Raw genomic sequence first — 284,335 nt, 5'->3', positions numbered from 1 at the left:
TCTGTAGCTGGAAAATGAGTGTACAATGTGATAGCAGTGCATTCAGTGCTGTTTTTTTCCCAGCATGCCATAATTGGGACTGGCAGTTAAGCACTCTGTCAAAGTGTCTTCAGCAGTTTTGCTGTGCAATAAAGACATTATCTACTTTCTCCTCATAACAAGCACACTTCTTACTGTTGGCTTCAAAGTGTGTTTTGCATAATCAGTGTGTATCCATAATGTCAGCTATGCAAGTATAAAGCCATAGAGTCATATCTTAAATCAGTGTTTGTTTTCCAATGTTTTTATTCTCCATTTTTTAACATCACTTTTATGTCGAATGGTTTTGTAACTGTAAGTCACAGTTGTTCCTATAAATATAACAATAATAATAATTATAATTATAGAAATAATTTCATAAAACTGTGCGCATGATGTTCTCAAGTAGCTCTTCAGTTTGTCTGATGTACAAATAGCGTAAATTGCAAACTAATTAAGCTGTTAACACTATTATAAATATGCATGTCTTCACAAGCTAATGAGCAAGAAAATTAGCTTGAGGTCCCATATATATATATATATATACTGAGGAAAATAATAAAAACCAGTGGCAGCTCAAAGTGCTTTACAGGCAGGTGACAAAGCTTAACAGTAGCTTAAAAGATATGACTAGCATATCATCACTGAATGAAATTTTAACACAATGCAAAGTGTAACAGTTTTATTTAAATCATTCAAATCAAAAAAGTAAAAAAACAAATTACAAAAAGGGGATACAAGGGTTTTGGTGACAGTGATGATATGCGTTCCACTTCAAGGAAAAGTGATGACTGTTCCTCAGAGCTGACGTCTTTAGTTTTCATGCTTCTGCCTTCCTTGTACAAACTGAGTCGAATATGACTCACAAATCCGTCTGAGTAATATGAGTAACAAGATTAAAAACGCTTGGAAAATTTGGTTCAAATATTTAACAGTCAACCTTCTAACGCTGACAACATTAACACGGACGAAAATACATCATAAGCGGGTGCCTTCACTGTGCGCTATGATCATTATAAAGCTTCTGATAGTTCAGATGTTACCAAACCCACACAAACTTCATTTGGATTAAATGGAGCGAGTGTTTCTCACATGTAATATTAAAGGAGTGCTATGTTTGTGTTTATTATTTCTGTTTGTTTATTTATTTGTCTGTTTGTTTATTATACCCATCTATCTATCTATCTTTTTGTTTTATATACAAGAACAGTTCGTGTTTACCCCAATCAGAAGCCATGGCTCAACTGTGAGGTCCGTGCTGCTCTGAACGCGCGTACCGCTCCTTTGAAATCAGGAAACACGGGTGAGTATAAAAAAGCCAGCTATGCTCTCTGTAAGACCATAAAAGCAGCCAAACGCGAGTACAGGGCTAAAGTGGAGTCACAGTTCAACACCACCAACACGAGAAGTCTGTGGGAGCTAAACACAATAAGGGAAACTCGTTCTGTGAATAACCTCAGCGCTGCGCTTCCAGAAGAGCTGAAGGCTTTCTACGCCCGTTTCGAGGCAAATAACACCGCGCTCGCGGAAAGAGTCCCCGCCCCCGCTACCGCCGAGTCAACACCCCCCTCCGTCTCCGTGGCTGACGTGTGCAGAGCCTTCAAGCGCGTTAATATCCGCAAGGCAGCCGGGCCTGACGGGATCTCTGCACGCGCTCTCCAAGCCCGTGCACATCAGCTGGCAGGAGTGTTCACAGACATTTTTAACCTCTCTCTCTCACTCTCAGTTGTTCCCGCGTGCTTCAAACTGGCCACCATTGTGCCAGTTCCAAAGTCAGCCAGGGTTAATGCTCTAAATGACTGGCGCCCGGTTGCTCTGACTTCTATCATAAGCAAGTGCTTTGAGAGGCTGGTCAGAGACTTCATCTGCTCCTCACTACCTGCCACTCTGGACCCACTGCAGTTTGCTTATGGACAGAACAGATGCACTGATGACGCAATAGCCCTGACTCTACACACTGCCCTCTCCCATCTGGACAAAAAGAACACGTATGTGAGAATGCTGTTTGTGGACTACAGCTCAGCATTCAACACCATTGAGCCCTCAAGGCTTGACATTAAGCTTCGGGATCTGGGTTTGAACAGTTCTCTGTGCAGCTGGATCCTGAACTTCCTGACGGGCCGACGCCAGGTGGTAAAGATGGGCAACATCACCTCCTCCTCACAGTGCTCAGCCCTCTCTTGTACTCCCTGTACACCCACGACTGCTCAGCCAGACACTGCTCCACCGCTCCAACAATTGTTGGCCTGATCTCCAATGACAACGAGGAGGCCTACAGAGAAGAGGTCAGCTTTCTGACACTCTGGTGCCAGGAGAACAACCTCTTTCTCAATGTCAACAAGACCAAGGAGCTCATAGTGCAAGGAGCTCATAGTGGACTTCAGGAAGCAAGAGAGAGTGCACACCCCCATCACCATCAACGGAGCCACTGTAGAGAGGGTCAGCAGCTTCAAGTTCCTCAGTGTTCACATCTCAGAGGAACTGACATGGAGCGAACACACCACACGGGTGGTTAAAAAGGCACAACAGCGCGTCTTCTACCTCAGGCGGCTGAAGAGGTTTGGCATGAACCCCCGCATCCTCAGAACATTCTACACATGTACTGTGGAGAGCATTCTTACAGGCTCCATCACCACCTGGTATGGAAACTGCACTGCCATTGAGCGGAAAGCTCTGCAGAGTGTAGTGCGGACAGCCCAGCACATCACCGGGGTCCAACTCCCAAACCTTTTGGATTTATACACCAGCCGCTGCCTGAGGAACACCAGGAGGATTCTAAAGGACTCCACTCATCCAAGCCACTGTCTGTTCTCACAACTGCCGAGCGGGAGGAGATACAGAAGCATAAAGTCCAGAACCAGCCGGTTCCGAGACAGTTTCTTCCCCCGGGCCATCAGGCTGCTGAACTGCCAGTAGTGCTGGTGTATCGGTCTATAGGCCTGTCACTGCGCCGTTGAGTCATCATCTCAATGGATGATGGAGAATCTACACCTCATCCACATCTCATTAGACTCACTCTGATACTCTGCACCTTCAAACTAGCAAATCTGTACTTACACACATAGACTGACATCTTGTACATCTTCTATCCATATCTTGTATAATCTGGAAGATTTCTATATGTTCTATCCCCTGAGTACCTGCATCTCATTTATTATCTACCTCAGACTCACTGCACATACGGAAATGTGTACAACAGTACATTTCATAGTTTTATTTCATAACTTATTACTGTACAACTGTACAGTGGAATAGTGCAATACTAGTGTATATTGTGTATATGTGTATATTCAGAGTCGGTGTATGTTTATGGTTCTTTCTTCCTAGATATATATATATATATATATATATATATATATATATATATATATATATATATATATATTTGTATTTAAATTCTATAGGGGGGCTACGCACCTAAGATTTTCACTCATTTTCCACCTGTGTAAATGTGATGTGACAATAAACGTGATTTGATTTGATTTGATCTACACTGCCAAAAGCATTCACTCACCCATCCAAATCATTGAATTCAGGTGTTCCAATCACTTCCATGGCCACAGGTGTATAAAACCAAGGACCTAGGCATGCAGACTGCTTATACATATATATTTGTGAAAGAATGGGTCACTCTCAGGAGCTCAGTGAATTCCAGCATGGTACCGTGATAGGATGCCACCTGTGCAACAAGTCCAGTCATCAACTGTCAGTGGTAATATAACAGAATGGAAGCAATTGGGAACGACAGCAACTCAGCCACGAAGTGGTAGGCCACGTAAAATGACAGAGCGGGGTCAGCGGATGCTGAGGCGCATAGTGCACAGAGGTCACCAACTTTCTGCAGAGTCAATCGCTACAGACCTCCAAACTTCATGTGGCCTTCAGATTAGCTCAAGAACAGTGTAGAGAGCTTCATGGAATGGGTTTCCATGGCTGAGCAGCTGCATCCAAGCCCTACATCACCAAGTGCAATGCAAAGCGTTGAATGCAGTGGTGTAAAGCGCCGCCACTGGACTCTAGAGCAGTGGAGACGTGTTCTCTGGAGTGACGAATCACGCTTCTCCGTCTGGAAATCCGATGGACGAGTCTGGGTTTGGCGGTTGCCAGTACTTGTCTGACTGCATTGTGTCAAGTGTAAAGTTTGGTGGAGGGGGGATTATGGTGTGGCGTTGTTTTTCAGGAGTTGGGTTCGGCCCCTTAGTTCCAGTGAAAGGAACTCTTAATGCTTCAGCAGACCAAGAGATTTTGGACAATTTCATGCTCTCAACTTTGTGGGAACAGTTTGGGGACGGCCCCTTCCTGTTCCAGCATGACTGCGCACCAGTGCACAAAGCAAGGTCCATAAAGACATGGATGAGTGAGTTTGGTGTGGAAGAACTTGACTGGCCTGCACAGACCTCCTGACCTCAACACAATAGAACACCTTTGGGATGAATTAGAGCGGAGACTGCGAGCCAGGTCTTCTCGTCCAACATCAGTGTCTGACCTCACAAATGCGCTTCTGGAAGAATGGTCAAAAATTCACATAAACACACTCCTAAACCTTGTGGATAGCCTTCCCAGAAAAGTTGAAGCTGTTATAGCTGCAAAGGGTGGGCCGACATCATATTAAACCCTATGGATTAAGAATAGGATGTCTCTCAAGTTCATATGCGTGTGAAGGCAGACGAGCGAATACTTTTGGCAATATAGTGTATCTATCTATCTATCTATCTATCTATCTATCTATCTATCTATATATCTTACATTTATTTTTAGTCTAAACAGTAATCAGCTAAATAAATGCTACTTACAAAGTAAAATAAAGGGTTTTTGCATCACACTTTACAGGCAAGACTAGGTTTGACTGGCAGCATGCTTTGCCTGTGTTATTTTGAACTTGGCTAATATTTTATGAAGTGTTTCAGGAAGAGTAAAAGTGGAATAGAATGATGTGGAATGGAGTTCGCTTCTGATGAGAAAAGAACATTTTTTAAACTGAGTCCTCGCCCATCTCCCATCACACCTGATCCAAGAAATCCAGAACTGCACACCTGGTACAAGTGTGCTGGGACATGGAATACAACAGAAGAGACTGGGCATGAGAAAAGCTTTAACTAGGTACATGTAGCACTTTGACTGTTCGATTTTGAGAGGTTGTTTAGGATCTCCAGTGAATTTGACTAACAGAGTTTCTGCAGAAGAAGTCTAGAAAACTGAGTTTTGTGGTAATACAATGAGGAATAAGTGAAACTGATCGTGTAAGCACCAAGCAGTGTCTGAAACCAGAGGCATCACAGATGCACAACCTTCCCGTTTGCAAAGAAATCAAATTTTCTTCTACTGCAGTCTGTATATGTGAAGTACATAAAGTATTAATAAAGCTAGACTTTCATGTTGGGGTGTCATGTGGGCTTCCTTTACATAGAGCCACTTCTTTACCATTTATGGGTTCACTGTTTGTTTTGGATAGTAGACAAAATGACTATATTTGTATTGTAGACATGGGGACCCCTGGTTCCCATCACCACCACTGTAAAGAAACCTGAGTCAGTAAGTTTCTCTACAAATGAACCATTTCACATCAAACCTCTCTGAACGACTTTGCTTACATTTCAAGTGCTGAATTTTTAAAAATCGAAGGAATTCTGCAAGACTCTACTCAGTTTATCAGAATATGCTGGTGGAGGTGATGGGACAGAATGCTTTCGTTAAGACCCCAAAGCTGGAGAGAGCTCATCTTTCGCTTGGGTTGAAACCGACCGCCCAGACATTTTGTGGTATGCTTTCACAGATACAGGGAGAAAGAGAAGGTGCTTAGATGGGCAAGAGAACACGGTCTAACCTATAAAGGTAGCAAGCTGAGAGTCTACCCTGATTTGAGTGTGGTTTTGTCGAGAAAACGAGCAGCCTACAAAGACATTAAACGCACGCTATTTGAGAAAGGCGTTCGTTTTCAGCTTTTGTATCCAGCTCGACTGCGAATAAACTACAACAATGAGACTCCCATCTTTGACAGCCTAAAGGCAGCTTTGAAATTCCGTCGTGAGCAGATTCTCCAGAACAGTAAGAACATTACACCGTTTAATCAGAGAGATGGCTGATTCACACAGGTACAATCTGAGTCCGCTGGAACATTGATTTAACTTTGCAATGTGTAATATTAGTGCATGTTTGGATTTGTTTAGAGTGACACTGAAGGCACCTGGTTTGCCTTGTAGCCGTGCTATTTGAGTTGGACAGTTTTCTTGTTGCTGCAAATTTTGCAAAGTTTGTAAATAAGTTGGGTGTTATAGACGTCAAGATCTGTTATCTTTTCATCGGCCTCCTCCGCTGTGAATTGTTTGGTGCGTAAAAATATTGGAAGTCTTGGAGTATAGTTAGGTGATATATAGCCTGCAGTTGACCAAACAGTAGGAGGTTAGCATAGGCAATGTTTGATTTTGTTAAATTGTTCCCTTCTAATTATTTTTTCGTTTGGTTTGGAGTTAAGTTTTATATATTACTTCATGGTCAGGACAATGCTAATTATGTGAACTCTTCTTTGCAGTCTTATATCTTCTTAGGGTCAATGAATCATTTTTGTTTATATTTTAGTAAGTACATATGGCTAATAGAGTAAATACTGAGACAAAGTCAGAAGGGGTGCTATTCGCTTTGTTAGCTGGAATGTAAAGGGCTTAAATGGACCTGTAAAAAGAGCCAGGATATTTTCCCACTTTAAAGCATTGAGGGCAGAAGTAATTTTTTTGCAAGAAACGCATTTACATAATATCGACCATATTAGACTTAAAAATACATGGATTGGCCAAATTTTTCATTCCAATTTCAATGCAAGAAACCGAGGTACTGCTATTCTGTTTCACAAAAAGTTACTTTTTTCTGCCCAAAACAGAAAACAGTCTCTTTTCCATACTCCGGTACTCCTTACATTTACGCTCCTAACTGGGACGATGATAACTTTGCACATAAAATAATTTCTTCAATACCTGAAATAAATACCCACAGGTTAATTTTTGGAGGAGACCTAAATTGCGTGATGGACCCTGTGTTGGACCGTTCTAATTCTAAAACATTCAACATTTAAAAATTTGCACACACTTTCTCATCGTTTTTGTCTCAAATTGGCTGCACTGACCCCATGTCCACCATTCTTACTCCAGAATAGATTACTTTTTTGTTGACAAAACTCTTATTTCCTTTATTAACAGCATAGAATATCAAGCCATAGTAGAATCGATCACGCTCCTGTTTCCTTAGATTTAATGTTCCCCTCACATTATAAGACATGACCTCCATGGAGACTGAATACCACCTTGCTATCAGACCAAAACTTCTGCTCATCAGTGTCAACTGCTATAGGTAATTTTATCCTGGAAAATAAAACTGAATCAAGCTCTCCTTCAGTTTTATGGGAGACTTTGAAAGTAGTGATTAGAGGAGAAATGATTGCCTATTCTGCATTGCTTAAAAAAACCAACATATTACAACAACAGTTAATTAATGATCTATCAAAGGTAGATCAGCAATATTCAACATGTCCTTCCCCACATTTATACAAAGAAAAGACAAAACTTCAATCACAGTATAATCTGCTGACCACTGATGAAACAGAACAAGCCCTTCTTAAATTGCGTGGATGTATGTATGAAAATGGAGAGAAAGCAAGTCGACTTTTAGCGCGACAACTCAAAACTAGAGCAGCTGCTCAGCTTATACCACAGATTCGCACTACAAATGGTAACCTCACAAATGACCCTATACAAATATATAGTACCTTCAAAGAATATTATAAGGAACTTTACTCCTCAGAATCTTCAAATGATTATTCAGAAATGACTACATTTTTGGAAGGTTTAGATGTTCCTAAACTCGATTTTGCACTTCAAACACAGTTAGATGAACCAATACAAATTGAGGAAATACTAGATTCAATTTCTAAAATGCAAAGTAGTAAGGCCCCAGGTCCGGATGGTTATCCCGTAGAGTTTTTCAAAACATTCTCCAATCAGTTGGCACCTCTTCTTTTGCAGTTGTATAACCACGCCCTGGAATCAGGTTGTCTACCGCAAACTTTGACAGAAGCCACTATAACACACCTTTTAAAGCCTGGAAAGGATCCAAATGAGTGTAGTTCTTACAGACCCATTTCTTTATTGAATGTAGATTTGAAGATTCTTGCAAAGCTACTTGCAACTAGGTTACAAAAGGTAATTCTCAAATTGATCTCAGCAGATCAGACAGGATTTATGCATGGTCGTTATTTGTTTTCGAATATTCGTAGGCTCCTTAGCATCATATATTCGCCTTTTCCGTCAGAATCGCCAGAGGTTGTTATATCGCTTGACGCAGAAAAAGCGTTCGATAGAGTGGAATGGGAATATATGTCTGCAGTACTGAAAAGGTTTGGTTTGGGCCCTAAATTTATATCTTGGATTTGTTTGTTATACACATCTCCTAAAGTCTCTGTAGTTACTAATGGGATAAATTCAGATTATTTTCCCCTTTTTAGAGCAACAAGACAAGGGTGCCCACTCAGTCCAAGTTTACTTTCATTAGCAATTGAGCCCTTATCGATCTGGCTTAAAACAACTACTAACCTTCAGGGTATTTGGAAAAGAGGAACAGAACAGAGTAGCTTTGTATGCAGACGACCTGCTTTTATTTATATCTGATCCGGCATCTTCTGTACAACAAATTATACAAATGTTGAAACAGTTTGTTAGTTTCTCAGGCTATAAAATAAAATTTTCAAAGAGTATATGCTTCCCCATAAGTAACAAAGATACCCTTCATCCCAGCACTGTATTACCTTTTCAACATCAGTAACAGGGTTTAAATACCTAAGTGTGAATATTCCCCTGAACTTTATTCAAAGAACTTTCTACCTTTGTTGGATAGCCTGAAACAAGATCTTCAAAAGTGAGAAACCTTACATCTATCATTGGCAGGTAGAATAAATTGCGTTAAAATGTCGGTGCTACCCAGATTTATGTTTTTATTTCAGTGTCTTCCAGTATTCCTGAATAAGGCCTTTTTCCGCACAGTGGATAGTATTATACTGTCATTTGTGTGGGGAGGAAAAACCTCTAGGATACATAAGAGCTTATTACAACAACAAAGGAAAGAAGGTGGTTTGGCTCTTCCTAACTTTATGCAGTACTATTGGGCAGCTAATGTGCAGAAGGTAGTACTTTGGTATCAATCCCCACAGTTAAACTGGTGTAGGTGGGAAGCCGATGCTTGTACTTCATCCTCGCTTTCAGTCCTAATAACAGCTAATTTACCTCTACCCACTTCGACCTGTGCAACTTGCCCTTTTGTTAGATCCACTTTGAAGATATGGTCCCAATTTCTGTTTTCTTCCTAATTAATAGTCAAATTATGTACAAGGAACAAGTATTTCCTGACCTAATCATTACTATGAGAATATTGCATATATATATATATATATATATATATATATATATATATATTATATATATATATATATATATATATATATATATATATATATATATTTATGTAAGGTGTTTTTTTTGTTTGTTTTTTTTTTCCTCCAGTATTGTTTTAGTTCTGTTTTTGTTCTGGTTATGATGCAAAATGTGGAACACATAAGTGTCTGTAATCCTGTATCTGCATAGACCCATGAATAAAAAATAATGTAAAAGAAAAAAAAAATGGAATTCCTTTATAACCCCTAAAATCCCTAGGCTAATTGCATACTAAGGCTTATTATTCAGTAAATACAGGGACTTCAATGCAAACTGGTTGAGTTGGTTGAGCTATTCTTAGGTTATAGAAGTGTGTAATATACAACCCCATTTCCAAAAAGTTGAGACGCTGTGCAAAATGTAAATAAAAACAAAATGATGTTCAAATTATTTAAGCCCTATATTTCACTGAAAATAGTACAAAGACAACATATCAAATGTTGAAACTGAGAAATTTAATTGTTATTTGAAAAATATATGCCCATTTTGAATTTGATGCCAACAACATGGGGGCAACCAAAGACTGGTAAAGTTGTGCAATGCTAAAAAAAAACAAAACAAAGGTTCAGAGAATCTGGAGAGACAAGGGACAAGGCCAAAAAACAGTATTTGCCTGCCATGATTTTTTGGGCCCGCAGGCGGCACTGCATTAAAAATAAACTGATGCTATAGTGGAAATCACTGTATGGGCTCAGAAACACTTCTGAAAACCACTGTCTGTGAAAACAGTTTGTCACTGCTTCCACAAATGCACGTTTAAACTCTAAAACGCAAAGAAGAAACCATATATAAACAGGATCCAGGAATGCTACCACTTTCTCTGGGCCCGAGCTCAGTTAAAACGGACTGAGGGGAAGTGGAAAAGTGTCAGCAAGATGATACCAAACCACATTCTGCATGTATTATAACAGCATTGCTCCATATTAAAAGAGTCTGGATGCTAAACTGACCTGTCACTACTGAAAACATCTGGTACATTATGAAATTAAAAATACGACAAAGGAGACCCCCAACTGATGAGCAGCTGAAATCCTATGTTAAGCAAGAATGGGAAAACATTTCAGTTTCAAAACTACAGCAACTGATCTCCTCAGTTCCCAAACGCTTACAGAGTGTTGTTAAAAGAATAGATGATGCAGCACAGTGGTGAACATGCCCCCATCCCAACATTTTTGGAACATGTTGTTGACATCAAATTTAAAATGGGCATATATTTTTTAAAAAACCAATAAAATTCTCAGTTTCAACATTTGGTATGATGTCTTTGTAGTATTTTCCTTTAAAAATATGGTTTACATGATTTGCACATCTTTGCATTCTATTTTTATTTACATTCTGCACAGCGTCCCAACTTTTTCTGGAAATGAGGTTGTAGAAGTGTTTAAGTGTGGGCCTGCGGGCACCTGCCGTGTAAGGGTTTAAATCAGAGTTTTAAGAGTTTAAGAATGTGTTGTGGTGGATTAGTCAGCATTGCCTGATTTCTTTTATACCGGAACATTGCAGCTGTGGTGATGATGGAAGTTCTAGAGTATGACTTCATGACGGTTAACTTTATAGAGTCAAATTTAATATTACTAAATATTGTATATTAAATGGTAATATGGGAAAGGATCATGTAAACATGAATTATGATTTTGGTACATATACCTGCATATGTATCAGTAGATGGAAAAAAAAAAATCAAGAAAAATGTCACAACAGTTGAGCCACTAAAAACTGGAATCTACTTCATTTTAAAGCTCTGAATCAGACAGACTGCAGTAAGACAGATTCTATAGGCTCTTGTGTAGCTCAGCTTGTTCTGTCATTCACTTGAAAGGTTTGGAGGCATCCAGGGTTATGTATGTGTGTGTGTTTGTGTGTGCATCCTCCAGGTTCTTCTTAATCCTCCTAGATTAGATGGTTTCTAATATGTTTGTCACAGGGAACATATCATGACCCCCAGCTGGCAGAAGGTCTTTTCTCAACAGGGACAGCAGCTTCACTGTAGAACACCACTGAGTGAAGTTTGTCTCTGTGCAGCAGCAGTTCAAGAAATTTTTACCAGGGGTGGCAGCGGGGTGGTAGGGAGTGTCAGCAGGGTGGCAATGTGACAGTGTGAGCTGGGGGGCTGGGGAGTTGTTCTGTCGATAGCAAAACAACTCTCCTATTGAAGGCACACTCACACGCTCCACAGCGAGGCAGAAGCCAATGACATGGCAGAAATTTTGGGGTGGCCAATCAGATTTCAGTGAGGGCACTGGCCACCCCAGCCAACCTATTAAAACAGTGCATGTCTCTTTGTAGTCACCATGTACTTGGTTTCTCAATATGCAACCTGTATTTTGACTTCTTTTTGCGCTTGGATTGGCTGTATGTCAGCATCTTGTGCTTCTTGTGATAATAATAATAATATATCCATTTGGATACAAAGAGGTAACAGCTGATGTGTAATGTATTATAAAAATGCATTTTTACATTTCCATTATTTATAATATGACACTGATATTTCTCGTGTTTATGAATTCCACTCCCATCACTGTATTTCATGAAAAAAATAGATGTAGTGTTTAATATGTTTTGGAACAAAACCCTTCATTTATTAATAATTAAGTGCCTCAAACAGAAATTGACAAAAACAAAGGCTTCAGACTTCAAAGTCTGCGAGGTCACTGACATGCTTAACAACATAAACACTACGGCAAAATTGGAATCAAAGGTTTTCAAGGACAGTCTCTTCATGTTTTCCCATTGTTCTTTCTTTGGTGATAAAGAGAGTGGTTACATTTTTCAGGAGCAAAATCACACCCAAAATTTCTGGTTGCTCTTGTTTCTTATCTTTTTTTTTGAGATGCTTTTTCTTCTTTCTTCAGTGCAGTCATGATGTTACAGCCAAAGTTCAAAAGTTCTAAGCAATTCCAATCATGCTCTGGGTGAATTCCGTTCACAAGTTCTAAGCCTGTGAATCACCAGAGAATTACCAGTTTCTCTTTGAATCCTCCAGACCTGCTGCTTTGGGTGCTTACAAACAAGCCATTATCATCCCCGAGACCCCCTTCAGGGCCAGATGTTGGCCTCTTGGAGAGCCATGAAAGGAATCTCTTTGCAAAAGCAACTTTTATCACCAAAAGTTTGAAATGGCTGTTGCAATATCTATAAATCAAGATCTTGACCAACATTTCTGGAGTTGCTTTTGTTAACAGAACCTTGGAAAAAGATTAAAGAACCTTCTAGGGGACGGCATTGGGATTAAGAGGTTTGACTAGGGGTAATTGCTCTTCAGCTGCCATCTCAACAGCCAGCGGTTCCAAAAGAGAATGTTCAGTGATGAAAAGATAGCGGTGTTAATAAATGAAGTTCTTTCCCAACAAAATATTATAGATGGGTATTATTTAATCTGGCTATGAAACTAGAGTCTGTGAAATGATAACACAGGGCATTTTGCGGCCACATCGCAGCATATTTTACCTTGTGTCTTCTCACATACAATTATCTAGATGCTATGTCTGCTGCCATTAAAGGATGTCTATTAATAACACTTCTTTTGAAACCCTCACACAAATTAACACCTGGCAAAGAAATTCCATGCAAAACGTTCCATCACAAGTTGCTTATGCATTAGGAAATATGCATAATAAGTAATCAGCTGTACGTGTAGTATCTCCATCAACTTTTTGCACTGAGTCTCGAGTTTTAATAGGGAGTTTGTTCCCCCTTTGCCGCAGTAACAGCCTCCATTCTTCTGGGAAGGCTTTACGCTAGATGTTGGAACACTGATGTGGAGGTTTGATTGCATTCAGCCTCAAGAGCATTAGTGGGTCAGGCACTGAATGATTAGTTCTGGATCACAACTCCAACTCATCCCCAAGGTCAGTGGTCATATCTGACAACTTAATCCTAATAGAAATATGGAGGTTAATGATGGAAATCCTGAGAAATTTGATAAAAACTATAAGCCAACTCACCACCTTGCTCCCCCAATCCTTCCAACCCTGTGCCCTGAACTCTTTACTTTCATATCTTAGGCCCTATAAACATCCAACTCTTTTTCTATTTGTTCCTTTTTTTAATGTTTTTAAAATTTATTTTATCTCAGCTAGAGATACAGATATTGTTCACTGAACTCAATAATAATCTTAAACAATCAGAAATCTGTGTGTTGTGTTGTACGTGCATGTAGCTTACATTAAAGCCTGTTGTATTGTCAATCACCTGCAACACAGCGATTTTTACAGTATGGCAGCACTTTAGAAAAGACACATTTTCCCCCTTGATTTGACTCCATGATGTATCAAGCTTAAAGCTGATTTCAGGAGTATTTATCATTGCCTTTGTCCACTGATTAGATCCTGTCTGATTTTGCTTAGGGTCTGGTTTCGTAGGCTTTTTTTAAAAACATCAGCGTGTGAAATCAGTACTCTGTATTCAATACAGCTGCCTCATGTCATCAAACCTGGATAGTTCAGAGTCCCATTTGAGCTTTGTAAAATAAACTTTATTTTCAGAATATAAAGACTTGTGATATTTACATCTCGGGTAAAGCTTGAGACTTAACAGTTGTGAATGATCACTCAACATGCAGTTTCATGCTCCACAGCCCAGTGCTGGGGGGCTTTATACCCCTCCAGGCAACACTTGGCACTGGGCATGGTGATCTTAGGCTCATGTGCGGCTGCTTTAGAACGTCCTGTTCTACTGACAGGGCTTTCGTATGGTGATAATACAAGCTGTGTGCACTACTGAACACCTGTATCAATAGATGCACTTTAGGGTAGCTGAATTCACTAATTAGAAGAGGTCATTTTTTTTTTTGTTTATAAGCCACTTTTTTATTGAGCCCTGCTGGTGACATCCCTTATTAATAAAACAAAGGGGGGGGGGGCACACCTTATTAAAGCATGGGAATGAGATAATTTAGTTGTAGCCACTTAGTAAGGCGTGGAAACGAGATCATGCCCAACTAAGTCGTGGCTACACATTAGGAGCTCAATCCCATGCCACAACTTAATTATCTTGTTCCCAAGCCTTACTAAGTTGTGGCCATGCATTATCTTTATTTATACAGGATGTCACCAGCAGGGCTCTGTAATTTTTGACAAGGCACATTATTTAATAGTCAGCAATTTCCAACCAGGTCAAGCAGTTAATCTAAAAATCCTGATGCACATTAATCTACACTCTTCCCAAAAAGGGTTCTACACAGTGCCATAGTATTGTTACTTTGGCTTGTAATAATAGTCGAACCCTTTTTGGTGCTATATAGAACCATTTTCTAAAAAGGTTTTATTTAGAACCATACACAACACATTCTCCATCAATCTGAAGAACCCTTTCACAATGCAATGAACCCTTTAATCATGCAAAGGGTTCTTTCAGTGTTCGTGGTTCTATATAGAACCATTTTCTTTACAGAACCTTTGAGGAACCATCTTTTTTAAGAGTGCAGTACTACAACACACCTGAAAAAACTGGATCAACTGACTCAGCTCAGCATTGAGGTGTGCACATAGATTTCCAATAGCAAAGTCAGGCAGCCCTGGTTTAGGCGATAGTGGCTTAATGATGATATCCAATTGCACACGAGATTATGAATGTTGTTATATTTGCCAGCCCTGCACAATATCTCCAGAAAAGGATCGCCGTCTTTCATTGCAGAGGCAATTTCAGCTCCTCCATCAGAGCTCCAGCCATACCGAGAGGGGCAATTTGACACATGCTGCAGATAAGCAAGTCACTTCCGCTGCACGGCTGCCTCGATTCAGACTGTGACAGCCACCCGTAGCTTTTAATCGACAGGGTAGAGGAGCACAGTGGGGGGTTGGATCTGATGCAGCTGTCCCCTTGGTAACAACGCATCACCAGATTGATAGCACAAAGCTTCCGTCACAAGTAGTGACATGGAGAGCCACGGTGGTTAAACGCAATGAATGGCATCAAGGGAGCACAGCATGCGCCGAGGTAGACAACAAACATTCTCACTGTTTCTTAAATGAGACAAAAGGCACTGATGGTCAAAAATACTACCCTGCCATGCTAATGCTATAACCGCCTCATTTACTATGATAAGGCAGATGGTAGCCACTTTTCCACTTACACTTCTCTGCCACTTCTGAAATATACACTCTTAAAAAAGTACCTTAGAAGTGCATTAGAAGAAGCATGTTCAGTTCCCTAAAAAACCCAAAGACCAGGAAAAAGTGATCTGTGAGTAACCTTCCGATAATGTAGATTCCTCACCAACCAAAGAGTTCCTCCTAGAACCTTTATATTTTGTGAAGGTTCTTCACACTCACACATCTCACTTGAAAAAATTGTTGTAAGAGCCATCTATTGAAAGGTTCTTTAGGTAACCAAATGTGGATTTGTGCAAAGAGGGCTTATTTGCACCTTTTGGTGCAATCAACATTTCAAAAAACATGCAGTAAGGGGACACAAGTATTTAGACAATTTTGTTTTTGTTATTTAATATATGTCCACTTCAAATTCACATAATATCTTTTGACTGTATACTCATAAATGAACAAAAAAGTATGTGTTTACAGGCGTAAACGGCTGTATGTTTAATACTGATATTGATGGAAAAAAGACACCACAAATTAAGAACATTAGCACTTTGCTGAAATTATGTTCTTGGAAATTACACACAGTAAGAAGTAATGAGCTTTTTGCAGCATTGTGGTTCAGTTTTGGTTCATTCTCTATGGCCAGCATTTCTCAGTTACCCAATATTATGAGGGTCCCTCTGATGACAATTTCAAAATCCTCCATAAACTTTTCAGTAGCATTTAAGTTGATTGGCTAGGCCAGATAAGAACCTTCACCTTCTATTTTAGAAGCAGTCTTGAGTTATTTTGGCTGTATATTTGGGGTTGTTGTCTTGTTGAAACATCCATCTTCTCCCCAAATTCAGTTTCTTGGCCAATGAGATGAAATCCTCCTCTATCATCTCCTGGTACATTCTTCCATTTATATTACCTTTATATTACCTATTACCTGTAATGCCCCACTACTATTTACAAAGAAGCAGCCCATATCATGATTCTATCACCTCCATACATCACTGTGGGGATGGTGTTCTTGGGATCATACACACTACCCTTCTTTCCCCACACATAACGGGCTGAATTATGGCCAAACAGTTCTATTTTTGTTTCAGCTGACCAGAGTACATTATTCCAAAAAAGGTCTGATTTCTCTAAATGCTTGTGTGCAAATTTTAGCCATGCACCTCAGGGCTCCGTTTTTAGCAGAGGAGTTTTGGGTGGGGTGTAGGAAAAGATATGATTGCGCTACGGTTAACTGCTTATTGTTCTCTGTGTAAGTGTTGTTCCTACTGCTCAGTAAACACACAACAGCAGTTGCAAAATAAATATGTTGCTAGAACACAAAGAAAAATACACGATGTTAAATTCTAATCAAATATCCTTCTTTGGTGGTTAAAGCGTATAAGAACAACATATATGTATATCGTAAGAGACCATGTACAGTGGTGCTTGAAAGTTTGTGAACCCTTTTGAATTTTCTATAGTTCTGCAGAAATTTGAACTAAAACTTCATCAGATTTTCACACAAGCCCTAATAGTAGATAAAGAGAACCGAATTAAACAAATAAGACAAAAATATTAGACTTGGTCATTTGTCTTTTCATACCACAACAGCTTTTTGAATGAACAAAGGCTCTGCTAAATTCACTCAAAGTTGGTAAACCTTTGTTGGTTAATGCTTGGGCGGCTGTAGCTCTGACCATTTCTCAATGGACCTTTAAAAGAGAGGAAACTAAAGACATTGAGGTCATCCTTTCAATTCTTCAAGCGACAACAGCTTGACTCTAGAGGTTTGAAGGTAATCACTATTGTGCTTGTACTCATGTTTAGATGAGTTAGTGATGAAGTTCTTTCTTCACTTCTGCACAAAACCAAACAGGGAGGTTAAGACATTCGAATAGACTCTTAAAAATGAAAGACTGGTAACTGATGTACCTTCACATGATTTATAGGTTCACAATCGCACATCTCCTTAACAAAATTAGTTAATGTAATGGAAAGCAGTTCATCTACATTGAACCCAAAAGTGGTGGGTGCACAACTCCAGTCCTAGAGGGCCAGTGTCCAGCACAGTTTGGAGGTTTCCCTACTCAAACACACCTGATTACACTTATTTGTTAATTGCCAGGTTTAGTGGGTCCTGGAGTGAGCCCCCCAGCACTGGAGTTGTGCATACCTGTTCTATAACATCACCCCAAGGAACCCATTTTGGTACTTTTTTAAGCATGTAGCACTTTTACAGATTCCCCAAGTTCATCTTTTGACTGCAGCTGAAGCTTAGGGCTGAGTAAATAATGTGGAGCCTGGCAGACAGAATAATGATTTTGATTGAGCATAATACAATGATGGCAAATCAAATTTCATAATCTAAAGAATGTAGCTTAATAAATCAGTGCCCATTTGATTGAGGAGACCTATTTTAAATTGCATGGCACTGTCATAGGATGCCACCTCTGCCACACAAACTCACAGAGAGGGGCTGCCAAGTGCTGAAGCGCACAGTGCCTATCCTCTGTTGAATCACTCACTAAAGAGATCCAGATTGCCACTGGAAGCAACATCAGCAAAAGAACTGCGTGTTAGGAGTTTCACAAAATAAGTTTTCGTGGTGGAGCAGCTACACACAAGCCTAAGATCAAAATGCACAATGCTAAGCGTTGGGAGGATGGGTGTAAAGCACGCCGCCACTGGAGTGATGAATTACGCTTCTGTATCTGGCAGTCTGATGGACGAGTCTGGGTTTGGTGAATGCCAGGAGAACATTACCTGCCTGACTGCATTGTGCCAACTGTAAAGTTTGGTGGAGGAGGGATAATGCTATGGGGTTGTCTTTCAGGGGCTGGCCTAGACCCCTTAGTTCCAGTGAAGGGAAATAATGCTTTAATGGGCCTTGGGTGTGGTTTTGTACCTTTATGGATACATTGCTTGTACCTTGGGGGACATATATGTTCCTGTACAGTGCCTTTTTTCTGATTGTGTAAAGTCCAGAATGAAACCTTTATTCAAAATTGCTTTTTTAGTATGCAAACTGTTTTTTTGCTGGAAGATCAGACAGAAAGATATCCTATAATCACTGACTACACTTAAGAAAAATCAGATAGAAAATAGATTACAGATCACAGATCAATACCTGCACTTACCTACTCTCCTCTTACAGAAGGAACCATTTTTTAGGAAAGATCCCTCACTGGGCTATTGGAAAACAACAAGCACAGCATTTGAATAATAGAGAAAAGTGGACATCTAAATAAATGAGCCAGATAGAACTTACCCTTTTTCGCAATTTCATGTAAAAGCTATTTCATGGTGGTGCTTCACACATATTGTAGTGCATTTGCACTGCTTGGGCTATTACAGGAAATTGCTAATTTATGTTTTTAGAGTGGACGTCACCGGCCATTCTGTTGTCCATTACTGTTTTTTCATCTGGCATACTTTTATATCTTTAACTTGTGCATTCTATGCAAATCTGTTAAGCATGACTATGTTGTATAGCACTGAATTTTCAGCAGAGAGCTATCTTTGAAATCTGAAGCTCTGCTTGGGCATATATATATATATATATATATATATATATATATATATATATATATATATATATATATATATACACACATTTCTATGGATGGATATGTTGTAGTTAATAATGCTCATAGTATTTCTGAGAGGCTCTTGCAGTGTCAGTCCCAAATTGCTCTTGCTTTATGTCTCTCCTTACAAATGGAGTCTTCAGTGTATTATAATTCTCTCCGGTGGAACCCGGTCATTCTCTCTCCCTGCCTGCTCAGCTGAAGGTAATTTCATTTGTACACCATTTCTCTGACAGACATTGTCACAAAGCAGCTTTACAGATATCTGGATCCACATTATTCATGTCATGTTTACCAGCAGCTCAGTTTTCTCATGCATGTCTCTACTTGAAGTATTCTAATCACAATTCTGAAACACTATATAAAACTGCTTTGTTAGTGTACAAATTGTTTGGTGAAAAATCAAATCTATATTTAAATGTAAAGAAAATCAACACATAACATAGTCACTGAAAAATAGCACTAAAATCTAATAATAGATTCATACATCACCATGCAATGGTGGTTTTATGCACTAGTATAGTATCTGCCTGCAGGCTTCACTTCTGGTATACATCACTTTTATGCATCAAATAGTCCAGCAATACAATGATGCAATATACATTTAGAAAGCTTGAAATCTCAGGGTTCGATTCCCACAAACTGATTTATCATCTATTATTCACAGCAGTAATGATCGTCTCATTTTCATCATGAGCACCAAATGAGCAAACGCTAGCAAATCTGTGGGTCCCTGCCTTCAAAGCTTTGCCACTATCCACAGAGACAGCATAACCCAAAACATGGTCTTGACAACACAGCAAGAGTCAGAGATCAGTTTAGAGAGCTATGATTAAACTCCAGCCTCTGTAACTCTGTCTCGGTAATTCATTCAGTTATTCTGACAGTTGGGAAAAAACCTGCGAGTGTTACCTTTCAAATCAAACCAAGATCATAACTGTAGCCCAAAAGAATGTGGGAACATTGCTCCTTTTACTGTGGGCAAAAATGGGGCGACAGTTAATAAGTTAACTTATTTCTGGATTTTTGATTGGTTTACTAACTAAAATTAGTTAGTTTTCACTAAAATTAGCAGATAATTGTGCTTGTTTCAAGCATTTTTTTTAAATGAGCAAATATATATATATATATATATATATATATATATATATATATATACACATAAATATTTTTTAATTTTCAAAAATTAAAAACAAAAAATAGAGATATGACAGCAATGACCTGGAACTAAACAATAGAAAGATTCAGAATTTTGAAAAAATTTAAAACAGAAAATTTCTGAAAAAAAAAGGAAAATGACGAAGAAATATTATGCAGTAGTTCTTGATCATTTAACTTTTCACTCAAATTCTTATACTGATAAAATAATTTACAATGAAAAACTTTGTATTCAATTAGAAAGGAATGCAAAATAAAAGCATTTTTATTTGTGGTCTCAATATTTTGGACCTCACTGCACACATGAAATGAAATTGCATAAAACAAGTAAAGAATGTCTAGAAACAAGGTACGTTACTGTTATTCCTACAACCATATCAAAATAATACATACTACATAATGGACTAGATTTAAGACAATTTCACTTGCAAACTTCCAAATCTAGTGTGTCTTGGCTGATCGACTACATTTGAAGGAAATTATGTAAATTAAAATTTTTTGTTTAACTCTTCGTCACCCCAAATGGATTGATCTGACCCACCAAATCAAATAGCTACAGAACACTTCTTCAGGAAATGTAAAATAGTGATCGCTCTGATAAAAAAAACTTGGTCACGTTTTTAAATCTACTGCTTACTCATCAAGATGTGCCTCGTATCTACAGCTAAAACATGGGAGTCAATCGATGAAAAAAGCGAGACAGATATCACTAGACAGACATCAAAGTGCGGGATCGGATGTGCGCAATGATGGATGAGACCCAAACTTTCAATTTCAGAGGTGCCAGCTCCGACTCACTTGATTACATCTTCGAGAGGAAAGCTGCTTTAGGTCATTCATCTTTGTCCTAGCAGGACGCAACGGCACCTCCCTGACTAAATGTAACTGAATACGTTCAGCGCAGAATACTCTGAGCCTGGGTTACATTTCACAGCATTTCTTTTAAGAGGGAGGAGTGATTTATGGAGGAAAGTCAAAAGGTATTTGGGACAAATATGATGCTATGATGAAGTACAGTAACTTTTAAGTAATGTGTTATGAGGATTTATTCAATTACACTCTTAGAAATTAATTTGAAACCACTGAAACTGAAAGGTTCTTTAGTGAGCCAAAGAACCTTTGGATATACTTTAAGAGCATACATGAATGTGTTAATATGTAAATGCTCCATCTGCGTGGAAAGATCTGCAGAAACGTTTGAAATTGGAACAATTTATCTCTTTGACTGATTTTAAGATAACTGTTAAAGAGTCACATCATTCTGCTCGTTCTTGTTTTTAATTAGATTTTGATTCTGGTTTAATTTTGTTGGTTGTGGTGGTGTTGTTTCTTTGTTGATTGTTGTTGTTGTTGTGTGCTGACTTATTGGCCAGGGCTCAATTGTAAAAGAGATTTTTAATCTCAATGGGCCTAATTCACCAAAATCTTCCTAAGTATTTTCTTAAACTTGTTCCTGAGAAAGGATCTACGTCAGATTCATGATGTGCCCTTAAAGCAAAGAACTGTTCGCACCTTTGTGCTCTTGAGTGTGTGTAGGTTCTTTTCTTACCAATGAGCAAATGCCAAATAAGAAAACATTGGTGAATGTCAGAATCTTCATGAAAACTGCATACATTTCTTTGTAAGAACAGTTGGTGAATGAGGCCCAACATAATTACTCTGGTTAAATAAAGGTAAAGAAAGAAAGAAATAGCTTACAACAGGACACTCACTGTTTATTAACATTCAAAATTCCAGTAATTGTCATTTGAGATCTGAAAGAAGCAAAATCTACAAAAAGCTGGAAAAGAAAAAAAAACTGGGAGTCAGACATTTCCATGCACTGATGCACTGAGGAAACTCACAGACAATGTTTAGATGATGCAACATTGTCAGACTTCATTTTAATCAAATGAGAACACAAACTCCAGAGGAATAGCTACAACACTGCCAAGTACCATGAGTTTTATCTACTTTTTCCCATTTTCTAACATATTAGATCACTATATTATATTATCATTAAAGTTCTTCTAAGATTCTAGTCAAAAAGATTTTGCCCAGTTGGCAAAGGCTGTTTGTTGTGAGCTTTTTATAGGGACAACAGTGGTATTAAACCTTTTTACAGTGGTAAAGTACAGTGGTAACAACAGCACTGCTGGCTGATGTAAACGCTTTTTCTGGATGTGTTATTTAAAATACACAACTGCTTATTATTCCACTTACAAGGCATAGTAAAAAAGGAGAAGCTGCTTGTTGTGCATAACAAAGCATGTAAAGCAATGGATAAGTAGAGGTTCAGAGGAGTAACTGGGAAACTGCTGTATCTATTTTAGTAGTTATGAATGCCATGTAAGAATTCCTTGTAAATGTTAATGCTAAATATAAAATAGTAAAGGGTAAAGAGAAGCCACACCGTTACACATGCTTTTAAACCCAGTTGGTGCGGAGGATATTTCACAAAGTGAGATTTCTTTGGTAGCCAGATAGCAGAAATGTGGGCTCAGTAACAAGTCTGTATACTGTAAAAATGACAAATGGTGCAGACAAGCCAATATTCAATTTCCTTTGGTATCTATCTATCTATCTATCTATCTATCTATCTATCTATCTATCTATCTATCTGTCTGTCTGTCTGTCTATCTATCTATCTATCTGTCTGTCTATCTATCTATCTATCTGTGTCTGTCTATCTATCTATCTATCTATCTATCTATCTATCTATCTATCTATCTATCTATCTGTCTGTCTGTCTGTCTATCTTCAGCCAGTCAGCACAAGGAGGTGCATCAGCTTACCTGTAAAACATGTTGAGCATCTGCACATACGCTATATACTGTCCAAACGTCTGTAGACACCTGCTTATCCAATGTTTTGTCTGAAATCAAGGGTTAATTAGGAGTCTGCACCTTCTTTGCTGAAGCAACATCCTCTGCTCTTCCTAAAAGGCTTTACACTAGATCTTGGAACAGTGCTGTGAGAATTTGATTGCACTAGAGTATTAGTGTGGTCAGGTACTTGTGAAACGCCACTCCAACTCATCCCAAAGGTATTGAATAGAGCTCCATCACTCCAGAGAACACAGTTCCACTGCTCCACAGCTCAATGCTTGTGTGCTTTATTCCGCATTGGACATGGTGACTTAAGGCTCATTTGAGGCTGCCTCAGAGCCTCCCATTCTACAGTGCTCTTCTACAGAGATTATCCAAGCTGTGCACAACTGAACACCTGAGTCAGCAATGGGTTCACTTTAACATAGCTAAATTGACTATTAGAAAGGCCATCTGCACACTTTTGGACATATAGTGTAGTTTAGCCTTATAGCTAGCAAGTTCTAATCAAATACAACAGTTGGATAGTTCTTCAAAGAAATAATGGCAGAGAAAATAAGCCCAAAATTGTTAATTCTGCTAATACATATGATGCCTTTCAGTGCCAAACGTGACGTAACATAAACATACGTAAAACTCAAAATTCATGCTGCGGCTTTTTTTTTTTTTAAATCGTACCATTTTACCGGAAAATATGAACATACATCATCTAGAAGATTATAGACATTTCTTCATTTCATCAAGCATGTAGTTGGTTACAGCGTCACTCCAAAAGTGTTTTGCTGTCATCTCGAGTCAACGCTGCTCAATTATTTATAGTACTGTAGTCTGTTTTCGCACTGAGACATCCAAGTAAGAGTTTACATGCACTAATTGTGAGAAGTTAGCACCAGGCATTCTAGCCCTTGGCAGCATGTGTGCATGTCTTACTTGGAGGGAACGCTTGTTTGGTTGTTGATTTTGAAAACAGCGAGCTTCAGATACCTTCCAGCAAAATTAATGACACACCTTTAAGCCAAAACACAGGGGTGTTCTGAGGAATCCTGCTTTATTAAATGCTCTGAAGGTCAAAGTCTTCAACCAAAGGAGCACATTTGACCATAGTAATCATATTTGATCTTTTCTCTCTGTTTTTAGCATGACAACAGTTGATCCACCTAAAGGGAGCTTCATTCTGGCAATAGCATCACTTAGTGTTAGTTTGACTTTGAGGGTAATAAGATGGAATCTTTTGTAAATTACAGTCAGCTCTGTGCTAATTGCTAGTTTTGCGTGGCAAGCTCTCGCCTTACTCCGAAGCAGCAATTAACTGTGTCTAAAAAAAGCTGCGGTTTATAGAGTTGTAATGAATTGATGTTATGATGCACTTGCACTAGTAATACACAGGAGGTTATTTGACCTAATTAGTGCTACGAAACGAAAGAAAGTCGTTAGGATTATTCACGCGTGTAGTGTATGATGGGAGCTTTTCTGAAAGAACGTGCAGCAGATGATGTGGCCATCATGGCCCAGGTCCATGGTTTGAGCCAAGAATATGGCATTAGTGCATTATTAAGTCTGAGCTGCTTCAGATTATAAGGCTGTGCAAAGGAGAGGGACGTCAACAGGATAAAGTGACTCATGTCATGTTGATTAGTGGTGTTTGTGTTGGTCACTGTGGCATTTAAACCCAGCACTGCCTCTGAGCCACATGGCAAGAACACTCTGTGTCTGGTGTCATATCTGCCCTTAGTGTGAATCCTCTGTGGCTACTTGTGCTCTCGTTCTCTTTCTCCTCTACCAGCCTCAGCTCCTTTGCCCCATTTAGCTCCTTGCGTCGTCTCTTCCAGTTCCGCTGTCGTCTGGGTCGCTGCCGAGGCCAGTGACTGATTTGCAAAAGCTTCCTGTGAGATTAATGTCACACGCCTCTTACTCAAGTACTATTAGCAGGGATGGACTAGGCTCAAAAATTGGCCCTGGACTCTTGTCTGGAATGCCTATCACGGTCAGCCACTCACTGATCACCCTTGCACTCCTGGCCACTTAATGCAGACTTCATTTAGACTTGAATAAATCGACTGTCTCACCAGCTTCTTAAAAGGCTGGCTGCTTTACAGAAAAGGTAGTTTAAAGGTGAATAAAAACGTCCCCTTAATTCAGTCGTTGAGCTGTAAACAGTCATTCAGGGTGATTTGCTATCTAAGATTGTGTTGTAGAGAAACCAGATTTCTTTACAGTGGTGCTGAGAGGTCTATGAAATGGTCCAAAATGACCAAAGAACCTACTAAACCTCATCATCAAAGTATTGTAAAACAACATCTAGGGCATCAGACAGCATATATTTATAACCATTTCATGCAGCAACTTTCTGTGATGTAGCTTTTAGAGGTGTTAAACTCTTCAGATGTCTGGTTCCTATCACCACCACTGTTAACAATTCAGTACGTTTTCTCTAGGACAGAGGATTTTGCACTGTCTAAGGATTTATCTGTCTAAGGAACAGTTATGTAACTAACAGCACCTAGCTAAGTAAGGTAGACTAACATTACTTTCCTAACTAAGTAAGGTAGAATAACTGTTTTTTTTTCTAGTTAGCTATCAGGATCACTTTGTTACATATATGATAAGTCTGTCTTGGTGAACACACACATGTATGACATGTAACATACTAAATAGACGATTGGGTTTGATTTGAAAGGGCACGTAAGAGGGTACCATTGCCAAAAAACCTGACAAAAAACCATCCTGATTGTAGAAACCATCCCCTCCTTCGGATCTCCATTAGCAATATTTCTTTTGTCCTTTTTTCTTGTTTGTTTTACACACTGAGGAAGGTTCTTCATGAAAAGCAAACAAGGTATAATCACAGCAGAGCATGCACCTACAGAAGAGGTGGTCACGTAAGGGGTGGTTATGCTGTGGAGTGGGTTATACAGGCACACACCATTAGAGCTATCAGGTTCTCTGTTTTCTTGCCAAATTGGTTTGATAGTTTGAAAAAGGCAGTCACAGGAGAAAATGATAAAGTTTCAGCTTCTGTTGGGTTGCTTTTGAGCAAACTTTCAGCTGGAGATATTTGCTGGACCTGGCAATCCTGCCCACTGTAGAGAACCCTAAAAACAGAGCAAGATCTAAGGACTCTTTAAAAAAAATAAATAAATAAATGAAAAAATAAAAAAACATGTCTGAAGTTAGTAATACAGAAAATCTGAAAATTGGAGCTCATAATTTTTAAGGATTTTGTTGATATTTAGTTCAATTAAAGCTGAAAATAATATAATAGATTAGTACTCCTAGCTGCATCTCCAGAATGAGAATTGCTGCACGGTTGACACATCAAAATGCACCAATACATTATCTACACACTTAAAAAGATGATTCTTGACAGGTTGGGAATGACTCCATTTAGATCCATAAGTTCATGGTTAAATGGTTCTTTGCATGGTGAAATTGATAGAGGACTGTGCATGGTTCTATACAGAACCTTTTAGAAAATAGTCCTATATAGCACTGAACAGGGTTCTTCTATTGTTATAGGCTTGACATTGTAACGATAAACCCTTCTGGTGCTATATGTGCTATATAAGCAGTTTGTCTAGTTTAATTTGATGTGTGAAATGTAAGCTTGTGTGTATGTAATGTCGGTCAAAGAACAGTTGGCCCACTCACATTTATTATTTGACTCACCTAATAAGTTCAGCTTTAACTGTCAATGAAAATTTGACTTCATCATCTACAGCTTCCCTCTCCTTTAACTCCTTTCCCAATAGCCATAAAATGCATTTTCCGCATTTTTTGTAGGTCCCTCAGTTTTCTACACTATGCATTTTTTTTCTTCTATAACAGTGATGTAATATATTTACATAGAAATGCGTATGATTTACAAAACTGGAAGCTAGTTTTGCATCTTCATAGGTGAGAAAAACATTTTCAAAAAAATGTTTTTGTTGTGTTTAAATGCTATTTTTATTGTGGCAGAGTCATCCTTCTTTGAATGTAAGAAAAATTAAGGGAAAATAAAAAATGTACCTCACTGAATTATTTTATGCTCTCCTTACTGTAGGATGTAACAGTGGAACTCTTTGTATTTCACACAAACTTGGTCGGCTTGTGAGTAAGCAGTAAATTTCAACACAGTTGTTCTTTCTAACAGCCAAATATTGGTATATTTTATAAAAGTTTGAAAGGTATAGCACAAACAATCTCTGACTTACAGAGGCTCAGACAAAAAAATTTGATCCATCCCTAGTTTCATATAAACTTCTGTACAGTTACAAAGATGCATTGTGGCACAGAATGAAGTCTAACAGAGTGGAGTTGTGGGCCACAGTAAGGGAGGTCTGCTAGGTTCAGAGTAAAGTGCAAGATGTCCACTGCAGGTAATGAGTGCTACAGCTCAGGGGAAAAAGGCAGTAGAATGTCTGGCTGTGCTGACTTTGATGACCCTGAATCTTCTACCAGAGGGAATTGAATGTCCAGGGCGAAATGGGTCAGCGATAAGTCTTACAGCACATATTATGACCCTCCTGTTGTAGATGTCCTAAAGCGCTGGCAGTCTACATCCAGTGATCCACTCTGCTGTCCTGGTCATGTGCTGGAGTCTGGTTTGTTCTTGTGAGGTGGAGGATCCAAAACAGATGGATATAGATCAGGTGAGAATAGACTCTGTGATCGCTGCGTAGAAGAATTGAGTAGAGGTAGTTAAGTACTCAGAGATGAACCTTCAGCTCAACTGCTGCAGTTAGTAAAGTTTCATGGTCCTCATGCCACAGGCCCAGTAGTGTGCACAGCAAGGGCAGGTACTATTTTAAGAGGGATTTCCTGGGGCACGTCTGGAAGAGTTCATATCAGGATGTTTTTTTTTTTTGGAAATATGAAAACATCATTATACACAAAGTTTTATATAAGTAAGCACTAAAGTATTTATATGAGTTGTATATACAAGTTATATATCACTGCTGTCAGAGTAAAATATTGTATCTTCATTTTTGTCCTTTTTTTAGTTTTTGACATAATTTGGAAGTGCCTGTTGTCTTTTACATTATGTATAAATTTCATAGTGAACGAACCAGAAGAAATCCCCCCAAATGGCAAAATGTCTGGTTCCATTGACTTACATTAAAGTAAAGCACGTTTTTTTCCTTCTCCTGTAAGGCTTCTATTTTGGAGATACAAGGTTTTGGTCCAACAGCAGCGATATATACGTAATTACAATGTCAATGCAATTTAAATCCAACTCTTCATTCAACCATTATTTTACCGTTTCATTTTTTGTACTACTCTGAAATCAAACCCATAAACACTATAATAACAGTAAGCTCACCAGGAAAGCTGTGGCCAAGATTGGCTGTAACACTAACTTAAAAAGCTATGAAACTTTCTCAGTTTTAAATAAACCTAGAATCTCAAAGCTGTTGTCTCAATATAAATAGATCCCTTTGTATTGCCTGAATTTTAGACATGCACTGTATTTTGTGGGAAGATAAATTAGCAGTTTTGATACTGGACTCTGTTGTATGACATCAACTGAAAGCATCAGGAAAGAAAACTGCTCAGGCATGAGAAACAGCAGCACTGTGAGATCAGGCTGTCGTCTTTAAAGCTCTTATGCAAATTTACAGACACAACCAAACAGTGCCTACCCACCAGGAATAGCTTTCAAGTTCACACAGGTTATGCACTGTGGCATATTAGGGCCTGGCACAAATAGGGCACTATTCATTTTGAGAGCAAGAGGTAGGAGCTCAGCTGTATGCACCCCCTTAGAACAGTACACAGATTATTTTTTACTTTTGTGTAATTACGCAGGTCCTTTCTGTTTTATTAAGGTGCACTTCTCTAAACCTCTCATTAGCTTTCTGTTTAATCTGAAGGTTTGGCTGGATTTTGGCAGTGGCATGTATCTCTCTTTTGCTCTCTCTCTCACTTGGTGGACCAACAGCATGGCCAACACAATGCTCCCTGCAGTCCCAATGGCCAGTCCATCCCTGATTGTTACAGTGCACGCACATCTTCTTTTTTTCGTGGGGCTGCAGTCCTGTCATTAAAGGAATTCAAGTGAATGGTGGATATTCTTATACTGGCACACTGTAGTTCCTGGAAGAGAGTAACAACTGCCTGCTCCTCGCGCTTACGACAATTGCGGCACTAAGGGTGCGCTTCGGCTCCCTCGTCTGAGGAAAACGGAGCAGGGCTTCACAAAATGAAGAAAATTGAATGTCAGGATGCAAAGCTGCATTCACCATGACATTTCATTAATGAGAGAGAGACACAGACGGAACACATTTTAGTCCAGCTTTGGATCTTGTCTGTGGATATTCATGACCTTTGCCTAAAATGAAAATATTTTGGGTCCTTTGTTTCGGTTCCTGTCATTGTGAGCCATTTTCTTTACTCCCAGAGAACACCTGGTACGTCTGGGTGTCAAGGTGCAGGGTGTTTTTTGCTACTGTTTTTATTTTGAGAACAACTGGAAATGAGACGTTCTAGCAGACATAAGGTCACTCAAAAGTCAATACGGGCTGGGTGGAGGAAAAAAATGAACATCAAGTGAAGGAGAAAAGCTTTGTGGGTTCAACCAAGCAAAATGCGATTTAGTTTGTGTTTTGTGCTTATCAAGCTTTTTTGGAAAATCACCAGTGACACCAAGATATTTTGGTCCTAAAGAAGATGCATCATTCCCTAAGATCAAAGCCATCTTTGCTCAGTGTTCCTTGAGAGATATCGGTAGAGTATATTGTTCTGGATCAACAGTGACACATTGAGCCTCAAAATAACGGCATTGAGGCCATGAGAGATAATCCTAAGCAATAGGGCTTTTTGATAACGACAATAACTTAAAGGCCTTCGGCAAACAGTGGGTGGCACTGCCACTTCCCCTTAGTTCTAGCCCTTCTGATGTGCCACAGGCGCGCTGGCCACAAATTATGCATTCTTCAGCTCTTTTTTGAAGAGAACAGTGGGAGCCAACTACATTGAATCTTGAAGCCGGGTATGATTAATTACGCATAACTTTGGGGAGCAAGGCAGAACTTGACCTCTGCATCTCTGGCAGAAATCAACCATGACCTGGAACTCCCTCATATGCTTTAGTGGGAGAAAGGCAATAACACTGTCTTGCAGGGTAAGAATTTCAAGTCAGTTTCATAATGGTTTAGAAAGTGAGGTCAGAAAGTGGCTTCACAAGTCCATCAGACAAGCTCAAGACCCTGCTGAGACAAAGATTCTCTAACGGCCCACTCCTGATGAAACACCACTGAAAACAGCATGGGAAGACAAATTAGACTGTGATATTGTCCATGGACTATCTGGTTCAGGATGACATATCTGATCTCAGACTTCGAAGAAAATATTCCAGTAACACTGAATACACCGATTGGGAGGAGCACATCTAAATGATTGCTTCACTCCCTCCAACCATTCTACTGTTGGAATTTAAGCACCCACACATCTCACCCACTCTGCCAATTCTTTTAGTTCTGGCAAGTGTCTTTATCCTCATCACAGAAAGTTTTGCTCCAAGGTAGGTGACACTTTTCCAATTCCTACATCGCAGATGTTCACATATCTTACAGTTTCCTCAGACCCCAATTACACCTAGTCATCGTGCTTCTCGAGTGTCAGGATTATATTCAGATAGAATTATTCACATAAATTTGGACCAAAGTGATCCCTCAGAACACTTCAGGAAGTGGTCAGAGATGTATTTTAATCATACCATTTGCCACTCTAAGACACATTTGACAACAAAAATGCACATGATCCATGAGCATGTTGACTAAGCCGAAGCTGGTGCCTTTCTCTAAAGTAATTACCAACAAAACATGCAAAATTGTGATTTTCTAGGCGGTAACTATTTCTTGTGTAGAACAGAAAAAATTAGGAACAACACAGGCAACTAGTTATTGTGTTGTGAGCTGTATTGCATATAATGCATCATAATGCAAATAGCTTTTAATCCAACTAATCAAGCATTTGACTACCAAGAGTACAAGCATGTGGTTTATATCTTAGTAGGATGCAATTAGTGGTGTAACTACTGGGAGGGCAAGCAGGGCAATGAGCTGTCCTTTCGAGAGCAGCCATACCATGAGGTTCTTCATTTATTAGAGAAATAGGAATATGAACATAATTGCCTTTCACTAACAATGTATGGAACAACACAATTTTAATTGGATTTCAGTTTCTTGGTTGTTTCAGCCATCACATGCCTTCATGGTGCATACGGAACATTGTAGATAGCAAGATGTTTAAAGTTTAGGAAATTATGCTTAAATGAGACCAAAATCTCCAGGTACAGAGATTCAAGAATAATGTGTTGTTAATTAAAATAGTCATATGTAATAGAAAACATTGTTCTCTTGTTCTCTTCCCCATGACTTAGAGTCATAATAACCAGCATGGGTGTCTGTTAGCTGATGTAACAGAATTGGCAGTTAGAGTTCTCCTCCAAGCGTGTTGAGTTGCCCAATAGTGGGAGATCTAACTAGGAATTTGCAGTGACTCAACAGAGGAGAAAATTGAGGGAAATTTAAAATATCCGGATTTGTGGCATCAGAAAGTAACATTCCAACAATACTGCCCAGTCCTCAAACAAGGCCAAGAGTGAGGCTTGTTCCAGGTCTATAAGGCCTGAATGGGAAATACAAAGAAGACTGAAACCACATCTCACATTTCATTCTGCTTCTTTAAGTGAGAATGCAGCCTTCAACCATTCAGTGTCCAAAGGTGTAACTGACCATCTGCACACACTGGGGAAATCAGGGCTGACCAGCAGAGCTGAACTGCCACACCATCAGAGGCTCTGCTGAAAATAGAGTCACTCGCTGACATTGTTCATGCCCAGAGGTCATTACCACAGGGCAGTCATCTCTTGAGATGGTTTACTTGTCAATAGCAAGGTGAAGCTCCATTAGCTGCCTTGACTTCCATTTCTCTGGATACGCTTGTCAAACCGTGTGTGCAGCCACCAGTTCAGATAACGTAGAGCAGTGGTCTACATGTATGTGTATGGGGGGCAGGTCATGATATATGCTTATTATGCATAATCATTCTGGATCAAAAATGAATGTATTAATTTGTAATAAATTACATAATTATAATAAAAAACTAATTCAGTTTACATTTTAAATGAAAACAAATTATGGAACCCACAATGTAATTAAATTAGGCATGACAAGGTCTAACAAGGTCTAACATGACATCCCTTTATGCTGTGTCTTTATAGAACCATTTTTAAAAAATGTCTGCATAATTTAGTGGTTTTAGATGTAAATGAGGTAATTTGGAGTGGTTTGATGTGAAATGGTTCAATGTGGAAAAACTTATCAGCTGTGATGTCTTTACAGTGGTGGTGATGGGAACCAGGGGTCACGATGTCTACAGTGCAAATATAGCCATTTACAACCCAAAATCACCAGTGAACCTACTAGTAAGTCACCCCAGTGTTTATATGTAATGTTGAAAATTGTAAAATAGAAGTAAGTCTAGAAAAAAGTATGTTCTCTTTGGGGACTATTTGTCTTACAACACCCTGCATGCACCTTGCCACCATGAATACATTTTAAAAAATACATTTTAGGCTAAAACCTTATTTCAGACATAAGTGAGTGTATTCATAGTCATTTTATGTAATAATTTTATGTGAGGGAGCTTTTAGAGGCATTAAACTCTTCAGATGTCTGGTTTCTTTCACCAGCACTGTGAATAGCTGTGACTCTGTAAGTTTGTCTGTAGCACATCATTTCACATCAAACCACTCTAATCTTAAAGTTTGAATTATGCAGACATATTAAAAAATCAATCAATTCTCTTTTAAGAGTCTCTTGAGGCCAAAACTTTAGCATCCCTATTCAGCCATGAACAAGCCTTATAAGCCTCTGAAAGCAAGACCTATGTACTACTTTAAAGAAAAGCATACAAATGACGCCTAGCATATTTCAGAAGAAGCCAGAAATCATCGTAGTCTTAACTGATATTTGATAGTGCTAATATGCCAGGCACAATGGAGAGTGCCCTGTAATTTCTTTGTTTTGTTTTTTTTTTGTATTAAAGCTGCACTATGTAAGATTTTGTAAAACTAAAATTAAAAGAAGTAGCGTTACTGAGTCAAGAGAAAAAAATAAACTAAAATATGGTGTGTGTGCTGCTGCGAGTCATCCTATAAAGCCTTAAATAATCAGAGGCGGATTTTTTGTATCACATCATGTGTTTACGCATTAACATCACACACATAGGCTCAGAAAAGCCTCAATTTTTAGGTCTTTTAAATTCAAAATCAACATTATACTGACAAAGATATGATGACAATAGTAGATAATTCACTTACATCCTCAGAAGACACGCCCTTCACCAGGTTCTGACTGGGTTTTCTTTGAATAGTCTTTCAATACACCCGCAATCATCAGATTTATCCACTCGAGGAAGGGATCCAAAGCACAACCGACAGTACAAAATGTTCTTCGGCATGTTGCATGCAATTATACATTTCTACCAGAGAGGTCACCAAATCTCCAAAACTTCCATGGCTTTATATAAAATGAAATGAAATGAAAGTAAATGAAATGAACCTTTTAACCAACTGTGTCTGAACACATCGGAATTAGACCTCCGCATTTAACCCATCCGTGCAGTGAAACACCACATACACACTAGGGGGCAGTGAGCACACTTGCCCAGAGCGGTGGGCAGCCCTATCAACAGCACCCAGGGAGCAGTTGGGGGTTAGGTGCCTTGCTCAAGGGCACTTCAGTCACGTACTGTCAGCTGAGGGGATTGAACCAGCGACCTTCCGGTCACAAGGCTGATTCCCTAACCTCCAGCCCACGACTGCCCCATTTGTCAATGATGTAGGGGTAATTCAAATTTAAAGGGGAATTCTGTTGATTTTTCAAAAATTCTGCATAATTTAACTGTTCAGATGCAAACAGAATCATTCAGAGAGGCTTAATGTGACATGCTTCATCCTAGACAAACTTACGAAGTCAGAAGAAAATGTGTGCCTTTATTGAGATCTCTACTCAATGAGACTCATGAGATTACCAAGCTCTTTTGATCAGGAGAAATATCTGAGCAGCAGCAGATTTATGCAAAAGTCTCCTTTGCCTTTGCATCTCATCACAGTGTTCTCAGGAGAAACTACAGAGATGTGAAGGAGATCTCTATTGGTTTTTAGTTCCTATGGTTTGTTCACAGCAGTGGTGAAGAGTTTAATGCCTCTCAAAGATTCCTCATTGAAAGCTATTAAAATGTTTATAAATACGCTTCCTGATGCCTGAGACATTGTTTTATGGTAGTAAGGTTTTGGCCTGAAGCATAAATGTTTTTTAAATTGATGCCAGGCATAGAGGTACATTCAGGGAGTTATAAGACAAAATAGATCCCAAAGGACTTATTTCTTATTTTTCAGATTTACCACTATTTTATTATTATCAACATTACACTGAAACTCAGAAGACACATGTAGGTCCTCTGGTCATTTTGGATAGTAAATAAAATGTTCTATGCTTGTGTTGTAAACATTGTGACCCCTGGTTCCTATCACCACCACAGTAAAGTTTCTCTGCACTGAACCATTTCTCATCAAATCACTATGGATGTCTTAGTTTACATCTCATTGAATGAAGAGATGAAATTCACCTTAAACATTATCATACAAGTTAATACAAAGGCTGTGTTCAGTTATCAGAATCAGAATCACTTTATTTTGCCAAGTATGTTACACATACAAGGAATTTGTCTTGGTGAGTGAACACATGTTTGACGTGTAACATACTAAACAGACCAGACAGCACACAGACTGTTAAGTATTTAGCTAAGGAGAAATGAAAATAAAACTACAATAAATAGAAGAAATAATAAAAAAAGCATAATAAAGAGCCATGGAGAAGCTAAAGAGATGTGTGAAAATCAGAGCAGATAAGAATACCTATGTAAGATAAGAATATACAAGCTCAGTGGACAAAAAATGAAACGTACCTAAAAGCATGTAATACCTCCACGAGCATGAATAACAGCTTTTGATTTGGCACGGACTGGACAAGTTTCTGTATGTAGGCGACATCAATGTTTAGCCATTCTTTCATCAAAGAATCGTGCAGTTCAGACAGATTCCATGGATGCCTTCCCTGGTGTCTTGCTCGTTGTTCCAGGTAGTCCTACGGATTTTTTAAGAGGATTCAAATCTGGGGGATTTGCGGGCCAGTCCATATGTGTGAATGCTCCTGAGTGTTCATCATGCCGATCAGTCACATTTGCAGCCCTGTGAACATGAGAATTGTTATCTTGGAATACAGGGATAGGAATGTTATGTTCCTCAGTAAGATCAAAGGCAAAACCTTGTTGTCCAGCAGCTCATTGTAGGCACTGTGGTTCAAATATACTGTCACCTTCCCCAAAGGACCCATTTCCACATAATTGAAACAGACCTAGAACATCACAGAGCCTCCTCCAGTTTGAACCACACCTTGCACGCAAAATGACTAATTTTTTGTCCGGGGAGCTTATGAAGGTCTGATGACATATACTGTAAAAACTATTATATACAGAATATTACAGAATATTATGAATATTTGCAGAACTTCAACTTCTGTACGGTTATGCAAATAACCCTTATGTTACAGAGGAGCAAGTGTAATACAGTTTAAGTTTAAAGGGTGAGGTGTCCACTATGATTAATGAGTGCTACAGCTCTGGGGAAAAAGCTGTTAGCATGTCTCGTGGTGCTGGTTAAATCTTCTACCAGAGGGAAGTGTCTGAAGAAGTGATGTCTAGGATGAGTGGGGCCTGCTGTAATTTTGCCGGTGTGCTTCATCACTCTGCTGTTGAAGATGTCCTGAAGTTTTGGCAGACTACATTTAAAGAGCCTCTTTGCTGTCCTGATTATGCGCTGGAGTTTGACTCGCTCTTGTGAGGTGAACCAAACCAGATGGTTATGGATGATGTGATGATGGACTTGATAATCGCTGTGTAGAACTGTGTCCTCAGGCTCTGCAGCAGGTCAGCTGTCTCAGGAAGAACATTCTCTGCTGTGCTGTCTTAGTTTGAGTGACTCCACAGTGGAAGCCACAGAGCCATTGATATTGAGGTGGAGTTATTATGGGTTATTATGTCTGCAAACACCTGTAAATACTCACGGCAGACCACTTCAAACAAACGCACTGTTACATAAAGATAAGAGGTTGCACCTGCTATACAAAAAATACAGTGTCTCTATCTCTTCAGTCAAGTGCAGCTAAACAGGCCAGTCTGGACATGGCTAAATTCTATGGTCAGCTGGGTTCCTCTGTTACTCCTTATGTTTTGACACTACGGATACCCTTGCAATGATGTTGCATACACCAGAGACCCCTGAGCAAGCTGAGAATGCAGCCTGTGAATGCTAAGGCCATAGAGGCAGTCTGGAAAAGTGGAATAAAAAAACAAGGCTATGGAGGCAGTGAATCAAAAATTGGCCATGAATGTGAACACTGTGACTGGGTGATTTACAGTACTGTGTAAAAGCCACCCTTTCATGTATTTAATTTCCAATCAAAACAGCCATTAAGTACAAGCTAATTATTTTTCAGCAACAGAAAAAAAGCAGCATACATATATTTAACAGGAAAGTATACAGAAGCCTCAGCAACTAAATAGAACCTCTTAGCATTTATTATAGCTTCTGTTCTATTTGGGAGGGTTGCTTTCAGTTTTTCGAAGAAATCTGCAGGGATATTTTTCCACACCTCCAAAGTGCAGTCTTAGAAGTTTGTTGCAGTTTTTCATGATCCAAGTAATTCCAAGCACATTCAATGATGTGGAAGGTCTGGACTCTGTGGTAGTTAGTCTATTAGTCTAAGAACAGAGGCTCTTTGTTTGATTACTACAGCTTGATCTTCTCAGCAGTGTATTTAGGATCATTATCTTGCTCATATTTACAGCACGATAGTGCATAATGAATTAAAATTTGTACTTTTAGGCATTTATGATGTCTTCAATCAAAACAAATCAACTCCAGATGTTGCTGTACATCTCAAAACTTGCAGTTATCCTCCAACATGCTTGACTGATGGTTGTAGACATAGTTTGAGTCTTTAATTGCTTCAGGGACAAAAATAATACTTTCTTTTACTTCAGAAGAGCTCGAATTTAGACACCTTACTCCACATATCATGTCTAACTTTAGTGTTCTGATGCAAATTTTCTTAGACTCACAGCATTGAGTTGTCTTCTCACAGTGGAAGGATGGACAGAAACACCTGTGGACTTTTTTTAGATCTGAAGCAAGACTGGAAAGATGAAAGCTTTAAGTGCTGTTTATTTAATGGTGAGAGTTTTGGTGGTCCTTGCATGGTTATTAGGAGTCTCATTTTCTACATCTACATCTTTTTTTCACGCTTTTCTTATGCGAGTGGATTATTTTATATCTATTCTCCTCAGAAACAAATCCATTAGACATTTTAACTGCACATAAGAGTGAAATTTGCATGGTGGAGATGTGTGGATAGATGTGTGGATAGTGGATAGTAGGAGATGTGTGGATAGTTGCATGGTGGAGATGTGTGGAAAGTGATGGCTTTGATAACAGCTTTTGTTGTGAATACACAGCTGTAACTCGCTTCTAAGATTGAAAGGATTGAGAAATTAAAGAGCAAATACTGATGGATTTAATATTATACTTACTGTTGGAGGCTTTTATCTAATTTTCTGTTAAATATATCTTTCATGCTTTTTTCCTGACACTGAAAATTAATAATTGTTTTTCATAATGAACAACGTATGTGCACCCTCATCTGTTTTATATCAAAATGAATGGCGGAAGCCTAGGGAGGGAAAGAGATGCTGGGGAATTTATCTCAAATGTCAGTAAGAACAGCAGACACTGCCTCGGAGAAGAGATGGATGGGGTAGTATGTCTGTCACAAACGCTGTGTGTAACCCAAATGCCATCAGTAATTCTCCTCATCACATGGCCCCTACCCCATAGCGTTAGCCCACACCATCATATGCATGCGATCCAGTCTGTCTGATCACATCTACCATCAGTTGTCTGATCTGAAAATGTCCTGACAGAAGAGTCAGAGAACTAATAGCATTGCATGAAACTTTTTCTAAAAAAAGAGAGCCTTTATATGAACAACAAGTAAATAAATATTCATTCTTTCTTCATTCTTGGCTGGACCAGAGAGACCAGAGACCTCTGCCTCCTTGAAAGCACGTAGACTTCCCTCTTCAGCCCACCCCACATGTTTTCAGTGGGGTTTAGGTCATGGGGTCACTGGAAAGGTTTGATTCCATGGTCAGTAAACCATCTGTTGTGTGGCATTGGAAGAGCGCGTTCGATCATTGCTCTGCTTGAAGATGGAGCCTATGATCAAGGTGTGAAATGCAGGGGGTCCTGGGGGGACAGGGACCTCCTAATTAACCTCTTGGACCCTCTGAATGTCTCAAAAGCAAAATTCTCCCTGAATACCAAGGAGTATTTCACACACTGCCTGTAATACTGTATGTGCTAATAAGATTCCCAGCTTCAAGGTCCCATTGATGTTTAGTCAACTTCAGGTACTTATGCTGTGTTTGAATGGCGTAAATACCAATACCAATTTTCGAACACTTGAACAGCCGACCAAGTCATTTTTCACAACAGGGAAACTTGGGATTATAGATGATACACAAGTTTACCAGATGTGACATATAACGTGACCTTAATTTCACCTTTTCCACTGGTGAAAAATGGTAAACTTGGTGGTGAATGTGAAAAAAATATAAGCCACCTGATACACGTCTTTGTGATCTATGTGTTTTTTAGTATAGCAAAGAAACAGGATGTGTATTCTCCAGGCCTCCCTGTTTTCTTTTTCCATGTGTTCAGCGTGTCTAAGCACCTGAATGGAGTTGTATTAACAGTTAACCTCTAGAACCCTGTGGGGATACTGGCGACCCAGCTGCACATATTTGATTAAAATTATGCCGTAAGTCAATCGTTTGTCACAGGAAGATTTGGTATAATATGTTAAATTCTTTAGATGTGTTAGAAAAGGTGAGTGCTAAATGATTTCTCTACTAACGATCAATGGTCTAAGCAATACTAGGCTACACAAGCTCATTAAAACACGCATACACACATTTTCATTGGTTTTTGGTTTGTTTGCCACTTGCACAGGCTAGTGAAGTCTTGTGATTCACTTCATCAGTGTTATCACTTTGGTTCCAGTAGCCAATGGAAAATATCTGCATTTTTAAAGCCACCTAATCCTGTACAATATCCTGCAGCAGACTGTAGAGGGAAGAACACAGCTTTTAGTGCCCCCTATAGGCCCCTATAAAAACACCCATGAAGACCATACCAACACATTTAAATTGTTACCTGAAAAACACATGTATTCTCCTTTTTTATTCTAAGCTTCGTAAGACCTATTGGCACCTAAACATGATGTGTTTCAAGAGATTTCGCTCTTTGATGTGTTCATATTTTTTAAAAAACATTTTTTTTGTGTATATCATTACAACAAGGATCCAGTATGAGCTTAAACATAAAGTGGCAAAATAAGCCCAGGAATGACTTGGAGGTCTAAGGGTTAACCATGTAGTACAGTGGTTTTTAACCTGTGGGCCGCGACCCCCCAGTGGGTCGTGGTGGTGATGCTGGGGGATGTTAATTTGTTACATTAGACATCGTTTTAAGAACAAATATTATTGTTGTGAATTATTTGTACAAATAAAACGTAACTGATTAAGCTTGTTAATTGGTCTGGCAAATGCTAGCTAGTCATGTTAAAAATTTCAGTGCAAGTCAGTGTAAAACATATTACGTTTCAGTCGTATGAAATTCATCCATCATGGATGAATGATTAAAAACAGAGCTTTTTTTAAGACTTTTTTGACTTTTAAGAACTTTACATTACACACAAAAATGCATTACAATTAAACAGTTTCAACGGGCTCAGCACAGAGGAAAAAACAAACACACAAACAAACATGTTAGGTTTTGTTACTGATTCATCCGGTGCAAGAGATCAACGAAACCCAATTATTAAAATGGTTGTAAAATTTGGCCCCGATGGAATTAATATAAGGCTCGCTTGTAGAAGTGGTCTGTATCAAAATGGAGTGCACAAATTAAATAACCGAATGGAATTAAGTCTCTTAATATTGTACCAGAATATCTCATCATTGGAATCATCTAATCCACTGTAGTAAAATATTCTTCTTTGCTGCAAAGATAAGTATACTGTATAACCTTCTTTCATTCACTGCAGATACTTTCCTACTTTCCAAAAAAGATAAAGGGCCTAAATCAACTTTCAATATCAATATGTCCAATTTCTTGTGCCATTTGTACCTTACAACATGACAAAAAACAGTGGGTTACAGAACCTGACACATTTAAGACAAAGGGGTTAAAAATATGCCTGCGACTGGGTGATATATGCATCCGATGTATGATTTCAAACAATCACTTTTGTGTGATTACATATAGATATGGACATGGCATATTTCCTCTCAGTCATCATTACTTATAGCTTCACATAGTTCGGTCTCCCATACATTCTTAAGCTAGAAACAGTCTTTCAAGAGGAAAGGTTTCAAGGCCAGAACATTTACAAATGAAGCAGCAAACGTCTCAGACTGAGAAGAGTGTGAAAATCAAGCATAAACCGAAACAAAGAAAATACAGCAGTGAGTTTACCAAGTGTTAGACTTCACATGCGTGGGAACTGAAAGCAAGCAACTATCATTCTGTGATGAATGCTCAGATGTCTTCTCAAAAGAAGCTTTGAAGCCAGACGTACTGAGCATGCATCAAAATTTACTGAGCCAGATCTTTGTTTGCAACTTTTGCCATCTTTACTGTGATCCTTCGACTAGGCCTTGGCAATACGTTACATACATACATACATACATACATACATATTACTTAATGTGATTTAGCAAGCTGTTTAAAATTAAATTAGTCCTCTCTAGTTCTCTGTCGGTTATTGCCTTTGCAGTATTATTATCGGCTTACTTGTCAGTCACCGGTGATAGCCAATTATTGCTCTATTGCTTAGGCCTACCTCAGAGAAAGAGTCATATCATTGTACATTAAAACTTTTAATTATTGTCTATATAATAAAGTCAACAGCCTTTTTTTTCATTGCCGAGCAGCAGCATGCAAGCCTTACATCAACAAGCACAATGCCAATGTTGGATGGAGTGGTGTAAAGCACCACTGCACTCTGGAGCAGTGGAAATGTTCTCTGCAGAGTGACAAATCACGCTTCTCTATCTGCTAAGGGACGAGTCTGGTTTGGCAAATGCCAGGAGAACATTACCTGCCTGTCTTCGTTGTGCCAACTGTATAGTTTGGTGGAGGAGGGATAATACTATGGGGTTGTTTTTCTGGGGTTGGCCTAGACCCCTTAATTCCAGCAAAAGGAAATCATAATGCTTCAGCATTCCAAGACATTTTGGACAAATGTATACTTACAACTTTGTGGGTCTTTTCTTTTCCGGCATGACTGAGCCCCAGTGCACAAACCAAGGTCTATTAAGACATGAGTTGGGTGAGTTTGGTGTGGAAGAACTTGACTGGCCCACACAGAGCCCTGACCTCAACCCCATTGAGCACCTTTGGGATGAACTAGAACAGAGATTGCGAGCCAGGTCCTCTCGTCCAACATCAGTGTCTGACCTCACAAATGCTCTTCTGGATGAATGGGCAAAAATTCCCACAGACACACTCTAAAATCTGGTAGAAAGACTTTCCAGAAGAGTGGAAGCTGTTATAGCTGCAAAGAGGGGACCAACTCCATATTAATGCCTATGGATTTAGAAAGATGCCAAAAAAGCTCCTGTAGGCGAAATGTGTAGTTGTCCCAATACCTTTTGTTCATATAGTGTATGATATATATGATGCCCTTAATTTAGGCAAAGCAATCTTAGCGCAACTTTGACTAAACCCTGAGTGCTGATTGTCCAGTCATAGTTTAGCATCTCTAACTAGGCCCAGGCACCTTTAGAATGACCTTAGGGCCGAAATATGGAGGTAATACAGTATTTTCACTTAACTGACACTTTAAAACACTGATCTTCAGTCAGTCACTGAATATAAGCACTGTACTCTTGCAAGATTGTTGCAGTGGGTTATTTTGGGTCAGCCGATTTAAACATGGACCACTTACTTCTGAAAAAAGACTCCTTAAAAAAGTTCAGAAGAGTAAGGAGAGTGGAACCAATTGCTTCCACTTTGAGTCGGTAGGTTTCTTCATCATTTACAGCACTGCTTTAGTGTCTGCAAGTATGTTGACATCACCATAACCTGTGATTGTCTTTGCAGCTGAAAGGACCACCGTGATGAAGCATGACAACTGGTTTGTTAGCACATCACTAGTCGAAGTTCTGGAGGAAAAAAAAGACATACAGTGCAGGACTGGTGGTACATGTACGGAGCCCCTAAGGTGACAGGTTGTTATTTTATGAGTTAAGTTTCTTGTGGGCAAAAAACAATAATTTACTGAGTCCATGAGTTATGTTTCTTGTGGCCCCATCACCTCAATATTAATTTGTGGCCTCAACTTATTAATTCGTGGCCTCAATATATGAATTCCTGGTCATGCCTTGTTAAAAAAAAAAAATCATCATATCACTTTCTGGGCTCTGTATATACAAACTAAAACACTGTTTAAATGTATCATTACAACTCCATCAAAGCACTGGAGTCTGAGAGCCCAGCTGTGTCAAGAGTGGATTTGCACTTCACTAAACTGCAGCATATTTAGCTTTGAGAAGAGCAAAAGTGCAAATGCAGAGTTGGAGGCTAGTCTAAGGCTGTTTTCACACCTAGTCCTCACCAGAGTTTGGGTTTTTGGTTGATTTCACACTGCAGTGGCTAAAGTGGACCAAATAATACACGTGGGTGTTCTTTGTGTTCTTTGATTGATCAGGCTCTGTTACTGTTGCATTTGCCTCCATTAAATGACCTATGTTTCTTTTAACTATCACTAGTCCATCAAAGTATAATCATAGTATAAATACCAGATCTATCCTTTACTTCTATTCCTCACAAATTATTATCAAACTCCTTGTGTTGCTTTAAAATAAACATGCATAATGTTGATTGCAATCAGAGTAAAAATAAATCTCTCTCCATCTGTCCTTCTTTATAATTGTTTGGCTTACTTAGGCATCAGTTTGAATTCAAAGAATGAGATTGCAGATGTCGTGCCAAGCCTGCCAAAAAAAGTTTTGTGCTTGTATTAGCAGCACAAGCAAGAGCAATACCAGCTTCTGTAAAGAGTCAAATGTTAAACAGGCTGATTACATAGACAGTCCAGCGCCCAGATGTGAGCGGAGTGTGTACAGGTAGGTGTGGATTGCCAATGAAATACGGGTGATGGCAAGACTTACATGTGCTCGAATACTAAAACTTAATATGGAATCTGCTTTGCACTGATTTCAGCATTTAGATAGACTGTGGGTGAAGGCCTGCTACCCCTGTTCACATATTGCCACCACAAGAGCACCCACTTCATATGTTTCAGCCCTCTGTAAAAGAAATTCTGGTGCCACCTCAGTTAAAGACAAGGTGCACAGAATCAATAAAATGTAGTAATTGTAATGTAATATAGTACAGTTGTGTTCCCTATCTAAAGGTACTGAAGATGTACCCTTTAGGGTATCACCCCGGTGACAGTTTAATATCTTTTTTCCTGAGAATATAGCTTCAGGTGTAGCAACAGTAACCAAAGAGATGAAGGGACCTGGTTACAAAGGGGTAGCTGGCTGGTTTGTGTGATCTTTTACTATATTGAAGCTGAGAAGCCATCTACAACCATACAGTTCAGGGTCAGATCTATTGACCTCTATAGCACTTTCCATCTGACTTGCCAAACCAATTTAGCAGCTCTTAAATTTTAAAGCACTATACCCCCAAAAGAAGAGTATTGTCAAGAAAATCTATCATTCACGTGTTGTGCTATTCATTTACTCAATAAGCCCATCAGAAATGATGTGAATCATTGGACCAGCAGTGCCCAAACTTTTGCATACAAGTCATTCGGAAGTAATTAAGTGACAAATGCACATTCAAGCTATCTAAATGAATTACTAAAAATGAATGAGCTACAGTGAAGCTTTTGTTGGTTAGCGGTAAGTGTTTTGTTACAGTTACATTATCTCATGGTATGATTAAAAAACATACGTGCCGTCTCGATTAGAAAAAGTCTGTTCTGCATAATTAATAGGTGTAGATCTGAATTGCAAATTGGAAGCAATTTGCAGCATTAAAATGGTTTTGCTTCAATATGTAATATAGCCTACTTATGTCTCATTACAGTAGACGCACTTGGGAAACAGACTGAAAGATGAATTCAGTGCAGAGAAATCTACCAAGCCGAACATATTATTTTCCAGACATGGTTGTTCAGAGCAGATAAACTTGATGTTTGCATTTATTTAGCTGTTTTTGTTCATATGGACACTTGACTATATGACTCTGTATTAAATAGATCTGAAATATAAACAGGTGTTGTCCTCCAAATAAAAATGGTTAAAAAGTAAAAAGGACTCCCCCAAAACCTGTGTGCTACAAGAACACGCCATCCTGTCACAACTCCCTGCCAGCCCTTTGCCAAACCTGGTAAAAACTGTCTAGATCTGCCCCTAAAAAGTGTCAGACAAGTGTAATGGTGTGTTGCCTGTGCAGGTCAGGGCTGTGTACCAGAGTGGTGAGTGTCTGTTTCTCTTCTATTGTCTTGTGCCTGCGTTGTGTTGCTGGGGAATCACTATATGGTGACCTGGACAGTTGGTGTTCACCAGCAAGAGTACCAACAGAAGCAGTACTGAAGTAGTTTGAAATATAATATGAACGGGAATGTTTGATTTGCAGCCACTCAAAATTGTTGTAACACAATGACTATGAAAGCTAGAGCACTTATGTTGAATGCTTAAAGGTGCACTTTGGCCTAAAACTAGATTATCTCTTGGCCTCATTTCTTTGACAGAATTCACAATTTTATTTAATTTTCATGTTTTCATTTGTCAATGTGTTCTCACTACAATACCCAACATGCACCATGCAAATACATCATACAACCACTAGGAATTACTGTGGTGTCATCCAATCCTGACTGCTAGCCTAGCCACTTATCTACAGGCTAATAAATACAACCAAGCCAGCGTTAGTGTAACTCTTACCTCGGCCGTTGAATAAAGTTGTAAAGTATAATATGATTATGATCTTTATTCAGCACAAAATGGACAGAGATGTGTTTCCTACCCCTGCAGACAGAGCAAAGACACCAAACTGAGGTAAGGAATCTAGCTTTTAGCTCGTCTTGCTTATCTGACATGCGATTTCTTTAATTTTTTTAATCCATTCTCTCCATTGTAATGAAGATTTGAAAACAATTATAGAGGTGCAATGAGATTCTGCTTCCAAGCAATAAACCTAGCTCCAGGCATGCACCGATGGTCAACAGGCCTATCCATTACTAACACATAAACATTTATAAAATGTAGGAAGTGGATGTATATCTATTTTGGTTAGCATTAGGGTATTGGGGTTAAAAATGCAGTAAAATGAATAAAATGCAGTTGTTTTAGCAAAGTAGTCCATAGTCACCTAAACATTCTGCTCTTCTGGAGCATAATACATACATCATCAATTATCAGTTTGCGAGTTCAGACAGTGCCTTCAACATGTGGTGGTGAGGAAAGACTGATTGAGGGAGGGGGAGAACACTGAGAACTAGGGCTGGAGTTCTGGGATGCTTCTGCGTGTAGCTAGAAGGCCGTACCCCCCTGGTAACTGTGGTAGGACAGGTACAGGACTGAGGGACAAGGAGGAGTAGGGGTGGAGGTGGGATTGTGATAACTTGTCACAGGACACTGAAGGTAAGAATGTGAATTCGTAGGGCGTTAGATTGGAAGGAGAGGTTACATGTTCCTCCCCCCAAACTTTAGTTATCCCAAAACTCCATTTTGAGCTATTGGTCAAATTCAAACATCTTTTTTATGCCAATATTTTTTTTCAACATTTATCTGTCAATACTGATGTGATTCCAATATCTTTGTGCATCCCTATTTCGCTCACTGCTTTCATTTTACATTTTAATGAAAAACAGAGGTTGGCAATATGACTTTTATTTTTACTGTGACAAATTTCATCATGATAAAATGCATTTATGAGCAAATATCATCAGTACTTTAATACTGACCAACTGCAAGTTTCATTACAAAGAGAGCAAAATAAGGCCTGGATTTAGTGCAGTGCAGTATGCAAAATACTGAATAAACATCATTGTGTTCATAGTTTTTGATGGCAGTTTTTAAATGTGCCACTACTGGTGCAGAGTGTCATATGTGTGTCAAAATATTCTGATATTGTGTATCGTGAAAATGTCTTGAAGTGTCCTGATATAATAGTGTATTCTCTGCTATCCTCTTTGTGGGTGGATGAGCACAGTAATTTGGCCTGTGTATCACCATAATGTTTACCCCCATGAGACAGAAGGTCACAGATGACCATTAAACTCACTGTCATGACAAAACCTTGTGTCTCCAAAATGGCAACTTTACAGGTGAAGGAAAAACATCTTAACGTTGAATTGCAGTTAACAGATTTTAATAGATATTTTTGGAGCTTTTCTGTTGCTCCATTCATCACAAAAGTTTAACACATTGTAAGGGACTAAGCACAGCTGGCTAATTCCTAAACATTTGAGTTTCCTTAAAAACGTTAAAGGTGAATGAATTGGGAATATGTGCCAGGTCCGTTTTTAAACGGATTTTCTCCCTTTCCATAATTTTGCCTCACTGAAAGGTTAGACTTCTCTCATATTTTATACTGAAAAGCCTTTTTCCTTGCCTTTTTGGTTGTCTTTACCACTGCTGGATGCTAGTAAATTTGGAGGGCACTTTATTGCTTATCTTTACCAAGGATGCCTGTAATTCTGTGTTTGGCTGAATAACTGAAATGAAAGCTTGCATATGAAATCCTGGTTCTCCAAAGAAATGATCATGATAACAGACAGAGAGATAAAACTGTCTCCATCATCTCTCTGAAGTAAACAGCTCTGCCACCAAGCCAGACACATTTAGACTCAGAGTAATGACTCACAGTCAACATGGACAACTTAGTGTGGAGCGCCCGCAGCACGCGTTGTGGAGACAGTCCAGGCTTATAAATGTGTGAAGAGAATGTCAACCGGCAGCTGAGCCCAAGTGCTCAATAGAGATGCACTGGAATTAACACGCACAAGGTCATAAGACTCCTGGTGGACCGGGTACCCTTGGAGCCACACGGCAAGCTAATGTCCTCCACAAGGGCAGAGCAACTGCTTAGGCAAAGCATAGCCTCCAGCAGCCGGTCTGGCAAGACCCACACAAAAAACGGTCACACTACTGCCCTGGCATATATGAGCACAGCACACGTGCTCAACATAAATGATTCAACCCCTGTTCCTCATCAGTAATAAAGACAAAAATTGTAATTCAAGGAGATCCAGAGATGGGCAGGAGATCGAGGACTCTGGAGACAATGACTGTGTTTGCCTTATAATATAATAAGGGATTTGAGCTTCTAGTGGGATCCGCTGGACCACTGAACAGCTCTTGTCAACTATTCCCAACTGTGAGATATGAAGGTGATTTGTGACACGATTATAATGGCACGTTTAGACAATAGTGAGCAAATGTGTCATTCCGAAGTGTTAAGCATTTATAAAATTTGTTTTTGGCTAAATAATTTCAAATATTCTAGCAAAATTAATATGTATATTTTCTGAGGTTTTTTTTATTTTCCCCAGTTCTCTCTTCAATTTATTTATGGCCAGTTTCCATCCTTTTGCTAGATGTGCCTCTATCACAAGCTGGAAGGCTAGCATTTGGAGACAACCAAGAGAAATTTTGGGTTAAATGCGGGTGGAAATGTAGACTTTAGTGACAAACTGAATGTGAAATTAACATGCTTGTTAATACTGGTTAAGCGTTTGTCGTGTGTGCTGAGAAGACATTACATGTGGTAAAAATAAACATTAACTCTTGCAAGAGAAAAACAGTTGCATTAGTCAACAATAGTGTCTTGCTAGCTAGCTTGTTTTGCTCATATTATCATTTTTCCCATATAGAAAAGTAACATATGGCCTTGTATTTTTTATATGTGAGATATGTCAATTTTTTTATTCCAAAATGTATTCCAAACACTAAAGTACAGTAAGCAAATAAAAACTGGCCCATTTTTATGCATTTTCAACTGTATTTATTATATACATTTTACATGCATTTCTTTACCAGATGAGGTTCCAGATGTTAAAATAGCACTGACCAGGGGAATTTGGAGTGAGTTTTAGAGGCGCTAGTTGTAACAGTTGCTTAAACGTGTGGTAAATCAATTAGAAGCACTAATATTTTCAATACAGTTCTATGTTGTTTAAGCTAGACAGTCTTTCCAACTGAGATGCCTAAAAAAAAGCATGAAAAACAAACATAATTGGTATGTATCATATTATTTCAAATTGTATCTCACAATATCGCATTGTTGTATAATGACTAGCATGATAGCTTGTAGCTTGTATGTGCTCATGCATTAAATGGGGTCACTATAAAGCACAAAATGAAAACATTAACATAAATATTCTCAGCCATTCCTTATTTTTGCTGTTTTGAAAAACATATCGATTTGAGACACAATTATATATCAAATTATGATTTATGAAATTTGTGTAACATTACACCCCTAATGATCAGCGAAAAGAGGCAGTCAGACCACAACAGCAAGTACAACAGCAAATATCAGCATGATGAAATTGACATGTGCATGACTGGCTAGCTCTCGCTGTTAGTTGGTTATATGATTCAAAACAATGTGTTACAGCCACCAAGAGAGTGATTTCAATAATATTGGTGTACATTCAGTGTCGTATACACAACTCAGTAATCAAAAAAGTCAAGATGGTAAAAAAAAGTTATTTTTATGGTACAAAAGTTGGTCTCAAGACCATAAACTAGCGGTTTCGGTTTCAACCTTATTTGCACAGGGTCTTGTCTCAGTCACGGGGTAATGTGTGACTGAGACAAGACTGCTGTTGAGACCAGCCAAGTGCGATGACTCTGTCTGTATATATTTGTTCTCGACCACTCCTAGTCTCAGTCTTGACTCGGACTTGACTACTGAAAGTCTTGGTCTTGACTTGGTCTCGATGTGTCCTGGTCTCTGTCTTCACTCAGACAGATCTGGCAGTCTTGGCTACAGCACGACTACATGGCATATCGTGTGCTGTGAAAGTCCATAGATTACGCTGCTATGGGAATATGAGAAGGTGACCAAAAGCACATTTTACTTGAATCTGCATAACCTCTCTCTTTGCATGGATAAACATGGAATGGTCCTTTGGGATGCGAGCTCAGCCATCAGTGTATTCTATACAGCCTATGCTCATGTTTTTCAAAAGAATATATTTTCCTTTCAAAAATGTCCTAAAGTCAGCTTTCTTTGAAGTGCTTTTTCCAAAGACGTTTCATGTAGCTTTCCACCTGATTTCATCACAAAATGGCCATATGCTGTAATAAGTAGCAGAACTTTGTCGGTCAAGAATGACAAGTTTAACATTGGTTTATTAAAACTTATACTTTTAAAAAAAATTAGGCTATTGTTGACATTATTGACACAGGAGCACCAGCAAGATGTCATCAAACTGTCTTATTGTCAGGAGGTACAAGTGAATGCAGAGAGTTCAGCTTCAACGTCTGAGAAGCACTGGGGGTGAACAGAACCACTTCATAATTGATCTTCTGAACCGGGAAGAGGAATATTCCAGATTTTCCTCCCATGCTGTCTCCTTTTTGTCTCTAACATTTAATATTACATCCACCATTTACACACCCAGTTCACTCATCACCTATCATAACTTAATGACTGTTTACTTTGCTCATCCCAGTCCATTTCCATACATTTAAAGAGTTGATCTCTGTGACCAAATACTGCAGGAATATAAAGCTTAACACTGCTTCTCTGTACAAAGAGAGAGATGGAAGGTTTACATTTAATGTGAACCCTCTCCATCAGCGGCTTCCCATGCAGCCTTCATATTGTATGCCAAGTGCATACGCTGCAAGAGACGCTACTGACATGTCACATCTCATTCATCCCTTCCTGCTAGCTAACACTGTTTTTCCAGAGCCTTTATTCTCATCGCCCTGACATTGAGCACTAAAGCCAGTGTGGCAGCTTTAAGTCGATTAAGTGGAAAAGGCTGTGGAGGCATTCTTAGTTTAAATAGGCTGAAGTAAAATTCCAATCATTTTCTCATATTCTTTTTTCAGTTTTCACAGTGTTTTAAAACAATCATGGTGCATACATTACCTCCTATAGGCCTCCACAGGACATAGAGCAAAACAGCTTTGTTATCATATCCTTCTTATGGTAAGTTGTGATAATGAACAGAATGCAGATAGTCTTTCCTGGGACTATTTTACAGCTCTGTGCTCATTTGAATGTGGTAGGCAGTTGATTCATTTCAATATGTCACTGCTTTCCACTGAGCACATTCACTTTAGCTTGTTCCCTCTGAGGCACAGGAACACAGGTAATAGAAGCTAGCACAGCCAGTATTCTAGCTTTCAAGATAGAGCTGGTCTCTAATTACATTTTACAGGCTTGAATACTTGTTGTTTTTTTTTAAGTACTTTAATACTTTTTAAAATCACCCACAAAAACATTTCATAATTAACCATAATTTGAAGTATATTTGCTACTGTGGTTCAAAATATAACCAGTAGGGTGCATTAGTAGTGCAGGCTGAAGCCCAGCTGCTCATGCACTGTATATTAATACCACGATTGTAACCCTCTTGTTCAAATACAGCTGTTATGAGTCATGCAGATGTAACAAATTAGAATTTTATTCTATCATTTTATTTAGCACAGTTGTGCCTTTAGTTTTGATATAGTTAATTGGCTTTATTTATTTGATCAAGTTATTTTATTTGGCTAGTTCGCCACTTTTATCATGGAGAGCAGCAGCACATCTTATTGTAAATTTTGCACTGTCCATTTTTCTTATTTTCTGATAATTTAACATGCTACCACGTGTGATTTCTCAGACATTTTTGCTCTTTTTAGCTTCAGTGACCAGTGGAAAGCAGTGCAGTTCATCTCTAAGATGAGATGCATGGATGCCTAAACTAAACCAGCTGTAATTTATTTTTAACATTTCCATATGGAAACAATCAGTCCTTTTTATGTATTTGATGATGAAATGTTTTGTAGTTTAAACTACAATTTTTGTGGCTTGAAAAAAAGACAAAGCGTCCTAATACTAATTTTAAGCCTTAATTTTATGCCTATTTACATGTTCTATAAAGCTGTTGGATATGGCAATATGATACGCAATAAACTATTGTTAAAATAATGTGATTTTGATTGGATGTGCTGCAAATACAGAGTTTACAAAATTTCCAAAGCACTATTCACTATTGTGCAAAATAGTGAACTACTAATAACTATGTACATCAGAACTGCAAGCACATTTTTGTGTACTGTAAGGCTGAACAAGGACAGTGTCTCTGATGCAAAGTATGGGAAGCTGTTTAACTACTAATAGTGCCCCCTTGTGGAAAATTTCTAGCCTGTGAAATGTGACTGAGCTCTATGAGAAGCTTTATGAACAGCTTTTTGTATTCATATTTGCAGTCAGGCTACATACACACCAATAAATATGTATATTTTTATTCTGAATATAGACCTACAAAAACAAACAAATATGTGATTATATAATAATAGAAAAACTCTATGATCATGCAGATTTGGTGTAACTGTACCTGTTACTGCTTCATGCATTTTACCATACAGTCTGTGCATTTTATATACAACACTGAGAGTGAGAACAGTCATCATGTTTTAAGTATCTTTACAGACTAGCAGTTCAGAATATAGTTTTAAAGTTTTTGAGCTGTGCTTATGGGTGTTTTGTAACTGGCCATGTAGCTGAATGGTCCATTTATTCTAAGGTTCAAGCCCAGTGAAAGGAAGCACTTGTTGGGCTTCTAATGCTATGCTCTGGCAATCTAATTCCATCACTTTGGTGTTGTGCGTGTTGAAGTTGTTTCTATCATTGTTGTCCTTAACAATGTGTTATGGTGTGAACTTTGCTTTGTATTGTTAAAAACATTGATTCCAAACTTTTGAATGGCAATGTATTATTTTAGAAGTTTATTTATTTATTTATATTATGGAAAAGGTGCATTTTTCATTAGCTGTAGATGTGAAGTTGTAAAAATTGCTTTGTAGCCTCTAATATTTTGAATCTGAGTCCAGGCTCTATTATTTTTTAAGAGTAAGAGATGGGAAGTGTAGCTTCCGTCTCATATGCTGTCAGCTATTATCCACAGTACTTTTAAATCCATTACTGTGCATTATGTTCCACGTCTGTTTTACCAGTCAGGTGATTAGGCCTTTTCAGTTCAATTTCAAGACATTTCAGTTACAGCACTTTCATCTCAGTATATCATTATATGATTTGCCTAATCACTGCATGACGGTGTTTTGAGGTCTTCTACACTGAAATACGATGAATATTTAACTCAGCAAACCTCACTGGACAGCTATGAAATGATATTTAAATCCAGATATAATAGATTGCTTGAGGGAAGCAAGAAGACTCAAGACTGTCACACCTACTTAGATCACAAGAAGCTGAGTACATAGAATTAATAAAGTTACATCAGGGGTAGAGCCTTTTCATACAAAGCCCCCCAGCTTTAGAATAACCTTCCAGTCAGTATTCGGGACTCAGACATGGCCTCAGTTATTAAGTCTAGGCTGAAATCCTACTTGTTTAGTCAAGCCTTTGGTAATTAGTTTTTCCGGTTAGATACAAGCTGTAGATCTGGGAGTTCATGGACATAGAGTATTACGGTAAACTGAGTATGTCAGTGCTGTCGTCCCACCCACCCTCCTGATAAAACCGCTGCCTGCACAGACTCAAAGCATTTAATCATAGACATTGTTTGACCTGCCTTACAATACTCTGAGCTCTTCTCTTTATCATACTAACACACCATCATGATCGGCTTCTCACAGTTGTCATTGACGTTCATGGACGTAACTCTCATTTTCACTGTGATTCACTCCTAACAGTAGTCACTTGTTTTCACTGGTAACATTGACTGATTTTCATAGATCTACTTCTCATTGTTACTCTGATAGGCCTCTAACAGTAGTCACTGGTTATCATTGAACAAAAGTATTTAGGTTAACCAGTGACAGGCTGGTTTCTGTTTTCTTTTTCTCCATATTCAGTAATGTATATTCATTTTAAAATACTATTCCTTAGTCATATTCCTCTTGTTGTGTTATTGTTTTGCTATCCAGTGTCAACCAAAGGAGGATGGGGTTTTTAGTTTGGTTCTTCTTGGTCCTAGGGAGTTTTTCCTTGCCCCTCTCTCTCTTGGCTTGGACCTGGATTTTCTGTAAAGCTGCTTTGTGACTACGGCTGTGTTAGAAGCACTATATTGTGGCATCAGCGAAGAAGATGACGCAGGAAACATTGCGCTCAGAGGCGAATGCTCTTTTATTGAACAGACAGCAAGGGAGAACCTCCGCTCAGCACTGCTGGAACGGCCAAGATAGCAGGCAGGTTGCTTTGCAAGCATACACTTTTACCTGATGGTAAGCACAAACGCTGCACTAACTACCACAGCCCAACACAGAATGACACGAGTAACGTGTGAGCATCGAACAACTTCTAGATTTTCATCTTAGTTGATACTTGTTTGATACTAGTCTGTGCTTGACTGCTCTGTTTAGTACACTCTCAGAAAAAAAGGTATGAAACCGTCACTGGAGCAGTACCCCTCTTGTCACTGGGGTGGTACCTTCAAGGGTCCATCTCGGTACCTTTGGTCAGGGAACATAATTGTACCATAATCCATTCAAATTATATCTTCTAAGTTGTACTGACACCACACACCCCGTCTCATCTACAGGCTTTTTATTTTATAGTTTTGTTTTAAAACATTAGGTTATGAAAAGGTACAAATACATACTTTTCACTTGGAAAAACCTATTTAAGGTTCACAATTGGACCTTAAAACCACTGTTGTACCTTTTGAGGTACATTTACATTGTTTGTACCTTGATGAATGAAAAATGTTCCTGCATAGTACCTTTATTTCTAACAGTGTATGTTATACATGTTAGCATATCACATGTGTGCGCTCACCAAGACAAATTCCTTGTTTGTGTAACATACATGGCAAAATAAAGCCATTCTGATTCTATTTATATTAAATGTCTCTCCTGTCATGAACGCAGTGCTTCCCAATATACTCCTTGCACAGCTGCTCTGCATGGCCTCGCCTCCCATGCTTCCAGGACACCATGAGCCAGAAGTGGGACGCTACAATATAAATAAACTTTGACTTGACTGTAACTTAGATGAGATATATAACAAAGACTCAGCAAGTATTCTGTTACATTTGGAGACAGCCCGCTTTGTGGCTCAAGTCACATACAAGATATTGATGTCACCGATATGCCTAGACTGAGTTTTATTACAGCTTTATGCAGCTTGTCCATTTTACTTTTTTGCTGTACAAAAATGATGTCTCAGCTAATCCAACACTAACTTCCTTTTCTTTTACAATAGCCTTTTCTTCAATAATGCTTCCTGGCACATGATGGAATAACAGATTGTATGGACTGCATAGACATTGCTATATCCAGTTGTCTATGTATGGGCCTGTGGCTGTGTTAGTTTCACATTAACTTCTTGAACATTTATCAGCACTGGCAGGGAAGGTGTTTTAAGTTTGGGGTGCTTAAATTTTAGTAGCATACAGGCTCCTCCAAAAGAAAAATTTAACCGCGAGACCAATCTTTTTGTTTTTGCTGTACACTGAAGACAGTTTGAGATCAAAAGATGAATATGAGACAATAGATCAGAACCTCTGATTAGAACTGCTGTTGTTTTTCTTGGGTGAGCTGTTTGATGTCTGGTTGTTAGTGGTTTCCTTGTTTTTTCAGGACATTCCAAGTTCTTCTATTGGCTATGCCCAACGCTTACTCAATGGCTTTAATTTTGCTGCTTTATAGTCTCTATAGTTGTGGTGGTTGGTATCACTGTTATAGGGCTAACATTAACTAGCTGATCTATTTACTCTCTGTCTTTACAAATAGAGGGTCACTCTGCTCTCTTTTGCTAGGAATAGCTGTTCTAGAGTTGTCGTCTGGTGATCTGGTGGATCACCGTGCTGTGTTGTTAGGAGTAGCATTTGTGAGGCTAATGTCAGGTCACTGATCAGAGGATCTACTCTCTATTGAATAGCTGTTGTAGAGCTAATGTTAGGTCGCTGGTCTAGAGTCAAGAGGTCAAGTCAAATGGTTTTTGTTGTTCCTCAATATAACCTAAATACATTGGAATGAAATGTCTTCAGGACCCATGGTGCAACACACAACAGCAGCACATTACACATTTAATGTGTCTGACTTTATCTCAGCCACGTCATCTTTGGGTCTGCACATTTGGAAATTGTGTCTACCAAGTTGGCCTGCATTGGCCTACCCAATAATTTATGTCTGCATAGGCCACTGGATCGTACGATAAACTATAGCTGGTCAAAGACCGAGTAAACTATACCACACACCTCTTGAGATTGCATGACAGAGATTGCGGATAAGAAGCTAACTTCAGCTTTGTGTAAATTTGGTTAAAGGGCTCCTGCGAATAAGTCATCCACAATGCTGCTGGCCTTGCAGTTGCTACAAGACAATGGTGGGTAGGGACAGCCCAATGATCATCTCAACTGTCTTCACAATCTGCTGTAGAGCCTTGTGGTCCAAATTTCCATACCAGACAGTGAGACTGCTGGTCAGGATGCGCTCTGTTATCCCACTGTAGAACATAATGAGGATTGAAGGGGAAAGTTTTGTGTTCTTCATCCTCCGCACAAAAGTAAAGTTTCCTGGCTAGACAGGTGGTGTTAAGGGTCCAGGTGAAGTTGCTGGTGATGTGCACACCAATGAATGTGGAGCTTTTGAGTCTTTCCACAGTTGATTCATTGATGTGCAGTGACGAGTGATCACCTCAAGTCCTCCTGAAGTCAGCAATCATCTGTTTCGTCTTATCAACATTAAGAGATGGATTGTTGTTTCTGCATCACTCTGCAAGTCGCTCCACCTCCTCCCTGTGTGCTGACTTTTCATGGTTGCTGATATGATCCACGATTGTAGTATTATTAGCAAACTTAAGGGTGTGATTTGGTGCTGCAAAACATAGCTCAAAAGCCATAAGGAGGAGACTGAACACAGAGCCCTGGGAAGTGCCAGTCTTCAGTATCGTGGTGCTGGTGGAGGTCTTGCCAATCTAACTGAGCACTTTTGGTCAGAAAGTCCAGGATCCAGTTGCAGAGGATCACCCTGCTCTCTGTTTTTTAGAGAAAGCTGTTGTAGAGCTAACATTAGCTCACATCTCTTTTATTATGAGTAGTTGGTGGACTATTAACTAGTAAATCTAGAGGATCACTCTGCTAGTCTTCGTTAGTAATTACTGTTGGAAGGGTAACATTAGCAAACTAATCTTGAGGATCTCCCTACTCTGTGTTTTTTGAAATACCTGTTGTAAAATTAGGTAGATGATCTAGAGCAAGTGTGTCAAACTCAACCACTAAAAGGGCCATATTAAAAAATTCTCAGCAAATCTGTTGGCCAGCTGTTTTTAATTCATTTTTACTAAACATTTTTACTAAACATTCGGCCGTTGTTTATTCAAAATATGCCAAAACTGCAACAGCAAAATAGGCATTGAATACTTATTCAAAATAACAATATTACTTATTCTAAATAACAATAAATTATTTTAAGGCAGATTTTTAAAACTGCCTCTTTGCTTGAAATAGACACCAAGCATCTTTTCTTTTTTGTGTAACTGCTGGCCCATAGATTGCTGGGGGAAGGGGGTCAGAACACTATGTTGCTGTGCATGTTGGGGACTGTAGTCCATCTCAGGGTGAAATTGGCTAATAAGAATAGAAAATTAAAATAATTTCATGGGCTGAATAGGACTGTGTCATGGCCCTGACTTGGTGCATGGGATCTAGAGGATCACCCCACTCTCAGTTTGGAACAGCTGTTGTAGAACTAATGCTAGCTGATGTAGAAGATCATGCTGCTCTCTCTCTAATTAAGAATAGCTGTTATGGGGCTAACATTAGCTGATCTAAAGTGCCACTCTGCACTCTCTTATTAGGAATAGCTAGTAGGGCTAGTGTTAGCTAATCTAAAGCATTGGTCACCAACACTCTTCCTATAGATCTACTTTTCTGCATGGTATAGTTCCAACCTGTATCTAATAAGCTATCTTACTTAACACTAATGTATCTGAAACAGGCAATCAGGGATGTAGGAAGAAATCAATTCATTACAGCAGGTGTGGCTGATTGTGGTTGGAACAGTAGATCCCCAGGACTAGGATCGGTGACCACTGATCAGGAAGATTACTCTGCTTTCTGATGAAGTAGTCACCCTTGTCAGGGACTGAACAAACTGAATCACCCCGATCCTTTTTAATTTTGGTTCATATGGGTTTCGAAAATTCCAAACTTTTCGTAAAAGGTTGTATACAAAATACTCCAATAAAATGCCTTATAAAGTTCATTTAAAGTTTATTTAATATTATTATTTTTTCAGAAGTTGCAGTTAAACAGTCCTGAAAGTCATGTCCCTGTCTACTGCTTCAGTATACCTCCAGCCGTGATGGTCAGAAGCTGGGCCTGCTCTCTCCTCCTTAGTGGCAAAGAGGATTAAATACCTCCCAAATGCAGAACCCAGCATGGAACAGGTAGCCCCTGCTGTGGGGCTTTATCGCTTCTCGCCAGTCACATGCACATTCAATACCTTCATGAAGTGGGAGGGCGTAAAGTGCGAAAATCACTGCACGCACATACAGACACAGCGCAAATAGAACACCTAGCCTGGGCTCAGTGCCAGCTCCGCCATCCACATAACAGAGACATCTGCCACTTATGTCAGTTGCTGTCATGTCGTCCCTATGCCTCCTACACTATCCTCTTCATGAGGAGGAAGTGGCATGCCTCACTTAAGCGAATTCCAACATGAGCGAGTGCACAGTCTGCTCCAGGCATGCTGAAATGAGCCACATACATAGTGTGCAATTATTTGTAATTTAAACTCTAATGGAGAATAATGGAGGTGTATGAAAGAGATGGCGAATGAGTGGGTGGGTAGTAATACACACAGAAATGTGGATCCATGTGAATGAGTGAGAGAGACAGAGAGAGACAGATGCTAAATTTAAATTGTGGACACTACTCTATAGTCCTATAACCATGGGCACTAATATGAAGATGGTCATATGGAGCGGGTCCTTTGCTGCTATTACAGCCTCCACTCTTATGAGAAAGCTTTCCATTAGATTTTCAAACATGGCTGTGGGGATTCACTTCCATTCAGCCACAAGAGCAGTGGTGAAGTCTGGCACTGATATTGGGCAATAAGCCTTAGCTTTGACATTCCAATTCATCCCAAAGGTTTTGGATGGGGTTGAGGTCAGGGTTTTATGAAGGCCAGTCGAGTTCTTCCACACCAAATTCTGCAGACCATTTCTTTATGGACCTTGCGTTGTGCAGGATTGCACTGTGATTCTGAAAGGGCCTTTCCCAAAGGTGGAAGCACACAATTCTCAATTAAGATTTCCTTTACTGAACTAAGGGGCTGTAGGATTAGTGGGCAAATTATTAGTGTTAATTAAAGTATTGGAAATTATTATTATTAATAATAATACTTTTTAATAAGTGGGGCACCAGTCCAACAGGACAAAATAATCTCCAAATAAGATATACTTGATAGTTAACCTTACAGAGACCATTAATAAAACCAGAACCAGTAAAAATATTCTTATCTGAGGGAAATTTCTTTCTTAGCTGTTAGAACTAGATACACACACAAAACATTTACAAAGTTTTAGAAGAAGGCAATTGGTAAAATGCGTAATGAAAGATGTGTATAGCAATGTAAAATAAACGAACTGAGCAAGTTAATATGAGAAATCTACACCGATCAGGCATAACATTATCACCACCTCCTTGTTTCTATGCTCGTTGTCCATTTAATCAGCTCCACTTACTATATAGGTGCACTTTGTAGTTCTACAATTACAGACTGTAGTCCATCTGTTTCTCTGCATACTTTGTTAGCCCCCTTTTACCCTGTTCTTCAGTGGTCAGGACTCCCATGGACCCTTACAGAGCAGGTACTATTTGGGTGGTGGATTATTCTCAGCACTGCAGTAACACTGATGTGGTGGTGGTGTGTTAGTGTGTGTTGCGCTGGTCTGAGTGGATCAGACACAGCAGTGCTGCTGGAGCTTTTAAACACCTCAGTGTCACTTCTGGACTGAGAATAGTCCACCAACCAAAAATATCCAGCCAACAGCGTCCTGTGGGCAGCGTCCTGTGACAACTGATGAAGGAGTAGAGGATGACCAACACAAACTGTGCAGCAGCAGATGAGCTATCGTCTCTGACTTTACATCTACAAGGTGGACTGACAAGGTAGGAGTGTCTAATAGAGTGGACAGTGAGTGGACACAGTATTTAAAAACTCCAGTAGCACTGCTGTGTCTGATCCACTCGTACCAGCACAACAGGGTAAAAGGGGGCTAACAAAGTATGCAGAGAAACAGATGGACTACAGTCTGTAATTGTAGAACTACAAAGTGCACCTATATAGTAAGTGGAACTGATAAAATGGACAACGAGCGTAGAAACAAGGAGGTGGTCATATTGTTATGCCTGATCGGTGTAAGTCAAATAGGCAGAACTACTAAGTTGCCTGAATGAACACCAAAAGCAGGATTAAATAACACTTTATGTAAGATGACAAACACTGATAAACCTCTTTATCTAGAATTTACACCAAATTAGATTACAGTTTACAGTGTCTCGAGACTTGCCACCATGCCAATATTGGAAGCGAAGCAGAGAGAAGCTCATACTTATGCTCAAAAGTGTGTCCTTGGGTTCAGTGACTTAGTCCTTAGACCTCCAATTCACAACTTCAGAGGAAACTTGAGGTGCTGTGGCTTTTATGGGGTTCAGGTGTGGGAAGAAACCCAAATCTTGTTACCTTCAATGCCGATTGGCCCTCTTTCCACATGGGACGAGTCCGGGTTCATCCACCAGCTCTCACCCATTAGGCTTTCCTGGTGGTCCTGGGCAAAAAAAAATCACAACAAAAAAAATGCAACTAGTGTGTCCCACAACTTTGAAGATCTTTCCAGTATCTCTGGCATCATTTTACCTTTAATTTAAAATGAAACACGCCATTTTTTGTATATTACACACTTGAGGGAAAGGAATGAATTACACCTCCCTACGACATCATACTGTTTTACAAGCACAATATATGCCACATGATGTTCTGATTAACCTGTGAACTTTTCAGACCGATGTTGCTAATGGAGAGTGTCTTTTTGTGAAAATGGGACGTTCTTGTTTTTTTCCATTGAAGGCCATGTGTCCCTCGAGCTGCTGGGTCGTGACCTTTAGCGAGTCAGACACCGCTGTTACACACTCTGTCCTTAAGTGGTACCTTTTCTGTTTTATAGGTCACTCTTGAAGGCTTTAATAAGACAGACTCCTTTTTACAATGCTTTTTAGAGGAAGTCTGGTCACCTTCAGGTACCATGTTGTGACCAGGCCTTTATAGTGATATGATGAAGATGTGGCAGAAGCTCTAAGGCTGTAATCCAGATGTGATCAGAAAGGTGTTCTGTGGGGCCTATAGGGCCAAGCACAAACCATGAAAAACAGCCCCAGGCACACATAGATCACTGCACATAAAGCAAATGCTAACACTGTTACAGAGCAATGCACAGGCTAATGGGGTATACAAAATGAATTGCGCAGCTCATCCACCACATAGCATAACCCTCCAAGGGTCAGCTGTTCCAGCAACCCATTGCAGTTCCCAACAAAATTCTTATTGGCCTTCTTCAGTCAGCATGACCTCATCGCTCAGCCTCATCGCTCATTTCTGTGGTTGCTCTTGCTTAGCCTCCAGCCACTCACGGTAATGTTAGTGCAGATCTGCACATGGTGTTAGGGTGAAGCTGCCTGGCCTGGTGCTGGATTGAAAACTGGTAGCTCTGTGGCGCAGCTATGCTAACTATCTACTACAAAATGTCCCTCTGGCTCTTTAAATTGCATCAGCCAGGTCAAAGATATGTGGTCTGTGCGCTGAGTTCACAGCATGCCATTGAGGCTGGCCACTACGGCTAACAGTTCACCACAGATGACACAGTAGTTCCGATCAGGCTTAGTGAGACGACTGTAGAAAGCAATTACTTAGTCCTCTGCTTCCTGAGGCTGTGACAGGACTGCTCCTAGCGTGTTTTATTGGCGTACCTGTCTGATGAAAAGGCTGCCTAGTCAAGGGAAAGCCAGCATTGGGGAGTAACGAGGGCTGCTCTGAGGCACTGGGAAAGCCACACCTGCTGTCAGACCCGCGTCTCTTGGCAGTGGAAAATGGCACAATGTCCAAAAACTTGTCCCACTTGAAGTGTTAATGGGAGGGAACCCAGGAAGCTGTTCAATGCTTCATGGTACCAGCTACTGCTAGACAGCCTCCACTTTGGCAGGGGTAGTGCTGCTTTGTGCCACTGACCGAGGAATTCGACATTGTGCCGCACTTCTTTGGGTGGAACTTGAGGTTGGTGGCTCAGATCACTTCCAGAAGGCTAGTCATCCAAATACACTATTTAGCAGTCTCTCAGCAGGACCCGCTCCATCAGTCTGTCAAATATCAGTGACTTTACTATGACCACACTACGCATATAGCATTTCCATTTGACTTCTTTGACTGTGGAAGTCTTGCATAAACTCGCAGACAGCCTTTTATAGAAAGAAGAGTCAATATTGTTCCACTCAGCACTGATGGCTTCAAACAGTTAACTAGTAGTTGAAAAACTCTGACCAGGTACTAGTATCGTAGTATTTTTTATTTATTTATTTTGCAGTAACCTATTGTGAGTACAACATGTACTCACAATAGGTTATCAGTTCTAATTAGTATTTTTTATTATTTAAGTAAATGATCTTTTTTAAAGTTACAAATTACATTATTAGCATAACAATTTGGGTGAAAAGTGCAGTCTTTGACATTTTAATGTGAATTTAAGAGTTGCTGAAATGGCATAAAGTTTAATAGTGACTTTAAAAGTAGAGCAGAATTAAAATTTCTTCTTTTCTTCTTTGTTTTACATTTTTTTTTCCAAGTTTGAATAAAAACAAATCCCAGTTTTTCAATGTTGTCTTAGGGCTGTATATGTTATCACAGTCCTAGAAAACCTTGTATCTTTGAAATAGTAGCGACATATTAAACATTTTAAACTTTAAGGTACATTAACGGAAAAAGACTTGTTCTAAGTGGTTTTTTAACTATTTATATTGGTCCGCTTGTCATGATGAATGTAAAGCACAGCTGGTATTTCCCAATGGTGTTAAAAAGTGTAAAACTTTCTCATAAATAATCCATTGTATTTTAAATTTTAATATAATTTTCATCCACATTGACTTAATATTTACATATTCAATCGCTGACTTTGACATATGCCCGACATCTTGAGAGATATTATGATGACTTGACCTTGTCAAACCAGCATGTAAATAAGCCATCAGGGATAGCTTTTGATCATATTAGAAAGTGGCTGATTATACGCCACAGACATGATCAGTAGGCTCTCCAGAATCAAGATTAGAAGATCTGCTTTCTATTACAGTCAAGCAACATTGAGGGGAATTCAGCCCCATCAAGAAGACGAAAAGAAACTCAAGGATATCACAGCACTTCATCTGCTTTTCCTCTGGCAACTTCATGCATGCTTCAAGGTGACATTGCACAGACTCATCTCCACCAGAGAACATTTATTTTCTATAAAAGCATTCGGAGCACCACTCAGACATCCTCCTAACAGAGCTGCATGAAAGTTCAGCCCTTCACTGCGCCACATACTTATGTTACGATAAAGAGGAAACTGGAAAAACTATAGGCTTTTTGCTGCACATTGAGTGCGTTTACATACACTTAATAATCCGATAACTGCAGGAAATCAGATTTTGTCAGTAATTTATTTAATGCTTTTACATGCAGTTGGGTAATCAGATAATGGGAAAACTCTGGGTCTACATGAGTCAGGCAGTAATCGGATTTCTGCTTTGCAAACAGCCAATAAACTCACAGGAGAAGACATCACAACATAACAATATACATCTTCTGGAACAGTGGTTCCCTACCCTGGTCCTTGAGGCCCCCATGTCCTGCACATCCGTGTGTTGTTTTCCTGACAAAACACATCCACTTCCAGTAGGAAGGCTTGTTTATTAGTGGATTAGTTGGATTAGGTTTGTTGGGAGCAGGGCACACACTAAAATGTGCAGGGCAGGGGGACCTCAAGGACCAAGGTTGGGAACCACTGATTTAGAAGATGAAGAATATTTAAATTCTTCATTTCGTCAGACATGTAGTTGGTTTTAGCGTCACTCCAAAAATATTTTGTTGCCACCTCGCGGTTGCTGTATTAAACGCTGCTTACTATTTCCAGACAGTGGTCTGTTTTCACGCATGTGCAGACTAAAGGAAACAAAAATCAGAGTAAGGGTATACAGACAATGAGGAACCCAATTACTGAGCTAAAATCCAGCTCTCTCTATTGGATTTCCTAATCAGATTTTTAGGCCTTAATCCAATCTAAGAAATCAGAGTCAAAAAATAATGACTGGATTATTAGGTGTGTGTAACCACACTCATTTAATACAGCTGAATTAGATGTAGGTTTGATGTAGAGGTTGTTATTGACATTTTTGATTTTGAAAGACAAAATCCTGCCAAGGTTGTTTTTTATATAATAACCTTTTCCTGATCCCTTTCTACTTTACATACACAGGAGTTGTACCATTTAAAAAATCATCTGCAGACAGGTAGGCAGTGGAAAAAAAAATCCTGGAATTCTTCACTTGGGTTACTACTATCTAAAGAAGACTAATTCAATAACAACATTTTCAATTATGGTATTTAAGTGACAGCATAATTTTTTGCCCAGAAGTTGGTATTCACTATAGTATTCTCCTTGTTTTGGTTATGCTTGGTTTGCTCAGTTTTGAGTGCTGCTTAAGTGCTCGCTGCCATTAAAGCAAAGGAGAAACAAATATTAAATAAATACCAAAAACCTCTGAGATTCATGTAAATACTTTCAAATTATGCTGATAATGAAAGAAATTGTATTAAATATTGCATATTAGAACAATGCAAAATGTAAGCATTTTCACTAGTGATCTCAGACTTTTTAACTTTGGGCTGTACTGTACTAATGTGACATAATAACATAATGTTTTATGGGTGATCCGCCACTGTGGCAAGGTTTGTCAGTGTAGACTAGTTGAAAAACAGTAACTTTTTGGATCTACATGACTAACAGATCACATCAAAATCAAGGAAAACAGATTGGAAAGGAAGGTTTAATCAGCTATTCAGATGCAACTCTAGTTGAACAGCACATATGAAGCATTGCACCAAGAGTGAGGATAAACATCAAAATCCATCTTATTTTATAGATCTAATCGTATAGATTTAATGTAATAAAACTTTCAACATCATGTAGTGAATCTGTAATGGAATCAGCTAACTAGTTTAACTCTTCACATACACATCATGGGCGCCTGGACGTAATGGCACCATTCAAGGTGGGACTGAAAACTGGAGTAAAAAGCTAGCAAGGAAGCAAATCGCACACTGTGTTAAGCTGTGCAATGATACTATCACTCAAGTACTGGATGAATCTAAAGTTTACATTTCAAAACAAGCTGTTTTCCAGCTAAAATATAGCTATGAGGTCCGAGGTGAAGTTAGTTAAGCTGTGACTGGGCAAGTAATGTTAGCGGAGCTGCCAGATGATTAGCGTTTAATATGCCAACACAGAGAGAAAAACACCAGTAACTGACTTAAAGATTGTGTGAATCCTCTCTGGTAAATAATGTTAAAGCTGCCTGTAGCTGAGTGAATGATATCAGCAAGCAAGCTAACTGAGTGAAATTTGCCAGAAGCTGAGGGAAAAAAATGGCAGTAATGGAATTAAATGGTTGAGGGAATAACCATTTGTAAACTGTACATGGGCTTTGAAAGACTTTTAACTTTAGACCTACTTAAAGGAACAGGCACTCAAGCCTCACACCATTTAGCAAAAAGTCTGTGAATGAAGGAAGAGGCAACATTAGCATGTCCAGATCGTTACTCTACTCGTTATTTGTGTTTTGTGTGAATCCAAATCATCAATAAGGCTAATTTTATCATGACATAGTTGTTTGACCTTCCTCTGGAGTTGGTTAAGATGCACTTTCATTTCATTTGATTCAATATGAAGTATGACAAGCCTGAAAAAACGCATTAAAACAGCAACATTTTTAAGCTCTTGAAGAGTATGTAAAGAAAGACTGAGGCCTGTCAATATAGTGGAATGATCCCAAAATGTAGCATAACATGATGTCCATTATTAAGTCCTAAATATCTGTGGCCTGAATAAGAAGGGGATCATGGTATTGGCTGTTGTTGTCCATCAGCATTCTGTGAATTTCTTTTTTGAGAGTGTGAAAACAGGATTTATATTCATGGCTGTGAGACAAAAAATTGGCAAGATAATAAAGTTGAGTGTTATATTAAACTTACAGCAAAGTTTGAATGAAACTACAAGATAGAAATACACTGACATGCCAAAACGTCATGGGACAGGAACTAGTATTGTGCAGGAACCCCTCTAGCCCAGCAAAGTGCAGCAACTCGTGGCATCGATTCCACAAGTGGACAGAAGACGTCTGGAGGGATGCTGAGCCATGCCATCTGGATAGCCATCCACATCTCTGTGGTATTTGCAGATGCAGGATCTCGGGTGTGAATGGACCTCTCCACCACATCCCATAGATGCTCAATTGGGCTCATGTTGGGAGAATGTGCATGCCAAATCATGAGTCAGAACTTGCCAGAATGCTCCTCTAACCATTTCTGGATGCCCGATGGCACGGTGCATATCCCATTATTGTGGGGGCACATGTTCACCAAGCAGCGAAACGTATAGGTCACCAGTCAGTGACGTGGACCAGTGGACCCAGCCTATGGCATGGGAACACATCCCACACTAGTATGGAACATCCACCAGCCTGTACACTGGGGTCCATGGCTTCATGGGGTCTGCACCACACACGGACCCTACCATCAGCCCAAAACAATTGGTACCATGGCTCATTGAACCACGCCACATATTGCCAGTCCTCTTGGGTCCAGTTAGCAACCTCACAAACTCAGGAGACGTGCTGTGTCCGTTGTCGTGGTGTTAACAGAGGCACCCTAGAGGGTTATCTGCCCCCATATCCCATGAAAAGCTAAAAAAAACACTGCACTGACCTGCAGGATATGTGTGTGGGGTCTCCTACATTGAATGTGGATGTGATTTCTGCCAGAGTTGTTTGTCTGTTTGCACAGACAATTCTAGCCAGACACCACCAGTCACAATCATTAAGCAGCTGTGGGCGGCCACTGCACTGTCCACTGTGGGTGTTAATGCCTTCTATGACATATTCCTCGTTCACACATGACACTGGATTGAGGAATGTTAAATGCCCACAAAACTTCAGAAATGGAATGTCCCATCCATCTGGCACCCACTATTATGCCTAGTTCGAACTCCGATAATTCACATCACCTTGCCATGAGCACGCTGACCAGTGTTCAGCCTCACTCCCAAGATAACACCTCACAACAACAGATGCGGGCATTTCCAAGCCATCCCCTGAAGTAACTAACCACTTCATAATCAATTTACACTCTGCTATCCAATGACTTTTTGTACGTCGGTGTGTAACTAAACGCCGCTGAATTGGCTGATTCTACCACCAGACTCCTATTATTCTAATGCACAGTTTGACTGTCATCCCTCTGTTCCTGATATGCCATTCAAGCAGTACAAAATGGCTTAGATGAAGAATCTGCATTGCTCTACATGCACATGCTTACCCATAGTGATTTTGAGAATCAGACAGATGTTTAGCACACTCAAATTGTCATATTTACCTGAACATAATTAAATTTTGGAAAGTATTTCCAGACTTTTTTTTTTCTCAAAATAAAGCAACTTTGTTGATCTAACAGACCTGACTAAATTTGGCTGTACTTAGTCTGCTATCATATTGCCAAATCAACTCAAGGAGAGGTGATCAACCACAACAGAAAGTGTAAGCATACACCCAAGAAAAGATAGCATAGGACAACACAGAGAAGATAAATCCAATAAAATAAAATAATAAAATAATTAAAAAATTCCTCTTCACAGAGAGAAAAGAGCTTGGCTAGCTTGGTCATTCCGCTCACCTTAAGAAGCAGCATCTGCACGGGCATTGAAGGCAGGGAAATCCCACCTTATGAGGAATGGCACTAGGAGGTCTGGCACCAGGGCAACAGAGAGTGAGGGAGTTCATGGGCACTAGTTACGGGGGCTGTTTAGTTAGTTAAATGGGCATGGATTTGGAGGGTGTGCATGTAAAACTCCCCTCTCTAACTCTGTGTAGCTGAGGTTGATTTTTCTGGGGAAAAATCTCTCTCTCTCTCTCTCTCTCTCTCTCTCTCTCTCTCTCCCGCCCTCTTGTCCATTTTGTGTCATCACCAGTGTATTTTTGGCACACTCAGTGGCCTCCACCATCTCCTTTTGGGCTAAGTGACTCTGGATGGAGCCACTGGCATGTGATGCACAGCAGGTGAGGGTGACTCATTTGCTGGCATGGGGATGTGCTCTGCCCTGTACCGTGTGGTTGGGGTTGTCCACAATTCTGATGCTGAAAGGTGTCACATCTTCAGCACCTTGGGGAGCACCCGGTTGTGTTTGCGCCTTGGTTCCATCATATACATATATTTATAATCACCTCCCTCAATCTACACTCATTGTCCATTTTATCTGCTCCACTTACCATATAGGTGTATTTGTAATTCTACAACTACAGACCGTAGTCCATCTGCTTCTCTGCATACTTTGTTAGACCCCTTTTACTCTGTTCTTTAATGGTCAGAACCCCACAGAGCAGGTATTAGTTAGTGGATTATTCTCACTGCACTAATGTTGTGGTGGCATGTTGGTGTGTTGCGCTGGTACAAGTGGATCTGGCACAGCAGTCCTGCTGTAGTTTTTGGATATGAAGCATCACTACTGCTGTAATGCACATATATTGTTATCTAACCATACATTTCTTCTTAAAGTATGAGCTTGAGCTTTTTTTTTTTTTTTTAAGTCTGACATACCCTATTCAGCACAGGTGCACAGGGTTCTCCTTGGCTCATGCTGTGAGAGGAGAAGTCGGAACGGAGAGTCTGCAGCTGGGAGATAAGCCCAGATCTCTGCTCCAGGTTTTGTCTCCACAAACCTTTATACTGGCCCTGCTTAATGCTCTGCTTGCGTGACGAAGTCTTAGAAAAGCTATGTGTGCTACTCTGTACCAAGAAACGTTCACTCAGTGCTTTTGGCTCTGGCTCCATTTGGAAGTGCACTTTATTAATTTTAGATTTTTCTTCCCACCAACACCACTGGCGTTATGCAGTCTCAAAACAGTGTTAAAAATAACATGTAAGCTATATTTTTATTGTCATAAGGCACATAATCCTTAGAATGAATGCATTTTAAATAGCAATATCTATTCAGTTCACCTTCTCTCATTGCCTTGTAGAGCCAATTGTGCAGTGCAGTGAGATTTTCCTAACGGTGCAGTCTAAAATAGATGTTTTATCACTTCCATCACTGTAGATTTCACAGAGAGCCCAATGTACTAAGCATTTCATGACCGTTTCAGGCTCAAATAAGATTCTGGCACACGAGCCTAGACATGCAGTTTATGGGCCGCATATGCAGTTTATGGATCATGCTAAAATGCAAAATGTGTTTCTCATCTTCATGCAAATGCATCTGAGGGACACACAAAACATGCGAGGAAACATGGCCACCCTATTTACTTGAGTTTGAGCAACTCGCATCTGGTTTCGCGTTAACTTTCCTCTGCCTTTTAAAACCAGGAACAAATTTGTGCTAGGGTCTCAAAAGACTTACTTTTTTGAGAAACTTCCTTTATCCATGGCAGCAGACACAGCAGAAAGACCAGTGGTCTCCAACCCTGGTTCTGGACAGCTACCTTCCAGCAGAGCCTAGTTCTATCTAGAGTTTGCCACATCTGCTCCAGCTAATCAACCTCTTCCCAAGTCCCTGAATTGTTGGATCAGGTGTATAAGGGGTGGGACAGCTTATTGGATACAAGTTGGAACTAACCTCTGCAGGAAGGTAGCTCTCCCAAATCAGGGTTGGAGACCACTGAGCTACATAGAGACGTGAGCCTTGAACATGTGCTGAAATAATGTTTACCATCAAAATAACACAGTTTAGACTCTCAGGATGTAGGTGTGAACATTCATTTTCTGTTTTGTTTTGAGCTGGTTGATGGCTCTATAGTTATTATATAGGGCGGTCGTGGCTGACCCACCTCTGCAATGTTGTATGTACCTTGGGAACAGTACCTTTAGACTGACAGACTGGGGTGGCGGTCCCTGTTTTTAAGAAAGGGGACTGGAGAGTGTATACCAATTACCGGGGTATCACACTGCTCAGCCTGCCTGGTAAACTTTATGCCAAGGTGCTGGAATGGAGACTCCAACTAGTAGTCAAACCTCAGATTGAGGCAGAACAATGCGGATTCTGTCCCACCTTTTCACCCTTGTGTGAAATGTTGAGGGGCATGGGGGTTTGCCAACCCAGTATACATGTGTTTCGAGGACTTGGAGAAGGCTTACAACCATGTTCCCCAAAATATTCTGTGGGAGCTGGAGCAGTTTGCAGCTGAGTGTGAAACAGTTGGTATGGGGATGAGCACCTCTAAGTGTGAGTCCATGGTCCTTGCCTGGAAAAAGATTGCATGCCCCCTCCAGGTAAGGGGAGAAGACCTGCCCCAGGTGAAGGAGATTAAGGATCTTGGGTTCTTGTTCAAGAGTGATGGGAAGAGGAATCATGAGAGTGGCCACAGGCTGGAACAGGCAGCAGCAGTAATTCAGCTGCTGTATCAGACTGTAGTGGTGAAGAGGGAGCTGAGTCATAAGGCAAAGCTCTCTGTTTACTGGTCGGTCTGCATCCCCATCCTCACTTATGATAATGAGCTTTGTGTAATGACCAAAAAAATGAGACCGTGGATACAAGCGGCAGAAATTAGCTTTCTTTTCAGGGTGGCAGGCTACACTCTACTTGATAGGGGGAAGAATTCAGTCATCTGGGAGGAGCTCAAAGTAGAGCCACTACTCCTCCACATTAAGAGGAGTCAGTTGAGGGGATTTGGGGAAACGGATTAGGATGCCACCTGGACATCTCCTATTGGAGGTTTACTAGGCACAGCTGACTGGGACAAGACTCTGAGGTCCTCCTAGGACCCACTGGAGGGATTATATCTCCAAGTTGGCCTGGGAGCAGCTGAAGGAAGTTGAAGGGGACAGGGTCATCTGGGATTCTTTGCTATCCTAATTGCTACTGCAACCATAGTAATATATGTAGTAATACAATATATGTGCATGGAGTACATAGGATATACATCAATCATTTTACAGTGGCTTTGAAAGTGGCTCAGTCAATCAGATTTTAGTTTTGTTAGAAATTCTTCTGATTGGATTATAATGTTCTGTGAATGATGATGCACCAAATGTCTGATTCATATTTAGGAGCCACAACCGAGTTGTTTGTGCCTATTTGTTATGAATAAAATATTTCAGTCAATTCAATTACAACCCCATTTCCAAAAAAGTTGGGGCGCTGTGCAAAATGTAAATAAAAACAAAATGCAATGATGTGGAGATCATTTAAACCCTATATTTTATGGAAAAAATTACAAAGACAACATATCAAATGTTGAAACTGAGGAATGTTTTTGTTTATTGAAAAATATTTGCCCATTTTGAATTTGATGCCAACAACACATTCCAAAAAAAGTTGGTAAGGGGTAACCAAAGGCTGGTAAAGTTGTCTAATGCTAAAAAAACACCTGGTGGTTGGTCAACAGGTCAGCAACATAATTCTAAGAAAGGCTGAGTCTTTCAGAAGTTAAGATGAGGAGGGGTTTGCCACTCTGTGAAAGACTGCACAAGCAAATAGTGCAACAATTTAAAATCAAGGGTCGTCTGGGCTAAAGAGCGCTTTTTATTAGTGCACAGTTCAAAAGCCAGTATTCATGATGGTATAGGGTTGCATTAGTACACATGGTATGGGTGACGTGCACATCTGTGAAGGAAACATTAATGCTGAAGATATACATATACAGAATACAACATGTTCTGCCATCCAGATGACGTCTTTTTCAGGGAAGGCCTTGATTATTTCAGCAAGACAATGCCAAACCACATTCTGTATGTATTACAACAGCATTGCTCCATATTAAGAGAGTCTGGGTGCTAAACTGGCCTGCCTGCAGTCCAGACCTGTCACCACTGATAAGATTTGACACATTATGAAATGAAAAATACAATAAAGGAGACCCCGAACTGATGAGCAGCTGAAATCCTTTATCAAACAAGAATGGGAAAATATTTCACTTTCAAAACTACAGCAGTGTCTCCTCAGTTCCCAAACACTTACAGAGTGTTGTTAAAAGAAGAGGTGATAAAACACAGTGGTAAACATGCCCCCATCCCAACTTTTTTGAAACGTGTTGTTGACATCAAATTCAAAATGGCTTTATGTTTTTCAAAAAATAATAAAATTGGTCAGTTTCAACTTTTGATATGTTGTCTTTGTAGTATTTTCCGTAAAATATATGGTTTACATGATATGCATATCATTGCATCCTATTTTTATTTACATTCTGCACAGCATCCCAACTTTTTTCGAAATGGGGTTGTAATTTAGTAATTGAGTAAAATTGCCTATTTATGTTGAAGTAGGTTACTTAAATAGTGTAAACCAGAGAACTGAGTGGCAAGAAATTGGATGCATCTTTGCCGGTGCTCAAAAAATACTACTTTGTGCTCACCGTTTCACTGAGAATAGATCTAAGGACTCAAATGGGTTTGAAAGTAGCACTACGCCAGCGCATTTCAGATACCACACCCCCTGTTGTATCACTCCACTCACATCAGCACAGACGCTATAATTTCTCCTCTCATCACTCTCACCTCTCCTAGCAAATTAACCTCCCTGAGTCATGCGGTACAACACTTGGACTATTTCTTGCCACGTTTCATCACACTGGATCCCTCTGTATCGAACTTATGTGGGGCGGTTACTCATTTTTTGATGTAACACAGAAGCTTGCAATGATAATAAACACAGACTTATGCTTTTTATGCTTTGATCAAGTTCAAAAGTTATCTTGCTCAATCTGACTAGCAACCTACCATCATGGATTCAAAGAAGAGAAAGAGAGCCATTGTTTCTGTCTTTACCCCATGGAAAAAAATATGCTTTAATGTTTGCTGTTCGTGACGAAGGCTGGTCTACTGTAGTCTGATTGGCTAAACCAATGTGGTGGCCATGCTCGTTTGCAAGTTCACATCTGCCGAATTTTTTCAACAGGCCAGGCTGATTTTGCCACTTAGCAAACCACCATGTACCGTGCAATGCAGCAGAGCTCTCCATTGAAAAGAACAGGATGCATACCATCAGGAAATCAAATGAAGAGAAGCCCAACATCAAAATAAAATGCTGTGCCTCTTAAAGGACACCATATTCATTCAAGATACACAGGCAGTATGTTCAGATTTCTTACACAAAGATGTGTTCTAATGAGTTCTTGCTGCCTGACACAGATCATGTTAAAATAGTGACAACAAAACATGTCATGTATTTTTTAAATTGCTTGCTAGTAAACCCTCTTCAGATTTTAGAAAAAAATGATTATTTTATCAAGATAATGACTAGTTTCACAAGTTTAATGTAATTAAACACTGGGATGAAAACCTGTGTAATTAGTGATAATTATCACAATCAGGTATAATCACAGCCTAGCATTCCTAGTATTTTGAAATAGGATTCTGTCATTGTGGTCACATTACTGTTGTCATTGTCATAGTTCAATAAAGCATTGCCAGAGGGTGATACAGTTCAAAAATTTGATCACAAATCCAATTGGATTTAACAGAATGACAAAGACTAATCACATCTTACCTATGAAGCAGAAACTCAGGAACAAGAGTGTGACAACCAGTGTTGGTTGGAAAGCATGCCTGAAGCTAGGGTATTGAACTAAAACCAGCCAATTAAACCCCTGAGAGATAGAAATGACAAATGACATAGAAAGTCTTGTTTTACATGGCCAGACAAACAAGCTAAACAACATGCACGGTTAACTGTTTAGCTTTTATTTGCATTAAATGTTGGATGTTGGGAAGGCTTTGAAGTGCATTATATCGTTGCTGTCAGAACCTCATTACTCTTTTTTTTTTTTAACCATTTGAATGTGCCATCTACCTAACCAATTATTGATAAATGCACCAATAGAAATGATACAGAATTACTTGTACAAAAACTTGCTACATCAATGTATATTTAAGGTTTTTTTGCCTTCTCCCATAAAGTTTCTATTTCAGAGATGATGTTTTGTTACAATAGTCAATGGTCACGTTATGTACTTTGGGTCCACTATAGGGCACCTCTATTGGTCAAAAGGTCAGTGCATACAAAATTCGGCAGAAATCTCCTTTTGAAACTCTTTCCCGACAGTTATTATAAATATCTGACCATTTAGGTTCTATCTGCTTAAAGGCCTCAAGTTGCTGTTGTGCTTGGAACCTGATGGTTGCCACTTGTAACGTGATTTACATTTACAGCATTTGGCAGACGCTCTTATCCAGAAACTTACAAATTGATTTTTTATTTTTTTATTTTACGTAGTGTTAGAAGTCTTGACCAGGGACTCTTATTGGTACAGTGTAGGGTGCTTACCTGGGCAGGGATTGAAGTGTAGAAGGCAGTGGTGTTACCCACTACACTATACCAACCAACTTTGTAGACAGTTGCTCATCTCTCATATCAGTCACAACCATCCTGTCAAAACCAAAGTGGAAGTTGACTGTTTTGGTTGCAATGACCATTTACACAACATAACCTATTGAAGAACTGCAATATTTTGTGTCAGGCAGCGAGACCCATTACCTGTTTGAGGGTGTGATGCATAAATATGGGATAAAGAACAGATAGAAGGACTGGAAAATTGCTTATGTGCTAAGCAACAAACTCTTACACCCCCACAAATGTTCAGAGAAATCTGACTCATAGAACTTTGTAAGAAACCAAGTATGCTAGTCATTCACTTTCAACTTATCAAAAAGATCATGCTGTATTGACAGAGAACTCTCAGCGGGCGTACAAATATTACTCATAGGACATTATTCTAATGGGTGCAGGGCTGCTAATGTGAACATGCTCGCTCACAACCATTCTTGACAGCCTCTGAGAACACAGTGGCATTTCATCTTTTATAATGCTCTTGGTTCTTCAGAGCCATTTTCACCTTGTTATTAAGCCCTTCATGTCAGTATTCATTATGCTTTAATCATAGATTGTGTGTAATACATAATTCAAACAAATTCATACAATCATTAAACTACTTAGTTTAATGGAAAAGCTAAACTGTCTGCATGATGGCTAAACAGAAAGTGCAACACATGTATGTATGTGGAATTCTGAAAGGGAAGCAGTGTCATAACAGCAGATTAGGCCTTAACATATAATAAAATATGAGGATCTTCATTTTCAAGCTTTTTAAGAATATTCAGTGCTGTCTGTAAGACACATGCACCGCATGCTTGTGCAGATATTCAAGGATTGGGTGAAAAGACTCACTGCTACAGTTCGAAAGAGCATGCTTATGGAGCCATAATAGAGCTTCCCTATTGATTTCAGTGGTTCACTGATAAACATTCATCCCAAGCACTTGACGAATGCAGACAGATGTGCTCCTTAAAGCATACAGTACTGTGCAAAGGTCAGAGACTCCACTTCATTTGTTTAATTTCCATTAAGTACAAGTTATTAATTTTTTATCATCAGGAGAAAATAGAAAACATATTTAACAGAAAAGTGCACAGAAGCCTCAACAACTAAGTATAATATCTAATTTTTTAGTAATTAAGGTGTCAACACTTTGCCTTTTTTACAGCTTTGCATTTTCTGCTTTTCACCATCTAAGTAGTTCCACATACAGTGAAGCTGAAATCTGGGCTATAGGATGGTCAGTCCATTGCTCTGAGAACACCAGCAGCTTTTTGTTTGATTTGATAATGATCTTTCTGTTTGTCCATTTTCAGTCACAGCTTGTAGACAGCTACACATCCTTTCAGACCAATAGCATTGAGTTGTCCTTTCACGGTGGAAGGATGGACAGAAATACCTGTGGATTTTTTCAGATCTGAAGCAAAAGTGGAGCTTGACTTTCTCCTCTCTCTCGAAGATGAAAGCTGTTTATCTGATGGTGAGCGTTTTTGTGGTCTACTAGGTCTTGCACTGCTGTTAGGATTGCCATTTTTTCTGTAGGTTTTAATCAATTTTTGTATCTCCTTTTCACTTATTTTCTTTGACTTTCCCTTCCTGATGTGTTGATTATTTTATTTAATATCCTCAGGAACATCTTGTGAAAAATGAAAGTTTCTTTTAAAGCCATTTTGACTGAAAATTAAATAAATGAAGGGTGGTCCCTGACTTTTGTGTATGTATAGTCATCACCTTTTGGTGAAATATTGAGGTCGATGGAGGGGTTCTGCTACCAACAAGAACAAATAGGTAGTGAAATGTTAAAGAGAGCAAAGTTGGTTTCATTTTCACATATTCAGCTTTATTTCTTTAATAGCTTTTGAATGGTGTGTGCTAAAAGATTACATTGTGTAAATTATCATTGTTTGCAACCAAAACAGTCAACTGCCACTTGTTTTTATTGTGACTGGACTGATGTAGCTGGTATGAGAGATTGTCTACAAATTACATTGCAAGTGGCATCAAGGTCCAAGCACAACACACTTCGTGGAGCAAGTTGAGGCCTTTAGCAGATAGAACACAAATGAGTTTTGAGAATGGCTAGATATTTATAAAAACTGTTGAGAGCGTCACAAAAGGAGATTTCTGCATCGAGGAGTTTGTATGCATCGAGTCTGGCACTCACACTTTTTGATTATGCCGCCAATGTTTCTTGGCATTGTCAACAGAAATAAGCATGAACATCCTTGAAAAAGATGGTGACTAAAAGGCAGCATGTGTTGCTCCAAAATGTGTGTGTATATATTTCAGCAATAATGGTGCTTTTACATATGTGCAAGTTACCCACTAATGCACCCCTATACCATGACAGACCCTGGCTTTGTAACTTTACGCTGACATATGGCTTCTACTGTGCGTAGTATGGTCTTAACTTGTGTGTTTGTGGATGCAGTGATGAACGGTGGTTATTGACAACAGTTTGTCAAGTTATTCTTGAGCCCAAGTTGTGATGTCCATCACAGAAGCGTACTGGTTTTTAATGCAGTGCCGTCTGAGGGATTGAAGGTAACAGGCACTCAGTTGTGGTTTTTGGCCTTGCTTTTTAGGGACACAGATTTTTCTGGATTCCCTAAACCTTTTGATGATCTTATGCACCATATAAGGTGAAATAACTAAACTCTTTGCAAACACTTGTTGAGGAACATTGTTCTTAAACAGTTGGACTATTTGTTGATGCAACGTGATGAGTTGTGACCCATCATTGCTCATAAAGGACTAAGACCTTCCTGGATGCTCTTTTTACACCCAAACATTATTACATCACCTCTATCAAAATGTTTTCTAAGCATTTCACAACATTCTTAGCCTTAAATTGCTCCTCTTTAAACTTTTTTGGAATGTGCATCAATTTGTAGAATAAGCCTAGAGATAAATGGAATTTAGTACCTGCCTATTGCCTCTGTTATAAGTGTAAGGAGCTTTAAGGTACAGTGCATACCTCCCATATAGAAATTAGGTTGAAAAATTATGGGATGTTCATTTAAGATCTAGCTGACCTGAAGAGTTTAGTTCCAACAGTAATGTATCACAGCTGATCCACCTAAAGAGGGTTTTGTTAAAGCCTATGTAAAATCTAGCTACGTTTAATTAAACTCTGCAGGGCATAGATTGTGTGACAGGGCCCGTGAGCTGAGCCCTCCTAAATCAGGACAGGTGTGAGCATTTAGTGTGGAGGAGCAAAGCACTCTTTTAAGTGGCTCTCTTGCCACATTAATGTTAATTCCTAGAGAGAATTGTGTGAGTGCTTTGATTATGTTTTAAATTAGGTTAATTCATGTTCTATTTTCCTATTTCAGTATGTTGCACTAAATACTGCCCTGTTCAACTGCATCCTTGCTTCTTAACCCCTACTTATAGCTGATTCTGTAAGTATTTGGACAGTGACAGTTTTTTTTTCTCCAGCACACTGAATTTAATTTCAAGGATGTTATGTCTGCACTGGTCAAACAAATAGGAATCATCTGTTTTTTATGGCTTCAATTGGTGATTTGCATGCATAGTGGGATTCAGAGGGTGACTGACATTTTCATGTTTCTAAGAAATTTCAGTGTTGTGGCTCTTCATCTCTGTCTTTGCCTTAGCAGTATTTTTGAGGTCATTGTCCTGCTGCAAGGTGAAAAGGCTTCATATGATGCTACCTTGATGACCTGTAATCAGTGTAGAACCATGACATTATGTGGGAATTATTTAAACTTCTCATTCTTTAAACACATCTCATTTCCATTGAAAAGTTGTTTAGGGAACCAAAAGTGGTCCCAAAGCACCTTTTTGGCTCTAGAGTGCATACTTTTTAATTCATCAATAAAGACAAGTGAGCCAGCTTTGATGTGACACTACCTCCACCATGTTTCACAGATGCGGCAGTAGGCAGCAGTTCCACTTTCTCCAAACTTTTTTCTTTATATCTCTGTTGTATAGGTCACTTTTTGCCCATCTATCCGCAAGATTTTGAACCTGAAACAAACAGGCTTAGTTATGTACTTTCCAACAAACTGTAATGTGGTTGTTGAAGTTTAGGGTGTTGGAGGTCATTCTGGTGGGTTGTACTCTTTATAGGAATTTAAAACACACATTCGATTATTGAAAAACAGTTTTTGTTCATGACTGAATTTGTTCCTTATCCATTTACTACTGTGGTTTGTCATGACCCCGTCCAGTGTCAGGCCATAACAGAAAGTGAGATAGGGCCATTTAAACAGTAAACCAGCTCAGGTTTATTTATATTTATTTATTTTATTAATTGTTTATTTATATATTCTATAAGTCTATAAGTCTCAATGGCAAAATGTTCAGCTTGGGTGGTGTACCTTCAGGGACAAGCATATGCCAAAATAATAAACAAAACAACTAAAGGTTTTAAAAACCAATTAAACCTGAAAACAAAATAAAACAAATTTAAAAAGCTACCCTAACTCCCTACATAAACCAAGAGAAAAAGATAAGCAAAACAAATGGCACTCATCCCCTATTTTTCCCAGGAGTTTCACAAGGTCTAGCAAAGTGTTTACTTGTTTCACAATATCTAACAAAAGTGAAGTGTTCCAGGTTGGTTTGGAAGGTCTCCTCAGGTGTTGCCATGTTGAGAATCATGGACCTGCACACATGGCAACACAGGCACAAAAATACACACAACATGGTAGCATTAGACACACACAAAAGGAATGTTACAACTAGGGGTTATAACAGGTCTTTCAGCTTGTTTACTATTGCTAAGCTTGCTTTTGCTTCTTAACAGTGGTACTAAACAGCCGATCTAATGTTTTATTGATTTCTACTTTGGTGGTACTGTCACTTTGGTATTTATGTTGAGGTTCCATATGCAAATACCATAATCTGGAAGGAAACACATTTTGTTAGCTCTCTTGTGCATGAATTGACATACAGCTGGTCAAGAAGCAACCGAGCAGCTGACTGTGTAATTACTTTTCACCCCTAAAATGGAATTACTCTGTATAAAAAGGGCTGTAATTGTACTTTTTTTCCAAAATGGACATGCATTTAAATGTACTGGAGTATTTCATTAAACAAAGCAACAAAAAACTCCTTACTGCCTAAATTCTGAGACTGAGCTGTATTTTTGGTCAGAGTGGTACAGTCTCATCTCCAGACATGCCACACTGTTTGGAACATGAGGTTTGTCTGCCTCTTTGTGTTTCGGTAGTGACATGAAAATGTGGGATAGAATTTTTTTTTATTATTATTGAAAAATTGAACTCATGCTAAATCACTCCTTCACCCTGAAATAAATCAAAAAGATATTTTAAAAAACAACATTTACAGCATGAAAAAAGTTGGGTTAGGGTTTGAGACAGCCCTTCCCATTAGAAAGTACCCTATAAATGACAATTTTGTATATGTGTAAGGTCTGAATACTTGCTTTTTTTGTACTGTGGGACTGCAGTTTGGACTAATTTGGCACAATGGTCCATGTAGCTTCAGGAGACAGTTTCTACAGGAATTAATTTGTTGCACAGGGTTTATGATGTTTTATATGCTGATCTCAATCAAGCGTGTCTTGAATATGTCAGAGATGTTCTCTTTGGAGCTTAAAGTACAGACACTGAATAACTAACTACCATTCCCTTCTATTACCGTGAGGTGAAATATCATTTGCTTTTGTTGCTGTAATTGAAAACAAGGTATCATTATATTGCAAGAATTTAATACTGTCTATTGTTTCTTTGTTGCTGTGTTAGTCTGTTAGTAATAAATTAAAATATCACAGTCAGATAAATCATACAAGATATATTTTATATGACTACTTTTAATTGTATATCTAATATAGATATTGTAAATCTATATATATTATATATACCTAATTTTAAGTCATTTAACTATTCTGAAACACCCATAAGGTGAAAAAAAAATATAGAAAATGAAAACCTACTGCTATATCTTATCTCCAATCTATAATATCCTGTGGGATATTGACAATGCATACAGGAGAGATCAGAGCATGAGCACCCATGTACTGTACATACTAATTATAACCAAAGTGGAAGTGGATTGCACTAGTATTGATTCGCTATCATCATAATTTGTAAAAACGCTGGATGCTATCAATCACTTGGAGGTGCTTTAACAACTCATTGGCTCTCATTCCTTCTTGGCCTCAGTGGTGATTTTAGGGCAAGTGCATTAAGATTCTCATCATGGATTCCGTTTACACCTGAGGATGACAGTTAGAATTAATCTCCTCAGCCAGCCCATTTACTGCCTGACACATTTAGCTGCTATTTCTTTCTTCTATTTCAAGAAGTGACGCCGAATCCACAGCAATTGCGACGTCACTTTTAAAACAAACTGCTACAGCTTCACTACCCACCTGTCTGCCAAGGGCTCGTGATTTGTGCTTAAAAAACAATTGCGTGGTGATTTTAGGGAAGCTGTTGTGAGCTTTAACTGAGAAATGCTGTTGTGGAAATCAAGAGGCAGCGGAGGAGGCTGGTAAATGGCACGGATGGAAGTGAATTGACTGGTCAGAATCTGACCTTGAACAAGGCAGGATAAAAGACATTAAGCGCTATCTGACAGCACTTGTATTTTTTATCATGTCAAACCATCACTGATGAAAGCAATGACATCATGGATGTAAAAAAAAATGTGTTAAAACCTTTGCACCACACACACACATATCCATATATATAATATAATGGAAAATCATGTAGTGATCTTCCTCTTCATCTTCTTCTCATTATTATTATTATGACAATAACATGTTAAATGAAGCAATAACATTTAATATTGTTTGTTTTTCACATTTGACATGTAATTGTTAAGTATAAATGATTTTTAAACCTCAGGTGTGGAAGAATGTTTAAAAATGCTCCCTAATTCTAGCTACATCGGTACAGCTAGCATATAACACTAATGCTTGCTAGCCAGTGAAACTCCAGTGAACCACTTTGTGTCTTTATGATAAAAATGTAGGTAAATAATATTTATGGGGCAGTGTGGGGGGGCTTTTTGTCCTGAGCATGGGGGAGACTTCTTATTCCAAAGGTGTGAATTTAAACATTCACCTCAAAGGAAAAAAAAAATTAAATAAGATTTGCTCTCCAAACCAAACATACTGTTCTTTGCTCAGTCCACCGTAATCAATTATCTGTAACAACTTTTCTTGTACAACTCAACAGAAAATAAAATGTACTGAAGTTTTATCCAATGACAAAAGAAAAGGTCTACTGACCCCAAAAGGTTTCAAGGTTTCAAAGTGTCAGTAAATCCCAGGAATGCAGTCATCCAGATAACATTTCAGAATTAATTAGACCATATCCAATCAATATTAACGTGTCAAGCTTAGATTCAGCCCCATCATTTGATCATTTCTTATTGACTATTTTGATGAATTCTCTGACAAAACACAACTGGCTGACTAAGCAAAACTAACTCCACACTATATGCACACACACACATACACACACGCACACACACACACACACACGCACACACACACGCACACACACACGCACACACACACACACACACACACACACACACACCTGTTCCATTTATCCTCCTGGGTCATGGGGGAGCTGGAGCCTACCCCAGCAGTCACTGGGCAGAAGGCAGAAAACACCCTGGACTGGTCGCCAGTCCATCACAGGGCCCCTACATATAGTGAATGTCTAATTGTATATTGAATTGTATATTGAAATGTGTTGTACTGCACTTAAACTTTGTCTAGTTTGTACTTTCACCTATTTGTACTACCTATGATACATAGGCAAAGCACTTTTGTAAGTCGCTCTGGATAAGAGCATCTGTTAAATGTTGTGAATGTAAATATAAAATGAGTATCATGGCTATAATCTAATGCCATGTGTTAATAAACCTATTCACCTATTAATTATCAGTGTCACTGTTTCGACCCTGTGGGTTCACTGGGTTCTGCCAAAATCCATTATGAAAGAGGTGGAGGCCGTTCACTGGTTGAAAAATGATCTTAACATGCAACTTGCCGTTTGTTTATGGGGAAAGCCTTGCCTTTAATTAAAAAGAGCCAATTGCATTATTGGTAATTTTATTTGAGCCAATTGCTACAAACTATTTGTCAGATTTTGTGTGATTTCAAATGTTTTTGAAACATTAATGCTGCTTTCGATTTTGAGATCATAGGTCTCTCCCCATTCAAAGACATGGGATAGGACTTGGTCTTGTATGAGTGGAAATAAACGCCCTTCTTTACAATGTCTCTGGTTCCACTCAGATAGTACATGTTCTCTGAAGAACATGACATCTTAGTTTAACATTACAGCAGTAAGAAATATAGTGACAGTGTATTAGTCTGTGTATTGGAGAAAAAAACATTTCTACTGGATTAGTGAGCTGCAGCTGCTCTAAATCAGAAATGTTCTGCCCCCCAGCCGAAATGGAGGTTTTGATTGGTGCTGTCGCTGAGTATGACTGTATATCTGTTTGTGCCTATAGATCAGTGGTCCTTGCAATTTACGGACAGTGGAGATGTTTTTTGTTTGTTTGTTTGTTTTGTTTTTTGTTTTTTTTATGTAAGCATTCCAAACTCAATCAAAAAGTGGTGGGGCATCAAATTTAATGGGGTCAAATTCCTATTAAACCCTGTAGTTCTGCTCACCATGCATGACACCAAAGTGCAGACATACCCAGGTTTGCTCAGCTGTTTTTTAGGTAGACCTTTCAGCAAACCTTGCCATTGGACTGTATGTAGAAACAGAAAAGTGAAACAAGGACTCAGCCAGAAAGGGACGTATATAAATACCAGTGTCAATAATGGAAGATTTGTTATCTCCACTCTCATATTTCATGGCAGACTCTCCCTCCCGACCAGACCTTCAAACTGATATCCTCCCGTTCATCAGCCTCTCAGGTTCAGGCAGTATGAAATGAAGTGCAATGTACCCTTAAACTGAAGAGCACTCAGGTGACAGATGAATGTTTAGTATGTTCTTTATTGCTATGTGCTCCCCATTACAACAAACAGCATCAGTAGTGTACACTTCAATTACAACTAACAAATATAAGTACAAATAAACAAAGAAAGGACTGCAAGCTGTTAGAAACTGCCAGCTAGTTGGAGCATTAATTAATTGTTAAATGCACAGGTAGCACTGGGGATAGATACGTATCGTTTTCTATACAGCGGATCTGTCTGAGGCTCAGGGATTGTCGTTTGGAAAAAAAAAAAAATCTACAAACACTAAAGTACTAACATCCTCTTGGGACTTTAAAAGCTTTGCATAACGTTAGCAGCCAAGTCGTCATAGGCAGCAAGTCACCGACATTTCAGTGAATGTTTCAAATAGGTTTGTTTCTAAAAAATGGTATCTACAAGCGTCAACATTTTTCATGTTTGTCTGTGTTAGCCAATGGGAATGATGTCCATATGGATTTTGTAACCTTAGTATTTCACAAATCAACACTAATTAACTGTAAGACCAGTTTCGTTGGGGATTTGATCAAAGGCTCTTTAGAAACAGCTGTGAGTGACAGCTTTGTTGGGCCTCTACACTAAATACTATGCTGAAACAGCTGCATGAGACAGCTTTCTCCAAAAACCTACACATATCTAAAGCGTTAGTTGATGCTACTTCTAATTTCTAACTTCTTAACTCGCCAGCTGTGAAACTTCAGTGAAAATTCAAGCATCAATTTGCAGATGACCAGCAAATTTGGTTTCTTTTTCTTTTTGGCTTGTACAGAAGGGATGCTGGACATAAAGCAGTCTAGGAACTCAATAAATACTCTAAAGATCTCAATCCTATATACAAGAGCTATACAGTAGCACACAGGCGAGCATGAGTGAATGGTTTTTGTACGTTCAGGCTCCGCTTACATGTACATGGCGGTTCCTTGCTATTGCAGTCAGATGCATTGTGGTTGAGACGTAACCCTTGGTTAAAAAAAAAAATAATAAATATCTTTCTTCTGAAATCTTGCAGGCAAAAGCGCAATGCGTACAATATGTTCCTCACAAAAAAAGGTCCATGTTCCAGCTCAGCGCCTTCAAAATACAGCTTTGCATGTCCTGTGCACCTTGCTGTGCATGTGTTGGACTCCTACGCAGCGACCCAACTGCATTTTGACATCTAAATGTGTCTTGGCATTCAGCTCCCTTGCTGGTGAAATAAACCTTTAGCGACAAAAGAGAATACAGTACAGGATAACAGTAAGGGAAATTCAGCTTTGACATTAATCGTTGATGCAGTTACAGAGACAAAAGCTTATGATAAAAGAAATCCCTTGATGGACACAGGTATTCAAAGTGTACAAAGAACGGTGAATCCATTCTTGGGTTTTTTCCACTGACTGGTCTGTTTTGACAGGGAAAATTGAGAACATATCGGATACTTCAGCTGTCATGTAGAAAATGTAAGTGAATAGTAAAAAAATTTGCACCATGTTTTAGTAAAAAATAATACTGACTTTTACACATACAGTATTTACAGGAACATTCATAAATATCTGTTTGTTAAACAAACAAAATGTTTGGAGCCAGTAACAAAAAAAAACGCTGGATTTTGAAATTCTATATAACTAGAAGCACGTACCACTGGTGTCTCTTTAGCATAGGCTAATGTGCAAAACCTCCATAAACCAAGCTTTTGAAAAGGGACTTCTGACTGCTTTCAAAAATCTTTGGCGCATTCTCCCAAAACGGCAGTGTGAAGGTTGACTAGTGTGAATGCAGAATGACCGCTGTGGGGAGGAAACCAGAAAGTGAACCAGCACTTTACTCTCTCACTCTCTCTAAAATCTCTCATAAGCAAGATCTGAAGTAAGTCAAGGGATAAAGCTAATATATTATATCTACAAAACAAAAAAGAGTCCAGGAAGGGAAAAAACAACAAAAACAAAACAAAACAAAACAAAAAACCACCAATTCAAGTTCGCCTTCATCTTTCCACCTCGGTTATCGCCTTGGGCCACCTGCTGTCTCGGGAACCGTCCGGCTGCCGAGATGTGGCATTGGTGGACTGTCCGTGAAGTGCCATAGCAGGCAGGTTCCTGGCGCCGGGTTTGGTGGCCTGTGCGGAGCGTTTAGGAGTTTTACTGTCGCTGTTTGGTCTGTGTGGTGCAGCGGTGGAGGTTTGCTTGGCGTTGCGGCCAGCTGGGCCTGATCCACGAGGGCTCTGGGGAGGGAGCTTGAGGGTGCCATTGATGGAAGCTGACAGGGTCTCCAGGAGCTGTGAAGCAGAGCCAAAACGCACCTCTTCCTCCGTCTCAGCAGCCTCGGGTAGGAGAGCGCTGCCCCTCTTACTGCACGACTCGCAGCACAGCTTGCTGTAACCCGGAATGGAGCAGTAGCGGGCCAGGACTTCCATCTGACAGAAAATAGACTTGTCTCCTCCACAAGGTTCATCTGTGACAGAAACATATAGTGAGATTGTTTATTACAGTACATCATTTTAAACTTTTGGGAGTTTAAACTAAGACAAAAGTTCTGACAAAATTCAGCATTCAAGATGTGTGCTAGTACTGTTTTTACCTGTGATGTACCTTTGTCCATTTCTATAGGAAACAGTATGTAATACAGTGATGGAGACCACACTAGCAAGCAAGATTAATTAATAATTGAATGCAGTTGAGTCAAGTACAGAGTTATGCAGCTTTTAGGATGCTAATTGACCATTTGCAAAATTATGACTGATGTGGTTCTCGGCCAGTCATGGTCTCTAAATCCTCCTTTCTCTACCAAGTAAAGAACAGAACTCATCAAAAACAAACCTGCAGTGAGAACGGTGGAAATGGTGGAAAGCTGTTACTGAGGAATTCATTATGTCTGACATGCTATCCTGATCATCTGGAGTACTGTGCTGTTTTTATTTCATTCCTGAAGCCTGTAGATTCCTGTAGATTAAACTCTGTGGAAAACCACACTCACAGCTAAGGGGCAAAATTATTAACAGGCAGATTTACACTGTCTCTAAGGTAAATTAAATATTTGTGTTACTGTATTTGCTAAAAGTAATTTTAATATGATGTCTAACAATAACCACAGAAAAATGTTAAGATCAGTTAGCTAACGGTTAGCTTTTCTTAACTACTGACAGATTAAACAGGACTGTACAGCACTCAATCATTCTGTGTAAATACTTTGATTAAAGACAATGAAGACTGAAAGTCATTGTGTAAAACACGAAAAAGTCCTACTTAGCATGTAACACTGCTCTGACCAGCTCCAGTGTTTTTGTTACCCCATCTGAATGTGTAGTTTTTGTCACTAAAACCTCCTCCATATTAAACATTAGACATTATACCCTTTGCAGCTATAACAGCCTCTACTCTTCTGGGATGGCATTCCACAAGACTTTGGGCTGTGCTTGCTGGAAATTGTGCCCATTCGGCCAAAAAACTCAAATGTTGTCAGATGAGAAAGGCTGACTCGCAATCAACATTCCAGTTCATCCCAAAGGTGTTCATTAGGGTTGAGGTCAAGGCTATGTGCAGGCCACTGGAGTTACTGGTGTTTCCTCAGTCATATGAAGTCAACCACCACATCTTTTCAAGCCACTGCAACATAATTGGACAGCTCCACACACTTGAAGGAGAATGCCAACTGCCAATGCTGTTACATCAACCAACAGATTGGGATGGTGGGAGGGCCACCTAGAGTGGACAATAATGTGGACAATTATGCTGGACTCACAAGCCACGGGTGGCTTCACCATGGATCACAGTCTCAATGTGTCAATGACAAGGCCGACGCTTAGACGTCTGTACATTAAACTTTAGAGAGACTTATTATCCGCACTTAAACTGAATATCCTCATAATTGTTTAAAACTCTATGGTGTCTTTATGCCATTTCTATTATTAATTATAAGGCATGTGAAGGTGACTTTGAGTCATATACCCACGTTATCAATGATTCACTGATGGCTTTCACGTACAATTCTTGAGGATATGCACCTTAATGGATTGGCTGCTGGATCTACGTGAATGGTGCCCCAGTAATTGCTGAACAACCCCACAGTCATTCTAATGGAGCTACTGAGCTCATAATTCGTCAGTCACTTCAATAATAGCTGACATCCAGCTCCAGCGGAGTTCTTCAATTCACAAGCCGGTGAGAAAGGCCCACAGAGGGCTATAAATTAATAATCATTACAGTAAGTCCATTCAACTGTTACAAGTGGGACTGAGAACCATTTGTTGCCATCTGCAACATCTGCTCTCTCAGTCTTTTACAGAGGAAAAGTAGCAATACGCTTTGAGCTCCCAAAGGACATCCTTTTGTTTGGAGCAGAGTGCAGCGTTTCTTAAGAGTGTCACTTAATATTGGCTGGGTGTTCTGTTTTCACTCTGCTGAGACAGGCTTCACCGCAATGTGGGTAAAGCAAATGGAAACTGAAAGACTCCTGATAGCACTCCTCAAAAGACAGCACAGCCCACAGAAAAAAATAAAAAAACCTTTCTGGAGACTTTTCTCGCAGCCAAACTGGACACAACCACAAAATCCTGGATATGTTTTAAACATGAAGTCTGAGAGGTAGCGACATTTATGAAGACGGATATCATAATTCATTTCTGAATATCAACTATAACGACAGCTTCTTATAGAACAGTAATCCTACCTTATTTTATCAATGACTGAAGGTTAATGACTCACTTTCAAGATCTCTTATTAGTGGGCTTGATAGAATATTAAATATCTGTCAGCCTCAGGTTGGTTGTACAAATCTCAAATTTGGTTTTCTCATAGCTCGTATGCATTTACCCCTGTTTGACTTTCCCACCTATTTTATTTTCCTCCCTACTTTTATTACCTTAAATAATTTTTAATCTGGCATGCTGGAGCCACTTTGATCGTTGGCAGAATTTAACACCAAGGTCAACATCACTAGCATGAAAATAACACATTATGTAGATTATCCAGACTAAAAACTTTTGGGATTTATTGTGGTTGGCATGGATTGATGAACCAAAGTTTAATTTAAATAGTGCAAACAGAACTTTGTCAGTTTATAGTCAAGTTACAAACAGACTTTTGTTTACAATCAGGTTCAGACAGAATTATGTCAGATTGCAGCTGAGTTCAGACAGAATTTTGTCAGATTACAGTCAGGTTCAGACAGAACTTTGTCATATTACAGTCAGCTTCATGTCAGGGCCCAAGGGCTATCCCCTTCAACCCCAGGCCTCCAACATAATATTATGAATAAAAAAGAAATATTTTAATACTGGCTAAACACTTTCACTAATTGTTCTAAGTCTGAGTTCTCAAAAGATGTCAAAAAGGAAAGAGTCTTCAGACGCTGAGTTTGTGGAAGAGGGAGAAAGGCTTCTCTTCTTTATTTCAGCATCAGGTGGCACAGGGTCTCAAGAGACCCAACTGCACAAACAGTGTTCCAAACAACAGTTTATATACCATTGATCTGGGGTAATTTGATATCCCCCCGCCTTACTTCTCAAATTTTTGTATTAGTTTATTCTCTAATAGGTGCCTCTCTTCATCCATCAATTTGGTCATCGCATGATGAACTCACTCCTAAAAACTGGTTTCAACCAGTTTTTACCCCTCTGCTTTACCTTTCAAGGTCAACTTGTACCTCTCTTCACTGGATCAGTAGGTACACACAGGCCTCTCTGTGAACCCAGGGGCTTTCTAGTGTCTAGAATCTCCTGTGCAGACAGACTAAGGCCTACCCTTTGTGAGAGAATTAATTTTCTCTGTTAGCCAGTACCACCTATTTGGTTATTAATTACAATATCTAATCTATTTGATTACTGATTAAGGTAGTATTTATTCAAAATATCCGTCATTCAGACAGAATTCTGTCAAATTACAGTCAGGTTCAGACAGAATTTTCCTCAGATTACAGTCAGGTTCACACAGAATTTTGTCAGATTACAGCTGATTTGAGACTTTTGTCAGATTACAACTGAGTTCAGACAGAATTGTGTCAGTCTATAGATATTTTCAGGCAGGTCTTTGTTGGATGACGCTGAACTCCAGTTACATACAGGTTTGGAGCAAATTTCCCTGTCCAATTAAAACTTTGTCTGGAAATATTCATTATACAGTTATATTTTGAGAAAAATCATAGGTAGCAATTCTGCATTCACTTCTATTTTTCAGGGCTAAAGCAATTTATTGTAAACACCGCTGGTCCTGTTAGCAGTCAGCAGAGTAAACTTTAAAAGGTTTGAAAGTTGAGGAGAATAAGGGAACAATGAGACATTAGCTGTGAAGAGTACCACAAAATAAATTATTACATGTAAAAACTTTTACAACAATTAATATGGAATTTATTGCCTTTTCATTACTTCATCAAATCAGAGACTATTTGGTACATGTTGTTGTGCTCAATACAAAAAGGAAAGGAAATGTGCATGCATTATGGTTTGGTGCTTCATTCCTACTACAAAGCAGTGAGAAATAACACACTACCAGCAGGCTAAAATATTCAGAGAATTAATAGTCCTGTTTTTGTTTTGTTTTTTAACCTTATAAGTTTCTTGTCTCATGGCACAACAGTACTATCCATCTGGTAAGCTGTGCTTGTGTTCTTCACTCCTTTTTAGTGCTATAAGATTGCATGTATGGGTAAGTATGGGTAACACTTTATTACTGTAGTGTACTGCAATGTAAATGACAACTTACATAAACCTGCATGAACATTTATGCTGACAACAGTCATCTGTCATTAAAACCTTGATGTCAAATTGGTACGGCATTAGCACTAGCATTAAAAGTGAAAGTTTAATCCCTTACATGACCAGATAAAACATGCAAGTTTTATTACACATTTCTATAACCTAAGAATAGCTCAAGAGGGTTTGCACCGAAGTCCCTGTAGTTTAACCAATAATAAGCCTTTGTATGTAATTAGCCAGAGATGTAAGGGGTTAAGTAATTCTGACAGAATTTTGTCAGATTACGGGAGAATTTTGTCAGATTACAGTCGAGTTAAGACATAATTTTGTCAGATTACAGTTGGGTTCAGAGAAAATTTGTCAGATTACAGTCAAGTTCAGACAGAATTTTGTCAGATTACAGCCAAATTCTGACAGAATTGTGTCAGATTACATTCAGGTTCACAGAGAATTTTGTCAGATTACAGTCAAATTCTGACAGAATTGTGTCAGATTACAGTCAGATTTACACAGAATTTTGTCAGATTACATCTGAATTCACACAGAATTAATTGAATCAATTTGACAAGTTGTCAAATGCAACCTTTATGACAAATTACGAATAATTGTTGGTCTGTGTCAGCTGCCATAAAGAGCTTATGTAGGTCATGTAGCCTTATGAACACTGTGCTATAATTGTTATCAAAATATGTATCCAGAATATATATGTCTTTATAGTGTATGAAGCATTATATATCAATGAGAATTATATCCAGTGGATAATGTGTCGACCAATAAATGAACCTAAGGAAAACACGCCAGCAGCAGTGAAATGATCTCTTATCCAATATCACTGCTAGAATTCTCTATATTTCGGTTGATAACATCATGTATTGACTTCTTTGTAGCACTCAGGGGAATATGCCTGGGCTAAGCGTGGGCTCGGGGCTTTGAAAGGTCTTGTGTAGTGATGAGACTGGGGCAGCTTACCGTGGCAAGGCCCTGGCCGGCAAGGCCTTTGTGATTCCGGTTTCTCCCCGCTGCATTGATCTCCGATGCGGCACGTAACCTGCCGCCAAGCTACCCCCTCTCCGCAGGTCACTGAGCACTGAGAGAGAGAGAGAATAGGAGAAAAAAGACAACAAAAGGAGAAAACATTCAGCCAGGGTCAAGCACAGCATTTAGTCTCACCGTCAGGACACCTTTACCTTTAAGCTGGCTTCTAAAAACTGAGCTCAGGGTCAACCAAATCTCTAATTTCCAAAATAATAATAATAATAATAATAATAATAATAAGAAGAAGAAAAAGAATAATAAGAAGTAGAATAATTCTAAAAGTTAAATACATGTGTGTTAGTAGACGATACTTTATTATTACTTGATGAAAAGTCAAGGAGAAAAAAATATGAATCAAATGTAAATGTAATTCATTATGCAACTACGTAATTAATTACTATACTTTTTATTAGATAGTAATTATACTTGCGCTTGCAAAACATCAATAACTGGAGACTTCCAAGGGTTAAAGAAAAGTTTGGCAAATATCTAAATTATATGATTTTCCTCTTTCCAGCCCAGATGTAGTCGACCTTCCAAGACATATTTGGTGTCCAAATTTTGATCCTTTAGAACTGGAGCCGCTAGGCTAGCGGTGCTAACAAACACTCAAAGTCCAAAGTCACCCAAAACGTTTCCACGAATACATCAAATATTGTCTTCACATTATGTCGATAAGCTATGTAAACTTGTTTAGAAAGACATGTAAAGACCTTAATTACATATTTACGTTAAAATTAAAACAATTTTGTCATCCGCATAATAGCTCGCTTTCCAATACTATTCCAGCTTCAAACTCTGAGGCTGGAATGCAAGGCCGTGTTGTAAAACAGGGTAGCCCAATCCCAGTCCTGGTGACCCTACACTATGCACATTTTTGCGTTTTGTCTCATAGAGGAATCACAGCAATGTGCAGAGCAAAGGGTCACCATGGCTGGGACTGGGAACCCTTGTTGTGAAACATTACTATGCAGATATGTAGCATTAGCACAGTAATACCTAACGCTTGCTCACTGTACGAGAGTCAGAAGTTGCATTTTGAGTAACGATCAACCTACAAAAATGAGGAGCCGAGACACTCTACCTCAGTCTGCAACACCTAGCACTGCCCGCACCACCAGGCTCCTGTCATATGAGGGGATCACTGGTGGGTCCAGCATCCTACTGATGCAGTTCTTCATGCGTATATACAGGTTCAAACATATATGGTTGAGGCTCAGTTGTGCACAAACTGTCTTTAAATTTTGGTCATCTTGAGTGGAATCATACCAAATTGTGCTCAGGAAAGAAGTGATTCCGATTATTCCAAACAGCCCTACTTTTAGCTACATAGAGAGGTTTTTTTGTTTTCATTTTTAAGTCATACTGTATTCAAAACTATATTGTTTTGCCTGTGCGACCTGAATTAATACCTGGATGCTGTTTAATAGGGTTGAGAGACGTTTTGGGCAGGTATTTACAGAAACAGTGTGGGTGGCTATTGACTTCCTGTGTTTGTCAGCAACATTAGACCAGCAGCTTTAAGTCTAAACTATTGAAGCAAAATTTGGACATCGAATATGTCTTTGCTGATCGACAGCATTTGGGGTAAGTGGAGAATTGTGTCACAATAAGTAGGGGTGCACTGAAATTTTGGCCAAAAAAAAAGTTCATAAGCAACGGCTAATATCCAAAGCATAACTAAACAATGATGCAATAAGCGGCATTGTCGAGGATGCTGGATTTTGTGGCACATACTGTAGCCTACATATCATAATAATTTTAGTCATTTTGTGTAAACTGTTTTTATTTACTGTCAGCTATTTTCAGCCAAGAGTTTTCATTTCGTTGTGTCAATAATAACAATAACAACTGAGTAGTTATGTTGAATAATTTCCTCTACAACAAGCAGGTCACTAATCTATTAGTGCATCCACAGTGAACCCTTTAGCTTGTGGTTAAAATTAATATGACAAAGCGATGCTGACTGAGCTGCATGAAAACGCTGTCCCTGTGTTTACTGTGGCTATACAGTGATTTGTCTGTGGAATTGTGGATCGGATTGCTAGTTTTAAAATCTTACTACCATATTTATGCAAACGGATGCTTCAGCTGAACAATGGTATGTAGATATGAAAAGAACGCTCTGTGCAATGCTCTTCAATTACTATTATTCAAAGTCACAGTTTGAAGATCACAGCTGTCTGAAATGATTGTTACCACTTGTTAGGTCTTGCAAATGTCAGCTGGGATTTATTCATATTCAATAAGAGCCTTCTGTGAAGAGTGAATGATGTTTGATAGCTTTAACGCAGCTGAACGGAAATTAAACGGTCCTAAAAATCTTTTTTTATTTATTGTAGTCTTTTTCTCTCTAGGCAGTTGTGCAAAATTGCCTGTTTGACTGTCATCAGCACCTTATTCATTTCTTAAAGCGCTTTTCAAACATCACATACCTCATTTCAGGGCTTTTCAGCTAACGGATACATGCCTCAGGTACTTGTTCTGGCCAAAACATGATTTAACCAATTAGTTCACCTAAAAGGGAGCCAATTAGTTAATTTGGCATGACCTATTCAAACACCTGCACACACTACAGCACTTAAAGGAAAACCTCACCCATTTTTTCCACAATTCCATATATTTACTTGCGCTGATTACATGCACTAATCAGTGATTGAGTGTTAGAGTGTTCCTGGAGCCATGTGTCTTAGCTTTCAGCTTGTTAATGTAATTGGATTTTATTTATCCAAATTGCTGCCTACGTTGCAGAGCTGAAATCACTTCCAGAAAGGAATTGAATCTAGAATTGAATCTAGAATCTTAATGCTCAGCAGTTAACTCTCTGTCAGTCTCACAGGTATTTCACAGCTTACAATATCTTTGCTCCTATAAGAACATATAGTTTTATTATTATTATTATTTTTTTTTACATCTTTTGAAAACTAGCTGCTCTTTACATTGTGTGAACATTTCATGAGTAATTGAACAATAGAAATCATCCAAAATTACAATAACATTTGCAATAAAAAGTCATAAGCCTATTGATACATGTCAAGTTAAAACTGGCTCTTTTGTTCTCCTATGAAGTTACTGTCTTGAAAATACAAAACGTTTTCTTTCAACAATGACAGGATTTTGAGAAAAAAATATAAAACTGACAAACCCTTTTCTTTAAACATTGTACTAACCTGCAAAGGCCTGCATGTGAGTCTACACTTCAGTTCCTCATGTTCATAAATACATATCCTGAATATTGATTTCTCAGTAGGTATTAAATAATTTGTAGTAGGTTTAGTGGATTAATAACCCAATATGTATTAAAAAATGAACGAAGGGGGTTGTTTGACTTGAAAATGTCACTATGTAATTTATGTTGAAGTCACAAAGTCCATATATGCTGACTCTATTCGACTGAAGGAAAATGTGCGGTATAATTAAATTAAGTTCATACAACCATTTATTTTTTTTGAGTGTAATACGCTTAGGCTTCAAAGGGTCACCAATCCCAGTCCTGGGAATGACAGACTTATAATTTGGTCCTTTTATTCGGGTAATGTGGAAAATAACTGCACCGAATGGTTAAACTGTATGCTAGGGGTATTTTTCCCTTGGATTTATCTTTTCATCTGGGAATTTTGTGACGGCCCCTAACAGTGAAGCAGATGCAGAAGCAAACAGTGACAGCGTGAGGCTTAATCTTTGCCAAAAAAAAAGTACATAATAAAAACACAGTTCAGTAAAATTTGTGGTTGTAGTTTGTTTGATCCAGTAAAAAAGAATAGAGTTGTGAATGTTACATGGACTTTATTGTCTGAGATTTTGCAGCCCCTAGCTTAGCCTGCTTCTTGTACAGCCATCATATCAGATATCGACCAGTGCATCTGCTTCAGCTGCTTTTATAGAACAATCTCATCTATGTTAGATACAATAAATGCAATATTGCTCACTTCACTGAACATGTTTAAATGTTCAGTTATGCTCATGTGTGTTAATACTATTTTCTGGCAGTGGTTTGCATGAAATAAATCAATAAATGAACCATCACTGCCCTTGAGTCTACACACAATTTTATCTTTTCCCTACTGTAAGCACATCAGGGGCTGGTAATTTGGTTAATGAGTTGAATCAGGTGTGCTAAATGAGGGAAAACACATAAATGTGCAGAGTCTGGGGGCCCTAGGACTGGGAACCCCCATGGTGAAACAGTGATGCTAGTTCATTTTCCGTGAAGACAGGAAGACCAACCTCAGACCAGGCTCCAGTCCTCCACTGGGCAGGGCAGGGCACTCTGTTACAGGGCCTTCTGGCCTCAGGCTTCTCCCCGCTGCAGTACTTGCTGTGGATGGAGCGATTGGTGCCCTCGTGGAGGAACTGCACGCAGCGCACAGTGCGGATCTGATAGCCCAGGCTCCCGCAGGTTTTAGTGCAATGCTCCCACTCCTCAGCTATCCACCTGTTTGGAAGAGACCATGGAAATGGTGATGTGCCAAAAGTGGTTTGTGCTGATGGCATGTAGAGTTTTTGATTTATTTCTTATAATCTATTATAGCCTGTTGCCTGAGTGGCCACTTGCCTTGGAGATTTTTTTTGCCTTTTCCCCTTTGTAGTCTAAGGAAACACTGTGTAAAATACTGACAATGTTTGTGTGATGCTAAAATGAGAGCGACAGCTATGAGTCCAACACTCACATCCTCTAACGCCACTCAAACAGAACTAAACATGACAGCACAAGCTGCATAAGCGGGTACTGTAGACCACCCCACTCTGTTCATAACTCTCTTAAAACATTACCCAGCTTTTATATGGCAATATCTTACAAGAGGTAAGGTTCTTATTTGCTTTACTGCTGGATGCTCATCCAGGGAAAGCTGGCGTAGCTGGCTGGACAAACACACAGACAGACGACTAGCAGACAGGGCTAGTTTGATAGCTCAGTTACGTTTGCTAGGTTAGTTTTTGCTGGAACACACAGACCATAAAGGAACATAGAACATGTGCGACAAACCACATCAGCCTTGTGACTGGAGAGAATACTAGTTACGTACATATGGCCCAAGATTAGGACTACACTTTATTTTGGCAAAACTTTGGTGCAAATCCCTCTGCTTTTTTAGTGGACATTGGAAAGTTCTTCACAGTATGTGGTTGGTATGTGTATATACGTGCTCACAGTAGCAACATTAACCTACTTAGAAAAAAAATCCATGGATTTAGGGTCCCTGGTGCTTTAATAAACCATTAAAAATATCTCCCATTAGTAACAAAACAACTGCTTTTTACTAGGCCAGGCCAATATCTAAACATAATTAGCCCAATATTTTCTTGTTAAGCACACACCGTGAGCTGCAGCTTAGACCTACTTTGTACACTGTCTTCATCTTTAAGCATTAACTCATTTAATGAAAATCTTTAATGAAATCACATATTGCATAATGTGATGCTTACAATGGTGATTTGCATGCTAATAGCCCCCTTATGGAGAAATGTCAGACTGCTAAACATACATGTGGGATTAGAGTGGCTAGTGCAAATTTTTATATATAGCTACCTCTGTTCATTTACAAAATTACCCATATTTATAAAGCATCTCAGAGTAGGAGTAGTGATTTATGGCCAGCTTTATCCCTGAGAAGCCTTATGAACACAGGCCATGGTTAACTGTCAGATTTACTGCCTGCCAGTAAATGTATTCACACTGCTCACTACAAATCATTGCCAAACACCCCAACATGCTCAGACAACAATGCTAAGCAAATAAACAATCACATCAGCTGATAAATCACTTAGTGTAGAGAAAATATGTGACAGTTACACAGCCAATGGAGCATTCCTCTCAGAGATAGCACATGACATGTCTGTTAAAATCTGAACAGATTTAATGCCCATATGGTTGCAGGCCAGTGGAACTGGTGGAATGAAATGTGTTGACTAATGGAAATGGAAAAATGGAAATGGAAAAAAGGCTATAAAATGCTCTCGCTCCAGCATTTCAGCAGCAATCTGCCTTCATAAAGAGGTAATGTCTTGGAAGAAACATCATCATATTTCTGCATTTTGTAATGGTACCATACATGGATCAAATGGATCTGCAAAATATTATCAAATACACCTCTGCTTGAAATGATGGCTTGGTGACTGCTGTATTTCTATATTTCAGTACAGAGAGGGAAAAACACTGCCCACTTAAAATCAATGTCAGCACTACTCTGCAATTAACAGCTTTAGTTCAGCTTGAGTTTACACATACAGTATCGTTGCTGTCCAAGGAAGAACAAGTATCTCCAAACTGGCAACTTTACAGGAGAAGGCAGAGACATTCTTTACTTTCAAAGTAAGTTAATGTAAAGAGATTTTATTTCGAGCAAGTTTGGAGCATTTCTATTGGCCAGTCATCATGAAATACAACATAAAGGGCAGCTGCTGTGCTCAAATTGACAGCCACTATATACAAACTTGTCAGACGTATGGCCTTATTAAAGGAAGGTAACACATTTAATGAGGGTGTTATTCCCAAAGAGATGATGCTAAAGAACTATTTTACCATTCTCTTGTGAGCAAGTATCCATCCAACAAAGGCGTGAATAAATGTTTAAGGAACTATGAAGCAGAGATATCACTGCTCACCAAATAGGCTTAACTGCCCATTAGTGCCTATAATAAGGTCAAAAGTGCGGCCACTGCTGTTTTGCACTTGCATACACATTTAAAGAGAGTTTCTCTCTCAAAAACGCTTGTAAATCCTGCCATATCACAATATTCTTAACGTAATAAAGGGGAAAAAAACATGAAGCCAAATTGCTTTAGTAAAATGATGTTTTAAACTGTTATTTCTTAATACTTTGGGTATATTTTACAACACCATCAAAGAGCAAGTTTTGCCTAAATGATATTTTAACAGTTTTTCTTTTCTGAATGATTGTTACAAGCGCATATTGAAACTCTTTTGGCTGTGTGAATCCTGCATTCTTGCTTCTGTGCCCTCTGTGGCTGAAATGTCACTGCCATCCTATGATGCACTGCACATAGCTAAGAGGTTATGCTCACCACAAGTTCAAATTCAAACAGTACCCAAACAATTCAAACAAGCAGGATGTGAAATTAAACAGGAATTTTACATCTCATGGCTTCCAAATGTGGAAATGATATACACACAAAAACAAAGTAACCCAGAGTGCACTCAGTTTCTTTTTTCAGAATTACAAAAGCTACAACAAATTATAAATTAAAAAGGCTACAATGCAAGCAATGCAAACCTCAAGGCCTGACAGCCCGCAATGTAATAGGTTAAAAAGCACAGCCAAGTGTAATAGAGTACAAGGTACTTAGGCCTAGTTAAGTCTACAAGCCAGGTATAGTCATGTATAGCAGTCCCAGAACTGGCTTATTCAGTCAATGTAACCAAAGATTCCCTAAAGGCAGGCAAAGTATTTATTATCTTCAGTAATAATGCACTGCACGTTATGCTCACCACAAGTTCAAAACAAGCTCCCAAACAAGAAGGATGTAAAATTAGATGGGAAGTTTCATCAAATGGTTTCCAAACGCATTCAGCTCAGAATTGAAGTTCTCATCCTTCCAGGTAACAAGGTGTTTCAAAACAGAAAATAAAAAGGAATTGCTTATATATTAATCACTGTAAATGACTTATAAGAAGTCATTATTTCAACCCAATGATGGCGGTTTGACCCAGCATCATTGAAGGATTGAACATAAACAAGCTTTCATGAGCCAAACACACAGTTAAATTGCGCTGGGCTTTTGTAAATTGCCAAGCTGCACCTGTGTTCATAAATTGGCGACCTCCTCCAGCACCACTGTCGGTATACTGCTGATAATTAGTGCCTCTTTTAGTAAATCCACCCCGAGCCTCTTACCCATCAAAACACATCAATGTTTGTGGTGGATTCTGTTCGTAAGTTACATACATTCATGATACCTTCACAAGAGAAGACACAGGAATGAATTGTTTTATGAGTCTGAGTTTGAGGGGTGTGTCTGGTTTTGATCTATTTTAAATTAGTAACATTTAATCCGTGTGTCTGTCAGTCTTGTCTCTGACATCTCCTTTCATACACTTTGGTAGAAGTAGGCCAAGCTATTTTTTCAGGGGAAGTACATGACAGCTGTCTGCTCTCAACAGGCTCTCACAATCTGTAGGCTTTTTATACCAATCAGTGTACAAAAACGCATCATCTCGCATATGCAAAAGCTTTAAGGATCTTATTTGATGGGTATCGTGTTCTATGGTGACGTAGGTATTTAAAGCTTTAATTAAAATTGTGTAAAATATCTGAAACTCTTTGACATTTAGAAAAAAACTAATAAATGGCAAATGAAAAAACACAGATAAATAAATATCATGCACTGAAAAAAAGAGATGCACTGAATTTACTTGATTCAAATGTGCAAATGTTTTCCACATAAAATATTACACTTGATTTTTTTCAGAAATACAAAAGCTACAACAAATTCTACTTTAAAAAGGCTGCAATGCAAGATGCAAACGTCAACGCCCGACAGGCCAGAATGTTATAGGGTACAAAGTATGTAGGCGAGTGTATAGGCAAAGTATAGGCATGTATGGCAGTCCCAGAACTGGCTTAATTAGTGTAACCAGAGATTTCCTAAAGGCAGACATTTGAGTCAAATCAAGCAGGTGTTTAACTTTAGCGTCCATTTAGCTGAAAGAGAATACAGTGAGTAAAACGGCAAAGCATCCAAGAAAAAACTGTGGAAAGAGACTGAGGTTAGTGGATTGTGTGTGGGTAACGTTACTGTTGCAGGGCTTGTGGCAACATATTATATTGTGTAATACTTCAAATATGTTGAAATTACTTTGTCCTATTTTATGCTATTACCTAAAATAAATAAACTGATTGCATAAACTGAATGGAAAAATAATCTCTCTCTCTCTCTCTCTCTCTCTCTCTCTCTCTCTTTCTCTCTCTCTCTCTCTCTCTCTCTCTCTCCTTCTCTTTCTCTCTATAATATATATATATATATATATATATATATAAAATCACATTTGACCTTAAAGAAAGCTTCTTACAAGCTCAGAATAAGGACATAATAAGCTTCATCAGAATGTTTTTATCACATTATTTTCATCATGTAAATACAAACCACTCACTACTATGGATGGTTAGAATGGTCGGACTGGGAAAATTCATCAGTCACGTTAAAAAATGTGTGGTAATGAAAATGTACTGTGTTACAGCAACTATTAATTAGCAAAATGTTTAATTTTCAGTCAAATCAGCCATTATAAGTACAAGTTATTCTTTTTTCAGGAGATATTTCTGAAGAAATTAGACATAAAGTAATCCACTTGAATAAGGAATGTGAAGGTCAAACCAAAAAAACCCACACTCCAAATCTGGAGGTCAGAAAATATTTTCTGCTTTTTTTCCTTCAATGCTGAAAAATGAATAACTTATTCTTAAAGGCCTTTTTTGTGTGGAAATTGAATATATTTAGAGTGGTCCCTGACCTTTCCACATATACCTACACAGCGACAGTAAAAGCCTTGATTGCACTGTTCCAGTACTATTGTAGGGTCACTGTGCCTCTGCTATGATGAAGGTTAATAACATAATAAAAACATCCTCCTTGTGATTGTGGTTGAAAATTGTCCTGCTGCAGCTGCAATAAGCTAGTACATTATGGACTGCCTGTATAAAGAATTTGACCATCCATGCCAAAAGTAGCTCATCCATATCTCGAACAGCTGGAATTTGACCCTGAACCCCAGAAAAAGGACTTGCATCTGCATTGCTAAGCAGCGCTTTGAGGGACGTGCAGCCAGCTAATAAGATCATAAATCTATCCAACAACTGTGAGGTTATTGAGCAGAAGTGGGAACGGATCCACTTTGATTCAGAGATGCGAAATGGCTTCCAACAGCGCGCTCCTCAGACCTCTGCTTTATATGGCAGGGCTTCCGTCACAGTTTAATTTCAGTTTGACAGTGCTGTGAAAAAAGAACAAAATAAAAGTCTGTGCATGCACACACACACTGTATCTATTAGGGGCCGATCGATGTGCTAATAATTTCGGTTGATTTTATCAGTTATGCTGATAAGTGATACCCCAAGAGAATAACAGAACCATTGAAATTCTCAGAAAGGAAAGCTGAGTCTATCCACAGCTCTCACCCAATGTTTTACCTTCGTATGGTAAATGAGGGTGGTGGATTCAAACAGGATGTCCTTGAGTTCAGAACAGCATATGACGTACAATCACATATTAACTCTGTGAATAAGATTAAACATCTGGTTAAGTGTTCTGTAGTCCTCATTAAAACAAGGTCAATGATAGTAATCAGTTCCTTCCATATTAATCAATTCTTGTAAGAAGAAAGAAAATGACTGAAACATGTTCACATCTGCACCCAGTCAGTTTCCTCTCTTTCCACTCTCCTTTCAGCCACGCTCTGCCTACTCTGATTATTAATGTGTTTCATTAGCCTTAGTACTTGTTTACTTCTTTTGGGGTACTGAGTATGCGCTGAACCTTAGTAACCCCTTCTTGTCCTACTAACTTGTTTGGACTCCTATAACCAAAAAAACTGTAACCTTCAAACTGTAGCCATTAATATTAACAGGAATCAGACGATTCTAAGCACAGCAAACTTTAAAGAAGAGAATACACGCTTTGGCAAAATGACACATCCTTCCTACTGCCTGTTCTAGAAGCAACAAGTACACTTCTTTATTCTGTGATTTTAGCATGCAAGCTTAAAATCTGATGCAAAGAATCTGACAGGTCAATACTTGCAACCAAATAAATTCATTTGAGTAAGTGTAGTGGAATCCAAATGTATTCTACTGCTCTGGACTGCTAGCTAGAGTTTTTAACAGTGAGTGCGTTTACATGCACTTAATAATCCAACTGCAGAAAATCAGATTTTGTCAGTAATCCAATCAACGCGTTTACATGCACTTGAGTAATCAGATAATGGGGAAACTCTGGTTCTACATGAGTCAGGCAGTAATCGGATTCCTGCTTTACAACTGGCCAAAAAACACAGAAGACGACGTGATGTAAACGTAACGTAAACTCAGACTTCATGCCGCAGCTTTTTTTTTTTTAAACATTGCGCCACTTTACCTCATCATCTAGAAGATGAAGAATATTTAAATCCCTCAATTCCTCATGCATGTTTCATTGTCACTGCATTCTGCTGCCATCTCGCGGCAGTGCTGCTTGGTTATTTTCTGTCTGTTTTCGCACATGCACAAACTGAGAAATTTGAAAGAAATCCGAGAAAGAGTTTACATGCACTGAGACATCTGATTACTGAGCTAAAATCCAGCTCTCTTTATCAGATTTCTTAATTGGATTTCTGGGTCGGAGCACGCTGTTTACATGACTATTTGAATAATCAGATAAGGAGGGGGGGCCTTAGGCTTTCCATGTACGCACTCAGAACACAGCTATATCGCCAAACTGCAAAATCTTTGAGGAAGTGGTCTTGACTGAACTGGGTGTTTGTAAACAGACTTAAACTACGGGTCTGGTAGAAAATGATTTGTGAGTGGCTTACAATCTTTTATCAAAATACACTCCCAAGTTCAAAACACTTATCCCATAAACAGTAAACAGAATGGCCACAACTCAGAAGCCGCTGGGAATCATTCAATGCACTACGGGCTAATTAAAAACTCAAAATATATCAAACATTTCAGCTTTTAGCTTAATTCCCATTAGTTCACTTCAGAACTTCACTCTTAAATGAGTAAAAACAGCATCCCTTACCAGCTCAGATCAACACTGAGAAACCTAAAAAGGCTCATGTCCTACATTTTCCTTGTTTTAAGTTTTTCTCCCCGGAGGTCCACTTAGGACGTTTGTGTGGTTTTATGAATCATGATTTATTTGTACATGACCATTTTCTAACCTCTCTTTAATGATTTGAATTAAATAGGCTGTTTTTTGTTACTGTGTCTTTAAATTATACCACAATCCAACACAATCCATGGCAATAAATGTGTGGCAATGCGATACATCACATAAGCCATAAAACCCACCCGTAATCCTTGTTTATTTAGCATTTATAGTGTTTAGCATGATGTCACGGTGTTTGTCATGTGTATGCAGCTAAACATTTTCAGCAACCCAAACTTAAAACTCCTTCCTGCGTCCCTGGGTGGGGCTAAACTGCTCTAAGTTGAATAGGCTTCGATTTATAAATTCACAAAAACAAGAAATTAAAAATGATGTTTTTGCAATTTAGTTTCCATATATGAACAGGGGAGTGAATGGTACTTTTTCAAACTTTAACAGCATTTAAATACTACATAAAACTCCATTATTTAAAAATTTCGTTTTTCCATGATATGGGTCCATTGAAGAATTTTTTTTAAAAACATGATTTCGAAGGCATCCAACAGCACACTGCTGTATTCCTAGTGCATTTCTGTGTAAAGGGACTCATTTCTGTATCAAAGTCTCATGCTGTGCTTATAAGGTGAAAAGAATTGCTCACCACATGTTTGCGAAAAGGAGACTGCTACTGCTACTACATTCCCAGAAAAGCACCTGCAAAATCTACCACTCTTATGGCTTTGCTTATGTCCTGTGCTTAGTCAATCCACTCATTTGTTAAGAAATCCTTTGCCTCTTTAGGTTTCACCAGTATCATCTTTTATATATTACAATATGCTCCACATTATACCACAGATGACGTACAGAACACATAGCGTCGCTGTCCACAGAAGAACATTTGTCACCACAATAGTACAGGAAAACTTTCCATGTAAGATTATAAGAGGTTTTTTGTCCCCAAGTGATTTTGGAGCATCTCTATTCGTCCATTCACCATGAAATTGTCACACGAAGTAAAGGACAGCCTGCATGTTCAAATGATGTTGAAAAAATAAAAATACGCCAAAATGGAGATACTTGTGATTATTTATTTATTTGCCTTCTGGACAGCGATGATATAGTATATAACTCCATCTATATGGAATCCCCAGGGCACAAAGCACTTGATGTAAAAAAGACAGATGTTCTCTTCGTCTGCTTTAGAGAGACGGAGCTGCTCAAAACAAGGGCACAGAGGAGGCACCTTTAGATGTTTCACTTAACACACTGTCTCCCTTAGGACAGAATGCCCGGATCAGACTCTGAATCTTGTTCTTTGTTTATAAACTAAGACACTACCATATAAGAAGGTAATATATGTAAAAATTGGTGATACTCTACTGACTCCTCGAATCTTTTGTCTTTATCTTTCCCAAAAGTTCCATCATGTCAAAAGTTTCACAAGTGCCATAAGGGACCTGATGGCTTCTATGATGGAAAAAAGATAATTTCTCTGTGGCTGCCTAACTTTAACTTATTCTGAGACACTGTTCTGCAGTACTTTATGTACATTCTATGGCCAAAAGTATGTGGACAACCCTCATAAATACTGAGTTCAGCTGTGTCAGTCACACCCAATGCTAACAGGTATAGAGATTATGCACAGGTAACAGATTAAGCACATAGCCATACAGTCTCCAATTCCTAAAGAGCTTAGTGACTTTAAACGTAGAACATTTCTGCCATGCAGCCATGCATCTGCCCTGGTCAACTCTAAGTGACACTATTGTGAAACACAAGCATCTAGAAGCAACAATAGCTCAGACATGATAAGATCATGCAAACATCAAGACCATGCAAACTCAGAGTTGAGCCAACCGGGTGCTGAAGCGCATAAAAACATCTATCCTTTGTTGCATCACTCACTACAGAGTCCCAAACTACCTCAGGAAACAACATCAGCACAAGAACTGCGTGTTGGGTGCTTTATGAAATGGGTTTCTGCGGCTGAGCAGCTGCACACAAGTCTATGATCACTAGGCCAAATGCAAAGTTTTCTCTGGAGTGATGAATCACTATCTGGCAATGGAAGAATCCAGGTTTGGTGTAGGGTTAGTGCTTAGTGCCAACAGTAAAGTTTGGTTTAGGGGGGATAATGGTCTAGGGCTGTTTTTCAGGGTTTGTATTGCAATATAATTGCAATGGGGTATTCTGCCCATATTGTATAGTGTTAAACAGAATACTGAACTACTGCCTTAATTCCCCTTAAAACATGCCTTACAATGCTACAGTGATAATTAGCTCCATTTGGAAATAGTTTACCTAAATGTTTACTATGTTTCTTTTCCATTATATACTTACAACTTATATAGTGCATGTTTTCCCCAAATTCATTCAGTCCCACAAGCTACTAAAAAAATTTCACAGGGACTAATACAAATGTAAATGCATGTACACGCCATAGTTTACACACCGAAAACATTTTGATCATGACTAATGCTCTAATAATGCTTTTCACTGCTTTTCACTAGTACATTTTCATTTCCTCATTATTTATTCATGTACTAGAAACAAAACAACAAAAGTTGCCTGCAAAACTGTCTCCTAAGCAAATGTGACCAAAGATTTCTCCACATCGTCTCTGCCTGGAGGCATTTTATATATACGATGTATAATGTATAATTCATGATGTAACCTCCGCTCATATAAAGGAAACCCAGGAAAAGTGGAGGTCAGATGTTAGTGGGAGGAATAAGCTATCAAAAGTAGCTTTCAAAAGTATTTACATATATTAATTTCATTCCTTTCTTGGGGGAAAAAAGTAGTCATATATTCTAAAAAAAAAACACACTGGATTAAAATGAGTTAATGAGGTTTCTCTGTTCTTTGTGCTCTCAAAGCCCCAGGAAATGCTGTTGTGAAATGCGAACTGCATGCAGTGTACTGTTTCTCTATGGTGAAAAATCTCTTTTATAAGAGCTTCAGAAATAGCTGTTGTGTTGTGATGTAGATTCCTGTGTTTTGTTAGATGAGATCAATTATCTATAGGCTGCTATCTACATATCCCCACGTCACACGGATGCAGAACTGCCAAAAACTGCTGCTATAATTTCCTAGCGAGGATAGAATATGATTAACAACAATGATAAATCATTTCTGGGATGTTCAATGTGTATTTGCTGGCTGCTAGTCGTCCAAAATGCTCTTTGCACTGACTGCCTAAAAACAGTACTGAAATAACAGTAATTTAAAAGATTTTTTTTCCATCCTTTCCATCCTATTTATCACAACAGCACATGACTGTTTAGCAATCGCAGCATGAACTGATCACATTACAGCAGTTACATGCAGTAACCAAATATCTTTCAATTTTAACATTACAGGATGAACAAATCACATAACACACGTTTGGAATACCAATCTATGTAAAATGCTTTCAAACATATGTTTGAAGTAACTAACTCACAAAACTGCAAGAAATTTTGGGAAGCCCCGCTCAGAGACAGGTTTCTCAAGACTGCACAAAGTATCATACAGTCAAGTGCAATATAGTCATTTTCCCAATATTTTTTGCAAACAGCCAATTTCCAGAGGTAGAAAAGTAGTAGCAGTTACTGTTGTTGCAGTACCTGAGCATGTTTTTCAAGTAGTTTTTGGGTAGAATTAAATCATAGTACTTTTACAGTTTACCATGTTAAGGAAACTTTCAAGCAGTTAGTAGTGCTTCACACAGCATACTGGGGATTGATTGCCCACCTGGACATGAACACTACGCTATACCAATAAGAGTCCTTGGGCTAGACTCCCAACACATTCACCTAACTCTGTAACATGAGTAAACTGTAAGGTGCTCTGGATAAGAGTGTCTGCCAAATGCATAAATGTAAATGTAGCTAAACAGGTGTGGAATTCTTTTACTATTTTCCTCTTACTTTGTTTTTTTTTTATAATAACAAGTGTAATAACTACTTATTAAACGTAAAAGCTGTTATGTTTGTTTTACTGTGCCTGCTAGCTAGCAAATAGGCTGTAGAGCTATCGATAAACATTGTATTGTTAATTCAGTAACCTACCCATCAATCAAAACATTTTAGATAGTTTTTTTTTTTTTTTTAATCTAACCAAAACAAACAAACAAACAAAAAACAAACTATGCCTAGCCTTCATGGATTCCAAACTACAGAAAAGCTAAGAATCGTTATATTACATTCAAATTGTAATTGTGAAATGCACATAATTTCATGTTTCTTGTGCTTTATACAATACACAGAAAGATGTGTAAATAATGTGTACTAGCAGAATATACTGTGATCAGTCTCATAACTCTTTCCCATTAGATGAGAATTGATAAAGCTTTAGTTTTGTTTGTAGAGTTTATTTCCAATGATATAGCCAAGCCAACTACTACTTACTTCAGATGTTTTTACTTGTTTTTTAAAACCTCTTTAACTCCTTGAGACCACTGGTGGTTCCAGAACACACTTCGTCAAATTCTTCATAACTTTTATATTTCATAAGCTACATTCAAAAGGTGGGTGTCATATGAGAGCTGTAACTGTCTTCTTTCCAGTCAAGTAGATGGGTATACCATTATAATAGAAGAAGCTGAACACACAATTATTTTTTGTCTACTGAAAGTTGACCCATTTTTCAGATGGCGTCTCTTCAGTGATATACTCTTCAAAAATGATTTTTACAAAATAATACAAAGAGCATCTAAGATATTTAGCTTTCAGCAGTAAACTGTAAGCATATAGCAATATATGTATGATCATAAAACACATGTTCTGTATTGCTGTATACTAGCTGTAACTATTTACCAGTGCTTCTTTTTTAATGAGGAAAAGCAGGAGATTTATCCAGCTGGAAGATTTGACAGTGTATTGCTTTTGGAACATCAAGTGAGGGTGAATAATATCTGAAATTCTCTTGACTTTGAATTGAATTGACTTTGCTGTTTTCATTTGTAAAGACGACTTGACTGATTCTCACTGTGGAAGTCATACCGTGCGTGATTTCCCTCCATAATCAAAATAGATGGGTGCATCTGCTGCCAGAATGCAGAATGCTAACAAACGTATGACAAATGCATGAACACATCCCACAAGGACAAACACACACAGACACACTGACCTTTTATCACTAATAAGTGAAGACTGGTTAGATGATGCTTTACAGCTGAGCATTAATCTCAAGTTTTTGTCTTTTGCCTGTCCAGCTGATTAACATATGCAATTAACAGCAAATGGATTTCAAATGGATTTTGTTCTCTGTAGATAGAGCACAGCTGCACAATCCACCCAGCTGATTACGTAACAGAGAAAAGAAAAAGTCTGAAGTCTGCAGTAATTCCAGGCCTATGACACTCAAAGCAATTCCACCCATATGTAAGTATAATTAATAGCTGAGAAATTTAGTTATGTATATTTGTATATATATACACATACATACATACATACACAAGTCCACCCTTCATTTATTTAATTTCCATTCTTACAGTCTTCCAGTTATTCATTTTTCATGACATATTTCTAAAGAGATTAGATATAAAATAATTCACTCACATAAGGAAGAAAAAAGTCAAAGGAAAAATAGAAAAAAAAAATCCAGTATCAGATAAGCAGCATTTAAAGCTTTCATCTTTGAGACACAGGTTAAAGTCAAGCTCCACTCTTGCTTTAGATCTGAAAAAATGCTATGGGTCTAAAAGGATGTGTAGCTGTCAAGAAGGTGATACTGAGAAAAGGAAACAGATAAATAAGAAGAAAGAAGCTGTTGGTGCTCTCAGAACAACGAACCGTCCACCCCAGAGCCCAGACCTCAACGTCACTGAATGTGTTTGGGATTACCTGAATCATGAGAAGCAGAAAATGCAACCGACTTCTAAGACTGAACTTTGGAGGTGTGTATAATAAATATTCCTGCAAGTAAAGTTGCAAGTAACAACTATTCTCATAATGGACTAGTTAGTCCATTTATTACTTTACTTAATCAATCAGTTTGGAAACGAAAACCTGCACATATTAACCTGGCAATAACGGTTCTTTCAGCAAATCGAAAATACAAAACACATAAAACACACGCTCAGTCTTCTTATTCACATTATCTAAAAAGGCTTTCATCAAGGGCACAGCAATAGACTTTCTGCATCGCTCCTGAAAACTGTTTTTTAAAGGTGCAAAAACAATAAAGGAACACACATCTCACATGACAGTCCAAGATAGGCTGGTTTTCTGTATTTTGCCTCTAATAAGGAAAAAAATTACATAGCCTCTATGTGGTTGATAACATTAATGAAATTTGATATTACATAGACCTAAAGCATGCTCACCACACGTAAATGGCATTAACCATGAGAGCCATGTCTGCGTTTTAAAATATAATGTGTTTTTATCAGTCCACATTCAAACACTGATAACAGTTTTCAAAATTCTCAGTGACCTGCAGCACTCTCATACTTGTGCCTGATGGTCATGCTGCGGGATAAGCTTGGTTTTACAAATCATCAGTAAACCGTCTTATCTAATAAGACGTTTTACTGATGTTGAAGTAAAATGTTTTCATAGTTTGCGATTTTTTGGGTCGTGAATAATTCTTTACTGCAGTCTACGCTAACTGTATATCCCTCTTTCAATCATGTAAGGTGAATGGGACATCATCAAGTGGTGGATACATTGTGGATACATTGTATTTCACTGTTGAGGCTTCTGTGTAAAGTCCTGTTAAATAAATTGTAGCATTCACAGCTATTAAAAGCGACACCGCTTTCGCCAAAAGTCACGGCGCTTTATTTTCCAGCTGTTGTGGGCCACAGCCACACCATACATAAGCAAAGCTGTGTCTAACAGCAAGCTCTCTGACTCACATCTCTTGTCTCTCTCACTCTGCCAGCTCACGGACACTCACTCACACTAGCCCCGGCAACGCCCTCTGTGATAAGAGTCCTTAGCAAAATGAAACAAGTGTAATAAAGGTGGGGAACACACAACCTCCAACTAACATGCAAAAACATTGCTTGAACTTACTATGAGATGTTTTCTGTTTCTCCTGATGCTGAAAAACTTACTGGCTGTTTTGACTGGAAATGAAATAAATGAAAGGTACTCTCTAACTTTTGCACAGTACTATATACATAGTTTCTTATATACATTCTTGCTGATTTAATCCATTTTTTCCTACAAAGAACTAGTGGCAGGCAACTAAGGTCATAATAATCCAGAGGCATTTTCTTCTTTTAGTATTTGGATTAACTATAGATTTTATCACTAAATTGGATATTTTCTGTGGGTCGGAAATTGTGCTGAGCCTTCTCCACACTGCAGGGAGGGAATTAACTCTCTCAGGAAGGCCGTACTTACAGGACTTCCTCTTATCATGAAAATTAAATTACAGTTAATTCTGATTAACAGATGAAATTTAAATGTTCTACATAATTTACATGCTAGAACCATGCTGTCATCATCTGAATCATGCTGTTCCAGAAACAAGAGTTCATGCAATATTAACTCATTTGATTTGCATCATCTTTCTGTGGAAAACAGCTGGTGACGCTCAGGACCCCCTGCTGAAACGCATCCTCGTTTTCCAAAAGGCTTAACTGAGGACGCCTGCTGCATGTTCATGGCGCCTGTGAGTTACAGCAATCAAGACAAGATCAAACGGGAGCAGACAGCGGTGGGCTTTTTCCTTCAAGGTCAGCCACGCACACTTGACTTGAAGGAGTGTATTCAGTGTCATGTTACTTTCTAATGATTGTGATATGACTTGAGAAGTGTGGTGCAACTGTTACGCTAACTTGTAATGTGAACTACAATATCCAGACAGCAGATGTTTCTCTATAATGATATTTTTACAGAAATTTCACAGGAGGTTTCGATCTTCTCTCTATGGGGGAAACGGTTAGGCTGTGCATTTTGTGAAGGCAAGGAAAGCACCAAAAACAAAAAGTTTTTTTTTATATATTTAATAATAATATTAAATATTCCTTTTTTGATATCTAGAAGAATAACAGAAAAATGGTTTCTTTGTTCTCAGTACACTCCATGTAATGCAGCATAGCAGGGAGACAGGAAGCAGTGCTGATTTTTTAGCAGCATATAGGAGTATATTTTAGCAGTTTTATTTATTTTTCTCCATCTGAATTGTTTGGAGGCGGCATGGTGGTGCAGTGGGTAGCTTTGTCGCCTCACAGCAAGAAGGGCCTGGGTGCGGTTTGGTTCCCTGGCTGGGCAACCAGGGCCTTTTCTGTGTGGATAGGGTCCAGAAACCCAGAAGGATAAGCGATTTGGAAAATGTGTGTGTGTCTGTGAATTGTTTCGATAACTTAAAACAGAATGTTTCATAACACAGATATGCCTATATGACTGACAGCTTTTCATGCAAATGAGCTGAGCTGAAACTTGTGTCACGCCTATAGTCAAGGTGCATGCTTGTGGGCGATTATAAAAATGAACAAAATATAAACTCCACCTCACAGAAAGCATACATGGCTAAAATATTTAAAAGTGCTCTTTTGTTATGTTCTTGTTTTTGACGTTGCAGTTAAATAATCTTGAAATCTGGGGGTGCTGCTGTTTCCTTCTGCCCAGATATACAGCTTTAATAATGAGCTAAATTATTAATCGCACAAATTTTTAACGCCATTAATGCATTTTTCTAGAGTGACCCTTCAAACCCATAGATCCAGCCTGACACACAGCTGCTTGCATGCTGTTAGTGTGACGAATGTAGTCATTTAAATACAGGTTTTAAATGACGGCTTCCACTGAATGGCTCTTTTGATAAAACCAAAGACATCGGCAACTTTTACCATGCTGTGCATTTGTGTTTCACTGAAGTGCACTGACTATCAAGCCAAACACAGCACTGATGCTGACATTATCAGCAATAACAGTAATGTTAACTCTACCAAATACCTTCAGCAGACCACACTGGACAGTGCTCATGGGATAACCATGAATAAATCAACAACCTGCAAACTAACAAAAGCAAAGTGGAAAGCTCCAGTTCCTCTCAAGATGAGTTAAGACATAATTTAATGGTATGAAAGTGGGCTTCAATCATGGAGGAGTTGAAACATGCACCTGTTGCTCTCACTGAATGTCGGTAATGAAAATTGGAAAGTATGCTCACCGCATGTTACTGCTGACCCTGCTTTCATGTGATTTTGTGTCCAGGTACAAAGTGAATTACTGAAGGTCATAAATATTCTGATGAAGCTTATTTTGTAAGCTCATACAGCTATAACAAGATGTGCTGCATTTTATATGAAAAAAAAATCTCTCCTTAGGGTCACATCAGGGTCATAGGCACCCACGCATTTTTTAAAACCATTTATCTGGGCAGTAAGTGTGCTTTTTAAAAATACTACATAACCTTAGAATAAATTGTTGCTGTCCAAAGAAAAATATGTATCTCCATTTTTGTCGATTTTTCTATGTCATTCGAACATGGCATTTCTCCTTTACATTGTGTAAAAATTTCATGATGATTGGACCAATAGAAATGCCTCAAAATCAATTAGAATAAAATCTCTTTACATTAACTTACATTAAAGGTTAACAGTGTTTTTGCCCTCTCCTGTAAAGTTACCATTTTGGACATACTTGTTTTTCTTTGGACAGCGACAAAATAAAACATTAAAAACATTAATGCAGTAAAAAAGTAACAAGAATTTCTTGTTTTCAAAAAAGTTGATGACTTGTGAGCTAGTTAGAAAAAAAACTACATGACTCAAGCCATCACACTGCTTAAATCTACCATCAGCACACCTAATTTAATTTAGTGAAGGCTTTATAAGTTGGGCTGTGATAACTACAAACAATACTGGGCTTCCTTGAGAACAGGTTGGGAAATGGTTAAGCAAACACTCTAACATACATAACTACCTATTTTATTACACTTCTATTTGTATTTATTCTAATATAAGTGTTTTTGTCTGATATTAATATATTTTTTTTCTGTATTATGATTCTATATTAAGGTGGAATACACACACACACACACACACACATACACACACATTAATGTAAATGGTTTAATAAAATATACAGTAGGCCTTCTGGGCAATTTTTTTCACCAGCTCCTCATTAGGGCAGCAGCTGTCTGAATGTCTGAAGTCGAATTGAAAGCCCCTGGCATCACTCCCAGTATAGAGCAGCACACAGTTAGTGAAAACGTGACTTCCTCAGAGTCTAATGTCAGACCCGTGTGTTAGTGTCTCATTAAAAAGCTCTCTCATGCTAGCAGCTTAACAACCTCTGACTCACTGTGTAACTGCTACTACCTTACTGCTTCCACAGAGGAACCAGGGGAGCTCGCACTAGTTGCTGAGGAGCTACACTCAGAGGACTTGCTTGCCATCCTCTCCAGCTGTTTCTCCTATCTGACTGCACATATTTAGGTGTGAAGTTGATTAAGACTGCCTTAGGGCTGAATAATGTCACATTGTGATTTGAAAAAGGAGTATAAATTTGCTTAGATTAATTATTTCCTAGTGGATTAATTACCACTCTAACAATGAAAGAAGTGTGTTTAAAGGGGACAGTAGGACATGAACAAAATACCGTATTGTAATCATATTACTGTATACTGTGGTATCCCTTCCAATAACCTTGGGATGATAATCAATAGTACTGAATATCACAAATTAAATAAATGCTACTTTCATTAAAACCATTTTACTACCTTATTGTTTCACTTTTATTTAACCCTTTGTACAATCATTCGAAAATACAGTTACTATAAAAATGTGCACAGTAGGAAAGACTTTGGACAGTGAAAACTACAAACATGAAGTGTTTAGCTATCTTTTATAGTCTTCGGTGACAAGACTTGGGTGACCACTGCATTAGAAGCTAAGGAAACTAAAAGCTACAGGATAAGGCTTTCAACGCTCACATGTTGTACTTCGTAACTGAATTTGGGCCACAAATATATTGTTTATCGTGACAATTCTGCAGATGATCACTATATGTTGTCTGATAACTGTAAGTATTTACTGTGTAAATTTAGCTTACCTAACAGTGCACTGAAAATATGTTAATGTTGTGACATGGCTGATCTGGCTTGCATTATTTTCAACTAAAACGCAAAGGATTATAGGCATCAGAACAGCATCAAGGACACTCCAGGAGTGTTCCTAAAAATGGTCAGAATGTAGGCCGCATTTCTCAACTGTTTTCAAAGAATGCTTATGATTAGAACAGCCTTGGATGACATAGAGGACCACAGCCTAGCTTTTGGAACACACCTAATGTCTTGATTCATTCAAACACCCAAAGAGCTGTATACAATACAACATTTTAGCGATTGGTTAGAGGCTCATTTGCATAGACTAGACTTCTGAAATACCAAATAAATAACAGATTTAAAAATTAACAGTCACTGTGGTGACAATTCACGTGATACAATTACTTGAATAAGTATGTTAGAGTAATTAGAGAATTAATTAGTAGGGAAACTTTTTAACTCTTTTCCTTGAGGTCAGTTTTACAGGTTATGCCTGGGATTTCTTCCCTTTCCACTGAAGTCCAATAATATTCAAGGGACGTTCTAAGAAGATCTTGACCTCAAGAGGCCCTGGGCCTATTAAGTCTTATTAATATCTCTAAAAGTGTTAAAGAATACCAATGAGGTGTCATTTGTCTAGATGTTTCACCAATAATATTGATATTCAAGCACGTCCTCTGCTGCACTTTTTCAAAAGCACTTACTATTCTGGACTATTGTGCACCAGACGGATCCATTATGCAGAGCAAGAAATAACAAATACACCTTGTGTGGATGAAACAAAAGAATAGTAATAGATATTACCATTAGACAATTACACTTTGATGTAATCACTACATCAAAGTGAAAGCGTCAGCCTCCTTAAGCGCTCTATAGAACTCTTGGAATAATGGATGAGTGTTGGTAGTGTATTTGTTTATATGAAAAGTAACTGGAAGCTGTGTCATGCAGAAGAGTCTTCACACATTGTACACTGTTGGTGGATAAACAAACCCAAGATGAAGAAAAGATCTGTAACACTTTCTAACCAGGTAAATCGTTAGTCACTTGATGTAAAAGCAGCTGGTTTTCATGCCTATTGAGGAGATTTTAGTGACTGAAGCTGCCCCTTTATATCAGCTAAGGCTAACACTGAACCAAGCAGCATATGTACGAGTGCACTGGTGTTTTTCTTTACACACTATATTTTAATCACAAACATGAGCACTGTACAGTCCTGTTTAATCTGGCCAATTTATCAATCTAACTATATACAGATTTCATACCAAGCTGTTAATTTGGTCTTTCACATAGATTAATCCAAAGCTTCAGAAATGAAATACCCTACAGATGATCAGGATAACATCCATCAGGCATTATATGTTCCTCAGTAACACCTTTTCACTGATTCTTAGTCTAATAATCCTGATTAATTTACTGCCAGTGCCATTCTCACTGCAGGTTTCTTTGAAGAGCTCTGTTGAAGTTACGTCTTTGCTTGATAGAGGAAGGAATGTTTAGAGATGATTGTGACTGGCTGAGAGGCATGTCAATCATAATTTTGCAGTCACTTGAACATCAGTTATTTAAACTTTTGTAAATTTTGCACCATGTTGAGATGAGAGGAAAATAAACTAGAGCAGAGGTGTCAAACTGAGTTCCTTCTGGGCTACAGCTCTGCAGAGTTTAGCATTCTGTCTCATTAAACACGCTTGATTGAACTCAAGCAACTCAACCCAAGTAGAGATGGGGAAGGAAAAACACATCTCTGCACAGCTGTGGCTTGGAAGGAGCCCAGTTTGACACTCTTATTGTAGAGCTTTGGGTTTGTTCTGACAGGCATTCAAATTTTCTCCAAATATACAATCATGTCAAATGTGCTTGTGGCCATTGCCACAACACTGTCATCTGCAAATGTTCGTAGCAATTGCAGTTTTCACACGTACACGCACATTATTTTAATCATCCTCTTCTTGGTTGTACTACAGCACAGGTCAAAATGTGCCCTGATGTGACCACAATATACACCCCAATTTGAAATTAGATTTACTGACTGCAGTTTAGCACGTAAACAAGCCCCACCAACCAACCGCTCACTCATAAAGCGCAGGGTTTAAAAGTGAAATAATGGAGCCGTCAACCAGTCCAGCCAGACAAAACACAAACTGAAAGTTAAGTCATGAAGAGAAAGGCTTGTTTTTTTTCCCACCAAAACATTCTGAAGGGTTGTTATTTTGCTCAGACTAAGAAAATACAGTTTGTGAAACAATAACAGAGAGCGCCACACATCACGGCATATTTTGCACGGTATTTCTCACATGCAGACACCTGGTCCACAGTGTTTAAACAGGGTTATTCTGATAGTAAGCATTCTCTCAGCATGTGTTTGAGGCTTGTCTAGTTGCTGTGTCTATTGTCACGGTTAAAAGGAGTCAACAAATCTCTTTTAAGGCCTCAAATTTGCACTTGTTTTTGAAAGGCAGAGGAAATTAGATGCAAAACTGGATACCGCAAGTTGCTCAAACTGTATTACATCGAGTGGAATGTGTGTAATCAGCCGAATCTTTTTTGCCTGATTCTCCCTCAAATGCATATCATTGCTGTTGAACAGAAACCTTGCATCTCGAAAATAGCAACTTAGTAAAATAGTAAAAGGAAAAAAAAACATTCTTAACTTATAATGCAATTTAATGTACAGAGATTTATGTATAAGTAATGTTGGTCCATTTTCTTTGGTGCGTTCATCATGAAATATTTATACAATGTAAAGTTTAGCTAACTGATGTTTTCAAATGATGTCAAAAACAAAGAATTTTGTTCTGACAGCAACAATATGCATGAGAAACCTTTCCATGCACACTGTGCATTTATGCTTGCACATCAGTTATGTACATAACACACGGCCAGAATGCCTCCGATTTAGAGTGTATTCCACATACAGAGTCTCTTAGGTAAGCTCCTACATTGTGTGGCATTCACGTTTATTCTGTGGGAGGCCCTGTTTTAATCCTGAATCAGCCCTAATGTAGACATTTGAATATAATACTTAATTTTAAAGGTTGTTTTGTGATGAGGATAGTGAGTTTAATTAGATTCGGCAGATGTTGTTCGTTGTGCATTGATAAATGGCAATTTAGTTTGCTTAGATAACTGTTGACAAATTTGCACTAAAGGTGTATTTAAGTCTGTGAAAAGCTGTAATGGATATGTGTGGCTACAGAAGACGGAAATGTATCTACATAAACTGTGATTTGACACTGAATTGGAAATCAGTCGAGCTGCTTATCATGTATAATGTTTGAGCGGTTAACGCAAGCAAATACTCTCAGCAAACACACAGATAAGATAAGAATATTTCAGAAGTGAACAATTAATTACCCTGATAACAGGTCAGGATCACCAATCTTGGAAAGGCAAAAATACACCTTCTCTTTGTCTTTACACACACATCGTTTCACACTGCTAGAGCACTCAAATGTACCACATACTGCACATCACTACATCCAACTTAGCAGGACCGTTTATGCTCTCTAGGACTCTCAGCAACATCAAGATATAAACTCGTAATCTCTTGACAAGAGGGTGAAATGTTTGACAGCCACACCACTTAAGACCACTGGCTAAAACTTCTTTCTTAAGGAACCATGCAGTTGGTTAGTGCTCTTTTAGAACTGTCAGTATCCGTGATACACTATGTAAAGTTTATAGTGATGTTTTAATCAAGATAATATCATATCACATTACCTACCCCTAGTGAACTCTACAATACTGTGCAAAAGTCAGAGACTTCATTTATTCAATTTCCAGTCAAAAAGGCCAATAAAGTTATTCTTTTTTCAGGAAAAATAATTTTCAAAACCGAAGTTCAAAATTATTAGAAGGAGTAAATGGGCTTCCTAACAACAGGTAGACCACCAAAACTGCCACCATCAGATAATAGTACTTAACGCTCACTTTTTCAGAGATAGGGGAAAATCAAGCTTCACTCTTGCTTCAGATCTGGAAAAATTCTGCATTTGTTGTCCTGATTAATGAATAATGAATACTGACCTTTACACAGTACTGTATATTAGATGTAGTTGTGTATCCACACAGTCATTAGAAAAGAACACCAAGTTAAATTCCAAGATGCATCATCCTTGAGAGCCAAAGACATCAGGTTATGAATATAAACATTATTTATTAAATGCATATCAAATCGCCCCCATGGAAAAAAAAACAGCGAGATATGGAGTAAACTGATATCATTAATATTTCTATAAATATTTTATAAAAAAAGAATGCTTTTAAGCATGGATTCATATGAAATGTGTGTGGAATTTTATGCACAGTGGGACACGCTCTGGTGGGACATATTTGTCTGGACAGCAGGGATGAAGGCAAAGCAAACTTTCAACTGTGCTCTAAGCACAGGATCTGTCAACACTTCACATAGAGAGGCAACAGTTCAAGCCTAGAAACCTCAAGGCTGATGCAGCACACATACACACTCACGCACGCAAACAGACTTTAGCTTTGTTATCTGGAGTAAAAGTAAGTGGAGCACAAGAAGTCAGCCTTGCCCTTGGTCAAATCTGAACCATTCATATCATGCCCTCTGTGTGAAGTCATGCATGAGTAACTGGAGCATTATTCTTCATTATTTATATTATTGTTTAACCATACATACTGGATCCCTCTCTGTGGACGATGAAACAGAATGAAAACACACTACAAAATCAGGTCCCAGTTTACATTAAAATTGTAAGGCTGCACCGAATAGGTGTGGTGCACCGAAATGAAAATTCTTGGCCAAAAACCAAATTCAGGACACACTGGGCTGAAAACTGACATCAAAAACTGACAAAATCTCACAATAAATAAAACCAGTTTACACACAATAAACTTAGTAAAATTAGGCTGTGCGTAGGCTGGATTATGTGCCGTCAAAGACAACATCCTCAACAACAGAGAACAGTCGGCGATCCAAGGCAATGAATTCCATTATTTCTGCTTATTCTTTGCTCTTTTGCTGCTGTTTGTGATTTTTTTTTCCAGAATTTCAGAAACTGAGGCTACAGATGGTGTTAGTGTGCAGACTTTCTGTTGTGTTGTTTTCTGTGTACTGAGCATGATGTCATGTTTTTAAATGGTATCAAACCTGCAGTGGAGAAGATTCTTTTATGTACCCTCTTGACGTTTAGCATAAACAGCATGAATGGTGAATACAAATGGTCTAATGTCCCTTGTACAAACTGCATTCCACATGTCAGACATTATTACTGTTTATCTGGTGCTGCTCAAACTGTTGCATCTGTGCTGACTGTGCTGACTAGCACAGGCAAGAGAACAAACTGAAACACTCTTGTTTTCACTACCATTAAAATAATTTGATATTCAATCTTTTTGTCCATCAAAACTTTCTCCCATTTTTCTGTTTTGGTCAAAAAATGAAAAAAAAGGAATGACCATTTTTAGCCAAAATTGCAGTACATCCCTGGCTTACTTAGAAGTAGATCAATATATAGACTGTTGTATCAATGCATTGATTAATCTAATCAATTTATTAACATAACAAAAACACCTATGACACAACATTAAGTTCATATAAATTTTGCAGTTCTCATAATTCATTAAAACAAGTGGGATCTTAATAACACCAACTGCAACAGAACAACTACAACAGCAGCCTTCCGTGAACAGAACATGCATGAAACATGAAACATGGCCAACGTAATAGCCTCAAAATAATGATGGGCTACAATAACAGTAGCCTGTAGGCTAACTTAACATAGCAAGCTTTATCATAGTTTTACTTTAACAAGAAGTGATTCGTAGGCTGTTAAATTGTGACTTACAGCTATGAACCTATAGCTAGAACTGAAAACAATAGCAAGAACTACCAAACAACACCAAGAACAATGTCAGCCTGTACATTTTTGACTGCATGTTTATTTTCTTGGGTTTAACCAGGCTCCTCTCTAGTGTTACTGCATCACCTGCTCTGCTGAAACGGGTTACTGAAGAAAGCAGAGTACTGACCGTGAGCTCCTCACCCTGCTTTCATATTAGATACACTGGCGGGATGATCGAGTTAAGATTTTCTCAACTTTATGCAAATGAAGTATAGCTCAACATTCTGAACAGATGGCTCAAACAAATGCCTTGAACCAATCAAAGACTCTGTATGTATGTGTATATATATATCACTGTTATCGGAAGAAAACCTCGTCAAACATAGTCACTGGTATTGATGAGTCCAGCAGCCTTAATTAAAAGCAACCTTAAGTGCAAAAAAATAATAATAATAAGACCTCATAAAATGTATGATTGTAGAAGAAGTAACATCTACTCACTGTGGCTGTGTGCAGTCCTGTAGGTTGCACATTCTGCGGATGGGTTTGGGCTTCTTATTGACATCACAGTAGCTCCTGTGAACCATCTTATTGTCACCCTTCTTACGGCATCCATATTTGGTATATTGAAATCCTGGTGTCAAGAAAACAAGAGATGAGCGAAGTCATACAGTTAAAGAGGGTTCTAAGAATGCCACAGAGGAACCACTTTTGGTTCATTCACTGGACGGCTCTTTAAAGAACCGTTTTTGTGAATGGAATGTGCAAACATGAAAAACCTTTTTAACAATCTCAACATACTATAAAGGTTCTATATCTATTAAAGCTTTTTTCTCCTGAACTGTGCATCCAAGCCAATAACCATTTAGGAACCTAGTGTAGAAGTGTAGAGACTAGACCAGACTGGAATAACAGACCCACACTCTCCAATGCATCATCCTTTAGGGGACCACTTTTTTTATAAATGAGATGTGTGAGTGTGAAGAACCTTTAATAGTTTAAAGAACCTCTGCATTATGTAAAGTTCCTTTGAGGAACCTTTAATTGGTAAAGAATCAGTATATTATGTGAAGATCAGAAAATCTTTTATCAAAGCGTGTTCAGACTTTTGCATTTCATTTCATTATATTAGTGATTCAGTAATTTATCGATTATTTTAATGATTAATTAATAATTAGAAAATAAAAATGGACTCAACTAAACAATCTTTCCAAGACTCCAAAATTCTTAAGCAATAAATGAGAAGCAAGAAACATGTGTCTTTAAAAAGGGCTTCATTAAAAATTAGAGAAAAACATGTTGTGGCAAAAAAAAAAATGCATATGCAAATGAGCTACTCAGACTTTGTTTCCTACTGTAAGAGAGACCAGTAGGAGATAAATAATAATGATAATAATATCATATCATATAATAATATCATCATATCACTGCCAATTCAGCGAGAATATATAGTTTAATCAGTGTTTTTGTTTTAAACAGAGATTAATGGCATCATAATGACAGCCCTAGTTCATTGTAGTGTAACTTGCATTGTAATGTAGCTCTACTTTTCCCAAGTGATAAGATGGTGAACGCAAAGCAGAAGAAATGCGTGGGCAAACGTTACCTCCAGCACAAGGTCGTGAACACTGGGACCAGCTCTTCAGAGCCCACTCATACGTGTCCTCCTGGATAACATTGTTGTTGTTGACCGGGACTGAGTCTTCATGTATGATGTATTTATACATCAGAGTGGATCTTGTCTCATTGTCCTTTGGTACAATCTTACAGAGAAAGACAAATGAAATGATTTCAGAGGTAATCGGGGAGTGGTACTTCCTGCACATTGTATTATGCATGAGAATACGCTGGTGTAGGCAAATGCATTTGCAAGTAAATGTAAATTTATGCATTTTATCTAATGCTAAGGTGACTCAGATGTGTTTTCTGTATAATCTCATTTGAAAAAGAAACCAGCAAGAAAAGCATGATTCCAGGAGCCCATGGAGACTCATCAAGGGCGACAGCATTTATTCCATTTTCACATTCAACATTCCTGTGGCTTTAAACCTCGTTTCTCATCAGAAATGAAAATTTATGTATAGTACATGTTATGCACGCATATTAACATGCTGAGTACAATAAGGTTATATTACAGTAATGAAACTGCAGACTGCCTTAAGGATGGCGGCAAAAAGAAAAATCATTACAGCACTAACATACAGTTGTATGCAAAATAATTTTTTAATGAAAATAAGATAATCCATTCTCTACAGAGAACACACCTTTGTATATTTTAATGCACTATTACTGTTTATTTGCTGGATTTAAGGGGAAATGGTTTATTGTAGGAAAATGTATCAACTCAGAAGTCTTTACAGTGCTGATGGGAACTAGGGAGCGTGATGGCTACAACATCAACAACGTTGATAATGGTAAATCTGAAAAAAAAAAAATTGTCTTACATTGCCCTGCACCCCTCCACCATGAGCGGATTAAAACTTCTCAATCTTCTATCTCAGAACTATCATAAAACAATGTCTCAGACATCATGGAAAGTATTCCTAACATCCAAACGTTTACATCCAACCACTCTGAATTACTTTGTTAACATCTTAACAATGTTAATTATGCAGAATTTTTGAAAAATCAGAATTTTGCTTTACTATTTTGGGAGAAAAATAAAACATAAAATGTGACCAATACGTTAAACTCAGCAAATATACAAGTGTGTTCTCTGTAGAGGATGTGTCAACTTATTTTCACTGTGAAAATGAACAAAACCTGTTATTTAACTGGGGGTGTTACAAGGTAACACTTTACTTGAAGGGTGTAATTTTTTAAATAAAAAATGGGGTCTTTTATTTTGAAAAATATATCTGAGTAGTCCATATTAATGTCATGTAAAACATGTATACTTCATAAATGTTGATTCAAACATTCTTGCGCATGTTATGGAGTGTTTATTTAAGATGTCATGAATGTGTTATGTAGATACCCTTCAAGTAAAGTGCTATCTGTTACGACTGTATAAAACTGCATGGTGAAGTTATACAAGAACAGTTCTTTTGATTTGTCCTCCCAGTTTAGTAACAGTGAATGAAACTACATCTCTGACGCAGTCACTGAAAAGCACCCCACTGCCACAGTCTTGCATTTGCGGAGGAGGCCCAAATGTATTCCAAAAATATGGAACGCGCTACTGTCATCTGTAATTGGCATTACGGCCTGTGAGATTTCTTATTTGTAGAGCCTTTTAGATTTTTTCCTGGCCTAACAATTAGAGACTAATGAAAAACCAGATTTAATGAGATGTGCAGAATATGTGCTGCTCACAGAAACACGGTAGCGAATCATTTTTGCGCGAATGCAAGAAACCATACATTTATATGTGTGTATCTATGGTTACCGGTATCTGATAGGCTCTTGGACTTTTGCCACAAAGAGGCCTTAATTATGTACATGTACATGCATAGCCCACGACAGCAAGTGCATAAGCAGTAGTACATTTACAATTATAAGAGCTTAACCAGTATGCTTTGTACAATGAAAATGTCTAATTATTAAACGGCTGAATAGGTCATGAGATTCAAGGCACTGGGTTTGGAATTTTCCATCACACATTGCTGAAAATGAATATTAGTAATTGGACAATGATGACCGCAGTAATCACAGTGACCCTTTCAACAGAAGAACATTTCCAATGGTCAGGCCATCACAAAAGGTTAATTCTTCTTCTTATGTTGTGAGATTTGACTGGCAGCAGTTGAGGCACAGTTAGGCTTTACTTTAATGATGTACACATGTGCAAAATGGCTGCCTCACATATTCCTAATTCAGAATGCTGGCTGTGCACGTTCACATAATTTAAAGCTACACATCTGTGAGATGCAGCCCCAACAGTGGAGGCAGTATAACATGATGTGAAATAAGAACAGACTGAACAAATTCAACAGTCACTCTTGTTCTCTGTTTTTGCTGTCTGCTCAAGATGAACAATAAGATCTAAAAATAATCTAGGAAGGTATCAGGTGAAGAAAAGTACAACCCCAATTCCAAAAAAGTTGAGATGCTGTGTAAAATGTAAATAAATGTAAATAAAAACAGAATGCAATGATTTACAAACCTCATAGACCCATATTTTATTCACAATAGAATAAAGAACACATATCAGATCTTGAAATGGAGACATTGTACTATTTCATGAGAAACATTACCCATTTAGAACTTGATGGCATCAACGCATCTCAAAAAAGTTGGGACAGGGGCTGAAAAAGTAAGTGGTACTAAAAAACAGCTGGAGGAGCAATTTGCAACTAACTCACATGACTGGGCATAAACAGATCATTTTAGAGAGACAAAGTCTCTCAGAAGCAAAGATGGGCAGATGTCTGCATCTAACAATTTCAGAAAAATGTTCCTCAACGTAAAATTGCAAAGACTTCGAACATCCCCCCATCTACTGTACTTAATATTATCAAAAGATTCAGAGAATCTGGAGAAATCCCTGTACGCAAGGAACAAGGCTGATGGTCAATGGTGGAACATGATTCTGTACTGGAAATCACTGCATGAGCTCAGGAACACTTCCAAAAATCATTGTCTGTGAACACAATTCGCCATGCAATCCATAAATGCAAGTTAAGCTGTATCATGCAAAGAAGAAGCCATATGTCAACATGATCCAGAAATGACACCATCTTCACTGGGCCAAAGCTCATTTAAAATACACTGAGGCAAAATGGAAAACTGTTCTGTGGTCAGATGAATCAAAATTTGAAATTCTTTTTGGAAACTATGGATGCCGTGTCCTGTGGACTCAAGAGGAGAGGGACCATCCAGCTTGTTATCAGCACACAGTTCAAAAGCCTGCATCTCTGATGGTATGGGGTTGCATTAGTGCCTATGGCGTGGGCAGCTTACACTTCTGGAAAGGCACTTTCAATACTGAACAGAATATAGAGGTTTTAGAACAACATATGCTCCCATCCAGGCATCTCTTTCAGGGAAGTCCTTGCATATTTCAGCAAAAAAATGCTAAACCACATACTGCATCCATCACAACAGCGTGGCTTCACAGAAGAAGAGTCCGGGTGCTGAACAGATCTTTCACCAATAGAAAACATCATGAAACGAGAACTCGGGCAAAGTAGACCCAGGACAGTTGAGCAGCTAGAATTCTACATCAGACAAGAATGGGACAGCATTCCTTTCCCAAAACTCCAGCCATTGGTCTCCTCACTTCCCAGACGTTTACAGACTGTTGTTAAAAGAGGAGGGGATGCTACACAATGGTAGACATGGCCCTTATTTTTGAGATGCGCTGCTGCTGTCAAGTTTAAATGAGTTAATGTTTTGTGTTTTATGAAATGGTAAAATGTCTCACTTTAAACATCTGATATGTGTTCTATGTTCTATTGTAAATAAAATATGGGTCTATGAGATCATCCCAACTTTTTTGGAATTGGGGTTGTATGACTGCCTCTACATGTAGTTAAAAAAATAATAACTGTACCTTTCCACACAGTTAAAATGAAACTGTGCCTATCTGTTAAAATAAGGTAGACCTGTACCTATACACTAAATTCAAAATAAAACAAGTGTACCCATCGTTTATTCACAGTGAAAAAAAGTATAATGTTAGCATAAACCAGCAATGTGTAACTCCAAAATGAGTGTGAAAAATACTGCTGCTTCTTTAAAGCCTTTACAGACCTGGAATACTTCACAGCGAGATGCACTCACCTACAATTATCCACCTTCCGACTTATCTAGTCTTGACTTGTCTCCATCTGCTTTAATAGATAACCTGACCCTGTCCCCTATTCTTCACCTAAAGTGAATCTGCTGTGGAGGAGTAGATATTCTCTCTCCGCCGCCTCATTTTCTGTCTCAAATGAACACATCTGTCACAACACAATCCACACCCTCTCGCTACTTTCTCATCAGAAACCCCTCTCCAGCATCTCTGATGTTGAGTGGCTCTGCTGCTGACCCTTCCTGACCCTGGCTACTGCGCATTTGCTCTCGCACCAGCTGATACGTTAAGCTGTTCACTCTCTCCTCCTGCAACCTCCCACTATATCTGCACCTTTCATCTCCACAACTGGGCTGCAGGCTGTGACCACGGGGGGATGGAGGGGAATTAATAGTGGAAACTGAGCAATATGTATAAAAAAAATACTTTCAGCAATATAGACAAAGACACGAAAGACAATAAACACCAAGATGTTTTAAACTTTGATCAGTTGTACAGGCTAGAGGTGGGCATTATGATGATATTTTATCGTTATTGTTAACAATTAATGATATTATTATGAGTATATCATAGATATCATAAGTAACTGACTAACATGCCCCAACAGGCTTAATGTACCAGATGTGCCACATTTTAAAAATTGTTATGAAAAACTACACAATTTGTTTTTCCTGGTATTCAGTGCACAGCACCTCATCCAAATGCGACCTGCCCACAAATGTGGATCGCAGCTCTTTTGCAGCTACAGTTGCGACATTGGACAAGTTTGTGAAAAGTCATGCTACTCACCACTTTTCTTGTTGAGTAAAGCCAGGCACACATTACACAATGTTCAGCCTGATTTTAACCTCGATTTGCCCTTTGTGACAAACTTTCACAATCAGAAACGATTTTCCAGGTCAGAAGCGACTGACAGGGTGGATGATCTGGTAGTGTGAGGCAGTAAACAAGTCGATTTTTAGCCTCCCTATCCAGCTCTGGAGTGATGAGAGGTTTTCCAATATTCCAATTCAAACATGCTTTCATTTATCTGACTACAAAGGCTCACGAATCCTGTAGTGTGAGATGGTCAGTGATGTAACTGAATAAGTGATTCACCCAATGAAAGAGCTAACAGAAAAAGGCAAAGGACCTTCACTTTACAATTTCACATCAGCTTGCCAGTTTGTAGTCAATTGCTGCGCTCTTTGTAGCACAGAATGACATCTGCATTTCTCAGCCAGACATTAACCCACAGACTGTGTTTTGGCCACACTTCCTGTGTGTGTATAAAAGCACAAACAAGTCCAGTTCAGCTTTGTTTGGGTGATGTGATAATGGAAGATATTTGAGATTGTAAGTGCTCATTCGTAGCCAGAACTAGTTACGTGCATCTTTGCATGAGTAAAAGACAAGAAATACTGTAAAAGCCTGATGTTAAGTGAGAGGTGCTCCCCGTTTCTTAAATCAGTTTGAAATCTCAAGCTTACATTAACATGGTGGCAAATTTGTTGTTTTCCCAACCTGTCTACCTTCAACTGGCTACAACACACAGTGCAGCTCAGCAGCGTAGCATTTTAAACTGAAAACTAAATGTAATGTAGAGACTCTAAACTCCTAAACTCTAAAACCTAATTCATCACACATTTTGTAAAGCTTGTCTTGCCATGCGGCAGTTACTAAAGTAGAGCTGAAACAGTTTGTCAACATTATCAATAATGACAACAATAAAACACTGGGCCTTATTCACCAGTATCTTCCTTATTTCTCCTTAAAGTTGTTCTTGAGAAAGGTCCTAAGAAAAAGTCTATGTCAGATTCATGACGCAGAACTGTTCACACCTTTGTACTCTTGTGTGTGTGTAGATTCTGTTCTTACCTAAGAACAAATCCCAAACAAGGAAACATTGGTCAATGTCAGAATATTCGTATAAACTGTGCAAGTGTTGTCTTTCAACTCTATTTTTATTGAGAAATGCAGTTATTCCATGTCTGAGAAGTACAGACAATACCTAGGACATCCAGAAAAAGACATATTGTAATATAATTTATCACGACAAAGACACTATCATTAAATCGCCCACCTCTTGCAGAACTGTATGTCTTTGGATCCCTCAAAGCTGGCAATGCCTCACAAAAAAGTCTTGGCTTAGATCTGAATAGCTATGAAAACATGACATGCATGCCAAAAAGAGAAGTATGCACAGTAGGAGATTTGTGGTAGCTAATTATGCGAGCTAAGTTTAGAGAAGAGACAAGAAGCTGCCAATATGCCAAACACTATTAATAAGAAGATTATTCTGAAAATATAGCACAAAGCACCTAATCTTCAAAAATTAGCCGGCCATTGTGTGCGTGTTATCCAGAGAAGAGACATACTGTAAATGAATTGGAAAACAAGTCCTCTATCTCTGCCAGCAAATTAACCAGAAGGTGGTTTGCCTGTGTAAACCCATTAAAGTATGTAATCTCTTTTCTTCAAGCTACACTGTTTCTAATCTCATAAAAAATGACTTGGCTAATAAAAACATGCACCCCTCCTGCCAGCATATGCCACAAGCTATGAATCTGAGATATTTGTGCAATCTGTCCAGGGCTGTGCAAACTTCTGTGCCCCTCATCCTTTTCATTCTTATCAGACCAGACTGTCTCCACTATTCTACACAAGTTACTCCTCATTCATGATTTTGCTTCTAAACATCGTAATTGTGTGGAGCAGCTTTGTGACTATTCTGGAAACTGTGAATGACAACTTTACACCCCTGACAGAAGGGTCCTCAAGGAAAAAAAAAAAAAGATATGAGGATATGAAGAAGCAGACGGGTTCTATCTGCTCTGTTTGGTGGGGAGGGAGAAGAAAGAGAGGAAAGAAGCCTACACCATCTACACCATAGATGTGTGGGAATAAGGTGTGACCTGATCAAGAAAATCAGAGGTGATAACACTTGTTGCCTAGCAACACTTCTTTGAAAAAACGGTAACTTCAAACAATGCCATGTGATGCACGCTTTCTTAGCCGAAAGAGAGAAGACGCATTCCTTTTCAGCAAAACCTTTGAGACGCACGTGTTCCACAATGAACATCTGCACAGATCTTCTCTAATGTCTGACGCTTGCACACGCATGCCATTAAACGGTCTCGAAACATATGGCCACGTGTATTAATGAATGCTGGAAGGTGATAATAAACCCTTGATTAATTCCCAATTGGAGTCTAGAAAAATAAACAAATTATAAAAGTGATAATAATTAAAAAGGTTAAATAATAGTTGCTGTAATAGATAGATTTAAATTATAGATTTAGGGCTGGCCCAAATTATTTGAATATTCGTTCTTTTGCTGGTATTTGTTTCTTTATTTGATATTCTGAAGTGTGGTCTTTTGTTAACTATTTAGGCCAGAATTCTAGACCACTTGTGTGGATTCCTGACAATTTTCAGATTTAGAGGCTTATTTATCACCATTTTATCATTAATTCTGAGGAAGAATGTGAGTTACTTAACAATGACTGTGATATTAGGCCATAAAAATCATATTATACTCTGGTAACGTTAGCTAAAGGCTGAACACAGCCACACACTGCCCCTATGATTTTGCTGGTCACCTCTTTTCTTTGAAAGACTGAAGCAAGGTAAGCTAGCAAACAATCTTAAAATAGCAAACACAAAGTGAAACAGCCAAATACAGCTTAATTTATTTGGCTATAATTTTGACATTTAAGTAAAGAAGCTGAGCATGTCCTTGGTCACTCAGTTAACCTGCTTTGCTGGCTCCTATAAGACAATAATGGCCATCAATCTAGACAAATTTCATATGAAACAGAAACAACTTGCTGAGTCCTCAATCCTGAACAAGATTTATTTTCGCCTGTCCATGACCACCTGGACCGCTAACAGAGTTTTCACACCTGTCTTGTTTGGGGCAGACCTACTGAACTTTTGCGACTCTATTGAACTTTTTCTTTAGTTTGGTTAATTTTGACATGTAAGAACACTCCACTGTCCTCTGGCACACCCTAAACAAATGAACCGTGGCCTGGCTTGTAAGATCTGCTTCTAAATGAACCCTGCTTTAGTTTGCTGGGAATTTATCATCAGAGCATTCTTTCCTCTTTTTATTACCAGCACGTCAGCACTGTACCACCTGCATAATCTGCCTGTTTTAATATCTGACAGTTTACAGGCGCAACTATCTTTCCTGCAGCACGAGCTGCTGTTAATAACATCAGATGAGCAATAAAGTAATAGCAAAGCAAAGCCTTTTATTTTGGCAAGGTTTATTATTATTGCTTTGACTGTGATACACATAGACACTAAGCATCTCTATTTTCATGCAAAGTTGGAGTTTTGTCTCAAATGGTGGACACTGTGAAAGTAACAAAGCCGTAAACACAACTCATTGTTTCAAGCCACTGAAACTAAACGAACCAAATGAAAAAGACGCAATGACACAAAAAACAACTTAAGCAAATAAACTAGGTGTGAAAACAGCCTACGTGAGCAATGGAATACGAATGAATACGCTGTTTATTCATTAGTCCAGGTAAACCGACCATGAAAACACGTCACTAAACAAAGATTTTAAAAGATTTACATCTGGAAGTTATACTTTACAGCACTATCAAAGATGGCAGAAACTGAGGCAGGCAGCAATTTCAACTATCTGCTTTATATATATTTTATGAGACATTATATAGTTTCACAAAGAAATATCTGTCACTTGCGCTCAGGGAAGACATAAAGCAAGCCTGTAAGTAAAAAGTCTTTGTTTTATTAATATTTGTAAGTAACTGAAACTCCTACATAATCTTGTAAATGAAAAAGTGTGTCTGTAATAGCTGAGCACAAACATTGTTAAAAAAAATTAATAAAAATGTTATTACTGTGATTGTTTTATTTATTTATACTTCAGAGTCTGTGTCCCCCCACCACAGTATGTGAGTAGAGTGGAGTGGTTCCTCGCTCAAAGCATTCTGTAACCACTCCTTGTTTTCTATTACCCACTCCTCGCTTGCACCTGGCTCACACATCACAGAAAACCTGCTCCATGTCTGCTCCGTTTGACTCATTCTTATGAGACTTATTTAATGTATGATATATATTTTATGGACAAGATGCTACGCACTTCATTTAATGAATTATATAATTTATGCCTGTTATTAAATGAAAAACTAGTTAAACGTTCTGTACTACACAGGCTATCAGTAGGTAATGGCTTGAAACAATGGCCCAATCACAAGCCAGAAAACTGCCAACTGTAAACAGACGCATTTATCACAATCTTCGTTATCACTGCTGCAGCAAAATGGATGAAATGAGACTAATTGTGTGGAATATCTGTAGAACTTAGTTGCAATCGGTGAGAATGTCCAGTACAGGTGTGCTGAATGCTGTGCAAACGATGCGAGCTGTAGCAGTCATGGTGCTGCATCATTCATGTCACACAGAGGAAGTCAGTGTGGAAAAAAGGACTGGCTTGTGAGATAGAGCGGTGCTGGAGTGATTTCAGAGTGATTTCAGAGTGTCTTAGTATAAAGAGCACATCAAATAAAAATATGCACAAAATCTGAGTAAAAGAAAAAGTCTGATAGCTGAAGATAGATTGATTACAACACTGCTGTCTCGTAGCTGGAAGTCAGTCTGCCATGAGTGTATTGGTATTTTCTTACAACCCTCAGCATTAAAGATTTTTCAAATTTGTGTGAAACACTGCAGACAATAATAATAATGATAATAATAATAATAATAGTAGTAGTAATAAAAAGAAGAAGTCTTTGTTTCATATATGTTTCTAAGACCAAATGACACAAAAACAATCGAATTACCAGAACAATGACTGCATCATGTAGCGGCCCGTCCGTGTGTAGAGTCTCAACGTCTTCTTCGTTGATGTAATCCCACTCCACTCCAAGGTCGATGAAGCTGTGAGACCTGACCTCCTCCCCTTTCCCATTCAGGATGTAATGTCCTGTGGCCTGGTTCTTCACAGCTGCAATCAATCATCAGTTACAAATCTTCAAATGTTACGATTACAACATATCCGCCCTCCGTGACTGATAACTCATCATGAAGTCATGTTTTATCTGCACAAATAATCCTCACCGGGTGAAAGCACCACCTTGAGTCAGATGACACATGAAGATATCATATATGTGGTCCTATGTTTATGATATGATTGTGATTTATAGTGAAATCCTTCAAAACCCATGAATCTTTAATAGGCTTTTTAAATGCGCAGCGCTTCCACGGATGCGTCGGCGTTATCAGCAGTTTATTATTGCCACTACTGAAGACTGTAGCTGCGAAGGGAAATGACATGACAGTCATTCAGTGACAGTGAGAAGTAATGATGCACTCTGGGCTGAGGACAGGAAAGACCAGTTGAGCATCTGACTGAATGTCAATGGAGATTACTGGTGGAGGAGGACATCAAGTAAATCACCATTGCCATCAGTCATTAAATGTCACTGCAATGGACAGTGAGAAGAGCACTGGAATAGTACTTCATATTACACTACTGCACGCTACTCTAGCATTCTAAAGCAAGTTTCAGTATCAATATAGAATATAGAAAAACAAGCAGAATGGGTGCAACAGGTTTGAGGCATTAAAATCAAAGCACTGATCTTTGACTTCTAGAAAGCTGGACGTGATGAGAGTGCTTTGAGTTGGAAATTCTTATTTTTATTGAACTGATGAACTTTTAATTATCATACACTGACTCTTTAAACTGTAATTATATTGCAAATTGGTCATTACAGATTACAGATTGTAGATTAATATACAGAATTGAGTCACAAGCCTGCAGGAATTAAATTTCGTATTACTTGATCCTGCTACGTAACATCGACCATGCCAAAAACGTCATGAAAGATGACATATGCTGTCATAAGTTGTCATCACAGATTATGTTCAGTAATATAACAGTGTCATATAACCATTGCAAGTAATTCAGTGCAATGCAATTAGTCCTAATAACTGTTATTCTGTTTTGATGTCAGCTTTATGTCACATACTAATTTTGCTCAATGCACTCTAGTTTTATGAAACATTATGCCACAAATAATGAAAATTAACAGTAATGGTGACATGACTGTTGTAATACTGAACAAAATGGCTTGGTTATGTCAATTTTATGTAGTAAAGTTCAAGTGGTACCTCAATGTCATTCAATATTAATGGAAACAAAGACTCGGCCTGAATATTGAATGGAAGACTAAAAGATGGAGGTATTTAAGACTTAAGAATATTTCTACATGTTAAGAGAAATCTTATTAATTAATCATCACCAAAGCTAATAATGATAAGGTTAAATGGACTGGAAATGGTGGCAAACCCTTAAAAACTGGTCAAGGCACCCTTATTAATTATTTAAGAAGGATCATCCTTGTGTGGCCTCTTTAGAGGTTGGGAATTGTGGGAAAGTTGTGAATAAAAAATGCATTCTTTCTTTAATTAAAGTAAATTTAGGATTAATTAAAAATGTAATCACCATTTTATTATTGGGTGGAAGTGGGTGACATGCTGGCTTATGAATACTAACAAGTGGTAATTGCGAACTTCACAGACTCTGAACACTCTGAGGCATAAAATCAGGAATGGTTTCATCAGCACATTAGTCACTGTCTAATTATCTCTATGATCTTTTCAATTACGGCTTTAGAAGTTTGGAAAAATGAGCCTATGAGTGATAAAAGGACAGGAAAAAAAAACCCAACATGAACTGCAGATGAGATACATGGTCAAACCTTTATTCCAAAAAAGCTGGGACAGTATGAGAAATGATAATAAAAACAGGCCATCATCAGTAAATTTTGTTTGGCCTGTATTCAATTGAAAACAGCACAAAAACCGACACAATTTTGCAAGTGGAAATGTTTTTGTCACTCTTTCATTATACAGGCCCGAACTCTGCTAATGTAGCCATGCTGTTGTAACACGTCTCTGGAAAAGACATTGTGTAGAAGGCAGCTTATGTTGCTCCAAAATCTGCCTTTCAGCATTAATGTTGCCTTCACAGAATGCAAGATGCAAGTTACCCATGCCATGGGCAGTAATATACTATAACATATAATGACAGTAGTTTATCAAAGTATTCACAAGCCCACGTGGTGATATCCATCACAGAAGCATTCCAGTTTTTAATGCTGTGCTGTCTGAAGGATCTAAGGTCACGTGCATTCATTTGTGGTTCCGGCCTTGCCCTTTACACATAGAAATTTCTCAGAATTCAAGCACTCGTTTAGGAACTGTTCTTAAACTGCTGGATTATTCACTGATGCGTTTTTGCAAGCATCAACTTATCCTCGCTCATTAAGGTCTGGTCTTTTCTTGACAATCCTTTTATACCCAAGCATGATTGCATCACCTGTTATAACATGTTTTTGAACATTTTACAATGTTCCTAGTCCTATGTTGACCTTGTCCCAACATTTTTGGGAATGTCATTTTTAGAATATGCATATATTTACATAAAACAATGACACTGATATGGTAAAACACGAAATATGTTGTCTCTGTTTTTGTTTAAATAGGGTCAAAATGGATTTATTATTTACAAATTGCTGCTTTCTTTTTTTGCACTTCACATACTGTCACAACCTTTTTGGAATTGAGGTTTGTATAAATTTGGAACAAAAATATATATTTTATGGATGGTGGGTGGTGTGGAATGATCAACATAGCTTAGCTAAACAGCATAACTAAATCTCTTTACCGGCAAGCGTGCTGATCATGCTGATCATTGTAATAAATGTTTTCTTTGCTTGAATTGAACCCATTATACCATCATGTAATGATGAAAAATGTGTAATATGATACAAATAAAAGGGAAATGGATCTACCATGTTTCATGTTGATGGTTGAAATGGATTGATTTTGTGGGATAACTGGTACGTGTAAATGTTAGCATGCATATGATTTCCAAGCCAAAGGGCCTGTGAGGACAGCTGTCACTTACCAAGAATGTGAGGGAAGGCCTCATTTTCTTGGATGATCACATGTCTAGCCCCAGGGGGGATGAGGAACATCTTTAGGTAACCTTTGCACCAGAGCGAAACAGCAACAGAGGCAAGATGTTCGGGGGGAAAAGATAGCAGAAGCAATTAGTGAGCAAAAGAAGGCTAAAGTCTTGATTTTCTTTGCAGAGGTGGACATCCTGTTGTTAGAAGGCACAGTGTTTTAATTGCTAGGCTTCTAGAAGAGCTTACAGTTTTGAAGAGATGTACTACTGCAGTTGTCCATCGAGCTACATCACGCAAAGCCTAGGAAAGAAAATTACTTAAGAATGTGACAGAAGGATCTTCATTCTGACTTCATGCCATACAGTCATCTTTCTATAAGTGGTTCAAATATACCTCACAAATAGATGCTTTGATGGAATGTGTGCTTCACAAAACTGAAGTATGTTGAGGATTCCAATGAGTCAAGTAAGTTGTTGAGCAAAGAAAAGCTATTGTGCAACATTGCCTCAGTGACAAATGCATGAAGGAAACTGAATGGCAGAACCTTGAGCCACCTTTCAACAAACGAAGGAAATCAAAAGCATTAAAGACACTAAAGCTGCCCTCTGACGTCTACTACGGATGTCCATGCCTCTGCAGAGCATCGTACCACTCACCAAGTACATTTCTAGAGTCCTCGCTTTCATTCAGATACACATGCCGCGCTCCTTTGGGCAGCAAGAAGGCTCCCCTCGTCTTCCCTTGGGGGATAAGAAGTGACTGTTACAGCAATTTTGTACTGCACTCTTCTGCCATTGACTTGGAGCGCTCACTTTGAAGTCGCTAGCAGCGTGAGGTCTGTCTTATGATAGGATAATGGGCGCAAAAAGGGTGCCTGTCTGATGGCGGTTGAGACGCTGGCTGCTTCAGACAGTGCCCGCTGTGAGGCTTTATCATCAGTTAATGTGAACAGGCAGACACCTGCCGAGAGATATGAGCCTGGCTAATCTCAAAAGGGTTCAGGTGAGGTGTCAGAATAGGACTATGAGGAAGAGGAGGGGCGGAAAAAGAGGCAATGAAAGAATCGAGAAATGGCTGAAATGAAGATCACGTGGAGGAACACAAATGGGAAAAGGTCAGTAGTGCACGGTATGTGTAAAATGGATCTTACACACCGCAATATTGCACTGACCTGGCTTAATGGGGGTCACAGATGCCTTTAATCTACTTCGTGTCACGAGCCTGACTTAATGAGAGGGTATGATATTAGGTACTCTTACAAAATAAAAGTGATAAAAAGGGTTTTTGGGAGTGATGCCAAAAAAGAACCTTTAAACATAAAAAACTCAATTAAAATTACTCAACTGAAAGTTTTTTTAGGGAAACAAAAGTGGTTCTTCTTTGGCATCGCTCCAAAGAACTCTTTTTAACACATTTATTTTGATCAAAACCACCCTTCATTTGGTTAATTTCCAGTCAAAACAACCAATAAGTTATTCATGTTGAATGTCAGAAAAAATATCAGAAGACATTTTTTTTTTTCATTTTTCTGCAGGAATGTCTTTCCACACCTTCAAAGATCAGTCTTGGGAGTTTTTCTCTGCTTCCTATAATCCAAATAATCCCAAAAACATTCAATGAGGTTGAGGTCTGGACCCTAGAGTCATCAGTCCATTGAACACCAGCAGCATCTTTGTCTGATTTGCAAATTCTCTTATTTTTCAGACTTGAGTTTCTTCTGTCATCTGAAGGACGGACAGAAACTCCTGTGGATTTTTTCAGATCTGAGGCAAGACAGAGCTCGAGTTTCTCCTGTTTCTCAAAGATTAAAGATTTAAATACTGTTTATCTGATGGTGACAGTTTTGGTGGTCTACCAGGCCTTACACAGCTATTAGGACTTCCCATTTTCCCGATATCTTTTAATCATTCTTTATTTCCAGTTTTGGAAACCCCTGTTTTCCATTTACTTTCCTCTTCCTAATCTTCTGTCTAATCTCAGAAACATCCCCTGAAAAATGAATAACTTTTACTTAATGGCTACTTAGACTAGAAATATGTGAAAGGTGGTCTCTGGTTTTGGCATAGTACTATATCTAATTGCACACAATCAAATCTATGCTATTCTTTATCTTTTTCTTCTACCTGGATGTGTCCCAGTCAATGGCAAAGAATGCATTACAAAGGGAGAGAGGAACAGTAAGATTAGATAACACAGAATACTTGCAGATTGTGTTTTCCAACAAAGGGATTTCTTTTTGGCCTCTCTTGCTTAAACTGTTTCCCTGTTAAGAAAGTGAGTAATTCAAGTTAACACATTGTTAGAGAGATGTTACAGTGTCGACTTCATTCATGCCAAGTTAAACAGTGCCATGTTCAATCTTGCAGTGGCACATCACTTACGGTGCCTGTTACGGACAAGTTAATGAGATGATGACAAGACACATTACTTACAAATGAGCAGTCGTGCTTTGTTGACCTCTTACACAAAATGAAACATGCTTTGACATGCTGTATCGTGGTAATTGGGATTGAAGTTTGGTATCATGAATCTCTGCATGCAAATTACATTTAGTGTCATAAAAACTGCATCATTTAAAAGGTCAACGCTAACAATGCTAACAAGACACTAACAGTTTCACATGGTTAGTGCTGAGCTAGCTGTACCATCTTCAACCACAAGTTTGAAACTTACAGCAAGTCAGAAAGTGTGCCAAGAAGGAAATATCCCCAGATGCCTGAAGCATTTTATTAAGTCATTTTGCATGTGTTAAAGGCCACAAGGCAACACGCATCAGTTTCCACTGGCTCAACAGTCCTGCAATCTGTGTAGAAGTTGTGTCCAATATGTTCTTGATAGCCTGCACATTGTGCTAGCATCATTATTTTGGCTGTGTCCTGGACACTAGGAGCCAATAACTGAATAATAATAGGATGGCCCCAGAGGTGGAGCTTGAGAACAGTTGGTAAAGACTCAGGCATGATTACTGAGGCATACCTAAATGAAACCTTCGTACATACTAGTTAATGAATAGTTTTCTTCTTGTAATTGAGGACAAGGCCACAAAGCTGATGTTAATGCTGGCCTAGCATGTTTGGTGTGGTATAAATAAATACGGCTTAAAATATCCACTACATTTTAGAAGGTTATCCTAATAGAACCTTGTTATTTTAATGTAACTAGAGCTTCAGATAAGTGTCAGGCCCCATAATCACTCTGCCATGCCATTTACAAGTGCTAATGCATATGCAGGGCTTGATAGCACTTCTGGAACCATTGTAAAAATGTCACTGCACCAGCTCTGTGTGCTCTGCTCCAGTCTGCACCAGTAAACTGTAGCAAAAAGTTAAACGTAGTTAATTAATACATGAGAAAAAACACAAAAGTATATTTCGCATATTTAATGTATTAAATTATGACATACCATATGGATGGTATTAAGTTAGATATGTAGGCACAGACATGGGGGTTTATATGTATAAAAATATATAAAATACTTCATTAACCCTTTAACTTCTTTTCACAGTAGCCATAAAATGCAATTTCGGCCGGTTTTGAAGGTCCCTCAGTTCAGCCTTGAATTATTAGAAATTAAATTAATTTAATCTCAATTATATTTTGAACAGATTTCAGTCATTTAATCTGCTTTTCTTTGTTAATAATATGTTCTCTCTCCTGCTGTTGCAATTATTTGATATTCAAATAATGTCATCTAACAAAGATGAAAGATTATTTTAAAAAATCTTTTTTTATTTAGTTTGTGTTACAAACTGCCTTTTCAAACAAGAAACACACAGAACATAAATTACACATGCTGCACTTTCTTGTAACTCTGATATAACAAATCAATAATAAGTGCCTATCAATCTGAATTGTACTCTGAATAAGCTTACATTCAGAGTACAATTCAGAAAAATATCACAGTGCTTCCAACAACAAGGGAAGCATTGTGTATCTTTATACAGTGACAGACAACACAGCAGCACACAGAAAGCTCTGATTCTACATGCTGATTTGTTTCACTGTGGCCAGTTTGGACATTCACATGCTAGAACTTGCAACAGATTTATAAGAGTTAAAACTACCATCTTCATATTCTCAGAATGAATCGCCAGCGAGACACTTGGTTCAATAGAATTAATAGCAAGTAATACTTGCAACAGCACAAGAAGAACTTTCACTGGATCAAATGGCTCTTTAATACTAACAACAACTAGCATTTCTTTGTTAAAACACTTGTCAAAACTAGAGCAAACATGAGTTGCAGGTGGTTTTCACATTTTTTGTTAATATTCCATGTTTGACACCTTGAACTGCAAGCATATTAAAACTTATTGTACAGTAACTACTATAAAACTAATTTAATTAATGTAGCATTTGAATTCAGAGGTTAATTTGCACTGTGAGAAATTAAATTAGGGTATTATATTATTAGCTGTGTCAATATGATGCTCATATACAGCATGCCTGTATCCCTACTATCAGATGTACATAAGGCCATAAACTTTGCTGAGGTTGGCAACTGTGACAATCCATCTCCTTATGACCAGCTTAGACAGCAAAGCTGTTCATTATTATCATTATAATAACAGTTATTTCTATGTCTTTAGACCACCACAAAGTGGGAGTGAGAGACCAGTTCTTGATACCCAGGGGCCAGACTCACAGTTTGAGAGCAGAATATGTTTCAAAAAGAGGCAGTTTTTTTGTTCTACTGAATCAAATGCCCAGAGAAACCTGAGGCATGATTTATGTCTTGTTTGTTAAAAGCAGCTAATTAGTTTTTGGCTCTTCTTAATTCCACAGTGAAACAGTCAGAAATGCCAACCTCATTATGAGACTTAACACAGCTGTGGCTTCGAACGCTATGGTAGAACTATTGATGTAATATTGCGAAGGCAGAGGTCATTATATATTGACCTTTTTAAAGGGCGCAATGTTACAAATAAGATTCGATACTGAATACGTGAGGCAATGAAACTCAACTTTGGGCAGACACTTCCATTTGCCTGTTTCTAGTTGCTTGCCCCAGGACAGCCTGGTGCTTAAACAGCTATTTACGTAAGGGATTAAACTCACATTTGATTTATGTCCTGTAGTCTGCACTTCTGACTGTTTCCTTTTGTTGATATCACTAAATGACAGACAACCAGTCAACAACCACAGATGGTAAAGGATGTTTTTTCCTACTGCAGTAAAGAAAACAATAACTTTTCATCAAATTCAAATCATAATAAACTTGTCACTTAAAAAACATGAATGTGGTATTGATTGAAATCAGAATCTGCACTTTCAGCAGAATTTCTCAGCTTGTTTCAATGAGATTCGAGCTAGAAATGTTGCTCGAAGCTCATTATCTTGTTATTCTATTCTAAGGGTTCTGCAATCTAGGGTTAATGTAACAAAACTGCTTTTCTACATAACGTCCCCCTTCACCCCCAGAGTCTCCCCAAATCACACAATTCTACTAGAAAGAGCTTCTGCCAAGACATGAGAAGCCAGTGCCTCTTTTCAAACTGCCACTAATGCAACATCATTAGACAGCTGAACGTGCTTGGAGGGGAGCTGCCAATGCTGTTATGTTAGCTAACAGCCGCCAACACTAGCTAGCATCATGCTGAGGGATGAAGCAGAGAGCAATCCTACCCACCCAGAGAAAGCGAGGCCAATTATGCTCTCTTGGAGTCCCAGACATGGCTGACAGTGTCAAAGCCGGGGATCAAACTTGAGATCTCCAGATAATACGGCCAACACTTAGATAGTATAAGTTTGTCTTTTTGAAAATGTCTCTTTGTGCCACTATGGTTGTGAAGGTAGCCTCTTTCTGCAGGCCCCTTGTGACGAAATCAACTCATATAGTTTTAGGACACGGTTGGCTTTTTGTGTGTGAAATGTTGTGACTCGGTGTTGAGCTGCTAGGGAGCAATAGGGGGCAAAAGGGGATGGATGAGAACCCCCTGCTGTGAAAAATATTCACAAAGATAGATGAGCTGGTATACAACAGATGGCACAACTGTGGCCTTCCTGGCTGCCACAATAAAAAAAACAACCTTTAAATATAACAAAAACACTTTTATAAACATGTTGATACAAAATCCAGTTCACTTTCAGTTTTGTAAATGATACATTTCCATTAATATTCCATTAATGTTACTGTTAGGGGGGAGTTAGGGGGGAAACTGCTTTTTACAGCTACAGTTAAAAGGGCTAAAGAATCATGTTTAATAACATATTAATAACAATTAATAACATTAATAATATTAATAACATTTTTATGACATATTTCGTTTGCGACAGTCTGTAAAGTCATATTTGTGGCTTTAGTGACCCCTCTGTTGGAAACATGTTAACTGTCCGATGTAAGAATGACGTTATGCCTTATCGAGTCACAGGCTTTGTGACGTGTTTGCTACAAATTTGTACCTAAATGGCCAGACCTAAACCAGACCATAGTAAAGTTCGGCCAGTTATAGTGTCCATATATAGACTGACAGCATGATAAAAATTCATCAGGAAAATAATCTTTATTAATATTAATGATCAATTTCGTGAATAATGCATGACATTGAATTTATGCCTTGATGTTGACAGGTTTCCCTGTAGCAGATATGATGGGTTGGAAGGCATATTTTTTGTTTTTTTCACTACTCAAATATTCTTTAAAAGCACCGCAAAACAGACAGATTTGTCCTTTTTGTTGAACATGCTAATCACTTTCTCCCTGGGTGACGGTTAAGTGCTACTCACACTACCACAGAGCTGCAGCACTCCAGTATAATAACATCTATGGATATTACATATGTGCATACATATCTGAAAGCACTGTTGAGTAGATGAGTCAGTATTAGCATTGTGAAATAATTTAAAAACTGAAATGTTTCATCTGAGGCCTTGAAATGACTAATCGGGATTAATCACGCCTTTTTAAAATGCGTACAGATTAAGTCCTAATTAGAGTCAGTCACAGAAGCCTGAATAGGTTCTAATAAAACAAAGACATATGATTACAATTCAAATCTGACACAGTTTTATAAAGACCCCTGCTGTTAAGCTCTGAATGATTGCTGAATGGATGCATTGTTACAATATATTATAGTTCACTTTTTGGGTGAAAGATTTCACAAATGCGAACAGATTAAAAGGTAAATTGTGATTGAAAAATAATAAAGAACTAGCCAGGATTTCTATTATTTTATCATTCCATTTCTACAGTGACTGCACAGTAGGAATTAACGCGGCATTGATGAGCAGCATCTGTCTGCACATTTTAACCTCCATCTCACTCAAAAAAAATGTGAAGTATGTCTCAGCTTGCTATTAGCTGAAGAGAGCATATACTGTGGTTTCTTAATAGATCTGTAAGAGAGGATCTTATTAATTTAACCTCATTATTTATAGAACCACCTAATTCATGTTAACAATTAATCATTATTATTCATTATCAAAGTTGTATTGCTATTGTTAAGCCAGAAACTAAAAGAATTATGTAGTTAGATAATTATTTTAATACTCAAAGCTCACTGAAGAAACTCACTGCAGAAACTGCTGAACGAGATAATTTACTTTCAATCAACAACACATTTGTGAGTACTGTGGCTTGTTTTGGAAAACACGAGATCTTTACAGATTTATGCGATTTTTGTTATTTATTGACATCAGAACAGATGGAAAAAAAAGTCATAAGAGCAGCTGTTGATGGCGTCACTTACAATGCAATTAAATATGCAATAAGGGGTCAATGACGTCCATTATGGTCCTATAATATAATTCGATACATACATGGCTACGACAGTACAGTACACTACAGAATCTCTTTCATGTGAATACATATTTAGTGCATCAAAATAAAAAAAATCATGTCAGGTGGTGCGACTGTCCAACCATGTACGCTGATTAAGTAATGTAGTTATAAGAGATTCTAAATAAAATGGTCTTTAAAATCATAATAGGGCAACTTTAAAAGTCTTCAACAAATTGTCTGTCAATTCAGAATTGACATCTGTCAATTCTGATTTCCTCAAAGGTCATGCAGCACAACCAATAAAGGACTTTTATTGTGACATGCTTTTGGTGGGTAAGGTATTGCAACATGAAGAAGACCCCAAGTGACTTTCATGATGCAATGCCAAGGCTAGTAACCCTATCACAACTATTTAAATACTGAAAAATTGTCATTTTTGAGTCATGGCTGGTTCTGTTTACAAATCAGAAAGTTTGACCCCGGGAAATTGTGCTTTCATTATAATGATGATTTTTTATTTGAAAATCACTGTCATAACCAATTTGAAATATAATATTTTTAACTGGTGTGTGTGGTTACACCACTTGACTTTTTAATGGCAGTAAAACTGGTGGTCCTGTTCAAAAACGAAGGTTATTGTTATTACTATATACGAACTATAAAACCAAATATCAACGCATTAAATAGATTCTTGCAGTTATAAAAATGCACTTTTAAATAATTTGTAAATCCAGAATTTTGAAATGTATCATTTTGAAATCCTTTACTTGCCACTGACCCAGTTGCAGAATTACATTTGAATATTATAGCAATTTGTGACTTTTAAGGGTAAACTTGAAAGCTCCCAGCAGCGATTCTTCGGATGACTCACACCAGCACCAAAAGGCCAGCATGCTGCTTTTACCAACTCCTCCAAAATGTGTGAGAAGAATTCTGGCATGAACAGACATGTGGGTTTGACCCCAAAACTAGGACACAGCGCCAGAACACAGCAAAAACAAAACCCCACAGTGGTAGAACTGTTTCGCCAGTGAGAAAGAGATGATGGAATTACTGCCCATGGGTGGTCCTCGAGAAAGAGAAGTGAAAAGGGTCATACCGGTTTTCTTGGGGGTTCTGGTGAATGTTCCCTTCACGGTTCTGCAGTGGGAGTTATCCCCTCCGCACACCCCGCACTTATCCTCTACCTTGTTGGAGCCAATCTCTCTGTCACATCCCACTTTCTGTTAAGCACAAAAAAAGAGAGAGAGAGAGATGTGCAGAGAGAGGGAGAGAGAGGACAGCCAGAAATGAGACATCAGCCAAAACTCTTCTGTTGAAGCCTTTTGTCATATTTGACTATTATTAGTCCCAGTAGACGCTGATGTCATGACACCACATTGCTAGTTTGGATTTTAAAATTGTCCTCATTCTGCTCTTTTGAGGAATGGAAGACAAGTGTCCTGGTTAAAACTGCAAAAAAACATTGTAGTCTGCTATATTTTTGGAGACCTTGTCACCTCGAGAGAGCTTTTTCAGAGCTACCGTGCTTTAGTTTGAACTTTTACAGTTGATAAGCACTTCCACAAACCACGCTAAATGAGCTCAGTTCGCTTATTCTTCTCAAAAACATTATTATTTCATTCCCCCGTCTAAAGAAAATGAGAAAAAAATCTATTATTATTTCATTCACTCTATCTAAGAAAAAAACAGCATGCTTTTATCAACCACAGTGAAAGCATTCCATTATTCAAAGCATCAAAGACGCTATCCATTTCGAATAGCCTTCATTTTTATCGTCAGCACTTTTTGCATAGCCATTTTTGCGGTGGCGGGTGAATGCGGGTATATTTTTCTGGCTGTTTCATGGGAGGCTCTTCTTCCCTGACAGGCTGTTAGAGCTGCTGTCAGCTTTTTGGGCAGGTGCTGTCAGGAGACTTTTGGCTGTAGCAGTGAAGCTGCACGGCTGCAGGGTTCGAGAGGATAGTGGCTGTCAGCAGCTTACCACACACTCTCCTCGCACGCAGATGCTGTAGGGATCCTTGTAGGAGCACCTCGTCCCGTCGTGCACCAGTTGCTTCATGTATGCCACGTCGCCCGTCTCCTTCGACTGGCAGTACAGGTGACATCTTTTGTTGGCTGAAAGACAGGAGGGGCTGTTTAAAGTGACAGTTTGGCAAAATCTTCCCTTAAAACAAATGCAATGTATTAGCCAAGAGATTTTTAGTGTTTGATGTTTGCTTTTTTTTTGTTTGTGCACCACAAGTATAAGCCTAATGTAGAAACCAAGTGATGGAAGCTTAGAACTACTAATTAACATTCTGCAAGCTGCACACCCAAATTATCACACTTGGTCTATAAAAATGGTCAGAAGTTACACCGCACAGCTAAAAACAGTACTAGCAGCAGTACTTGCGATTTGAATTTTGTCTTTTTTTTTTTATTATTAATAACAGTGTATCTTATAGTGTCAGAAATTAGAACGCACCAAAATTTTGGCTAAAGAAATTTCCAGCCAAAGAATGATGAAAAATGGCACTTTTGGTTTTTGTCCAAAAGCAAAGTGGCCAAAATTTTTGGCTGAAATTACGCCTACAACAAGGTGGGCTCCTGAATGGCACAACCGTCTAAGTGTTGGCCCTATCTTTAGGAGATTGCGAGTCCGATCCCTGGTGATGCTACAGCCATCCATGGCACCAGTGGCCTTGCTCTGTTTGGGTGGGTAGAATGGAAGTGGATACAAAAAAAAAAAAGGGCAACAATTTAAAAAAAAGCCTACAACAAGGTGTACTGCACAAATTTGAACAAAAATCAGAAATGGTGATAAAAAATTATGTTTGTTCAATTTGCTTCCCTGCAGCGGTCAGCACAGAGGTGTTCAAATGGGCATTTTTTCCAAAGAACATAAGACAAACAGTTTGCATTGTCTATTCATGTGGAGTATCAAGAGTGGATACAACACCCAAGAACTTCTCCACTACAGGTTTGATAGCACTACATCAAGCTCAGTTCCTGTTGGCATGCTGACACCATCTGTAGCCTCAACTTACCACCAAAGTGCAGAAAATAACAAAAAATAATGCAATTCATTTCCTTGAATGACAAACTGTTCCCTGTTGTTGAGGATGTTGGATTTTGAAGTTTATTTTAAAAACATCTTTTCTGGTTTTCCCGCACAGTGTATCCTGAACTTTGGTTTCAGCCAAGAATTTTCAGGTTGGTGTATCACTATCAGAAACCACTTAAGCAAGTCTATTTGACATTATGTAACAACTCAATGTGGTTTGTTGCCACTAATTGATAAGTTAAGCATGCAGTTTGACGCTAACTGGCAAAGTATAAGCTTCCATGACTTGTTAACTACATTACCCTCGTAGCTAGGGGTGATGTGATATTGTTATTGTGATAAATTACAACACAATATGCTTTTCTGAACATATCATTGATATTGCCACTTCAATTACCTAAAGATTTAAGTTAATTTAGTGCATTCACTGTGTGAAAGGTTGAATAAAAAAGATAAAAATCAAGATTTTAGTAGCATTTTTTGATGGTGGCACTACTGGTGCATGTTGTTAATGTTGTTATCTGTATCATGAAGATGTTGTCAAGCATCACCATTACATTTTTGCCATATCCCCCCATTCATAGCTCCAGTGCAAAAGTAACAAAGCAAACTTTGTACACCAAACATGTCTTTCTTGATCTACTACATTCTGGGTAAAGGGAAAATGTGTATCGCTTAAGTGAGCACTAGCACTGTATGCACTGTTTCCACAAGGGACAGATCTGTTGACATGCGGGGTCGATACAGACAGTGAGGTGGCATTGTTTGACAGCTGAAAGGAAAGTGAGCTCATTGATCTGTAAGCTGTGGAAGGTCCTCAAATGCTTGCTGCCCATTTTCTAAGGGTCAACGTGGACCACCAAAGCATCTGAGCCACAACATTTACAGCCTGTAGGAAGAAACAGCTATGCTTTACATGTTTCAAACAAAGTGGGGAAGGATCCAGGGACAATAATTATTATTTGAACTGCATACATTTATGGTTTAAATGATGCTGGCTAGATTTCTTATAAAGTAAATCTAGTGGAAGGGTGAAGGTGGTTATACCCCTTCAGTAATTTGTTTTTTTCCCATGTCTGACTGATCCCATCACATGGACTGACTGCTAAAAGTCTGTATGTCAGGTTGGAAACAAGCGTCAGTCTACACACGCTTTCAAATCGAAATTGCTTTTGATAAATCATTATCTTAATGTGGATTTTCACACACGGTCACCTTAACACCAAATCTATGCATAGGAATCTTTTATAAATGAGGTCCCAATTGGCCAAAGACCTGGACTACCACCTGAAAGGACTGAAATTTCTGAAATTTAACAGTTAACTTAGACGTAACTGCGTAACGAGTTACATTTACATGCAATTTGCATCCTGTATCAACAGCTTCAAGTTTTTTCTGTTTTTCAGTGTCAGAAAATGACATGGGAAAAAATTATGTTTTTTTCTTTCTGCAAAACAAGCTTCACATCAAATTCAAATCATAATAATTTACCTCTTTTGAGAATGCAAATGATTAACCGTTAACTGATGAATAAACAATTGCTCAACCAAAAAAGAGTTGATTAAAAAGAGTTGATTTAATTTTTTTAATTTCTAATTCTAATTAAGAACTGTTTCTATTTGAATAGGTGGATATATCATTCAAGTTGAGGAATGTCTTGTGCATGAGGGTGCACCAGGCAGTTCCATTCGATAGGCCTACTACAAAATGAAGTGGGCAGTGGTGCTTAGAACCACTTTTTGAGAGGACAGTAGCTACAACAATGTACCACACAGAAAGCAAGCATCTGTAAGAGATAAGAGACAAGTATTTCTCTGAGAGAAAGTGAGATGCATGTCGGTGTGAGGAAATCATATAAGGGTGTGAAAAATTACAAAGAATTACGTGGTGGGCGGCAATCTAGAGTACTGAGGTACATTGAGACAAAGCTACCAACGGTCACAGCATTTATGTTCATTTTAGTTTAGGCTAGTAATGGTAAATATAACTTTAGAATGTAGAATACTGAACTTTCAGTAGCTCATCATTATATATTTCAGCGATTTCATCACCTTCAAAGTTTTTGGTCATATAATCATGAACATACTGTAGTGATCCACCTCTGATATATATCTGATACGGTTTTTGTGTGCATAAATTGTTTTTACAATTAATATTTTGATGGGTCATGTCCTTGAGTTTAAACTTGTTGGTTAACAAATAATCACAGATTAAAAGAACTGTGCATACATAATCTCCTCTTTCCACCGTTTCACAGCGATGGAGATAAAGTGCGTACTACGCTGCTCAATGCTCAATCCCTATTGGTAATTGCCACAACGTTCTGCTCCTTATTTGCATTTGGGCAGTGCCCATGAGCAAGTCCTCAATGAATGGGTGTGAAAGGAGCTAAACGGCTAAAAACGAAAAGTTAAAATAGTTTCTAATCAATCGGCCAGAACTTTCCTTTAATATTAGAAAGCAGAAGAATGTATTTCACTAAAAAAGCACAGAAAACTTACGTGCATGTTTCCTTTTTTCTATAGTAAATGGGTTTTGGACAGCAAAACGCTGGCATTACTGCTACTGAGTGCTGATTGGTTGGCGAGCGGAGCAGCTCATTGGCCGTTCATGCTCACAGATGCCATGGACGTACATGAGGTGCCGTTCAAAAATATAACAGAGGTGTTAAAATGTGCCAACATTCCCGCTGACTCCTGTTGCCAGAAATCACGAGCTCTCATTGAAATGAATGATCTCTGGCTGCTTTGTCGTGTTGCGTCGCTGCGAGTGAACGCAGGGTAACGGTTTAACCTTGTTCTCCTTGGATACTGTAAATGGCCCAAGTGTGGCCAAGAATGAAAATTACGTTTTTTTGTATTCCATGGTTTGGTAACAATAAACAGAAATTATAATGCTCGTGCATATATACGTCATTATAAGCATTTATAAACTGAAAATGTTTTTTTCTTCACCTAGGTAAAGCAACATGGTCTTTTCACAGTCTGAGCAACACATTACATCTAAAAGCTCTTTTTCCCCAGTGACCAGTGGTCAAAATCCTGCTGAGTAAATAGCTTTGGACAAGAGGACCACCTGTATGAAAGCATGGCTTTTACTTGTGAGACTTCATTCAAGGCCTAAGCAGTTTTGCTTGAGCTCCTCAGACCTTGCACACAGCTAAAAGAGAGGTGAAAGGAAGCAAACAAAAGCAAATGGGAGGAAGGGAACAAGGCATGACGAAAAACAGCACGGAGCCTGCCCTCCACTTGGCCATGCTGCTATTAGGCACGTGTTTCTTGAGCCCGCACTTGCCACATACACCAGTTTGCCATTTCTCTGCCTTAAAAGCGTATGTTTATATGTTTGTGTGTAAAGAACTGGAGCGAGGGATGATATTTTTTAAGATCCTCTATGTTTCAAAGTAGTTACAGGATAATTCATAGTAGCTGCTAAATAATAAGTATTAAGATTAAAAACTGAACAATAAGCAATAACTCCTTATAATAATAAATAAAAAAACATATTATTCAGTTACTACAACACAAACTGACTGAGTGTATCTTAGATTACAGAATATAGATATGTATAGTAAAACACCAGTGGGTCCTGACCATTGAATTGGGTTAATTCTAGTATCTATAGACTCAAAAGGAAGCCTGGACTTTGTGAATTTTCCTCATCTCAAATCTTACACACTCACCATCCGGGTGCTCGTAGGGGAGCCAGTGGTGTTTGGCGTTCTGGTACTCAAAGTGTGAGTTGCGAAGCTGACACTGCTGAGCCCTGAAGTCCTCAAAGTGCTTGGAGCAGTCGTCCGTGTTGCACAGCTGGAACTCATAGTTCACCCCTGGGCAGTCCTGACCACCATTAGATGGACTGTGTCACAGGGCAGAAAAGGAAAGGGAACATAAAAGAAAAGGTCAGCAAATATTTTCTCCTTTTATTAAAAACTCTGAGTTTACTTCATTAAATCTTTAAGTCTGCCTAAGAACCTTCAGAAAAGTTCATTTATGAAATGTACAACCCCATTTCCAAAGAAGTTGGAATGCTGTGCAAAACAAAAATAAAGCACAATGATGTGCAAAGCATGTAAACCCTACATTTAATAGTAAATACTACAAAGACAGCATATCAAATGTTGGAACTGAGGAATTTTGTTTTTTTTTTAAATATATGCCCATTTTGAATTTGATGCCAGAAACACGTTTCAAAAAGGGTGGGACAGGGACACGTTTACCACTGTGTTTCATCACCTCTTCTTTTAACAACACTCTGTAAGCATTTGGGAACTGAGGAGACCAACTGCTGTAGTTTTGAAAGTGCAATGTTTTCCCATTCTTGCTTGATGTAGGATTTCAGCTGCTCAACAGTTCAGGGTCTCATTTGTCATATTATTATTTTCGTTTAACAATGTGCCAGATGTTTTCAATGGGTGACAGGCTTGGACTGCAGGCAGGCCAGTTTCGCACCCAGACTCTTTACCTATAGAGCCATGCTGTTGTAATACATGCAGAATGTGGTTTGGCATTGTCTCGATGAAGTAAGCAAGGCCTTCCCTGAAAAAGACGCCATCTGGATGGCAGCATATGTTGCCAAAACTTGTATATATCTTATAGCATTAATGTTGCCTTCACAGATGTGCAAGTCACTCATGCCATGTGCACTAATGCACCCCCAAACCATCACAGATGCTGGCGTTTGAACTGTGCACCGATAACAAGCCAGATGGTCTTTAGCACAGAGGACCCAGTGCCCATGATTTCCAAAAAGAATTTCAAATTTTACTTCATCAGATCACAAGACACTTTTCCACTTCACCTCAGTCCATCTTAAATGAACTCAGGCCCAGAGAAGGCGGCGGCGTTTCACCTGTTTATATATGGTTTCTTCTATGTATGAGTTTTAACTTGCATTTGTGGATGCAGCATTTGTGTTCATAGACAGTGAGCCCATGCAGAGATTTCCACTGCAGAAGCATGTTTATTATTAATGCAGTGCCACCTGAGGGACCGAAGATCACGGCCAGCCACTGGTTTTTGGCCTCGCCCCTTGTATACAGGGATTTCTCCAGATTCTCTGAATCTTTTAATGCTATTATGGACTGTAAAAATGATCCCCAAGTTCTTTGCTATTTTACATTGAGAAACGTTATTCTTGACCTGTTTGACCTCGCAATTTTTCACAGAGTGGTGAACATCTCCCTATCTTTACTTCTGAAAGACTCAGCCTCTCTGGGATGTTCTTTTTATACCCAATCATGTTAATGACTTGTTGCCAATTAAACACCAGCTGTGTTTTAGCATTACATAACTGTACCAGTCTTTTCTTGCCCCATATCAACTTTTTTGAAACATGTTGTTGGGATCAAATTCAAAATAGGCATATATTTTTAAAAATGTAAAACATTTGATATGTTGTCCTTGTACTGTTTTCATTTAAGATAGACTGTAAATGATGTGCACACCAGTTCATTCTGTTTTTATTTACATTTTGCACAGTTTTTAAAGGTTTAGACACATCCGAATAAGGGTTTGCCAGGATATGAGTGAATGTGTGATTTTCGTAAGCTTAAATGCTTGAAATTTCTTTCTAAGACAAATATGAGAAGTGAAATTCAGGTCTATGTATGAATTCATTTCCAAATGAGAAAAGGAGCAGAAAAAACCCAAACTAGCAGTTTTCATTTATACTTTTAGCTGGAAAAGGTTGAATCACAATCATTATGTCACATTAATTACTTTGTGCCTCGTAATAAGTGGGATGTCTGCACTCATTAAAAGGCCGCATTCTACATTTTTTGTGTTTTTTATTATCCCTGCTGAGCTCCACTTATGTACCAAAAACAGACAGTTTTCTCTTTATTCATTAGAATAAAACAATCTATTTTTGTTACTGTGCCTCTAAGACTCATATGTGTAAATGAGGTCTCTTCTGACTTGCTGTCTTGTATTGTTCTTCATTCAAACAGCAGTCCATGCTGAAATTCTCTGTATAACTTCAGCATAAATGGGCAGAACCAAACTGAATATATATGTAAAATATGTTTTTATGACATCACAAAAACAATAGATTCAAAGTGGACCATTTTTGCAGCTTATTTTCAATATATGGACGATATAAAGTGAAGTGTGAATGGAAAGCTTTGTCAGTGTTTAATACTACATCAAACACGTCTATGTCAAAAATGCAAGGAAACCTCAGATTTCAATGATATGGGCCCAATCAGATCTGTTGTGACAAATTAGGGTGGGTCTAAATAGGCCTATTTGGCAGAAAGCCAGTATTTCTGATTACAGCAGTTACCCTATTTTGTAGTTTTGATATCTTCATAATTATTCATAAATGTGGAAAACAGTTTATTTGAACAGATGTCATGTTGTGGGTTTGGCTAAATCACTGCAAAGCCAAGGATTTGGATTTTAATCCAATCCAGACCCCAAATTCCAAACAGACAACATTTGATAACAGTCCCTGGGCTCATGGCATTTTCCATCAATGCACGCGTAGCATATTGAAAACTAAGGTGATACAGCTTTCCGCTCTGAAACCTCACTGAGTGTATTGGGGATAACGTACACTGGGTTGTTGCACTGCCGTGTCCTGAAGCGAACGCCTGTCCCGCAAGAGCGCGAGCATGAGCCGTACTTGGTCCAGGCGCCCCACGCTCCGTCCTGCTTCACCTGGTTGGCGTTCTTCCACATGCAGTGACCTTTGTAGCACCACTAGAGGAGTGAGAACGAGAATCACAATCACTTTATTGGCTAAGTACAATGGTAAGAAACAAGGAATGGGCCATAGAGGTCTTTGTGGAACTGGTGCATACATAAATGGACAATACAGAATATAAATGATAACATTAAATGCAGAGAGATTGGGACCCTGAAATATCCTGACTGAAACAAACTAGCCACATTAGAATTCGAACTCGCAGTAAGTGACTTCCAGAAGTCCTACAAAACTAATCCTAACAAAACTAATCCTAATTACAGTTGTATGCAAAAGTATGGGTAAATTTGTAAAAATTAAACATTTTTTAGATTATTTTTTGAAGTAAAAAGAAGCTAACGCCACCTCTGCATGTTATATCTAGCATATCTCTGCCAGTTTTAACATGCAATTATTTTTTACTTGCTGATTTTAACATGCTGGGGCACAAAATAAAACTTGCATAAGTTTCGGCACCTTTCAGTCAACAGTTAGCAAGGCTGAAATCACATTGTCCTAACTTTTATTATAGCCCTTACAGAATTTATATCCTTGATTTAGAATTATTTCCATTCTTTCTTGCAGAACGCATCATAGGTCGTATTGCATGCACATTATGTTTGAGAATAATCACAGACTTTCATAATATTCAAGTCAGGTGACTGTGAGGGCCATTCTAAACCCTTATTTCTTGAAGTAGTTTAAGATTGATTTTTATGTACGTTTTGGATCATTGTCCTGCTGTAGAGGCCAGTGTTTTATCTTCTACATTTTCTTAACTGTGTCACATTTGCTTCCAGAATGAGCTGATATTTAGTGGAATCCTTTCTTATCTATATCTCCACAACATGTCCTGTAGCTCTGACTGCCACAAAGCATAATAGATCCAACCCTATGCTTAACAGATGGTAAGGTGTTCTTTCCAAATTCTGCTCCTGATTGTAGCCAGTTCACTTTTTGTTTCATCAGATCACAGCACTTGATTATAAACTGTCTCTGGTTTATCTAAGTCTATTGTTGCATACTTTAAACATTGATTTTTGTAATGAAATCACAGTTAAGGTTAACTTCTGAGCACCCGTCCATGTAGATGTTTTTTAGTGTTTTTCTATATGTTAAATTCAGCAAATACACAATAATTAATTGCTTTTGTACTTAGAAAACCAACCAAAATGTATAATTTGACCAATTCTGTATGTTTGTGGTTTATCTGACACATTAGACCTTCTGTCAAGTCCTGAAGAGAGACAGCTAACTTGGCTGTATCTACCTAGATACCCCAGAGAAAAAAGAATCCTTATTGCTTAATTTTCTGTTGGGTGTTTTAAGAATTTAACCTTTTAGTTTCAATACTTCAGTTTAAATACAATGAGCGTGATGATTATCTAATATAAAAATGAACTAAAAATACAGAAATCTTTAGGCTTTCTCTGAAGGCCTAGAAGTCTCTGATATCTAGAGTCCATAATAGTTTCAAGTTTCAAGTGTATTTGTCATTTGCACAACATGTTAGGACATTTATGCATTGAAATGCTTGTGGTGAGGCTCAGCTAATCACTCTACAGAAAGTAAATAAGTGAAAAATGAAAATACAAGAAAAACAAACTGAAAAATATTAAATATACACAAAATATACACAAGATATACACAAAATATAGAGACAATATACATTTTAAAGTGACTAAAAAAATATTGCTGATATCTACATTCAATAAACTAAAAATGTACTTGGTATTTACAGCAATATAGATCAGGTGGGACATGACTGTAACAGGTGCAAATGTACGAAGTGGGATATATGGGACAAATGTGACATGCACAAAAGCACATATAAGCCATGGACAAAAGTAAAAGTACAGCAAAGCACAGTGCATGTGTTTTACCTTCCCAGGCGCACATTCAGTGCCGTCCAGTGGGGGTCCCTTTTTGGTTTTGCAGAAGTAAGGGTTGTCTGGATGACTGCACCACAGCTGCTTGCAAGGATCAAATGTGCGGAACTGAGGAGAGAGAAATTATACAACGTTTCCCATGGGTCGGTTTGAGAAACAGAGAGAGAAAGAGAGAGAGAGAGACAGAGAGAGAGAGAGTAAGAGAGAACTGAGAAGCTTATATCTGGCTTCCACTGGCCTCAAGACATCCTGTTTCTCTAAGAAACCAGTCAAAGTGTGGATTTGATCAAAGGAGACTTAATTGATTCTGCCTCTCGAGTTTGGCTGGCCTGGCTTGGCCCCGAGACGCAAACGTTTCATGTCACGACTCTGTTCATTACCACTGACACTGTGAAGATGATGAGACAATGACATTGTCAACTTTTTTCATTAAGCTGTATTTGGTGTTCATTATGCACACTAGGGGCCCGAGACACATGAAGATGCAAGGCCTGGAAATTGTGGCTGCTGGGTGTTTATTCAAAAAAGCCACACTGTATGTGTGAGTAACTAAAATGAACCTGCAGCGGGCGGCAGTGACAGTCACAAAATAAGGTAATTTGCTTCTAGCGATGAAAAATATTAATCAGCACATGGCATCAATCTGAAGGTGGTGAATTTCTCTGACTATAATAATATTCAATGTTTTCCCTTAAATAAAAATTTCAAACAAATAATTCTGGGAAAAATAGCTTGTTTATTGTTTTATTTTTGCCTATATTTCACTACTGTGCAGGGAAAAATGGAGGAAATGTCCCCTTACGAACCATGTCCATCCACCATAAAGTTAAACTGTATATGTGTATGAGTTTAGCACTAATAAGATGATGATCACAGTTCTAGGAAATGTGATGGTGGAACAGCAATTTGTTTGTTTTTGTAGGCCTGTCATGCTCATGAAATTATAGCTGATGATTAATTACCCTATAAATAACACACACACACACACGCATACACACACACTTTCTAAGCCAATTATCCTTCTGGGTCACGGGGTGATCCTAGCAGTCACTGGGCAGAAGGCAGGAAACACCCTGGACAGATCACCTGTCCTTCACAGAACAGACATATACATTCACACACACAATCACACCCAGGGGCAGTTTAGCATGCCCAGTTCACCTGACTGCATGTCTTTGGACTGTGGGAGGAAACCCATTCAGACACAGGGAGAACTCCACACAGTAAAGACCCTGGTCACCCAGCCAGGACTCAAACCCAGACCCTCCTTGCTTTACTTTTAATGTAAGTGAATGGAACCAGACTTCTTTCCAAGTAATTTTGGGCCATTTCTTTTGGTCCATTCATCTTGAAATTATACATTATTAGGGACAGTAGGTATTTTCAAATTATGTCAAAAACTGAAAAACGACAAAAATAGAGATACACGGTTTTGGTCTGACAACAGCGAAAAAATTAATCGTCAACTCAAACTCAAACAACATTACTCATATTACTGCCCTCTAAAGGTGTAATAGTCAAAAGTTATAAAGTTGTTATAGTCAAAGGTTAGAACTTTTGTTGTTTTCGTAAGACCCATGATGTGTCTCAGTAAATATGTTTGTGCTTTCTTATATCTACATGCATTTGCCTCAGCCCAATGAATAAACTCTCCCAATTCACATCCTGTTTGTTGCAACATAAAAGCTAACAACTGTGCAAAATAATTGCAAACAGGTGATTTTGTGATAATTGTGACAGCCCTATTTTTTACACAAAAAAGAGAGTCTTTAAAAGGGCACTGTATATAATGTTTCCTTCTCAAATTCAAATGTACTGCTCTCTTCAGTTTCCAACCTCACCCTGACCAAAATAATCATATATTTTCAACAACTTTTCTTGTACAACATAGTATAAATGCATTGATCATTATTATCCAACAGCACAAATTTAGATCAACATACCCCAAAAACCTATTGGATAAATAAATACCAGAAATGCTCATCCAGATCAAATTTCAGAATTAGACCACAGCCATTCATTAAATGTGTTGAAATTAGATTTGGCCCCACGCTGATAACAAAGTGCACTGACTTATTTGATTCAAATGCGTATATCTGATCCACATGTATAAAATATGTTACATCACCACAATTCTTTCTTTAAGTTGACTAACTTTTGGCAAGAACTCACTTGAATATATTTTATTCATGAAGAAACAATGTACACATTTGAATCAAGTAAAGTCAGTGCACTTTTTTTCAGTGCTTCATCTCATCAGTAGAGAAAAGAAGGTGGGGTGGATCTTACCCTGGGGGCTTCAACCCAAGTCACCATACATAGTTCCTCCAGTCACATTTGTGTTTTCAGTGTATTTTTTTAAATCAGATTCAATCTTTCTAACTTGATGGTAGGCATTCTGTGAGTAAGCAACTTGTATCGGTCATTAATGTGAATAACTGTGTTCCGTGAAACGGCCTGCATTCGCACAGTTCAATAACATCATGTGGATGAACCATGTGCGTCATGAGCAACAACTGACTAGCAGCAATCATTGCAAAGATTATTAACCCTGAATGGCTCTCAGCCGTTCAGTGTTAGAGCAAGACGAAGACAAAAATGGGCAATCTGCACTGCTTTTCCAGCATTTAATGGCATGAACTTTAAGTAAGGTGCTGCCTATTTAACACTGAATGATGGTGCAAAGTGGAAAAAAACATTATGATCCGATCGCTTTCATTAAGGCCACATGTCCATGTATCAGATATGTATGTTATCTAGGATCACATATGAAAGAGGTTCAGATCTGAACTGAAATGAGATTTGTGTGTCCACACAGCTCATTTTCCATCTTTATCGTGACACATTTCTGAGTGAATCACTGTGTCAGGGAGGGTCTCAGAGATAACTAAGCGTTTTTTTCTCAATGACAGGTTGGAGTGGTGGGAGGGAGAGGTGAAATATGATATTATTGGTTTATATTATTTGTCCTCACCCACTGTTGCACAGTGACACTCATCCACTGTTGCACAGTACAACTCAGAAACTGCTTTAAAGACAGTGCAAAAGTCATTGCATTTTGACGTATGATTGTGGAAAAGCAAAAAATCTGTCTTTTAGCTGTTAACCCTTGTGCTATGTCAAAATGACCCATTCACAAGACATTCATCAGAGCTAAAGTTGTGCACATTTTGTTCTTTGACATTTGTAGCTAGCATGGTCTTAGATTTGTTGAACGCTATGAATGCAAGCCAGATGATATATATACATATATATAATATATATATATATACATATATATATATATATACATATATATACAACGCCATTTTCAAAAAAGTTGGGATGCTGTGCAAAATGTAAATAAAAACAAAATGCAATGATGTGCAAATCATGTAAACCCTATATTTTATTGAAAATAGTACAAAGACATCATATCAAATTTTGAAGTTTTTTGAAAAATATATGCCAATTTTGACCTTGATGCCAACAACACATTTCAAAAAAGTTGGGATGGGGACAACAAATGGCTGGTAAAGTTGTGTATTGTTAAAAAAAACACCTGGTAGTTAATTGGCAACAGGTCAGTAACATGATTGGGTATGAAATGAGCCTCTCAGAGAGGCTGAGTCTTTCGAAGTTAGATGGGGAGGGGGTTCACCACTTTGTAAAAGACTGCACGATCAAATAGTGCAACAATTCAAAAATAACATTTCTCATTAAATATCAAAGAACTTTCATCATCTATAGTACATAATAACATTAAAATATTCAGAGAATCTGGAGAAATCTCTGTATGCAAGGGACAAGGCCAAAAACCAATATTGACTGGTTGTGATCTTTGGGCCCTCAGACGGCACTGCATTAAAAACAGACATGATTCCGTAGTGGAAATCACTGCATGGGCTCAGGAACACTTCTGAAAATCACTGTCTGTGAAAACAGTTTGTTGCTGCATCCAAAAATGCAAGTTAAAACTCTAAAACACAAAAAAGAAACCATTTATAAAGAGGATCCAGAAACACCGCCTTCTCTAGGGCCTGAGCTCATATAAAATGGACTGAGGGGAAGTGGAAAAGTGTTCTGTGGTCCAACAAATCAACATTTGAAATTCTTTTTGGAAATCACTGTGTCCTCTGGGCACAAGACCACTCAGCTTGTTATCAGTGCACAGTTCAAAAGCCAGAATTCATGATGTTATGGGGGTACATTAGTGCACATGGCATCTGTGAAGGCACCGTTAATGCTGAATGATACAGGTTTTGGAGCAACATATGCTGCCACCCAGATGGTGTCTTTTTCAGTGAAGGTCTTGTTTATTTCACCAAGACAATGCCAAACCACATTTTGCATGTATTACAAAAGCATTACTCCATATTAAAAGAGTCTGGGTGCTAAACCGACCTGTCACAAGTGAAAACATTTGGTGCATTATGAAGTGAAAAATATGACAAAGGAGACCCTGAACTGTTGAGTAGCTGAAATCCTATATCAAGCAAGAACGGGAAAACAATTTACTTTTAAAACTATAGCAGTTGATCTCTCAGTTCCCAAACACTTACAGAGTGTTGTTAAAAGAAGAGGTGATGAAACACAGTAGTAAACATGGCCCCGTCCCAACCTTTTTGGAACACGTTGTTGGCATCAAATTCAAAATGGGCATATATTTTTCAAAAAAACAACAAAATTTCTCAGTTCAACATTTGATATGTTGTCTTTGTAGTATTTTCATTTAAATATAGGGTTTACATGATTTGCACATCATTGCATTTGATTTTTATTTACATTTTGCACAGCATCCCAACTTTTTCAGAAATGGCGTTGTATGTATAAAGTGTGTATGTGACCACCGATGAAGGATTAGAGGATGACTAACACAAACTGTGCAGCAGCAGATGAGCTATTGTCTCTGACTTTACATCTACAAGGTGGACTGACAAGGTAGGAGTGTCTAATAGAGTGGACAGTGAGTGGACACAGTGTTTAAAAACTCCAGCAGCACTGCTGTGTCTGATCCACTCGTACCAGCACAACACAAACTAAAACACTACTACCACATCAGTGTTACTGCAGTGCTGAGAATGATCCACCACCCAAATAGTACCTGCTCTGTGAGTCCATGCGCGTTATGACCACTGAAGAACAGGGTAAAAGGGGGCTAACAAAGCATGCAGAGAAACAGGTGGACTACAGTCTGTAATTGTAGAACTACAAAGTGCACCTATATAGTAAGTGGAGCTGATAAAATGGACAATGAGCGTAGAAACAAGGAGGTGGTCATAATGTTATGTCTGATCTGTGTATATATAAATTGAGTATTTTATCCAAGTATCAATACTAAAGTCAATATGGATTTAGGCTACTTTACCCACCTCTGGAATATTTCCATTTTTGAGGCTTTTTATTTTCAGTACATTACGTTTCAAAGTAAAATATCAGATATTAAACATTGCAACTGCAAATAAATTCTCAACACTGCATACTAAAGCTGATACCTCAATAAAACTAGCTGAAAAGCGGCAATGATCCAGGCTAAACTAGAATGAAGCTGGGGTAGAGGGGCAATGCAGCTTGTTTGACTGTGACAGAGGGGCAGTAGAGGAGCATTCACAGCAGGCACATCTTGTTTACTTGTGTTTCTGACTTTGGTGACAGAATGCCAACCATCGAGCCATCTGTTCCATCAGGATGCCAAGCCAGAGAGCAGGTGTGAAGGTGCTGAGGTTTTGAGCGGGCGTGTACGTTAGAGATGTGGAGAAGCACACACTGGTGTGAGGTCAATCACAATTTTAAAATATGAAACGGTTCAAGCATAAGTTCACAGTAGTGAAAATTATAAATATTTCAGTGATTTCAGATTCTGTTTCAGTTAAACTTCTCTAAGCAGGCTTTAATGGTTATACCTATCTGCAGCCTCAGTCTGTTCAAGAACACATCTTCTCAGAACAGTGGACTGACCACTCTAGAGTCCAAACCTCAACATCAGTGAGCGCGTTTATATGCACTTAATAATCCAATAACTGCAGAAAATCAGATTTTATCAGTAATCCAGTCAACGCATTTACATACACTTGAGTAATCAGATAATGTGAAAACTCCAGGTCTACATGAATTGGGGAGCAATCGGATTTCTGCTCTACTAACTAACAGAATAAGACGTGACATAAACATAACGTAAAACTTAAACTTCATGCCATGGCTTTTTTTTTGAACATCGAGCCACTTTACCTGATAAAATTAACATATATCATCTAGAAGATGAAGAATATTTAAATCTATCATTTCGTAACGTATTTAGCTGGTTTTAGCGTCACTCCAAAAGTTTTTGCTGCCATCTCGCGGCATTATTTCCAGTACAGCAGTCTGTTGTCGCACACGTGCAGATATCGAAATCCAAAAGAAATCTGAGTAAGAGTATACATGCACTGAGAAATCTGATTACTGAGCTAAAATACAGCTCTCATCATCAGATTTCTTAATCGGATTTCTAGACCTTACTCCGATCTAAGAAATCGGAGTATGCTGTTTACATGACCATTTAAATAATCAGATAACTGCAGAAATAAACACACTCACTGATGCAGAAATGCAACAGACTTCTAAGACTGAACTTTGGAGGTGTGGATAATATCCAGATGCAGATTTCTTTGTAAAACTGAAAGCAAGTCTCTGAAAAATTAGATATTATATTATGTTGTCCTGCCCTGCGATGGACTGGCGACCAGTCCAGGGTGTATCCTGCCTTCCGCCCAATGACAGCTGGGATAGGCTCCAGCACCCCACCGCGACCCAGAAGGATAAGCGGTTTAGATGATGTATGTATGTATATTATGTTGTTGAATGGACTGGCGACCTGTCCAGGGTGTATCCTGCCTTCCGCCCAATGACAGCTGGGATAGGCTCCAGCACTCCACCGTGACCCAGAAGGATAAGCGGTTTAGATGATGGATGGATGGATGGATTATGTTGTTGAGGCTTCTTTGTAATTGTCTGTTAAACATACTGTCTGTTTCATATTTTTCATATTTTTTTTACACAAAAAATGAATAACTTGTACTTATTGGCCATTTTGAATGGAAACTCAATAAGTTAAGGGTACACCAAATGATGCAAATGACCAAAATGGCATATTGTAAATTCTGACTGCATGATTGTCACTCTACAAAGACTAATGTAGATCGCAACATTCAGTGTTTTTTATTTCAAATACACATTTATATATACCTTGTCAGAAGAATTTTGTAGACATAGATTACTTTGCCCTGTAATGGCATTTCTTATGTTTTCTGAGCAGAAAGCTTTGCAGGAATCCTCATAAGGTTCTTCATACAGTAAAGGGCAACTAGCCTGAGAGTGATTTCATGAGACAGATACATCAAGCATAATGTAGCAAATGTGTCAATAGAGAAAAGAGTTCAGCTACACTTACTGATGTGCAGATTTTGTATCCAACTCCAAAATCGAAGCGACACTGTTCGTCCATGGAATAGTTGATGCCAGGAAGTTCAGGGAGCTGTGGCCAGTCATGCTTGAAGGGATCATCCAGCAGGCAGTCATAGGAACTGTGAGGAGCAGTAATGAGAACCACCATTACAGGAAATGTCATGATGTATTCTACTAGACTGCATTGTTCTGTGATCCTCAAGGCTAAATCCTCAAAGACAATCCTAAACCTTGATGTAAGCAACAAACATGAACAAAACATAGACAAAATGACATTTTTACTGAAGACTTTATCAAACTATGTTTTGTTTTCAAGCATATCAATGGAGAGTGTATGATTTTTCAATATAGAGAATTAACCATGGTTAAAAAACGTCCCAAAAAAATCCTAAACAACAGTTCTTAAAGACTTGTTCAACTGAAATACCCACTGTGCCCCTTACCTGAGCTCCAAAGGACTGAAATAATAATCAGTCCTTCCCTTTATATGTTTCTACTGCCTTTCTAAACAATTTATGGCATGTTGTAGCAAAGGAATGGTGCAAAAACTCAAATTTCGATTTCCTCAGATGTAGTCTATGAGGTGAGACATGTTTGGTGTCCAAATTTGTTTTTTTTTATTTTTAAGCCCTAGCTACAAGGATAACATTGCTGACAAACACTAGTAGTTAATAGTCACCAAAATCTGTTCCATAAATCCATCCCCAAAAGCCTTTCTCAACTTGTTCAAATCACATCCAGGTCTTTAATGAGAAGTACCAAAAACATTATAAAGGAAGAGGAGACTCGTTGGAAAATGAATGAAAACCTCACAACACTCAGTTTGGTGCCTATTTACAGGGAAAGTCCTGTTTATCAAAAAACGAGCCCGTCAGCTTGCTGGAAGAGCTGCAAGCGTGAAAAGCCTTCCCTTTTTGTGCATGTGCAGTAGTCAGACCAAGCTGAAAAAAACATGTTTTTGTGCATTATTTAATTAATTAAGTACACAACAGGTACACACAGGTATATGGATGCTACAGACAACATTCATAATTTGTGTTGTTTCCATTTATAAACATACATCTTAGGTTCAAAAAGTCACGATTAACAGTTATTTACAAAAAGAAACAACAGAAATCATGAATGTAATCTGTGGTGTTCACATGTCTGCCTGAAATGCGAGTCAGAATTCAGCACAAGATTTTGTGTCCTAAATCACTGGATGTGCTTTGAGTGGGCCAAGAGAAGTTGTGTGGATGTTTTTATGGAAAAGATTGTTGTGTCTATTGACTTCTAGTGTTTGTTAGTAACATTAGACTCCAGTCTAAATCTAAAGGAGCAACATTTAGACACCATACATGTCTTGGCTGATTGACTAAATCTGGGGTAAGTTAGATTTTTCATCAAACCATTAAAAGGGGATTTTTTTTTATTTCTACATAATTAAAAGGTTAAGGTTCTCATAGTGATGGTGATTTTTTATGCATTAATGGAGGGTACACGCAGGGTATTGTAAGGCAAAATAGTCCCCAAGAAATGTTTTTTTTTTTTCCCACCATTATCAACATTACATATAAAAACTCATGTAGGTTCACGAGTCACTTTGGGTAGTAAATTAAATGGCTATATTTGCATCATATTTGACATCATGACCACGGTTCCCATCATCACCTCTGTAAAGAAAACCAAATAAGTTTCTGTGTAATAATATATATAATAATCCTAAAGAGTTCTTCTGAAAAACTTCTGAAAAATGTGTGAAATTCCCTTTTTTGTTTGGTGATGACAACAGAAGTTCTGGCATAATGTTGGACTGTAAGGATCAACATCAATTGAGCTACACGTCCAGGTCCTAAAAAAAAAAAGACACATTGATTTGTTTGGTGTACACATAAAAATCATTAACTGAATACTGGCCTCAGTGACTGCGTTGGGGTGGAGAGTCCAGTCACTTGAAATTCAAAAGAAAATAGATTTGATTTCTGGACCTTTAACTACATCACACCCATACACTTCATTTGCGATTGTCGGAGAAAGAACTTTGTGAGGACTCTATGGGTAATTTGCATCCCATCATTTTTTTTTCCAATTAGGAATTAACTTCCGGCGCACAGCAATAGATTCAATTATTCAAAATCCTTAAGTGTTATTCAGAAAAGTCCTCCCAGAACCACCTAGCGAGTCAGCCAAAGCCTGTGAGCGTCAATGAAAAAGATGACCCCAATTTGCAAGGTTCATTAAAACCTCCTGCTGAAGGCCACTGTGGAATGTATGATATATCATGATTCTGAATACAGCCTATCTCATACAAATGACAGTGTAAAGTGGCACTGGATTATGCTATTACACTCCCAGCAGCAAAATCTACACATATTAAATTACAGTTTCAGCATACCTTGGTACCAATTAGGTTTATATTTTCCTCCACAAATGTCATGACCCTTTTCCACAGTTCTCATGAATCCACTGAATAATTAGGAACAGACTACCCAAATCCAGAAGACCACAAATACAGAATCCAATGATTTTGTTTCGGAAAGCAATGAAACACTAATGAAAAATGCTATAAAACAATGTGATTAACTGCCTCAGTTCATTCAGATGAAAGCAACTGGCTTCAAAGCACAATGTCAACCCTGACAAAATAAAACAAAACAGCTTCCCAGGACTTCAAATCATGCTCTAATTGCCTTTATAAAAAAGACATCAGATGTCAAAACTAGCAGATATCAAAACTGCCACCAAATTTTAAAGCCCTTCCCAAAACTCAGTGAAGACTTTTGAAGCTGTTTTTTGTAGGATTTTCAAAGCACATAGAGTCTGTATCTGTTGTTTAAGATGATCAAAAACATGCTAGTAAAGCAGGCCATCACCAAACTGACAAAAAATCAGAATAAACCTAATACAAATAATGTTTGTTAAGAGGGATTAATGCACTGCTGACCCAGGAATGGAAGGATGGAAGACTTCAGTTTACTGCAAGATGCAAACCATGGGACAAGCCTCAAAAACTGAAAAGCCAGAGTACAGTTAGCTAAAAAGTACATAATAAAGCCTAAGACCTGGGATAAAATCAATTTATGACCAAATTAGACGAAGTTTAACCTGCACCACCGTAAGAGAAAGAAGAAAATGTTGAGAAAAAAGGGAACTGCTCCTTATTCACAGCATGCCAATTCATTTACATGTGGCAAGGTATACATAGAACTGGCTCGCTTGTTTTCATTCAGGATGTAACAGCCAACAGCAGCTTAACACTGAAATGTACAGAAGCTTCAAAACTCATTAGATGCCACAGAAGCTATAGAGTTTTTCAGGATGAAAAAGAAGGGAGACTTTGATTGACCAAGTCAGTCACCTAAATTAAACCCTGTGGAGCTTGCTGTTCAGCCTCTAAAGACATGCCTAAAGGCAAAAAGCAAGTAAAGCTTTGAAAACGGCAGAGCATCATCAGTAAAGACACCCAAAATCTACTGACACCACAAACTGTAAAGGATTTCCAACCAAATATTACATTTTAGTTCTACATAATATTATGCTAATTTCATCAACTGCTTTTGGTTAACTGCAATGGAGGGATTATGTATAAAACGGGCCTTTATTCCTGTATAGCTTAGCCAATATAGATTAAAGCTGACATTCTGCATTTTAACGTCATAATCAATGGCTCATAACGATTGCTTCCGTTTTTTTCTGGCGAGGTCAAAATAATCGACAGTGGTAAATGTTATTTTGGCAGAAGGTTGAAGTATTAACCAGTTTTTGGTGCTTTCATTCAAAAATCAATGGTTCCATCAGTACCTTCAGGGCTGGAACATCAGAAACAAATGACAAAAAAGCAAGCAGTTGACATTGGGCAAAAAGTCTCCCACAGGTCATTTTATGAAATGATTTTACACATGTCAAGCTGATCCATCATAGAGAAGGTCTTTGTAGACACCATACTTCCCAGGCAGTGATTGTTTAACAAAAAGTTGCAAGGCATTTTCAGTGAAGTAAATACCCTCTGGCAGCTGGCACTGTCTAGTCTAATCAAGAGGTTTACTGTATCACACAACTAACTTGGATCTGGTCCCAGCAGCAGCTACAATTCCAACATCAAAACTTATTATCCCATGTCTTCTGAGACCATGCTTGTCAATACAAACAGATTTTGTGTCTGATCTTTGTCACAGATTTATCTGATAGCTTTTAGAGAAAGACATGAATGGTATATTACATTTTTCTACAATACTTCTTTTATATGAATACACTTTCAGCGCATCAAAATAAAATTAATTTTAGGAAAAGTCTAAAAATGTCAGGACTAAAGTATTAAAACTCATTTAAAATGTAATTAGAATAATTTAGTTACATACAATTCTAAACAAATGGTTTGGCATGATTGTATGTTTGAAAATGTTTTAACCAATAATAGAGCAACTTCAAAAGTATTTACTAATTACAAAACTTCTGTTCATAAACTCTAAGTTCCTCAAATGTCACACGGCACAATCAGCAACAGAGGACTTTTATTCTGATATCCATTTAAGAAAAAGTAAGCATGTTATTGCACCATAAAGAAGACCCCAAGTAAACTAAATGGTTAAATACTAAGGTCAGTAGCTATTTCATAAACACTGACAAAACATTGTTATATTTGCTTCATAGGCTGGTTCATGTCAAGTGGTCTGACCCCAAATATACAATGAAAAATATTATTATTTTAACAGAATAATAATAATAATAATAATAATAATAATAATAATAAAAATATATATTTAAAAATTAAAAAATAAGTATATAATTGAAGGACAAAGGACATAGGTATATACAGATGTAGGTATATACAGGTGTCCAAGTACAAAGACTAATTCATTATATCATTTTCAGTAGACAATATTGATAAACTAATGTATTATTGTTTTATTAAATTATGTATGTATGTGGTTGAGCCACCTGAAATTTTTGGTAACATATTCATAACAGCTTACATAAACGCTTCATAACAAATTCATGAATGTTTAAATCAACATGTTTAAAGTACACATATTTTACATTATATTAACATGGACTAGTATGTCATTTTACTTAGATACCTTTTTCAAAAAAAAAAAAGTCCATTTTTTATTTTGAAAAAGTATTTTATTTTCAGTTAAATGTCTCATTTCTAGACACCTTTGACACCGAGGCACATTTGATGTATACTTTCAACTTCTTTTAAACTATGTGTTTTTTTCTTAATAATTTACATGTCACTTCCCTAATGGACAGTAAATTACTCAAAAAGATGCTAAGAACAATCTTCCATCACTTTTGAGGTAAATGCAAAACAGAATTCATCAATGTTTGGGATAACAGTACAACATTTAGCCTCAATTAAATGGGATAACCAATGCACAATTGTACTTGTGCCTTCTTCAATACTATAAGCCAGAAAGAACATCACTATCTCAGGAAAATGACATAGTAATCCATATTAATGTCATGTAAAATGTGCATGCTTTATAAATGTTGATTTAAACGTTCATGAACATGTTATGAATGTGTTACATAGACAACCTTCAAGTAAAGTGTTACCACATTTTCTGGGTGGTAAACGTAATGGTCCTGTTTGAAAAAAACATATTTATGCCATTATAAAAGCTAAGCTACAAATACCAACACACTGAACAGTTTGTTGCAGATACAAAAATGCACATCATAACCCTTTCAATAGCATTTTAATTTATTTGTAACCATTTTTAACTGTATAATTTCTAAAATTATTATTTTGCAATCCCTTATTTGTCACTGACTCAGCTGTGACTTCTGATGTCTTAGAACATCTGACAGAGCACTTTGTCCCTGTTCTCTTTGTTTTGTATTGTTAATAAGTGCATGGATTCACAACCTATTGATTGCTGCTGTTCATGGGAGGTCATATGCTAAGATACAGTAAGCAAGGACTAAGTGCACTGCATTTGTAAGAGTATAATTTCAGGTATTTGAGGCTTGACCCTGACATCGACACTCAATGTAATCACACTGTGTTAAAAAGTAATTAAAAACTGGTCAATCAAAACTTTGTTGACATAAGACAAAAGGACAAACACAATTGATTACCCTACAAATGCCCATCATTGATCACCCTACAAACTCCAGTTTACATAACAGTACTCTACAGTTTGCAAAGTGATATTTAAAACCAAGGCAGCTCAGAAAGATAATCACTGTGACCGTACTGAGTCAATTTGAACAGTTAGACCTACAGTTGTATGTAAAACTGATCAAACTACATGTTTTGATGATTTTCTATGTGAAAATGAGGTAATGCATCGTTTATGAGAACAAATTAAAAAATCCATTTTCTCAGCAGACTGTTTATTTTATATAAATTTATTTATGTTTGTTTATACTATCTATTTTATATAACATTGGAAAAAATAAAAACATCAAACAAATAAAATGTGTCATAACTTTTGCACAAACCACATTCTTTTTTATTTTATAATGTTTAATTCAGCAAATAAACATAAATTGTGCATCAAAATTCATAGGTGTGTTCTGTGTAGAACACTGGCCATTTTATCAGAAACATCTACCATATAAGTGCACTTCTAACTGTAGCACAATATATATATGTATATACATATATCCTTGTGACTGGTACTCCAAGTTTGTTTTTGTTGCACATGTCACACTAAACGGTCTGTGATTGGCTGTTTTGCATGTCAGTCACAACCCTTTCCTGTTGCGGCACTTAAAACCTGCACGGTCTGGCTTATGATCCTGTATTTCAGCGCAGTCTTACACAGCTTGCAGTGGAAAAACAAACCTGGAGTACCAGTCACAAGGATATCTATTTACTCGCTACCTACAGTTTCAAACACAATTCAGGAATAAAGTTTTAAGAAGGAATGTCATTAAAGTTCCTGGTTCAGCGACTAGGCCTATGTTTCACTCTAAAAAGTTTATTAGTGAGTAGAGATTAAACTGCTCGCTCTTACTATTTAGAATGTTAAAAGTTAAAAGTTAAAAATTCTCTGTGAGAGGTGATGTTTCTAAAAGTTGTGGAGATTTTAGCATGCAGTTTACATCTGACAGTATGTGTGCTTCTGTGGGCAGAGTGCCTGAGGCTAAAACCTACTAAAATACAACAACAACAACAACAAAAAAAACTCTCCTGCAGTGCACACCACACACATCCGGGAACCCCTCTGGGGTCATCTGCCACCCCAGCCCCTATTACAAAGCCACCAGTAAAATACTTTTCACTGAGGTTTTTTGGTCGCAATTTACATTGTCTGTTATAACTGTGTAGTTACACATGAATAACATATGCAACAACACTGTAACCACTGATGCTTTAGTCAATGTTACAGCTGGATTACAGTAGTACAGCTTATGTAATTACACATGTGTATCAACTTTTTTTTTTGTTTTTTGTGTTTTGCCTCATGGACTTACAAAAGTCTCCCACACAGGAACTCTCGTGTAATGTAGTGTTAAAGTTACACTGTAAAATAAGTGGACAGTTCCTGTGTAGTTGCGATGTAGGCACTGTGTAATAATGGAGTGGTAATATAGACATTGCTTTAAGGGTTAATGCAACACATTTAATTAATGTCATAAAAGTTACTTTTTAAGCTAAGCGGATATCTTCTGTACTGTCACATATACATACAGAAAGTTTAAAGGTTTAAAGCTGAAACTGGTTACAGTGTCACAGCATTAGCAACAAAAATGTAATGTCTTAATGTAAGTTATTACATACTTCCTTTTACAGCTAGAAAAAAAAAACTTCTAAAAACTGCTGTTCCAGTCTGATTACATATGTAATTACTTTTATGTTGTTACTCTTGTGTAATTACACATGAGAAAATAGGCTGTTAAAACTATTAAGACACACTTGTGTAATTACATGAGGCAAAACTGAAGTTGATACACATGTGTAATTACATACGGGGTACTTCTGTAATCCATCTGTAACAGTGACTAAGTCATTAGCAATTACATTGTTGCTGCATTTGTTGTTCACATGTAACTACACAGTTATTAGAGACACTTAATATAAATTGGGACTTTTTTTTAATGTGGTAATGATGACTAGTTGACTTCCTTTCTGAATGACTAGTCGACAAACAAAAATGTATAGTTATGCAATTTCTAGTACAAGAAATCTAACCTAATAAACAAGCCATGTGGTGTATGTCATTATCTATCAACCAGTCTGGTTCATTACAGTGCTTTGTGTTGTTTTCCAGCATGTTGATGATATAATCTTCAGAGCCTAATAAATCACCTCATTTGGCTCATTTGTTCAGCTAGGGGATCTAAATATAGCCTTTTGTCCGTCCTCATGGTTTTCACTTCGCAAAGGTCAAAATAAGGGTGTGTTGAGTGGAGTTCATTACAGTCAAAACACTGAACTGAACCTGAGATGACACCAAACAAACCTGAGCTCCAGACACAACAGGGATCACTGTTTACTAGCGAGTGAGTGCAGCTGTAATGAAAAAAGTAATTGATTAAAATTAGAAATGAGGACAAAACCAAACATGTCCTTTAACGCTTTAAGGCTATTTCTTCCATTAAATGTGCTCTTCTTCATTAATTATGTGAATTCTCAATGCAGCTGCAGTACTTATTATTTGATATTATTATTTGATATGTAAAGAACTGTAATCTAACAACGCTGTAAATTAATAGATTTATATTTAATTTGTCTGACAAACTACCTTACTGAGCATACGGAATATGACTCGCATGTCAGCCCACACTTAAATTCCTGACTTTATTAACTACAAAATTAACATAATTTTTTTTTCATAAATGAATAAAGCTTGTCCACAACAACAAACATTTATCAAACATATTATGCAGCTTCTGTATCTTGTCCTAAAGTGGCTTAGTCTAAAAAAAGACTATGGCTGCTGAAGATAAATCTGTAAGTTTTGAATTTTACCATAAAATGACTGAGTGTTTCAAATCTCAGGTGAAAAATAATGCAGTTGCTGATAGTCAAGTCAGGTCCAGTCTGATATGCATTACAGACAGTGTTTTTCTACTAAACGGGCCACTGAGCCCATTTAGCATTGAGTCCACTGAGCTTTTAACTCAGATTAATTATCTTGACTTTATAATTTGGCTTAGTTAATGTAAGGTCACAACATTCAGTACTCTCTAAGCTTTTATACAATTATCTGCTGCTCCTAACTGAGAATACATGATTAAAGGTTAGAAAATGTGTTGCACTAAACATCATTTTAATGTTTGTTAATCATTCTTCCAATTAATTTCGCTTTTTTGTGATCAGGACTTCGCTGCTTCTATTTAAACACAGCAAACAAAGCTGCATTTTCCTTACCAGTTGACATTTACATTAATTGTCATTATATCTGAATCAGAATCAGAGTCTTTATTCACCAAGTACCACACGTATAAGGGATTTTTTCTTGCCAAGTGTCAACATAAAATTAATCCAATAAGATACTCTATATATAAACATAAAATCGGTACAGAAACAATATGCAAGTAATATGAAAGATATGCAAAGGGAGATCAACAAAAATAAATATAAATGTAAATGCAAACACATTTATAAAATATGTATATTGCAACAAGTTACAGTAGAGTAGAGGAAAGCAGGAGAGGCTGTTATTCAGATTATGGCATGATACAGCGGCTATGAATATTACAAAGTGTGTAATTAGGTGCATGTATAGCTGTTTCTTGGTTAGAAGGACAACGGTCTCGGGAAAGAAGCTGTGAAGGTGACAGTGACGGCTGGTCCAGGAGATTGTGAAATGTGAAGTAGGGATGGGTGATATGGCAAAAATATAATATCATGATACCCAAAGACATTTTCATGATATGTATCACGATATCTGGTTTTTAAAAATACTATCTAAAACTATAAACACAATGATTTTTCTTCAATGTTACACATTAGTGTTCTTAAAGTAGTGATTCATGATCCGCATGACACCGTGTCTCACCGAACATTTCAGATCACTCAAATAACCATGCCCACATACCCAACCTTTATACTTTCACTGTTGCAGCTGCCATTTTACACATTAGCATAGGTCAGTGTAAAACAGCAAAGTAATCTCTAAATTTCTCTGCTCACTCTTGCTGAATAAAAAAAATCATTGGCCTCAGTTTTTCAAAGCCTTGTTTTTTAAAGCAGTGCAACTACTATTTTGCTACTGCACTGTATCTGTTCCATGTTGTTCCTCAACCTCCAAAAAATTAAATATCTAGATACATATCATGTACTGTGAAAGTGTCAAGTATTGCAATGTTGGGAACCCCTAAACATAAGTTATTTTGTCTTGTCCTCCCTGCAGTTAACAAATAAGCTTTAGGGTGTCAGCATACAAAGGAGCTTAAGGGGTTAAAGCTGAAATAGGAAAGAGAGACAGTTGTTGACTTACTGAATGTATCTCTTCAGTTCTTGCCCACTGCACATGGACCAGTGATAGCGGTGGAAGGCTGCCTGCACCAGAGGGGCCATGACACTTCCCATGGCCGTCTCATCACCACAGCGATTGCCCTGTCCATCATGCTCCATGCCCAGCCTGAAAAGAAGACAAAGATAGTAAATTTGGCCTCCTGGCTTCGTTAAGTTTCTTTTGTTCTATTGTTCCAACATTTTCAAGCACATGTGCATAAATAAAAACTACAGCAAAATCCATATTTAGTGTAAGCATATAAATAAAACAAAATGCAATAATAGCACATAAACATATAACATTTTTCGGATCAATATACTGCAGCTACGTCAGTATGAACAGGCTCTTTGGATATAAAAGTATATAGTTGGATATAAAAGTGCAGATCTAACCGCACTGCTCAAGAAAATGTCATACAACACTGAAACAAACAGTATATTGAGCATAATCGAATCCATGTGCAAAGGACATGCCCCAATTTACCCTCATTTACATTTCGTTTGCATACAGCATGATTTAAATCACCCAGATGTTTCAGACAGTAAGCCAATTAAAGGGAAAACATTCAGCAGGCTCTCAAGCCAGTGGTGGTCCTCATAGGGGAGGTTTGGGGTCAAACAAGGACTGCACTGCACCCACTGCTGGCCAGAATTTAAATAGCTCTATATTTTTATGTTTACATTGATGGAAAAGAATACAATGTGAAATGAACAAAATGTCTTAGCTTTACTGTGTTCCCACAACACTGGCTGATATATTAATATATTACTGCAGTATGAGATGGTTTCTACTGCACTAGGTAAGCTATGTTCTCTATTTTTTGATGGTAGCTATGTTTCAGTAGCATAAAACAAAAGCACAGTGCAATACATCTTCAGCAATACATCAAATGCTAAATGAGGCTATTTGCTTTAATCTGCTCTTCTCTGTTAATAACACAGATTCTCAATGCTGGTGTTGGATTTACTTGATATGTAAAGAATGTGATCTTACAAAGCTGACAATTCATAGATTTTTTTTTAAAAAACTACCTGAAGTCACACAGAACTACATCAGTAAGTCACATATAAGTCGTGTTTTATTGTTACCCTGAGTAAGCAAAACAATAATAAGTGCCGACTGATCTGACCCTTACTAGTCCCACAACAGGGAAATTTCACCTCCACATTTGACCCATCTGTGCAGTGAAACACCACATACACACTAGTGAATGCTCACACACTAGGGGGCAGTGAGCACGCTTGCCCAGAGCGGTGGGCAGTCCTATCCATAACATCCGAGCGGCAGTGGGGGGTTAGGTGCCTTGCTCGAGGGCACTTCAGTCACGTACAGTGTCGGCTCAGGGGATCGAACCAGGCTGGTTCTCTAACCTTCAGCCCATGAATGAGTGGCTTAGAAAAAAAAAAAATATACACTGACAGAAAAACTCTCAGAATGGATTCATCACAGTCTTTAGTTTTTATCAGCACACAAGTAAAAAAAAAATTTCATTTTTTTACAACTTCATTACAAGAATTGCCACAAGCACAATTATTAGTATTAATATTGTTGTTTTCTATTTTTACTGTTATTACTGATATCATTAATGATACTGATGGAGTTTTGATTATTTAAAAGCAAATCAAGCACTGTTAGTATATAATGCTCAAATTCACATGCACTTCTACCAGCTGTGAGTTTGATCATAAATAGATGAAAAAGATACATAGGAAAACTAAGGGCACAATTTTTAGAATCAAATTTGAAGGGCCATTGTCTCTTTTCTTCACTGTAAATGAATGCTGTCCCTCATTTTGTGACCTTCTGTAAAATCTATTTTCTCTTCTGACAACGGAAACAAAATCTAAATGCTCTCAACGTCCAAAAATATACATGGCTGGGCTCATGTTGCTTTCCGTTCCAGTAATAAAATGAATGGGCCTGAGTATCTGAAACAAAAGAGCAGAACAGGGGATTCAGATGGAAGCGGATGGCAAGAAAGTGATGGTGAGTGTTAAGTAAATGCCCTGTTTTTTTGGCTGTGCTAATGCTAGCCTAGAGGAAGGACTGGCAGCAGGTGGCTGGTGAAAATGTTTTGCAAGATGACAGACTCATGCCAGATCTTACCATTCTGTCTCTGTCTGGTTTGCAGTGAAAACAAAGAAAGAAAGGGGAGAGAAATGTGAGAAACAGTAAAGCTCTGAGCTACGTGCATAGAGAATAATGAAGACGAGGTTGAGTCAGTGACTAATCTGTGTGGGTCGTGTATTCTGTGTGAACCCTTGCTAAATGCTCTATAGCTATGAGCTATAAGCCCTGCTGTGGACAAAAGAGATTTTACGCTGATCTGAAAAATAGATCAGACGCATGTGATCAAACTACAGCTACATCTTAATAAGGGTTTATTAACCCCACTTCCCACTGAGAGGGGGCGTATAAGGATTTCTGGGAACGTTCTCTGCCAAGAGCTTGCAAATGAATGTTTGAGCAAAGATGTTTTGTATCACAAGAGGCTGCCCTTCGCACTGATACTCATAGTTTTAGCTAGCAGGTGTCTTAAAAAAATGATCAGCTGAAGGACAGAAGACTATGATCAAGTTTGTGGGATACTTTCGATGGTGCGAAAATAAGATCTCTCGGGAGGAAACACTGTAAGCTGAATCCGGTTAAGGTCATAACCCTGTTATGCCCACGAGCAAAGTCTTAAGCACTCTTCCCAACCAATTTATTTTCTCAGCTATGAGGACTCGACTACAGATTTCTAGTTTAGCAATTTACTTCCACTCTTAACAGAATGTGAATATTCTTCTGCACACAGAGGAAACTCAAAGAGAATAACTAACATATATTTTGCATGAGAAGCACAGCCAGGTCATCTTTGATCACGTCAGGTGCTCTACAAGTAAATAATGTAAACTGGTAAGATAAACAGCTTAGAATCCTCCACCAAAGCCTCTGGAAAAAAGGTCATCTGTGTCTTAAATTCTCTGAACCACTTAAACAAGTCAAACTAGAACATTTTTGCTCTAAAGCGCATAACATTTCTGCGACTTTGGGAAGTAATCTTCCATTTTTATCACCATTTTCTAAGCTCTCTTTATTCTTTAGAATTAAACAGGCTGTTTTGTTACTTCACCTTTAAAACTGATATATGTAAATCACCTCAGCTCTGATTGGTTAGCCTACTATGAAAAGCAGTCCAGGCTGAAACATTCAGAACAGTGCTGAAATCCTTTAGCATATTAAGAAAAATGTCCATCAGCTGCTCCTTTTGCACATCTTCCACTCCAATAACTGCTCTGGATTGACCGCAGTAACAACACTCCTTATAATGTCAATGTAGGCAGGTAGAATAGACTGCTATAGGTTGAATGGGTGACATCACAACCTTGAATTAAAAAGGGGCAGTTTTTGCAGTTTAGCTTCTATATATGGACTGTATAGGCTACTGTTGTGTGCAAAAGTCCCGGCGCCCCTCAAAAACACACTTCTGCACATTTTAATGCACAATTACTGTTAATTTCCTGAATTTAACATCAAAAAAGAAAATTAAATATAAACTTTGAAATCATATTTTTTTCATTTCCAAATTTTTAATCTCCGCAAATACAAAGTAATTGCGCATTAAAATGTGCAGAAATGTGTTCTCTGTAAAGAAAGTGCAAATAAATAAATAAAATAAATGTAAAAAATGCAGCAATATTTGCATACAAATGCTATTTTTACATTTGTTTCCTGCAGAAGATGTGTTAATTGAAGATGTGCTTTCATACATTTTATGTCAAGAAAGTGAATTTTCTATGATATGAGCCTTTTCAACTGATTTCAAGACATCCTTCACATTTTCTGCATTCACCCTGAAAAACCCCACCAGCAGCACCGCTGAGAAGGAGATCATACATTCTGAGGCGCCTGAAAACTCATTTGAAAACCTACACATGTCCAGTCTCATGAGCCACCACAAAGGCAGAGGAGAAGCCATCTTCGTGATTGAGGGTGCAACTGCGGACCGCATGGCACATCCCAGTGACTGGTGCGTATCCTGGGATCAGAAAACAAAAGAGAGTGAGAAGAAGTTAGTCAGACTTCTTTATCACGCAGCAATGGCAAAGCTGAGGCTACTAAATGCAGTAACAGCTGGCACAGCTCAACATATATCACCTCAGATCATTCAAGGTATTGCCGTCATATTTTATGCAGATTGACAATGACAGCTATCTGTCTGAATCCGTAGATTCAATATTTGTTTTTGAGAAAGAACGTCTAAATCAAACATGTTGAAATGAATTACGAGAACAAAGCATTTAAAAAAAAGCTCTCTGAAAAAAATATAACCTCAGGCCTCAGTGCAAACCATATGCCGTTCCACGATCACTCAGCTAAGTTGATTCAATTACAAAAACATAATTAATTCAATTAATCTGATAAGACAGATCCCTTTACTAATGCTGTTTAACTGTGACAGTTAAGCTTAGATTGCCATAATTAATTCCAAAAGCCAACATCTAAACAAATGACAGAGCAATAACAAAGTTTCTTTATTTATTTCTGAATTGTATCATCCTAGACTGAGACCACATATACTGGGAGGCCCTGCGAGACCAACATTCACCGAAATAAGCATAGACTTAGTGACAAAAGCCGACACCTTAAAAGACAAGCATCTCACAATAGCCTGGGCCTAAGAAAATGAAATCTTATTGAATGAAGAGAGAAAGCCAGATAAGATGGCTTAGGTAAGAAGTATCACTCAGCTTAAGATGGTAGTGGGAAACAAATAACTCTTGTTTTTGTTATTTTATATACTTCCAGTGCATACATCCATATCAAATGTATACACATAATGACCCTTAGTTGTCAAAGCTGCGTCTGGTGTTTTTTTTTTATTTTTTTAAACAACTCTGTATTTTCTGACCCTGTATTTTCTCATTTGTAAAGCACTTTGACTGACAGCAGTGTAAGAAAGGTGCTATATAAATAAACTTGGCTTGGTCAAATCTGAGCGTAATATGAGCGCATGTAGCGCAGCTAATGGACTGCAATAATACAGTGTTTAAATCTGTTATTTTAGGAAAATAATCACATGACACAATCACATTATTCTACTGTCTTACACTGTAAAAAAGGCTCATCAGATCAACCCAAAAATTACTTAATGTAGTCCAAAGCAATTTGATTGAAAGAACTGTTCATTCAAAGTATTTATTCAGGTTGAATAAAACTTGTTAATTTACTTGTCAACACATGAAATAATTTTCAGAGGGACTCTCATAAACTTGAGGAAGTAAAGAATGTTTGCCAAGAAGAACCGGCCAAAACTGAACCACAATGCTGCAAAAAACTAATTGCTTCTTACCATAGATGCCTCGAAGCTGTAATTGTCAGCAACAGCTTTGCAAGAAAGTACAAATGTTATTAACTCATGGCGTCTGAATACTTTTCCCTATCAATTTTATTTTTAAAAACATATGAATGGAGTGATGTATTGGGAGATATTAGAGAAGAATTTAATCTCATTGGCCAAGAAAGTGAATCTGGGGAGTTTTGGACGGTTCTTCTTGGCAAACATTCTTCACTTCCTCAAGTTTATGAGAGTCCCTCTGATGGACTCACAATCAAATTTCTCCATAAATGTTTTACGGGATTCAAGTCAGGAGATTGGCTAGTCTATGCAAAGACTTTCAACTTCTTTTTTAGAAGCCAGTCTTGAGTTATTTTGGCTGGATGTTTAGGATTATTGTCTTGTTCAAATGTCCATCTTCTCCCCAGATTCACTTTTTTTTGGCCAATGAGATTAAATTCTTCTCTAATATCTCCTAATACATCACTCCATCCATATTTCTTTGAATGCCATGTTGATGCTTCAGTACCACTTGCAGAGAAGAAGCCCGATAACATGATGCTCCCACCTCCGTACTTCACTGTGGGTTTGGTGCTCTTGGGATCATACTCACTACCATTTAATTACCAGGCTTTATGCCATGCTAATGATGCTCACTAGCCACTGCAATTGTTGTGATTGACTGACTGTTGTGATTTTGGACAGTATATCTATTGATCTGTTTCCCATGATATTTTGACACATTGAGCGTGTTTCCATCCATTCAATAATCTGATCATAATTGACTTTCTGCAGTTACCTGATTATTGAAATGGTCATGAAAACAGCATACTCCGATTTCTTGGATCAAAGTAAGGTCTAGAAATCTGATTAAGAAATCAGATAAAGAGAGCTGGATTTTAGCTCAGTAATATGATTTCTCAGTGCACGTAAACTCTTACTCAGATTTCTTTCGGATTTCTCAGTCTGCGCACGTGCGAAAACAGGCCACGGTACTGGAAATAAGCATTGCCATGAGATGGCTGCAAAACACTTTTGGAGCGACGCTGATGTCTAGAAGATAATATTTTCTGATATTTTCAAGTAAAATGGTGCAATGTTTAAATAAAAACCTGCAGCATGAACTTTGAGTTCTACATTACGTTTACATCACGTTGAATAGATTACTGACAAAATTGAATTTTCTGCAGTTATTGAATTACTAAGTGCATGTAAATGCACTCATTGTGACAGCTGGCATTTCAATTTATGTAAAAAAATGAAAAACGTCAAAAATGGAGATACAAGGTTTTGATCCAACAACAACTATATGCATAAACTATAAGCTTGTGCTAATGCTATATAGGTTATTATCGCCTCACCATGATCTGTAGTGACTCACAAAGGGGGTAAACTACGTTTAGGATGGTAGAATCTCCAGAAAAAAATCTCGACTCCAGAAAAGTTTATAGAAGTATAAACTTCTATTGCTTATTATCTACATTACTTGGTAGCTCCAGTGCAAAACTCAAGAGACAAGTTTCAGAACCCATTGATCAATTCTATTAAGGATAAGGGTTTGGAGACAAATTCTTTAAAGAAACTAGCAGTCTTTGACATGATTTAGCCCTGAACCGATAAAATAGAGCTCTGCTGTCTGTTAAACCAATGGATGGAAATGAAAGGTAATTTGCCATATGGTTTTAACTCCTAGGCATCAAGGCCTTGTAAAAATGAAACAATGGCTATATATCTCACAGATTCCACAGACTGTTTTCAAATAAAAGTGGCAGACAGCCTTGTTCTGTGAGCCGCATTCGAGTGCCAATTTGTCAGATGGGTGCTGGGGCGCTTAAATTGATCTGCGTGCTGCTCTTCTAAGCCTCGAGTATATCTCTCAGGTGTCTCAAGAGAAAGACTACAGTTTCAAGGAAACAATTGCTTCATACTCGCAGACAGCATTTGAAAACTCGAAACAATACCTTGATCAACTCCTTTTGTGTTCCGAAAATCCGTCTGGAAAGGCCATTTGACATTTATAAAATCTCACATCTGTTTGCGGAAAATAATGAGACTTTCTCGGCTGGAGAGAAGAGAACATTGTTCAAATTGGCCCGTCGCTGCTGGGATGCAGAAATAAATATCAAAAGCTTAGACCTTTGTTGACTCAGTGATGAGTGTATTGTGAGTCATGTCACACTGTGAGCATTTCATGCTTGTCAGATTACAAGTTCAATGTACCACCCAAAGATGAAACAATGATTTGTCGCAGACCGATGGCCCTGTAATAAAGCAATCATTGTAGGTGGCTACACCGCATACGCATTGCTCTTTGATTGTATAAGTCCTATAAGAGCAGTGGAGCACGCCAGTACAGATGACTGCAGTACCATCAAAGTCAGGTTCCAAATGTTGACCATTTAGTGGGCTTTTTGGGGACCTTCATTTGAAAGCAGTGTTTGTTCACGCTTGTCATGTAATTTTAGCTGAAACAGTTCAGGTTCTGAGAAGTTGTTTTGTGGTACAGCAAGATAAGAGGGGGTTTGAGGACAGTGACAATAGCATCAGCAGTTTCTGCCAAAATCTAGGCAGTTTATGAAAAGACATTTTTTCTTTAAAATCAAACAGGCATGAAAAGTGCATTTTTTTCCTCTCTGGCCTCAATGACTGTAGCAAGCTAGTAGGGGCCCACTGCTTCAGGACAACAGCGGCCTTTTTTCTCCCTTCTGATGTTATGCAAGTGTGCTTTCGCCACCCTTTTCAAGTGAAGTCTGCCTCCTTAGCACATTGAACAGCTTGTCTAAGGGAGAAGTGGGGTCGGGGGTGGGGGCAGGTTCCGTACACCAAACTTTGCTTCTGCCATGGCTTTCAGGCCACGTTTAGCCTTAATGTGATGACTGGGTTATGACGGGGGCTCAGAAGGGCCCGAGAGTGAAAGAGCAGAGGGGGATAAGAGGCCCACTCACATCTTCAGCACACGTGCAGAAAGTGGCTCACTGCTCGAGGAAAGAGGTGGTGAAGTGTCACTGAGTAGAAGGTGAAAAATGCTCATAAAGGTGGAAAACTGGCAGAGCAGTTATACTGACATTTTATTTGCTGCATCAATGTTATTTTTTAAAATTTGATAATCATTATGCTGCTCAGGGTCTAAGCTGGTAATTTCTATGGCAAAAATAAATGGGATTCTCAAAAAACACTGCTATTACGTTCTGCGGTACACAAAAAGGTTCCAAACCTGATACGTCCTGTGTATATTTTTCCACTGAATGTCACTGGATCTTCCGATTTGTCAGGTCGTTAACAAGCTGAAATATGAAATATGAACATCCAAGCTACCACTCCTGTGCACTGAAATTACATCGCATGAAAGTAAGTAACACAATTATATGGATCGTTCTACTGAGTTAGTTCAAACTGCAGAACCACAGTTAATATATATATATATATATATATATTTATATATAAAATTCAGACCTTGGATATTTACAAGGCATTAATCGATAGTAATCAACTGTTAAATTGGGAGGTGGCTGTGAAAATACTACTTTTTTTTTTACAACCTTCGGTAAAGTTTCATCTGCGTTATGATACTTTTTCTAGTCTCAAAGTAAAATGTTCAACCATTTATTTTAATAAAATATTCATAAGTAAGGTGTAAAGTAAGCAAAACAATTTTAGCGTGAAGTCAGTTAAAAGTCCAAAATGTGTTTTGAACTCTGACTTTGAACCTATTCGGTATCCAGTGAAATTTAATGGAACAATGAATGTAGCATAATGCAAATCATATGCAGCCACCATGCGTAGATGATTATGGCAGCACACTTGCACATAAAGTGAACATGTGCATTAGAGGCAGTGCTGCATTTACTAAACCTGAATAAAACAGAAAGCGATGAAGAAACCTAGAAACAGTGATCTGTTTTAAACACCTGGAAAGGTCTCGTTGCAGTAGAGAGTAAAGAATGGATCTAACAAGTAGCTAAAAAGACATTCATAATACAAACCGGATTCCAAAAAAGTTGGGACACTAAACAAATTGTGAATAAAAACTGAATGCAATGATGTGGAGGTGCCAACATCTAATATTTTATTCAGAATAGAACACAAATCACAGATCAAAAGTTTAAACTGAGAGAATGTATCATTTTAAGGGAAAAAAATGTTGTTTCAAAATTTCATGGCGTCAACAAATCCCAAAAAAGTTGGGACAAGTAGCAATAAGTGGCTGGAAAAAGGAAATTGAGCATATAACGAACAGCTGGAAGACCAATTAACACTAATTAGGTCAATTGACAACATGATTGGGTATAAAAAGAGCTTCTCAGAGTGTCAGTGTCTCTCTGAAGCCAAGATGGTAAGAGGATCACCAATTCCACCATTGTTGCGCAGAAAGATAGTGCAGCAATACCAGAATGGTGTTACCCGGCGTAAAATAGCAAAGACTTTTAAGTTATCATCATCAACCGTGCATAACATCATCAAAAGATTCAAAGAATCTGGAACAATCGCTGTGCGTAAGGGTCAAGGCCGTAAAACTCTACTGGATGCTCGTGATCTCCGGGCCCTTAAACGTCACTGCACCTCAAACAGGAATGCCACTGTCAAGGAAATAACAGAATGGGCTCAGGAATACTTCCAGAAAGCATTGTCAGTGAACACAATCCACCGTGCCATCCGCCGTTGCCAGCTGAAACTCTACAGTGCAAAGAGGAAGCCATTTCTAAGCAAGCTCCACAAGCTCAGACGTTTGCACTGGGCCAGGGGTCTTTTAAAATGGAGTGTGGCAAAATGGAAGACTGTTCTGTGGTCAGATGAGTCACGATTTGAAGTTCTTTATGGAACACTGGGACGCCATGTCATCCGGACCAGAGAGGACAAGGATAACCCAAGTTGTTATCAACGCTCCGTTCAGAAGCCTGCATCACTGATGGTATGGGGTTGCATGAGTGCTTGTGGCATGGGCAGCTTGCATGTCTGGAAAGGCACCATTAATGCAGAGAACTATGTTCAGGTTCTAGAACAACATATGCTCCCATCTAGACGTCATCTCTTTCAGGGAAGACCCTGCATTTTTCAACAAGATAATGCCAGACCACATTCTGCAGCAATCACAACATCATGGCTACGTAGGAGAAGGATCCCAGTACTGAAATGGCCAGGCTGCAGTCCAGATTTTTCACCTATAGAGAACATTTGGCGCATCATAAAGAGGAAGGTGCGACAAAGAAGGCCCGAGACGATTGAACAGTTAGAGGCCTGTATTAGACATGAATGGGAAAGCATTCCTATTTCTAAACTTGAGAAACTGGTCTCCTCTGTCCCCAGACGTCTGTTGAGTGTTGTAAGAAGAAGGGGGGATGCCACACAGTGGTAAAAATGGCCTTGTCCCAACTTTTTTGGGATTTGTTGACGCCATGAAATTTTGAAACGACATATTTTTCCCTTAAAATGATACATTCTCTCAGTTTAAACTTTTGATCTGTGATTTGTGTTCTATTCTGAATAAAATATTAGATGTTGGCACCTCCACATCATTGCATTCAGTTTTTATTCACAATTTGTTTAGTGTCCCAACTTTTTTAGAATCCGGTTTGTAAGTTATAATGCATTCATGAGGCATGATGAATGTGGCTTATTATGCACTATGAATTAACATTATAAGTAGTGTTCATAACATGTTATATTATCAGTGCCAAAACACAAACCTGCCTTTCATAAACACACACAACTTATTCTGATGTGGAATCTCTTTTTTTATGTTTTTAATGTATTGTAACAAGTCTTTGAAATGGACAGCTATTTGGAATGGACAACAATTGTGGGTGACAACAACAATGTAAGTGTTAGTTACCTATTAACCACCAAAGAAGAGTGGTACATCTGTAGTTAAATCTGTAGTTTGGGCCTTGGTTTGGTTTTTGGTTTCGTTTGGTTTTAAAGCCAAATTATCTAAAAATATAAGTAGTAAGAAAATAAAGAAAATACTAGAAAATTTATTTTGTCATTTATTCAACAGTCATGTCAAAAGAGTATGAGGTGTGTATTGTTAGGCAAACCCAGATAGAAGCCAACAACCACATTCATGCCACAAGCCCTAGGAAAGCTACAATTCTCAACACTGCATTGCTGACAACTACCGCATTGTCACCTGCATAATAATTATGCTACTTACTTCTTTACTGCACATTATACTTTTTATAGTTGTTTTTATTACATTCTTATTATATATCTTCACTTATATTTATGTGTATCATAATGTATGTAAATACTTTGCTCTTGCTTTGCTCTTTACTGTATCTTGTGCTGTTGTAATACACAACTTTCCCTCTAGGATTCATAAAGTGATCTCTGTCTCTCTCTCTCTCTTGCTCTCTCTCTCTCTCTCTCTCTCTCTCTCTCTCACTCTCTATCTATCTATCTATCTATCTATCTATCTATCTATCTATCTATCTATCTATCTATCATTTTAACATTGTATTAGGATCAATTGTTATCCAGTAGTGATTAATAATTAATTATAATTAATGGTCTTTTCTTTTTTCTTTGAATAATTGTCACATTTATCATTATTATTTAATCAGGCAATTTGTAAAAACACATTGACAGAAAAAGATGAGGTCATAACAGGCTGACATAAGCTTTTATTTAATATTAAGTGGTACTAAGTGGTAACTATTTATTGTTGCTGTTGTTTAGAGGCTCTGATTTTTTATGACAGCGTTCTGGAAGTAGAACCATGATAAACTCAGAAAAATATACTATGTAATTTATCACACTAATAATAACATACATTGTCATATTGCCCACACCTTTCCTATCTGCACAATGCCTGCAAGAGGTTAGAGGAACAGTTTATGCATAAATGCTCCTGTCACTAATAATGCTAATAAGCCTAGTGGGAGGTGGGGGTCTTACCCTGCATGCCGGTGGGGCCGAAGCCCTGGCGGGTGAGGAAGATGGAGTGGTCATGGTGCTCTGAGTGCTCGGGGTCATCTTTCTGCTGTACGAAGGCCCAGCGGCACACATTCTCCAGACTGCGCGACGGGTTGCCCCGCTCAATGAGGCTAATGGACTGAGGGCAGAAAAGAACAGGCTGTGCTTCTGGGTCTCTGTTTACTTAGCATCATTCAAACACACATTAGTCTGCACGACCCGAGTTCACTACAGAGAGGCCGCAAATTAGGCCAGGATGAATCATCATTTGAGGTTTATCTTCTGCTTTTCATAAAACAATGAAGCTAAGGCAGCTGTGCCGCCCCTTATTGTATTGTACATTTTATTCATGCATTTATTTATTTTTTTAGCCTCAGGCCTTTTTGCCAAAATGTGCCTGCAGGGAAAAAAGTGAAGTGACATGAAAAAGGTTTGAAATTTCTTTATTCAGCTGTCACTTTAAATGGACTTCACTGTGAGCAGCCAAATTGCCTCTATTCAGTGAGCCTTACCTTTGCATAGCCAAGCATGATCATCCTCACAAGCACAACGTTGATGTGCACACCCAGTGACTCATCATGGTATATCTCATTCACCTGCAACAACATGTGTTGGATAATGAGTTAAAGAGTAACGCCGGCCAAAAAGAGTCTGGCTAGAGAGCTGTGAAGATTTCATATAGCAGACTGAATGAGGCTTTAGATGCTACAAAAGGAGTAAAAGGCTTAGCTGTATGTGAGATATTCTGAAAAGAAGTAATGCACTGAAGTGACCTGATTTAGATGTGTACATCACTTCCACATGAATAAAATATGTCAACACAAATGTATTTACTTTAAGCTGTAATTGTGTTGATGTGATATATTTTATTAATGTGGATATGATGTGCACATTTGAATCAAGTCAGTTCAGGTCACACAAGGCTGCTTGACAAAATGACAGTACTGCAATTTATATTGCTACATTCCTAAAAACAAAGGTGCCAAAAAGCCTTAAAAGAACCATTTGGGTTTTCTAAAGAACGTTTCAATGTGGGGTTCTTTGGAGAATTTGGAGAAATTCTTTTCTAAATGAAATGTGATTGCGGAGAACTTTTATGTTTCTGCCCAGTCTCAGGGGACAACTTCATAAATGTTTGGCGCTGTATTGTGCCCCTGAGCCCAAATTCCTCTAGTATATGCTCATAATAGTACAGTCTTCCTCTTATAAGAGGTAACAGTTATTTTAAACTGATATAATATGTAATATGTTCTCTGCACATGGAGCACATTTACATGCTTAATATTTTTGAGGGGAGTCTTCAGTCATGCTTACATTACATTCATGGGCTAATGACAGGCTTGTTGTCTTTTGGACAATGTTGATGAGTGCACCATCGCCCCCTACTTTGAGCTCTTCCTTTAAAAGACATTCTATTGGTTTCGAAATTTCACTCTCAGTTTGCTCCCATCCTAATAAATATATGTTCCCATCCACATTTAGCCAAAAATTTCTCACGGTTGGCCCCAGAAGTTCTCATTATGAGATCATGCCTGGCCTGCAAGAGTGAAAAATGGAAACCATGGACACCCACTAGGAAACCATTATCAACCAGTATAAACAAAACTAGCTAGCTGGGTGCAACCTATAATAGTAAAGTGGACAAGGAGGAGTGGGGTTTAAACTATGCATGCACTCATGCTAAAATGACTGGGCAATTTTTTCTGAAGTAGCTTATGTATTCTGAGCGATTTTTGGGGTTATTTTTGTTAGAGAGCAGCACGGCAGGCATTATAAAAGAGAACTATTATTTGTCTGAGTCAAATCAATTGTGTAATATATAATTAGAGCTCTGTAGACTCAAGATTATTTTAACCAATAAGATATCAAAAATCAAATGTTTATCTCGGAATCAAAACTCTTTAGTACCTGAAAAATATGTGTATCTTTACACCCCTAAAAACACAAATATACACTTAGGATGGGATTTCCAGGGCCAAGATTGAGAACTATTGGGCTAGACATTTCACCACTGTCACTGGAACGTCCACTTTGTATGGTTATACACCATACACAAGCCATTTGACCAGTACAGTTACATGCTGTGTTTGTACCATTCAAATTGAAGTGATCTGGAAAGCCAAGTGCTACTATATGCTTTTAGCCACCTGCAGAGGACGGTGCCTGCACCAGCAGAAACCCCACAACTCCATATGACCTAGAGGTCACGTAAGTGTTGCTTGAATTGTTGCTGCTAATTATAAGAAACTGGAAGAGTTGGCTATGAGCCTAATAGTGTTGCAGGTTACTAGGGTAGCAATGTAGAGTCTCTTGCATCTCTCTTTAATGTATTACTATCCTGAATGTTGTTACGAAAGTTGTTACTATTCTGAATTTTCTGAAGACACCTCCCACAAACATGTTGCTTCTCATAAGGTTCCAAGTAGAAACTAAAACTGTGGGTTCAAATGTTCTTCAACCTTGTCAAGCTCCTTATTGTGAGGCCAGTTTTTGCTTTTCCATTTTTTTAATAGATTTATTAGATTTATTGATTATTGAAATAGATTTATTAGATTATTGGATATACTACCATTTTGTTCACACAAACTGAAACTGTGTGGGAAAAACACTAGCTAATAATGCTAATAAACCTAGTGAGAGCCTGCTAGTATTTTCAGTAGGCTGCTTCAACAAGAACATTTTGGTATCCGTCAAAAAAACTTGATTTGTTTGATTCGTTTCAGGCGTGAAAGCAGGAAGCTCATTTAAACATGAACATTCGTAAGTCTTATTTCCATAACTTGCAGCTTTTCCAATGTCCTACTACTGCTGAACTATGTATGTATAGTGAACCGGACAATATATTCTATGTTCAGTCTGAATCCATTACATCAATAAAAAACTGGGTACGTTAATCACTGATGTTGAAAGAAGAGGCATGGGCAGGGTAATGGCCTCCTCTCAACAGTATGTATTTCAGTCAAAGTTTTGATGACTGATTGGAGTTAGGCTTATTCAAATTTCAGCTGCATTATTAAGTAACATAATGTATTAATTTTACTATACTTTTTCAAAATCTGCCAAAAAAAATGATAAACCAGCCCATATATTGTCCACCCACCAAATTTGCCCAACTTGGTGGGAACACACACAATCTAGCAACACTGCCTGCTTAACGGGCTTTCTGAAGCTCCAGGCATCTCTTATCGGCTGACACATGGTCATGTCAGTGTATGTTTAACACTAGTCACTTTTTTCCAATTTTCTAATTGAAATCAGTGGCAATATCTGCATTCTTGACAGATAGGACATTTCCCTTATCATGTTTTCAGGGGAACCACGCCTTTAAAACCTGACTAACTCACATGGAACGAGCAACCGCAGATGAGAGACAATTATACCACATGCAGTCTTGATGACATCAACCTTCAAACAAAGTTAGGCAGCTCTCTGCTCAGGCTGCTTTAAAACGCCCCTGCATTAGCACTATGGCACGTCTGAAGATAGAATCAATTCTACATCGGAAGATCGCAGTAAACAAAGAGATAAAGAGGGACAGGCTCCTTCTGCCAGGCTTCGTACTGTGAGCAACAATGAGTGAGTGTGGAAAGCCATAATGCATGCCAGCGAGGGTCTCTCAACAGGAGCGCTGGTATGAATGACGGAGAGAGGGGAAGGAAATTGGATCTTATGGGGCATTCTCACAAGCTTCCCAAAAGGAAGCATGAAGGGCTGAGGTAGGTCGTGACGGTGGTGGTAGTAAATCGATGGCATTTTTAGGTGTGTCTACAGACGGAACGAACATCCAGCTAATGAAAAGACCCCTGTGTTGAGCCAGTAATACAGGGGCCCTTTAAAGGCTCAGTTGTTTTCTCACCTAGCTAAGAGGCTGCAGTGTAGCTCAGACAGGGGAGGCTGGGGCTGGCTCCATGAATGCAGGATGTGATGCTGCTTCTGTGCCCTTGACTGCTACTTCCCAGAAATCCAGCCAAAGGTCTTACAGCAGTATTCTGTTTATATATACTTATTAACCCTTAGAAGTGTAGTTATTATCGTTGGTTTCATGTAGATTTGATTTGCATTACATCATTATATTAATACAGTTATGTAATTACATACTTAATCACTTTGTTACTTAGTGAACTGCATTTATATTCTATATTGAAAGGTTTTTTTCATTTTCAGTTTGTTTTAATGTCAAGAAAAACATGGCAAAAATGTATAGAATGTTTTTTTCTTGCACAAAACAATAAACTCAATTTGAAACTCTGGTAATATGCAGTCAGGTCCATAAATATTGTGACACTGACAAAAAAAGAGCCCAATCCTATCATTTACTATATGTTAAAATTTCATTTTGAATGAAATTTCTGGAACAGAAATGGTCCAAAATTACTTGAAATCTTGTTAAAAAGTGAAAAAAAGTTCAGTCTATTTAAAGAAAGTAATGAAAAGGTAGAAATAAGCCCTTTTCCCTTGGTAAAGTGAAGGCATTTTATCTTTAGAACTCATTTAAGGTACACAGTTTGGACCTTAAGGACTGACAGTTGTGTGTTTGTGTGAATGTTAGTGTTTCTTTGAAGGGGAACATAATGTCAGTGACTCCCTTGGGAACAGCTTTTGTTGGGAAGACACGTCTGTAATTGGTTGGTTGTAAGATTGGAAGGATGGAAGTGGTAGTAGAGTGCACAAAGGTAAAGAGTGAACAAATTAATTACTGATGGATTTGACACTATAACTATTATAGGCTATTGGTTAATATATTTTTTGTGTTTTTTTCTGACACTGAATAATGAATAACTTGTACTTAACAGCCATTTTGACTGGAAAAAAGGCAAATAATTACTTCTAAGAGACGTTAAACCTATGAACCTATGGAAAGTCAGTAATGTCAATCAGCAATCAGCAAAACCTGGGCTTAGCATTACTTCATTATGTTTGGATAGGACATTCTAAACAAGAGATTCTAGCACTGTATTTGCACAACTGTACTACTACATTATGAACACTGCTCATATTTATCATATTATTACTTCTGTACAAGAGATATCTAACAAATAGGATACTACCAATACTATTATACTGACCTGTGTCCTAAAGAAAGCCGTATTATTCTTTGTTTTGTACCTGATTTATTGTTGAAACAGGATTAGATACTTCACTGGACACTTACGTTGTTTATATCAACGCTCAGATCATTCAGATCAAGCTATTTTAATTAAGGTCAATTATCGCTCATACAGAACGAGTGTACTTGCCTATTTGCATTTTTTTTTTCTTCCAAGTGGTTAAATTGCACATTGACCTCAAAGATCATTCAGATGAAAGTGGAGCCAAACCGAACATGCAAATGCATAATGGCAGCTTATGGGAAGCGTGTGGGAAGGCACGACACTGGAAAAAGACTCTAATTGCTACCTTTCTTTGAACTAAATGGCATTTAAACTCCAGATGCACATACATTTACAGTGTGTCGCTGCAATAACGCCAGAGGTGTGGGTGACCTGGGCAATTCATATCTGTTTAATATTACTGTATGCCACTCAAAAGCAGGGAGCCTAGAGAGGAACGCAGTGACCATGCATGTGAACCTGCATCAGGGCACAATTTATGCATAGCTCACCTCTGCTGTACTGAGAATGGACAGTCAGGAAGAACACTGTGATTGTCCTTGAAGGCATATTTTAGCTGTGCCATATGGTGTCCGTCCTTAGGTAGAACCCGCAGGGGGAGAACCACATTATATCATATCCTGCTCTTTGACTTGCTCTGTGTTTGACTTGTAAAACGTTCTAGCTTCTGGGCAAAACATTTGACACAGATCATAAAATCGGTGCCTTCAAAATAAAACAGGTAGGTAATAAAATGGAAAACAAGCCATTGCATAACAAGAGCAGCATCAGTGGGGGGTTCTCCAGGGATACGTGTTAGGAACACCTGCGTTTTCTCATAAACTGGACATGCTGTACATCTTTGCTGTCAGGACAAAACATTTTATCTCTGAAATGGAAATGGAGAAAAGAAACATTTTTATTCCAAGTCATTTTGGAGCATCTCTCATGAAATGTTCACACAAAAGAAAGCTTTGATGTTACAGCAACGATGTGAAGAATAGATACTGCTGAAAAAGTCAACCTTTAGAAAAGCCCAGAAATTGCTTTTCCAGTGTTGGTTTTGCTCCTGATAACAAAACAGCATTTGCATAGCATTTGGACAAGCACACTGGCCAGATAATGTGTCCACATTATCACCCAGAGACTGAGCACTTCCCCTCACTGGAGTCAACAGCAATTCAAATACTGATATCAACTGCTTATCTATGTTCAAGTATACAAATGACTTTTTAACCCCTTTAACAGCAGGTCCTCACCCCTCACTCTCATCACTATATGATAATTACGTACTATCTATGAATACAGTTACTGAATACATTTTAAACAACGAACAAAAAATTTTCATTACTCAATAAGGGGCATAATGAAATATGGCATGTATTAAGGTCTATTTTATTCAAATGTATTGGTTGAAAACTATGGGTATTTGACTCTTTTAAGAGGGTCTTTAGGCATAATTTCACAACTTATTTACAAATTATTTAAGCTGATACAAGTCCTTTAATATTGAGTATCAGCCAATACCAAACACAATCTGATTTTTGTATTTTCATAAATAATATAGCTGCACAACTTAGGTTTATTTATGATGATTATACTTCTCTGCCAATAATTACTACAGTAAAATCAGTTGATTTTAGTGAATGCAAATTATATTTCTGGACTGATATGTTTCTTAGCCTACTTTTTCAAAATTACCATTTTATGATGTTTCTAATATTGTCTTATAATCCAGTTTAACTGACTGCACTAATGCACTGGCTACTTTAATGTTCTGCAGCGAAAACCCTTCATTCTTGATATATGCACAGTTGTATACACTCTGAACTGATAGCATTTGTACTACTGCCCTACTTACGTGAAATAAAAATTTTATAGGGCTGTGAATATGCTACGATTTCATCTTGATCATATTGTAAGTTTTAATTTTCAACAGTTTAACCCTGCAGACATTAAGACCCCTTTTGGTACCTTCTAAAAAAACATGCCTCATTGGACTCTCTATGACAGTAGAGTAAAAAGAGCATTAAAAAGTCCATTAAATTGTGCTGGGATTTAAGACTTCTAAAAGACAAATTCAGACCTTTTACGACCTTTTTCAGTGCCAGTTCCACCTGCTGGCTAGGTCAATACCAACCACTAGACTCCTTAACAAGCGTGGAGGAGAACGCTAACTGCCAATTCTGATATGTCAGATGCCCACATTGGCTAGCATTGCACTGAGTAATGCAGGAGGGGAGGACTCCCAGCCATGGATGGCTGTGGCATCACCAGGGATTGGACTCACTTTTTCCCATTGACAGGGCCAATGCTCAGATGATTGCACCAATTTATATGACTTTTTAATGAACCTTAGGACCCCTGTAATGGGATTAGATAACCACATTTTTAAGTACAGTATATTCAAAATCATATTCGTGAGAGCCGCTTTAAACTACAAATACTCTCTCAATCTTAAGTCAATGTCTAGGGAGGTGAGAAAGAGTGTTTATACCATTAATTTGGTAAGTGAACAAAAAACCTCTCAAGCACCTTTATAAATGAGTGTATTTTAAGTGGCTATCAAAGACATGGAGTGGCATGGTGGGTTAAGTTTGCTCCATCCCAGCCAAGCTGTTCAAACAATTCTTGGGTGCAATGAAAGATGTACCCAGGCGAATGATTAAATTGTTCACTGGCATATGAACACAGATTGCCTCGACTACTCATAAACTCAGCTGAGGATGGTCAGTCCCCCCAGCCCACCTCATCCATCAACTCCCCTTCACTTTCCTGCGCATACAACTAAACAGCAACTCCATCTGATATGGAAAATAAATCATACTAATCTGACATTGGGGCTTAAAGGGGTGGTGGTGGGGTATGGGGGGGTGAGTGGAGCTTATCATGGTAAGGTTGGTTAGTGTGGAAGCTGTGGTAAAATTCCACTAATTAGAAAGAAGACTTCAGGGAGTGACCACACATCACACCCGGCGAGGATCAATCCGTTCCAGCTTATTGGAGAGCAACTCGATTTTCATACTGGAAAACTATTTTTTTTTCTCCAGCGCTCAGCAATCAAACGTGAGCAGTAACTCATTTACATTTAAGCACTAGCAGTGGTAGTTGATGGCTGACTGCGCATCAACCCACACTAGCACGACTTTCTTCTCAGAAGTCATTAGAATGATAAAAGCTGGGAGGCTAAGCGTAAGAAAATATGGAACTAGATTGGTGGCCATGCTAGCACGCTAGCAGCCGTCATTAGCAGACAGCCAATTAAACATCCCAGTTTGCTTCATTTCAGAGGCAGCTGTGGAATTGACTGTGGACGCACAGAGCAGCAGAGACATCTACTGGAGGAAACCATTCTCAGAACTGCAATGGCACAGCATCCAAAGCTGTAACAGCTTTTCTGAATCAATACTTCAAGCCAATTAAATTACCCCCCGCCACCAACTCATCTTTATGTGCCTTTTTGTGCCTCAAAGCCATGTAAATGTAATGCTTTAGTTTAAAAGCAACGGAGCAAAACAAAGAAAGGTGTCTAACAGCGCATATTAAATATAAATTTGAAAGGCTGGCCTGCGTGAAGAATGAGGTGGTTTAGCTGTTTAAAAAAGAGAAATTTATATATAAAGCTAATTCTTTTATGCCACATAGGCACATCTCGCAAATACAGAGCATAAAGATGTTGTAGGCCAGAAAAATGCATTGAAAAATGCATTAACTTGCATCATGTTTACATCATTTCCATATGAGAAAAATACATTGCATTAATACAGTTACAACCTAAGAGGGGTAAAGTGAAAGGCAGAATTGTGTCAATTTAATATACAGCACTGTGTAAAAGTCAAACACCATCCTTTCGTTTATTTCATATGTTGCCAAAACGGCCATCAAGTACAAATTATTCAATTTCCAGTGACAGAAAAAAGTAGGGAAATCTATGTTTTTCAGAACATTAAACACACAAACCTCCAACATTAAGTAAATTTCAAGTCTATCAGTATTTATTAGAGATAAAATGCAACTTTTAACAACCCTGCAAGACCTGGTAGACCACTAAAGCTGTCACCATCAGATAAACAGTACTTTTATCTTTGATAAAAGGAGAAAATAAAGCTCCACTGTTGCTTCTGATAAAAGTTACAGGTGTTTCTGTCCATCCTTCCACTGTGAGAAGAAAACTCAATGCTATGGGTCTGAATCGATGTATAGCTGAGATTATTATTACTGAGAAAAGGAAAGAGACACAAAACTAATAAAACCTGCACTAAAACACCAAAACTGGACATCTGAGGTGTGGAGTAAGATTTCATGGACTGATGAGTCTAAATCTGTAATTAGGATTACCTGGATTGTGACAAGCTGAAAATGCAACCAATTTCTAAGACTGAACCTTGGAAGTGTGGAACAATATTCCTGCAGATTTCTTTGAATAACTAAAAGCGATATTATATTTAGTTGTTGAGGCTTTAATTTTCTGTTGTTTTCTGCTTTTTTCCTGACACTGAAAAATGAAATGAAAATCTGATTTTTACAGAGTACTGTATTTTATTCCTGAGAAAATTATGTAATGTCAATTTGATGTATCGCTTTTGCAGCAGATCCCTTACAAATGGTTATATTGCACCTTCAACTTTCATATCACTGTAGCCGATGTTGTAAGTCTCTAAGATGCAATTTGGTAAAATAGAACTTTCCATGATTCATTTTTCCAAACCTGATGTCATATTTTAATTACATTCATGATAAAAGTAAGTTGTAAGTTGTCCCCCCAGACTAACAGGCTTTGCTTATCCGACAGAAGAGATTAATAGATGTTTTCATGGTTTATTTGTTGTTTTCGCAGCAGATGGGAACAGCGCTATAGAGCCTGTGAGCTTCTGCTTTTGCCTCTGAGAGGTTTGAACTGAACCGTTTGGAGGCATGCCTCAGCTCCTGGCAAACAGTGCCTCCACCTGGGAAATTTCACACCACACACAAGGGCAATCTATAAAGAGGGGCAATTTAGTGAAAAAGGAAGCAGGAAAATATCGACCACTATCACCCACCTCATGCACTGGCATTCAAAGGAGTGAGCTGCCATTTAATCTTGAGCTTGAAATTAATGGCTAGAATAGCAACAGCGAATTAACCTTGGAGGTAAATCATTGGGACCTGTGGTGTGTATGTCTGTGTTTGTATTGGTGTGTTGGGTGTATTAACCCTTAGAAGTCACAGCTATTGCTGGCATTAACAAAAGCATGGTACAGGACAGTGCTAAGGGAAATTAAAGAGCTCATATCATAGAATTTCCCCTTGGTTTTATAAAATTAAAGTGTTTGATGTAATCCATAAATGTTGTCAAGGTTTCAAAACATGCTACTCATCCTCCAGCCTATACTGTCCATTTACAGGAACTAAGATGTAAAAATAGCCCATTTTGAATTAGATGTTTTTGTGATGTCACAAAAACCAACCCAAATATGTGTATCTGCCTATTTATTCTACAGCAGTTTAGTTGCTCTTAAGTCACTCTTAAGTTATAAGAAGGGTTTCAGCTCAGACTGCTTTTAGACTACAATATTTTTTGGCAGAATGGAGGGCAGCCAGTCAGGATTGTTTACATATTTGAGTCTTAACGGCACGGTAACAGCAGCTTATATAACTGTATGGGATAAGGAGTGGTTGAAAAATGAATTATGACTGCTTTTGTTACATAAAACCACAAAGAAATTATGAGTGGACCTCTCAGAAAAAAATAAAATACCTGACAATGTGTGAAAATGACGCATTTAATCCCGTGCGAAGACAACACAAGATCACAGGATCACAGTCGCACACATGCGAAAGGACTTTATGTGTGGACATATCCATTCAAACATTATGTTAAGTCCTAGTGCTCATGGTAATTCTACTTAATTATATAAAAATTTGCCCAAAATTGTCTTTTGATTCAAAGGATGAGGCACCCCCTGCTGCACCTACTGCCTTTGCTATCTTTATCCTAGATCACTTTTAAAATTTGCAAATTAAATAACTTTGCTTTATACCTTAATGAAACTATTGCATCCCATTTTGAAATCTGTGTCAGCAACCATATGCACCATCCTGCTGATGTGGGTGTCATCTTTTTTAATGATGCAAAAAAAAGCTACTCAACTGGTAACGACAACCCCCACCCCCTTATGGGGAATTATTGCATTCCTGTTTTTGATAACCTTTTCCACTAATTGGAATAAGACTTTAAAAAAAAATGCAAGCATGACAATAGTTAGAAGAATACAATCTCTAAAATAAGTATTTGAAAAAGTTGGCACGCTGTACAAAGTGTAAATAAAAACTGAATGCAATGATGTGCAAATCAATTAAACCGTATATTTAATTGAAGACAGTATGAAGACAACATGTGAAATGTTGAAACTGAGAAATGTTATTGTTTTTTAAAAAATGTATGCCCATTTTACATTTGATGCCAGCAACATGTTTGAAAAAGCATATCAGAGAGGCTGAGCCCTTCAGAAGTAAAGATGAGGAGGGGTTCACCACTCTGTGAAAGACTGCATGATCAAATAGTGCAATTCAAGTATGACATAAAATGACAAAGAACTTGAAGGTTTCATCATCTATAGTACATAATATCAATAGAAAATTCAGAGAATCTGGAGAAATCTCTGTATGCAAGGGACAAGGCCAAAAACCAAAACTCTACAATGCAAAGAAGAAACAATATATAAACAGCATTCAGAAATGCTGCCACCTTCTCTGGTCCTGAGTTCATTTACGATGGACTGAGGCAAAGTGTAAAAGTGTCCTGTGGTCTAATAATAATGCATTATGAAATGAAAAATATGACAAAGGAAACCTTGAACTGTTGAGCAGCTGGAATCCTACATCGAGCAAGAAAGAGAAAATATTTCACTTTCAAAACTACAGCAGTTGGCCTCCTTATTTCCCAAACACCTACAGGGTGGTGTTAGAAGAAGAGGTGATGCAACACAGTGGTAAACATGCCCCCGTCCCAACCTTTTTGAAATTTGTTGCTGGCATCAAATTCAAGGCATTTATTTAAAAAAATAAAAATAAAATCTCTGTAATGTTAATTCAGATGTTTCTAATCCCAATTTTTTATTTTATAAGACTTTATGTGCAACAGCAGATATGAACATGAAATACACAGAATGCTGGCATCGTCCCACAAGTCTTATATCAGTGCATCCCTAATCAATACCACATTTGTCATTTTCTGACATCAAAACACAAAAAAATAGTCTAAATCAAATTTAAATTCATTACATACTAAGTAAGGATAAGCAGTTTACACTTTGTGTGTGTACATACTCAGTAATTAATTATATCATTGCATTTAAATGGTATATTAAAATGATAGTAACTCTAGATTCTATGATAGAGTTAATGAAGTACTCACAATGTTCATCAGGGTAAGAAGATAGTTCTGTACATGTTCCTTTCCATGGAAGCGCACAACGGAATCATCGACGCCAAGAAGCACCTCGATGCTGTATTTATCATCACCGGCATGCCTGCGTTTCCTGACCGTCTGGTTGACTTGTTTGGCGATGCTGTCCAGCACTGCTGGCACATGCAGATCAGGCTCTGTAGGACAAAAAAAAAATTCGAGTTTTTCAGCTTCTGAATCACTCAGAGAGAACACATCTACAGATCTATAACCTGGATCAATGTACTACGAGCTTGTGACTGGTATTTTAAAATTCTGTTGTACAGTGCTTCTTCTCATGCTATAGAATATTCTAGAGAATACAAACTAGAATCCTAGTATAATCAGCGCTACTCATATCATACACGACATTGAAACCTATAGGCAAATTAACATCAAATGTCATATGTGGACCACAACTGGTGATTGGTATTTTAAAATCCAATTACCTGGTGCGTCTTGTCACCCTATAGCAATCTCAACTCCAAAAAAGTTGGGTCACAATGCAAAATGTGAATGCAAACAGAAAAACAGGGATTTGTAAATCCACTTTGGCATGTAATAAAACAAAAACAATACAAAGTCACAATATTTAAGGCTTTATCTTATCAACTTCACTGTTTTTTGTAAATATATTCCTATTCTAAAATTGATGCATGCAACATTCCAAACAAGTTGGGAAAGGTGGGATTTAAGACTAGGAATGCTGTGAAATGGCCAAAAAAAAAACTTAAACAGGTGATATAATCATGTCTGGGTGAAAAAGGAGCATCCAGCAAAAACATAGTCCTATTGAGGAGGGATGGTTGAGACTAGCCTCTTTGCCAAAAAAATGTGCCAGCAAAAAACCCAAAGGTTTAAGAAAAGCAATCCTCACTGAGCAGTTGCAATGATTTTAGGTATTGCCCCCCTTCTACTGTGCATAATATCACAAAAAGACTCACAGAATACAGAGAAATCTCTGTACTTAAATGACTTCAATGACCGTCAATCCCTCAGATGGCACAGCATTAAAAACAGGCATGCTTCTGTGATGATATCACTGCATGGGCTCGGGAATACTTCGACAAACTGCTGTCAATAAACACTGTCTGTCACTGTATTCACAAATGCAAGTTCAGATGTACTGCGCACAGTGTAGGCCATATCAACATCCAGAACAAAATCCAGAAACTCAGCTGACTTCTCTGGGCTCTAAAATGGACTGACGCACAGTAGAAACATGCACTGTGGTCTGATGAGTCAAACTTTTAGATTGTTTATACAAATAATAGATGTTGTGCTCTCTGGGCCAAAGAAGAAAAGGATTTTCCAGATTGTTACCAGTATAAAGGTCAGAAGCCAGAATGTGTTTTGGTGGGGGGGGGGCATGGCACAGGTAACTTGCATCTGTGAAGACACCAGTGAAAGATATATACACTGTTAGAAATAAAGGTACAAAAGTTGTTTTACAGTTCAATTGTGTACCTTAAATAAGTTTTTCCCGGGTGAAAAGCACTTATTTATACCTTTTCATAACCTAATGTTTGAAAACAGAACAATAAAATAAAAAGCCTGGAGATGATACAGGATGTGTGGAGTCAATACAACTTCAACAACAATATAATGTAACAATATAACTTCAAATCAGTGGATTATGGTACAATTATGTTCCCTGACTAAAGGTACTGAGATGAACCCTCGAGGGTACCTCCCCAGTGACAAGGGGTACTGCCTAGTGACAGTTTTGCACCTTTATTTCTGAAAGTGTACACACTTTGTAGCAATATATGCTGCCTTCTTGGTGCAAAACACAACAATGAAGGCCTTGTATGATTGCACAGCTGAGGACTTGAATAGCAAAAGAATGGTAAAAATTCCACTTTCAAAACCAGGTAAAACAGGATCAATTTGTGTCTTCAGTATCTAAATGGTTTGTAATGTTGTTAAAAGCGAAGGTGATGTAACACAGTGGTAAACATGCCCTTAGCCCACCCTTTTTGGAACATGCTGGAGGATTTGGAATGAAAAAAAAAACAAAATTCATAAGGTAAAACATCAAATGTCATGTTTTGCACTGTTTTCAATTGAATTTACTAATCCTTGCTTTCTGTTTCTATCAGCGCTTCACATACTGTCTCTATCTTTTTGGAACTCAGCTTTCAAAATTCATTACGTACCAAACATAAATTCTCTTTATGCCACGCTCGTACTCCAGCCTGACCCAGAGGCTTTTGTCACACTGACTGTTTAGTCACTCTTCATGCATAACTCAGGAAAGCTTTTTGAAGCCTGCACAAAGCAGATGGGTGTCACTTCTCATAATGGAAGAATATTTGTATGTTTGTCTACCGTGAAAACATCAAGGCCTGAGTTAAGCCCAAATCACTTTTTCTACAAGCTGTTTTGATTATGCAAGTGGACAGCAGAGCCAAAACAACAGAAACAAAACCTACAAGCGCTCTTTATAGTTCACTATTCATTTTAAACCTCTGACCACGCAACAATTTGATTTAATTACAGTTCTTCAGAGAATGAGTCACTGCATCATGAAACCTAAAATTTTACCATGATTCGATCTGACTATTTTCATATTATTCAGGATCATTTTTAACAACTGAATACCAAAATATGAGGAACTACTGGTGGAATATTGGCATTAAACACAATACAATCAGCTTTTTATATTTTAAAATTTGATAGCATTTAAATTACGTTTTGGCCAAAAAATGAGCACATATCAATAAATACAATCAATAAAAAATAGTCTTACTTTGTTTATAGTTCTATATAGATTATTTTCAGATGTTCTAATTGTTCCTCTGGTGGTGGATTATCAACAGAATTCGGATCGAGGTTAGAACCAAGATTAGAATTAGGATTCGGTTTAGGTTGTGGGTAGAGGTTAAGCTTAAGGTCAGACTGAGTAGAGCCTGTGGGATTAGGGAAGCATCAGGTATCAATAGACAAGTTACTAGACATTTAGTTGAATGTCACTGCTGAGGTAAGATCTACAAAGTATCTACTGTTCACTATCCAAATAATCTGTTATCTATTATAAGTGATTCAGCTCTATGTATCTAATTCCACAATGTATCTGTACTCCTCTAGTTCACTGGTTCAGCCTATGCACCTCTGTCCTTCGCTGGTATGGACACTATGGTAAATACTGCAAGCGGCTTTTGCTCTGGGTTTGGCTCGGGTCTACAGTGCGGGGATTGTGAGGCGCATTCCTTTGCTCCCGTGTCCCGTCATGACACACGCATTCTTGTGCTGCCCAGTTCCCAGAAGGGTAAACATCGTTCCACTTCAAAAAATACAGGGCTTCCCCTCAGACTCCTTTAAGACTCAGAGCGTGTGTGCGTGTCCCAGCTTGGTTAGCTTGACCCACAGTGGCTCTGCACCTCAGTCCCTTGGGGGTTTCTCCGCTGGGGAAACGGTGAAGCAAAGATAGCACACACGTGGCAAAGCTGCCCGGCCAGCCAGTATCACGACCACCAATGGTGACTGGCACGGGCCGAATGGTCACCAGTGGAAATCTACCGTGTCCGTGCTGGACGCCTCTAGAGGAGTTGGCTTTCATCGTTACGTCAAAACGACGCACACCAACACACAAGCACTGATGGTTTTTTTCTGCTTTGCAACACAGAATGCGGCCGTTCATGAAAAACTGGTCAGCGTTTGCAAAGTCTCGAAATGTGTGTGCGCTCACCACCAGCCAGTTAATCTTCTATTTTTGCCTCACTGTGGGGCATAAATCCAAGCTAATTCCTCCCTCCCACTACATTACAGAGATTGTATTTTGGAGGCAGGGGACTTTCTTGCAACTTGCATAAATATATAGGCCTAACATATCTCCTGTCAGGAGGAAAAAGAGCCCAAGCTAAACTAAGCATGCATTAGCATTAGCTTTGCAGAGCGGTATTATGCTTTTATGAAAGTAAAAGTCAGCTTTGGCCATTTTGCTTGGCGCTCACATTTAGTTAAGGTATGAAAGTTAGGCCTACTGTTATGAACACATTTTTCATGCTGCTTTAATTCTTGCGAAACTAAAGAGAGCTGATGGTGAACAACTTGCGAAACATTTGCTGAAACTTATTTATCATTTAACTTCAAAAAAAGCATGCTGAATTATTTACAGTATGCCAAGTGGCAAAATATGGGTCAGCAAAGAAAGTCAAAAAAGGGGTGGGGGGCGCTGCGTGACTGGATTTAATTTTGTTCGCCCTGCTTTTATTTACCTTTGGAAAATGGGGGTCGATCGGCTTCCCGCACATAAAACCCCAGATTAACAACCCTCTCTTTGAAGGCTAAAGGTGGGTCTTTTTCACTGCCTACTAGAATCAACAATTAAGATGGAACAGCATGCTAATGACTAACAGCATGGCGAGGGAGCCGAAAGATGCTGTAGGAGACGGTTTACGTGGAGCTTTTTTACACGTAGCACAGAAAAATAAAGGCAGAAGCGGTGCTCTAAAGTGTCAGGAGCTGCTGGAACACTTTATAAGCCTGCAAGAGTACCCTTGTAAATATAACAAGCTGAGCCAGCAAACTGTAGACTTCAGGGGTTAAAGCGAAGCGAAGCAAGTTGTGTGTGAGGGAGGATAAGTGCATGTTCTTCGTGAATACATATTAATCCAAGGCTTTGGTTGTGTATCTTTTGGCATGGCCTAAAGTTTTCTTTTTCATTTTGATTCACTAGGCCTACATTATGAAAGTCGTATCTCTATCAAACTTCAGTCTTGATCCTCAGGTTTAGACACCTGTTTTCAAACACAGGTTACAGATAAGACTGCAATAGGTAATCGACGTTGAGTTTCTAGCTTTGAAATGTTTTAAAAAAGAGCTCTGGAGTTTCACTAGTGGTAGTGAATCGATGAAAATGGTACAGCGTGAAAGAAATACAGGCTTATTCTTCTGATTCTTCTTAGATGTCTGTTTTCAAACGCAGGCTGCAGATAAGACTGCAATAGGTAATCAATGTTGAGTAACATTAAAACATTTAAAGAAATGCACATTCTCTTAGAGCTTTGGAGGTTCACTATTGAGAGTGAGTGAATGAAAGAGGTACAGTGTGAATGAAACACAGTCAAATTCTTCTGATTAAGTCTCCTAATACCACATACCACATTGAAACCAATAGGCATTATTACATCCAATGCCACAGTTTCAATAGGCAGTCAAAAAGAACTTCTTCCTGCACTGTAGAAAGTTCTAGAGAGAATGAAACACAAACTTTCTTTATGCCACAGTCAGTGGCCTGATCCAGAGGCATGGGTCAAACTGACTGTTCAATAATTTATGCATAATTCAAAAGGCTTTTCAAAGCCTTTCATATTCAAGCGCAAAGCCAGAGATTGTCACTTTTCATAATAGAAGAAGATTTGCATGTTTGTCCACAGTGACAATGTCAACCTGCCTGGAGGAAGGGCGTTTTTCATCAACTCTATTCAACCAGGCATATTTTCAGAGGCATGTTTTCTGCTGTCACCAGCACTTACACCATGTAAAAAATGAAGGGATTTTTCAATGATTTCTATATGGCAGCATATACAATATTCTGCACTTCTGTGCAATTTAAATGGCAATTGAAGGACCTGACAGAATTTGCACATCACAGTGTGCATGTATGTAATGGGCCTGTGCTAGATGCTACCTAGGCACTAGTACTAAATGAGAGATTAAACACAGAGTATAATGCAGTAGTGAAAAATGATGTCGGTATTTCAAATTGATGACAGTATTATAAAATTGTAACAGTGTCCAAATTCTAGTTCACATCTATCTAGTAAAAGGGTCAATAAACACATTCTGCCCATTCACATATTGAAGGACGGGAGCCGTTTGTAAGTTTTGCCTGAAAACAGTCGTAGCTAGAGATGGAAACATGTCCAACATGCATCCCCATCTAAAAATGAAGGACTCTCTGATCACTTCACAGATGCTGTCGACCTCCACTGGTTCCCACAGTGCCAGTTATGCTTTTCTTTTCTGTCTGATGTGCTGCTAAATCAAGACTAAGAAATACTTAATAAAAAGTACTATGTGTTAATTCACAAGCATGAACGAAGATATGTTTAAAAACTTAATTTAAACACACATATATGTTAATGTTGAAAAAAATAATCAGGTCCTTTATATTAATGCTGCAAAAAATAAGAATGTTCTCATGCAAATTGCACCTGGTGTCATTATAAAAGACATTGTCATTGGTTAGGAAGATTTTAGCTAAGTAGCAATAATAGTGAAGGTGAAGTTCTCTGGGACAATATTATTAAATAATAGTTAAACACTAGTCCGTAGCAAAGACTAAAAGACATCCCTGTCAGTACAACTGGTTTGATAATGTGCAATTCAATACAGAATTCATGGAACCACAACTAACCGTCCCTGGACAGGTGCGCCACAAAGATTTTTCTTTAATGATAAGGGAGATAACAGACAAGCCAGCAGTAACTAGAAGCTGCAGGATGACCTGAAAGCAGCAGGAACAAACCCTACTTTTTAAAAAAGTAAGGTTCATGGAACTTTGAAGTACACAGTGAAGTATGGAGGTGGGAGCATCTTGTCATAGGGCTGCCTCTCTGCAAGCAGTACCAGGGCATTACACATCAACAAAGAAAATATGAGTGGAGTGATGTACCGGGACACATTTGATCAAGGAGAGATCAAAAATAATAGCCAAATAATAGCCAAAAATAATAGCCAAAATATGTCTGTATATCTGGTGAAGGTGTTTGCATGGCCTAGCCAATCTCTTGACTTAAATGCTATGAAAAAAATTATGGAGAAATATGAAATTGTCCATCAAAGGGATTTTCATAACCTTGACTAATTGAAGATGGTTTGCAAGAGGAATGGACCAAAATTGAACCACTATGCTGCAAAAACCTAATTATAACACAGAGATCTCAAAGCTATACCTGCCAACAGCCGCTTTGCAACAAAGTACTAATGTTATTATTTTGTGGTGTCAGAATATTTTTTTCAGTAAATTAATTTCCTATCAATTTTGCTTTTTTTGTTTATGCCTATTATTTATTGTATTAGTAAAAAAACTGATTTAACGGAACAATAACAAAGCATAGCCTTTCAAAGATTCCAAAATTCTTTAACATAGAAAGATAATCAAGAAAGCTTTTAAAAAGACTTAATTTACGAAAACTGTCAAAAATGCCTATAAGTGGTCTGTTCCTTACTCTGAGATCAGCAGGAGAATTTGAAATATGCATTATCATCATTTAAATTTTTCTTGAAAGTTTTCATTTTTTTAAATCAAGTTTAATCAAGACTTTAAGACTTTAATATAAGATATATTCCGAGACATATTAAGAGGTCATATAGCATACACATCATTTATTCTCTAGAACCCCTCTCATGGATTGACATGAGGACAGCTCATATCTAAAGTGGTAAATGATGTGCCAGAAATAAATCATGCTGTATAAACCACACAGGCGGTAGAGGACCTCTGTCAGACTTGCTCTTGGCTTTTCCTTGTGAGCTGACATGACACTTGGCTCCCCTTTCAAACGTCACTCATGCTGTTAATGATGTGACAGCTGAATCTCCGCAAAGCCACAGAGACCACCATCCAGTAATACTGGGGATATGAGAAGGCAATCCTCCCCTCCTGGCCTTTTGTTTATGTTTTGATCTATAATGAAGAGTCATCAAGTTTGGCTACCAGACACATGCTGCCCAAAGGTTCTGAAGGGTCTAGAGGGTGAAGGGCTATTTCATATCTCGATGGCAATGCAAATAAAACCCATGCAGCTTGTGTCGACTGTTTTCTCTCTTACGCCGGAGTCTGGGACGTACCCCAGGGAAAGACCTCCATAACCAACCAGATGTATCCCCTCCCACAGCGCGGCTGTGCTCACACACACAGGCAGACGGACAAACAGAGGCACGCGCACACACAAAGGCATGGTGTTCTCCAGATTCTCCGTCCCGCAAAACAAAAACAGATGTGGCCACATTGACGGAAATGCTACAAAGTCTTAATATTGAGCTTTGTCTAAGGGAAGCCAGGTGCACCGCAAGAAGAAAAAGTTCTTGCTAAAAAGCAAACAAAACCTCACTGCAACCCCAGCAAAGTGCTTTAGGATATTTAGCATTAGAAGAATCTGGTTCTGATATCCCGGGAGGATGTGAAATTTCTTACGCTTCACATACGACACAGATATTCACATCAAAAGAAAGTCCAAAAGTCCAGAGGAAATCCTGGTCCCTGGGAAACCCAAGGACACTTTGTGAGTGATACTGATGATGATTTCGTTGACGTAAAAAAGGCCTGCAACCACTAAAATGTCTCAGAATGCCCTAAAATGATTGTCATCTCCAGACATCACTGAAGAAACCTTTAAAATGTCCTTAAATGATCTGAAATTTTTCAAAGACAGAGGTATACTTGCACTTTAAGCAGATTCTGAATGCTCTAAAATTGGATGGTAAAGCTAAGACCTGGACCTTTCTACTGACATAAATAAGATGCACAAGTGTAAAACCAAGCAGCCAATGAATAATGCAAAGGAATCTTGGCAAAACAAAACATTAAAGTATAAAAATATTACAAGCCTTCATGCATTACACATTTGCTGGGTGATCACCACAGTCGCCAGGTCCAGTCTCCCTTCAATTTCAGCTAATGAACAATCTGCAGAATAGAATAAGCAGAGTGTGAATGACATCATCCTCTGGACTAAGAATTCTAGGAATGCCTCCTTTTTTTGCCAGAGTGTCTAATGCTGGCAGCCCTTGCACAGAGAGTGAAGAAGAAGGGTATTGTGGGATGGTAATAAAGCACTTCCTATTTCACTGCCAGATGGCATGGCTGAGGGGTGATTCAATGGAACGAACGCTCACAGCTTAACTGACCAGCTCTGATACACTCAAGTGATGTAAAATGCTCCCAAGGTTGTCTCGATTTTTCAAGCCAGGACTACGGAGGATAATTATAACAAGGTTTCATGGAAAGAATTCATCAGGCAGGACCTCAACTATTACGCCTTAACTTTGAGGGGGAATATGGAAAGAACAGCGCCTCCACGATTCATGATTGATGGTCTACACTCGATTAATTTATGAGGAAAAGCACAAACTCTCCTTAGATAATGCCAATGCAGCCGAAGTCGCAGGAAATTTTCCCTTGCTGGTGGGCGAAGTGAAAGTTTGCGTACAAAGCTGGTTTGGGAAGAGAACTGGTTTGCATACTTTGGAATCCCTCAGCGCTATTCTGACATCAAGCGAATGCTTGGCCAAAGCAACTCTGACCAGTGTTTCCAATTAAAATTTGGGAATATGTGCAACAAATTCAAGCTCCTCCTCCAAGAGGGAACAAGATCTTCATTCATCCCAATGTTCATCCCCAGCCGTTTATCTGAACCAACAATGTGGTGCGCATCTTAACGAACTGGAGAGAGAATGCAGCATGGTTGGACGACTCATCAGTCCACTTGTGGATTAGAAAAATCAATATTTCATCTCAAAATGAGGCCTTGATAGAACAACAGAAGAAAGAAAGGGATTTTCTTCCCTGACTTGTGGATCAGCGTTTGGTCACGGTGCATAAGAAGGCCAGTATGGAAACGAGACACCAGGGGCCTTGAACTCTTCACACAGTCCTGAATCCATACAAATCATGCCGTGACGGCTCAAAAGTGAAAATATACCCTTTACCTAAAATGTTAAGTAATGCATTGTATCCACTCCTGTCTTTTGAGACATTGTTAGCGGTACCCTCAAGAGGCCTGTCATTTCATTTTTCTTGAAAGTAAGAAAAAACTGTAAGGTATTACCAACAATTTATCAGTCTCAGGATAGGTTTGTCAAGGTCTACTCCAGGGAAAACTAAAGTCTATGCTGTCATACTTAATCAAACAGCACTTGGTAAAAAGAACATGGAATGCTTTCTCCACAGTTAGTCGCAAGCAATTCCTTCAAAGATTCTCAAAGAAAATATTTAGTTTTTTTCTTTATTAACAGCAGATTTGAATGGTCACTGTCTCCCATGACATTAATTGCCCTTGTTACCAAACTATCCTTTTCTTCTTTTGTTTAGAGGAATCTCTTCAGTGGAAACTTCAATAAACATCAGAAAAGAACCTGATGAGACTGTAATGGTGCAGCTGATTGCACAGCTGAAGGTTTTATGATGCTCATAAAACTCAACTGTTTTTTGAAGTTTTTTTTTTCTTAGGCCATGCCATAACTGGGTTTCGGAGTGCAATGAAATTTCCCTCTCATCTTTTTGTGTACACCGCATAAAGCTCACAGTGTCTTCCTTTTCCTGCCGGCCTGCTACTGGGATATATTTATCTTCATGTGTCAGCAACTGGTTCCAATATGGTAATGAGGGATGGGAAAATGGCCAGTCTTCTTTATTCAATTGAATAAAGAGCACTTCAAAGCCCTTTATTCCTAACGTGGAAAAATCTTTACGTTGAGTCCCTTTGACAGCACATCGGAGGAGGAGGGAACTTTAAAACTGCCCTTAAGAAGATGTCATTACTCACAATCAAGTCCCTTGCCATCACAATGGCTCACTTCCTAAGTGGGTGCCATTACTCTGTCATTCCCTAATGTGCCAGAAAGGCTGATTGTCCGCGGTTGCCGAGTTGTCGCTAAGTGGATTCCAGGGCCGTAGGATTCCAAAGGAGAACAGATGCTCCTAGCCAATGACCTCTGTGTGGCCCCAGCTACACCTGTAATGTCGAGACCAGCCCTAACCATTAAGGAACAATGAAGGCTAACAGTGAATCAAAGGTAGTTAGCATGGCAACGTTATGTCCTGTTAATTGTTAGCCACGTTAGTCCTGACTGGTTAAGCTATCCTTTGACTCCTTTTTTACCACCCCTTTAAATGCAGTGCAACTAAACAATGCTAGTATAAGCACTGTTTGGTTAAACTATCCCTGAAACCTTTCTAGGCTAAAGTCCACTCCAACCTGATGCAACATCAGCGTCTTTGGAACACCCGTCCGAGCTCAGAATTCTGGAACTGCAGTAAATATTTTACCATCCAATATTCACTGAATTAGTACCCTTTTTCCACTTAAAGAATTTGGCCGGAGGGGAAGAAATGCATTATGGAGGTAATGCATAATGCTGATAAGCAGCTTAATGTCAAGCAATGTCTTAGCTTTAACTTTAAGTCTGCCTTATGTTCACAGTCTGTTTTATCTCCCCTCTCTGCCATTTCTGACTCCGTTCACCTGCTCTTTCTAGAAGGATTATATGTTTAGGCTTCTGTTTTCATTTTCTTTACTTGTCGTCAGCCTTGAATATTTCTCATTCTTGCCAGCTCACCAAATTCCTCTGAGCTCAGCAGCGCAGGCTCAGCCTAACACAGCTGTGTGACAAATACAAATCACCAGCGGCCAAATCTGGATCTTTTTTTTCTGAGATGCCTTTGTGGCTGGGAACAAAAGCCATTGACCACTACAGCTGTGTGCTTCCCTGACCATACCAGACAAAAACTCTCAGTGGTGGCAACCTGTTTCTGTGAACCTCTCACACTCTGCCTCAACCTCTTCGCTGATGTAAAATCTTTAATCCCCCTCCTGCTAGAGGTCCTTGGTGACTGCAGCATTTTAAAACCGCAATTTCTAGCAGTGCGAGCAGCCGAGTCTACGCTGCAATTATTTGTTATTTGTTATTCCCTTTTGTTAACTGGAGCTGCTCAGCTGGTCTGGACAATCTGCCATTCTGCAGAACCTGTAACAAATCAGCACTAGTGTAAACAGGCAAGGTGCTGTGGAAGGCAAGGCTCTAAATGCAAGGTCTGCAATTTACACTAAATGGGGTCTGTCAGAGTGCTATAAGAATAATGTTATTCGCTACCATGCCGGGCCTTCTGACCTTTTGGATGGATAAGGCACTGCCCGTGGAGAGAAACTCTGTCTTGTTTATGTTGGCAATTTATGATTCTTTATTGCTGGGCAGAACTCAGCAAATCTGTTACAACAATACTTGAGACCAGTTACTGACATTTCATTTAGGAACCTCACTGTAATCCACTGGTCGCAGTGGCAACAATGCATTGGACTCTCTAGGTCCGAATGCCTTTTCTCTCGCTAGCAGCTTCATGAAACAAGCAGAGGAGTGTTGTCAAAAAAGCTGATTCTAAACTTTCTCTCGATACCACATTAATTGTAGTAAAAGCAGAAGAAATCTTTACTTGTAAAGTTATTATTGTTTGTACAGTGTTGTTGTGCAGAAAGTAAAACTATTCTTTATATTTTTGCCACGTTTCTGTAATTTCTGGACATTAGAATAAACTGAAAAGGTCAGAAATGCGGATTCAAACCTGTTGATCAATTATAAAATTATAAAATATGTAAACATGTGTATAATGCAAAACCACCTTATCCTTCATGTGACCATTTTATTTTGAGATTAGGGCAAAAATATCCAGTTGGGGAACAGAAGTGCTGTTCATTATAGTTTTGGCTAAGTCAAGGAACATGTGTTTGCTTCTTAAGCTATCTTAAGCTTGCTTTTAAATGTCTCTGACATATTCTGGGACAATGTGCAGTTTGTGGCTGTCACTACAGCTTGGCTGAAAGTTTGGCAAGAACAGCAATATTATGAGTGCAGTGCTTCAAAGGACATATGAAAAGCTTCTTAATCAATGCTTGTTGACAAAGCCCAGTTGTTATTGCTAAAATCCAAGCCTACAAAATCCTACCAGATGAATAACTGCCAGGTAAACATCACTGGTTGCTGCTGCTAACAGAAAGCTAAGCGGCTATCAGGCCAGAAATAAAGACTTTGAGTTCAAGCCTTTACAGAAATAAATACTTAAAAATTGAGCCATACAAAGTAAAGAACATTTTATTTGCATGCCAATAATTCGCTAGAATGTCTTTATTTAAACTAGAGCTGACATCAAGTCCAAAATAATGCTGAGCTAATCCCTCTAGCTGGCGCTAACAGACCATATGAAGATTATCATCATACCACTGGTCTTAAAAACACTTCAGTGAATTAACAGATTGTTAAATTTGCAACTGCTTTGTAATTCATGATTTTATACCTGTACCTGAAATTAAATAACTTTATTATAGTAAGTAATGTGTATAGACTATGAACCGAATCCTCTAAAGCATTTCTCTCATGCAGGTTTCTGTTGGCAGACCAATTGCAAACATAACAATGCAAGCAATCAAGAATGTCCCAAATAAAGATTAGAACATTTTTCTATATATCTATCATGTTAAGTATTCAATACATTTAACATATATAGTCTGTTTACACTTTGCAAGAAGTTCTGTTCATAAGCCACTCAAAGCATCATGAAGTGTAAGAACTTTGTGTTAGGAAACAGCATCTATCATGTCCCTACTGATACAGAATGCAGTCTGCATAAGCATAAAAAGCACATATTGACTTCAGTGACTATGGGGAGCATTTAGACACAATTATTCACACCAAGTGTTATGTTTGTACAATATGACTTTGAAGAGGAATAATGTTTTAGCTGATTATTATCACTCTCCCTTGTGTAATCCCCTTAGTGCTGTTTGTTTAAAGAAGAGTTCAACATCACAGGGAGCGTTTGACTGAATAAGCATGGCTGAGATTATCTATAATAAGGGAGGGTCGGCCGTACTGCTCTGTTCATTACTATCTGGAGCACAGAGTGAAAAAGTATTGATTGTTTTCAGACCCAGCTCACAAACTTGTTGATCTAAACACTGGGGACTACATGGTCCATAAAAGGAACTGAATATATGGAACAGTACTGAGCAAACTTTTCCACGCCCTGCAATAACATTTCTATCCCAGAGAACCTCTGAAGAGCTCATTGGCAAAAACAGATCTCCATTTTAATGAATATTCATAAATCATGATTTTTTGTTGTGGATTTCAGGTAATATCAAACTGCAATTGGATTGTTTTGATTAAGTAAAAATAACAACAAAATACACGTAACTTCCAAATTAAACTTAATTTTTTTTTTTTATTTAAATTTTGTTTTTTGGCAAAGCAGATAACTTCAACGGTCATTTCATGTTTCAGAGTTAAACAAAGCCATTTAATGGATACAAGTGGAATATTTCACATTCTTTAACATAAAATAAGTAGGTAAAGTGCTGACAATTGCAACAAAAACAGCCCAATAATGGGCAACATTAAACATCCATAAGGTCATACCTTGGAAAATCACAAGGCTGAATCTTAAATGGCTCACTGCTCCCTATTTAGTGCACAATGTGAGTTAAGAAATTTTGCCTTGTACACCATAATATTGCAATATATGTCCAGTATAGAATTACACACACATGGCTGAAATTGAAACATCCAAAGTGGTTACTTGTCAGACATACTGTGCACTGTTTAGATGCAACAGCATCATGTGTTAAGAATAGCTCACCATAGCTTGTTTTTTTAAAGGATGGCATTTATCGTTTTTTGCAAATGAACTCTTCATTTCTATGTCCTGCCTCAGTCTAGAGATTATCTGTTTTACCACTCTTGCAAACACTGTTTAAAAATGTACTAGGGCTGTCAAACGTAACGTTAATAACCCAGTAATGTGATAAATTATTAATGCTGTTAATTTCTTATAACACCGTTAATGCATTTTTCTAGCTTGATCCGTCAAATCATCGAATAGTAGTCGAGGCTGAAGCCCAGCTGCATGCATGTTCTATGTTGCTATGACAGAACTTGCAATTGTAGCTTTTTCATTCAAATACAGATTTGGAATGGCTTTTAAAGAAATACCTACAGCACCTTCGGCAGACTACACTGGATAGTGTTACAAATCAACGGTCAGTAAACTAACCAAAACAATAGGAAAGTGCAAGGCTACAGTTACCCTTGAGAACCACTGTGTCTTGTTGTCCACTGTAACAAGAATCCATGAGCTGTATGATCAAGAGAAAAAACAAGTGCTGCAATCACAACTGCAATCGAGTTGACTGTAAAGATCATTCTACTGGAATAGAGTCTTTTTGGGCTTTTAACTGATTTGGACTTTAGACTGAAATACTTTTGCTTTAAGTGACCTTATGCCTTAATTATGGTTATTGTATTAAAATAAATGATTGAACATTCCATTTTGTCACTACTAAAACTACCAAAACACTACCAAATCTTTCAATAGTGACTGTTTCAGTAGTGGCAATTTTAGCTCAGTCATTTTAAGCTCATTAACTGCTCACCACGTGGCCAGGAAGGACAAGGATGCAGTTTAATTTTCTGCTCTAAAATGCATGAGTGTGACTAAAATAGGACTAAAATAGGATGCTTTGTGTTTCGTTAGTGACGAAAACATGGGACAGCAAATTTTTCATTTAAAAATGAAACCTGTGATAAATCTTTCAACTATAAAATAAATCAAAAGATGTGATAAAACCATTTTAAGCATTACTTTCACAAATTTAGGGGTTAAGGTTTGGGACAGACACCTCCCAACGGACAGTTCCCTATAAATTATGATTTTGTACATATTTAGCTTATCATCTCAATGCCTTGGGCTTAAAGAGTTAATCCTTGTAAATATCTAAGGTATGAACTGCAGTTTGAACTAATTTGGTAGAATGGTCTATATATGATAATAATACGAAAAAAAAAATTATAATAAAACATCACTAAATCACTGAAAGTAATAAATACATCCTGATCAAACGTATTTTATTCACTCATATGGATAAAAAAATGCACAGCTTTTTAAATAAAAAAAAAATCTTTAAGCAAACAAGAAAAGTGCAATTTAACTCAATTAACTACACAAAATAATGTGATTAATCAAGATGAACTATTTTAATCATTTGACAGTCCTTTCTGCTCTGTTTCTGTTTCAGGTGGTGTGTTCCTTTAAGGAACTAGAGTACCTGCTTCAGACTGGAAGGCGAGGAGAGGCCCTGACCTGACCTTCATAGAAGGTGTTCAAATAACAGAACTGGGAAGAGCACTGAAGGGCCAGGCAGCTCAGCAGCGTCTCTGAGAGCCTCTTTCACTAGTGTGCTGACTTACTGTACTTACCCGACCCGATACTGAGAGCCAAGGCTAAGACAGTGTCACAACTCTCTCAATGGACACATTCTGCCGGGCTAAAATGGGTGAGTTGTTCAAATAAGTCCATGTTGAGGTTTCTGTCCTACATACAGTATGAATTGGACGAAATTACTCTCTAAATCCTCTTTTATACACAAAGCCCATGGGGCTGGTGTAATGTAATGCATTACATTGCCACAAATGGCTATGACTAACCAAACTGCAGGACAGAGTATTGTTCACGAATATGCGCCACCATGCCTAATTGGCCAGGGACTGCTGATCTGCATCCAGTGGCTGAATCAAGCTGTGTGTCTGCTTCTTTAATGCAATAGAAAAGGAAGAAAAATACATCCGGAAGTTAGACATTGTGGCTTCAGTAGGGGAGGGAATATGCAGGGTCTGCGAAAAAGGGAGAGAACCCTTTTCCCCAGGCTGTCACAAACGAGCTGGGATTTCCAAGCAACCAGGGACAGAGCGGGTAATCATTTCTCAATCCAGTATGCTTCCCACCTGGAACAATGGCATGCCATCACATTGCTATGGCAACTGGAACAACCACACAAGCACTCCCCTTTTAGAGGCGAATGAATGAGAGGAAATCTTAAAAACAGTTGTAGAGCAAGAAAGCCTTGAGCTTTCCAATGTAATTATAGAATTATTCTGAAAACAACAATAAAAATGACGCTCACGAAGAAGAAGTGCTGTTGAGATGTTTAGAAGCTGCCCGGAAAAGAATTCCACCTAAAATGCCGATGAGGACGAGATAAGAGTGCGGTGACTCATCTACAAAGACCTTCTATATGCTTCAGATGCTTGAGTATTTTATCATGTGTAGCTAATATGAGGAATCGATCCCTTATGTACAAAGAGTGCTTGTTTTCCGCACTTGAATCTAATGCATCTGCCAAATCAGTAGTAATTTAATTACTTTCCTGCACTCAAAACATAAAGCTTTTTCAGCAGATTGAGCGAGGGCGTTGATTATGAGGGGCTGGATTTGGGTGGAAGTATTGTTCGTCTGATTGAATGCAGGTAATAACACAAAGTCCCTGAAGAACAGATTGCTTGGCAAAAGGGTCGGCAGTACAAAGGCTTTCAGATTGATATGACCTGGGAAGCTGGAATCCATGTGGGTATTGGTACCTTGATTGCACCTGATTGTGAAACCACAAGGTGAAAGCCGAGCAGAAACGTGATGTGCAAAAGGGGCCGACAAGAGCAGCTCAGAGGGTTTAATGTAACCCTGCCAAATATACGAGCAAACAGAGGTTTTAATCATTGGTAGAGATCACTGTTTGCCTCGTGGAAGGGTGAGAGGAAGCAAAGCTGACAAGCAATTTAAAGGCAAGGTCAAGAAACAATGAGGACCTGAAAAAGCAAAGGGGCAAAATTCCAAAGAAGAAGGCTGCAGAATGGACCTGACCTCCACAGTCCTTGGTTAAAAATTACTCTGTGGACGAAAAAGAAGAAAGCATGCAATTGAGAATGCCGAAGCACATACCAAGAGGCTGGTAGTCCACAGAGACGTCCGAAGGAGCTAGAAGTAGAGCGGATCTTCTGTACACCACGTGCACTCGCCCGTTCTCCTCATGCTCCTGTGTGCCACGCTCCAGAGGCTCGATGATGTATTCATCAGAGTCAGTACGGATCATGCCGGCCTTGGGAGAAGAAAACAAAACCAATCATTAGTTTTTGCACAAGTATGAGCTACATGCAGAGATCCAGCCAGGCAATCATCCCTCTTGAGGCTCAAGTCTGGTGTAACAATGTAAACCTCTATTTTTTTCTTTTTTTCTATTTAATCAGACTCCTGGATAAAGTTTTTTTTAACTAGGAATGTACATTAAGACACATTTCGATATTCAGAGGCTTACTAGTTTAGGTGTTTAGCTCTGGTGTTGGCTGGTGGAGTCAAAAAAAAATCAGTAGCACATTAGGGTGCAGCACGGGTCACATTGAGGTGTAGCGCAGTGGCACAGTGTCATATACATTCTTATTCAGAAATACGCCAATTTATATTCTTGCTAAAACAAAAAACAGCGTTTCACTGAACACAGTCTTTATTTTCTCCATTTTCCTGTGATGAAATGGAACGAGTACCCAAATAGTCAATTCAGTATTGAATACTGGCATCTTGAATGGTTAATTGAGTACTTGAGTACCTGTGCACGTCCCTAGTCAAAACAACCTGGCATGTTAAAAACTCTGGCATGCAAAGCAGGGCTGATTGTCACAATATGCTTAGTGGTTTCTGCTTTAAGCATTTTAACTTGCATGCATATATTGCTGTCCATGTTTTTTAACTTTCTCTTTCATTTCTTGGAAAGTGAGGCCACTTCCTAAAAAAAGAGCTGGTGCACTCTCTCTAATGATCTCTCGCCCTCTCTTTCTCTCTCTCTCTGCTTCTCTCTCTCTCTCTCTTTTATCGACCCAAATAACATATGGTCAGAGTTAGGCATTACAACAACGAACATACAGAAATCTTCAAACTAGGGCTCGATTGATTCTCAGCCTAAGCTACATGTGTACCTGAGTGGAACGATAAAGACATGCTGAAGTGGAACGGCACAGTCATTTGGCAAAAAGCCCAACTTACTCACTAACATCACTCCCTCACTCTAGCGCACACAGTGTCATCGGTAGAATAAGTTTATTTCATGAGAGAAAATCATCTGTTTCCCACGATCTGTAGTTTTATCTTTAGAATGAGAGCTTTTGCATCTGTTTATAACTAATAACATTAAACAGAAATGAACTGAAGACTTAATGAACCGGTCTTAATGGTAAGAGCCAAAAAACCTCTGCAAAAATAATGATTAATAATAATGAGAGAAACATTAGATAGGCTTCACTGCAAGCTAAATACAACTGTGAATCACACTTCACAGCTTGAATTAAAGCCTGTCTCTGAAAGGGCCCATATCCTCTATTTTCCCTGAATTTTATTTTTTCCCTTGAGGTTCACTTCAAACATCTGTGTGGTTTTATGCACCAAAAACAGACAATATGATCATTTTCAACCTCTTTTTATCCCTTAGAATTAAACAGGCTGATTTTGGTATTGTGACTTTAAGAATGATATATGTAAATAAGCTCTGTTCTGATTGGCTGTCCTGTCAGAGCATAAACACTCTTTAGAATATAAATATGAGTGGGTGGGGCTAAACTGCTGTAGGCTGAATAGGTGAATATATCTGAATCAGTTGGTCCTGATGACATCACAGAAACAATTAATTCAAAACTTTTTGAAAAGTTTTTTTTCAAAACAGTTATTGCAGATTAATTTCCATACATGGACTGTATGGACTGAGGAGTGAACAGTATGTTTTTTAAGCTTTAGCAATGTTTAAATATTACTTTAAACTATTTCAGAAAGCAAGGGAATTCAGCCCTTTAAATCTGCTTGTGTGCTCTTTTTTGGGGGGTTATCACATTACATATTTTTTCATTTGTATTATTTTAAAGAGTTATTAAAAAGTTTAATGTTATCAATAAATATTTATTTTAAAATATAATACTACATTTTCTCATTATTTCCAAATGTATACTGTCTGGAAGCTCTGCATACTTTATTTTTAGTTGTTCAAATGTTTCATTATTTTATTAAACATCAAGTTCACTTAATGTTTATTTTATGTAGGAATTGTGTTGATATAAATTTCCACACTATTTAAACTTCAAATACATAACCCATAAATATCAGCCCGATATATCAGCCCAGTGTCCTTGTCTACTGATAACCAGTATCAGAATGGGTCCACATATCAGTCGACCTCTATTCCAAACATTCTTGTTAGCAAGATTTAGATAATGCACTTTAATGTCTATTGGAAGTTTTCACACACACACACACACACACACACACACACACACACATCTTCTAAGCCGCTTATCCTTCTGGGTCACGGGGGGAGCTGGAGCTGGAAGTTTTCAGAATTATAGAAAATTACAACAATATCTGCTGTTTTGGTATGCTATTCAAATGTAATAACAGCAAAGGGGAACTCTCAGGGCCTTCTAGGACTTCAGAGAAGGCCTAATGACTTCTGGAAACTAAAAAATAAATGTCTGTAATTTTTTAGTTCATTTTATTTGACAAAATCTTGCTTATTTTTACACTACATAAGAGTTTCATTGCAATGTTTTAGATGAAAAAAAGGTTAACTCCTTAAAATCCCAGGCTTATTACATACTGATGCTTACTGTTCAGTAACTACAAGAACTCCAGTGCAAACTGATTGAGCTTTTCTTAGCCTATAGAAGTGTGTAATAAAACCTTGGGCCTGCCGGCGGGCCCTGGCCATTTAAGAGGTTGAATTCTAGAACCGACAATAGGTAGGACTAAATATGTGAGACAAAGCATCAGTCTTGGCCTTCTGAAAGCCCCAGATATTTCAATGACTGTGAATATGAGCAGCAGTCGAATGAATGTTAGAAGTGGAAAACAGTGGTGGCAGCTCTATATCAGCCTTTCTACTCAAAGAGCACCTGTGAAACTGCTACAATGCAAAATAGATGCTAATATCTCTCAAAACCTTCAAGTAAAAGATGCCATGTCTTTAAGAAGCTTCAAATGCCTGTGTTTATTTTGGAATTTCCAAAAATGTTAATGCAAATTACCACCAGCCTAGCAATAACAAACTACTAAAATCCCATAGGGAAGCCAGCAGAAGTTAGCATTATCACAGAGGTGAGTTTTTCCCCTTATTTGGACTGTGTTTATGGCCTGAACAAAAGGTCTACTTCTAAGGTCAGGGTTCGCTACTGTAACATAGTAACAATGAACAATGTGGCTATTCACATAATGAATTTATATTAACATTTCATTTTAATTCAGGATCAACAGGCTTGAGTCTGAACTTCTGACGTTCTTGCAGTCTAAAAAACAAGACTGTTGACATAATAGCAACTTTTCAAATTAAATACATCTCCTACTTACAAGCACAAACGTATATTGAAAGCAAGTGTAAAATCCACATTTTTAAGAGAATTTCTGTGCTTGTTTCAATGAACTATGAGAAAACATAATGAAATTACACCACACTTTTGTAAACACAGTGATAACCACAAACTTCAAAGGGTTAAATGGAGGGCTTGTAAAGGCTTGTAAAAACACAGATAAAGAATAAGCACACAACAGAGGATCAAGCCTTTGAAGGTTGTCTCTAACCTTTAAAGACTGCACAATGAATTGTTGTGTTTATTATTCTTTCAGATTATTGTTCTTATTTCATCAGACACCAGAAACAGTTCTGCAAAAAAGGTAGTTAGAATGCAAATCATTTTTTTACAGCATGGCCTTATAAACAACACTTTCATGTGCAGTTGAACAAACAAATTAGATGAGATTAAGCTTTATTAATAAGGGCTGTTACTGGCGGTAATTATTTCAACACATTCATGTTTAGAGTGTATGTGCAAATGAATATGATGCGTGTATGTGAGTATAAAAAGAGTAGAGAGACTCCAGCCATGTCATGAATACATTTTCATCAGTAAAGCTGAAGTGGCCATTCATGGACAGATCAGTGTTGTATGAGAATGTGCACAAGTTAAACTGAAGGCTTTATCTCACCGTGCACAGCGTATCAAATCCTTGAACGATCTGTGACTAGCGTACAAACTGCATTATTATAATGCTGAATGAGAGAAAAACTGTGTAGGTTTGTTTCTCATACGCTGCAGGTGCCCTTCAGAAGAGAAGTGTCTCTTTGTTAGCAGATGTAATGAAATGCCTGCATGAATCCATTTGTCCAGCACATGTAAACATCCACTTTTACACGCCTGCATCACACTTTACGTCCATATTGCCAAAGAACGGCACTGAGTGGAAAGGGCTGAAAAGAGAAAACGATAAGAACTGCATAGGGAAATTCAGTTTCTGCTACCTTTTTCAAGGTTCATTTGTGTCAGGAACAAAGACTTTAATCCATACAGGACATAGCTATTTTTTTCAATTGAAGCTCCAGGTTTGTCTTGCTTTAACCTCTTACATGGCCAGGGCCATCGACAGACCCACAGTTTTTCTTCTATAACCTACGAATAGCCCAGCCAGTTTACATTGAAGTCCCTGTAGTTACTGAATAAGAGCATTAGTATGTAATAAACCTGGGATTTTAAAGGATTAACCTTCCTCAATTCAAAAGCAATCAGCCATGTGCGTCATTACTCTGAATTTATACAAATAAGTCCATACAAAGGCAGTCTAATTCAACATTAACCTCTAAAAGTTATCACCAGCGATAACAACAGCATGGCGTAATTTGATATTAATCTCACTTATATCACATTGAAGAAGTACAGAAATTCTGTCAAGAGTGTTCTAAACTTTCAATCAATACCATCTTTGTTAAGACAGAGGAGAAGATTTTGATGAGGAGAAGTTCTGTTATGATTTTAAATACAAATTTTAAACGAAATTAGTCTAAAGTTATTGCCGTCTGTCTCGTTTTGTAGAAATAGAAAACAACATATATCAGACTAGACTACGGTTATGTGGGGTCCTGGGGTAAATTCCTCTTTTACAGGTGCTCCTGTGTGATTTTATTGCTGTCTGTGTCAGCATGTCTGTGTTTTCCTCTCTCCTCTCCTTAAAAAATTACAGGCCGAATTACCTCATCAGTGCTCTGATCATTTTAGTCCCTTCAAGATACACATATCCATGTTTTTACAGGCACATGTCAGCTGGTGCTGTAAAAAAAAGATGTCTGATCGCTGCTACTTGCTGTATTTGGTCCCCTAACATGCATAAGATATTAAACTCCTCCAGATATTGAATACTTTCTGAATTGCAAAAGGGATGCTTGTAAAGAATCACTCAACCATTAATTTGGTCTGGGTGGTAAAATGTCGACTCTATATGCTAGGAGAGCGCTATCAGGAGGAGAAAGAGAATAAAATCAATGAGAAAAGCGAGACCCAGTGGCTTATCAAAGGTTGTCCCTTTAATAAGCTTGCAGGATCTTGATTTTCACATATAATTGCATTATCTTAAGGTCTACTGCTTTACTTTCTATTCACATATTCACAACATCAATAACGTTTTTAAAAAAAGGTTTTTTTAGAAAGTTCTCTAGAAAGAATGACTAGTTGTATAACTGTCAGTTCCTTAAAGATTTAATGTTAAATTCTCATAAAATAAAATATAACCTATTATAAACTCGCTCATCCAGTAGTAATTTTATTGTCACCCAGATGCGTTTTATCACTGAAGAGGCGTCCCACTAATTTATCACTGAGGAGACTTCCCACTGATAAACTAATACAATCTGAACAGTGCTTTCGTTTGCCATTTGTAATTTGTTTTTGTAATTTGTTCTTTTTTTTAAACCCTATTTTCTTCCCAATTTCAGCCACTGGCTAGATCTCCCCCTACCATGCTACTGAGCTGCAAAGATGAAGGCAAGCATGTGCTTCTTCTAAGGCATGTGAAGCACCACTGCATCTTCTGAAACCGCCATTAACATCATTGGACAGCTCAACATGCTTGGAGGACAACACTATCTGCCAATTCTGTTATGTTAGCTAACAGACCGCAGTAGTAGTAAGCATCGAACTGAGTGACATGCAGGGAGAGGAGAGCCATCTCAGCCAGAGAAGCCAGTTACACTCACTTGGATTCCTAGCCAACATTTTGGACCTTTGCATCTTTCGGTCATTTGTTGACATCAGAACAAAAAGAAAAAAGTCTGAAGTGCAGGCTCCAATGTAAATATTGTTCCTTACATTACTATGTAACTAATCATGTCATTGTGTAATTACATATATATAGCAAAACGACAATAACTCTTGATTTACAAAAGTTAATTATACTAAAATAAGCATATAACTGCATTTGTCCTGTTTAATCACTGAAAAACACATGCAAAGTTCATATTCAGCGTGTTAATTACTAGTAATAACAAAGCAGTTCAGTAAAAGTTGAAGTCAAAGTTTGCTCAGTTGTGTACGGTGGTTCTAATGTCTCTCACATGAATGTAATACACTAGATTTGAAAGTGTATCTACACATGGCCCTGTTATGTGACTGTGTCACTGGGTGCGACTGTAAGTCTGTATGTGTGAACGTTGAGTGAGTATGTATGCGTCAGTGTGTGTGTATACACGAAGGGTGTGTGCGTACTGACCTCCCTGCTCTTTTAAAACGGCTCTTTTAGCCAGAGCCTCCGGCCCCAGAGCCGGCCTCATGTGCACAGACCAGCCTCTCAGAGCTGTGCTTTGGAATGTGCTAAAAGACTAGCACTCTCTCTCTCTCTCTCTCTCTCTCTCTCTTCATCATAGCCTGGCCTTCTCACTACCATCCAGTGTGCTCCTGTCTCTCTTCCTGCCTGCTGCTCTCCTCTCAACACCACCAATAAGCACCACCTCTTCTGACCCACTTCAGCATGCCTCTGTTGAAGCAACGTGTTTTTCTTAATTTACATGTTCAAAGACATTTTACTGAGAGCTCAGTACAGAGCTGAGCGTTTTGCATCTCTGTTTTGTCACCAAAAGGGATAAAGGACTTTCAAAGCAATAGTTCAATTTTTCCCATTACCCTAAAATCAGACAAGATAATCTCATGCTTACTTGTGTTCTATCTGACATCCTATTCAAGACTCCCGACTACAGAGACAACAAAGTAAAGTGCTGTGAAAAAAGTATTTGCCACCTTCCCAATTTCTTCTATTTTTGCTAGAAGTCCAATTTTAATATAAGATAAAGACAACACCAGTGAACTCAAAATACAGCTTTTAAATGATCCTTCCATTTATTGAAGATAAAGATTTATTCAAAACCTTTATCACCCGTGTGAAAAACCAATTGCACACCCCGGCCTAATAACTTGTTGTGCCACCTTTGGCAATAACAACTGCAATCAAACATTTGTGATAACTTGCTATGAGTCTTTTACATCGCTGTGGAGGAATTGTGGCCCACTCTTCTTTGCAGAATTCATTTAATTTGGCTACACTGGAGGGTTTTCAAGCATGAACTGCCCATTTAAGGTGTCCACAACATCTTAATGGGATTAAAGTCAGCACTTTAACTTACCCACTCCAAAACCCACTCCAAAAAAGTTTCTTTTGAGACGTTCAAAGGTGGACTTGCTTGTGTGATTCCGATCACTGACCTGCTGCATAACCCAACTGCGCTTGAGCTTTAGGTCACTAACTGACAGGCGGACATTCTCCTTCAGGATTTTCTGATAGAGAGCAGAATTCATGGTTCCATCAATTATGACAAGTCGTGCAGGTCCTTTTAGAGCAAACCAGCCGCAGACCATCACACTACCACCACCATGTTTGACTGTTGGTATGATGTTTTCATGGTGGGATGCAAGAGCACAGTGTCTTTGGTCTAAAATGGCTACCCGCTGCGTTCAGCTACATGGTGAAATTAAATTAAATTGTGTAGCTCACAGTAAGTCCTAAACCACATCTGCAAGTCTGAGTGACATTAATGAAGAGCTGGATGTGGTCTGAGTGAGCTGAGAAACACTCTGGGGGTGTATTTACAGAAAAGATTTGGGTGACTATTGACTTCTAGTATTTGTTAGAAGTATTAGCCTTGGCCATAGCAGGCAAAGCTTAACTAACAGGTCACATCTATGAGCTTAGATGTTGGCATGTACCATTACTTAAAGACTATAGCTTACTAAGAAAAATGATCATGCTATATTTCACAAAAGAACAGCAGTTTATAGCAAGTCACTGTCAATGACACTGCCATGAGTTAGCTAAAAGGCTAATCGGCTCCACAGCAATATTCAAAGTACAAATCTTCACTGAATCCGTCGCTGTAAAACAGCAAGAAGAAATAATTACCTCAGTGTTACAAGATGTTAAAAGCTTTCTGTTAAAAGCTTCAACATCCTCTGTTTAAACTAGACTTTTTGTCGCATGTTCTCATTTTAAGAACTTCCACACCCTGAATGAAAAAATAAATTAAAAATCCAATCTGATTGGTCACACTGAATCACTTGTCCAGAACCAGGTTTACACCACATACAAATGTGGCTTGAATCGAAGCCATTGATATTACATTATGGCATAATGTGGTTTTAGGGAAACGTGTGCAGTTTGTACTACAGTCATACGCAAAAGTTTGAACACCCCCAGTAATGCCATGTCAATGACATGTTTTGTTGCTCCTCTACATGAAAATAAGTTAACAAACAAAAATATGGTATTTATCTGCAAAATTTAGCGCACACTTTAAGTTTTTGGCTAAGTTTAGCATATTGCAACAAATTAAATATAAAATATACAATGTGTTATAATTTTTACTTTTTCTCCCTATGTTAAATTCAACAAATAATCAGTAATTGTGCATTAATGTGTGTCTCTGTAGAGGATTAACTTATTTTCTCTTAGACAATAAACAAAACATAATTTGACCAAATTTTGCACACAACTAAAGGCTAATTGTCTTGGCTTATCAATTATGTTTGGGCTAAGGGGACAATTGGGTAATTTTGATTTTCCACTGAACTATTACACTAGTATAGGTGGCTTGTCACAATCTGTATATGTGTGCTGTGTGTGGGTCTATGGAAGTAGTAGGAGATGCTTGAGAAAGACATCTAGCGCAAGAAAGAGAGATAAGGAGAGAATGATATGATGTAAAACAGCAATTAGCTTCCAAACCACCTAAGCCAAATATGCTGCATGCTGTGACTGCTACACACAATCAAGCTCCGCGGCTCAAGCACCTTCAGTTAGATCACAGATAAAGTTTGCCTCCACATTCAGCCGCTTGCTCCATGCATTAGCTATTCATTCAAAACTCAAAGCTTTGTACTGAGGCAACATATCAGTGTTGATAAAGAGCGCACGATATGGTCAAAGGCTTCTGGCTTAAAATTAATCCCTTCCATCCTCAGCTTTGGTGGGGCCTTTTCACCCGTGCCTGCTTCAGATTTGATCCGTAAGCAGCGGAGTGGCCTCGAGTGGCCTCCGACCCTCATATAGCTCCACACAGATTGGACAAAACAGCAACAGGTAGATAAGAGCCTGTATATGTGGTTTCCATAGTGTGAGGCTTATCTCTACCTCAGCGGTCCAGCGGAGCTGACAACACCTGGTCCCGAGATACCATTTGAAATGTCATTTTATATTTGTTCATGCTTTGCCTTTAACCCTTAGAAGTCTACAGTTACCACTGTTTTGCTATATTTTTATCTACTTCACATTACACAACATTATTCATATGTAATTACTGGAGCTGTTAAAATAATGATTATTTCACAGTATTTTGTGCATCATGAATTATCACATTTGTCTTATTGAACGAGCTTAATCTGAACGCATTTATTACTTTTTCATTATAACACAGAACCCACACGAACCTGAACGTGAAAATGATGTGATTTCCACAGAGTGAACGCATTTTCCAACTTTCATCAGCAGCATCCAGTGAGAGCAACAGTGGCTGCATGTTCCAACCAATGAAGCAATATATCATACACACTTAAAAAAGATGGTTCTTCAAAGTTTCTTTAGTAAAAACTGTGGTTCTATTTAGAAAAAAGAGTTCCACACAGAACTACTTCATGCTTAAATGGTTCTTTGCATGGTTCTTTTTGTCAAAAAAAGTTTGACAAAAGCTTGAAGATTGACAACAATAGAGGAACCTTTTTTAGTGCTATATAGAACCATTTTCAAAAACGAGGTGGTTAAATAGATCCAACACATTCTCCATCAATCTGAAGAACCATTTCACCATGCAAAGAATCATTTAAGCATGAAATGATTCTACATAGAACACATTATTCTAAATAGAACTACTGCTTTTACTAAACAACCTTTGAAGAACCCTCTTTTTTGAGCGTGTGTATATATATATATATATATATATATATATATATATATAGTCAATGATTCCAACTCAAGTTCGAGGAGAACTGGATATTTCCACTTTCCAGTTTATCCACAGGTTTCCAATGAACACTGTCCAGGCATATTCTACTGAACCTGCTGAAGGTTTTGCTTAAAAAGATGTTTATTTGAATGAGAGGGCTATAATCATGTATACTACCATAGTAACATACAACATGCAAACAGCAGGGCTTCAGCCTGCACTACTACAGCGTTAGTAATAAGTAATTATAAAATAACATAATTAATAACATAGTTATGCATAATCTAAAATACATTTATCAGGCCTATTTGTATGAGATAGGCTTTGTAGTACTACTACCAAGCAAAAATGAGGAGGGATGAATGTTTTAGGTAATGTTTTACTGTGTGCATAGTAAGACACAACTCTACATAGGACTGCACTGCATGGTATTCTGTGGTCCCAGAAACAATTTTTAAAAAACAACTTACTTTCCCCTTACTCCAAAGGTGATCAAAGGTTGCCCAAAGGCAACATGTTTAGTGTCTGAAGTCTGCTTCTTCAGTTCTGAAATGGAGCTAATGTTATTCACAGTTTAGCTATGGCTAACATGATCCTTAATTTAAGCTACCTTAATGCCTTAATCATCACATACTTGCCCTAAACTATGTCAAGTTCACAGGTAATCTCAAATAGACTTGCTTATATGGTTTCTGACACTGTATGAGTTGCTGTTATCTAGTGGACTTTTTGCCAATATTGCCTTAGGACATAGGTACATAGGAGACATAGGATATATAATATAACAATAAATCTAGCAAGACAAGGGTAAACACTGTCCTGACAGTTCTTCACTACACCTAAACAGCCTAGGTTGTGTTAACCTATTCAGAGAGGTATTCCTTAACATAACACTTGTGTCTGTCTGTTCACTGTCAGAAATAATGTACTGTGCAGACATATTTTTTTGTTCATCGAGGTATAAATAATGTAAACGTCCCCTCAAAGGTACAACAAAAGGTTTAAGGTCCAATAAAACAACAAGCCTGGAGATGAGACAGAGTGTTTGGAGGCAATACAATAAAAAAATATATAAAAATTCAGTGGAACTTGGTACAACTATGTTCCCTAATTAAAGGTACTGACGTCGTACCCTTGACGGTACCACCCCACTGACAAGATGGGTACTGACACAATGACAGTTCTGACAGTGTTTTATATGTTTTATTTCTTTGAGAAAAAAAGCTACTTCATTTGAGATTATTCAACTGAGACTCTGATTGAGACGCTGTAATGCTTGCTTTCTTTTTGCTTTAATATTGATTGTGTTCAGCGTTGCTCATCAGCAGTCATCTGTCTTGAAGAGACACGTCTATTTAGGGGTCTTCAATGCCCATCCCCAGACACAGTGGAGCTAAGCCAGTAATTTAAGGTTTTTCACATCACTACATGGTGCCAAGTATGTCCACACTTACTGTTCGGCTGGTGTAGATTCAGAATGCAGTATAATTAATCTGTCTGGATCTTTCTTAAAACCTCACCAGGTTGTCTGAATTTGCGAGCTGTGAGGAATGAGCTGGTCTGTCATAATTAACTATCTCCAAGCCTGGGAGAGGAAGCTCCTAGCTCTAAAATAGAAAGCTAATATGCAAAGAGCTAATCACAGTCATGCTCAGGCCCACGATGTCAGGCTTAGGTGGAAAAAGTGTTTTCAAAAGCACATACTGTGGAAGAATGTGTCATGTGTTCTTGGAAAAGGGCAGTTACTAGAGCTAGGCTAAAACACCACAGTTCCGCTCTGATTATTATTGCGTGGGAGAGTTTTTCCTTTCAACTCAACGCAGTGTGGGTCAGCAAACCCATTTTTACCACAGTCCTGCAATCAGGATGAGGGTTAAAGGGGTCACCTTGATGCTTAATATTTGAGCATCTGCCTCCATGTTAGAGGGGAAGGTATGAAAGTTTCCTATTCAGAAATCAGTGATTGAAATAATCATAGTTTCATGATTATAATGTCTTGTTGAAATACATAGAAAATGCGTAAAAGCATTTACACACAATGAACGCATTTTAGCTCATGTCATTCATACATTTTTATTAAACCTCTCATATTTTTTTCTAAAAACAACATCAACTAACATTTAAATACATGGAACATTGTGCCGGATTGGTTTGAAGTCAGAGCTGAAAACACACTTTGGATATTTAACTGACTTGGACTTTAACCTAAAATCTTTTTGCTTTCGGGGACCTTATGCCATAATTATGTTTAATTTATTAAAATAAATGACTGAACATTCCATTTTGTCACTAGCAAAACAATCATAATACTTCTGGAGGATGCAGTCTTACTTCCTGCTCTAAAATTAGGGTGTGGCTAAAATAAGGCTCCGCCTAAGGACTAAAACTCTTTGTATTTCAGTTGTCATGTGAGACATTTGTTTTTATTCAAAAATAAACTCATGATAAATCTAAATCTTTCAACTTCACTTTAAAAGAAATCAAAAAGATCTTTAAAAAATACACAAAAAAATTAAGTATTAGTTTCACAAGTTGAAATGTAGGTGTTGAGGTGAGTTTGGGACAGTTTCTCAATAGAAATACCTTATAAATGGTTTTGTAAATGTTCTGTTTATTACTATCCATATTAATGGTTTGTTTTCAAATAAAGCATAACACAATTCTTTTGTATATCTAAGGTCTGAAGACTTTAATTGCTTTTTTATAGTTGTTTAATGTGAAGGTCCACATATGAAATTGTCACCAGCACTACTACCATTCACTGAAAAAAATCCAGTCCATGTTCCATGTCAATATGCCAAAATCACTAGTGTAAATGTATACCACCATGCAAAAAAATGGGCCAAGCCCAACATGGCAAAACATTAAGCTTTTAATGGTCTAAACAGTAAAATATTAAACAAATAGATGAAGTAACTTAGTATGGGGGAGCTTTCCTCTTTAATTTCTTTAAATGTCTGATGAGTAAACTCACAGACAGCCTTTACAGAAAGAAGAGTCAATATTATTCCACTCAGCATTGATGGCTTCAAACAACTGAAAACACCGCCAACTAGTTTGTGTTTACTGTGAGACCAAATATTCTCGATAGGGTTTAAATCTGGACTCTGACCAGACCAAAACTATCAGTAAAAACCATTATATCCTGGGCTTGGCCCATTTTTTGCAGTGGATTATACATCATGCACTAAGTAATGGTTCTAAGGCTGCAACAACTTTAAGACAGTGATGAGCTCAGAGCTGTCTGGACACCACACATGCCTAGCATACCATATACTGGCCAAAGAGAACATATGCTACGGAAATGTCTAGAATACAACCTACTTGTAGCAATGAGGCACATGCAGTATTGCGGCGAGTGAATTCACGTAAAAATTTAGCACGTCCTTTTAGCAATTTGTTTTCGCATTTTTTGCTTCCTCGTCCAACTCCAGCTGTAATAAACCCTCAGCTAGAAGTTTATAATGCTTGGTGGTCACCACTGTTGCCAACTCACATGCCACACAGACCAATGAGGTGCTTGCTTTATGAGGCCGACAAAGGCAGGTGCCTGGACAGAGCCTTGCCATTACCTAAAAAGCAGCCCTAAACAGCAACGTTCCTCAAAAAGGGATCAAGCGTTCTGCGTTCCCTCAGTTTAATATCCCCCAGCATCAGGGCCAGCCAAGCAGACACCCGCGCCAGGCCAAGACAAACATACGGGATTCAGCTGAAGGGGTCCAGTTTTCTAAGACGGCCCTCCAGACTGAACTTCTTAAGGAGCCGGTATGAACGCGCTTTAAAAAAAGGCTCTGCCACCTTCGAAAAAAAAAGAAAAGCGCGGATTCAGCCCGAGACACTGCCACCTTTCACCCTCCACGTTTAAAGGCGTATTTGGTTTAGAAATGTGTGCAAACCTTCGTCATCATTACCTGCCATTTTCATCCCTCCTTAAAAAGGAACTTTAAGCAAAAATTACACTGGCTTAAAAAAAAAAAGGACGCAAAAGTCACTCGTCCCACAGAGGAAAAGAAGAATCTCTGTATTTTGAGGAAGGAAAAACCATAATAAACAAGATGGAATGCAAAATATGTTACTTGGGGAAATTAACATAATAAAGCCCCCCCTCACTCATGCACCACACTTCAGATTCTGTTCAAATTTATTTGCAGCGATTCAAACGTGGTTCCTGGATTTGTTTGGAATAAGGTCTCATTCGGAAAACCTCCCACGTCCAACAACCAGAGCAAATCTTTGCTCAGAAAACATATTCTATCAAAACAATCCAATCAAAGTTGCAAAAAGAAAACACCACAGCACGGAGCCTCGTTTTAATTTCCAGTTGAAAAGGCAACACCAGAATAAAGTCAGGCTCATTCATTTCTTCTCATGTTGTCAAGAGCAAAAAAAAAAAAGAAAGAAAAAAGAAAAAACGAAAAAGAGCAAACATTTACCCAGTGCTCTGAGTGGTGGTAAGCCTTTACTGGTTAACTGAAAATAAAACCAAGCACTGTTAGTGAATAGAGCCAATGTGCAAGGCAACAACAACCGAAAATGTGGGCTTTTCTTAAAGTTTAGACAGGTTGTGATTAAAAATGCATAAACATATAAATATGTCAATAAAAAAACTGCCTGATGTACATGGCTAGACCTTCTGCGCTTTGGTTTTCTGCTAAGGCAAACTTAAAGAAGCAGCTCGCCTCTGCATATCCTCGGGCACCTCCCCTGCTGGACCTCAAAACCGTACACCAAAACAGCTCAAGGGGTCAGGCCTCTGCAACAGGCCAGTTCCTCGGCTGAATCAACAAGGCACATCAATAACTATTAGTGAATACAACTTTTGTGCTTGGTTGCACTTCACGGGGAAAAGAAACTGACTCCAGTTTTTTTCCCAATGAAAGAAAACCTTTTTTTTCTCCTTCTCAAATGTGTTAAATCTCCCTGTATATATGTAAGCATTAAGGCTGTCAAATGATTCAAATGATTCATGGAGACTGATTTGCTCCAATTTGACCCTAAAGTGAGTGTTTTTCATTACATGTACATCAGTACATTTAGCTGCATTAGTGGGTAAAATAAGCTTCATCAGAATGTTTTTCTTACTTGAAACAACGCAATAAAAAGTGAATGCAAGGTAAACATGAAAATAAGTTTCCAATTTAAAACAGCAACTGTGGCTGTAGGGCTGAACAATTTAGACAAAATATCAAATTAATTTTTTTTTTTCTATAAAATGAGGCCTGTTTCTGTAGGTGGCATTTCCTCTATTTTCTGACTTGAGACCTGAACACTAAACATACTGTGCCACACTGCCAGTTATTTGTGGTTGTGATGTCACAGCATATGAATGTTTGGTTGCTTCTGATTGGTCTAACTCATCTACAGACAGTTCAATATCTCTGTGTTATGAGGTTAAACCCCAAACTAAAGACATAGCCATTACATTACATTGCTGACAATATGCTATAATAAAAATCGCAGCTCGTGCATTTTGTAAGTTGCACTCTTTCAAATTGTGAATAAGTGCATGTTCCAAGTCTTCCATGATCGTAGCCCTCTCACTCTCACACCACTACATCATGCCTTGTTTCAACGGGTATTGTTTCAATGGAGCTTTCCATTGTGCTATTTGCTTTTGCTAGCTTACAGGTTGCTGATTTATCCATGAGGACTGTCCAGTGCAGCCTGCTAAAGGCATCCTCTGGTGCTAACATGACTGACTGATCATCAGCGCTGTATTTTGTTTAATGATGCCTTTAACTTTTATCAAGAAAGCATCGATGGAACTTTCCATTTAAAGGCTGTATTTGAATGAGAGTGGCAGAGTCACAGCAACAGCACGCGAGCAGCTGTTCTTCATGCTGAAACTACAGCCAGTAAGAAGAGTCAAACTAAAACTTTTTAAAGAATTTGTGGTGTTAATAATTAATCGGGTTAGCACATTTTTAATGTGTTATTTTGTTTTTAACCAATTTTCTCCCCTGTTTAGTCACTGCCAACTATACCCACTAACTAGGTCTCCACCTATCACACAATGCTACCAGGTTGGGAGGGTGAGGGCTAGCACATGCTTCCTCTGAGACACATTAAGGCCACCATATCTTTTCAGACTGCTGCTAATGTAAGGTCCCTGGACAGCTCAACACACTTGGTGGACAATGCTAACTGCCAGTCCTGTAGGATCTGTGGTAGAGGCCAGTTATGCTGTCTTGGAACCCTGGCCATGGGTGGCTATGACATCACCAGGGATCAAACGTATGATCTCCTTATGATAACTTCAACACCACTAGTAAGCATATAAGAAATTCATGGCAGCATATCATATCTGAAGATGGTGAGCAGGTTTTAGACATACAGTAGGTAAGGATTACACTTTAAGCCAAGTACTCTGGACCCCTATTTTCTCTTTGAGCATGGTTTGTCATGCAGGCAAATGCTTTGTGTACTGTAAACCTTGCTGAGTATTGCTGAGTTGGGACAAAGTCAGTGAATTTGTGCTAAAAACAGCTTATACTGCTCCAGTGCACGAGCAAAAGGCCGCTGCTTCAAAGCACAGGTGCCTCTTAAGAACTGCAAGGAGAAACGTTAACTTTTGTTAATTCACATTTAGCAAAAACAGCTTGTTTGTCAAAGCAGCTTAGCAAAGTGGAAGGCACTTTGTGTACTTAGCACCTCTTGAGTGAGGTAACAGTTAACATTAACAGTGGCATGCTTCCAAAGGGTCTCGATTTAGGTCAATTATTCTTCGCTGCTACAAGTGCCAGGACCATCTCCCACGATCCAAACTTTACCTGATTTCAGTCATGGATGCTGAAAGGAGTCATTGAGCTGAGCCAATATTTGGTGAAAAATATGCGTTCTCCCCAGATGGCTGGCTATAGAGTTCACAGAGGTACTGCTTTACATAAAAACTCCAGAGTTCACAAAGTTCGTACGTTGGTAAGGGTTGCAGGCTTAGGCCACTTAAAAATTTTTATTTGAGATGCACTAAATACAGTCAGGAGTGTACCATCGTCTGAGGAACGCTTTCAGTCTCTCTCTCTCTGAAGCTGACCCTTCATGTCTATAATTTTTCTCTTTATAAAACTGCTGTGAACTTTTCTTTTTTTGTTTTGGATGCATGCAGCGAGAGAAACAGGCAGCATTTGCTGTTGAAATACCAATTAGCCTCACTCATGCATCAGGTGGAGCGTCAGATCAAAGCCACTTGGCAGTACTGCAGTGCAGCAGAAGTGTAAGGAAACTTCATTCTATGGTGAATACAGAATAAACACAAAAAATCTCAGGCACAGATTTCTAAATGACACTTGTCGGCCTTGTTTGAGACGTTTTTCCGTCTAGTTCTATTTTTCAGCACAAGCCACAGTACTGCAGTGTGTTCATACAACAATTAGTGTTCAGAGAACAGTCTAACACAGTAATTAGCAGAAGTCAAAGCGTATTTTATGTGTGATGTAGACTGTTATCAGGGTTTAACTGTTTGTAGTCTCTTTATGCAAGCTTGTCAAGAACTAGTAGTGCAGACAGGATTTGTAAGCAATTTCCCTCCCAGTTTAGTCTTTGCCAATTCTATCCACTAGCTAAATCTTTTCTAATCACATGATGCTACCAAGCTGTGAGGGTGAAAGCTAGGAAGCATCACCGCATTTCTAACTGCTGCAATTGAAAATTCAACATGCTTGGAGGAGAATTCTAACTGCCTGTTCTGTTACAGACACCTAATCATGTATCCACTCAGAGAGAGCAAGGCCAATTATGATCTCTTGGACTCCCTGCCAGCGATGGCTGTGGCATCTCCAGGAAACAAACTCACAAACTCCCATCGATAGTTCCAGCGCTTCAATGGTTGCTTATGTAGTTCACTTATTAAATTTATCACATGTGCTCTAGCAGTTATGACTAAAAGGACCTCCAACCTAATGCTGGTTGAAGTAATGCCTCAAACTATACTGTCATAAGGAAGCAGTGCCCAAGTTGCAGAGCCACAATGCTACCTCAGCCTCTTCTGTTATTAAATGCAGTGAACAAAAGTAAGTATATATTCAGACCTGCATTCATAATTTGGATTATACAAATAAATACCTTATTTTAGACGTGTGACTTTTTTTCAGTCAGTCATAATAAGAGGTTTCTCTGCATTGGTCTGCTTGCTTAAAACGTTGTTAATGACATATACTGATGCATTTTTGGCTTTGTTTGATCATTTTCTTTCGTATAAAAAGACAGTCGTATGCAAATGTTCAAGGTGAAAACAAGCTAACATGTCATCTACCCACTCGAAATAAGACAATTTAGTTGCAACATATTTTATTTAAATTGGCAAAACTTCATCTGCATCATCACATTTCCACCTCAACTCAAAGTTTGTTGAACTTGATTTACTAGAGTTGATTTTACCAGACTTGGTTTAATGTGGTCACTGTAGTGCCCGGTCAGTTTAGAACTACACTCAGCAACAGAGGATATGGTAATACCAACAATAACAAGGCTAGGTGATTAACTGAAACATAAGCATAGACCCAAAAGAAGGTAGCCTAGGAGGAAAGACAACTCAGAGACAGTGAGTAAAACAAGGGTAAAGACACGTCCAATATGCGAATAATGGAGCCAGGCACCAATAAAATATTTGAATACAAGAAATAACCAAAAACTTTCTCTTACCTTAAAATGATCAACATTAATCAGAAATCATAATGAAACCATAACTGTCCTTCTCTATTGTTATAAATTTCAGTAACAAACATGTTATCAGGGAGGGTGTCTGAGCTAGATGAGTGTTTTCACTCAATGACAGGTGGGTGATGGTAAGAATAGGTGATACACGATGTTGCTGATTAAAATGATTTTTACCCATCCGCTGATGGACAGTAACGTAGTGAAACTAAAGTCATTACATTCTAATGGAAGATTACGGAAAAACATGAATTTTGTCTCATGTGAGTCGTGCTTAATATGACTAGCGACATGAATTAAAAAAGGTCAAAAAAGGACAGCTGACTTTCAGTATTGCTAGTCAATCACAAATGTTGTCATTGTTGGTCAGTGCTGCCAAATGAATCCCACCGAGGCCCACAATACCCTGACTCATACACACATACAAAGCCAAATGCTTGACACATATAGCTATACTAACAGTTACAGAATAAAGACTGAGCCAGAATTGAGATAACGTGCATTCCTTCCTGCTTTTCTGGACATCTGTGTCTGACAGACCATGGTGCCACATCTGTGTTAGAACTTTGCAGAAGGAACCAATGTGGCATAACGGGTCAAAGGTGACTTCCAAAGCTCTCCATTTACGTTCCGCCTGAGCACAAATGTAAATATACAGTAGCCTGCTAAGCACCAAGCAATGGTCAGAAAAATGGCAGCCATAATTTATAAAAACGGATCTGCAGAAGCTGCCAAAAGACTCTTCAAACAGCTTCAATTTTTTAACACTATGCTCTTTGTGTGCCTGGAGAGGAATGCTAGGCATGAACTGAGCAAGGGAAACGGCAGAGTTCAAAGACTTCTCCGCATCAGCACGTGGATCAGAGGGACGTCGACAGCCGAGGACATGTAAAATGGCTCTGGGGTCTGGCCGGCCGGCTGACGAGCGGTGCACCTCTGCCGGCCATTAGCAGCGCTAAGCTCCGGACAAAAGGTGCGGTGTGGGGGCCGAGGGCTCTGGCACCGGGCCAGCTGTCTCTGTGAAGCCCTGCCAGGGAGTCTAGAAATGCTCCTCAGATCATCAGCATGGACAGAGCAGCATCCCTCAGCACCTTGGCCCCTGAGCACGGAAGAACGCATGAAAGAGACTGAGCCGCAAGCGACAGAGAGATATTAACCCACAGCATGAAACTATGGCAATGGGGTCTGCAGCAGGCAGCACAACTGAGAGAATATGACTGTGATTTTGTCTCCTCATTTTGTCTACTGATGTGTCCAAATGCACAACTTGGGACACGGATGAATAGAGATCAGTGGATAACTGACATCGTTCAGAAGCCTGGAGTTAAGAATGTCAGTGTTCTATCCTATCAAAATGTATTTACATATTTACACAGTTCATTAGTTAGTCATGTTATGAATTATATTTATATTCAAATCACTTTCTGTATCAACATTCTTGAGTGTGCAATAAATGCATTAATAGGCACTTTGGCCAGCAGTCCACTAGCAGAGGACAATGACAGTAATGCAGTACTTTATTAGTATGGCTGAACAATTCATTGTTTTTATATCAAAATATGAATTGGAAAGAGTGCAGTTTTAATTAAATCCTACGTGACACAGTGTTGTCTTAACAAGTTTTAGGTGGAAAAATTGATACAACTTTACAATAAGACTACCTTTAGAAAGGGTGTATAAAGGGTTTACAATGAGTTTGTTAATGGTTATTAATTAGGTTATAAACACCTTAAAAATTATTAATAAGCAGTTACACATTAATAAAAGGGAGTAGTAACATGCTGTTTGCTTAATAGTGAACCTATGTTCATGAATACTGTTTAACCTCAGATTTTGCTGGTAACTAATCTTACTTTGTTTTTGTCAGTCACCATTACACCTTCCAGCTTCCTCAAATATTCATATTCATTCAATGTAACAATTCACTTTTCCTTTGTTATTAATGTGTTATAACTGTTTATTCATGTTTTCAGGGTGTTTATGACCTAATTAATAACCATTAATAAACTCATTTTAAACCATTGATAAACGCTATTTAAGGGTAGTCTTATTCTTAAGTGGTCCTGCTTTATAAAACAGTTTGTGTACTGGTAGTCTCGCACAATACATTCAGCATTCAAGCCCCAAGCCTGAAAAAATGGAACTTGTCTTGTTGAGGAAAAGGCCTGGAGCTTAAATCACAGAAAATAATTACATTTAAAGTGTAATCACAATATTGGTCAGAAAAATATCCCCAATTTTGTTTAGTTCTATATATTTGTGTGAACATACTACACGACACCAATTCGACTGTAAGCTGTGCAATACTGCACTGAAATACAGCTTTATAACCCAAATTGTGTACGTTCTGAGAACCAGTGACTTTGATAGGAAAGGACCGTTTTATTAGCATGCAAAACGACCAATCACAGACTGTTTAGTGTGATATATCCGCAAGAAAAACACAAATTCATCCGAAATAAAGTGGTACACCAGTCAGCAAACCTAAGGACATCTTGTTTACTTGATACTAAAGGCTTCAAACTAAATTCCTGAATAATAGGATAGCTTTAACTTTTTCAGTTCAGTGACAATATCTCACCCTGAAAGGCTCATTGCTTATTAACAATAGTTTGCTTCCTATCTGACTCATAAAACCAGTGCACAGAAGCACAGATAGCTGTGAAATATGGTCATTTTAGCATGCACTTTACATCGTATTGTCTGTTGAGCAGAGTTTCTGCACCTGAAGCAAACTGAAACATAACAAATTTCTTCTGCACCGCACATCACATCTCTAGGCCCTAGTTGCAAGCTACTAACAAAATCCATTTCATTGACAACCAGAACCCTCATGTTTTTGTTACTGTAATGATGCTTGTCAGCTACCTTTCTGAATAACTAGTCAACTTTGTTTGCAACCCTACTGCATAACAATGACTTCAAATTTAAACCATAATAACTGATGCGCTCCTTCTTTCTGTCACACTACAAGTGAGAAATAGTTCATGCAAAATTACACCATGCTTTTGTTATTCCTTACTTACTTCAGTAGGTTAAATAAAGCTGTGTCTCATTGGGTCTATCACAGGAAGCTACATCATTACTGATGCACTTATTTTACCAATGTTTATTTCTGCCAATGTTTCAGCTGGCATTCTGGGATTTTGCAGACTTGCACAGCAGGAACAGACGTATTACATCATTCTGAAGACTTCCTTTTCCCCTCTCTTCTCAAAGGAATGTTCACAGCCTTGAAACATGCTTGTCTAATATGAGCTACTCCTCCCTCAGCTCCTCCTCCACAGGGGCTCCAATCGTCTCTACATCCCCCCATGGGCTCCCAGTGCTGAGAGGAAGTATCCACTTCATAGGTCCAAGTGCCGTGGCTACACATAAAGACTTCCAGACCTGCGGCGGCTGTAATTAAGAACAGCGAAACACACACCTAGCAAGGACAGAGAGTGCCACTTTACATCAAAGGCCAGCCACAAGAGCTCACCGTTTGATCTGAGATGGTGGTGGTGCAAATATTTGGACCATACAGGCCTTCAAGGGATGTTCTCTGATGATGGCATTTTGTGACAATATAACAAGTCGTTATATTGAAAGACGTTTCATACATAGTAGAGCCTGAATGAGTTATTGGTTGGCCAGTAATACTGACCAATATCAATGACCTATGGTACCAATCTGCAACAATATTGCCTTTTTTGGTTGTGGCATTGCTGGGATTCATACTTGGAATCTCCTGACAATAGGACAAAACCATTAGTGGTTGTGCTACTGCGGAATCCAGTATTTTTAACCATATTACAGCAATACAGGCTGAACTGGTATATTTAAACACAAAACTTTATGGTTGAAGGGGAATTTCACTGATTTCTCAAAATTCCGGCATAATTAAATGGTTACGGTGTGAACAGGGTCATTCAGAGTGGTTTGATGTGAAAAGCACTGTTCTAGAAAAACTTTACAGTGGAGACCAGATGTCTGACGAGTTTAATGCCCCTAAAAGCTCCCTCACAGAAAGTTATCACATGAAATGGTTATGAAAACCCTGTCTGGCACCTGATACACTGTTTTACAATAGTGCTGAAATACGATTTTGATCTAAAACAGATTTATTTCAAATGCATTCATTGCAGAGAGATACAAGGGCATGGCAAAGTAAAAACGTCAAAGCCAACTGCATTATCTGCATTTGTTTGGCTCTGTAACTGTACTCTGCACAATGACTATAAAGTTGAATATAATCTAACAAAGGAAAACATATTGTTTTTAGAATTACCACAGTTTATTATCAACATGTAGTAGTAATAAAATGACTATATTTGCATTCTAGACATTGTGAGTCCTGGTTCCTGGAGTCAGTACATTGAACCTACAATGAACCTACAATGAACCCTTTCAAATCAAACTACTCTGGAGGACTTTGCCGCAACCCCTGAAATATGCAGAAATTTTGATAATGAAATCGGTGGAATCCCTCTTTAAAATAACCAAACCATGTCAAATGAATCCAACCTAACATTTGGCATTGAAATAACATTGTAACACCAACTTTTTTATGCAGAGAACTAAGAAAAACAGGAAAAGAAAATGTACTTGACAGAAACTAAAACTGCAAAGAATTCTGCCTAGCTCTGCCCCCAGTACTACAATATTTAGTGCTTTTTCAATACAGGTTTTGACCAGCCCTCGTCCACTTGGCCTAACTATTTCCCCCTTGGGGGAATCACCGGCACTGTCTTAGGACCATACCATTACTCGGAGGGGTGGCTGTTTGTCTAAAATTACTGAATAAAATTCTGTGTCTGAGGACTGAGCAAACACACTGGCAAACAGAGCTACAGCAGCACCATGCATATACCTTTATATTTAAATACACAGTAGAACTATGCAGTCTCTCTACAGCCTATTACACAAAAACAGCTGTAAAAAATCACAGTATTAACGTTTACACCTCGTAATTCTATTCAGTCAAACAAAGTAAAGTTGGCATAGACGGACTATGGTAGGAAGTGTCTTCATTTTGCTAGCCTTTGTGTCTCCACTCATATTGGGGAAGCAGTTGGGACCGGGTTGTGTGTTGAATATTTAAAGTGACCAGTGGCTTTGTGTCCGACCTCCATTGAGTCAGAAACACTTCGCTGTGAGAGCAGACTCTTGTGCGCTGCCAGCTTGAGTCGTTTGTTCATAGGCTTACGTCACATGGTATCAAGTGGTATGTTAGTATTGGGGCATTTTTATGAGGTTGAGTTCAAGTAAATGAGCACTGTATCAGGCCAATATCCAATACCAGTATCAGTATCAATGCATCCCTAATAGAAAGATATCAAACAGTTAATGTATTAAGTTGATACCTTTCTTGATGTATTCATGGTAATGTTAAAGACCCTCATGGTCACTTCCCTGAATAGTTTCAATAAATAACTTCTCTGCCTGGGCTGACTGAACAAATCACACAAGCATACTGACACACTGAAAAGGTGCTTATGTGCTGTATGCTATGCAAGGTCTGTTTACATGTGCTTAGCAATGACACCTCCTTTTATTACTGACAGGTTCTTGCATTGTGTAATACAAGAAATTGGATCAAATACCTCAAGCATCAACTATTGTCTACCTTTCTGACAATGCTGTAAAGTGAAACCACTGAAGTGTTTTTTCTAGGCCACTAGTCCTCTTGAAACATTGCCACACTTATACTTGATCCTTCATTTTCGTCACTCACTGCATATTTCCTGGCAGTACACTCTACTGGATCCTGAGCACAGAGAGTGAATTCTGTTGTTTAATAGTATGTTTAATATTTTGATTAGATATGCAGTACATCGTGTACTGTACTTGCTAGAGCCAACTTGGGGTCAGGAGAATTCAACACCGGTGGCAACCACCCCAAACTCTACTGACCCCAAACCACAGCCTTTCCCACCAATTGCGACATTGAAAAACAGTTCCTATATTGAATTATGGTAAAGATGGCCTGATCCAAGATCTGCTTTTTCAGACTAGCGTCCTTCCAGCTTTGTGCCTTAACACAACATGATAGTTCAGGTTTATTTTAGCGTCAATTTTTACACTGTAATAACATAAAAATGCTTCATTCCGTCACAAAAGAAAAATGTCCGATGTACTTAATCGTGCCCTAAAACACAAATAGAGCTTCATTTCTGTCATAGTACAAAAGTTCTTCATCAAATTCAAATCTTGTCTTCACATAACTGTTCTTCTACTTACAAACATGGCTTAAATTGAGATTTAGAAATGGCACTTGTGACAGACGTTTTTAATTATGAATGAGAAATAATTATTATCAAATTAAATGATCCTGTTGTTATCATTGGCGAAATATACAGGTTAAACAGGACTTTTATGATTATGTTCTCTTGGACTCATGGCATTGCTGGGATTCAAACTTGCAATCTCCTGGCAAGAGAGCAAAAATATAAACAATAGGACTACGCCACTTAGGAACCCTTCCTTTTTTTTACATGTAGCTTCCTTTAAGTACAATATTTGCAATATGCTCAGAAGAGCTTACTGTAAAGAAACTGAAGATAATGAGATAAGATAATGATAAAGATAATAAGGGGGATAAACAGAGAACTTTCAGGGGTCCAGCTACTGGGCGGCCCAAGTGTTGTGCTCAGAAAACATGGGGAAAATAATATTGTTTCGTAAATTTCACCACTGCTGCAAGAGAAAATATTAATGATGTCCACATCAGTATCAGAGCTGATCCTGGCATATTGTAATTGATCAGTATCAACTATATTAAGCCTGGTCTAGTTTTGATCTTTTGTTATAAATAGGACTTTCTGGGAAGTTATCCACAACCTGCAGCAGTGAGGTGCTTTTTCAGAAATGAGCAAAGTGGTCTAAATGTATGCATTGTGTAGCTATTTTAAAGTGGAAAATGAAGGCATACAGTATCTACAAACCCAGGGTTTTGACTGTGGTTGAGCAACGAGTATCAAAACACTATTAAACTATCTGCATGTGAAATGCAACTACTGCTTGGGACTATTATGCTTCGATTCTATTTTTTGCCGCTTCACTTGCTACTGGTGTACAAAGCAATATGAACACTTTACTGCCATGTCGCACCACTTCTGGTATAAAATTATGCCTGACTTATACGGACATGTCAGTGCAGAAAGCATAAAGTGGCCATTAATAGTGTTTTCAAGGCCAAGAAAAAAAGCAGGCCACTATGTGCATATTAGAGCCATATAAAATCATAACATCACAACACTATGAAATTGTTATTTCACATAAACAGTCCGAAAAAACAGATTGTATACCATCATGTAAATATCAAAAACGTTACTGCAGCATTTCAAGTGAAAGATAACACACTAAGCATATCTGAAAAAGTGAATTTACTGTAGCACTTAAAAGTAAATAGCAGCCTAAAATATCTTGCCTATAGTAACTTTAAAGCATTTTTTGGCACACTTTTTTTGGCTTTATGAGTGGGCCTGCTCACTACCAAGTGTAAGCAGCACTTGAGAAAGCATCCGCACTAACTGAGACTTTCGCTTCTAATCTGATGCATCCTGGCTCTCTGTGAGTTCTCAGAGTCTCTGACAATCCACAGTTTATCCACCCCGTAAACCTCCCTCCTCCTGCAAAACCTCAGTGCCCCTGGCTGGTTTTTAGCTGAGGAAGAGGGAGTTTTCACCCCAGTGTTTGCCGAACCCCTGAGGATTGAGGGCTACAGCTCATTTGTCAGCATCCTGGAGCCATCCGAGGTTCACTCAACTCTGCTATCAATTTGGACACTTGCCCCGGGCGTGCATGGTCTGTTGTAAAGGGAATCAAAGGGCTAGAAGAGACTACAGCTTACAGTCTTCCCTCTCCCTAAGTAAACTGATGTGAACCCAGTCTACTTTCTAATTCAAGTAGAGAGGAGCTATATTACACACTAGCCTGAACTGTCTCTGCAGGAGGGAGCTGAGAAAGTTGCATTTTCCAGAATTGATGTAAAAGCACATTTTGTAGTGTTCGATTATGTCTTTCATTTTCATGTATGGTGTGTAATAGCCACCCTGCCTTGCAAGAAATTTGTCGTCACCTGACTCCTATTGAAGCAACAGAACTTCACTAAAGAAAGGATTGGGACTTCTTATTCAGTCTAGCCACAACTCTTGTTACTTTCTAAATTTCAGTCATCAAAGTTATTATCTGATCTCAAAATAATGATGTAGAGAAACTGAGGTGCAGATGTGCCACATTTCTTTTATTGCTAACCACACAGTAAAACTCTTTAAGCTCTAGGAGCTGAGAACATGCCTCAGTGAGTTGAACACCATACTACCCCACAGGAAAAAAAAGTTTACGAGCAGGGTATATGTTGCGTAAAGAGGAAGTTAAGTCTGCAGTCTGCATATTTTGTTGGGGGAGAGTGGCTAACAGGCAAGAGGTTTCTTGTAAGTTTGCAACATACTAGGGATGATAAATTCTGCAACCCATAACCATATTGTAAAAGAAATCCACCCAATTTGCTCCATAATTATGGGACCACAAACTTTCGTCATTTAACTGAGTGACAACATTTACGGTAAGACACTGCACAGAAGTAGGGATGCATCAATACCAATACCAGTATCAGGTATCAAGCCGATACAGAGCTCATTTACTTGTATTCATACTCATAAAAAAAAGGAAAACACTGATACTAGCACCGATACCTGCTGATACCGAGTGACATAAGCAGAGTGTACACTGCTGTGCTAATGAACAAATGACAGTGAAGGAGTCTCTGCTCAGACAGAGAAGTGTTACTGACTCCGTGGAGTGCAGACACAAAGTTGCTGGTCACTTTAACATTCCTGCCAGGAATGTTTGATTGTAGCCCATTTTTAAACACACAAATACAAGCACAACTGCTTCCCCAATATGAGTGAAGACATGAAGGCTAGCAAAACAGACACATTTCCTACAAAAGTCTGTATATGCTGACTTTACTCTGTTTGACTGAATAGAACCGCAATTGTAAACATTCATTTTTAATAACTCTGTTTAAGTGCACAGTATGGTTAGATGAGCTGCTGTAGCTCAGTTTGTCAGCATGTTTGCTCAGTACTCAGTGCGCAGCATGTTCTTTTGAATGAAACAGCTTTATTTCAAATTGTTCATCGACAGAGGTGACTGTATAGCATAGCATGCACTAAGCGTTTATTCGTACAGTGTGAGTATATAAACTGTAGGCTCTGTCTGTACACAGTGCACTATTCAAACTTACAGTTTGAGTCACAAAAGAACAAGATTTCAAAATTTTCTGAGTGCATTTCTGGCTTTCGTGGACTTTCAACTACAGCTCTACCAGCCAAACATAAAACTCTCAAAAATCCACAAGTCAGCTCCACAGATTAACCCCAGATGTACCTCCTGCTGTCATTGTGCTATGGACATTGCTGTTGAAAAAAACAGATGATAAGCATCAAAACTATGAAATGTACTTTACAGCTGTACAGAAGCTCTTTTCTGACGTGGAACAAAACCCACTCTTCTCCACTGCAATGCTATTTGATTCAGGGTAAGTAATGTAGCATAGCTGGCTAACGCACATCATTCAAAATCAGCTAGATTTTAATGATTTAACTGTTAAGATACATAGCACTCATTTACACTAACAACTGCTTAATTCAAAGTTCGTTATGGTATCGGACTTGGTATCGGCAAGTACCAAAAAATATGTACTCGTACTTGTACTTAGTCTGAAAAAAAATGGTATCGATGCATCCCTACTCAAAAGAGACCAACATCACTGGCAGGTCACTCTTCTATTTCATAAATTACAATGTTTTAATGCATGTTTTAACCCCAGTTTCACCATATTACCTGTTATTTAGTAATTGCTATGAATTATTCAGTAGCTACTATGAAAGTAATACAAAAGTTAAGTAGTTACAAGAGTGAGTAACTGCAGGGTGGGCCCCTTTAACTGAGTAGGTCCTGTAGTTAATGGATAGCCTTATCATTGTTTACTAAATAGTAACCCTACGGCCTCTTATATAAAAATCTTAAAAGACCATTCTGGCCTAAAACTATAGTTTGATATGTCATTTGTTACGTTACGGAGTATTCTGTAGCTCAGCACTGCATCCCTCCATCTCATTGGTTTGACAGAATTACAGATTTTATCTTTTTCATGTTTTCTTTTATTAATGTTTTCTCACTACAGTAACCAGCATGCATTATACAACCATGGGGAATCGCTGTGGTGTCAACCAATTCTGTATTGCTAGCCTAGCTATTAATCTATAGGCTAAAAAATACAACCAAGCTAGTACTAGTTATTTAGCAAAACAGACAATTGAGGCAATTTTTTATCCTTTCAAGAGCAAAACTGAGGTAAGCTATCTAGACAGGTAGTTAACCGTAGCTTTAGCTTTTTAGTTTTAGCTTTTTATGCATTTTTGTTGTTCCAGTAATCCAATCTCTGGACTGTAATGACGATTTGAAGACAGTTATTACTGTTATATGGCTGCAATAAGACATTCATTCAGCTTCCTTGCAGTGATGTTAGCTATCTGCCTTCTTTTGCATTCACCAGCTAATAGAAAAAAATTCAGCCCGCCCCAAAACCCACCCCAAAGCACTTGTAGTTTTTGAAAAAATGCTCCCACCTTCAAGATTCATCATCAGAAAGGGTTTTTCTAGATTTTAAATAAAAAAAAATCACTCTAGTGACTACTGTGGCCATATATGCATATGTGTTTCAAAATCTAGACGGTTGTCCAAATTACACTCTTGCTTTTTGATTACTCTGTAAGCCATCACAGTCAGTAAAAAAACTCAATTCCAACAGCTAACACTCACTTCTGGTTTCAGTTACACCCACTTTCAGTTTGTACTTAAAAGAACTTATTGAAAAAGGTATTGTTCAGGAATCGGTATCAAACATATTTGTATTGGTATTGAAAAGTTTCAACTGCCAAACCTTTAAGTCTTAAAACTCTAGTTTTTTTCACTTTCCACTTCAGCATTTCCTCATTCAGTGGAGACATTTTATGTAAGCAGCCACTGGAGTTTAAGGGGTTGAAGCTCAGAATGAACTCAGGGTTTTTCACAGTGTTTTAGGAAAAGAAAACTCACCAGGCCGTCACAGTTGTTTATGGCGACAGAGGCTCCGGGAACGTCAGTGATGTCGCCGATGAAAGTGCAGTCCGTCTTCAGCAGCTCTCTCCTCAGAATCCTCTCGGTGCGCGTGGCATTCTCTGTGCTGTTGTCAGATGCTTCCACCTCGTCATGCCACTCCACCATAGCTCCTGGAGCCACCAGCCTCTTGTTGGGGTGCAGGCGCAGGTGGAACTCCTTGCCAAAAGCAGTGATGTTAAAGAACAGCCTCTCTCCTGCAGGCTCTGAGCCGGCCGGCACGTCGCGCTTGACACGTTGCTTGTGATTGGCCGAGAGGAGGTGCGACAGGAAGTGGCCCTCGGAATCGGTGCTGATGGGTGTGACAAGCCCATACTCCTTCAAACGGCTCTTCAAGAAATCTGATGAGTCAGTATAGAGGTTGTTAGATTGCTTGTATCAAATATTATTATGCTGCTAGTTGTTATGGCATGCCTATTATTTGCACTATGCTATACTGCTGTTATGGTTTATACATAATTTGGTAACACTTGCGTGAACGCTGCTACATAACATTGACATAACCATGCCATGAACATGTCACGACAGATGTCATATGCTGTCTTGAGCTGTGTCTTGTAATTATTAGGATAGATGCTATAATGTTTGATGTCATGACAGTTTATGTTGATACTTGTTGATAAATGTACTCTAGTTAGCCGTCATGACATGAAACATGGCAAACATGGTGACAGTATCTGGTAATGGTAACATGTTATATTACTGAACACAATCTCGTTTGTAACTTTTTAGTGAAAGGAAGTTTAAGGGCTTCCAAAAGTCTCACTTCAAAGCAACTTTCCACTAACATTTGGCCTGCCTCATGGACACATGAATGATGGCCTGCATACAGGTGAGCATCTGAAATAGAAAAAAAAGCTCCTGGAGCCAAAGACTGTGTGCCTTGTAATTTGCCTGCGGTACCTTTGGCAATGTGCGAAATAAAAGCAGCTGTTATTGTTTGACACACGTTGTAAGCCTGGCAAAATTGCATGCTTTGCTTCCCAGCACAGTCTGGTTTTAGGAGCATTTCAATGAAAAAAAAGTGTATCGGAGCTCCTTGGTCTCAGGCCTTGAGCCCGACTGTCAAATACTGAGCAAAAAGACTTCCAGAGGGATATCCTCATTCCTGTCAAACACTATGATTGTCTTTGATTACAGTGGACTATTTACTGGAATATGAATGAGTCATAGTTCAACAAAATAAATATCCACTTATTGGCTGGCTGAACTAGGTAGTAACAACCGGGGGGAAAAAAAAAACAAAACTCAGCAATCAGAGTCCTGTTCTCTAAGAATATTTGGGAATTTTCCCACGCAGTACTCTTCTTTAGGATGCTGGCATACAGCTACAAAGAACACTCACAAGGTCTCTGCAGTGAATGCTCAGCAAGTTCTTGAGTGCCAAGAAAGTGACTGTCAAGGTCAATATGTTTCACATAACCCGCTCCTTTGGTTGAGGATACTCCGAAACTTTTGCACAGGCCAAATTTTGTGTTTTTATTTGTTTTTTTTTCCCCCAATTTGGTAAATTCAGCAAATATACAGTAATTGTGCACAATGTGCTTTTGTGAGCAAATTACATTTTTGTCATATCACCCACCCCAGCAGTACATGTTTATTTGTTCAGACAAACACCAACATTAGATAAACAAATAAACACACTGTAAATTTAAGTCTGTCCATTTCCAAACCTCTCATATAGGATGCCCAGTATTTACAATTACAATCCAATATCTGCTTCAGTTAAGCAATCCTTCATTAAACTAAATTAGGTTTAATTTTATTGATTTTATTATTTTTACTTCATTTTTCAAAATATCTGTATAAATCAGTGGTTGAGATGTAAACAGTCACTCAGTTTGATGTGAAATGGTTTACTGTAGGAAAACACTCTCATTTCCTTACAATGGTGGTGGCAGGAACCAGGGGTTGTGATGTCTACAATGCCACTTCATTTACTACCTAAAGTGACCAGTCAACCTACACGTGTCTCCTGATTTTTTATTTGTAATATTGATAATGCTTAAACAGTGGTAAACGTGAAAAAATTTATTTGGGAACTAATTTGCCTTACAAAACCCTGCATGTACCTCTCCACCATGAATGGATTCTCAGAAGTATGTTTTAGGCCGAAATCTTATTTAAAAACTATCGTAAAACAACATCTCTGACATCAGGCAGTGTATTTGTAGTCATTTAGTGTAATATCTTTCTGTGAGGTAGCTTTTAAAGACATTAAACACTCCAGATGCTTCAGAAGTCAAAACATTGCATTTACATCAAACTGCTCTGAATGACTTCGTTTGCATCTTCATCAGTGAATTATGCAGAAATTTTAATAGATTCATGCGATCGCTAGAAGGCACAGATAAGTCAGGAATCAAACCTGTGGTTCTCTAAGTGTATTCTTCTAATAAATGAAACATTATTAACGAAATATTAAACTATTAACAATCATTAGTAACAATATAACAATCATGTTATATTTTATTTAGATGTATTTGCATTTATTCTAGTGTTCTATAGTATTTTTACTGTCAAAATACACTTACATACTCACTTGGCTGCTTAAGTATCTTGCTGTAGTATTGTCTTAAAAAAAAGAAATAACAATGCTACTAATGTCCACACCAAACTTTGCAAGTCAGCATGGCATATTACCACACTTAGGTCCAGGTGTCAGCTTACTGTGCATTTAACGTTATTTCCAGCTTTCCCTCGAAGTTCAACAGGGTCGCAGGAAACATTTATGTAAACTAAAAGTCAAATTCTGTTGAACATCTCTGTACACAGAGTCTCCATTTCTCAGAATGGCAATCAATAGCACATGTTTGGATCTATTAAGCTTAATAGAGTTTCTACTTCTATAGCTAAGTTCTGCAAGGTGTTCTGAAAATGCTAACTACCAGTGTCTATATTTGATTACCTGGTCATTTGGGTTCAAACTAGTAGCCTGTCAGGTAGGCAATATTTATCTTTCCATAAAGAATGTACCTTGAGGGTCATCTATAATTTAGAAACAATGTAACTAGCTTTTATACTTTGCTTTGCTAGCTTTGGTTCCTATTGGAAACGCCTTGCATTCATAGTGGGATCCCTGATTGCCATCTATTAAAAAAAAAATATTGCGAGGATGCACATTGTTAGAGTCAATTACGTGTATGAAACTTTCACAAAACATGCATTTAGACTTTTTAGTGACCTAAAAAGTCTTGAATTGTCAAAAGTGAAAATGAACGGAGGGGTCCAATCATAACTGAACCCACAGGAACGCTCTTCAAAATGGTCTGCATGAAGCAGCCAAGGCAAAATTATGTGTAATTCTGGACTGGGTGGACAAATTTAACAGAGGATGCTCCGAAATAGGATTTCTGGACTGATATGCGATATTTTATATGAGCTGATCTGCCGATGCCGACACAAACATTTGTGAAATATAGAAATTGGGCCTACGTCCACCTAGATTAGCATTACAGAGAAGTATAACATTTATTTAGAGGGTGACAACTGCAGTAAGATGAATGAACTACAGACATTTTAGCACATTAACCCAGTGCCAACTAAACACTCTGCTCCTCTAGAGTACAATAAACACCAGTCATCAGATATCTAAATATCTATCTGGTGCCAATAATATTTTAAGCAACAATCTGACGATATTCATTTGCATCTGTGAACTTAATTATCACCTTTTCCAAAAAAGAGACGGTTCATTATATTTATGTATGTCCTAATTATATAATAAAGCACAACTTTTTTTACGGTCTCATACAGTGGCACATTGTCTCCTTTCCTCTTGGCATTCACACTTCACATCACACTTTTCAATCTGACTGTTGCATCAAGTGTAAAAGCACTAGCATTTCCAAATGTGAACAGCAAAGTGGAGCTGGGCGATATGACAATATTTATTCTTATTGTGATAATTTACAATATGTCACAATATGCTTTTCTGTGCGTATATTGGATACCATTGGTACTTAAAACTCACTTTTCAATTGGGTTGTTTAATTAAAAAGTGAGCATAATTAGTCCTGTTTAATTGGATTTAGGGCATTTGATTACTAGGTTTTTTGGTATTTTTAAAATGTGGTGCTACTTTGTCTGTTCTAACTTATCAGATGTCAGAAAAAATAAATATAGTGACATCATGTATCGCAAAAACTTCCTAAAGTATCACAATATTAGATATTAGATATGTGCATCATCGCCCACGCCTACACCAAAGTAGCTCAAAACTCAGTGAAAGTCTCAGGAAAGTAGTGCATAATAAAAACCATGTCTTACCTTCTTTATTTGTGTCACCAGCCTGAAAAAAGAGGAGAAAAGAAGTCTTTAAACAATTACGAAAATATAAATAAATATAAAGATTCACAGATTAACCTTAACAAATAGCAAAAACAAAACCCAATTCATGACTGTGGATCGAGATCTGAAGGGACTGGCTGGTGTTCAACTTTCGATTTCACACGAGTGAAAACCTTGGCCAGGAAAGGATCGATATGGGGGCTGATAGGGGGTCGGCTGACACAAACTGAGCAGTGAACCAAACATACATGCACTATCTTCACAAGAGGGCGATTCAGCAGTGACATTTCCATTCACCCGAGGCTGCGATAGTGGCTACACAAGGCGGATTTTATCGTAAGTTAATGAGGCTAATCTACCAAACCCCTGAGGGAAGCTCAGCCGCACAGCCCGCAAACACTGTTCTTGACTTTGTCTCCACGGCGCCAAACTTCTATTCGCTCAGCGGGAACTTTTCTTCCACTCTTTCACGAAAGAAGCAGAAATTAGTCAGAAATCAGTGAGAAATCTGTGGGTCACTTACCAGAGAGGCTGAAGTCAGACCTACTACAACTCCTACAAGCAGTAACCTGAGTGACAGCAGTACAACCATCACGGAGTCCAGCTCTACTCTCTCAGCTTCAGGTCGAAGAACAGACACTTTAGTCCAACTCTGAAGTTTCACTACGGGCTCGAGCAGCCAGTGTGTCCGCTAAGTTACTACAGCAGAGCCGCTCAGCGTCTCTCTGAAGGAGAACCAAACATCTGTCTCCGGTGCGGCTTTCAACGTCAGTGAATCTGCAACAACCACCAACTCAAACTAGTAACTTAAGGAGCAAATTACGTAAGGTTGAGAGTTGCAGCACTTGGGTCAGTGTGATTTTTCTCTTTCTTTTTTTTTTTCTTGTTCCAAAAACTTTAAAAGCACATTTCCTGGCTGACTGGTAGCCTAGCTGAGGTTTCTGCTGGCCGGACAGAGCCGTGTGTGAGCTCTTTTTGCTGCCTGCTGCTCCTCCACTCCCGCTTAATAAACTACAGACCAGCCCTGGCGTGACGTCAGCTTCAGCCTGGACCTGGAGAAACACATGGTCGAAAAAAAAACACAGAAAAGAAAGGAGGAGGAATATGGAAAGAAAACACATGGTAGTACTTTTCTCGAAGTGAACTGTGAAGGTTCGGCCTCGGTCTGGTAATTCGTGTGTCTGTCTCGGTCTTCTTCTCCTGTGAGCCAACTTAGATATGTCCTGAAAAAGGGGCTTTATTTATTCATTCATTCATTCATTCATTTATTTATTTATTTATTGTTCCACTGGAGCTACAACGTTGTAATTTATGGAGGTAACAGAGTTAGCTTAAAGCTAGCTTGCAGCATGAATGACTCCTCTCAGTTTCTGACGAGGCTGAAGCCCTTCGCCAGCTCCTTGTTCGCATTTTCCCGTTCCACCTTAAATGGTACAGAAGTCCCATTCTGGCGCCTCGGAATGTAAGGGCTGCACCTGTGACTGCTGCACCGTTTAAGGCGGAACTGGAAAATTCGAACAAGGAACTGACGAAGAACTTCAGCCTCGTCAGTTTCAGCTAGCCAGGTAAACACTTCTCTTAGAAACACATCTTTGTTTTATTGCTTTATTTGTTTTCATGGATATTAGGCTTACAAAATGTTAATTACTTTATGTTTTCTGTCTCACACTGGCTCCTAAGAATAGTAATAGGCTCGTTGTAAAGGTAGTTTCCTATTATTGTTAATGCTTGAGGTTAGTGACACCAAGTTAGCTTAGTTATGTGTCTAAAAGGATGTCCAGTTTATCGAGGTGGCTGATATGTTGATATTTCTTCTGATAAATTAGCATATTTTGGGTGTCATCAGTAGAACACTGACCTACTGCATGTTTTATTACAAAGAGAGCATGACTGGTACTGTTTAACTGGATTCAGTGCAGTGCAATAATGAAGCCTCGAATAAAAGTCATTATTGGTTTCTAAAAGTATGTGTATAAACGTAGAACTATTGGTGCTTTTTTGTCTATTCCAACTTATCAAACCTCAGGAAAACTGAATATCACCATATTTATCATGTATAGTAAAAATGACAACATATTATGATGTATATTTTTGTAATACTGCCTACCCCGTACCTTTTTAACCTTCTCTCACTTCTCTGTCTTCTCTCACAGCGATTTTTGTCCATTTTGGGTCATTGGAAGACCACCTGGAAAGAGGAGTCAGACGTCTTTGGCAGATGTGAGTTTTGCATGGACCTAGATTTAATGTGGACTTTCTTTACCATGTTTGAGGGATTTATTTATTCATTTATTTATTTATTTATTTCTCTCTCCTGCCTGAGTTGAATTTTGGAGAAAAAGTGATCTCAGATGATGGATTGTGTGGCTGCTGCTAAGATTCATTATCCCGAATAAGCCAGATCGGCAGAGTCATGGATACACAGTGACCTGACTGATGTTTTCCGCACAGTCGTGCAGCTCATGGCTATGTTGGTCCAATTTTTTCCTGTGAAATATACTTTCTGGAAAAATGGGATCGATATTTCATTCTCCTTTAGAAACGACTGGGTTTGTTTTTGATGCTGATTGTAATAACATTTTGAGCCTTTCAGTCTTTTTTTCCAGCAGTTTGAGGCAAAACTATCACAGTATGACTGCGTCTCAGTCCTTTTACGCCACAGCCATTTCACTGGTATTAAGAGATCCCACTGACTCCTGGTGGTTTTGTATGTTTCGGATGCGTCGTACAATGCCATGGCTTTAATGTATCAGCGGGAATCAGATTAACTCACTGTCCTGTAAGTAACCAAACTCTTTATTTTAGCTGTAATTCTCCAGTAGTGTTCTACCTTATATCAAGGTGCTTCATCAGTTCAACTGAAAAGATAACTTAATGTGGTAATAATTACATTAACTACTTTTATTCAGCTCAAATAAAAGCTGTGAATGAGCCATTGTTTCAGTGAAAGTATCTGAATAAAACTAGTTCAGTTGCTCATTACCACATGATGTAAGTTTTTTAGGTTGAGCTGCCTTTTTTGTTATAATATAGGTAATTTTGCATTTAAGAACTTAAAATGCCCATTTGGCCCATTAAAGAGTAAATGATGTTATTTATTTTGTGTTTTTGGCTAAGAGAAAATTCTGGTTATGTGTTAGTATGTCTCATGTGTTCATTTAGCCCAAAGGCTAATAAAACCTTCCATCTGCCAATTCGGTTGTAAAGAAATCAGGATCGGATTCGGCCATAAAAATTCAAGATCAGCGCATCCCTACTTTCAGTACTTTAAATTATGTCTACATAGGGGTGGGCAATATGACGATATTTTATCATTACCATGATAAATTATGCTACAATACGCCTTTATGAGCATATAGAGGATGTCGTCATTACTTAAAGAACACTGACCAACTACATGTTATTACAAAGTGAGCATAATTAGACCTGTTTAACTGGATTTAATGCAGTGCAGTTTGTAAAACATTGAAAATCATTGTAGTTGTAGGTCTATTATTATTAGTTTATTTTTTTATGTGGCCCCATAGGTTCTATTTTGTCTGTTCCAGCATATTAAATCTCAGAAAAACAAAATATTGTGAAGCATGTCTTGAAGTATTGTGATATAATATTTTTGGCTTATCGCCCACCCATGTGTCTAGGTGTATTTTACTTGGTGTACAGATACATTATACACAGTATGATGTATGTTTGGCTCTGTTGTAAGTCACTGTTAATCTTCCCTTCAGAACATGTTGAATGATGGGTTTAAAGTATTTCGTATTTTTTTTATTTATTATTTATTTTATTTATTTGTTTTATTAGCATATGTGTAGTTTTGTATTGATAAAAAAGATTACATTTGAAAATCAGAGATGTAAAGGCATAATTTGAGTATTTTTCTGTGTTTGGTCCAGTTAACACTGAGTAAAGTTAGGAATGATATCACCTGTGCTGCTTATTCTTGCTGTTAGATGCCTTAAATCCACATGTTGATGCATCTTCTGTTGCTTTACAGGCAGGCTTTGGAAAGGCTATGCAATAACCTTTCAAAGTGATCGAAAGGCTTTTTGTTATAGAGTTGATAATCCTAGTATAATACCCCATGCTCTCTCAATCTGCCCAGCCGTGAAGGCAGAGGAGTTGTGGAACAAAAAAACAAACCGTTCTCAAGGTTTTTTTTATTATTATTGTCATAGAAGAAATACTGTCTTGCGTCTTGTGGGTCTCTCGCTGGAGAGTTTCTAAAAATACAGTCGACTTCTCCACAAGAGAAATGGATAGCTGCAGAAAGTCAGTGATTTTTTTTCTCACTCCTGGTGCTGGCTGCCCTCCAAGCTGTTACTGGTCTTTCACTGAGATGTGGGGATGAAATTCCAGCAGTATTGTTATCGTTGATTAAAAGGGGCGCTTGGGGGTCCTGAGAATCGCTCTCCCCTCAGGTCAGCGTGACCCTCAAGGTTTTTATTGGGGGGCTAAAACTGAATGTCAGCACCTCCTTTGTTTCCTGTCTGTGATTCCTTCAAAACAGCCCCCCCACATTCCTCTTACACTTTTAATAAGGCTGTAAAGTGGCCAGTAAAACAATGAAAAACTGTGCATTAGTGTTGACATTAAGAACCATGCTGTTAATATCCAGCACAGTCAGGGGTGGAATGTATTCATATTTTGTTTTTCTTTGTAACATAAATTCCTTTACAGCTAGAAATACAGCTGTGCTCTTACAAATAATGGTTCGTGAATAGTTCTTGGCTTGGGCTTATGGGTCCAGGATAAAGAACTTGTGCGGAGGAGGAAAAGGACCTCCATTATGTGGAGGTCCTTTAAACTTTAAACAGCTTCTTCACACCTGTACATATAATATATGATCACTTGAAGAACCATTTATCGAAAGGTTCTTTAGGGTTCTTCTGTGGCTCCTTTACTTTTAAGAATGTACCTGGAGACGTCAGTTCAAGTCAAAAAAAGGAGAAAGTCCTTTATTCTGCACAAATATATTTCAACCAAGGTAGCACAGCTCTGTGCAAAAGTTTGGGCGCCCGGTCAAATTACGTTTTATTGATTTTCTAAATAAAAATAATTTCATATTATGTATATTTTGATGTATTACTGTTTATTTATTAAAGTTAAAATATTGGGTTAAAATAAAACAACAAAGTGAAGTTGGTTCACATACATGATGTGTTCATTATTTTCACATATAAAAACAGCAAAACATAATTTAACCAAACTTTTGCATACCACTGTATATTTTAACCAAGACTCATGCTGGAAGATGCTTGAAGTTCTTGCAATCCAGAAGCTGGTTCCTTTTGTTCAGAGTGACGTGTGGTATGTGAAGGCACCGGTCAGACCACACTTAATGGCAATTTGCAACGCAGCTGACCTTGCTGACATCAGAGAGGGCAAATCGACGGATGTGAAACAGGCAGATGAATGTCATGCCGTTTACTTGCTACTTCCACCTTTGTTTCGGGACAAAAAAACAGGAATACAATAGGGACCAAAGGCATGCCAAAGTCACAATGTGCATCTTGCTGGTGGCGTGACCACCCTGCCAGAGGTTGAATGGGTTTGTCTACGGACGTCACTAGGAGAAAAGAGGTACAGCAATAAAAATCTGTGGGGAGCAAGAGGGAGTATTCTTAAAGGGGGAGAGAGTGGCACAGTTTGACATAATTTAACACATCATTGTCACGTAATGAAAGAAGCACTTTTTTTGCCCACCCTCCTAAGACTTTGAAATTTATTCAGTGGTTTAATCTGGGATCATTGCACAAGGCTGGGTGAGCATAAATGGTGTTATTTGAGACAAAAAGAAGGGTGAAAAGGCATGGTAGTGAGAGTTTTAATGATTTCACACGGGAAAATGGTCACACAGAATCACGTGCCTTTGAAATTGAGAGTTATTAATGGCAGTTTGTGACACTATTAAACTATAATTACACAATTGCATGAGCAATTTCATAGTTACATTAACATTTAATTGACATTCTGTATCAACAAGTTTGTGCCTCTGACATTCGTCAGTTTGTTTCATTGTCAACAAGCGACAACAACATGGCAAAAATGTCAATTTTCTGTCTGCAAAAAAACAAAACTATGCACAACAATAACTTTTCATCACGTTAAAATTAGAATAAAATGTCTTCATTTTTGCTTACAAACCAAAATATGGTATGGATTTGGAAACTGCACTTTCAAAGCCTGCTTCAGTGAGCTACAAGTGAGAAAAACATAAAACTAGAAAAGTGCATTTTCTCAAGAAAATAGTGATTGTGTGGCTTAAGCAGAGGGTTGATAGGGTGCTGCCGAAGGGTTAGCGGTTGTTAGGGTGTTGCCAAATGATTACTATGATATTGTAGATGGTTGCATAGGTGTTGATTAGTGGTGATTGATATAGTGCAGTGGGTAACACCTGTGCCCTCTATGCTGTAGACTGAGGTTCAATTCCCTGCCTAGGCAAGGACCCTACACTATACCGACAAGAGTCCTTGGGCAAGACACCTAACACTACCTTCATGTACCTGTGTAAAACTGCTCAAATTGTAAGTCTCTCTGGATAAGAGAGTCTGCCAAATGCTGTAAATGTAAGTTGTTGCTAGGGTGTTGATAGGTGGTTGGTATGGTATCCCAGGTGGTTGCTATGGTTCCCCACATGGTTAATTGGGTGTTACTAATGGACTTGTATCAACACAACAACGTGGGCGCACAAACTTTTGCACCCCATTCTTTGTCATTTAGCAGTCATTATACAAAAACCATGCATCTGATCAGAAAGCTGTATACACAACATTCCCTATCAGACAGAACATTCTGGGACGGTTTCGATATCTCAAAAACCGTGGGACGAGACAAAAATCTGGCAGAAGCAAGAAGAAGAATATAAATCAGATAACAGTGTTGGCAGTATGATTTTGTTATCATCACCAATGACTGTGACATCTTAGGTTAGATACAGAGCAGAAGGAGGCGGCTTTAATTGCAACAGTACTGGCAATCGTCATATGTGGAATTTTACTGAGCAGTACTTGCAGAGTCAGCGGGAACACCATCTTCATGACACATTTGGAACTCGACCAAAATCAGAACCCCTCATCTACTAATGTGTTATTAGTGTGTACTGCGCCTTCCAGCCACACAGGAACTCAAAAATCTTAGCACTAGCAGTCAAAAAGAGGCTTGGGTGTTGGTGGCTCTTTCTTTTTTGGACCAAAGGACACAGTGAAGGCCAGTAAGGAGAGGAAGGGAAAGTGACCTACTTAAATAGAATTCCACTACACATGATTTTACTTGTTGACATTTCAATGAATATAGGTCACTTTTTCTTACTATTTTCCGTGCAACAAGTGCAATGAATGAAAATACGCAGTGTGATAGATGATGGTACATTTCCTCTAGTTCTCCCATTTCCCAGTGATGTTCTGGCTCTTGCAAGGCATTTGTGTGGGTGGATGTGCGCGTCAGCACCACAAAGCACGGCATTACAGCTTACAATTAACTACAAGAAGACCAGAAGATTCCTTTTGATTTGACTCTTAAAGCGGTGAACACTTTCTACAACAGCGCAAAATTGGATGATTGATCTCAGTTTCCTGAATAACTTAGTTAACAGAAAGGAAGATATTAACCTGTGGATGATTTTCTCTGTCGTTTCTGCAGACACAGGCTTGTGCTTAGAGGCATTTTGCAGTCTTTGAGCTCAGAACCATTCATACTGTCCACTTAAAAAGGCATCCCCAAGTCGTTTATATATATATACAGGCAGGTTCCAGACAGTTAACCTTTTGAAACAACCACTTCTAGGAGGAATGCCCACTTTCCAGCCCAAGCAGCCATGACAGAAGCCAGGAACATTGCAGATAGAAAGCCACCAAAGCTAGCCTGTGTTTGGACACATGCGGATGCATACATTAAGCACGGCAAGGCACACATCATTATTTATGCACGTTTGCAACAGTGAATGGCAGCGATTCAAATTATGGATTAAGAATGTTCCACTCCTAAGAATTGCCAATGATTGTTTTGGCCATTTGCTGGAAAGATGTATTTCTCCATGGATGCCTCTGTTGATCTATGGAGATGTAGTACACAGTAAGGGTAAGGTATATGGGGCAATGGCAAATAAGGCTTTTAACATTCATTTTACAGACTTCTTATTAAAAAGTATACAATGTGCTTTTGGTATCTACCATTCAGTCTTTTCCGTGTGTTATATTGTTCAATAGCTTTTAAAATGGTATACATTCATTTTTTAACAAAATAATTAAAATGCCAGGAGGTGCAACCACACATTACTGAAAGTGTGTATAAATTAGTCTTTGGACACCTGTATAAATCAAGAGTATACTTTTTTTTCAATAAATAAACTTTATTTTGGAGTCACACCACCTGACTTGGTAAACAAAACCAGCCTAACCATGACTCAGATATGACAGTTTTTTTATATATATTTCTGAAAGTGCTGCTTATCTTGGCATTGCTACAACCATAAAGGTCACTTAGAATTTTCTTCGCAGCGTTCACTATTTCTTAAAAGCATGTCAGAAGTCCTTTGTTGTCGGTTGTACCAGATGACATTTAAGGAAACTGGAATTTAAGGACAAAAATTTTGCAGGGAGTTGAATACTTTTTAAAGTTGCACTATTTTGCAGTTTGCTGTCATTTTAAAGGTATAAAAAGACAAAATCATGCTAAACTTATTCTTTACAACTTTATGTATAATAAAATTATTATTTGTAATAGTCTACTTAATCTACATACATGTTTGGGCATTTGCACCACCTGACATTTTCAGGCTTTAAAAAGTGTAAATGCCTAAAGCAAATTTTATTTTTCATGCAATAAAGGAGGCCTTGCTGAATAATGTGATATTTGTCAATTATTTATTACATCATGATATTCAAATGTGTTTTTATGATGTATGATATGTATGATGGATTTAGTTTCTCTGAGACTGAGAATTCTCTAGGGAAAAAAGTAAAAAAGTTAGGAAACACTGTGGTACATTGATTTTTTTTATGCAGTGTTTAAGAAAAAAACAGGAGGAAGAGTCAAACAATTGGTAAAAATAAAGTAGACTTAATAAGCTAATAGTATAATAGACTATCTTTAAATCAACTACTTGCTACTATGCAGTTTATGCAGTTACTATAGACTGTTTTTATTTACAGGCTCTCTATAATTGGTCTAAATCTGTTTTTCTGATACATGCAGCTGGTCTGTGTTCTAGATGGACTGATGTATATTATTCATAATATTCTAAGAAAAGTATGACACAGTGTATCGTGATAAAGATAACATGTCATATTACACAGAAAGTTTGCCCAGTTTGAAGCACACTATAAATTAGACAGCAGATGCTTTGTACTTTTGTACAGCTGATTATACAACACGACAGCTCTGTCGTTTCTTTTTGCCATTTCATTTGAACCGAAATCTGTGCTGAAAGGCAGAGCCGGGCTTTTACTAAAGCAAGCAGGATGTCTGAAGTGATTCAGTTTTAAGCCACACTTCTTATTATAGCGCTGTCATGTGCAGTTAGCAGGTTCACAGCAGAGCACCACCCATGTAATTGTGTATGCCAGTTCGCTCCACTCAGAGATTTGCGAAGGCTCGATTGGTAATTGAGTGAGATCCCTCCCCAGTGTGAGAAAAGCTTAAGCGAAGATAGCACGTGTAGGCCAGCAGGGGGCTTTCTGCATGTTACCGAAACTGCTAAAGGGCCACCTAAAGCACTGTTAGCATAGCCAGGCGTGCAGAAAGCGAGCAGAGATAAAAGGCAAACAAGTCTCTCATTCGCTCAAGCCTCTGGTTCCTCTCAGTAAGCCTCATGCCTTAGCCAAGGCATGTGTGCCAAAGCCCCACTATGGTCTACTCAATCAGCCGATCTGATCCCACCTCAGTCAGAATGGCCTGATCTTATCTTTCAGCTAAAGCTTCAGCCCGTACTATGGATGTGAGGAAATCACTTGAGTACAGACATACCACCATTTGGCTGCTTCACACAGATGGAGAACTGGATTAAATTGCATTATTTCCAATCAATACCACTGTTTGCAGTAGGCAATCCAGTATATTTTAGAGCTATGCAAATAAGGTCTGCTTATTGTAATTGCACCCAAGTTTCTCAATGGATTCGAAGTCTATAGGCTGATAGTGCGCTAATGCAGAATTTACACCAGAAGTAACACAACACACATGGTAAGCCTACACTGCCCAGTGATGATTGCTGTCTCACAGCCTATGTACCTACATCGATGAAGCTTTTATAATGGTGTAAATTCATTTTTAAAAGATCATTGATTATATAACCCAGAAAATGTCATGTGGTGTAACATATTAATAAAAACCATGTATATCAAACTAAACTACTGAAACTGTATATAAACTAGTCTTTGTATTTGGACACCTGTATAAACTGATGATTTTGAACTCGTTGAAGATTGTTTTTCTCAAATAAATAAACATTATTATAATAATAACACATTTTCCTGGGGTCACACCACCTGACTTGGTAAACTGAACCAACCTAACAATCACTCAGAAATGACAGAAATTTTTTTCAGTTGCTACTGACCTTGTCATTGCACCATAAAGGTCACTTGGGGTCTGTTATGATGCAACACAGCCCACTCTTTCTTAAAAGCACATCATCTTTGTTATCGGTTATGCTGCTTAACATTTAGGTAAATCAGAATTTACTGCCAAACGTTTTTGCAATGGGTTGAATACTTTTAAAAGTGTGTCAATAAAGCAAAGAGCATTTTGTTTTTCCAGTAATGGATAATATAACCTGCAGTAGGGGTGGATCCAGGGCTGGGGTCACAGGAGCAAATGGCCCCTAAGGTTCCCCCTCCAGTCACTCGCCCTGTCCAAGCATATCATTAATTGACATATAAACCTGTGGCTTGTCAGTGAAATTGGCAGTTTTTAATTATGAATATGCTACTAAGGTGAGTCATGTAGAGTTCAAATAGTGCTACTGGATAATAATAACTTAGTTAAAGTTACTGGATCGGTGCCTTAATGGTACTGATAAACAGAACCTTTGTGCAGCAGAAGTTTCTTGAGCAGTTGGTTTTATTTTCACATATATTTCACATACATGATTAATGTAGAGTACATTGATTTCTGTGGATTGTTGTACACCTACCTTGCACCTACAATCACTGGCCATATAAGTGTAATCTGTAAATGTACAGTTACTTACTGTAGCACATATATTGCTGCACAATTCATCACCCACCTTCTATCCCGTGCACCAATGGAAAGGGACCACCCTAGGAGCACAGCTGAACCAGATATCATTCGCGTGGTGGATCATTCTCAGTATAGTGATGACACCAACATAGTAGTGGAATAGTAGTTGGTGTTGCTAGTAGTGGGCTGCACAATATATCATTTGTGAATTGCAATTGCGATATTGATGTTTGCAATACCAATATCGTAGAAAGTTGCAATATGCAAATGAGTTCTCTAACCAGTCTTAACGACTTGGCAAAAAATTACACAAATTTACAGATCTTTCACTTAATCGATCAGCAAAAACATGGTCGGTGTCCAAATTTTGTTTTTTAAATTTAGCTCTGGAGCCAAGAGGCTAAAAGGCAATAGTCACCAAAATCTTTTCCAAGACTTCTCTCAACCCACTCTAGATCTTTATTCAGGTTGCACAGACTTGAACTATAAAGATGCACGCATGTCATACAGGCATATGGACATCACAGATTACATTCTCATTTTATGTTCCTTTTTTATAGATAACTGTTGATCATGAATTATTTGAATTGAAGACATGTAAATAGAAACAAAGAAACTGCAAATGTAATCTAGTGTCTATATGCCTGTTGCTGCCTGAGGCACTCAGCTGCACAGTGAAGTTTTGTTTATTTTCGTAGTTCATAGTAAGTCATACTTTGTGCTCAACCACATTGTTAAGTCTGTGAGGCCTTAATGAAGAGCCTGGATGCAGGTTGAATGAAGTTTTTTGCACGTCTTTATGGAAAAGATTTGGGAGACCATTGACTTCTAGTGTTAGCCATATTTGCCTTAAAGCTCCAGCGCTAAACTTAAGAAGCAAAATTTGGACACTGAACACGTCTTGCCTGATTGACTACATCTTGGGTAAGTGGAAAACATTTGCGTCTTCGCTGCACCTCTCCTTTAATGTATTTGTTCGTTGTGAGCATTTAGACCAATCATAGATCCAGATAAGTGTTCTTGTGGGTGTTTTGTTAAATCAAACATTTATGTAATTCAAAGCCTAAATTATTTTCCCCAAAATACTCTGGATCAATCTTTAACCACGTCACATTATTGACTCAATAATGTTTTTGTGATATATTTCAGGGCACACTACAAATGCAAAATATGAAGTTTTTCCATATTGTGGAGCCCATGATGTAGATGCACCTAATAAACTGACAACTCAGGGTAGCTCAGACCTATTTTTTCAGATTTCCATAACTTTGACTGCATTTTTGCACTTGAATATAAATTTCTTGCTTAAAACAGAACGGCAAAATTCATGAACAAGGGGAAGTTGTTCATAAACAACAGTGGAAAGCAAGGCATACCTGAAGACCGAGGTAGCATGACGGTCTGCGGCCATGACAGCACAGAGCATGGTGGAAAAAGGTGAAGCATGAAATCATTTAGTGTGTGTGTGTGTGTGTGTGTGTATGAGAAGGGATATTATGCAGGTGGGATACCCGAACCGTCGTCTGGTCAGAAGGAGGATGGGCGGGGCCGCTCGCTCTTTCTCTCTGTCTCTCTCTCTCAAACATAACGCCATCTCAGCAGCTCACCGCAGACGAGACAGAGGTGCCCTCCTCCACCGGCCTGGCCTGTTGACGTTGGCGTGGAGTAAGTTGTCACGGAGCCCCAGCCCCACAGGAAAGTCCAATATTTGAACTTTTCACTCCTGTTTCGGCTGCGAACCCTGAAAAGGTCCAGCTTTGTCGAAGAGATGACAACCAGACTGTGAAAATAACCGCGGCAGGGTTTGCCACAGCCCGGCCCGGACCTGCCATTTGCTGTGAATGGGTGTGCAAATTCCCATAAAATAAGTGCTGGATTGGTTTACTGATTTACCTGACCGAGTTACACAACACCCTAAGCAGCCCTCAGTGCACCCGAATATAGAATATGGTGTTGAACCTCTTTTTGGATTTTAGGTCAACCCAGGTTTAGGAGAAAAAAATGGCTTAGACATATTACTAGAATAGTAATAAAATTGAGATCCACAGTATTTTATATTTAATATATTTTATACACCCAGAAATAAAGGTATGAAACTGTCACTGGGGCAGTACCCCTCTTGTCACTGGGGTGGTACGGTACCCTCAAGGTACCCTCAGTCTCCAGGCTTTTTATTTTTTATTCTGTTTTAAAACATTAGGTTATGAAAAGGTACAAATATGTACTTTTCAGCTGAGTAAAACTTACTTAAGGTACACAAGTGGGCCATAAAACCACTGTTGTACCTCTGAGGGAACATTTACATTGTTTGTACCTTGATGAACAAAAAAGTACCTGCACAGAACCTTTATTTCTAACTCTGTATATATTGTATATATTTATGTTATATATGATGTGTATATTTTATATATTTTCATATTATATTTAAGCATTAACAAAGTACTGATGCACTCTTTAAAAAGATAAATAAAATAAAATAAAAAAATAAAGAACTACATACATACTACATAGAACTATTAACATTCAAAGAACAATTTGCATGCTTACATATATAAGTAACAATAGCAGAGGTAGCAGAGCCCCTCTCCCCCAAAATATCACCTGAAAAATGAATAACTTGTACTTAATGGCTGGAAAATTGAGTGGAAATTAAATTAATTAAGTGTTTCTGACTTCAGCACAGTACTGTAAATATTTTGCAGTTTGAAAAGTTTTTATTATCCATCATTACTGATAAAACAACCAGTATTGTTGTGGTCACATAGCATTACTACTGCAGTCGACATCAGTCTACACCACTTCAGTTTCATACAGAAATCACAGTGACAATACTCTAATGAATCTATATTACGTAGGGTTTAGGGCTGGTTTATGATAATCATCTGTTGAATGAATGCATTCAAACTGGAAACATCTGAAGTGTTTGATGTTCTAAGCTTTTATTGAACAATGGCCTGTTGCCTCTCCACATTTCTCTTCTGGCCATACCACCTGGCTGCTGCAGATGTTAGCTTATTAAAGGCAATCGCTTACAATAACATTTGGTTGATTTCACTAAGCTCGCAATATTTTTCATTGGTACATCTGAGCTTTTGAAAACAATGCTGGAGGTCAGTATTGTTTTCCTTCAAGATATATTGTAAAATTAGAGGTCGTAGATATTTTGGCAAGCCAAAAAACTGAAGAATAATAATTAGTGCAAAGAAAATTGATTCAAGACGTACTACAGATGAACAGAAACTGTACCATGTAGGATGATTGAGGTAATTTAGCTTTCAGAGAGGCTCCTTCCAGACGTTTAATAATTTGGTTGGAATTCATCCAGTGAAATTTTGGCCTCTGTCCATCCAATACAGTAAGAATGATAGTGATGTTTGGAGAAAGTGAACACAATCTTGGACATGCTTATATAACTCAAAGCAATGAGAATGGTGTGCATTCAACTATATCCTTACCTTCAGATCGCTTAAATGAGCTGCTAGGACTGTGAAAGATATTTCACATGGATTAAATTTTAATGATATTCTATGCATTTTCAGCTAAAAGTATCCATGGAGGCTTTTTTTTGAAGCATGCTTAAGATACAGCAAAAAAACAAAAACAAATCATCATGACAGAAAACCCATTTTGGTCACACCTCCCCCACATGTTCTCATTTCCTTTTTAAGCAATACTATGTAAGTTTTGGGGATTTGGAGACCTCTGTGGTGGAAATGTGTAATTGCGCACAACATGTAGAAGAACATTTTCTAATGCTGTTTGTGCTTCGGTCCCCCTCCCTAAGTGGATGAATCTGATGATTGCAAGTTAAAAAAGGACTCAGTCAGAACTTGGTGAGGGACGTGTCTTCTGAGGATGTAAGGGAATGATCTACTATTGTCGTCATATCTTCATCAGTATAATGTTGATTTTGCATTAGAGATATAAACATCAGACCGGATCTCCTTTTATAGCCTGTGCGTGTGATATGATTATGTAAAGATGTATGATGTGGTCCAAATCCCACCCGACTCCTCTATATTTTAAATCTTTATTTTGGACTTTACAGGGTGACTCACAGCAGCACAGACAAACCATATTTTTATGTCTTTTTTTCTGACTCAGTAATGCTACTTCTGTCAATTTTAACAAAAAAAACTTACACCTTTTTTCAACGTTTCTGCGTATTTTTTCATTTGCTCACTCAGATTTTGACTAAGATTCAAAAAGAGTCAAAAATTTACTGACTCAGATTTCTTCACAGCGGTGGTGATAAGAACCAGGTGTCATGATGTCTAAAGCACAAATATAGCTATTTTAACTTTCCAAAATGACCAGTAAACGTACACGTTTTTATATTTAATGCTGGTAATAGTAAAATAGCAGTTAATCTAAAAAAAAAAAAATAAGCTTTCTTTTGGACCATTTTGCCTTGTATGCATTAAAAAATGGAGAACTTTTTGTAAAACTATTATAAAGCAATGTCTCAGGCATCAGACAGTGTATGTGTAACCGTTTCATGTAATAGCTTTCTGTGAGGTAGCTTTCAAGATAAAAATTTTGGCATTATAATTGATTCAGATCTGAATTTCAAAAAAGTTTAAAAATTAAAAAATTAAAAATTTCATGTCACAACAAGACAAAATAGAAAGAATCCAAGAAAAAATAAATTCATGCATTTATCTCCAGCAGGCTGGACCACTGAAATAGTCATTCTACTGGCCTTCTTAAGACCACAATCAGACAACTACAGCTTATTCAAAACGCAGCTGCTAGAATGCTTATGAGAACTAAGAGATCTGAGCACATCACTTCAGTTCTCAAGTCACTGCACTAGCTACCAGTTAAGTACAGAATTGACTTTAAAGTGCTTTTAACTGTATGTAAATCTCTGAATGGCCTTGGACCAAAATACACTGCTGATCTGCTTGAATTATACAAACAAAATAGGCCTCTCCGATCACTCGGGACCAGTTAGTTAGTACAGCCCTGAGTCAGAACCAAACAGGGTGAGGCAGCATTTAGTTATTATGCTGCCAACTGCTGGAACAAACTCCCAGATGAGGTCAGATATGCTCCTAATGTAGTCATCTTTAAGCCTAGTTTAAAGACGTTTTTGTTTTCTTGTGCCCTTATAGCTGCACTATAGCACTATTTTAATTTCTTTTAATCCCTTATTGTATTATATATAATTTATTGTTTACATTTTATTATATTCCTTCTATTTTACTGTCTTTGGCTTTAGCACAATATATTTTTTTAACTATCTTTGCAAATGCCTTTCTGAGGTATTAGATCTCATGATGCCATTAGCTTTATTATTTAATATTATTTAATGCTTTTAGTTTTCTGTTATTTATTCTTGAGCACTTTCTTTATTTTGATGTTCCTTTTGCTTTTATTTACATAAAACTATTTACATAAACTATATATATATATATATATACATATATATATATATATATATATATATAGATATATATATAGATATATAGATACATATAGCATATTTCTGTAATGTCTCTAAAAGGCAAGACATTAAACGATTCAGACGTCTGGTTCCTATTAACATCACTGTGAACAATTCAATTCACATCAAGACACTGAGTCACTTTTTTCACATCCTAATGATTTAATTATGTAGATATTTTGAAATATTGATTGGTTCGCAAGTGAAGTCAAAAAGGAACACAAGCACTGTGGAGTTTTAGGGACATTTTAAAAATGTATTTATTTTTTAACTCACTGATTGGTGAAGAAAGATGGGAAACTATGGTAGTTGTTGATGAAGGAGTCGTTTACAGTACAATTCATGACTTTATTTCCTGTCTTTCAATATTACGTGCCCTTTTTGCTATGTTTACTTGAACTGGTTTGGTCTTGAGACCATTAAAGCAGTTCTGATTTGGGTCTAGGTCTCACACTTGGTCTACATTCTTATATAACTACTGTCTAATTCCATCTCCACATTTTATAGAACAGAGAGATGAAAGAACTATTAGTGGTGTTATGAAGTCATTTCAGCACTTGCAGTAGGCATTATGTTCAAGAACTAGACACCTGGTATCCTTTCTTCTGCAAGGTCATTAAAACTTGGGCTCAATTTCTGAGCTGCTGAGCTAACGTTAGATTGGTTGAACTGCAGCTGAAATGCAGCTAGTGTGTTTGGTGATATGACTTGTGTGGCATTGCGAAGAATTGTGTAGAATTGTGAAAATGAAAAAATACTTCTGCAGTCCGGAGAGGATTGTGTTTGACTCCGGTTCTAGGTTCTAGACAGTCATAAAATGTGCCCCCTAGATGACGAGTGTGCAGTCACTCAGTACTGCTTCCACAGACACTGCGATGTAGACATAGAACACTTTACAAAATGCGTAATTGTATGAAAAACTACACATACATTGTCAAATTTCCTAGATTTTCTAGGTTTTTTAAGTGAACTTCCCCTACAGAGAACAAACTTCTGCACATTTGAATGCACAATTACTGTTGTTTTTAGTTCAACATTATTTGCTGAATAAAAAATAAAATGTGGCCTGTGCAAAAGTTACTTTTTTTCCAATATTTTAAGCTGCACTATGCAATGATTTTTTATTAAAATTGAAAGAAGTAGCATCACTGTGTCAGATGAAGAACAATGCTAAAATAGTGATTTTATTGATAAGGCTGGCTGATAGTATATTGAAATGATTACAATTTTCGATAAGTTTTGATAAATCCCAATCTAAACTGTAATGTGGTGTGATTTATGTTATGCTTGCATATCAGTTACTACTGTAGTTAAGTTGCTGTTTTCATGATCTTGATCCATGTGCCCCATTTTAACTTTGAGCACCTGCCCCTCTTTTTTGTGCATTTGTATTGTCTTAGCTTTGAAGACATGATAAAACAGTGTCTCTAAATGTTGCACTTGGGTTTGGTGAAACATTGTTTTCATCACAGCAACACTTTAAAAAATAAGGTTTCCTAAATGGTTCTCGGCTTGGGTATTCGGTTCTTGGGAAAATCTTTGGTATAGAACCTTTACATTTACATTATGTGGAGGTTCTTTGCACTTTAAAGAGGTTCTTCACTCCTGCCCATCTCATTTACAACAATGGTCCATTTGGAGAACCAAAAGCGCTTCTTCTATGATAGCAGTCACCAACCCTCCTCCTGGAGATCTACCTTCCTGAAGGTAGATCTCCATCCAAAATCTAAAACACATCTTTCAGCTAATTAAGAACTTCTGAAACCAATAATTAAATGGTTCTGGCAGATCTTTTCAGGATGGAGCTGCAGGAAGGCGGATCTCTAGGAGCAGCGTTGGTGACCACTGTTCTTTGACATCGTTAAAAAAACCTTTCTGGCACATTTATTTTTATAATTTGACCAAAATACCAGTTGTGTACAGTCAGATTACACATGCAGCAACCATTAAATGTAGTAACTGAAGTTGTCACTAAGCTCAGACTGGCAGCTGTTACTTGAACATTCATCCTGAGTCATTAAGGTGTCGGTTCCCAGGCCCCAGTCAGCAGCAGCCGATATTAGCCCCACAATCTTCCCCTTGAAATGCAATCCTAATCCTAGGTGAAGAAATTAGAGAATATGAAAGGGCTTCCCGCCAGCCATGAGCTCTATTCAGGTGCTTTCTTTCAGGTCCTGCCAGAGCAAATTCCCTCCATATGCAAGCTGGCCCCCTGGCTCCATGCTGCTGGACATGGAGGAACAAGGTGACCAACTTCTGCATCTAACACTGTGGCTAGAATTGCTGAGATGACAGCAGGAATGATCAAAACATTTTCCCCCAAACATTTACTGGTTTGATTTGCGATGGAGGAAAGTAGAACCATTAAAATATTGTATGAGCATGATTTTCAGAAGATGAGACAGTGAATAGTCCAAAGATGAAATTAAATTCTTGGCTGGTTTCAGAATGTCAAAGAAATCTGAAGGTATGTTTTTCCACACCTCCTCAGTCAAAGAAGTTGGTTGGCTGTTTTGGACTTTTACACAATAGTGTAAAAGTTCCTACAAGGTTCTTGTCTTGTACATACAGTTCTACAAAAAAATAAAATAAATAAGTGAATAAATAGAATGAATTCACCTAGAACATTATGTGGAGCTTCTTTGAGCTTTCAAAAAAGGTTATTAACACCTACATCTCATTTGGAATTTTTTTCAGGGTTTGTCTATGTCATCACTCCTTCTTTGGCACCAGACTGTACCACATAATCAAATTAAAAGAAACCTGGTACACATAATAGCTTTTTTGTTGAACTCATGAATAATTTTTGGATTTTTGTCTGTCATAGCATTGCCAGCCCTTGCATTATGTAAAAAAGAAAAGAAAAGGCTTGAAATAGCAGCTGAATTGTGGCCGCAGCATAAAATTGATGCATATAAATGCCTTGTGGCAGCTGTGGTGACGGTCGAAAATAATAGTACAAGATGGCTAATGCAGCAGCTGAAAGTTGTATTACTAATATGGTGAAAATTACTCTACAAGAAAATGTTCCGAAAGAGAAGAGAGGAACATATTGTTCAGGCCAGACCTCTTATCACCCTACGATCTCATAAACCACATTGTTTCTGCTCTGCAGACACAACTCGAGGAGGAAGACGTGCAGTCACAAAGCCATTGTAGTAAATCAGGGCACTTCTCCAATCACTCTTGGATCGGAAAAACGCTCTCCATGAGAGACGGCACTTTATTCGCCTCTATTGTTTGTGTAATAAAACATCGTCAAACCCTACTAAAAGGCTAAATAGCCATTGTTTATTCATTTTTGAAGAAAAAAACACAATGTTTGAACACTGGCAGTGTTTCCCTCTTTGTTTCTGAGAAAAAGCTTTTGTTTGCCTCTTAACCCATGCAGAATTCTCTAGAGATGTCATCAGGAGGATAATTGTTTTCCTTTGTGGAGACAACTCAGTGAGCTAAACTATGTAACAATGGCCCTTGAAAACGGGTGAAAGCTTTGTGATGTGTTGTCAATGTGTCACTAAAGCCACTATTTACAGGCTAAACAGTTAGACATATATTAAATAAATGTTTACTTCTCTATCAAACCACATAGCATGTCATTTTTATTCTTATTCTTCGTGTCTACACAGATGTTTCAGAGAATGTATGGTTATGAAAATTTGGAAAAGTCATGGAAATTTATTGGTAAAAATGTGTATGAACCCTGTCCCATGATTAACCAACAACTGGTTATAAACTCATTTACTTCAAAGGATTTTTCATGTACTTGTAACATTCCATACAAGAGCTGATCAGAGGACACAACCTATTTTTTTTTCCTCCATGCTGGAAAGAGCCAGTCTTTGAAGTGTCCATGCTCTTCCCCTGATTTGCTGCAGTGACCTGTATTTCAAACAGCCTCTTCTAAGCAATACCTGCACTGTGTCTGTTTACCTGTCTAACAGTGTTGAGTAACGCAGCCTTGAAATCCTCCAGCAAAACAAAATCTATACAAATCCCTGAAATGTTTGGTTTTTGTATACAAACTGCCTCCTTCAGTTTATATGACAGGTTTTTGGTAGTGGGTAAACATAGACCCAATAACAAAACCACCCAGCAGTCTGGATGGAAGTAAGAGCTTGACTGTTTATTACCTTCGCTTTTTAGCAACCTGAGATGATGTTATACCCATTTTAAACAATCAAAATATATTTTTTTGTCCAGACATCTGAGATTGCTAATGAAAATGCTTCAGTCTTATAACATGAATTTCAGTGAAGAGCAGAAGATTTGAAATTTTAACACAAATTGCAGAATATAGTATTCGTCCACCTTCTGCTGTAATGACAGCGTGTTCTCGAGCTGTGGACTCTACACATTTGTGCAATAACCTCTGATCAGTAGATCAGATCTGCCTGCCGAGAGTTCAATAGAAGAGATAAGCTAAAACAAATCTGACTCTTTGTTCAGGGGCTTAAAGCCCCTGTCTACTCATTTTCAGGATTTTTTTCTATTATCTATAGTATTGGCAGTGTTTTTACTGCGAACTGGCAGAGAAAGGATGCTGTTAGCCTTTTCTGTTGAGAGATTTCTGAAATGGCCTTTTCTGCTCTTTTATATAGTCTGATTTGAGTTGGATGGGATTGAATTTGGCATATCAGATATGTGGCATTTTACTCCTCACAACTTTTCCTGCTCATAAAAGTATTACATTTTTTAAAATTCAAAAAAGTTTGCACATCCCCAGCTGAAATGGCATTATGTTGATTTTCTAAATGGAAATAAGTTAATGCATGATCTACAGAGAACAAACTTAAATGTGTAATTATTCTGCAAATTTTCATGCACAATTTTTAGTTACTTGCTGAATTTAAATATTGGAAAATAATAAAACATAAAATGTGCCATAACTTTTGCACAGGCCATATTTTATGTTAAATTTAGCCAATAAACAGTAAAATGTGCAAAAGTGTGTTCTCTGTAGAGGGCATGTTAACTTACTAACACTTAGAAAATCAACAAACATGTAATTTGACCTGTGGCATGCAAACTTTGACATATAACTGTATACACAGTACTGTCCAAAAGTCTTAGGCGCTTGAGCACATGCATAACAATAAATAATAAGTGTATCATTAAACATTAAAATAAATGCAAATAAACAAAGGCAACAAATAGTAACAAGAACAAAACAGTCTTTTCCAAAAGGTAGCCTTTGAGCTGGTCTGAGGAACAAAAGTTTGGTTCCAGATGTCTTCTCGAAGCCCTCAGCCATATAAAATAATAAGCTACTTATTATATTCAGATTATTTGTATTTCTTGTGATGAAAGTGTTTTTCTGAGCAAATAATACTTTTTACATTTTCTCATGTGCCTAAAACCTTTGCACAGTGCTATCATAAAACAAAATCTTCAATTCTAAACTAAAAACTTTTGTATACAAGTGTATTAAGGTGAACTAAAAAAGTTGGTAAAATATGAGACTAAAATACAAATTCTCTCCTTTTGAAAGTGTAGAGTCAAATAATTGGAGGTAATTAGTCCCTCAGACGTGAGGCAAAGGCCCCCTTTAATTTCCCCCAGAAATGATTTTCATCATAAAAAACATAAAGCTGTTCACTGGAATTTCACTGGCCAGCCTGCATGCTTGCTATAACGATTACTAGCTAGAATTAGGGAACATTTATAGCCGTAAGAACATCTGCAGAACAAAGTTAGGTTCCAGATGTCTTCTTCACGCCCACAGCCACGTAAAATCACTACTTACTTATTGTAACATAAATGTTTTTCAGAGCAAATAAAGATTTTCTTTGTTTTTTTCATTTTTTAAGTAAATAAAACTGTTGCAAAGTGTTGTCTTAACAAAACACAACCTTCTATCCTAAACTTTATAGCAGAGGGAGAAAAAGTTCTTACTTTTAATGTTTTTTTTCTGCAATAAGATTGTATCCCAAGTAAAGATTTTTATTTGTCTATTCATAACACAATGTTTACAAATAATGGCATTTATAAACAATGTAAAAAAAAAATAATAATGATAATAGAAAACTGGAAAATGAACAAGGTTCAGGATTTGACAGTGATATTTTGCTGCTGTAAGGTTTGGTTCTTTATATCAGGCTATTTTTAAATACATGAATGGTGAGGAGTTGTTGTTGTTTTTCTTCACTCCATTGTTTTCGAAGTTCCTTTTGTAAATATATTTATGTGGTCATAAATTTGAATGTGTGTGCAGCTTTTTAATTGCTTTTAATTTGAACCACTTCAAAAACGTGGCCCATTTTCATGCTGTTATAATTTTGTCTACCCCTTGCACATCATTTTCAGTTTCAATTATTACTTAATTGGGACCATCTTGGTGGGCCTCAAAGCAAACTGTGGCAAACCAAATAATGGGATTTTGCTCTTTAAAGGCAACACATCACATTTGTATTTTTGTGTTTGATTTTTTTTCTCCTCTACATTAATTATTACAGTGCCAACTGTTTATCACAGTTCAGAACTGTTCATAAATCAGTAGTTGTGCAGTCTGGATCTGGGGCCGTGCGCACCACTTTCACCCGGCTTCACGAGGAAGAAATATTCACAAAATGCCTGAAAGCATCGGTGGACCGAGTGAGTCATCGCTTCCTGCTCACTCAGGCAAAGGAGTCAAAAAATGTGGCTTTTAAATCAATCACAAAGCTTGTCTTTAATCTACTGCAGGGCCTCTGATGTAAGGATTGCTCAGAACACAGAGATGGCCGTTCACTCCTCCTGTGCTCACATCTGCTTTAGAACAATCGCTCAAACTCAAACGCAGCGCTGCACTCTCACTGCACCCCAAACACTGTGCAAATTGCAGTGTATTCTGGCTTGTATGTGAATGTAAAGAAGATGATATGACCTCGATCTAAATGAAATACCACACATAGGGTAACATGGGGGAAAAAGTCTTACCATAAGAGTGAGATATGATGGGGCCAAATGAGGGGGCCAAATTTAATCTTGACACATTTACTGAATGACTGTGGTCTAAATAATTTTGAAATTTCATCTGGATCGTAAAATCTCATTCCTGAGATTTATTCACCTGGAAACTTTTTGGGGTCACATGATCTAATTGTGTGTCATTGGATAATAGTGATCTATATGGAAAAGTTTGAACACATCTGGTCCAAAGACATGTTTTATTGATTTTCTAAGTGAAAATTAGTTAAAACATTCTCCACAGGAAACTTATATATTAGATGTTTTATTAAAAATGTTTGCTAATTTTAGCGTATAATGTCTATTTATATGTTTAACATACTGCAAAAAAAAATAAAACATTAAATGTGCCATAACATTGTGTGCTCTCTATGGAGGATGTGTTAACTTATTTTCACTTAGAAAATCAACAAAACATATTTTTTTTTCCTTTTGAATTAAGTGTAATGTTAAACCTTTAGGGGTAAGAAGTCTTCCCAGACATGGAGCAAAGCCCAGCAAAGACATACACTCACCACGCACTTTATTAGGAACACCTTCTTATACCTACACTCATTGTCCAGTTTATCATCTCCACCTACTATACAGGTGCATTTTGTAGTTCTACAATAACAGACTGTAGTCCATCTGTTTCTCTGCATACTTTGTTAGCCCCCTTTTCACCCTGTTCTTGGTCAGGACCACCACACAGGTATTATTTGGGATCATTCTCAGCACTGCAGTAACACTGATGTGGTGGTAGTGTGTTAGTATGTGCTGCACTGGTCTGAGTGGATCAGACACAGCAGTGCTGCTGGAGTTTTTAAACACTGTGTCCACTCCTAAGACACTCCTACCTTGTTAGACCACCTTTTAGATGTAGACACAGTAGCTCATCTGTCGGTGGACAGTTTGTATTAGTCCTTCTTCAGTGGTCACAGGACGCTGCTGTCTGGATATTTTTGGTTGGTGAACTATTCTCAGTCCAGCAGTGACACTGAGGTGTTTAAAAACTCCAGCACTGCAGTGCTGAGAATGACCCACCCCTCAAATAATACCTGCTCTGTGGGGGTCCTGAACATTGAAGAACAAGTATGCAGAGAAACAGATGGACTGCAGTCTGTAATTGTAGAACTACAAAGTGCTTCTATATGAAAAGTGGAGCTGATAAAATGAGCAATGAGCATAGTGTTTTGTTGTAGTTTATTAAAATAATCAATAAGACATAAATTGACAGAAGCCTTAATTTCATTGTAAATATAATACTTTCAGTGTTGTGCTCTGATTGATAACAATTTTTGAAAATGTAAATATTACACACGTATCTAACATATAAGTTATACATTCCTTAACACATACCCACAAATTGATGCTAGATTTGGCTTCACGGTCAGAAAAAAGAATACTGCATAGGTATTTTACCCACAAGGTATAAACAATCTAAAGGTACCTTAAAGGTACATTTGGTCATTAAGGTGCAATTTTGTATCTTAAGGTACACTACTTTCACTTTCCAGGGAAAAGATGCGTATTTTTAGATTTTCGTAAAAGACGGGATAGCTGGAGTTAATGCAATGCAAAAAATATAACTGCAATGGAATATGGTAACATTATGTTTCTTAACCAAAGGTCCTGAAATACATACCTTTTAGGGTACCCCCCAAGTGACATGAGGGCACCACCCCAGTCACAGTTTACTAGGTTTTTCCTCACAGGGGCATTTTTTGTGCTATAAAAATTAGACTGACTGCTCTTCCATATTTCCTGTGTATAGGTTTATGTATCATCATACACACAGCAGGGCCGTAACTAGGATCTGAATTTTAGTGAGGTCTGTTTTGCAGAAATGTGACCTATACATCATAGAGAATAAAGTAACTGTCAAATATGAGTCTTACACCAACTGTTTCTCCTTTAGTTTATTTTTTTTTTAATCAAAATCATTTTTTTTACTCATGCATTACACTTGTGGATCTTACCCATCCATAACTGTAATGCACCTTTTCCTTTAATTTGTTCCTTCCCCATCCCTCCATTTTTCCATGAGCTGCTATATCTGTTTCATAATCGGATTTGAATCCTACCCTGTTTATTTAATTAATAATTTAACGGCGTATTTATGTTTATTTTCAGCTGAAAATACATATACAAACCTACACTAAATCAAGTGATAGTTTCAAATTGAATTTATTTCACTTACCTCTCTCTCTCTCTCTCTCTCTGTCTCTCTGCTTGTCTGTTTTGCATTTCTGTCCTCACTGACAGTTAATGAGACAAAATACAGCCGAATGTGCCTGCTTTCTTAATAATGTCAGCTACATAATACTGTACCATCAATATGCTGGCAAACAGTGAACTTTCTCATGCTGGTTGTACGAGTGGGTAATAAAATATAGCTTTAATTTCTCATCTAATCACTAACATAGCCAACTACAGAGCCAGTAGCCTAAACTGAGCAGCTACTGGAACTAGACTAAAACATGCTGATTTAGCTAGCAACTTTGTGAGTGCTCCAAATAAAAATTAATAATGGACTTTGCATTTTACAAGCATGATATGTAAATTATGCTCACAAACTCGATGTGATGTTATAGCGTATAGCATGTGTGCTGCATACTTGAACATCTCAAGAAGTCAAAGTTACTCTGGTACCCAGGGCAGCGTAGCGTCTCATACAGAGATGAACAGCGCAGGCACTTGAGTCCAGGGCAGAGCCACAGCTGTTCTGAGGTGAATCTCATAAAACCCTTCAGAAACTTCCGAGGACTTCTGTGTCCTAACATTAGTCATGAACATGAGGAGCACTGCTAACATAGCTACTGAATCACTTGCGAACAGCAAGAATTGCTAAGCAGTGATTGGAGGGTTGAGGAAAATAAGGCAAAGCTTGGCAGATTTTGATAGGCCATAATACAGTAACAGCACTAAATTTCATCATCCCAGAAATACAGCATAACGGCGCTTCAGAAACCCTTCTGAAACTACCAAGGTCCAGACCTCGGTGTCCTCATCGCTAGTTACGGCCATGATGTTACATACACACAACTCTTGCACAGATCTGATTTAGCGTTACAGTAAATATACATACATTGACTTTCTTTTATGTATTGCTAAAACAGAGATAAAGGAAAGTTTCACACAGGACCCAAATCACCAATTGCCAAAAGGATGCAACTGACCCATATTTTAATATAAGATACAACTTTATTATTCCTGTGGGAAACTGTGTTTGCCAGCAATTGCTCAATAAAAAGTAAACAGAATAGAGGAACTGATCTATCAAGGGAATTAGCACCAACAAAAAGACAGGAGTACTACAGAAAACCACTATTAAGTTTGAGCTGTTCTGTTCATGCAATGCTCCAAGGCTCCAATAGGCTTTTAAGGCATTTAAGACAACTAAAACTGACCAACTGTTCCCTCTTTTCAAAGACTTTCTTACTTTAACCCTTGTGTGGTGTTCAGCTCTGACCCATTTTCAGTGTTTTTTTTAAAAGAACAAAATGATGTGATTTATTATTATTTTAACCCCAGATTCCTTGGCCTTTGGTCATTTTCTGTGAAGAACATATAAAATAACACATTTTCCATGACTTCACACTGAACACCCCCTACACATTTATATTACACATATGGTGTTGGGGTGAACCCGTGGGGAATAAAAGTGTGGAGGTGCTTCACTCTGTTCTCCTCCACGTGGCCTGCTGTTAGTGTGTATTTATCTGTGTGTGTACATGTTTGAATGTGTGCGCGTGTGTGAGGGTGGACAACATGGACAGGCTGCTGACTGGCTACAGCTGCTAAAGGATAACCCTACGCTGGACCCTTGTGATATGTTAAACATCTGGCATTTTTACATAAATTGTTATGGCTGAATTGATTAAAAAAAAATAATAATAATAATGCGGTGGGCCCACCAGACCACTGAGTAACAAAAACATGAACACCACACAAGGGTTAATTAAAGGCAGGAAAGTAATATCTCTTCTATAGTACAAGAACATCAAAGCAATTGGAAAAGCCTCAACTGACCACAAAAACTCCAAATTCACCATTACTACAGTTATTTAATTTGATAGAAGGACATGATTGACTGGCATTTTAAGATAAACTTTATTACTCCTGCTGGAAGTGGCACTCATCAACAACTGCTCAATAAATAGTAAACAGAGATGTAGAGCAAAACTAACAAGGCAGTTAGCACTAGCAATTAGACAAGAATACTACAAAATTAGCTAAAGCTAACCCAGCATAACCAAAAGCTAGCAAGCTAGACCACCTGTCTGTAGATGCCTGTCGCCTGTTCTTTCGTTTATCCATACACAGTGTTTGTTTGTCCGTTCCTTCATTCACACTTTGCTTTGTCTGTCCATTTGTTTGTCTGTCTGTACGTCTGTTAGTCCTTTTGTCATTCAGTTACCGTCACCTAAAAGCTGGAGCAGAGTGGCAGAGCAGGCCAGGAGTGTTGGACAGAGAGCTGCTCATTAGCCACGCCCACACAGTTCTCAGATAAGTCTGATAAGCGGTTTTTAAGCCGGGATTTACCACATTTATATCTTATACTTTTCATTCAAACTTTGTTTGATGTTTAATATAACACTCACGTTTAGTATCATACAATATTTTTAATACATTAAACTCAAAAGGAAATCCCAAAGGAAACTGTTTGCCAACAATTGCTCAATAAATAGTAAACAGAGTAAGATACAGTTCTTACAAAGCAGCTGCACTAGCAATAAGACAAAACAACTGCAAAAAACAACTAAGTTTTAAAAGTTCTAGTCATGTGATGCTCCAAGGCTTGAATAGGCTCGAAAACGGATTAAACATTTAAGACAACTAATACTGATCAAATGTTCCTTTTATTCAAAGCCTTTTTTACTAATCTAACTGCTGCCATTAAAGTGCAGTAACATCTCCTCTGTAGTATAAATACATCACAGCATGTAGAAAAGCTTTGACTAAATACATGAAATGCAAATTCACCATGACCTGCCTATAAAGTATAGCAGTTCTTTTCATGTGTAAAGGCCTGAAAAAAGGCTTGAAAATAAAATGAAACCTTTTAGACTGATATGGATGAAATGTTCCTTCTACTCAGTGTGTTTCTACTATCTAATAGCCTTTTAATGAGTTTCCTAGACATCACACAGAGCCATTTCTGAACATTTATAGGCCCCAAGCAACATCCAGCCACCCCTGTCATATTCTATTGTAGCAAGAATAGAAAAAGCATTAATACTTAATCCATTTTGGAAAAAGAATGGAAAAATAAGAGGAAAAAATCAGGAAATCAGGAAAAAGTAAGAACATCTCTGCACTTTTTCTACTAGCACTATTGAATACATTTTTAAAAGTACATGCTTGAGGACCCCTGGTGGCTTGGGGTCCCTAGCGACTGCTTATGCCTCTTGTAGCAAAAAATGGCCCTGACATCACAGCATAGATGGCTTGACTGACCACAAGAAATCCACTTACCTTCATTTCACTTGCTAGCAGGACATCGTTGACCTCTATCTTGCTCTCCATTCTTCAAAATGATCCCTGTTTAGTCCTGTTCAGGTAAAGCACAAAGATCTGAAAGGGTCTGAAGATGAAATTGTGGGCTTCAAGACAGCTAATACTGATCAATTGCTCTGTCTGTTCAAAGCCTTTTTATTTATCTATGAGCCTCAAAGTCAGTGCAGTACTATTTCTTTGATAACAGGCTGAAAATATATCCCAGTAAGGAGAAAAGGTAGAATAAGTCACTCTTTGCATATTGTAACTGAAAAACTGGACTAATTTACGGCTAGAAGGAGAGCGATTCTTATTCACATGTTTTTGTGTAGTAACTTCCATGTAATGTCTCAGATATTGGGAGAATATTTCATATTTCATCTCCCTTCATCTTCCTAGACGTCTTGACCTCTTGCACTAGGTCCAGCTGCCTTCTTAGTCAGACAGCATTTCTACATTTGACCATTTCCCTGGTCCATTTTATGGTGAGGAACTGCAATATTACCGCAGATGGAAGTCTTTTAGGGAGCAATAGTTTAAAATCAAATTCCTCTCAGGCTCCTGCTACAGATTGTCTCTTGCTGAAGTGTAATTTAATAGACTGCAGAGCGTGGATATTTCCATGACTAAATCTGTTTGTTAAAGTCAATAAAGCATTATAGATGCATTTCTTTTTCCCTCCCATCAAAAAAAAAGTTAGATTTGGGTGTTTTGGGTCCATGTAGAAATAAAAATCTGACACATTCACCCAGAGGAAATGAAGAATGTGAATAAACAGCAGGGGGAACAGGCTCCTGACAAATGCATACAACTTACTTTGTAAGGTCAGCGTAACTGCATGCTCAATAACTATGCAAGGCTGAAGAGAGTAAAGATTCTTCTCTATTTCTTTGCCTTAAAGATTCACAAATGCAAAATGTTGTATAGTCTTTTTGATGATTGGCATGTGTGCTGCTATTGTGTCAGAGGTGTGCATCCATGACTGTTACAAATGTTACAAATTACATAAAGCCAGTTACCTTGACTATTTTCTATTGCAAGATGCTTTCTGACACAACTAAAGTCATAAACTGGTAATCATAACACATTTACCTTCTCTACCCTGACATATTTCAGAGTGAAACCCAATATCAGGGAGGCACCATGATTGAAGGCATCATGAATGCTGGTAATACCAACAAATTTAAATACATCACGCAACACCCTCTGGAAAAGGTTTTCTTTGGGAAGTGAAAAGAAAGTCATTCTAAAGCGTCTAGACCTCAACAGCATTGAATGTATTTGGGATTACTTGAGTTGTGAGAAGCAGAAAATGTAACTAACTTCTAAGACTGAACTTTGGAGGTGTGGAAAAATATCCCTGCAGATTTCCTTGAAAAACTGAAAGCAGAACTCATAAAACAATGTAACAGTAAATAGGACACAGTAAATACTGAAAATGAGTTGTTGAGGCTTCTGTGTAAATTTCTCTTACATATGTATTCTGATGCTGCAAAATGAATAACTTGGCCGTTTTGACTGGAAATTAAATACACAAAGGGGTGATCTCTGACTGAGCTTAAGAAGAAATTGCAATGCATATAAAATAAAGTGTTTAAAAATAAAATATTTTTGGTTTGTGTTTGCAGTTCTACAGAAAACATTGAACTTTTATTCAACCATTACATTACATGGAGGTTTTTACACTTTTAAAGTACACTCCATTAAGGGTTCTTGGGGGGAACCTAAGTGGTTCTTCCACGGCTCCAAAAAACAGTTCTTCACACCAATTTTTTAAGTGAAGTAAGGAAGTGTCCAGCTTGAAGAATTTGGTAGATACAACCACAATATACAGAATTTACGAAACTGAGATGGACAGTCATTACACTTATGAAGCCCTGCTGAGAGTTTTGGTACATATATACATTTATAAAGTATGATGGAAATATAGACAGTCTGCTGCAGTCTTCTGCACCAAAGCAAATTCTTACAAACTTTTGATCAGGGCAATATGTCTTCTTGCTCTGTAAAAACACCATATTTCATTAGAACAGCTGCAAATAAACAAAAAGATGTCTTGGGTAGATATCCTGAGAGCTAGCTTGAAGAAGTTTGGTGACGGTTTTCTCCTGGATGCCCTCCAGCCATCGCATAGATTTGTTAAATTTCATCACCGGCACACTTGATTCAACTTAATGAAGCACTGATAAACGAAAGCAGGTACTGGATGATAACCACAAGCAATATTAAAAAATGCAAATGGCTAAACAAACACATTAACGTATGTAAAATCACTTAATATATCAATGTTTTTTTGCATGTATTAGAATATTTGTGTTTTCCTGAGCACATAAACGTTTACTGCCCAGATAAACTCTAGATTTTCATTCTAGATAAATTCTAGATTTCACAGGTGCCTAAAACTTTTCCACAGTACTGTATATATTCCTCAAACCCCTCAGGTACCTTTCAACCAACAAACCACAGCATCTTTTGATACAATCACCTACTGTGGATTAAGCAGGGAATGTCAATGTCAATAGCATGAGATTATTTGCATCTGTGCGGCTAATGCCGTTGTGTCAGAGGTTTGTGGCCGTGGGCGGGTTGAGAAAGGGAGAGGAAGGGCAGGCATCGGAGGAACGTGTGTGTGGGTGCACGAACGAGAATGTGCGCCGCTGTGTGCTCTGCAAATACTGGATCAGCACTGAAAAAGCGCCGGCGTGTGTGTACAGCAAAGTCCTTCCAGTAAGAGGGAGCGTAAAGAATGCCTTTAAAGATGACTGTCATCTAAACACACAGGAGAGAGAGACAGAGACAGACACAGAGAAAGAGCGAGCGCTGACATATCTGCTTTGCCTCCACAACAATGCACGCACCTGCTGGGTCCATGTGTTTTAATCCACCGTCCTTTTTTCAGATTTAAATTCCTCCAAAGCACATCAGGCAAAGAGGCTGAGGCCCTGCATTCTATTCAGCACGTTCTATCGGCACCCAGAGCGAACCCAGCAGCCTTCTTTTCCCTCAGCAGCTGGGCCAACTGTACCACGGCCAGCACCCGAAAATGGCACTGAGAAGATGAAAGAGGGAGAATGAGGCACCCCATGATGTGAAGAGGTGGTGAAGAGTGGATGTGCCACAACATTCCATCTTGCAGAATCTCTTGCTACACTATATGTCCAAAAGTTTGTAGACACCAGCTCATCTAGTGTTTCTTCTGAAATCACGGGTATTAATTGGAAAATGTGGCCTCTACTCTTCTGGGAAGGCTTTACACAAGATGTTGGAACATTGCTGTGAGGATTTGATTGTGTTCAACCACAAGAGCATTAGTGAGGTCAGGTACTGATGTTGGATGATTAGTTCTGGATCACAAACCCCACTCCAACTCATCCCAAAAGTATTGGATGGAGCTCCATCACTTCAGAGAATTCCACAGCCCAGTGTTGACCAGAGGGGGTTTATACCGATTTATTTTAGCTCATGTTTGGCTGCTCCAGAGCATCCCATTCTATTGGCAGTACTTTCTATAGAGATTATATAAGCTGTGTGCAATTGAACACCTGTGTCAGCAATGGTTGCACCTTAAAGTAGCTAAAATTCACTAATTTAAATGGGTGTCTGGATACTTTTGGACATATAATGTACCTTCAAGTAGCTTCTTAGGACTTCTCAGGACTCACTGACTCTGCCTGCTTTGTAAAGTTTCCTCTTTTAGCTCTTGTGACTGTCTGTAAAATTTCAGAGACTGAAATATAATGTTTGCATAGTACTTGCTTCTGAGTGTGGATGTGCTACCCAGAAGATGAAACTGCACTAAGAAGAAGAGGAGAAAATGGAATGAAGCGTTGTGTGCCACAACAATTCGTCTTGCAGAATCTCCTGCAACCTCTCGTTTCCACGAACAATTCATCATCTGATTTCAGTCTATTCATATTTATCATTGGGTTATCTCTCCTTCTCATTGTAGAGCCCTGAATTGCACCACATTTACAATCACATATTTACAAATATTTGGAGGCACTGGTTTCAACAATATAAAACCATCTTAATGCTTATAATCTTATAAAATGATTGTAAAATGATGCTAATATTCTCTAGGTTACTATGTAGCTGAACAAATTAAGAAATTTTCATGTTCGAAAAGCAGTGACCAAATCTCACTGATCAAATAGCTATTCATAGTTATTTATGTCAAGACATAATATAAATAGATATTTATAGTTTGGCATTTCATAAATTCTTGTTGTTCCCAAAATACTTTAAATTGGAAATAAGTTTATATTTTGGAGTTCAGTCTATTTAATTTCAGTCTTCTCTGTGTAAGTTTTTAAATCCAAATGTTGGTATCTGACAGTCTTTGTATTGTTTCTTTCTTCTGGTCCTACAACTGCAGTATTCCTGAATTTGAAACGTAGTATGTTTGTATAGCACTTGTATAGTTTGGATGTGCTGCTCAGAAGAAAAAGAAATGACATTCAGAATAAGAGCTCCCTGCTCAGAAAGAAGATGAAAAAGGCACCATATGATGTGGAGGGGTGGTAAAGTGTAGATGTGCAACAACAATTCATCTTGCACAATCTCTTGCAACCTTTAAGAAGCCACTGGAGATCCTGCTCTTCCAGGGTCACTTTATCATTTGATTCTATTACACTCATACACATTCTCGCTGGGGCTGAACTGTACTTTGCACCATATTTATGTGCATTTACTCTCTACTTTATCTTTCTGCCTTGCAGGTTCCTCTTTTAGCTCTCATGACTGTCTTCACTTTTCCTAAACCTGAAACATGGCATGTTTGTATCTCAGTAGTCGTGCAGCTTGTGCTTTTTCTGAGTGTGGATGTATCACTTCAAAGAAGAACCAGGGTGAAAAGGGCAACATATGATGTGGAGTGGTGTTGGGCCACAAAAGTTGTTCTTGCAGAACCTCTTGCAATCTTTAAAAAGCTTCTCAAGACCCTGCTTTTGATACTTCATCATTTGATCCTAATCCACTCATATGCTTTCTCATTGGGACTTCTTCGCATTGTATCTTGTTGAATTGTAGCCTTTTGCAAAGTGGGTTCCTCTCATAGTTCCTACAACTGCATACCCTTTTCCTGAAAGTAGAATATAGTTTGTTTGTATAGCACTAGTTGTGTAGCACCTACTTCTCCTGAGTGTTGATGTGAAGTAGATAAAATAGCTGTCAGAAGGAAAGGAGGGAAAAGGGACCATATGAAGTGGAGAGATGGTCAAGTGTGAAGTTTCTTAAGATCCTGCTTTTCCATGAACACTATATAATTTGATCCTAATTCACTTTCTCATTGGAGTCCACTGGAATCTTCTTCTCATTGCATCTTGTTGAATTATACTTTGCACCATGCAGTGTAGTATGTTTGTATAGCACTAGTCGTGTAGCACTTGCTTCATTTATGTGTGTATGCGCCACCCAAAAGAAGAAGAGATCACGATCAGAAAAATAATCAGAAAGAGGCGCCACATGATGTTTTGTAACCTTCTGCAAGTTTCTCAAGGCCTGGTTCTTGTTGTTCCTGTAGGCTTAGATTATTCTATCTGCCAAATGAATAAATGTAAGCTAAATACAAATTACCTTTCACATTCTGAAGACTGATTGATTAAAAAAAAGGCTTTTTATTAATGCAGCCCAGTTTGGACTCAGTTGGAAGGTTTTGTAACGTGAATGCTTTTGAAGGTTGAATGTATCACTTGGTTCTTTATTACTTGCGAAGTTTCACATCTGCACTCAAAGGAGCTAGTGGTGCCAGGAGCATTTGTTCACCTTAATCAGAAATCCACAGCTATTCCACTTTAGTGACCAACAGGTCCAGTATAGAACAGAAGCTGAAAGAAAGGGGAGCTTCACACCTTCATTAATGATTCATAAACAGACAATGAACTCCATTAATCTTCATAGCAGTGGCAGCAGACCTCTTGACTGAAACAAATGGCTTATCATGAAGCCCGTTTCCACTAGACTATTCATCCTGACCTTTCAAGATGGTTTCTGACAGAATTATTAAGAACAAATGATTTGTTGGGAATGAGCTAAAGACCATTCTTCAAAATATAATAATGGAGGTACTGGTTCAGCTGAGTACTAATGAAGCACAGATGGTTCAAAAATTACTAGAGCTGAATGAATTTGGTAAACATCACAAAATACAGAGTTTAGAAAACTGAGGTGGAAATGCATCAACCTCTTAAGCCCCTTCATAATTTCATAAAGTATAATAATACTAGATCTTTATCAAACTACTCAGGCACTTTCCACATCACCCACTGTGCATTAAACAGGGAATGCTACGCATAACATGCACCACAGACACAGACTACTTTACCAAATGTGTCCTGGGGCCTAAAAAATATGTGAGTCATATCAATGTCAATTTACTTTATTCCATTAAATCTGAAATGCAATTTTTGTGAAGCTAAGAAGATCACAAAGGAAATCAAGATAAATGTACTGCCTAGTGATTGAATCACCAACCCTTCTTGGTTTGGATGTACAGTCATAGGGAAAGAAAAAACTTATATTGGTTTTTCAACTTTGAAAAAGTTCTTCACATTAGTGAACTTTCTTTATAAAAATGGTTCATTAAAAAACATCAACTGAAGGGTTATTTAAGTAAACAAAAGTGGTTCTTTGATCGCATCATTCCAACGAATCCTTTTTGGCATCTTTACTTTTAAGACTGTGGGACTATATAAGGTTTCTAACATTTAAATTTTTAAACATTTCTTGTGGAGTCCCACAAGGTTCGGTTTTAGGGCTCTTGCTTTTCTATTTGCATTTGCATTACCTTTTTCATCAATTTGTGCACAGGGGCACAGTCAGGCTGGAACAGGAAAAGGCTTTCCCCAAGCTGTTGTCACAAAGGTGTATGCATGTAATTGTCTAAAATGTCCTTGTATGCTGTAACATTAACATTACATTTCCCTGGAACTAAGGGGTCTAGTCCAAACCCTGAAAAACAGCCCCAGACCATTATCCCTCCTCCACCAAACTTTACTGTTAGCACTATGCATTCTGATAGGTATGTGTTCTCCTGTCATCCACCAAGCCAAGATTTGCCCACCAGACTGCCAGATTAGTGAAGTGTGATTAATCACTCCAGAGAACCTGTTTTTAAAGATCTAAATGGAGCTAGCACCTATGTATCCCACAGAATGTCTGTCTGTTTATGTTCCAATGTATGATCTTAGATCTGGAGATACTAGCCTTCTGCAAATCCCCTCCATAAATGAAATGCTGAATACTATAGTATGTGCACACAAAGATCTTTGTATTAATACAATGCTACTTGTCATAAAACCAACAGAGTTTACCAAAATCTTTCCTTTTTCACACCTGGAATACAGGAAGTCCTCTATCATCGTCAAGGCTAGCCAAGCCTCAACATCTGGGTACCACATGCCTAGCTCCCCAATACTGGTCAGTCATGCTGGTTAGTCATAGACGAACTACCAAGT

The 284,335-nt window shown here is 38.2% G+C and overlaps 1 protein-coding gene across 1 annotated transcript; it reads right to left on the bottom strand.

Annotated features, from left to right (window-relative positions):
* Positions 1-83,009: 83,009 nt before the first annotated feature.
* On the bottom strand, positions 83,010-248,817 carry adamts3 (ADAM metallopeptidase with thrombospondin type 1 motif, 3). The gene is made up of 22 exons (XM_036598371.1): positions 248,349-248,817; positions 247,805-247,826; positions 243,476-243,876; positions 213,397-213,553; positions 195,876-196,063; positions 183,902-183,985; positions 183,372-183,528; positions 175,073-175,178; positions 171,140-171,283; positions 160,747-160,879; positions 153,333-153,446; positions 151,321-151,466; positions 148,445-148,620; positions 143,701-143,834; positions 142,816-142,939; positions 133,993-134,073; positions 130,859-131,022; positions 120,927-121,083; positions 119,822-119,954; positions 94,938-95,145; positions 90,645-90,762; positions 83,010-85,438 (listed from the first exon to the last, which is right to left on the bottom strand). The coding sequence occupies exons 1-22, from the start codon at positions 248,415-248,417 to the stop codon at positions 84,972-84,974; spliced, it is 3,483 nt and encodes a 1,160-aa protein (XP_036454264.1). The 5' UTR covers positions 248,418-248,817; the 3' UTR covers positions 83,010-84,971.
* Between the last annotated feature and the right edge of the window lie 35,518 nt (positions 248,818-284,335).

This window comes from Colossoma macropomum, unplaced genomic scaffold, assembly GCF_904425465.1.
Source record: "Colossoma macropomum unplaced genomic scaffold, Colossoma_macropomum, whole genome shotgun sequence".
Taxonomy (NCBI): domain Eukaryota; kingdom Metazoa; phylum Chordata; class Actinopteri; order Characiformes; family Serrasalmidae; genus Colossoma; species Colossoma macropomum.
This window is presented reverse-complemented; position numbering and strand designations above follow the sequence as displayed.

Excerpts from the sequence above, each read along its gene's own strand:
- adamts3 (XM_036598371.1), bottom strand. The coding sequence starts at position 248,417 with ATGGTTGTACTGCTGTCACTCAGGTTACTGCTTGTAGGAGTTGTAGTA. Across the intron at positions 213,554-243,475 it reads TAAACAACTGTGACGGCCTG|GCCGGCATGATCCGTACTGA; the intron begins GTGAGTTTTCTT and ends TCTTCTCCCAAG. Across the intron at positions 95,146-119,821 it reads CAGGACTGCACACAGCCACA|GTGGATAGCTGAGGAGTGGG; the intron begins GTGAGTAGATGT and ends TCTTCCAAACAG.